Source organism: Passer montanus, unplaced genomic scaffold (assembly GCF_014805655.1).
Source record: "Passer montanus isolate IOZ18808 unplaced genomic scaffold, ASM1480565v1 scaffold36, whole genome shotgun sequence".
Lineage (NCBI taxonomy): Eukaryota > Metazoa > Chordata > Aves > Passeriformes > Passeridae > Passer > Passer montanus.
In genome coordinates, this window is record NW_024368374.1 from 3,762,900 (window position 1) to 4,006,605 (window position 243,706).

The 243,706-nt window shown below is 42.2% G+C and overlaps 5 protein-coding genes across 13 annotated transcripts; 3 read left to right on the plus strand and 2 right to left on the minus strand.

Moving 5' to 3' along the window:
- Positions 1-56,541: 56,541 nt before the first annotated feature.
- On the plus strand, positions 56,542-60,890 carry PCDH8 (protocadherin 8). Of its 2 annotated transcripts, none has more exons than XM_039716789.1 (3): positions 56,542-59,035; positions 59,179-59,389; positions 59,858-60,890. In XM_039716789.1, exons 1-3 carry the CDS (start codon positions 56,624-56,626, stop codon positions 60,229-60,231), a joined length of 2,997 nt encoding a protein of 998 aa, XP_039572723.1. In that variant the 5' UTR covers positions 56,542-56,623; the 3' UTR covers positions 60,232-60,890. The 2 variants fall into 2 exon arrangements, with proteins under 2 accessions (XP_039572723.1, XP_039572724.1); XM_039716790.1 differs by having other exon boundaries at positions 59,182-59,389.
- A 21,151-nt stretch (positions 60,891-82,041) lies between these two features.
- CNMD (chondromodulin) lies at positions 82,042-98,309 on the plus strand. Of its 2 annotated transcripts, none has more exons than XM_039716769.1 (7): positions 82,042-82,160; positions 82,397-82,531; positions 84,906-85,046; positions 88,486-88,599; positions 91,212-91,365; positions 92,567-92,769; positions 95,100-98,309. In XM_039716769.1, the coding sequence occupies exons 1-7, from the start codon at positions 82,089-82,091 to the stop codon at positions 95,313-95,315; spliced, it is 1,035 nt and encodes a 344-aa protein (XP_039572703.1). In that variant the 5' UTR covers positions 82,042-82,088; the 3' UTR covers positions 95,316-98,309. The 2 variants fall into 2 exon arrangements, with proteins under 2 accessions (XP_039572703.1, XP_039572704.1); XM_039716770.1 differs by having other exon boundaries at positions 95,103-98,309.
- Positions 98,310-101,615: 3,306 nt separating this feature from the next.
- Positions 101,616-127,678, minus strand: SUGT1 (SGT1 homolog, MIS12 kinetochore complex assembly cochaperone). The gene is made up of 13 exons (XM_039716739.1): positions 127,581-127,678; positions 127,456-127,501; positions 124,002-124,092; positions 123,256-123,325; positions 122,869-122,939; positions 118,406-118,459; positions 116,553-116,569; positions 115,492-115,523; positions 114,978-115,074; positions 113,870-113,977; positions 104,229-104,319; positions 102,756-102,937; positions 101,616-102,152 (listed from the first exon to the last, which is right to left on the minus strand). The coding sequence occupies exons 1-13, from the start codon at positions 127,616-127,618 to the stop codon at positions 102,051-102,053; spliced, it is 999 nt and encodes a 332-aa protein (XP_039572673.1). The 5' UTR covers positions 127,619-127,678; the 3' UTR covers positions 101,616-102,050.
- A 2,459-nt stretch (positions 127,679-130,137) lies between these two features.
- ELF1 (E74 like ETS transcription factor 1) lies at positions 130,138-217,189 on the minus strand. 6 transcript variants are annotated; one of them, XM_039716800.1, is made up of 10 exons: positions 217,058-217,137; positions 212,277-212,372; positions 167,489-167,799; positions 159,130-159,304; positions 151,093-151,200; positions 150,314-150,478; positions 145,296-145,379; positions 142,115-142,307; positions 140,564-141,031; positions 130,138-131,821 (listed from the first exon to the last, which is right to left on the minus strand). In XM_039716800.1, the coding sequence occupies exons 3-10, from the start codon at positions 167,558-167,560 to the stop codon at positions 131,206-131,208; spliced, it is 1,881 nt and encodes a 626-aa protein (XP_039572734.1). In that variant the 5' UTR covers positions 167,561-167,799; positions 212,277-212,372; positions 217,058-217,137; the 3' UTR covers positions 130,138-131,205. The 6 variants fall into 6 exon arrangements, with proteins under 6 accessions (XP_039572734.1, XP_039572738.1, XP_039572732.1 ...); XM_039716804.1 differs by lacking the exon at positions 212,277-212,372 and having other exon boundaries at positions 130,138-131,818; positions 217,058-217,189; XM_039716798.1 differs by lacking the exon at positions 212,277-212,372 and having other exon boundaries at positions 217,058-217,189.
- On the plus strand, positions 217,172-240,784 carry WBP4 (WW domain binding protein 4). Of its 2 annotated transcripts, XM_039716808.1 has the most exons (10): positions 217,257-217,309; positions 224,318-224,390; positions 225,854-225,916; positions 226,022-226,145; positions 226,946-227,158; positions 227,935-227,990; positions 230,861-230,927; positions 232,881-233,011; positions 234,038-234,267; positions 235,670-240,784. In XM_039716808.1, coding segments are annotated over exons 1-10 (1,167 nt in total). In that variant the 5' UTR covers positions 217,257-217,307; the 3' UTR covers positions 235,878-240,784. The 2 variants fall into 2 exon arrangements, with proteins under 2 accessions (XP_039572743.1, XP_039572742.1); XM_039716809.1 differs by lacking the exon at positions 225,854-225,916 and having other exon boundaries at positions 217,172-217,309.
- The last annotated feature ends 2,922 nt before the right edge of the window (positions 240,785-243,706 follow it).

Here is a 243,706-nt window from a genome sequence, read left to right on the forward strand (position 1 = left end):
TGAAATGCTGAGAGGGTCAAGTCTACTCAAGCCCTGCAATGGAAGAAACACTCCCAGGAGACTTTGATTTTTGGTCGGATGACTGATCGTCATGTCCTCAGAAAGAATTAAATTTTATTACTGGCTTTTTGGCAGCATTTAGGGTTTAACGTGGCTGGAATTAAAGAGCGCTACATCTGATTTTGATTTCTAGCCCTTCCCTTTTTGTTCAAAAGCTACTCTATTTTTTTCACTGGCTTGGAGGTGCCTCCTGGTAGAGAAATACAGGTGGCGAGTTATCTCTGGAGGGTCTGTACTGCCAGGATGTTATTCACTGCTCATATTTGCATAATCTCTTGTCTCCTCTTAAATCTTCTGTTTTATTCTCCTTCTCCACTTATTCCCTCAAGAAGCCCTCACAACAGTCTAGCTTGGATTTCTTTCCTTCCACCTTCCACGTGCCTCAGTAACACCAATTGTTCTTATCAAGGGGTTGAAAGGCAGTGATCAGTCACACCTTCCTTCCATTCAGAGAGGCAAAAAACACTGCAGATTTTGTTTACTTTTAACATCTGCCAAGACTTTTAATGTCACAGTGAAAGGAAAGCCCCAAAGACAAATCCAAAAATGAGCATATTAATAATGGTTGGCAACCAGGATCCTGCAGGGAACCACTGCTTTACCTTTTGGTGCTGTTTGCCCTTCCTTAAAGTTCTTTCTTGCCCTACATTATGAAAAGACTTCTGCTGGCTAAGAAGAAACTCACTGGTGTCATTGAGAAACCTGGTAGTAAATGTTAAAATGCTCAGTTTACCGTGCTGAAAACATTAGTGAAAAATCAGCAGAAGGTTTGGGGCTAAACAGAGGGAATCCATGTGCCCATTGCACAGTGAAGCCTTTACTTGGGAAGGAAAGTTCCAATCTTAGTTTATTTATTTTCAGTTTAAATATGCATAATTCTTTTTGCTTTTCAAGATTTTGCAGTCTGTTCTGATGTATGTAACTGTAGTAATCAAATTAAGCAAACACAACAGAAAATCAGAGAAAGACAAGAGGGGACAAGGAAAGGAAATGAGAGAAAGTTATCAAGGTTATGACTTTAGATTCACTCTCACTTTGAATGCTTCCTCTGTCTGAGACCCAATCCAGTTGCCAAAATATAGGCAGTTTGTGCTTTCTAAGTTACCCTCATGTCTGCTGAAACCCCAGCTGCTCCTTCAGAAGAGAACAGGTTTTAAGCCATATCTGCCCGCCTCTTCAGATTTCCCTCTGGCCTCTCAGATGGGACAAGACACATCTCTGAGCCATCTGAGTCAAACCCCTGTGAGCTATGCAATTAATTAATTCAGAGTACAGTGAGATTCCAGTGCTAACATCTAAATTGAGGTGTCTAAAAGTAGATATCTATTCATTACAGTAAGTGGAGACTGATAAAATGCTCATATTTACATTTGGCTGAGCTGGATTGTTCTCCATTCTCTATGGATTATAATGGGACACAAAGCACTTAAGACTCTTCTAGAAATCTCAACCTACAGTCTAGACCTGGGACTCCCAAACAGAGAAACTAGAATTAATCTGTGAGTTCACTGACTTTGGTCCTTTACCACCTCAGGCACCGCATTGTGCTTTATTCCTTCATAACCATCCTGGAAGAAGTTAGCCTTTCCCCCTCTGATGGAAAGACCATTGCAGAACCTCACTGTGTCAACCATTAGGAACATTCTCATAACTCCAAGGCTTTATACATCCATAGCAAGTCTATACCCATGTGGTTCTTATGTCAACATCAACCTTTGCACAATAAGGAATCTTTTTTGTTGCTGGTGTTTAACCCCCTGCTCCACATAGAGCAGTTATATCCTCCCTCAGACTTCAGTTTTTGCAAGAAAACAAGCCAGAATATTCAATTTTTCTGTCATATGATAATCTCCTCCCTTTCCCCAACCACTCATGCACAATTCTGTCAATTTCCAACCAGAAGTTACACACGGTACTCTGGATGAGGTCTCACAGGAGCCTTGTCCAACCTTGTCAGTGCTTTGCTGTATCACTAAGACTGTTTAAAGTAGAGGAAAATCTGTAAGTCAGTAGAAAATGTGTGGGAAGTTTAATTCTGAAAGGAAATTAATAAGAAATGACACAATATAAAAATATAAAACAGCAAAGGATATAGGGAAATACAAACTGAATGAATTGTCCACCATAACTAAAACAGCCACTGCATATTATAAGGCAACTATCAAAGATATCTCAGAAGACAGGAGCTGGCTGATTTTTAAAAGATCCTAGACTTCTCCAAATAGTTCCAGCTCCTGCAATTACACTAGATAGAATTAGGAAAGAGGCCAAAAATCACTGGTTATTTTCTCACCATTGGTTCATGATATAGGCTAGAAATCTACTGACAGGGATACAAATAGGAAGGAATTTCTATAAGCATGTTGTGTTTGTATAGCAGACCCTCCCAGCACTCAGAGCACCATGGTGGTGCTAGACAATGACCAAAAAGGACTGTGCATATAACTGCACTGCTGACTTGAGTTGGAAATTTCTGCCTGGGATTCTGATATGGAAAAATTTTGTGATGCTTCTGTAAGCTACTCATAGGGCTGCTGTTCTCAAAAGCTACAAACTTATATAAACAAAAAATGTATTGCATATTAAGGGGCAACCAAGTAGGATTTACTTAAAATGGAAGGAAAAGTCTATACACTGACTGCCAGAGTCATAGTTTATCATGGCAATTTTTGTGGGACAAGGCTGACTTCCCCCATCAATTTCACTTTTATGAAGAACCCATAAAAATATACACAGCAGTAAGGGAATGTGGAGCAGCAACATCTTCATACAAAATGCTGTCACCCCCATTTTCACAAAGCTGGCAATTATTCACTGAGATCAAAGATTTTCTTGCATATGATGGCTCCTCATTTTCCTTGAAAAACAGTTACCGGGTGTGGTGAGATGATCAAGAACATTGTCATTTTCTTTGCTGCTTCCTACCAAATTCCTGACATTCCAGGTTCCTTTATTCAAACATACTCAAACTTATGAAACTTCCAAATTCCTTTCCATCATAACACAGCTTTACTATCTCCATCCAATATCAGGTTTTGTTTCTGCTTTAGAAGAAAATGGCTCAGACAAAGCAGAAAATGTTTGGCATGATAGTTACTTTCCATAAGAGTATGAAAGAGATGCCAAGCTGCCAGAACCTCATACTCTCCAATGTTATGTTTCCTGTGATGCTCATTTTCCTTTAAAATAAGACAATGAATGAAAGTTAAATAAATCTCTATGCTCCCACTTAACACTTCAGTAAGTAATTCCAGTGTTACTTAGAACATTTTCAAGCAAGGATTGTTGGGGTGGGTTTTGAGTGGGCTTTTTTCCAGAAGAAAGAAAAAATGCTTTGTACAAATAAAAGTATACTGATGTGTTAAAATGCAGATTTGTTTGATTTTGAGATCCATAAATGTGTCGTTCCACTGGGTGGAAATGCAAACGGTGAGCACACACCATGTATTCCAGCCTTGTTGTTGATAAGAACTTACATTGCCCTGTGAACAATAAGAGACACTTACACACATTTACAACAGAGGATGAGCCAGCCCTGATTTCCAGTCATGCTATGCCTGTGAGAATTCAGCTCCTCTGAATACCTTGCAGCTTTGTAACACAGCTACCAGATCAGGATGACCTGAATACATGGAATGCAGTAGAACACTTGACACTGTATTGGCCATGAAATAGAAAAATAATTAAATGTTTGTGGGGGTCCTCAGATTAATGTGATGCTATTTTGCTAAAAAGAAAAGAAACAAAAAAGGCTAGGTGAAAATTCATGGATCTGGAGGTAAACCTCTAGTTTTCCTGGATTACCCCTGTGTAAATCTTTCACCTACTGGACTTCAGTGCTAGTCATAGGTGACAGGCTCTTCTGGGTTAATTCTAACCCTCAACATGCACTTCCCAGCTACCATCAACCACCTCTGTGGAAATGAAATTGTCCTTGAGACATGTTTGTATCCACAGCATATTGATTTTGCATAGCTTAAATGGTTGGGTCCTCTAATGCAACTCATTTGTAGAAATCACGTGAAAACTTGCAATATATTTGGCAGGAGTGATGTCTTTTCCTTTTTTTCTTTTCCCATCCAGCCTCTAAAAATTCTGTACTGAGAACATCTCTACTGTATTCTCCTCTTTTGGAACCTTTCTTCTCTCAAAGTTCAGGAACGGGCAACAGGGGTAACAAATTTTACTCTCATGAGCTTGAGGTTTCACTTGAATTCATATAATTCCCCCAACATTATTTCAACCCAAAAGGATACATGATTGGGTTGTAGCTGTTAACACATATACCTTAAAGGTGAGAAGTGAACTTTCAAACCATATCTCCTAGAAGACTGTAAAGAAAAAAAAAACAGGAATACATCTTTCCTTAGCAGGAAGAGCATAGTTTTGATTTATGGGTAAAGATTATTTCAGTCATATGTGTAGTTTATGTTTGTGCTCTTCCTTATAAATCCCCTCTCACTCACTCACTGGCCTGTGTCCCGTCATACATAACCTTACCAGCATCACTAATTCATAAATGTTTCCATTTACTCGAGAGGAAGGGATAGTTAAAACTGCAGTTTAGAATTCAGGAAACACAAAACCAGATCCTGGCTCGGACACAGACTTCCTTTTTAACCTTTGAAAGCCTGTTCTCTCTCTTATTCCTCACCTTGGGGAAAAATAAACTGACCCAAACCTATCCTTTGTCTGCTTCTCTAGAAAGATGATTACTTGGGACAGGAAGTGTTCATGTGCAGGGTGCTTCATTAGCAGGGGATTAATCTTCAGAATTATAGCTGCAGAAATGATTGAATACAAAAATATCAAATGCTTGGTCAGCCTAAAAAGGACCTGTGGCCATAAAGAAGGTACACTGGGCTCAGCAAAGGTACAAATACCAATTGACCAAAAACAGAATAGCTAAACCCAAACTCTTCATGAGTGGCTTTCTCAAGGTGTCTGAACAGCTCTTTCTTCTCTCTCTGTCCCTGCCAACCATCAAGTGAAATAAATGGTTTGTGCCTCCTTCACAATCAAAGAGGGAAAAGGTCTCTTCAGTGTTCTATGGCATGTTTTCACATGCTGCTCTGAGATCTGTTGACACTCACATGGACAAGTGGCATTCCAAATGAATAGATGATACAGACCTAAGTGATACATACTTTACTTACGTTTATTGCCATTTACAGATCTGCTAAGTGCTCAGCAGAAGTGGCAGGACTTACTTCCCTAGTCTGTTTTCCAGGAAAGCAATGGAGTTCTCATGTGAATACAGGCTTATCCGTGCAAGTAAAGACTATCCCTTATGAGACTGACTGTCCAGGACAATAAAATCCAGAGCAAAAGAACTTTCTTAGAACTTGCTAAGAACTTTTCTTAGCAAACATGTTTGGAATCCATTTGCACTCTGTGGTAATTCACTATTTTTGATTAAATAGATGCAAAAACATTCATCATTTCCCTTTACTAGATTTGGTTGAGCTTGCTAAAAAAAAAAAAAAACAAGTCAAATAATCATGCCCATTTGGGATATGGTGAAACTGGGACTGTATTAGAGTTATCGAAGGTATTTTTATTTACACGATCTTGAAAGCTGGCTACAAATTCTGAAGTTTTAATAAAGACATTGTTCCTTGTCTGTCTTACTGAAGTTTCTTGAGATCTTGAGAGTCATCAGGGATATGTTATTCTGAGGATGAATAACCTAGCAAAGGCACAGCCTGTATCTCCAATGTTTAAATCAAAGTAAGACAAAGCTGTACCAAACAAGCAGAAGGAATAAGACTTTAGGCAGTATTGATTGTAAGTTTCATAACACTGATGAAAAAGCAAGGCAATTTCACCAAGTACTGTACTGAAATACAACCGTGACACATTGCTAGCACTGGGAAGATTAAAAGAGTTTGAGGGGACAAGCATCAAAAACGGAAGGATTCTTTCTACCTCAGCTCACCTGATCTTGCTGGACAACAGAAGCAAAGACCAGTCTCTAGGACACAGTGATAGAGTTTGCAACACAAAATAGCATCACAGGAACTTCCTTTTTTCTGTAGGGGTTTATAAGAGCTCTTCCAAGCATGTCCTGAGCAGAGGGAGGTCCTGCACTGGTTTCACATACAGAGCAGCTCTGCTCTTCTGCACTTATTTGCTCTGAGATGGGCTACAGAGAAGTAGGAGAAAGAGTTCGTCTCCTGTTCTCAAAGTGGATTTTGTAGGAGCCTGCAGGCAAGTGCCATTTCAGCTCTAAAACAGCAGAGGATGGAATGGACAGAGACAAGAGCAGAGCACAGGCAATGCAGCAGAGAGCCTGGCTGACGCCAGGAGTGTGCATTGCAAAGCAGCAGCACTGAATGATGTTACAGTTGTCTGGTACCACACAGAACAGCAGTATTACCTTGATACCTGCGGGCCAACCCTGGTAAGATGAGACCTGCTAATACAAGAACAGTCAGCGGTTATACCTGGCAGCACAGATGAAGTGCACTGTCAGCAAGTTTCAAGGTTTCGAGTGCAGGTTAGCTCAAGATTTACGGCACTTCTAGCTTTCAGATGGCATGGGAGTACCTTGAGAACAGCTTTTTTTGCTGTATTCAGCAATCTGTTTCCATTCTGGCCACAGTCCAGAAATACACAAGAAAAAAATGTGAAAAATAAGGATAGGCAGTAACTAAATATTTCAGAACCTTCACAAAGAATCAATTTGAGCAAGGCTTTAGAAAAGGGCAAAAGGCCAGTGGAGAAGTGGGGTACGTTTTTTCTTCCAAAAACAATTTGCCCTTTCCCTATCATTTCAGTTAACCAAATTAAACAAGTACCTTCTTGTGCAAGGGTGCTTACAGTTTGAGTGACTTCTTTGTTTTATAAACTTTGTCCACAGCTTTTCCAGTGGCCATGTTCTCTTTTCTAAGTGGATTCTCTAATGCCTGCTGCTTGGCTCTGCTCTCACTGCAGATTTTCCTTTGGTGGCAGCACTAATCTGTTTGTCTTTCCTCTACTTACCTGCCTGTTTTCACAGAGGTTGCAGGACCACAATGTCCTCGAGCCTTTACTGCTGTGTTGAATTTACTTAAAATGGACATTTCAATTGCTGTTGAAGAGAATACATCAGTAAAGGTAAAGATCCCACAGACTGTGGGATCATGGGAGTCTAATTTCCTTAGGAAGCCCTGACTAAGAGTAACCACTAGCATTTTTTTTGGAGCATGAACTCTCCCTGCTCCTGTATGAATATCAGTTATTGAGTTCACAGAGCAGTTCATTTGGGTAGTTTACACACACATAATCTTCATTCTGCAAAGGTGAATGAAGAAGCAAAGGGAATTAACTCCCTAAGAACGCAATGCACCTATGGCAGACAAGTACAGAGATTTCCCAGACAGCTTTGGGGATAAAACACCAGCCTCACTGACACCCAAGCAGGCCAGCACTCAGAAGGGTTTGCTGCACAGCCTCATATGCATCCTCCACAGACACAGCCACCCTACCCCTCTGCACAAAACCATTGTCCGTACAAGAATCACATCAGACTCAAAATGTACACAAAGCCCTGCAGCTCTGTGAGGTGCAGTGATCCAGGAACACAAAGAAATGCAACTGAGCAGTGTCTGGATGGGGAGTCTGATGTGTTTGCCATGCGTGTATCAGTGGTCAAATTACAGAAAGGAAATCTTTGTAAGCTGACATCCAGGACTAATTTATTAATATAGTCTAAATTACTAATTTATGGCCACATATTTTTAGCCTTTAACAGAGCATCTATTTCATTATTTAAGGTGTTTAATTATGCACCTGTATAATTAGTATCTGAAGAAAATAGGTTTCTTTATTGCCCTATGTCTTTAGTGAAGAGCAATAAATACTCATATTAACCAAAAACTCTTTCAATACTGATAGCCTTTAAGTTGAAAATATTTAACACCCTTCATGCCTTGTCAAATAAGGGAGGCCTGATAAAAGAATCATAGTTGCAAAAAACAAAGCAATGAAGCTGACCAGCAAAACCCTCAAAATCAATGGACATTATTTCATTTCATATTTTTTAATTGTTCAGTTCAGGCCAGAAGACTAATTTCAATAGGAATTATATTTATACAAGTGGAACAATTTTGTTCACTCACTGCAGGTGTGTCAGGTAAAATCAATATTTTCACACAAAGAATCTCCTCTCAAGGTCTGTGGTTCTCTCTTTGGTGTGTCTTCTCAAATAGTTTTAGTATAACACTGAGCTATAAAAAAGAACAAAATGTTCCTGAACTGGAAAAATTCAGTTTCATCTTTAAAATGACAGATCAAATAGAATGAAATATTTTTTTAAAATACAACATTTTATCATATCTAAAAAATAAGGGTTTGTGCTTTGTCATAAATAAATGAGGTAAGCAATGTGGGGCAGGATAGGGCTGTAAACCGCATCTGTGGCTTCTTGAAGCTCTTCATTGGCGAGAGCCACAGCACAGTGCAGAGAGCCCTACCTTGGTCAGAGCAGCCTCCTCAGGCTACTCTGTAAGGAACCACCTGCTTGAGCCCTCCAGGGAAAAAGGTACAATCCCATCCCAGACACATGTGCCTGCTTATGGCTGCACAAACTTTGTCTTCCTTTGAACTAGAAGTGCACAGGAAGGAATCAGTAACACTGAACCACCCAAAAGGAGAGAAGGTAGGCTATAATTTAGGTGGGGAAAAACAAGTACAAAACAAGCAGTCATTTTCTGCTATTTTCATGTTCATATTACAGAAAGAGAACTGATGTATTTGCATGTATATATTCACATGGCAGAGATAAATCCTGTCCTGAAAAGTTAGACCAGATTTTTCAACTGGCTAGATGTCAAGCTTTTCATCACAATTTTTTTCACTCTGCCCAGATGTAGCTGTTGGTCCTTTTGTGGATGAAAACAAATGACGAGCTCACAGCCACCTCTACTGCACATGATTTGAGAGCTACTGTTTATTTCCCACACCATACACATTATTTTTTGCCAGGTGCCTGAGCTAAAAACACTCATCTCCATTTTATTTCAGAACACCTGTTATGAACCATTCACCAAGTCATTGTGTATCCAGGTGTGTGTATAGTTCTATAAAAGGAAAAGTCAGGTCTGCTGATGCTTTCCATTTTGTGATTCTCTGTAAATGGTGTGTATGCAACTGCCTGCCCTCAGTGCCAAGGTCTGGGAACTCACTGCATGAAGCATGTCCCACAGAACCAGCACCAGAACAAAGCAGCTTCAGCAAGGAATGCCAATTGCTTGGCATCCTGGCAACTGAGTTTTTACATTCATTTTGTTTCAAAATAATTTTTAGAAGGCTGGACAGTCAATGTGGCTGTTCCGCCCTGTAAGAAAAGTCCCTTCTCAGTCATCCAGTTTGTTACTTAAAGGGTCCCTGTGGAATCTGAACTGACCCATGAAAATGACAGAAAAGTAATCCAAAGAAAAATTAAGAGGTTTTGATAATTTCAGCAATGTAGACTTGGGAAGGGTCTGGCAAACAGAAGTAGATGCAAGGGAAGCAGGCATGATAGCAGAGGAGCTACAGAAACCTTGCCATTTGACAACAGCAAGTTACTGCATGAGAATATTGTATGTTACGTGATACCACAGCCTCAGTTTCTTTGTACACATCCTGGAAATATCTTGTTGCATGGATAGAATATTTTGGGACAAGTGGGTCACTAAAAGGAAAGAGGGTGCAGCAGGTCAGGAGAAGAACACAGTCATCTGTACTGGTAAGAAGAAGGCAGTGGAGGGAAGGACATAAATTTTTTGTTAATATGATGGCTGTAATCCCAAACCTGTCTTCCCTTAGGCAAGCCACTGGAAATATTACGCTTTCACTCTTACCTCAGAGGACAGATTCTGCTGATGCAGACTGGTTGAAATTGCTGTTTCACTAGAAAAAGCACACGTGGTCCTTATCAGAGCTTGGGGTCTCAGTTTGAGTTCTTACAGAAAAGGATTCATTGATCTGTGCCAAGTCACTCCCTGGCATGTCTGTTGCTTAGTGGGACAGTAACGTCTGCTTTGTGGGAGATCAACCTTGTTCTCTGGGGCTCTGAGACCACTGAGACAACTTTCCACAGTCACATCCCTCAATCACTATCCTTCCACCAAGGCACATCCTAGAATCTGCTTGTCCAGCTGCCAAGACTCAGTACCTCTGCCAGCTCTCTCTTAGCAGAGGCTTGGATGTCACATGTGATAGTGCGCTGTCCCTGGTGACAATTCTCCTGCCTTTGAGGAGTTTCGGCATCTGCTGCTGCAGCCAGTTATGTTGCAGTGGAAAACAGACCCTTCAGTGCAGGGGTGCCTGAAAGTCCCAGTGCTGTGTGTGCACTCCCTGAGAGGCAGCACAGGTTGGGTGAAGGAGCCTGTGTGCTCAAACACTGAAACACGATTCACTTTGTGATAAGTACCAACTGCAAACTTTCCAATTAATCTATTTTGGCCTTGGACAAGTCAAAACAAAGTATCCAGCATTTACCTGTTTACATTTGGGTTGTTCTGCAACTCATAGAATACTAATGACCAGTTACTGGCTTGCTGGCCAAGACTACTTTAAATATTTCATAGGCTATGGATGAATTCTGAAGCAACAGTATTTATGCAAAGAACTTCTTGAGTGTTATACATGGAGATTTGCAACTAGAAGTTAATATTTTGCTTGCCTTGCTTGAAAACCTATTCCTAATGGAAACTTAAGGTTGCTCATTCAAGTATTTTTTTGTTTATATAGTGATAAAAGGTACATTATTTCATCGTAAACCAGGTACCTTTTATCTTCCTTACTGCATCATTACCCATGCAGTCACTCTCTTAAGAAAGGCCAGAGGGAGAAGGGCTCTGAGGGAACAAGCAAGAGTTTATTTTTTTTTCTGATGAAACACTTGCACAAGTTACCCAGAGAAGCTGTTACTGTCCTATGCCTGGGAATGTTCAATGCCAGGTCCGATGGGGTTTTCCACTAAAACAGCAACCTGCTTTAGTGGAAGGTGCCCCTGCCCATGACAGAAGGCTGGAAACTAGATTATCTTTAAGGTCACTTCCAATCCAAACCATCCTATGATTCTACAATTCTATAATTTATTTTTTTTATCCCAGCTGATCTGCAAAGAGATTACAGGCCTCAATTTCATTTTTGTTCCCTCTCACTCTGTGGCTTCAGCAAGTTTTTTGTTGGTTTGTCCTTTGGGAAGTCCTTCTTCTACCACTTTCCAGGACAATGCTGAAGTCCCTGCCAAAGGCAGTGTGCCCCTGACTAATCCTATTCCACCCTTTGCCCCAGTTTTGAACCAAGGTTTTTCAGCAGTATGAGAGACCCAGGAGAATATAAGCCTTCAGAAAATAAAGATTAATGTCTCTTTCATTGTGTCAAGCAGCAGGCAGGCAATGTTAAACTCTCTGTTGGCCTTCTCTGTGCTCAGGGCTGCCACATCTCCTTCCTCTTGCCTGGCCCTTCTTGGCTTCCCCCCAGAGGCAACTTCAGTCTCTTGGTGACTTAAAGTTTTCATGGTCCCATTCCCACTGTTCTCCTTCTCACCCTCCCATACAAACACACCCCAGTCTCCTCTGCCTGCACAAGGACACCAGTGTCAGAGCAGCTTTCTGGGGGGATACATATGTGCTCACAAATGTAACCGTGGTCGAGAGAAGAGGCATCTCTAAAACAGCACTGCAGAGTCTGAAAGTAGGTCAGGCAGCGTTTGGGCACTGCGATGACTGGGCAGCAGAGTTCAGGTCTGTGCCTCAAGCTGTCACAGCCAGCAAGCAGTGGGAGGTTGCTGCTGGAAGTGTGTTTGGACCAGTAGAGGAAATGCAGCATCCATGAGGGCACTGGGCCATCTGACCAGCTAGTTTAAATTGGCTGAGCTGAACTCCAGGTTATACTGGGCACACGTCAGCAGCCCTGCAGAGCACAAACCAATGCTAGGTGTGTCTCCCCAGAGGTCATGATCCTGACCCTGTGGAAATCAGATGGAGGTTTGTCATCAACTCCAGCTGGAGCAGAGCTCTACCCTACATTGTCACTACAATTATTTTAGGTCTACTTCATTTGGATTTTAGCAAAAAAATCCCCCCAGGAATGCTCCTTGTTTACAAAATCGCCTCCTGCTCTGACTGAAACATTTGTATCTCAGTTGTTAGCCACAATAATGAGTTGACAATTGCCTCCAATTGGCACATTTCATTCAAGACACATTATTGTAACCACAGCTGCCTAACATATACAAAGCCAGGATCACCAAAAGTGCTGTTTACTGACACACGAACAGTAAAGCCTCCAAGTCCGTTGTTGTGTTCTTGCCTTTTGACAGGGAATGATGTTTCCTAGGCAGGTGGGGGAAAAATCTTTAATTATACAGGAGGATGCAATGTCATGGGGTCTCTGATATGTGCTCCAGCCCAGCTTCAGAAGCAGTTTCAGTGGTTGGCACAGACTAGGGTGAGGTGTCTCACAATCCTTACAGAGCATCCCTCGTTCAGGGGAAGGATCCCCAAGAGAACAGAAGAGTCAGCTTCACTGTGAAAGAATAGAAACAAAATCACTGGACTCCATTTCATCTTCCCAAAGGGTCGGGGAAGGTGAAAGGGGAGGGGTGAAGAACTCCAACTGCAGTGACTTAAATTTATTTCAATAATGTCTCACGGCCTTGCGGTGTACATGAAAGACAATGGGCGTGTACAATTAATAATGATTGGTTTGCCATTACAGTGATAAATAACTTTAAGTAGCTCTTTAGAGCAATGTTTAGAGCCTTCCTTTCCCTTCTTTTTTCTCTTTTTTTTTTTTTTTGGTGGCAGATGGTGTAAAATCCCTGGGCCCTTTGGACCTTGACCTCCTGCAGATGTTGGGATGGGACAAAATGGTCCTCAGGATGGTAGAAAGGGAAAGAAAATGAAAAACCTTCTAATGTACCGTATCAGGGCTATCAGTGGGGTGGACCACTAACTGCTTTTTTATTACTGTCACTTACCAGTCCCAATTCTTCTGTTCTTAAAGAGTTATGTCAGCAATTGTGAGGTAGCTGAAAAGGAGAGTGGATGCATGTGGTGGCGAAGTATTATTGGAAATCAGACCGATAGAGGATGAATGAAAGATTATGAGAGGGGCAAACTACCATAGTTAGCAATGCTGCAACAAACTAGACATTGATATATTGTCCTCTTGGAGATATTCTGACAGCCTATTATATTCCCTTAATGAGGTTGTCATGCATTTCTCTTTTTGTAGCTATTAAAATCTTGTCTACATCTGCTGAGGTTTGCTTCAGAGAGGTGGAGGAGGGACCCTTGATATTTTGTAGTCTGCCCTTGTTTAGCCAGGGTCATACCTGACCTAGCAGCAGAGAGAGATGTTAAAGTTGTCCAAGATGCAAAAGTTCAGTGGATTTTCAAAGGAAGAATGTGAAAGAAACATTTCCATGGTTGTATCGTCACAGTGGGCTGAAAGAATGATGGATGTTAATATGACTAATGGGAACTTTCTACAATTCCCAGATCCACGCAGATGGTGAGATAATGTGGTATGTGAGTCTCATTAAGTATAAAAATCCTGCACATCACCTCTGAATTACAATGTTAGCAAACTGCACTGCTATGTATACTAGCAAGGGTAATCTGACTGTCTCCAAAATAAGGAATGAAAATACTCCCTTAATGATTTTCTTCAAAATAATCAATGATTCCCATACATATTACTAATCAAAGATTAGTAATATGTATGAAGATAAGTAAGTAGCTGGATAGGTAGGTAGGTGAGTAGATATGGCAGATGTGTGAGCACCATGTGGGTTACAGGAAGCAAAACTTCCACTGCTTGAACAACTTTCTTTCACAAGGAAGACAGATAGAATTTGGAACATGAACTTTCCCCCTCTAAGGCACTGACTGTTTTGCCTTTGGGTCTAACTTTGGATCTATCTTCTGGCTGTCTCAGGAGAATGTGATGTACATGAGGGGCCTCCAAGCAGTTTTAACTCAGATGCTTGCACATGTTTTGTTAATTCAGTTCTCTGATACAAGGTCAGTCTCTAGGAGTGAATAGGGGACGGATATCTACGGCTGATAATATGCAGTTGGGGAATCTCCAAGGGCTCGGAAACTTGACTGCATCTGGATAAAGCTGGTTCGGGGCCACCAGCTTCCAGCTGCAGGGCATAAAGCAGCCATTCCTCCTTGCATGCTCTGAACCTTGATATTTAACTTTTAAGGACTTCCAGATTCATTTTGAATGAAAACTCTTTGTCCCATAAACATTTTCTACTAAAACATGATACACTAGGAAATTTAATACACCAAATCAGATGCAGCAAGTTAATTTCCTGCAATTAGAAATGATACAGTTGGGTAATTGCTCCACAGGGCTAAATGATTTATTCTAAAGCCTCTTAGAAAATGTTCGAATACATCCAGTTTGTACATCTTTATTGTCATTTAATAAACAGAAAGCACACAATATGTGCTGTAATGGCAAATCAGACAGCCAGTATATAAAATCATTTGGGATTTGATGTCTAAGTCATCATTAAACTAGGATTTGCAATGAATATGTCAGATGTCTTCACACTGCTCCACAAGCGGTATAGAAAACAAGCTCCCCCTGCTCTAATGAGGCAGAGCGAAATGGGTGAATACATTTTGATACACAATGCATCAGTGTCTGGTTTGTTTTAGTGAAACAGTAACCTCTCTCCCTTTTTCTGGGTAAATGCAGTACAATAGACTAACGCCACATGAATCTATTATGTCTTATAGGGCTTTTAGCGGGAGTATGACTGTTTAACCAGGCAGTGACACGAGAAGAATTACTATCCGACACTCCAGCTGAAAGTAGAGATTTTATTGATTCACTGCACTGGCCTGCCATTTTAGCTTTGATTGAGAGTCTTTCATGAATCCAAAAAGGTAACACTCCTTCATTGAAAACAACAGCAGGCAGTCCAGCCTGGACTCAAACCATCTGCCAGCTTAAAAGAAAGATGAAGGTGTTTCCCAAAGCATCTACTAGCCTAGATCTATCCAGTAGATCTATCACTCCAACTAGCACATATCCAGGCTGACATACAAGAAATGCTTGTGAAGTCTTTGACTGGAGGTTTCATGTAGATCTAATTATCAAAAGTGATATAATCTGGAAACTAATTACACCCAGCAGCACAGCAGCTACAACTTCCCTCATTCAATCTCACACATCTGAATTCTTCACATCCCAGAAATTAAGGGACATCCTTTTCTTTCCCTTTTTTTTTTCCCAAAACCACTTTTGAAAAATTTTGTCTTTCATTGTTATAGATCAGCTGTTTCAATTAAATGCTTTCTTAAAAGCAGGATGTTCTTTTTTAAACAAAAGAGATTTGCATTCCCAAGCAAGTCTGAGTCCAGAGTGGCATGTGAACAATCTGCTCATTTACACTTCAGTAGATATTCATGTAGTCATGGTTCCATGTGCTGCCATTCTAGGCAAACCCGAATTCACAGTATAGACACCATTTGATACCTGTAGCTTATCCTTTTCAGGCCTTACCCTTCTTTAGGTTTGTTTTTTTTTTAAGATCACAACTAAAACCACTGTTATACAACATAAAAAAATAAAATAAAATAAAATTTTTTAAAAGCCTAGGAAATGAAATGTAAAGTCAGTGCAAAAAAATCTAAAGCCAAGTACAGTAACAGACAGGATTTTGGAGTCCCACTGTCACCTGACATAAGCCTGAAGCACATTCCATATAAAAGCTACCAAAAATAAGTGTGTCCTGTAGCACTTACTCAGAAACTTCTCTTTTAGTTGAAAAAGTTCTTTTCAAATCAGGACCAGGACACTGAGGAATTTCAAATCCTGAACATGAACAATTTGTCTATTTGTTACATATTATCAGACAAAAATATTCTTTCCCTATTTTCAGAAAGATGGGAATTTAAAATACCAAAAGCCATGGCGAAAGTTTGGAAAATATACATGCTGGGGAAGAAAGCATGGAGAAACACTGTGTGATTCCCTGGGAAAACCAGGACCTGGCACAGACCCAGAGCCTCATTGCTCCTGGAGTATCTCCCTACATCCTTCCCCTAGATGCAGAATTTCTGGACAATTTGTTAACTTGGATGAGTGTCACTGTCCCAGCAAGCTGGTGCACTGGGTGACATGGGATGTATTTTCTGTGGCACTTTGGCCCCAGATATCAGATGTTATTAGCACGGAGTTTACTTATGGATAACACCTTTACCCAGCCCTGAGCCAAAAGTAATAAACCCTGGAACTGTGAAGAGTTTATGCAGTCAAAGCAGCACACTAGCAGGTCACAAGGCTTGCTTTCAGCTCTGAGTGGAGGCAGAATGAGACTGTGTCTGCTCAAAATGCAGGCAGAGCAAGCTCACCTCATTGCAAAGCACTGCCAAGTGTGAGCTCACATCTGCAGAGTACAAGCAAATGTGGAGTCTTTTCAGGAGCCACCATGGTTCCAGCAGACTGTAGAGGAGAACAAACCAGGGCCAGGGTGAGGGCTTGTGCCCTGCTCCACACTTGCATATACTGGGTAATTCTTAGCACATTCCCTGGTAAGGTTTTGCCCCATAACCATTTATTGTCTCCCACACAATGCCTAGGCATGCTTAAGACACTAGCACAGACCCTGGATTTTCCTAAATATGCAGTTTCCACTAGGCTGCTTTGTTTTGGTGAGAAGAGATCCATGAACACAAGCCTCTGAACCTGTCCTTGGGTTCTGTCTAATTCAATAGCGGAGCTGGGATTACCATTTTTGCGTGGGGCTGCTCCCTGCAGAGCCACACAGAGGCTCCCGAACACAAGCCAGGTTGTGTCACTTCTCCTCTGAGCCTGTCCTTAGGTTCTGTCAAATTCAATAGCAGAGCTGGGATTACCATTTTTGTGTGGGGCTGCTCCCTGCAGAGCCACACAGAGGCTCCCACCATTCCCAGGGCATGGGCGCACAGTGCCCACAGGCCTGGGCTGCCTGCAGTGTACAGGCATAGCCTCAGTGGTGCAAAAGGGACTAAAATGCTTCCCTATCCCTGCTGGGCAAGGAAAGGATATAGCCTTGCTCTGCCACTGCTGTGTCTGAAAGAATAAGCCACACAAGGCAAACTAGTTGTGCTCAGAGTCAGCCATGGTGGATCTGCACCCACACGTGACCAGCCCGCAGGCTGCAGATGTGAAGCACTGAGGAATAAGTGTACAGCTCTGCAGCAATTAGCCTCAAGGGCTTACAACAAATGCAAGACAATTTAGAATGACAGAAAAATGTTCCGAGAGACACGATAGTTGCACAAAATTTGAAGGTTCCAGAAAGATCTCAGGAATCAGAAATAGCAGAAAATTACACAATGCTTTTGCCCTTTTTTCCTCTCAGCCAAGTTTCAGACCAGGGTAATTACAGCAGGCCAATTTCTTAGGCACAGGAAAAAAGAAAATCCAGGTTTGAAATAAGATCAACTCTTTGGGTTCAGTCCTGCAAATCTGCACTCAGACAAAAATCAAGCAATACTTTGGAAACTGGATAGCAAACACAGGGACAACTGTGCCTGGCTGAAGGCACCAGTGGATCCCACCTCTCCAGGCCCTTTGTTCACACAGGCTCAGTGTTTCAGGGTTCTGAGAATAGCCCACTCTGGAAGTGTTACCAGACTTCCAGGGATTCATGTCATTCCCTTGCATTCCACTTGCTGAAAATCACAAGCTACTGTCAGATACACAGAGTATATAATCTGAGAAAATGCCACAAATAGCAAACTGTCAGCTCAGGAAAGATTAAGCCAAATGTTCTTCTGTGACTTGCTGCAGAAATGGAAGCAGTGACATGACTGGGGATCTCAGCATCACAGACAGGACAGAGAAGGCTCCCCAGTATATGTTCATAACTGATTGGGCTCCTCAGAGGGTGCCAGTGCTGCTAAGTGGAAAGCAGTAACTTTATATTCATGCGGATGACCTGCTGTGTTGTATTTCTGTTGTGGTGTGTTATGGAGTGGAAACATCTTTGAGAGAGAAATCTCTTGTCCCTTTTCTGTTTCCTGAGGTTCTTATGGAGATGCAGTCCCTCTGTGTGTTAGCTCCATATGGTCTGTCGTCAAGCTGTTTCAAACATCACAGAGGACCAGCCAACTTGAAGTTCCTTAAATTTCCTGAAAATAGGGGCTCTAGTAGAGAAATTAATGGCATCACATAGGAAACTCTGCTGAGTGAGGTCAGTTCTTATTAGACTCTAGATATGTGGGACATGTGGGTTTATGAATGTCTTAAGCACAAAGTCACAGTAAGGTTTGCACTACAACAGAAAAAAAAACCCTTGGGAATCCTTGAGAAATCCTGTTGCAGTCAAGGCAGGTGGATCCTCCTTTTTTAAATTTCCCTTTAAAAAGTCAACCAACCACAAAGCAGTACAGAACAAACCACAGACTGGGGCTGTGCTACATCCTAGGCTCACACATCTCTTTTTTTTTTTTTTCTGTAATGTAGGTAAGCAGACAGGGAAATAGACTGGAGCAGCTTTCTGCAGCATGGCAGATATCACAGACATTTCCCACTGAAGGCTGGCAGGCAGAGCGTGGCACACATTTCAGTCTTGGGCTGTTGTCCTCTGTCCATGCAAATACACCGTCAGCCTTGCCTGAGTGCTGTATAGGAGCACCAGTAGGCCTGCACAGGCTCAGCCCCCAGAGCCCAGAGAAGTGCCAGATCTGAGCTTCTCCTAGTATCTGCTAAGGAGAGAGAGCTTCAGTAAATGGCATACAACAATGAGAAGAAATACAACATTGGTTGCTACTAAGGACAAGAGATACCTCTGTGTTTGTCATTGCAATCAAGCTAATGAAGCTCTAAAGAAACCCCACGTGTGACCCAGTATCACAGACTTTACAAAAGAAATGCAATTTATCAGGCTCCTTTGTGGTGTATTTGGCTGCTCTGTCATCTGAGTTCAACTTTCAGTCATTCTGCAACAGCGAATGCTCACAATGCCACAACTCAGCGACGGACTTAGGGGGAGGCTGCTATCGCCAGCTGGATGAGAGATTCACAGCTATCCAGACCATGCTAAAATATGCTGAGAGCAGCTCAACACCAGCCACTCTTCCTGTCATCCCTTCACCTCCTTGTTTGTTTCTTTTTCTTATGCTTTATATGTCAGACCATGCCCCTCAGGGACAAGCGCTTCAATTTCCTCTGCATTTCTCCTGTGTCTGTGGTAATGCAGGTCCCACCCCAGCAGAGCATCTATGCACTGCCACAATGTAAGTGTTGGTGTGAGACAACAAAACTGTCTTGTTATTTCACTGTTTTCAAACATCCAGCTCATAAGTATTCCAGTATCGCAGCAATACCTAAAAGGGATCCTGTTACTGCAGCTAAATTTGTTGAAATTCATTTCACTTAAAAAAGGTACTGAGACTGTCTTCGTTCATCCATAGCCTCACTTTCATTAATCACTGTCTCGTTCAGGCTGTGTTTTATACACTCAATTATTCAGTTTTGCCCTGATAATAAGTAATGTACCATTGTAGGCGAGAAGTAAAATGCTTCAGCGCAACCCCTCCATTCCTAATGGATTCTCTGTTTATTTACATTATACTGTAATAGCTATTGATCTTCACACGATTATGGAATCCAGACAGCATTAGAAAATTCATTAATGATGACTATAGAAGCTTTAACCCTGTTTAAAATGTTCTTCACTTTCAGGCTATTCTACATGAATGACAACAACTATTATGGACAAAGGCACTGTAACCACCCCTAATTTGCAAAGCATATTATCTGTGATCAATACTGAATGATAAAGCACAGCTGACTGAAAAGGCCAATTTTGGAATTCAAGCGACATATGGTTTAAATCCCACAGTAACCACCCCGCACTAACTAAACAATGGGGACATACAATATCCAGGATTTCTAACGCAGTGCTCCACAGTTAACACAGCTCTTCCCTCGGGACTAATGCCACTATTTACATTTTTGGTTTTCAAGGGCAGAGAAAGGGTTCGCTGTTTCCTTCATCACATGTGACAAGGTGTAATGCATAATGAACAAAATGCCATAATTGCTTAGTAAAGGAACTTTATTAAGCATAGAGAGTAACTTTATTTAATTTTTTAAAAAAAATAACATTTTCTTCTAACAAGATACTGTTTCCAGATTTTTTTCTGAAGAAATAAACATTATCAACAAAATTTTCCTATATACAATTGTTTCACAGGGCTCCTTCCTATAGCACTGCTCTTGTATGTCTTAATAATACTTTCCAGGAAGTCTGTTTGTTTTAGGACTAGCCTACTTTGAAAGATAGATAATGAGGAAGACTAAAAAGTGACAAGCTTACTGCTTCATTTAGATTCCATGACTGTTGTCCCAGCTCTTTCAAGTTATGTATTAATGACAAAGGGTTATGAAAGGATTTTATTAAACATTAAGTACCTTGGCAATGTAACTAAAAGCATAAACTACTGCAACCTACATGACAATTACATATTGCAGCTCTAAAAAAGGGAAGCATTTAATAATTATGGCATTATATAATTCTGAAACCTATAAAAATTCTGGATGAAACTCACCCCAAGTGTAACTCACTGGGCATATAACAAGGATTAATTTAGTGTTGTACATTCATGGGAATAGCTTTGCCTGTAAGAAACCAATACATTTTTCAGCAAGCCACATAATAGGGACTGACCTGAGCCAAATAATTCACATTTTTATTCCCATGCAAACTTCCACAGAAGGAACTAGATGCATAGCTCTGCTTTTGAGAGTACACAGTATAGCACCACATCCCCCAGTAAAACCTCTCCATACAGAGCTGCTGAGTTTATCCAGCTTGTCTCCCAAACTGTAAGAAAGGTCATTTGATGTGTTTGCACAGCAATGAGCCCAACATGGTCTCTAGGGGCGTTTAGTGTTTCTCCACCATGAGAATGGTGGTATGAACTAATTAGTTCATAGGTATGAACTAATTCCATGTGCCATGGTTATATGTTGTAGTTTGCCTTGTGATCTGGTATTGTCCCGTGTCATGCTCTGGTCAGTGGAGTCTGGACAGCGGTTGTGCCTACATCTGGAATAGCAGGAGCTCGGACACAGCTCAAACCTGCTGTGGTGCTGAAGCTGGGCCAGCTAAACCCCACCCAGCTGAGAGTATAGGTATTAAATACATTATATGTACCATGGTAGCTCTTCCTATATCAAGATCCATTCATAAGATGGGTGATCAGTGAAGAGGCAGGTGCAGGAGGCAGGGGGAGGCTGCCACTATACCAAAATTGGGGCACAGAAGGGGCTGCTCAGCATCAAGTGTTCAGCCCATCACCCCAAGAGGCAGAACACGACCATGCTCTGTAACCAGAACCAGCAGCCAGGAGGAACTACCAGGTACCACCACTTGGGTATAACCACTGTACACCAAGAGATGAGTCTTTACACCCCTCACCTGCTGAGCCACACGGTGCATGCAGAAAGTGTCACTCACTCCATCTGGTGGCCTGGGCCTCACTTTGCCCACATGAGACTGGCTGGGGATGTCAGATGAGAAGCACTGGGAGTTTTGGAAGGTGAAGCTGCAGGTGCTGAGAGACAGCACAGGTGAGAGCTGCACTGACAGATACCCATATCTATATGTTTCTACAGCTATAGATATGTGTATCAATTGCAATTTACATGCATGCAATTTCTGAATTAAGAACAAATTCCCACATTATCCACATACACATGCATGTGAATTAAGAGCACTCCCTCTCCCACATCACCATCCTTAGCAAAGATATCATTTTACCCCTTATATACAACCAAAGCAGCTCAAATTCCAAATTATGAACCTAAAGTAAAATTTGTTGGAAAGCAGCCACTGAGCAATCCAAGGGCTGAAATATATTAGCTTATATATAAGCTTGTAGTTCACAGAAATTTGTATAAAGTCTCCAGTCTGCTTAAGGATCATGGATTTGCAGAAGAAAGCACAAATTCCACTCAATCAAAAGGAGAGCAAAGAAAAACCTAGGGGAAGAAGAAAATACCATAAAAAGAGCGGTCAAAAGTGATCAAAGCTGAACTGATCTGAACTGAAAAAATCTTGCAAAAAAACCTCAGCTCCAAACAAGAAATGTCTAGAAGCTCTAGGAATAGGAAACTGTTTCCTAGAAAAATTTTAGTCCAATGTAAGTGACATTGCTGTGTAAAGCAATCTAAGCAACTTCATGAGTCCAAGAGGATAGCAGAAAAAAGATAAGTACTTAGCAATTTCAGCCTTAATGTAACATCAACCACATCAGCAATAATAGCCTTCAACTACCTTGATATGTAAGGTAAGCCACTAAGAAGAGAAATTCATACATGGTACAGATAATGAGGTTAATTTTTCTGTGAGTTATCATGGACATTATAATAGTAGCTATCTGTACTTTGCTAAAATTTTTTTCACTATGGAAATCAATCTTCCCTTCTTGGCTAGAGCATAAAGGCTGAGATTTATAAAGCCTTTTAAGGTGCCTCTAAAATTAATGGGAATTGGATGTCCTCATTACCTACAAGCTTTGAAAAACTCAGCCAAAATGCATAAAATGCATAGACAGTGGCTATCATTAAAACCTCTCCAATTCTGCCTTTGAAAGTGGATAAGGATATCATCATGTTCAAATGATTCCCTGTAAAGGATTTAGCACTGGGAATATTTAGCAAACTCAACAGTGCTCACTGTAAATTACTTTCAAAGGCATGTGCAACGACTTTATTGGTGCCTACACAAACAACTGCATGAAGTAATTCAGTGAAGTGAATCTCTGGGGATGAGTTGCCAGAACTGCAGTCCTGAAGGAATGGAATTTATTGTATATCCTAAGTAGTCACATTGTTGCTCCAGTTGGGAAAGGTCTGCTGACATGAGGCTGTATATCCTCAGAACTAATTGTGTGCTGGTGTGCAGAGCGCAGCCCAAAGTCATGAGTGCAATGGAGCTGTCCCCACTGGTTCTGTTGAGCATGTTCTCAAAATCATGCCTAGCTCTCCTCCACCTGAAACCCTCAATGAACCATCTCCACTTCACCATTGCCACTTTTGTAGGCAAAAGCCATGTTGTTCTAGATCAGCTCTCCTTCTTAGTCCTTTTTTATCATTTTTCCCTATTTTCTGAGTAAAAGGAGCATCCTTGTCACTGCCTTCTTCCCTGGTCTTGACCATGTCTCCTTTCTCACCCCAGCTGGCTGGTAAATAAAAGTGGAACTAAATCCTGTCTCTGAAGTGTTATAGTGAGGGTCACGCAAACTGGGCAAAGTTTTTGCTGCTGTTGCTACCTTGCTAGCAGAACCCAGATGGACTGGTTTATATCTGTCTCTGGCACTGATATCATAAACATAAGCAGTGCAATCACATTCCACAGTGGAGTGCAGATGAGAAAAACCAAAGGAGAAAAGCTTCAGCCTTGTGTAATTTCCATGATTAAAATCAACAGCAATGTTTGACTAATTGGCCCACCAAGGCCCTTGCATTGGCATAATTTAAATAAGCTTAAAAACAGAACAAGGTTAAAAAAACAGCACCAATCACCTACCAACAGGGCTGCACAGTCTCTTCACTGAGTTTGTGTTACAAAAGGCTTGCTTCCCTCTGCAGGAGCCCCACAAAGCCTCCCAAGGTTTTTGGTGGAGTGCCCCACTGAAAAGTGAGACTGAGCATTGTGTTCACTGTCAGCATCACCAGCCATTACACCTCTGAGCAGGGGCACCACATCATTAAGGGACTGCAAGAAGAGAATGGGAACACACATTCTCCTTCTCCTGCTCCATGTCACTGCCTTATCTTCATGCATGTCCTGCACGTTTACATGGAGGTAGGAAAACCAGCAGTTTCTCTGTTTAAATCACTAAGAGCAATGTGTGTTGTATGACCTCATGCATCACGGAAAAGTGGTTGCATCCCCATGCACTCATTCACAGGGCAGATGGTGCTTTTCTTCTGTCTGCTTTCAAATTAGTTTCAAAGTATTTGAAAGAAGTCCTGGGAAGGCTGAGGACCAGGTAGATATTTCTTTCAAAACCATTGGTGAGATCTCTATTGAGACGGTCCTAGGTCATGAGGTAGGCACCAGCCTCCTCAAAAGACCCCCTGTGAAATCTGCCCAGCTCTAGCTGATGGAAATAATAATCCAGAAAACCGAGATTTAGGTGGACTTTGTTATATAACTGTCGCTGAATTCACATTTGGGGCGGCAGGCCAGCGGGTGACAGAAACCACTCTGGCAACTGCTAATTGGCCTTAGTAAGGAGTAAGTCAGAGAGATTGGCCTGGGGCAATGTAATTAGCAAAGTCATTGGCAGCTTATGCCAACAGTCTAATTTAGAAAGTAATAAATAGTTAAAAACAGCAGTCTCCTGGGGGCAGGAGAACGTATGTGCTAGGACCGCTGACACAGTAAAGCAGCTATTGCCCCAGGTGGAGCCACCCTGTGCAGGGGCCGAGCTGCCACCAAGGACCTGACACGTCCCCCTGGCAGAGCAAACATCTGCCACCCGGGGTCTGAGGTGCTGGTCTAGACCACCAGCACCTCACCTCTGAAGTGAGGCTGGGGGTCTGATTCATGTGTGTCGTACATCTGTATGTTATAGAATTCTTGGAATAGAAAAATCACTTTCCACCCACTAAACTCACCTTGCAAAGTAAATGAAGTTTTAGATGGTGCATCACTGAGTTGTGTGGGTCTGTTCCTGTGGCTATCCTGCCCTGTACCCTCACTTCAGAGGATTTGACTGTGACTAAAGGTGAGAAGCTGCACAAGAGAAGAGGAACTTGCAGGTTGTGCCTTGCCCAGGCTCATTTCAGCATGCATCCAGAAGGATGAAAACCGGTGGGCATGGGCCCATCTGTCAGCTCACAGAGCTGGGGGCTGCGGGGAGGGGGAAGCAGCAGTGAGGGAATAAAGAGAAGTGGGGAATGGGCTCTGCTCCCAAACACCTTGCTCAGCACAAGGCTTGATGTAATTTGCTGCCCATAGATTAACAGTGAATTATTGTCCCCTGCAGCAAAGCTGAAGCAGGGAGGTGTGCAAGAGGCACAGCGTTTCCCAGAGCAGTTCCTGAGACGAGGCAGCTACCCAGCTTCTGCATTGCTCAGAGCAAAGCCTTGAGATGCATAGTAGCCCAAAGTAATGAGCCTGGCTCTGGCAATAAAGTGATTGTGGCAGTAAAGTGAAACAGCCATTATGTACTTGGCAACAGCTCTAGCCTTGAGATAACCTGCTTTTTAATTGAGCTGAGGAATGTTTTCATTCTTTCTCAAGTTGCATATTATTTATGGGTACAATGTGTAATAATAAAAATTACATCTCTCGGAAAAAACAATGAGCAGAGAGTCAGCTGGAAGAACACTACACAGCGGGCATATATTTTCTAGAGAGGTAGTCATCTATTTTAAGTACCATTGTGCTCTGTTTCTCTGTGGTAAACCCGCACAGAAAGCAGCAGAACACTAGCGATGTTTTTGCATGTACAAAGAAACCCTGTTTAAAAGCACAACCTCTAGGCATGTGCTGTAAAGTACCTCACCTCTGAGTTCTATGCACTCATCTTTTCACAGACCTCTCCCAATCTGTATTCCAGCAAAGATGCTGGTGGAGGGAATGGTCACAAAAGGTACACCCTGTGCCACTGCTCTGAAGTGTTGATTCTCAGCAGAGCATCGTCCCTCTCCTCCATAAAGAGAGGAGCAAAAATTGCTCCCAATTTCCTCCCATGCTTCAATGTACTGAGTACCAGCACCACTGACAATTGGGGGAAGGGGAAAGAATGCACTGCCTTTATCCATTTTTAATTGCTGGAGACTGTAAAGTTGATCTTCGGGAAATAAATACTTTACTACTTTCCTCTCCCCCTCTCAACACACCAGCACATTTGGTTTATCGATGGGCATTTAATAATAACTTTCAATACCGGAATTTTCTCAATTGCTTCTTCAGGTTTTTGCTCCAAACCACTGTGGTTGGATTACTCATGGGAAAAGCTGAGCAAATGGATTTTATGTAGTGTGCATCTGTACGGAGAGAGAGTGAGAGAGCACAGAACCACTTAAATGATAAATCAAATATTTTTTTTAAGTATTTCCCTTTGTGCAATAACCTTTTATTACAACCCTGCTGTCACAAATAAGCTCTTTAACGCTTTGTGCCCTGTCATTCTCTGTGAACAGCAGAAGCAGGACTGTGCTGCACACATTATCTTAAAAAATGTTTGCAGCCAAAAGGTCTTGAATTTTAAATGGGAACAGGGCTGCCTACAGGTTTGTTAGTCCAACATCTACTTGTCTTTGGGCCTAGAAACCAAACATGGGGAGAACTGACTGAGGAAAAGAAAAATGAAGGTTGAAAAACAGAAAGAAAAACACAGAATGCTGTACCTATAATGCAAATCTCATGTTTAATTAGGAGGGCTGAGGAATTGTGGCCAGGAAAACATGTTTCTGTGTAAGTGGTTTTGAATAGCACTGAAGATGAATATAATAAGGCTGACAAATACACCTTGGAGGGTGACTGCAAGAATAAAATCGATTTATTTAATAATTTAGAAATTGCTTCCAGACATATCGCCCATTAAAATCTGAAGGCCATTGTATTCTGTATTTCTTTGGTCTTTTTTCTCCACTTTAGTTATGCTCCACCAGCTTTAATAAATAAGTAATACATGGGGGGAAAAACACTTATCTCGAGTGCTTCGCCACAACCCTGTAGGGCTCTTTGATTCTTTCTAACTCTAAATAGATCAAGTCAGGAGCAATCATCTCCCTGGAGAAGAATGATGTTTCAGAGTTAATGCTTTAAATATAAGCATAAGTCCAAAAATTAAAATTAAAATTGTATTAAAAATTGTATTAATGACCGTCAAAGACCAAAGCAGGTAAGCAACATATTAAATGCATATTCTACTTCCCAAAACAAAAGGAAAAATCACCTGGATATGTAAACATCAGTCAGTAGCTACATGTTCTTATGTAAGATGAGTTAAGGGAAAATGAGGCATAATGAGAGTAGAAATTAATCCATGGACAGCATTTTTTATTTTATCACCCATTTTGAAGTTTTCCATTTATATTGTTTCTGCAGCTCAAGCTTCCTGAGATTTTTCTTCTGGGGGTGTTTTGACCTTAGTTGTTGCAGATTCTTGTTTTATACTGTGCATTTTAGAAAGAAAATATATTGGACAGTCCTGCTTGTTGATCAATTAAACATTAAGTACTCACCACCTTACTAATGCAAAAGCAAATATAGTCCAGGCACAATTCTTCTGCAACTATTTTATGCAAAATTCATGGTGTGAATTCCATAAACAATTTATAAAGTCAAGTATGAGTTTGATATAGGTGCATATCAGCAATGTAGGCCAACTTCATTTACACTGGGAAGTTAAACAAAAGCACAGAAAATGTCTTTCTGTCCACTTGAGTTTGATGATAAAGCAAGCTCCATGGTCAGAGGGACCTTCCTTGTCTGCTCTGGCAGTTTAATGCTTTCACTTGCAAGACCAATAGAAAAGCTGAACTCTGCTGTAGCAATAGCTATAACAATATTCATTAATTCTTTTCAATCAAGTACTTCCATTTTCCCCAATATTGTTCATTTTAGCCATTCTAAGACTAAATAAAATGGAGAAAGGCATGAGAAAAGAGCACACACTAGAAGCCACTATAAAAGAACTGGCTGAATGGAAGTCTTTCAATTGATGTCATCAGACTTCAGATAAATAAATGCTAAATTTTGTTAACGTGTTCTTACTTTTCCCAAAATACCAACAAAAAGTAGCTTTAGAAAGGGCTTACATAATAGCCCATGTGGTTTTCCTTCAGCAGCTCAGGCAAAGCATCACTCCCCACCTCAAACTGCTGTTTGGCAAGCCATGACTGGACCACGGGAGCAGAGCCAGTGGTTCTGATCCGTGACAAAACCAGGATTTGGATGGGATCCAGGCCTGACTACACCCCTTCTCCAAACACCTTGGCTTCTCATTTCCATACCTTGGCATTCTCAGACCCTCTTCCCATTGCCTTGGTGGCGCATGGCATTGTCCACAAATGGCTGGGGGAGAAACCAGTCTGTCTAGCTGCTTGCCAGCATGGCCTGGTGGGTTTAAGAAAGAAACTGACTCCAGAGATCCCACACCAAAACACTTACAGCTTTTTTGGCTGCATGTGGACAAAACCTTGCTGACTGGATGAAATGATGCCTGAGTTTCTCTGGCAATTGCCAGAGTATGGGTGAATCTTCCCACATCAGGAGCCTGTGGGTGAGAAGAACAACATGAGGGGAGAAAACCAAACACAGCCCCTTTGCACCCGCATCACCCATAAAGAGGCAGACATGCATCCCTTCGGCACTGGATATTTTCAGGTTCTTTCCTTAAGGTTATGGGCAGGTCTCATCATTCCTGCAGACCTAAGGGGAAGATAGTGAAGGCTGTAACATGACCTGGATGGTTTAGAGGGCAGGGCAAGGACACAGATCCAGAGCATTGCTGTGTGGGTAGATGTGACATTCACCCTCAAAGACAGTCCCTCTGGACAGTCTCACTGTGCTCCTTGAAAGAGTTTCTTCAGATCTTTAGGGGCTCTCTTCAGCCATGTCCAAGAAGGCCCCTATAACCTCTAGCAGGTCTTGCAGACAGCAAGCATTAAGGATTTATTCTATTAGGGGACCCCTGGGAACTGGTGCTTAGGGCAGGGACTGCAGAGTGGAAACATGGAAACTCTATACTTGTTTTTGTGCTAAGGTCTCATCAGGGAGAACTGATTGCTGGGCAGATAAACAAAAGTGGGTGATGGGTGGCTTGTGAGGTTCCCTCATCCCCTTTTCCATCTCAGGAGTTTGCTTGCTTGTCAGGCTTAGCCCAGATAAGCAGTGCAGAAGCTGTGGCCAGCATGGCCAGTGAGCCATATTCCAGCAGCCAGCTTTTCCTATAATCCTTATTATTCCTTACTGCTGAAATGGGGGAGGGGAAGGAGGATTTTGCTGCTTTTTGTGCTTGTGCAGGGCTGTGACTTGTCTCTTGTTTGCACAGGGGCAGGCTCACTGCTCCTGTGTGTGACCTGCAAGAAACCCAGCAAAAGGCAGAACAAGGCATTGCTGAAGCAAGCAAGGGACAAGGGTGACTTGGTTGTTACTGCTGCTGCTGCAGAGTTACTAAGGGGAGGCACAAAGCCCCCTGGACATTGCCACTGGAAAGTCATTAGGAAGCTCAGGGCCACATCCCCAGCACAGATTGCAAGTCCTCCTCTCCCAGGGCGGACACAAGGCATGGGGGCTCAGTTGGAAGAGGGAGGGGGTTTGGGAAGGAAAGAAGGGGACCAGTCCCTTTCCCAAAAGGACGGAAATGAACTGGAAAGGGGAGAGTGGAGATCAGCATGGGCAGACTGTGAGTTTTTTGGGGTGTATTTCTTTCTTATTATAAAGTTTGCCCCTCCCCTCAAGATATTCTTTTTTTTTAAAGTTTTATTCATGAGTTGTTAACCGTTTTGTTTAGCAAATCGGTTTATCCCAATGACCTTTCCCTGCTTTAATTTTCGAGATGGCAGATGGCTCTAAAGAAATCCCCCTTAAATGCAGAACCAGCCTGTTTTTTCACACACTGGACCTGCATCAACATGCCAAGCACAGCTCCAGAAAAAAGGACAAAGTCCCCAAGAAAGAAACAGGGAGGGAGAAGGAGGGGGAAGGGAAGAGAGAGAGAGAGAGACTAGACAGAGCCCAGGTTGACTATTTTCTACATTGTTAATTGTCTGTGTTTTCTCTCTGGCACTGTTTGCATTCCCCCACCACTACTCTCTGCTCAGAGGCAACAAGCTCCATGGAGGAGGTAATGTAGGATGGGTGTCCCAAGGTGTATGTTGCAAGAGGTTGATGTCAGAGGGAAGAGAAACAGACAGGAGTGAGGGACCTGTGCAGGAATGAAAGGCAGGAATGCAGAAAGCAGAGGCAATGCTGAACCAAGCTGAGCAGCTGCACTGGTATGAAAATACAAAATGGGAACCGAGGGTTAGAGGGAAGTACAGAAAAAAGCAGCCTGAAGCCTTAGCACCCTGAACTGCCAGCTCAGCTTCCTGGTGACTCCTCATCTGCCACCCATGTGAAGGGCACAGGGGCTTTCCAAAGGTAATTTATCACAACCTTTGCAGAAGATCTTAGTGCCAGTTACCCTTTCTCAACACATTTCAAGTTTTAAGCCATTCAGTTGTTAGAGATAAATAAGTGAAGCATGTTCAAGAGTACCACCATTTATCTCTACCCCATCTCTTTTTGAAACAAACTGGTACAAATTGTCCCATCTGATATCTTTCTTGACTGGTAGCAATACCACCTGGAGATGACAAATTCCAATAAGTGATTCTGTTCATTTTTGCTCACCATCAGATGGCTCTGGTTCTCTGGTTGAAAATGTGGTCAGAACAGCCACCATTAAAAAAAAAGGAAAAAAAAAAGAAGCTAATGATGAAATGCATTCAGGTTCTGCAACACTGGATTCTTCCTCAACCATTTTGAGCTTATGCTTAAAATGAGAGATCCTGAGCAGGGCTTGCAAACGGCAGTGTGAGCTCCTGACTCAAACCAATTCATTCCAGTCTCCAGAGGGGTTGTACAAATACAGTTCTGCTAACCATTTAATCCCATGTTTCATTTCAAGTATTTAAGTGAACCCTATTGCCTTTCCTGTCTGGCTTCAGTCACTTTGAGGTGGAAAATTGAGGAGTGGATAGAGGCAGAGCATGTGACATGTCATAATTCACCACACCAAAAAAAGACAGGGGGGAAGGCACTAACCCCTACCTTTTCCCTCTCTTCCATTCAGCTCTACGGAGTTCCATGGGAGAAACACATGGAAGTGCTCTCCTGATCCAATTTCTACCAATAATAAGCCCACAGTCCATAGCCAAGGTATTATCACTTTCTGTGTTGCACTGTTGAGAAGAGGTGGCATAAGGCAGATGCAACCTCCGAGAGCTATAGGCAGAATCTTTTTTACCTCAATAAAGGTGTATGTTATGGTGGAAAATGCAAATTTCTACAATCTTAAGCTTCATCATAGAGTCTCTTAGCTTCTTTTCATTCTGCATGGTTTGTTTTTCACTTGGCTTTTCAAAGTTCTCTCCTGAGACCAAAGAGACAGTTGAGAAAGACAAAAGTGCCCCAACTGCATCAAAGTCTAAAAGCAGACCTAAGTCAGTATTGATGAGTCTTGTGGATGAATCTGTAAATGCCACTGTCACAGTGGCACTGTTAGGATCAGTCCTAACCCACGCACCACAAGGGAACTATTTCTCTTTTGGGGGATGCAAGGTACTCCTCCAGCATAACAAATCCAACTGCCCCCAATTGCTTCCTGAAAGTGGTGCCTAATAGATGTGAATAAAGGGGCCACAGTAATGTCCCCTCAATAATTCAAAGTTCTAACACTACTGAAGAACAGAGTCTTTTGAAGGCTGTTGACTTCATTGCTTGATCTCATGTCTACCTTCATGTGAACTCTTTGCCTAGCTCACAACACACCCCAGCCCTGCTACTATTAAAGACAAGTGACCAATTTTCCTCAGATGACTTACCTGCGGGGCACAGGTTGGGGTTTTTTTTAGATTTTGCTTATTCCCCAAATGGATTGTGATTTCCTCAAGTGTTTTCACTCAAACAATTTTTCCCCAGTGTTTTATTTCTGTGTAATGTCAGTTAACTGAGATGGTCCATGATTATTTCTGTTCCCTGATGCTGTTCAGAGTCTGGAGGTCTATCAAACCACTGTGGCTTCAATTCACTCAAGGAGAGGTAGCAGCAAAACAGCATTTGGAGATTTTATAAAATATTAAACCTCCTGTTTTCTAGGCCACACAGTCCTTGCCTGAGGCAGCATTCATATAAAAAGTTAAGCTATTACAAGATTTATTGCCTGAATGCAAAGGAGCACACAAAATTGAAGTCTATGTCTCAGCCAGTTGGAAAGCAAACAGATATTCCTTCTAAGGTGTCCTGAACTGGGCTGGAGACAGGCAACAAGACCTGCACAGCTGGCCCAGTGCAGACCAGCTTGTGCTGAAATAAAAGCAGCAGCCTGGAAGTATCTGTGCCATATAAAATCATTTGATTAAAGAGGACAGAGCCAGACGGTGCCCATGTACACAGTGCAACTTCACCAGTGCAAGGGTTTGTCATCGCCAGCACGCCATCAGTCACTTGCATGAGGGATCCTGACAGTGGGTGCAAACAGCTGGCTATGGATGAACCTTAAGTACATTCCTTTAGATTCATTTATAGAGCCTTCAGTCACCATAAGTCTAACCATGCTGCGTTCCAGATGGGCTAAAGATGTGTGATGTTGTGAAGGGAAATCACTGCTCTGTCCTCATATGCCAACTGCACTCAACATCGATACACGGACCAAGCTTCCCAGGGGTGCTAAGAAAGATGTGCATTTCTAAGACCTAATGCTTTATTTCTTCTCTGTGCTGCTCGGTGTCCCCAGATTGACAGATGATTTATTTTCATTACATTTATGTGAGGAATGTGGTTTAACAGGAGCTCAGAATCAAGAGGACCATTTCCAGTTGGTTTTATGAAGACATATGGAAGCCAGGTTCCTCTATATCCCTGATGAGACTTCTTCTATCCTAACTATTGCACATTAGCTTTCTGCCTCCAAAGTGGTAATTCTCCAGTGCTTGACAAAGCTTTCAACTGAACACTGCAGGGAAGCAGCAGCATGGTGAATCTGCTATGCCACCTGTCTCAAATTGAATATTTTAAGATGGATTGTGTGCTCTGAAAAACAGAAGCAGTCTTCATTGGTCATACCATACCCTCCACACTGGAAAGCCTTTGCCTCCAGCAAAGACTTGGTATGCATCCTGGAGCAAGATTTATCCATCATAAGTGTCATGGTCCCTGGTGTACACAGAGCCAAAACATTCGCTAGTTGCAGCAGGAGGAGTATTCCCATATTTACATGTACACACACACTCAGACATACAACAGTGGCAGTACTTTTTCAAGCCAAAGAAACATCTAATGCCATTTCCAACCTTGATTTAGCAATAAATCCCCACAGAATCATAGGCTTAAGCTGGAAGAAACCTCTGGGGTCACCACATCCAACCAACAACCCAGAGCTTAATGCTGAAAACAATCACAAGCTTCAACCTCCACTGCAACCAGTCTGTTTCCTCTGACATTGAGATGACAAGCCACTGAATCCAGCTGAGAGGGTATGTTCTGACTCCAAAACCTCCAAATGTTTACAGCTGTGCTTGCTGAAGAGAAAAAGAAAGTCTTTGTTCTTCTTTTCATACCCTATTTGTAGAACATACCTTTCCTCTCATTGTCAGCCAAGTAACTGGGCAGTGTGACCTCAGAGATGTTCTACAGTAGTGACCCAAAATTCAACAATATAACAGATGGTTGACATCTGTGTTGGTCCATCAGTGATCAGAGAATCATGGAATAGTTTAGGTTTAAAGGGATCTCTAAAGTTCATCTAGTCCAACTCCCCTGCAATTATCAGAGAAATCTTCAACTAGATCTGTCTGTTCAGAGCCATATCTAACCTGACCTTTTATGTCTCCGGTGGTGGGACATCTACCATTTCTCTGGACAGCCTGTGCCAGTGTTTCACCACTCTCATTGTAAAAAATTTCTTCCTTATATTTCCTCTAAATGGACCCTCTTATAATTTGTCATATTGCAACAGTCCCTGCTAAAATGTTTGCCCCCTGTCATTCTTATAAGCTCCCTTTAAGATACTGAAAGGCCACAATAAAGTTTTGCCAGAGCCTGCTCTTCTCCAGGGTGAACAGCCTCCATTCTCCCAGTCTTCACAGCAGAGGTAGTCCATCCCTCTGATCATTTTTGTGACCCTCCTCCAGGCCCACTACATCAGGTGGATGTCCTTCCTGTACAGGGGATCACAGAGCTGGATGCAGCACTTCAGGTGGGGTCTCATCAGAGCAGAGCAGAGCAGAGGGGCAGGATCCCCTCCCTTGCCCTCCTGCCCACACTGCTTTTGTTGCAGCCCAGGACAGGTTTGGCTTTCTGGGCTGCAAGCTCACATTGCCAGGTTGTGTCCAGTTTTTCATCAGCAGCATCTCCAAGTCCTTGTTGGCAGGGTTGATCTCAATCCATTCATCCCCCAGCCTGTGCTCCTACCAGGGGTTGCCCTGACACAGGTGCAGCACCTTGCACTTACTTGGTCTTGTTAAAATTCATGAGGTTTCCATGGCCCCACTTCTCCAGCCTGTCCAGGTCCCTCTGGATAGCAGCCCATCCCTCAGGCATGTTAGCTGCACCACTCAGCTTGGTGTCATCTGCAAACTTGCGGAGGGTGCACTCCATCCCTCTGCCTATGCCACTGATAAAGATATTAGCAGCACTGGTCCCACTACCAACCCTGGGGGACACCACTTGTCACCAATGTCCATCTGGACACTGAACTGGTGATCTCTATCCTATGGATAGGCCATTCAAATAATTCTTTGTCCACTCACCAGTGCACTCATCAAATCCATATGATTCCAGTTTGGAGAGAAGGATGTTGTGGGAGATTGTGTCAAAGACTTACAGTGGTCCAGACAGAACATATAACAAAGTACAGGTAAAGGTTTAAAATGGTTCCTGTATGATGAAAAATAAGGTGTTCCAACTTTCCTTATTTTTAAAGAAGCGTGCACAGTGCGCAATATAGAAGTGTAGTTCATTATAACCAATTAAAAAAATAGGAAGAAAATCCCCAAAATTAGGAGTAATAACAAAACTCATATGTACCAGGGAAAAATGTTACTGCTGCCTTGGCAGCATAAATTTAAATTCACTGCTGCAGTCCTCTCTGTCACATCAGTTGACTGCCTTCTTGGGAAATGTTTATGTGACTAAGGGTCAGGATCAGGCCCAATATAAATAATAATATGATCACTTAGAGGGAGCTTTACATCTGTACAAACACTGTCTAATGAATTCCTGATGGAGTTCTGCTGTTGACTAAGGAAATCATGTGAGAACCTCCACAACAAGTGAAGCAGCAACACATTTTGGATCAAAGAAAATCATACATTAGTTTGTGTTGAAACACAAACTAATATACATAGGGCTGCAGTCATTCTTGGCGTATTTCCTCCAAAGTCATTTAGACCCTGTTTAGGCACTGCCACTATTTACCTTATAGAAAAATACCCTGGCCTTTGAATTGAAAGACCTCCAGTCTTTGATATCAGAGCTCTCATGTTTAACCAAGAGGACAGTCTTCAGGGGGAAGAGGGTGATATGTGCAGACTTCAGCTCCATACAGCAGGAAATCTTTGCTGCAGAGGTAACCTTTTGATTTTGCTGTTGTGCAGCGTGAGCACAGCAAGGTCCACATCCATGCCAAAGATTCCAAGGCACTCAGGAACACAAACGACTAGCAATACTCCAAATTTGACCAGGGTATGATCACACTGAAACTAACACCAAATACTGTAGCTGGATGCTCTTCTTGCAGTGAATCTCTATGGGAAGTGCATTTCTACATGGCTTTTAGGAACTACAGCATTCCCTGTAAATGCAGCAGCTGTATGTGTTGAGAACCTCCACCAGACTCTATTCTGGCTGTCTTCACCTCAAGCCACATGCACAAGACCAGATAAAGGCACAAACAGTATTTTCAGAGTCGGACCACAAAGGACAAGTGTCCTGTCAGTTTACCTGCTTGATGTCATCAAATACTTCATCCTGCTTTTTTACATCCTCCCATGTCCTCTAACTTAGATTCCAACAACTACCTTATCATATTCTTAAAACCCACTGAAAGACAATTTGCTAAAATTACCCACTGCTCACATACTGCAGCTTTTAGACCAACAACTGACATTAGACCCAAATATAGGGCGGTATAAACTGATGTTCAGTCTATCTTAATTCCCTGATGTCAGCCTTCAGTGCTGACCAGTTTTTGATCCTCCAGAGTACAAGGCCATGCAGTCTGTAACTCTGGCATGCAGAAGGAGTCTCACCACTTGGCATGGGGACTTCTTGGCAAGAAGTTTTAGAGCTGCAGAAGAGGGCACTGCAGAAATGGCAAGAAGGAGAGTGGAGATCCATAATGCCAGAGTCAGCATGCACCAAAAAGGCTGGTGAGGGTAAACACATGGATGAGTTGTGCTGTAATCAAATGGAACCTGCACCCCCAGTGATGCAAAAGTGTTGAGTGGTGAGATCTAAACAGCAGAGCCCATTCGATACGGATCCAGCCCGTAAGGATATAAATATATGGATGAACTGCTAGCCTTGGAACAAGTTAAAGGGAAGTAGATGCTGCAGTTACAGATCAAAGCAGCAGAAAACTCCTGACTTTTTTTTTTTAATAGATAACTTCAACCACTGTCCAGTAAACTGGTCAAACTGCCTGCAGGGATAAAATTTAGAGAAATTATTTCTCACCACTTTAATGCTCTAAAATTGGCATTTCCAGGAAATAAGCATGTCAAGACGAGAGATTATTCTTGGCATAAAGTTAAAACACAGTAAATGTTACCTGAACCACTTTTACTGGCTGCAAAATAACTAAAATATGTCAAAGGGGTTAGTTTGGTACCAAAAAGGACCTGCTAACTGCATATTTGAAAACAAAAAACATGTCAGCAAATGAACAGGAAAATATCCTGAAGGTTTAAAGGAAGGAAATTAAATCCTAGGAGGTAGCAAGAATACATCTTTTCATGAGATTGATAAGAAAATCTCCAAGGCATGTATATTGCTGAACATAAAAATAAAATTTAAAAAAAAAGGATGAAACACAAAAACAAGAAACTAATGAACACAGCTGCCTGGCTTGGCTCGAGGGCCTCTTTGAACCAGTTAGAAGCCCTTCAGCACTTGGAACTCCAACCAAACTGATGCCAATAACAAGGAGGGTAAAGTACAACAAGGGAGAGGTAAGGAGTGAAAGAAAGAGGCTGAAAGGTTTTCCCAGAGAAGCTGTACCTAAAATTCACAGAAGCTGCTTATAAACAAGAACTCAGTGGGGGAAAATGCAGTGTCTGTTGGATTGTTAGGGATTACAAGAAGTGATTGTTAGGCAGAGACTGAGAAAGCAGGAGCCATCCAAGGGATCTCTACATTATGATATGACTGTTTTTCTTCATAGATGGATACTTTTAGCATTTCAAGGAACAACCTTTTACTGTCATATTTTAAATGGCATTGCAGATTACATGCCCATCTCCAAACACTTGGGCAAAGTTTACAGAAACCAGTTATTAGTTATTATTATGATTGTTGCATGCACATATTTCCAAGCAACTAAATAATTACCATCATGTTTCAATGCAGAATTTTATTTTTTTTTGCAATCTCAAAACATAATGGCACCAGACACACTGAATATAGAAATGTGGTTTTGATTATGTCTTGGTAGTAATTGCCTTCACTGCTTCATATGAATTGAATATTTAAAATATCCTCATAAAAATAGCAATCCTTCAATAGGTATTATGCTCTTCCATAATGGAAGTACAGGTCATAGAACACCTTCCTTTCCTCATTATTGATGCTGCTAGAAACTAGGTTGATAACTTTATTGTCACTGCAACATTTCTGAAATATTTTACAGATGTCTAAAAATGCAGATATTAACCCCCCCTTTAAGCAATTGCTCAGCAGCATATGACTGAGAACCCTCTCTCTAAGAACTCCAGATAAGGTGTTTGGCCTGAAATAAAAGAGTTTTTCCAGTTTCTTGGTAAGAGAGAAAAAGAGAGTTCTTTATCGAAAGCATATTAGCATATTTTGCCTCATTAATAACTTCACTGCAGCATTAATTTGCTTAATTATTGCACTTAGAATTCAACATGGTAGCTAATTAATTCAAAGGCTGAGGGAAAAAAAATAAAATCATAACACATACACACACAGCACTGTTTTGGGAGAACACTTTTTGGGAAAAACTTTTTAGTTTTTGTTTTTTGTGGGTTTTTTTTGTTCTGTTTCATGAAACACTAAGTCTGTGAATAGAGTAAGTTAAAAGTTATCTTTTCAATTATTTATTTTAATACATTTTCCCAGGTTTGCCCACTTAGTCTTCTCTCCTGATGAATCTTCCTGTAACAAATGGAGTTAATGCACCTCAACAGTCTGCTATTGGGACTTCCAACTCCATTACCCACTATTACGATCTTGTTTTCTTCCTCTGCAGATCTTTCTGTCTATTTTACTGACAAAGGTCAAAAGGCACACTAAATTCTTAGGAGGTCATTTGAAAACAAGAGCTGACTTCTCTCCAAACAGCCTCAAAAGGGACAAAAATTTCCAACACCAAAACACCGTTCTCCATTTCCTTAAGTCTTTCATTGTAGTTGAAAAATAAATCTCGTGATATATGGGTCATGTGTAAAATTCTCAACATCAGAATCAGGAATGATATTCCACTATAGCATCTTCTAAACTGCTTGCTTATCAGTTTTACCACAAGACAAAACCACCAGAAACCAGTTGATGCTCCAGGTTACTCTGAGCTGTCTCTCAGATGATGCTACAAAAGCTGCCCAGTAGCTCAGGGGATCCTCACTGTGCTGCTACAGTGATGCTCACAGTGGCATATGGTCCATAGCTGTGTTAACATCTCAGCTGAGTACAGCTACATCAGAAAATAACTTCTTCCATCCCTGCTAACCTACCTGAAGAAAATAGTTCTGTGTTGGTAGCAAGCAGGTATTTCTGGGCTGATCACCATGCCCACACTGCTGGGGCAGCTCACCTCCCACTACAGGCACTTTTCTGCTTCAGTCTCTTGCTGTCCTCATCCATTTGTACTTTGTCACATACCAGCTTGGTGACACCATAGAGGATTTCAAGGTGCTGGCCTCAACTGCCCACACTTTCCTTCTCTTGGCTTGTTTGCCTTTATTTAACAAGCTTGCTTGCATCAGCTGTACTTTTTAATGAGAGATAACAGGAATGGGGATCGACAGAACCTGCTGAAGGTAACTTGGACCTTTTGAAGCCTGGTGCTGTAGCTGATGTTAGGCTGCAAAAGTGCTGTGTTTAATGAGTCTCTCTGCTGCACTGGCAATATTTACATAAGGATCAGAGCAGTCCACTGGTGTAGGGGTAATTTCATTAGGGATTTTGGTGCCCCATTCAACAGCTATTTAACCCTGGAAGTACCTAAATTCAGTAGTCATTCTCTTTCCAGTTGAAAACATTCTCTTTCCAATGGAAAACATTCTAAAAAATTCAGAGTTCTGGTTCCTGGAGAGCCTAGATCTGCTCCAGGTATAGGGAGCTCAGCCATACAGACTAACAAGATGCAGGAAAAATATACAACAAAATAAGTTCAGTGTGCTGCCCTGTCCAAGACTTACTGTCAAAGCACACCTAACACTGATGCAGTCCCAGTGCTCACAAAATGCACCCTGAGGCATTCTACTTCTAAAAAGCATCTGGAAAATGAGATGCTGAGAGTGGTACCTTTCATCAATTGAATAACTTGAAGGGGCTTTTACAGAGGGTCACACAATTATCTTGTCTCTCACAATTCCTCTTCCCTCTTCCAAACCTTCTCCCTGGAATCATGCCTAAGATTTGGGTTTTTTCCCCTGCAATGTTCTTCCCCATCTCATAAGCCCATCACCTGGTAGTTGTGACCTACAGATTCAAACCCTCTCCACGAGAGCAGAGAACAAACCTGGGTGTATAGCTTGGATAACTGTCAGAACCAGGAGGCCACATGCAAGAGACAGATCCTTCATCATGTTCCAGATGTCTCTTGCGGAAAAATAGTGAGACTTGTTCCATCCTTTAAGAAAAATAAAACTTGTTGTTTGAAAAGGTCATTGAGGTGAGACCTGCTCCTTTACTGCAGCAGGTGGGTGGGCATTTGAAGCTGCAGCTGGAAGGGTTTTGAATTTGGCAGCTCTTTGCCACCCATTCCCAGCTCACAGGTCTGGTCAGCCCTCCATATGGCCATGGACGTCTCTCTGAGAAGCCAAGCCCATAGCTGTGTTTGAGAGCTTCAGCTTGGCAAGTGAAAGATGGGCAGCAGACCAGCCACGTGGGATTGGAGCACTTCTTCCAGATCTTGCCTCTGGTTTTTGGGTACTGCAGTGCCCTGGGCTGGAAAATCTGTAGCATTCAGTGTCACATTCATTACAAAAAGGATGTTTCTAAATTAAACATGAGGATGAATAATGAGAGCACACATTAAATAATTTTGCATATTGTATATATCAGACCACTTCAAGAACAGAATGAACCAGATTTTTTTGTGCAGCTAACTCAATCTGCATCACCAGATTTTCCAGTTCCTTCTGTGGGATAACCTGGTATCCAGGAAAGAATGGGGTTTATTTGGTACTACCTGGATGTCCCTGCTAAGAAGTAAGCAGCAAAAAGAGACAGTTTTGCCATTGAAATGTTAACTTTTCTTTGCTGCATTGATCCAGTTTGTGAATGAAACTGATCAAATCACTTTAGATGAAAACTATGGCTTGAGGCTGTCTACAGTCACTTATGGATAGTCTGCTTTTTGGGCATCTTCCTTTTCTGCTGTTTCTCAGGGAAGCTAATTCCCTGGTCACAGTTCTGTGCCAAAGCTATAGCATCCCCAGCAAGTTCTTTATCAGGGGAATTACAGACTGGACACCCAGAGCAAGCAGAGAGCCAAAGCTGAGCTGAATTAGCAAAAGAGTTATTTAAGGAAACATGTCTAGCATCTGTTTTATGGAGCATATGTACTCTGCTCATTGCTGTGCACCATTAAGACTTCGTGCAGAGATCATAAGGTATGCGTGAGCACTGCAGAAGCTCCAAGATTGCTATTTTTTTCCTTCTTTACTTTGCCTCATCAAGATTTCATTCAGGATCACTCTAGCCTAAAATTACCCCAGTAGTAAAACTGAAATCCTCCTGATAATGATCTGAAGGACAAGAAGGCATCAAGTACAGAGGGAATTTTCAGAGTGACTAATACACAATGAGGATGTGATCTTATTTCAGCTACAGGAGTCTGGCTAACTGAGGACAGATGCACTATGTTATACATGAAAACACATGTTTAACCACTGTTAGTAATGACAGGCTCTAACAAGACAGGATACTCTGTCCTCTGGCTGTGTTGATCCCAGCAGGAGAATGTCCCAAGTCAGCGTGCCTTCCCACAGACTGTGGGAGGACATCCACTGGGAGAACAGTCACCCATTCCACCATCCCATGTCCCCTGGGTAGCCATTCTCATGAGCACCTTCACCAAACATAGAGCCTCCTCCCCACCCTACCATTTGTGATGGATGGGACAGAAAACCTGTGGAACAGTCCTCTGCCACCTGCTTCTGGTCCCTGGCTCTGCACACTGGGAGAACCTGGCAAGGAGCCATTCTCCAGACTATTCCCAGACTAAAGCATCCCAGCTATTTTGTGGAGTCTGAACCAGAAGGGAAGAAACAACCCTGCTCATGCATTCAACTGTCTCACTGCCTTATTTCTGGTGTTGACCCCCCAAAAGGCACACAGGCCAGGAGGTTAATCTAAAATAACAAGAATGTTCAGAAGCTGGCAGCTGGATCTCCTCGGGGTTCACAAGGGGCAGATCAGCCACTCATTGCTTTCATTATCTGGATTACAATAAAAAGAGAGAAAAGAGGCTAAGAGGCAGTCACTTCCCTGCAGACTTCTTGCCCAGATGTTAAACCAGCTGGCTACGAATCCCACACAGAGGCTTTGCTGCCAAAGCCGGGGTTGACTACAGAAGATGGAAATACAGCCTCTACCTTTTCCTCTTCTGAAAAAACAGATCAAATTATCTGTATCACAGCCTGAATATGCCACAGCAAATGCCACGTGGGATACTGCTCTGCAGAGTCACACATCCCCATCCCCATGTCCCTCACGGTTTGGAGAAGATCTTTGCCACATGCACCATCTCTTGCCAGTGGGCCTGGAATGGCAGCTCCAGGAGAATCACAAGCTGTGGGACCATGGGCCCCACACTTTGCATTGCTTTTGCCTGGAACCTCTGCAGCTCCATCCCTACATGACCTCACGACATCTTACACTCCACACCACTGCTTCAAGCTGTCACAGTGACCCTCCTCCTAAGATTTTTCATCCTTTTTCTGTTAAATCTTCACCTTCCCATTTGTCCAGCACACATATCATGTTTGTTTTTAAAGTACACTGCTCATGAGAAATGCACTTAATCCACCAGGCAGGGCAGGAGAGGTAGCTCAAACAGACACCTGAATGGGAGAGAGAATAGTTCTGCCTTCTGGTAATTCATCATATTCTTGGCCATATGCAGGGAATTCAGCAAATCCTCCTTAGGAAAACTCCCTTGTGTCTCTGAACTGAAGGGCTGGCACTCTGCACCCTGTTCAGCTACAAAATGCTGGCTTTCATAACAGGTAAATAAAAACATTATTGCCAAATGCTTCTCCCTTCTTGTTTCAAAAAAAAAACAAAAACCCAGCAGTCTGTTGATAAAAAAGTTTTATTTACATAACTATCAACAATCAACCTGATAACACAGAGCAGTCAACACTGATAAGCAGAAATTGGGACATTTACCAGCTTCAGCATGCTTAAAATCTTGTGTTGTCTCTTTAAAAACAATGAAAAACCATTCTGGATAAAATCTTTCAGAATGTTTTATTTCCTCAAGAGAACAGATCTCTGTTCTTGAAAAAAAAAGACTCTCTAATATTAAAATATACTTAACCTGATAGAACAGAACGTCTCCTTTGAAGTTGCTTCAATCTTTTTAAATATCTAAAGGACCTAACCCACACAGGGCTTGCACGTTTTCAGCTTGAAAAAAAAAATCAAAGCTTTCTCCCCTTTTTTCCCCCATGTACACCCGCTTGCCAATTATGGGAATTAGAAAAAAAATCAGTGTATGAAAGAGGTAGAGCTTTTTACACTTTTGTAATTATGCACAGGATTTAATCATTTGGGGAGAGGGAGTGCTTGGGGGGATGAGTAGAGTTTTATTCCAAGGCACTTTCATCCTGGACCAAGTGTCAGCCACCAGGTGATTTTTCACAGGGATCGCCCGTGCTCCTCTGCTTAACAGCTCATCTCCGATTTGCTCGAACGATCAACAGCTCCTCATCTTCTTTATTAGTCTCTCTGTTTATCTGCCCAGCAATGAGCTCCAGCTCCCGCAGCCAGAGAACAAGCCAAGAATAGCCAGATCCAGAGCTGTGAAAGATATTCTTCCAGCATCATCTGGCTCCTTGGCAGAGTCCGCGGGCAGCTGTACTCACAGCCCTGTCCCTGCCGCTGGGTATGTCATGTGGCCATGCCATAGTGGTACTGGCTGAGCATCTCTGTCCTCCTGGACACGATTTTCCTTTGATTCACCTTGAATTTGAGAAACCAGTTATATTACTGTTGTCTCAGATTTGATAAAGAAGGGCTTTTTTTTTTTTTTTTTAATGGCTGCCCATAAAAAATAACCAACACCTCTTGCTTCTGCTGTCATACTTTATAAATCTACATGCTGCCTTTCAGGACCATTCCCTTGGCTGTACAGGGCATACTTCAGTGGCACTTTTTCACAGCACACGAGCAGGATCTTTTCCAGCTGATTTGTAGCACAGGGGCTGGACTTCTTCACTGAGGGATAAACAAAAAGCCTGAAAAAAGAGGCATGGAGCCGAGGACAGGAGGGCTACTTCACAGCTGCTCTGGAGATTAGAGCTACGCTAGTCAGTCCATGATTTTCAAAATATATTTACCTCTTTTGTATTTTTTTCAGGAAAGCACACCAAAAAAATTAAAGTAAGCAAAATATTATTCCTGATTTAGAGGATGCAATCCCACAGAGCTATTGCCTTGTGCTTTTCACCTCCTTCTTTCCTTTTTCCTCCTTTTCTTCCTTTCACAAGAAAGACCAGTAAAATCTCTGTGTATATTAGATACAAGCCTCATCTACAAAAATACTGTCGTAAAATATTACTCATATCACACTGTTGCACAGTCAAATTTCATAGGAAACAAAGCACTAAATGCAACATAAATTACATCAGCATTACAACTTGGGCATAAATTATCTGAACTAAACAAAATCTGACCTTGCTTCTACTAGTTTGGTCAGTGTCTCCATTTTAGATGCTGCAGGTCATCCTTAAACATAAGTTTGTCCTTTCAGTTGATTTTTACATTTAAATTGATTTAATAAATCATGACATAGTAAGCATTAAAATATAAGCATTTTATACCTGAGGAACTAGCAGTCTGTCATCTTCAGCAGTAGATGTGACACAGCTGAACATTTGAATCAAAAAAAAGATATTATTTCCATGGACTGCAACTGATGCAATTGCATACAGGCATTTATTTGTCTGCTTAAAGTTTCAAGCCCGATAGTTTTTTCCTTTCTTATTGTATTTGTCTAAATCCAATTGTGAGTTCTTCAGGGCAGCAATCTGTCTCCTCATATGTTCGTAAAGCACCATGTACACCTATGGCACTCTGTAATAAGTAATTTCTATCTGTTTATGATTAGAGACGGATTTCAGGTGAAATATTATGAATTTAAATAGACAGGCGATGAGGACAGCTCCCATCCTTAGGTCTGACATGGTCTTCAGCACAGGATGGCAGCCAACATGCCATGCACAGCTGGAGCTTGCCCATGTGCAGCTCTAAATGCTTTTTGAGAGCCACCCTACAACCATCCCCCATGCCCTGACACCATGCCCTTAAACAACACATTCTGCAGCATGGGAGCACTCTCCGTGAAATGCTTTGTGCTGCGATACACATCTGTTTATAAGGATTTATAAGGATATCTACTGTTTTTTCCAGGGTTACTCTCTGAGAGCAAGCCAGACATGCTGCGGAGTGACGGGAAAGACAGCGACTGCGCTGTCTCAACAGGAGGTGGAAAGAAAGTGGAACAAGCCACAGAAGGAGGACCAGAGGGAGAAGGTGAGAATTTATTACATTAATAGGATCACCTGGTGACTTGCTTAAGGGATGAACACATCCAGACCAGTCCGGTCCCCACTTAATGGCAGCTGGTTTGTGCAGGTGATATATCTAACATGAGAGTCCAGCTGCCTGATGCATGCACGGATGAAGCCCCCAGCATGCTTAGGATTACCATATTTATGATAGCAAGAAGACATGTGATAGCCTTCTATGAGCAAGCATCAGATCAGGCCTTTGCCTGCACTCCAGGACAGGATGATGCCTATTGGTGGCCATCCTAAAATCCCCCATCTTCCAGAAACTCAGCCCTACACATGCCCTTGCTGCCCCCAAAGACAGGGGTTTTTCCTCAGCCCTTCCCAGTCCGGATTCCTCAGTTTCTCACAAAGTGCCTATCCAAACATTTGTGGTCTCAGACCTCCTAAACCATCTCAGAGCTCAAATTCCCCAGCTACTTTCAGGCCTAGCCTCTCCCACTCCAGCTGCTGTCCCCAAAGCCAGCATTCTCGCCATATCTCTCCCATCACTTTCCTCACCAAGACCTCAGCTCCCCAGGCTTCCCCAAACCCGATAACATTCCCCAACCCTGCACCACAGACTTGCCATCTCACAGCTCCCGCTCTCCCCTCCAGGGAATACCCATATTTCCCCCTTTTCAAATAATCCCAACCAGTCCCTTTACCACCCAGTCCCCCCATCTGGTCCTCCCTCTCCCCCCTCTGCTCACAGCCCAGAGTTTCCCATCAGCCCATCTCCCTCTCTATACAGAGAGCCCTACCTGTCTGCATCCCTGCCATTTGTATCTGCCATGCTGCTGACAGGCCTGACATCCCAATGGGAGCAGACCTCCAGCTTGCAGCTTACCCCACCAGATGAAACACCACAGCTCCCTTTCCCTGCCCACTTCTCCAAGAGTCAGTCTGGAGGAAATTCCTATCCATAAAGACTAGGATTTTAGGTGTCTGGAAGGATTTTAGAAAAATAAAAACAGCTTGGTTTGTTTCATTTTAGGATTTCAAAAGGACCTAGCTGCAGGCTGAGCCCACTGCCCTCTGTGGAGTGCTATTTTAATGGCAACACAAGGAGATGTCTTGCCCAAGAACACACATGGAGCCCAAGACCTGAACCTTCAAACTCACAAGGCACGCCTAAACCAAACTGTGCCTGTGTGTCATTTTTGGCCACCCAAAATGAGTTCTGCACAGCTCTGCTTTAAAGCTCACTGGGGTCTTCAGCCTTTGAACACCTTAGAAGCCTCTTTTCTTCCTCAAAAAGCTGCAGCCTCCAAATAAAGCTTTGCTGCTATTTATTCTCTAAAGCCACATTCCCAAAGCAGCAAAGCAAGAAAGTCCCATGCAGAGGTTTCTTCCTCAAGGCAGGAAGAGCAAAGAAGGTTTACAGCTGCAGGGTAAAGGAGACCAAGAAGGTCACTGTATACCTGGAGGACAGTAACAAAAGAAGTCACCACCTGGGCAGCCAAAGTTTGTAGCTTAATAAGCAATTACTGATCTAAACCTCCATCATGCCAACTTGTGTCATTACAGGGCAAACAGGACAGGGTTTTCCCTCCACAGACCTATATATTTCCATGGCTATGACACCCAAGAGAACTGCTTTGGAAGTACATTGGTAAGACTGCAAAGTCAGGCACTTAAACTAGGAAATATGGGGCCTGAGGTGGTCTTTGCAGCACTGGTCACACTGTGATACAATCCTTATTTGGCCAGAGAAGTGTCACTTCTCCACCATTCTCCTACTCTGCTCCACAGATCCAAGAGCTTCAGTGGCATATTCTGGGTCCTTGCTCCTTGGTCATAATTTCCTCACATCACTCAAGCCCTGCTCAGGACAGAAGCAATAATTTACTCATAGACTTTTCTTTGGCCTTCCCTGCTCTTAAATTAGAGTGATTCACAGATGTTAATTATCTTATTTCCATAATGAACCTGTGGAAAGAAGGTGTATCATTAACTCCGCATTACAGCTGGTGAGCTGAGACACAGAGCTGCAAGTTAGTAGATTAATATCTGCTAATTTTGCACACCTAAGCTGAAACACTTAAGGCTAGCTATCCTTTCACTCTGCGGGACCTGACATTGCAAAATCCATGATGCTTTATTCACATCCCTTGGACTTTAAGGTACAGATCTGGAAAAGGGTAACTTCACCACCAGGTCTCCTGCAGCTCCACCAGAGTTGCAAACCCTAGGTCTATCCTACAGACCATGTCCTGTTTGAGGAAGCACAGAGCCACGACCAGCATTGGGCTATCGTGGCCAACCATTGTAGAAATCAAGAGCATTAGGGATGTTTTGTTTTGAGGCTCTTTCCTGATACCAGGCAAATAGTCTCTGTCTCTCAAGTAGCCAGAATACTGATTCAAGTTGTGGCAGACCAGGAAAAAAGAGGGGAAAGTTACTGGCTTAATCTCGACTCTGCTTAACTCCTACAGGCTGCACTACTTAAAATGTGTAGTTCAGTTTGGTTGGATGGTTGAATGCTTACCAAAATGGCACAAGTCACCTCCCTACATCTTCTTGCAAAATGTCAAATCCTCAAATGAAAACATTAAAAAAGGGGAGACCTTGGATATTTATCCCACAGTCAAAACAACCATAAAAAAGCCTAGGATAAATTTACCCTGGGTTCCATTCAGGAGATAACTAATGTGCTTCACCTGAAACATTGTCTTAGAAAGAACTAACAGCCTGAAGTCAACACCTGGGATGGAAAACTTCAGCTTATTCAGCTTATAACTGTTAATACATGACGAACAATAAGCTCCTGAAGACAGACATCTATCCACTGTAAATATTGTTATTACAGGACATAGTGAGCCCTGAGTGCCTTTCCCCAACAGTGCCTGCTGTCTCTGCCTCCACTATCTTTGCCTGACTCTCTGCTGCCCCTTCCCAGCCTGGCTCTCCCAAGGCAAGACTTATATTGCCACCCACATGACCCAACCTGACAGCAATTTCTCACCCTGACTGTTTTATCTGGGGTAAGATAGCACGGCAAACCAAATTCTGGGGAGTCACTAATGCAGAACCTTCAATCCAAGCTACTGCTCTCCTATATATATTTGCAGTTCTGTATATTTTGTACTCTTTACTGTCTGTATCTCCTGTGGATCTGCCACAGGTTTTTTGACTGGTTAATGGCTTTATCCCCAAGCTGAGCACACAATCTCTAGTCATTAGTGAGCTGCATTTGGATGTGGTATATCATCCTCTTTGCAATGCCAGGAGTGTCTTGCACAAGCCTCCCTCACTCTTTTGATGGACTGTAGACAGCTTGCTCATTAGTTTAGTATCTAATTGCATATCAGTCACACTCTCAAGCTCCTCATTACTTCACTTACACAGCTACAGTAATTAGATTTCACATTTCTTTACACTCTCATGGCATTGTTTTAGCCTACTGAGGAGGCACTCATATATAATACACATATATTATAAATTATCTCCTGTAATTATCATATTCATTATAATATATAACACATGCATATACATACATAATGTTGCTGAGGCAAACTCAAACCTCTTCAGTTCTAAATGTTCAGGATGCTCCAAGAGCATCTCCAACTGCTTGTTTGTTAGTTTTAACTTCGGCGAGGCTTCACCCATCTGTGACCCTTCGCTTACAAACCGTGTCTGACTGCTGCATCATTTCCTACTTATCCCCCACCACCATGTACTTCCCTGGAAAAACAAAGCCTTCAGATTTGCTCGCTGCAGAAATGCAAATTATTTTAGGCAGAAAAACGAATTTGATGTTTAGTACAGCAGCAAACAGAAAAGTCGCTTAAGCCGCCAGCCCTTATCTTTTAGGATAACATAGATTTTATGCCTCTTTTTTTGGTCTAATTTGATGCATTTCTTTAGCACCTACTCTCTAAGCCTCCAGCTTTTATGTGAGATCATTCCATACATTTATTATGGCACTTAAGAAGCGATAACAATTTATTTAACTTTTCAGAACAGAATTCTGCAGACTTTGGGGGCAGATTATATTTTTTTCCTGGGGATCATGCATGGAGTATGTGATGGTGTCTGTATTTCCAGATGCAAAAACCACAGACACAGGGTAGCAATATGCACCTCTTTATAAAGTGAGTTAAGTGAAGGCACCAAATGGCTAAATTTGAAAAGGTAAACAGGTAATTCCCCACAAATTGTAAAAGGGTTTCATAGAATATGTCTGCAGAAGTAAGCTAAGCAGAGCCAGAGTATGGAGCATTTTATTCAGTGTTGTAGATATAGCCATAGAGACTGCAGTGGTTTCCAAATTGCCTCCTTGTCCTGCTGTGATGCACATTCACAGGTGCGGGAGGGACGGGTGACATTTGGGGACTGACTGTCTAACTCCTAAAGATGGGCAAACATGCCCTTCAGGGCTGTGGTACACATGCAGCCTTCAGCCATGGAAACAGCTCTAGTCCTCTCCACTCTGTCACCAGCTCCACTCCCAGGTCACAGCACCCCAGGCCAACATTTTGCCTCCCCAGCCAAACCCCTTCAGTGAAGTATATGTGGAGAATGAGCAAATGCCATGCATGAAAGACAAACAGTGAGTAGAGGAATGTTTCATAGGTCTGGAGGTGCTGCAGCAGGTGCTGCCAATGGTCCAAAAAAAAGTCTACCAGTGGCCTCAAAAAGCAGTCTGATCTAATCCTGAGCAACACCCCAAACTTTTGAAATGCAGCAGAGTGCAGTAGCAGAAAACCTTAAAGCAAAAATCCTGGATGAAACGCTCAAGAGCACCAAAATTATTTAAGAATCAGATTTGCCAAACTTCTGAAAAGTTTACTTCTCTTCAGCTCAGTAGGAATATCTAAACTCTTTCCATCTCTCTTGTAATGGGGATGTGTTTTCTCTCCATCCTCCTCTGCACAGCTTTGTGCTGTTTTCCTGCCCTGCTCTGCCTGGAGCTGGCTACATGTCAGGCAGCAACACCCTGGCAGACAACAAAGATAAAATCCATCACCCAAGACATTAAGGGTGGGGGCAGAGAGGGACATTTAACACTGAGCCCTCCTGCACATTGGAAAGGGAGATGATCCCGAAACCAGGATGAAGGAGAGCAGCCTGCTGGAACTCACCACCACTCCCCCCACATCCTTCAGCTGTGGGGTGCTTCTCACTGTGCCAAAATAAAACCTGGTGCTGGGCAGGCTCCCAGCCCTGGGAGCAGCCGGCTGAGGGAGGATGCTCGCAGAGTGTGCTCCTGCCCTGGCAGGCGGCCAAGTGCGGCAGCCGCCTGCGTCGGAGCTCTTGCCCTGCTCTCACAGCCTCTTCAACAGAAGTGACACCAGGCACACTCTTGCTCACAGCCTGCTGCCGCTCAGGAGCTTGGGAGAAGAAGAGACTTAGTCCTTCACAGCTGGGGGCTCTGACTTTGCAAGCTGAGGCACAATTAAGATGGAGGACAAGGGGGGAAGCAGGGGGGAGAAGGAGAGAGAGATGGAGGAAGGGACTCATGGCACATGTCTGAGTCTTGATTCTCTGTCGCGTTCTTCCCCCGTGCTGCCTCTCACTGTAATCCTCTGGGAAACAACCAGGAGCAGATCAGGGCTAGAACCTGCAGGCCCCCTCAGCCTTGGAATCAGAAGCTGTGGCACTGTGCCCAAGCCTATTAACCCTGCTGAGATATTGGGCTAATTAGCTCCAGCATGGCATCATGCTAATGAAACTTCTCAGTTTCCAGGACCTTAACGAGGATTGCTTCCCAATGTCCCCTCCTATGCCACAGATGTATCAGTGGAGGGGGTGAGAAATCACATGCACAGGGTGATACTGGAAACATATAGACAGCAGAGAAATGGGAAGGCTATGTTTATGGGCATGTAAAAATATATTGGCATGTACATAACTATCCTTGTGCTTGTATAAGGATATGATCTTACTGGGAGGGGCTTCCAAAACTGTAGGAAGGTGGCAGAGCCCAAAGAGTGACCAGGCCATACCTGTTTAGTGTGGCACTGAGTGGGTGACACTGGCTGGGCAGGGGCAGCAGAAGGACATGCAGAAAGGGACTTTGCACACCAAATAGCCAGGGAGCTGTTTCTCAGAGAAATCAGTGTAGCCCATCACAACCACCACACATAAGTATTTGCAGAGGACTGTACATCTTTCTGGGAGCTAAGAGGTGTATTTCTTCCACCCATTCATCATTTGTAAGAGTCTAAAATTCCAAACAGTCCTTCAAGGAGGAGAGTGTGAACGAGACCCAGGAGGAAACAAGGAGCTTCTGGAGGAAAGCCAAATATATCAGCGCGGACACCTTCAAAGTGCTATGAAAGACATCCCAGCCAGGCATGTAGCAGCAGCCATGGAGCAGGAGCACCAATTCACAACAGCCAGGGAGAGAAGCTGTGAAATTCCTCTCTTTTACATCCCAGTGATCTAATCAGACCTCAAGCTATGGAGAAGGTAAGCACTTCTTCTAAAAGTTCAGACTGGGGACAGACATTAATAACAACTCTGCTGCCTGCACTCCCTAAAACCAAAGGCACCAAGGCCAAATAGCCAGAAGGGAAGTGCATAATAAAGTAGTTACTTCTAAGGGCATCTCTGATCTCCTAACAGTCCTCGTAGTGGGCAAAGAGCAGGACTTGGCCTGTCACCTGTCCAATGCACCCACAGTGCACGAGGGGTTGAAACTAAGAGTCAAGCTAAAATATGTCCAACTCCCACAGCATTCAATGACAACTGAATACCTAAATATCAAATATATGTCCAACTTCCACAGCATTCAATGACAATTGAATACATAAATATCCCAGATCTTGCTGTGGCTGAGCCTTCCTCCAGATGAGAGAGTTGAGAACTGAACATGAGAACCCGACTCCTGGTTTAACAGCTTAAAAGTCTCATTTATCTCTTCTGGGGCAGAAAATGTAGAGGGTAAAGAGAACTGGAAAAAGGGTGGGCAGTGGGAGGGTGGGTGGAAGAGTAGAAATGAAAGGGACACCAAGGAGTAAGGTTATGTGGGAACACAAGCTGGGTTAGAAGGCAAAGCCTCATATTCAGATATCTTGCCAGCAAAACAGACCAGGAAACACCCCCAAAAAACCTGCAGTAGACCCTAACTGAGGACAACATGGGGAGACCTTTAGGAATGCACTGCCCCAAGGATACCTCCAGGCAGCTTGCACGAGGCCCACGCTGTGTGGGGAATGCAGAAAACTGGTCTTTTGTTTCATGCCCCTTTGTTTTAACCTCTCGTATCAAAGACCCCAGCTGCTACTCCGGGAGAGGCTAGAAATTAATCCAATTAAAAAATAAATTCCCTGTGGAATCAAAAGTGCTTGCCGGGTAGGGGGTAGAGGCACGCAATTTCTTTCTTCTGCAAAACAAACTCCTTCTTCTAACCCACATTTCACAGAGGGGAGATGCAGGCAGGGTAGCATTTGAAGCAAATAAACAAATGATCAGAATGATTTATAACCCTGGTACCAACCCGCAGCTCACGGGAAGGTTTGCAGCCGTGTCTTCTGTAGCCAGCATGGCCGGAGACAGAAGCACAATGCCGCATGCTACCCCCCAACACAAACAGCCAGAGAGCAACAAAACCCTTCGCCGCTTCGTTCCACTCCTTTGTTTTCCGCGGGTTTTGGTCAGCCCGGGCTTGTGGAGCTTGACAGGTTAACCCACACTTTCTTAGTTTCAGCAGAAATGATTAAACAGGGGGGATTGTTTAGACCCTGAAGCAGAAGGAATTCCTTTGTTTTTGTAGATCACTCCAAGGCAGCCAAGCTGCAGGGATGCCCAAGAAGAAAGAGGCAGGGCCTGAGCATGGAGATGAGTTTCCAGGGAGGGAGGGCAATGCCACCACTCTGCAAGCTGAGAGACAAGGCATGGGGGGACATGTTGCACCCCAACTTCATGTCTGGAGAGAGAGACAAACAGATCCTCTGGTGTGTGGGTGAGCAGGACCAGCTGGAGCCCATACCCCGGTAGCCTGGCTTCTCCTGAGAGGCAGTCACACCACCCTAGGGCTTGTGCTACAAGGGGTCCCACCCCACCACCCCCAGGGCGTGCACTCACCATACAGTCTGTGCTGAGAGGGCCAGAGAGGGGCACTTTCAATAGCCAAGGTCTGATACCCTTAAGATCTCCTGGGAACAGGGAAGCACACTGCCCCATGCTTGCATGAAGCTGCACGCTCTCCCTCAAGGTACATGTGGTCCTGAGATACTAGATGGGAGTTCAATGGGAACCTTGTCTTCTCTCACACCTCTAAAACATAAGACCATCAAGCTTACCTGCATGAACAGAGATCCCTGGGCAGGATCCCAGGCACCTGTTGCGAGGAGGGAAGCCTTACCCTGTTAAACAGGGAACACTTGACACCTTGAGACATATGTGAACCTACTGTGCTGTAGTGATGGGAAAATGCAGTTAAGTGTCATTGCTCAGCTGGAGGAGGGAAGAACAGGATGAGATCCTGGGGTTTTGCCACCCCTTGTAAGGCAATAACTACCTGGGGAGAGGGAAAAGAACCCACAAACTTTATTTCCAAAATCTGAATTGGGAGAAGAAAGAAGTTCAAAGCTGAAAAAGAGAAACCTGGAGTGATTTACTGGCAATCACTTATTTGACTGATATTGGCTACAGGCTGGTGGTCTAGGAGTGCTCCCCCTCCTTGGGAGCCACACATCACCCAAGATCCCAGGTTCACAGAGGTGCAAGGGGAAGCCTTGCTCTTTCCTTTGCCTGGCACCCATTTCTCAGAGCAGCTTTGATTTCTGTGTCTAAAGAGGTACAGAAAGGAGCTTGGCAGCAGAGATCAGACCTCTGGACACCGCAAAACACCTCCTTCTTTGCACGCTCTGGGTCTCCGCAACAACACTAAGTGCAAGAGAGCTGGTAAATTATTAAAACAACCTTGCAACAGCTCCAGAGAAACCACCAGTGCCTCAGATTCAAAGGAAAGGCTGTGGTGTGAGAATCCCCATTAGTAACAATACGCACAGTTTGCAAGAACATATGTCCCCACATGGAGCAATCAACCAATCTGGGCTGTTTAACCACAATATTTCAAAGAAGTGCTTTTAATGCAGCTGATCCGTATGTTTATTTTGAGCTATAAAACAGGATTCTTCACTAGCCTTTCAGAACATTTCAGTGGTGAGCTCTACTGGGGAGAAGGCAGAGAGACTGATACATTGGGGTTTTTTTTAAATCAAAGTCACAACAGTGGGAAAAGAATAACCCAAGCAGGCAGAAAGTGCATTTGAACTCTAAAACAAAACACGCACACAAAGAAAAAAAATAAAGCATGAGGAGCAAGACCCTGCTGTGTCCCTCTTAAAAATGGGTTTGGATAGAAAGCATGTGAGAGAGGGACTGGGTAGATGGGAAAGGGAAGAATTTCCAAGCCTTCCCTTCTGATTCAGATACTTGAGCTCACATTGAAAATACAGCCCTTTTCACCCTTTTCTCCTGCAAAGTGCGTGGGAGGTGAACACAGGTCCTGGTTTATCGATTGATTGGCTTTTTAGTAAAGAATAAGAGCTCCTCGTGGAATAGCCATGCCTTTGCGGGGAGGGGGAGGTGGGGGGAAAGGTCTGGTCTCCTTCCCTGCTCGATCTAATCCTAATTAAAAATAAATTACATGCTGTATGGAACTTGAAATGGCAAAGATAATCCTGTTACACACGAGGGGCCGCCCCGCTGCCCACTGCCCGCTCCCGACCAGCGGCCCCGTTCCCAGGCAGCCCGGTCCCAGTCTCTACACCTCGGACCTGCGCCCGGTGCGGACCCCGGCCCGGCTCAGGGCGGCCCGGCCCGAACGCTCCCGCCCCGCCGGGCGGCCGCCCGCGGAGCTCCCGCGGGCAGGAGAAAAGAGCCCCGCGGAGGTTTGTTCGTATGGAAACCGCGCGTTCGGGGAGCTTTTGTCGGCGGCGGAGCGTGCCCCCCTCCCCGCGCCCCCGCAGCCGGGGCCGAGGCGCGATTTAAATCCCATTTCCATAAGCCGGCGCTGCGGGCAGCCCGCCGCCCCCCGCTCGCGTGCCGCCCCGCGCAGCCCCGCACGGATGGAGCTCCTGTGCCGAGCGCCTTCATCCCAGGTTTTCAAAGGAAACCCGCGCGGGGTTGGAGCGGACCGCATTCTGTTTGTCACCCTCTTGCTTTAAAATGCGTCTCTTGGGTTCCCTGAAACATGGGGAGAGAGGAGAGAGGAGAGAGGAGAGGAGAGGAGAGGAGAGGAGAGGAGAGGAGAGGAGAGGTTTCCCGGAGAAGCAGTTGCCCCTCAGGACCCCCATCTTCTCCCCGTCAGGTCTTCCCCCTGCGGGCCGAGGCCGGCACGGCTGCCGAGGCGCTGCGGGGCTGCGAGGCTGCAGCGGGCTCCGCGCAGGGCCTCGGTGCCTTGCGGGGCAGATGGTTTCGTTCCCCCCGGTTCGTGCCAGGTTTCAGCCTCATGCTGTTATTTTGTTCTTCTGGAACGAGACTGGTGTTGCTTCCCAGAGAGGCCCTATTAGGACAAAAAGAAAATCCTGTGAATAGGCGTAACAGGGCACCAGGAGGGATAGGTCTTAAATGTATTTTAATATGAGCAGGGCATTGTGTGTAATTCAGCGCTCATCATCGTTTAGTCAAAGAGTTATGGCAGTGATTGGGAATGAATAGAGGGACATAATGGATACATGTGGCGTTTGCTCATTATATTCAACTTAGTCCAACTCCTCTGTGGAAACTGTTCAACTTTCTCTCCCTTTAGCCTGTCATAGTGAAATAATACAGACATTGGTTCCTCGAATGGGATAGCCTGCCATGCTATTATATTTCTACAGCTAACGAGGGCTTCATAAGCCTTTGATACTGCCTGATCTTTGAAACCTTTCCAAATCTCCTCAAGCTTATGCTAAATCCTATTTGGAACTTTTTTTTTTTTCTTTTTTTCCTCCTCGCCTGCTAGTGCCCCAGGCTTAAGAAACCCGGGCGGTGACATGCATACTAAAGCATGCGGGGACACCTCCTGAAAGGCGACTTACGGCGCTGATCACAGGCTCTCACGCGAGTGACACACCACTCCGGGCGCAGCTGAATGCCGCTGCCCCGCACCCCGCTAATGCGCGCCCAACCCGCGCGGCACGGCACGGCACGGCACGGCGCGACATGGCACGGCATGCCACGGCACGGCACGGCATGGCACGGCATGGCACCACACGACACGGCACGGCACGGCACGGCACCTGTCGCGACCTGCTGGCAGGACGGACAAACCCCACCGCGCACTGCGCTCCCCGCGCCAGCGCCGCTGCCGCGCCTCCGGAGAGAGGGAAGAGACGGGAGCGGGAGAAGAGGAGGGGGAAGAAAAAAGAAATAAATGAATGGGGGGAAAGAAATAGCTGCGGTGCGGGGGAACGGGGGGGGGAAGAGAAAAAAGCGAGCCCGCAGACCCCGCAGAGTCACAGCAAACAAAGGCGAGCGCCCCGCGACCCCGCTCCCGGCCCGGCCCGGGCAGCGCCGGGGGCCGCCCGCCGCCCGCGCTGCACCGCCTCCCATTGGCTCCGCCGCCTGCTCATTTGCATAGCGCCGTCTATGAAAGGCGGCGCGGCGCGCGGGGGGCGCAGACGGCGGCGGAGCGTTCCCGGTGCGTCCCGGTCGGCCCCGCGCCCATCCCGTCCGCACCGCGCCGTCGGGTGAGCCCCGCGCCGCTGCCATGAGCCCCCTGCGGCTGCTGGCCGCCGCCTGCCTGCTGGCCCTGTCCCGCTGCAAGACGGTGAGGTATCGCACCGACGAGGAGGGCGCGCCGGGCACGGTGATCGGTACTCTGGCCGACGAGATGCCGGTGAAGGCGCCGGGGGAGATGAGCTTTCGCCTGATGCGGCAGTTCAGCAACAGTTCGCTGGTGCGGGTGCGGGAGGAGGACGGGCAGCTGAGCATCGGTGAAGCGGGGCTGGACCGGGAGCGGCTGTGCGGCCAAGCCCCCCAGTGTGTCCTGGCCTTCGACGTGGTGAGCTGCTGGCGGGAGCGCTACCGCCTGGTGCACGTGGAGCTGGAGGTGCGTGACATCAATGACAATGCTCCGCGCTTCCCCCATGCCCAGATGGCGCTGGAGGTGTCGGAGAGTGCTGCACCCGGCACTCGCCTCCCGCTGGAGGTGGCTGTGGATGAGGACGTGGGCTCTAACTCCATCCAGAGCTTCCAGGTCTCCCTCAACAGCCACTTCGGTGTGGAGGCACAGACACGGGCGGATGGGGCACGCTGTGCCGACCTGGTGCTGCTCCAGGAACTGGACCGCGAGCGCCAGCCCTCCTACACCCTGGAGCTGGTGGCCAAGGACGGCGGCAGTCCAGCACGCTCAGGCACAGCCACCGTGCATGTCCGCGTTCTCGACGCCAATGACAACAGTCCAACCTTTGCCCAGAGCTCAGTCACGGTGGAGTTGCCTGAGGACGCACCGCCCGGCTCCCTGCTGCTTGACCTGGATGCTGCTGACCCTGATGAGGGCCCCAATGGTGAGGTGGTCTATGCCTTCAGCAGCCAGGTGCCCCCTGAGGCACGGCGGCTCTTCCGCCTCGACCCGCGCTCGGGCCACCTCACACTGGAGGCCGCCGTGGACTACGAGCGCACCCGCACCTACGAGCTGGACGTGCGTGCCCAGGACCGCGGGGCCAGCCCCCGTGCTGCCACCTGCACCGTGGTCGTGCGCCTCACCGACGTCAACGACAACGCTCCGCGCATCAGCATCAGTGCCCTCCGTGGCGCTTCCAGCGCTGCCGGCGTGGCCTACGTCAGCGAGGCGGCAGCCACTGAGAGCTTTGTGGCCCTCGTCAGCGCCACGGACCGCGACTCGGGCGCCAACGGGCAGGTGCGCTGCAGCCTCCGTGGCCACGACCACTTCGCCCTGCAGCGAGCCTACGAGGACAGCTACATGATCGTCACCACGGCGGCGCTGGACCGCGAGCGCATCCCTGAGTACAACCTCACCGTGGTGGCTGAGGACCTGGGCTCGCCACCCTTCAAGACCGTCCGCCAGTACACAGTGCGGGTGAGCGATGAGAATGACAATGCGCCGCTCTTCGCCAAGCCCCTCTACGAGGTGGCTGTCCCAGAGAACAACCCCCCGGGCGCCTATATCACCACCGTGGTGGCTCGTGACCCTGATCTTGGCCACAATGGTAAGGTCACCTACCGGCTCCTGGAGACGCAGGTCATGGGTGCCCCCATCTCCACTTACGTCTCAGTAGATCCCGCCACTGGGGCCATCTATGCCCTCAGGACATTCAACTACGAGATCCTCAAGCAGCTGGATCTGAGGATCCAGGCCACTGATGGTGGCTCCCCACAGCTCTCCAGCAGCACTGTTGTCAAAGTGAGAATGGTGGACCAGAACGACAACCCTCCTGTCATCATCCACCCAGTGCTCACCAATGGGACTGTGGAAATCGGTGTGTCCAGCAAGACCTCCCGTGACTCCCTGGTGGCCCAAATCAAAGCTCGAGACGCAGATGACGGGGCCAATGCTGAGCTCACCTTTGCCTTCCTGGAAGAGTCCCAGCAAGACCTCTTCACCATCAACCCAAGTACTGGGGACATTGTGCTGAGGGGTGACCTCTCCGAAGAGCTGGGACAGCTATTCAAGGTCATCCTCACTGTGACAGACAACGGCAGACCTCCCCTAGCCACAACTGCCACAGTCAACTTCCTGGTGACCGCCACTGCTCCGTCCAGTATCCAAGACATAGCCAAGCCCAGCTCCTGGGAAGGAAAGGCTTTGCAGTGGGACATCCCTCTGATTGTGATCATTGTCCTGGCAGGCAGCTGCACCCTCCTCCTGGTGGCTATAATCACCATCGCCACCACCTGCAACAGGCGCAAGAAGGGGAACAACATCAAAAACAACACTGCCTTGAAGGACCAAATAGACATCTCCCACCTGGAGAAGGGCCATCAGGAGGAGGGCAGCCAGAGAGGGAACATGTTTGAGGTACGAACCTTTCCCAGCAAAACCTCTTTCACCAGCCCCGACCCCTCTCCAGCGGCTGAAGAGGTCTCCACCACTGAGAGCGGCAGTGACAGCGCCTGTCTCTACGAGGGTCAGAAGAGGCTGAGGGGACAGAGTGGGGAGGTAAGGTCCCATCGCAGGAAAGTGGGGCAAAGGGTTGGGGGGTGTCTTGGAGGATGTGAATTAGCTGCAGAGGTGCAGTTAATATTGGTTTACTTCTCACCACTTCCCTCCCTCATGTCTCCTTTGATTTTCCTCCCCACCAGCAGGGTTTTGCTGCCACTCCGAGCTACAACAAGGAGTCTGCTCCCCCCGTGGCCATTTGGAAGGGACACTCCTTCAATACTATCTCCGGCCGGGAGGCAGAGAAGTTCAGTGGCAAAGACAGCGGCAAAGGTGACAGTGATTTTAACGACAGCGACTCAGATATCAGCGGAGACGCCCTGAAGAAAGATCTCATCACACACATGCAGAACGGTAAGGGCTCTGCCCCTGCTCCCCACTGGACCTCAGACAGAAAGATGGGTGCATGGGGAGGTGGAGGGAGGGACCCATCCGTGTGGCACAGTGATCAGGCAGGGCAGCTGGAAGGGGAAGCCAGACACTGCATGGTTCAAACTGCCCATCTCCTTGTAGCAGGCTGCTAGGTGCTGGTTCTTCTCTGTGTTGAGAGCCCAGCACAAATCAGCATTTGCCAGATGTGCTGGAGGATTGGATTTTTTTCCCAAAAAAAGGTTCCTTTAAAGCTAGAATTGCGAGGAGTGTCCCCAACAAAACAACATTACCTAACCAAGCACGGGTTTTTGTTGTGCAGTAAAGCATCGCCACCCCACTCCTACCATCAGTGCAGTGAATCATCCTGTGACTGGTAACTCTGAGGATTGTGAACGGTGTGGATTTATTCCTGCAGTAATGACAGGTTTCTCCTCCCCTATCTCTCTCTAGGTCTGTGGGCATGCACAGCTGAATGCAAGATCCTGGGCCACTCCGACCGCTGCTGGAGCCCCTCCTGTGGCCGAGCCAACCCTCATCCCTCTCCATACCCTTCAGCACCCCTCTCCACCTTCTGCAAGAGCACATCCTTGCCCAGGGATCCCCTTCGCAGGGACAACTTTTACCAAGCCCAGCTGCCCAAAACAGTCGGGCTTCAGAGCGTCTATGAGAAGGTGCTGCACAGGGACTTTGACCGGACGATCACGCTCCTCTCCCCGCCACGCCCTGCACGGCTCCCCGACCTTCAGGAGATCGGGGTGCCCCTGTTCCCAGCCCCCTCGACTAGATACCTGGGCCCCCAGACTGAGACAACTGAGAAGGCGTAGCCCAGCGTGCTCCCCCTCGAGTTCACCCCTCCCTGCGCACACAACTAGGTCACTCCCGAGAGCCTTTAAGTTATTGACCAGATCCAGTGTTGTATGTGTAAATATGCAAGATGTGCCTTAAAAATGAAGTCGTTTGGGAAAGATTTCCAATCAGATCAGTACTGTTTGATATTTGCAAACAAAAAAAATTGTTTGTAGTTCATGTAATTTTTATGAAATGTGCAGTATTTAAATTTCTTTTCATGTTTTCTACATTGGGGTTTTTTCTTTTGCTTTTGGTTTACCCATGGCCTGCCATTTTTTGTAGTGTTTTTAACCTGTACATTGTGTAATGTAATGTTTGTACATAATGAAAATTTGTTATATTTTTATATAATAAATACTTAAAAATGGGAATTCTTGCCAAAGGAGCTGTCTGAAAGACACAGTAATAACAATTAATAATAATAATGTCCTGAATATGTAGAATCTTGTAAGGGAAATTCCTCTTTCACAGTGTAATAATAACCTAAGCAATCCAGTGTACTGAGAAGTTTGCCTTGCCAAATGTGACTTGTATTTCTTGAGTCTGTGGTCAACTTAAGTGTTATTTAATTGCCTTTGGTTTCTGTAATCTGTATCACTGATAAACACTAATAAAGGTTTTGTGATGTTCAGAGGTTTCTGTTCATGGATTTCATGCTTCAGAGCATAAAGGTCTTCACAGGTCAGCAAAAGTATTTTTTGCTGGGAAATGCAGTGGGAAGGAGCCACTTTTAGTCTTGCCCATCGTTTGTCTCTGGCAATACCTCTGCGGGTTTAGCTCTAAAGCTTTTAATGCTGTGTGGGAGGGAGGCTTGGGTGACAGAGCCAGCCTTTGCTTGTCACTGCCTGGTCTGAGCTCTTCCAGCTCAATCCTTCGCAGGTGGGGAGTGGTGCAATTTTAGTGAAGCAAGTGAAACTGTTCATCAGTGCAAACGTTCGTGCTGTGCTGATGTCTTTGCATCAGCGGCCACCCGAGCGCTTCTCTTTCTGCTCTGGCTGAGACATTGAGTCAGGCTCTGTGGTGTGTGCTCAAATGTTTACATCTTGTTAAAGCAGCCTTACTAAAGGACAGTAGCTTGTGTTTGTGTACATATATTTGTACATCAAGGCAAAGGTGCATAAGACAGGAATCAAAAATGTTGATTATATTGACATTTGCTATGGTACATATTTCTCTTCTCACTGAAATGACTGTCCTGAGGAAAAAAAATTCATACAGAGCTTTGAAATTCCTTCCTATGGGGGTTTCAAGCTAAAAGCAGATCTCAAATCCTTCTGCTGAAATCAGGTATAGAATAGCATTTAATGAAACAAAATGAAGCATGAAGGTTTCTTCCTGTGTTCAAAAAAATGCTTACACCAGAAGTAACACTTGTACTGGAGTTTTAATATTTGATTGAAGTATTCCAAAAGGGAGAACTGCTCCTTATGTGGACTATATGATTTCACATTTTGTACAAATCAATAATCCAAAAATCTGTACAAGGCAAAGCTTTGGGGTTCTTTAACTATTTATCTAATTGGTATGATACATATCTATAAAATATGGCTCACCAAGGAAATATAAAGCTTTCTTAGGTATAAACAAGGTTCTGTTTGGCTTTGTGTCTCAAAATGTAAGCCAAAAACATTATCTCACCTGTATGTCCCTTAGCCAACAAAAATCCCCTTCCTCCCTCAACTTCCAGCTTTCTCAAGCTCCTGTAGCAAGAGTGGCAGAACCCAATCAAGTTTTTATGCACACAGGGTCTGAGTTTTAACTGGGGCTTCATAAATGCCACGGTGTAAAGATTTGTGGTGGGCAAAGAGTTTCAGAGATTGTACTTGAAGGGAATTTAAATCAGGCTGATGCAAGACTCAGTTGGGAAGTTACATTTGTGATACATCTCCTATGGTCAGGAAAAGAGGTGACCATTTCTGGTGATTCCTCTGAAGTCTGGTAGTAAAAATCATGATGCATCTAATTAACTTAGAGGGTCATCTTGGTTAAATTTAGAGCTGAAGTTGTGGCTGAAGGATGGGTGCTAAGAAAGCAAGCTGGTAGCCTCCCTTCTGGCTAATCACCAGTGATGCAGAGCAGCAACGCCTGCATGGGAAGTAATTAGTCATAACTGAACTCAGGGAGGGAAAGGCTCTCTGTCAAAAAAAACTGGGCTGTCTCTGTCTGACAGCAGGCTGTCCAAGATAAGCTGGTTCTTCCTCATCTAGTTCAAAAGCCTGGGTTACATACCCCGACACCTTCACAGCACATTCCTAGACTCCCCTGGCAGGGCCAACAGGAGGTAGTCACAGATGAAGAACGGTTCATCACACTGGGTTTTGGCATCAAATCTGTGCTGCTTCCTGCAACAGAGCTTGTGCCCTTCTGTAAGTGGATTGATGCTCCTCACTGCCTGATCAGGAGTCTGGGCCAACCCAGTGCAAGGCAACCAAGAAATGGTAGGAAACTAAAATCACTTGCTCCTGTTCCCATAACAGCTTTCAACAGCAAGCAGCTACAGTCTCATTGGGGTTTGGGATCTGTCTGTTCTGGCATCCCACATGCTGTAAAATGTGGGATTTTAGTATGAAATACCACTTGGTATTTAAATCTGAGCCCATTGTTTCACAGGGACTCTCTGGTTAGTGGAAAGATAGAGACTTCTTCTGAGAGCTTCTCATCTTGGCCTGGCCAGGCAACAGGGACTGTTCAGGTGCTGAAGCTCCTGATCTCCCCTTTTCTTGTAAGGGCAAGAGGCAGCAGTCTAGACTCCTGTAACTTTTACATGCCTAAAATTAGACGAGGAAGTCTCCAAGCTCCATCAGATAAGAGCACACACCACCCAAAGCACAGCTGAGTGCAGGAGGAGCCCAAGGCTTAGCTCCTGGGCTAAGTCCCTGGGATCAAACATTTGCTCCATTGATGCTATTTCACTGTGTATGTCCTAGTTTTTTCTTAGTTTTTTATTATCCTGAGATTTTTGCTAACATACTTCAGAAATTAATGCAGCAGTCCTATTAGTTAAATTCCATTTATTTGCTAAGCATGTTGTGACATCAGCTCTATGTCGCATGGTGAGACTGCATGACCACAGGACAAAGAGCTGCCTTCTCCCGTCTGCCTTTCCCTGGCTCAGAGGGCACAGGTGAGGAGGAGGTGCCAAGACACAGGACTGGAGACAGCACTCTTTCACTGAGCCAGCATTAATTCCATGGCCCAAACTGGCTACAGCAGCAGGACGTCACAAAAGCACTGACACTGACCTTGAGCCTGCTCCTGAGCTTGAGCCTGCTTGAGCTTGAGCTCCTGCTGAAATCTCTGGTAGTCACCTACAGTGGAGACAAGCACCCTTGACATCCTCCACAGTCACTGGGGAGAAACAGGCACTTCTAGGACATGAAACATAGAAGTGGGTAATTCCCACAGCCTCTTTTCCTGGTGTACCTTCAAAGCCATTAAGACATAGCTGCAATATATCTCCTGAGTGCTCCATTCATATTCTGGGACCGTGGGCTTGCATCTGACAACCCTGGGGACCTTAGGCAGACCTCCAAGTCTGTTTTAACTCTCAATAATTTAAATTGATTTTCCCAAAGTCAAGTCTGTTTCAGCCATGACAGTAATTGGTAAGTGATCTCTCTATATCTATGTGACCCATGGGCTTTTTTCATCTGATTTTCTACCCCTGTTCTGCTGAGGAGAAATGAGGAGGGGGTCTGGCTGCTGACCAAGGTCTACCCACCACACACACCAAGGAGACAACATCCCAGGGATGCCTTCTCTGATGCTTCATCCAAAAAAATAGTTAAATTCCCACTGACCTGTTCTTCTGTCCTGTGCCACTTGAATGCCTTCAAGGATGCTTTATGTATTGAGATGTGTGATGGAGTCAAACACCACTGAGGTGCCTGGTTCTGGCTCTTGCAGTGCATGCTGTAGGAACAGGACTCCTCCTAAATCAGGGTGGCAGCACCCACGCTTGTAAGTGGATGAGGCTGTGACCTCTGGGGTGGGGTCTTAATCCTGTGTCTTCAACACATGCAAAACATGTGATGAAAATGTGTAAGAAAATGCTGCTTTGGCCCAGACCCTGAGGGCAGAGAGACACCAGGTGGGGTTCAGCTGAAGATTCAGACAGATGTGACTTCTGTGGCCGATGTGTGGGGTCTACATGAATGACAGACATCTATACTCCTGTGGCAGACAAGGAGAGTTGGTTGGTAGGGAGGTTGACATCTCACAGTAGGCACCTGCATTCTCTTTCCACTATTGCTCCTTAGTCTGCCATAACTGTGTTGACTACCTCACCATTGTACATGACAGCAGAGTAGGCACCTGTCCTAAACACAGGAACAGACCTTGTGGATATAGAAATTCAGGTGAGTGCACTGTCACCTAAAGGAATGGTCCATCCTCTCCAGATCCAGCCTCACTTTCCCCTGACCCCTTTGACAGCACCACCCAGGAAAGTCATCCGCTCATGGACAGATGTACCAAAGTAACAAAATCAGGTAGATTGCTGCACATTTAGCTCATCCAGATGTCAAGCAAATGCTAGGAAGGGAGCAGAGAAGAGGGCCCCAGGGCCTGGAAAGAAGATAGGATTGTGGTTTTGAGCAGCAGCCAACAAAGTAGATCAGCCTATATGTAACGTAAAACCTCTGGAGGTTTCTAATCGATTTCAAGGTTGATCAAGGAGAAAACATTGCCTTTTGGATAATTTGAAGGCTTAGCATTTCTAGTAATGCCCACTCACTCTTCAACTGTCACCTAAGCTCAAATTTAGCTTTAACAATGTGGACTAGTAACTGAAGAGAAGAGTTACTTCCCACCATATACACTACGGTCTTCAAGTATTCCTTATTCAAATGGATGGTTAGGAGAAGCTCCCTGGAGTTGGTTTCCCCCTCAGCAGTGATACAGATCCCTCCTGAGCTGGACACACAAAGCTGATTTCACACTCTTGCCCATGATGCCCATAGAAAGGAAGCAGATGGCCGCCAAGTTGAGAAATGCAATTACTTAGCCTGGGTGTGAGAAGCCAGTGGGTTCATTCAGTTGATAATTATTAATTATTTTTGAGTGGGCATTAGAATCCTCAGGCATGAGCACTCAGCCTACAGCAGGCAAACCCCACTTGCCTGTCAGCTCCTGCTGCAGTGGATGGCTGGCTGCTGTGCCTAGAGGGCATTTTTTGAGTAAGGAGGACCCACCAGCCCCACATCTGAGGTAAGGAACCAATCCTGTGTGGCGCTATAGTCAGATGCTGCTGACGAATGTAGAAGTATTTGTGGCAACTTCATCTTTCAGATCTGAAAACTGTTCCAAGTTGTGCACCTTTACCTTAACTGACATTGGATGAACGTGGTGGAGGCCAGAAGTGGAGGCTGACTCCTATCCATTCTCCTAAGTGGATGGCCCAGTGCTGGGTGACAGGAATTACATTTGTCCCTGAGATGTCTGCTAGGCAGCCCCATCTTTGCAGCCCAGATCCCAGGACCTTTTACCCCCCTGACTGGTGGCTGCAGCCCTCTGCCAGGGTGATGAGTCCTGACCCTGTCCGGGTTCGCCTCTCTGTTCATGGCCATTGTACCAGAGCCGTGTGCTCCGTCCCCTCAGGATGGGGCAACTCACTGAAGAATAACCAGCCCAAAACTCCCTGCAGACAAGTTCTCCTTTTTTTTTTTCCACAGGTTCATGCTCTGTGTAGAAATATTCCTTAAAGCAACATAGCTTCGGGATAACTTAAATTTGGTCCTGCAAGAAGAGGGGAGTTTTGTAGGGTGTCAGCAGAGGTCATGGTGATAGAGAGTTCAGAGGGACAGAGGAACAAAAAGAAGAAGAAAGGGCAACAACTTCCTGCCTTCACCTGGAAAACTCTTCTCCCATTCACAGTGAGAAGACAAAAAAAACCAGGGAGTTTGGGAAGACAGGAGAGAGGGACCCACATGATGGGGGACTAAGCTGTCTAGAGGCTGCAAACACACAAAGGTTTGAGAGGATGATCCCCAGTTAAATAAGCAATTTCATTATGTACAGAGGCTCCTCAGCTTAATTCATCCTTTTTCCATGCAAAACATGTCCACTGGACTTGGAAGAAATTCAAGAGCCTTGACTTTCCAAAAGTCCTACAGCAGACACTAAGAGCAGGTTCAGTGGACAACTAGCTAGAGAATAGCATGAAGAGGCACCTCTGCAAATCAAAATCTTAACATTGCTTTTGTCTACAAATTTGCTACCTGAATCTCTGCATGTGGGGCAACAGTACACAGTGTATTTGGGGTGTGACCCCTAAGTGAGGGCATTGCATCCCAGCTCTCTGCTGCAGCTCCTAGAAAATAATTCACCAAGGTCTCCTCCCTCCCTGGAGTTTAATTTCACTTCTTCACCTCTCCTCCCTCCCTCCCTTGGGGGCTAGATCACTTCAGAAATGGGACGCAGCCAGGGCCGGCAGCCTGCTGTGACCTTTGCCTGTTGGAGTAATGTACAATTACAAGAGACCCGTCGTACTTCTGAACACACAGCTTGGCAGGATGTTAATTAAAACAGAGTAACACTACCTCTATCCTTTGCAAGGCCATAGCTGAAAACATTTTATGAACCCTTGGAGGTAAAGGAACATGTTCAAGGCTAGGCCACATATCTGTGAGAGAGCTGGGAGTAAATCCAAGTGCGTTTTGTTTACATATCAGCATACAGCTTGACACATGCAATGAATCCAGGACAAGACCAGATGGATGCGCCAGAAACCAGTGGCATGAGAAGGTAGAAAAAATTTCTTCCAGTCACTTCACTTGAAAGAGAAAGAGAGTCTTGCCTCCATCCTCTCTCACCCACACCAGCAGCAAGCCATCACTGTCCAATTCGCCTTTGTAGAAGTCCCCACGGTCCCTTGGTCCCCTGTCAGATGACAACAAAGAGGTTCAGTCTGTTGCTTCCAAATTCATGGCTCCTTTGGGCCCCAGGATGGCCGGGGTACTGCATTGTTTTACCACCCTGGCATGACCTGGGTTTTCTTAGCAGTTATTTATTTTTATTTATTTAACTGCGCAAATTGATTATCCATGTAACAACTTTAATCAATTATCTGTGGCAAACAACTTCTCTGCAACTTAATTTGCAAAGTTCTTCCCTGACCTAGCAATATCTGATTGCATCATATAAGAGCTTAACTTTGAAATGGCAACACATTTCATTAAAAATAACTAATAGCTGCAGGGTTTAAAGATGTAAATGTTAATTTTCTTAATGAGAAAAAAAAGGGCATGCAGACTCTACCTGTCTATATTCATTATACTGTGTCCACATGGGATGACTCACATTTGCAAAACTCAGGTTTAATTAACATGCTTATTTTTACAATGATATTTCTCATTATAATAAATTAAATGTTTAAACAGCCAGTGCAAACATTTTGATCCAAGACAAAAATGCTTGCACAGTGCTAGTTTAAGCATTTAATTTATTATAATCCTTTCCATAACAAATGCCTTAGAAGTTGATTTCTTCGCTGTGAAAGGCTATTAGTATTATTTCCTCTGGTAATGTTTAATCCAAGACAATCAGAAGTGTAAGGCGTGAAGGGAACGGGGCTGGAAGGCACGATGCCATGGCGAGGGAACCTGCCCCGGCCGCAGCCGCACCGGAGCCCGCAGCGGGTGCCAGCCCCGGTGCGCCCGGGCACCCGCGCTGCCACCGGGAGCCCATCCAAGCGCATCCATGATCCAGAGCGCCTTCGGCACCCCGGGGCATCTGCCCCATCCACCCCGGGCGGGCGGTGCCTCTGAACAGCGCCTTCCAGCCAGGGTCTGCGCTCGGCTGGAGCCCGCTCCCACCGTGCCGGCGGGCTGCGGGGCGGATGCGGGGCCCGAGGCCGGGCGGGGCGGCGGCGCTCCGGGCGCTGCCGGCGGGTCCCGCCAGGGGGCGGTGCGGGCCCGGCCCCGCCGCTGGGGCCGTGAGGGGACGCGCGGGAGCGGCGGGGCGGGGGGCGCCCGCCGNNNCGGGAGCGGCGGGCCGGGAGACGCCAGCGGCCCCCCCGGAAAGCCGGGAGGCAGCGGGATGTGCTAAAATCCCGTAGTGTCTGGGACGGCCGAGGAGCTCTCTGGTGACCGAGCTCCTTATTCCCTCGGGCTTCCCAGCCTGGTGCGGGGCAGGAGGCTCAGCCCTGAGCCGGCGGCTGCGTTGCACCCACGGCAGCCGGGCTGGGCTGCAGAGCGAGCGCCTGTGCTGTGAGGGCAGCCTGGCAGAGCCCGCCGTCCTCAGCCTGGGCAAGAGAAAGCTCCAGGGTGACCTTGTAGCGCCTTCTTATAGCCCTTTACAGCCCTTCTAAAGGCTGTTAGAGAGATGAGGAGAAACTTCTGACAAGGATGTGTAGCGTCAGCACAAGTGGGAATGGCTTTGAACTGAAAGAAAGAATACAGATTATGTACTAGGAAGAGATGAGGGTGATGGGGCACTGGAACAGGTTGCCCACAGAGGTTGTAGATGCCCTATCCCATGAAGCAGGCCAGGTTGGAGCTCTGAGCAGCCTGGTCTAGGAGAAGGTATTCCTTCCCATGGCAGGGGAGTTGGAACCAGATGATCTTTAAAATCCCTTCTGACCCCAACCATTTCATGGTTCTGTGATTTCTAAAAAGCTTCTGACCCAGCTCCTGCATGGCCTGGGAGGGTCCTGGGAGCAAGCTGGGTCAGGGAATGTGTCCTTCTCCCTTCGGTGTAACTTCACCACGGGCAGTATTATTCCCCAGACAAATGCAAGCTGTCTGGGCTCTGTCAGCTCCCACTCGGGACTGGGACTGGGACTGGGACATGAGGCCCTGTGAGAAGTAGGGAAAGCAGAACATGGCAGGGCAGAACAGGGACTCTCCTGGGGCATGGGAAGGAGCAGGGGGGGTTGCCCGTCCTGGCTGTGAGCAGTGAGACAGCCTCCATCTGACTTTCCTAGGGTTTGTGCTCCCAGGAGACATCTCCTTCACCTCCTCAGGGGAAGTTTCCACCTCTGAGCTGGAGCAGTGTCTGCAGAAAGAAATGAGCCAGGAGGCAAATTCCTCTTGAGGTAATCCAAGAAGAGAAGTCTTGTATAAGAGCTAAAGCCAAGGCAGGGTGGTGCAATCAGGTGAGAAAAGCCCATGTGTTCAACCCCCCCAGCAGCCAGAGAAACACAAGGCAGGGAGCTGCCTGGGCTGGGGACAGGCACGCAATGACCCACCATGGGTCCCCAGTGTAAAGCCTCTGGCATCCCCTGTCACCATCCCACCCTTGCACCCAGGAAAACTGCCACCCCAGCTCGGGAGCCTGGAACCAGTGTCAAATAACCATGGCTGTACAGGGTATTTCAGGGATGCTAAAAAGTTAGTCTGCAAGTCACTCCAGTTTACTTGGTAATTCAAAAGTATATAATTTGAATTCATAAATAAAACCCTTTAGGGGATCTCATTACTCTGTGAAGAGCATTAGCAAAACACAAGTTGTCAATCACTTTAGCCAGCTGACAAGCTAGAAACCAGATGATGATCCAGGCTGAGCCAAATCAGCAAAGGGGAAGAAAAATCTCTCCTGGATTTACCTCCAGTGAATGACGAATGACAAATGACCAGTGATTTTTAAAAGAAACGGGCATTAAAACATTCATGGACAAATCACCAAATCTCCCCAGACCACTGAATTAAGTTTAGGGGTTACTCACTGAAAAACATCCAGCCAGAAGGCGCCCATTTATGTTACATTGCTTGCTGCCTGACAAATCTCTGGGCTCACAAAATTCAGCAGATTAATAAGCTGATCCCACTGCTTAACTAATTGCGAAAAGCAAAAAAGTGATTTGAGTAGCAGTGCGATGGTCATTACAAAAATATCCACTGACTTTGGAAAATTGAGGGCACAACATTTTTACCTCAGAGGGCAGATTTATGTAGGCCACAAAGTGCCTTGGGTATTTCTTAGAGTCCTCGAGTTTATTCATGTATTATTTCCTCCGAAATTCAGTATATTTTTCCAGCAGGCAAGAAACTGGGGCTTCTGCGTACAAGTTTCATCTGCTCAAAATGTGAAAAAATATAGATCCCCTTAGCACATTCTGCTACAGTAGAAGCAAAGTGTAAAAGAAAAATTCCAAATATGTAGATTTAAAAATAAAAACACAGAACTCTCCTCCCTAAAAGGGATTTGAAGGAAAAAAAATCCCTCAGCTACAGATAGGTCTAGACTTTAATTGTGGAGCTGCCTAAGAAGAATTGTTGGCCTGAGGTCATTTTAATCAGGTTGCATGTCAGCTTGCAAAATCTCCAAATTAGCTTACAGCTTGGGGAGAGAAAGATGTTTTTCTTTCCTGAAGAACGCAAACAGATTGTTGTGACATGTTCTCAGTCATCATGACAGATCAGATCCCTGCTTTGTGCTGCGAGCCGGGAAAGAAGGCAGCCTCTTCTGCAGCTCCTTCAGAGATCTGGGCATCTCCCAGTTCGTCAGAGCTGGGGATGGAGTTTACAGAAATCCTTATGAAAGTGAGGTTTATATGCAAAGACTCTGATAAAAGAGATTGACCTTAATTGGGAAGCAAGTTTCTTTCACATTTTTGTAACAACCTTCAGGCCTTCCTATCAGTCTGATGAAAGGGAACTTGTGAAAAGAAACAATCTGTATTTATGCAGCAGAAACTATCATATCCTGAGCCACGCAGAGAATGACAAGGAACCGACTCATCCTTTTTAAAAAAGGATTAATTTGCCATTTTCTTCCCGAGGTTGCAAAAAGCAAGGGTGTGGGTGGATTTCACAACAGGCTGAGTACTTTAGTTGGATTTACAGTGAGCTCTGAGCCTGTGTGAGACACTGCATTGTGGTGTGGAGTAGCTGACCTGGCATCATGGCCCTCCTAAGGTGTCCATAGCTTATGTGTCTGATTTAGTCCCTGAGCTGTAGCGCATTTGGATACTCTTTTAAATTTATTTTTTTTTATTTCTCCAAGTTCAGTTTGTCATCAGCATCAGTAGATGGTTCCAATGGGATCACAGGGGAAAGAGAAGCAGGAGGATGGGATCTGGGGCAGTGACTTGGTTTCATCTCGAAAGACTCCCAGAGGGAGAGGCAAGTGACAACTGGCTGGTAGTGGGACACGTCTCACCTGTTTGGTGGCTCCCAAAGTCTGCATCTGAGCTAGTACCCAGCAGTGTCTGATTCCTAGGGGTGAAAGAAATGGGTGTCTCTGAAAGGTGATTCCTCCAACTTCTAGCTACTACCTCCTTCTCTTAACTAGTTCAGGCACCCCATCTAGGGAAAAGGAATCTGTCCTTGGTAGTGGCCAAGGGCTCAGTACTGCAGGTGAGAAGGACTGCAGACAGAAGCCCGAGTCCTGCCTCGAGACCCTGGCATGCCACAAACAGGTGCATGCCTGGACAGAGATGGACTTGGGGCCACTTTGCCAAATCAGGAGAGGATGCCACATGCAACAGGCGCCCATGCGTTTGCCATGAAGGAATCATCCTGAGTAGCTGACATAGAATCATAGAAACATTTAGGTTGGAAAGACCATTAAGATCATCAAGTCCAAACCTAACCCAGTACTGCCAAGTACACCATGAAACCATGTCCCTGAGTGCCACATGTATGTGTCTTTAAATACCCCAGGCTGCACCCTTCCCTGGGCAGCTTTTTCTGTGTTTGACAATCCTTTCTGTGAAGACATTTTTCCTAATATCCAATCTAAACCTCTCCTGGAACAGCTTGACGCCATTTTGCTTTGTCCTATTTCTTGTTACTTTGGAAAGGAAACCATCCCCCACCTCGCTGCATCTTCCTTTCAAGGAGCTGTAGAAGGTGGTGAGGTCTCCCCTGAGCCTCCTTTTCTCCAGCCTAAACAGCCCCTGTGCCCTCAGACGCTCCTCATAAGCCTCGTGCTCTGGACCCCGCCCCATCTCTGTTGCCCTTCTCTGCACTCACTTCAGCCCCTCAATATCTTTTTTGTAGTGAGGGTCCTAAAACTGGAAAGAGGATTTGAGGTGTGGCCTCACCAGTGCCAACTACTGGGGGCAATCCCTGCCCTGGTCCTGCTGGCCACACTCTTTGTCATCCAGGCCAGGATGCCATTGACATTTTTGGCCCCCTGGGCACAGCTGGCTCATGTTCAGCTGCTGCTGACCAGCACCCCCAGGTCCTTTTCCAAAGGGCAGCTTTCCAGCTACTCTGCCCCCAGCCTGTAGCTCTGCCTGGGGTTGTTGTGACCCAAGGACAGGACCCAGCACTTGGCCACGCTGTACTTCATACAATTTGTCTTGGCCTATCAATCCAGCCTGTCCAGATCCCTCAGCAGAGTGTAAGACATAAGACCTTCAGGCCCTTAAAACTGGATGGGAAAACACAGTGGGGCTGTCTCTGTTGGGACAACCCCTGGTGTTGGGAGAAGAGCCTGTATTTCCGTTCCTGCTCTTTCCTTAGGTAGCTTTGGAAGCCAAGAGAAGTCACACCCATATGTCTCAGGGTAGAAGCTGCCAGTTTATTTCTCCCAAGAGCCTCCACATTGACAGCATAAAAATCTTCATCTTCCCTGTTGTAAGAGTTTGGGGAGTTATTTTTCTGTTTTCTGGCTCCCTGCCATCAGCCCTGGTGGGACCCAGGGCAAGGCAGCAGTGCCACGCAACCCAGATGTCAGCAAACCATTAATCCCAAGGGACAGATCCCTGGGGTGAGAATCCTGCTGCAACTTCTCCAATTAGACAGCTTACCTCCTGCTTTGCCTCTGCTCTAGCCATTTCAGACCGAACATATTTTATTGTTCAGTCTCCTAGTTAAATGGCTGGGAAGCTCTGGATGTAAGCACACGGAGATTACTCGTTCAATAATAGAGTCAGGCACATTGGCTTTACATCGTTTTGCTAATAAAGCTGCAAAATAAAGCTGTTGACTCTTCTTTCATCAGCATCAGCCCCATGAGGCTCTCCCATGTCTCGCCTGGTGATTAGAGCAGAGGACTGGGAACATGGGTCTGGAGTTCAGCCCTTAATGAGCCTCCTATTCGGTGTGTTTCACTCAGGGCTCTTGACCTCTTTGCACCTCAGCCAACTCAGCTGTAAAACTGGCTGAAGGATGGACCTCGTGGAAACCATCCACCGTGCCCCAGTTGAGCCTTGAGTCCAGATTCCATAGGTAAATACAAAATAAAAATCAACAACAATTTGAATCTGCAGTGACCCTGCTCAAATGCCACGAGGACATCAAGCCTTGCCAGTGTAAACAGTGCTCAGTCTCTGGGGTCCCCCATTGCAATGTCAGAGCAAATCTAAGAGCAATCTCTAATTGCAGTCCCTGCAATTTGTGCTGCAGTGAAAAAAAGCAGTGCTGCAGCCTCCAGCACACACAAGGCAACGTGGTGCCAGCTCCAGTATCCAGGTACATCAGTGCCTGCCGCACCGAGCAGTGCTGGGAAAACTGGGTGCCATGTGCTGTCCCAGATGGGGAAAGCAAGGTCCCCCTCAATCTCTGAGCTGCTAGAGAGGTGAAATCTCTTCCCTCATGGAGAAGCTGGCGTGAACCATGCCGAGGAGAGAAAAGCTTTCGTGCTCTCTCACACCATGTCCAAAATGTTTCCAAACTCGCCTGCAGTCAGGATGGCACCTCTGTCAGCACCCGTGGCTCAGTGCAACAGAGGAAGTGAAAGGAGGTGCTGGCATGGCTTGTTTGCTGCATAACACCTTCCAGATGTGACAGTGATGCTCTAGAGAAGCTGTCTCACCACCTCACCTGGTCCAGTGCACACACACATCTGCTCACATAAAACAGTGATTTCTCTCAAATCTGAGAGCAATTGAGAGCTTTTTCCCTCTTAAGTGGGAGCTTGCAGGTCAGACTTCTAGGTGGCATAGAGGAGCCAGAGCTTCCAAGCTGCCATTTAAAGGTGGGGAGCAATGAAGAGAGAGGCACCATCCCTTGGGATTTCAGCAGTGTGGAGTCAGCTTTGTACGTGCCATTTGTCACAGCAGGCTTAGCAAAACTGAGGAAGAAATTGTTTCCAGACAGAGCAAGAGCACCTGGGATCCACTTAATTTAGTCCTGTGTCAAGGCCATTTGCTTCCAAACCTGCTCTGCACCTTCTCATACAGTCCTGCACTGTGCAGCCATGTGGAGATGAGACTCCTGAACCAAAAAGCTCTTCCTTGGGCATCGACAAGAATCCCACGTGTACTTCTCTGTCTGTCTTCATATTATCCCACCTTGAACCATGCAGAAAATGCTTGGAAAAGGCTGAGGCTGAGAACTGTCTTTCAGAGCCTTCTCCATACCAGGTACCTACCCCTTATAACCCTAGCTGCCCCACAAAGTGCCCTTTAATGACTGGTGAGTGAAGAATAGGCTGGAATGAAGCATCCTCTGGAGCTGGGAAGGTGGGTATTTGCACAGCGTGATGGGATCAGTGCTGGTGGCTGGGTGTGAGACAAACCTTCAGCGCACAATGGCGATCTCTGTTCTGGTGTAAGGATCCTTTTGCTGAGGATTTTCCATCCCTTGAGGAAAATATGCTAACAGACTTTAAATAATTAAACAAATCACATTGCAGGCAAACCCAAGTTGATCTTTAAAATGCATTATCCTCAGAAGGCACTAGAAATGCTCAGTGCTTTACGCCCTCCTCAGAGCTCTTCACACATTAACTAATGCATCACACAAGGGACCACCCAGCTGCATCTGGACCACGGAGCAAATGTTGTGCCAGTCACTTCCACCTTTAAAACTGTGTCGCCACAGCTGGAGGCCAGGTTTCTTCAACACCAACCAGCTGAGGCAGTGAAGCAACAAAGCTCTTTTCATCAGGCCAAGTTTGCACAGAGAACGTTCCTCCCACAAAGCCACTTGCTGATCCCAGATGGAAGACGGGTTTCCCTTATGGTCACAAGATACTCTTGTGGGGGCAGCTGCAACCACCTCCTTGCAGGAAAGGGGACTTGTGTGTGGTAAGAACCACAAGTTTGGCTTTCTATGGGCAGAGGCCAGGAAATCAGCTACCTTGAGCCTCTCCTCTGGGCCACCAAGGCCATGGATGGTGGAGAGACGTTTGCAGGAGACAGAAGACAGGAAGGCAGAGCAGCTGCAAGGCAGTTCTGTCCACCTAGCTCGATGCTACAGAGCAATTTATCTGGCTGTCTGTGAGCTAATTTTTCTTATCCCCCAAACCAGCCCCAAAACTGCCCTGATGATAGGTCCTTGCTGTCCCTGACACACTATGCAAGGACAGGTGAACAGCTTGAGGCAGCAGGTCTGTCAGCCACGTGAAAACCTGGCTGGTGAGGAGCAGGGCAAGTCCATGCCCATCCCCAGCAGTGCCCCCCCAGCCAGGTGTGCTGGGCACTGCCCTTGCACTCACAGGACCCATGTCCACAAACTGGTGGACAAAGGGACTGCCACCCCCTCTCCAGCCAAAAGGTTTTCTGTGGTGGTGTTTGCCACCCTCAGCTCTCCCTCATGCCATGCATGGCCCAGAGTAGATGGGCTATAACACATGGAGCTATAATTATTTGACCATTCCCCTTTTAGGATTTGGGAACACCATGGAAATGGCTGCTTGTGGTGCTGCGGGGCAAGCCCTGATAATGTTCTGGGCATCCTGGAGGCAGCAGCAGCTGTGAGCCCCAGAGCAGCCAGCTCTTCCCAGCAGCTCACAATTCCCTCTCCAAACTCACCTGGCCTCCGGGGCCACAGGCTGCCATTGCTCCCTCCATCCCTCACTCTTCCAAGCTGTCCAAGGTGAAAGGTCCACAGCTTTTTTCATGCTATTTCTCAAGCATTTGTTCCCCTCAGCAGTCCACACTGCACACACACGACAGCTCTGCTGCCGCAGGCTTACCAAATAACCTCTTTGAGATAGGAGATTTGGCCCCAGCCAGGCCAAAATTGTCGTTCTTGCTAGTGCTTCATTTCATAAGGAAAGTGAAGCCATAGCGCTGTCTGCTGGACTTTCCAGCAGGAGCTGACCCCTTTTCTCGTCCATATTCCAACCTAAGCACAGAGGTCCTTAGAGGCAATGCAGCTGTTACAGGCTTCAGTGGGGAACAGAGGCCCTGGTACACCTTGATGGATGTGTTGCAATCCCACAGTCATTTCTGAGGGCCAGCAAGCTCAAGAAAAGGGTTGTGAAGACAAAAAGCCCCACAGCACTAATATTTCTCATGATTCTTTCACTCTCCTAGGCTTAGTTTATGAAATCTGATGTGAGGGAGGGCATTTTGGAAAAAAAATATTTTTTAAGTAAACGATCTAATCTGGGTGAAGAAGTATTGTAGATTGGCTAAAAAAAAAAAAGCCTGATGTGAGAGACAAAATAATAGAACAGAGAACAGGTGAATAAGGATTAAATCTGCTGGAACGACCTCTTTCAAAAGTCTCACAGAGGTGACGAGAGAAAAAAAAAATGTTTAAAGTGTTGTCAGAAGGGTGAGTAAAATACACAGTTCAAGAGATTGGATTTGTAAAAAACATTCTGGTGCTGCAGACACCTGTGGGACAATCTCATTGGAAATATTCTCTAAGTTCAGGTCATAAAATTATTAGGAGAGCAGCCCATAGATCGAAAAAGAGAAATATAGTTGATTCCTGGGTGCATTTGGGTGAGGGGAAAAAAAAAAATAAATTTAGGCTCAAAGCAAAAAGACACTTAGCAGATTTCTCATCAAAGTGTAAAGAAGCCTCTGGGAGAGAAACAGATTGATGCTACCAAGTTGTTTAAGATAATAACTACCTCCAAAGCATGAAGCTGTGGTTGGAGGTTAAAAAAGACAGTAGCCTATGAGCAATTTGCACAGAACAGCTACAAAAGAGACCACGTCGTTAAAGGTAGGAATGAAGGCATGTAATGACAGCTAGTTCTTTTATTTTATTTCTTTAATTCAAGGAAAACAGAAGGCACAGCCACTAGCTAAATTAAGAAGAATAAGATGAAGACATATGGATAGATGGGAGCCAGCCCTGAGGAAAAACAAATCAGCCTTTAGTGTCCTGGGGTGAGGAAGAGCAAACTGTGATGGGCCATATGTCCTCACCCAGCCACAGGAGAGAAGAGGGAGGATTGGGATGAGCAGGATCCTGCACCAAGCATGCTTAAAGCCATCCTGGGGCCATCTCAGCTGCACTGGATTGTCCTGCTGGAGATGTGTCCCAAGCAGGCAAACCAGGATGCTCGTCCTCTCCAGAGAGTAGCATCAGAGCATGGGCCTTGCAGGGCTTTCCAGGGAGAATTTCACAGCCTACCAGGAATAGCAATGTTTTTGGTGTTTGAAATTTCATGAGTTGCTGGTCAGAGAAGGGAGGACTATGTCAGTGGGGGAGGAGAGGAGGCAAAGTGAGCAGCCCTGGAGCAGCAGTGTCCAGGGACACCACAGAGATGAGCACCGTGATGACGACAAACATACGTGGGTTTTCATCCTTTGGCCTCACTCCCAGCAAGAATCTTTAGAGTTTATCAAAATTCTTAGGCTGTCACAAGTTAAATAACTGGTTTTAGGAGCAGAGGAGCTGTGGGGGTGGCTTCTGTGAGAAGCTGCCAGAAGCTTCCCCAGTGTCCAACAGAGCTGATGCCAGCCAGCTCCAAGACAGATGTGCCGCTGGCCCTGTCTGAGCCCATCAGGGACAGCAGTAGCACCTCTGGGGTAGCAGAGTTAAGAAAGGGGAGGAAAAGCTGCCAAAACAGCAAATGGAGACAGGAGTGAGGATGTGTGAGAGAAACAGCCTTGCAGACACCAAAGTCCATGAAGGAGTGGGAGGGGGTACTCCAGGAGCAGATGATGCCAAAAGGAGTCTGTGACCATGTGGAGCAGACTCCTGGCAGCAGCTGTGGCCCCATGGAGAAAGAAGCACAGCTGGAGCAGGTCTGCTGGCAGGACGTGTGACCCCGTGGGGGACCCAGCCCGTTCCTGAAAAACTGCAACCCATAAAGGGACCCAGGCTGGAGCAGTTTGTGCAGAACTGCAGCCATGGGAAGTTCTCATGCTGGAGAAGCTCATGGAGGACTGTCTCCCATGGGAGGGACCCCACACTGGAGCATGGGCAGAGTCTGAGGAGTCCTTTCCCTGAGGAGGAAGGGGCAGCAGTCAACATGTAATGAACTGACCACAGACTCCATTACCTGTCCCCCTGCACCACTGCAGGAGTGAAGGGAGAGAAAACTGGAAATAAGGTTGAGCCTGGAAAGAAGCATGGGGTGGGGGGAAAATGTTTTCAGGATTTGGTTTAATTTCTCATCATCCTACTTTGATTTGAATTGTACTAAATCAAACTAATCTCACCCTGTCCTTATCTTGACCCATGAGCCTTTGGTTATATTTTCTCTCCCCTGTCCATCCAAGGAGAGGAGTGATCGAGCTTTGGCAGGCATCTGGCATCCAGCCAGGATTAGCCCACCACAATACCAAACCAAATATTTTCTAAGGAGAGGAGTGATGGAGCTTTGGCAGGCATCTGGCATCCAGCCAGGATTAGCCCACCACAATACCAAACCAAATATTTTCTTTTTCTGTAGGACTTTTTCCTCCAAGGGTTTTGGTTATTATTGAAGAGACATCAGGTATGTGGAACCTGAATTGGCACCATCTTATAGTGATGTAAAGCCAAGCAAAAGCAGAGCAGTGAATCAGGAGCCCAGTCTCAGTAACCTTCACACATTTTCATTCAGGCCATAATGGAGTTCAAACAACTATTTAGACCACTTAGAAAATGAAGATGAAATGCATAAGGCACCACAAGAGACTTTCAGAAAAGCACACAGCATGACCAAATCCTTCTCATTTTTAATATTTCTATTTCTTCTTCTAAACTTTTTCTTTAAACTTGAAAATAATGAGAAAATGTGCTTCCTTGAGACAAGCCAGTACTATCAGCTAAACAGCCTCACATTCATCGTAGCACTCCAAGTGCTCTGGAATGCTTTTCAGCCCAGAGGATAATAGTATTAGACGACCAGAAAGGCTGTCCTGTAAAAGACTGTTATTATGATTTCCAGTCTCAGAAGTTGGCTTAATCCAGCTGAGCACACACATGTTATTTAGAGAGGAGACTGAGCTCAGACACTGCTATCACCATCATCTTTATTGCAAATGAAGGGTTCAGCCAGTGAAAGGCAAGTCACGTTTTTTTTGTCCTAAGCCCTGCAAACAGTGGCTGTTGCAATCGTCTTTGCACTCTGCAGCGAGAGTCTGGAGCTGCTGAATGTGGAGCTGTTTGCACAGATTTGCATCTGTCTAAAAACTCCTGTTTTCTCTCTTGTCACCTAATCAATCAAACAGTGAAAGATGCACTCCCTGCACCCTCCAAGGAAAGCAGCTCTGTGCCCACACAAAAGGCAAAGCATGAGCATAGGGGTTAGCTAGAGGTGGTAAGCTGTGAACCCTGTAACAGGAGCAATTTTTTTCACTGCTTGAAATTTCATGCTGCTCTTCCTCTGCCTATGGAACAAAAGAAGAAAAGGCAGTGATGCTCTGAATTGGGAAAAAAAATAATCTGGGATTGTTCCCTGCATGAGAAAAATATGTTTGGAGGATTACTTGGGGTATTTGCACCTTGACTTGAGGAGGAAATGCTGCACAGCTTCTTTCCCAGGGTTTAGGCAGAACAGCTCCCTCCCAAAGGACTGCTTCTCCCACCCACACCTCCCCAGGCGAGCAGGACCCATCTCACACCACAGCCAGCAAGGACCAGCAGCCAGGCACCAATCCCTGTGGGTCAGCTTGCAGCTGGCACCACTGCTTGGAATTGCTCAAATCTCCCCATGCCAAAACCTGCCAGGGCCACTGCTGCCCCATCCGTAGGGTGGGGGTGAGCCTTCCCACTCTATCCTTTCTGCCCCAGGGGGAATATTGCATTTCAGCACACAGCACTGGAGTGAAGGCCTCTTCATGAATATCCAGCACAGAATTCCACCCATTCATTCTTGCACTGGTAGTGTCTTTGCTAACAGTCCCTGTCAGGGCAGCCTCAGCCACACTTTTGCCTGACAAAACAGCTCGGCCTCCCTCTGTCCTTCCAGTCACCTCCCAAGAAAGGAGCCACTGGGCACTCAGGTTCATGCCAGGATGGGAGGGACAGCAGCTTCTCTCCTTAGTCCCAGGGAAGCAGCTCAAACAAGCCGAACCCCAGTGAGCAGCAGCTCTTCCTGGGCAAGCACTCCTTCCCTGGCACATTTTCCCATGGGAGACAAGCACAGGGACCTTAAAATAAATCTGTCTTTTTAAAGCAGAGATGCTAAATGAAGGTTTGAGATCAAAGGCTGGGATTCTCACATTTTGCCAAGATAGACATATCCATTCACGAGATTTTTGGTGTAACAAAATACTTGCTAATGAAGAGGATCATAATCTTATTATTAGCCCGAACTACCACAGTATGTCATTCAAGAGCGGGTTGGAATATGTCCTAGTTTAGGAAGTTGCACAGTGGGTTTTGCTTTTGATTTAATGAGCTGTGATTGTGTTTATTTTCAGCAGCAACTATGCCCGTTAAATTCTGGTTGAAAGTCTGATCATTGACGACAGTAATCGACGGAAAGGATGAATTTAGGTTGAAGGGGAGGAAAATGGGAATTGTATGTCTCTGGGATTCAGTCCCCAAGCAAGCAAACACAAGGTGGTCAGGAGAGCCTGAGCTTTCTCTGCTTTTGCAGCACCTGATGATGGGTTTTCAACTACTGGTTAACTCAGTTAAGGGGATTCAGACATGAAAAAACAAAGATTTTTGCTGTTATGGAGTGGGGGAAAGAGGAGAGTCAGGTGTAGGCAATCAGCAGTGGGGGCCAGACTTTCCTTTTGTGGGATGAGCCATGGTGGGACAAGGTCATCCACTATCCATATCCCAGAAATTCTAAGATGGCAGGGGGAACATGTCAGTAGTGTGTAATAACTGAACAACCTGCCAGATGAGCAAAATGGAGAAGAAAGGGGAAGAGAAAAAATAAGTAGAGACAAGTACTTTGAAAAAAAAAAAAATATTGCTGCAGCAGAGCTGGTTGGTGTCGTCCCTGTTCTGGAGTGAGATGGGCCCCATGCAGCAGGGTTTCTCCAGGTGAAACCCCCCACTGCTGCCTGTCTGCGTAACTGGAGCAAGGAGGGCAAGAAGGGCAGGGCAGGACGGGGCACAACTCAGACCCCATCACACTCCTTTTGCAGCTGCTGTGTCTCGGTTTCCAGCCTGACAAAGGATGCTGTGCTTTGTGTTTTACACCATCAGTCCAAAAGGGATCCAGCACAGTTTATTTTCCAGCATCAAAGCATGCACACACAGGACAGGCAGGACATCCATAAGGGGTGTGAAGACATGGACAGACACATGGACAGACACACATAGCCAGCTGTAGCCTTTAAAATCTTGCCATGTACAATACTAGCATGGTTGTGTCGAGCTTGGACACGGGGCTCAGCCGGAGGCTGTTGTCTTGTGCCAGTCAGCGAGGTGTTTTGTGGGGCAGTCACCGACCAGCAGTTTGTCAGCTCCAGCGCCTGTAAATTCCTGTGGCAAGTGTAAAAAATCAGTTAACACGTTGTTCTATTTTAAAAGATTTTTTTTCATGACGGCCGTCTGTCTGACGGGGTACCCCTCTCCTCCGCCACGGGGGGTGCGTGTCCCCTACACCCCCGACCCCCTCGGGAACGGGGGAAGCTGGAGACGACACCCCGGGGTCGCTTGGAGGGGACGGCGATGGGGCAGCCCCGCGGAGCTCCGCCGGCTGCCGGGCAGCTCAAGGGGCTCATTGTGCCGGGGGCTGGGCGGTGCTGCCCTCCCCGCGGCCGGGGCCGGGGCCGCGAGCGGGGCGGGCCGGGGCGGTGCAGCCCCGCCGGGGCCGGGGCCGGGGCCGGGGCCGGGCAGCTCTCCCTCCCGCGGCAGCCATGGCAGAGGGCTCCGAGAAGGTGCCGATCGCCCGAGTGGGGCCCGACGATGTGGAGCTGTGCCTGCCCCCAGTGAGTGCTGCCGGCAGGCACCGGGCGGGACAGGGTGGGATCGGGACAAAGCGTGTGGGCATGAGTCGGGATGGAACGGGACCCAGCGAGTCGGGACGGGACGGGACGGGTTGGGACGGTGGGGAACGGGTGGGGCCGGGACAGGTCGCAATGCTGCGGGATGGACCGGGACAAAACGGGTCGGGTCGGGCCGGGGGTCCCTGCCCTGTCCCTGCCGCCACCCGCGCTCTCCGCAGGCGTACGCGGCGGCCGCGCCCCCCGGGCCGGGGCGGCTGCTGAAGGCCGGGGCCGTGGTGCTGATCGCCGGGGCGCTCCTGCTGCTGGCCGGGGCCATCGGCGCCTTCTACTTCTGGAAAGCCACGGAGCGGCAGGTGAGCAGCTCCGCACCCGGGGCCGCGTGGGCGGGGAGCTCTCGCACCTCCGGACAGGCACGGGCTGGAAGCGCTCCTTGCGAGGTCTATAAAGAGGTCTTTAAGCAGACCTGTGGGTTTTTTTCCTTTCAAAAATCCCAAACACCTAAAACCCCAAACCTATAATCGCTGTCTTTGGTGGCTGTAGCTTCCTGGAAGCACATTTATTAGTGAAGACGAAACACATCTTTGAGAGCACAGACTCTACATTGATTTCTGCTCACAAATCCTCACTGAACTCAAACCCCAACAAGTCCCCAGGGATTCACATCCTGGGCAAACTCCAGCTCTCAGGACAAAAAAACATTGAAATGTGTAAATTCTTTTTCATAGCATCTGCATTCTCAGTCCAGATTCTACCTGGACCCTCAAGTATGTAATGCTATAATTAACCCATTAACAGGCACCATTCGTGCTGGTGCTTTGTGGGACTGTGCATACACTTAGGTTTGCAGCTGTGGAGCAATTTTTAAAGTTAAGTTTTATTATTTACAGTTTCTGGGGTACACGAGAAACACTTTATGCAAAGAATGAAACTGAGAAGCTGGTGATGAGTTAAAGACCCAAACTTCAGAGCATTAGAACATGTTTACAGATTAACTTTTCTTTCTGTTTACACAGAATTTGTGTAAACAGAAAGAAACATATTTGAAACATGATGGTACACACATGAATGTACCCTTCTCCATACATTAAATTAGTACCCTTGAATTTACTTTGGAAGAAGTTTTGTACTGCCTCTGGCCACACGCCAGCCCTCATCAAGGAGAGCCTTGTGTGAATTCCAGGAGTCAGAGCAAAGGTGGCCCTGTGAGATACACCCCTACACATAAGGATAATTCAGATAATCAGAAAGAAAAGGTTTTACAGCAAAAAGACAGGACACATTGCTGACCTCTAAGACGTGCTGCAAGAACCGTGTGCTTCTCTAAAGCAAGGCTGTTGCAAAGGGAGAGGGATGCAAATGGTGGCACGGGCAGGGGACAGTGCTTTCAGCTCTGAGCAGGTGGGTGCATTTGTGGAGTACAAGAAAATTTTTTAATGCTCCTGTCATCTAAATTTAGCCATACAAAATATGTCACATTCATAGTTTCCATTAAGGTTCAAAGTTGCTCTCCTGGTGAAGACACTGGGAAAGCTGAGAGTTATTTTTCCAAGCTGCCTTCAAACTCAGAAAACTGCACTTGAGTTGCAAATGCTTAGGAAGCAACTGCAAAAATTATATCCAGAGTCATTAATTTAAAAAAACCTAATTTTTTAATTCTTGGGTTTATTTTATATCTTTAAATTCTTCCCTAGATGACAGGGGTATCAAAGTCTCAACTCTAGCTCAGCCCCTATCAGGGGGTGACCACATACAGTGGTGTGGTTTTATGGACCATGTTCAACAGGAGTCCTAGAAAGCAGAAATATGGGAGTGGCTGTGTATAACTGAGGAACCATAAATCTTTAGCACCTTAGACTTCGCTGAGCGAAGGTGACAGAAGAAGAAATTTGTCTCTAGCTGTCAGTGTAAATTTTTCATTAAAATGCTGTAAAGGCTTTTTTTAAGACCCAAAATAAACTGCTTGTGCAGCACTTTTAGCAGAGCTGCACAGGAGAATCACAAAACCCCTCCACAGATTGTGGTTCTCCAGCAAATACAAACCACGCTGTAGCTCTCCTCATTGAAAATAGGATAAGGGCAAATACGCTGACAAGGAAAATACGAGCCTATACAACTTCAGATCCAATTTAAACAAAGTTCACATCCATTACAAGCTGGGAAGTGTGTTCGTATTCAAGAGGAACCTGTTTTCCTGTGCCTCAGCAGAACATCCTAAGAGATAAACAGAGGTTGGCCTCCTTCAGAGTAGGACATTCGCGCCTGCTGTCCTTTGGGAATCATGCCAGCATAACAAGCAATTCCTAAATTGTCCTAGAAGAAGGTTTTTAGGTCAGAGTGAACATGGGTGTGGACTCACCCCACACTGGTTTTGAAGGAAAACTATAAGCACTCCCTGGAAGGGGGATCTCAGGACTCCAGTCCTACCTGACGCTCAGAGCAGGGACAGCTGTGGGCTCAGAGATGGTTGCTCAGGGCTTCATCCAGTCAGGCTGTGAAAACTTCCAAGGATGGAGGCCAAACAACCTCTCAGGGCTGGCTGCCCCACTGCCAGCCGGCCCTAATGCTGAAGTAGTGCAGTGTTGGTTGTTGGAGGGTTATCAAATGCCTGCAGCAGCAAAATTTAGGAGCTAAATAGGGATATGAGAGTCAGCTTGACCCACTGCCTGGTGTAGGAGGAAGGCAATAAGTAATTACTGGCATGTGCTACCGCTCTTTTATTGATTCCAGGTGTACAACGTTCACTATACTATGAGCATTAATGGAAAAGTACAAGATGGATCAATGGAAATAGATGCTGGAAACAACTTAGAGACATTCAAAACAGGAAGCGGGAGTGAAGAGGCAGTTGAAGTCCATGATTTTCAGATCGTAAGTAGTGCTACTCTTGTCCTTCATGTAACACACTCCAGTGCTGGACTCTTAAGGACACCTTGTTCTGCCCTGACCTCTCTGCCCCACTTAGCCTCAGGTTACCATGCACACAGACATTTTTGCTCTCCTGGCTTGCATTCCTAGGGAGACAGGCAGTTTCCTCCAACACAAAAATCTAAGTGCTTTTTGGAGATCAGCCATGCCAGGTACCACTCCAGGAAGTGGTGTGGATTAGGCTGCGTCAGGTTTGACTCCATGTAAATACTTTGCATTTTCAAACCACTGAGCAGAAATGTGACATATGACCTTGGGGTCCTACTGGAAGAACATTCTGTCAGGCTTGACACAACCCTCACCTGATTTCAAGTGGTGTGAACTTGCACAAACACCTCCCCCAAACTTGTTTGAGGAGCAGAGGGTCAATACAGTAAGCCAAGGAGACACCAAGGAGAGACCAAGTCTGCAGTGCTTGACTTGGGGAGCTTCCTTTGCCTTGAGGTCAGGGATGGGAGCTGCTCTCCATGGCTTGATCTGGGTTCATCCCCATTGATGTATCTGTGCACCAAATGTCAGGTGCTGGGCCACTTATACTGACAGCAAACACACTTCAGCACCCCAGCAACTTGTGGCTACTCAGCACAGGGCCTGGAGTAACAGATGCCAAACCTCAGCAGGGCTCAGCAGCTCAGATAGAGTAGGTCTCTGAGCTGCCCTGAGCTACTAAGGCACATCTATGTGATGCTGCACAAACCCATTCACAGGGCCCAGAGCCTGCAGTTAAATGTTCTGAAGTGCAAAACACTCAACTTCAGAATTAAGCCCTCTGTAAGTCCAAGCAGTGCCTAAAACAAAGATACTGCTGCGAGGAAGCATCTCTGGTTCTGGAGCAGCCACCATTCCCTTGCTGGATCTAGAAAGGCAAGAAAATCCAGCTCCTTGGCTTTTCAGCAAGAACAAACAAATCCATGCCAGGAGATGCTGGACCCCAACTTTCCCAACAGCTGTGGTTCTGCCTTTATGCAACTCTCATTAGCATCACCATAGCAACATTATTAGCAGCTGAGTAGGAGCATCCACAGCGAGCCCTTCTCATTTGCCATTTCACATCTGCACAAAAGCACCAGTCCACTGGAGAGATGCTGAACTCATGTTTCCTCCACGTGTGTTGCTGGTGAGATACTGCCTGTCACAACCAGGTTATGAATCAGCTCCTAACACCAACCAGCTCAAGGGACCTCCCAGGGATGGTGCCTGCTTGTAATTACAGAGGGCCTGGGACAGCCTCAGCAAAAGGATGATGCCACTTGGATTTTCAGCCAAGAATGCACACTAAGGAGAGAGCAACTGAAGAGACGTGCTTCCAACAGACTGGTATTTACATTAGCAGTTCTAGATTGACTGGCACTGCCAGAATGACTGCATGGTCAGAGAAGGCTTGGATTTGGCAATATTAGGGTATTCCTAGAATACCTGGTACATCACAAAGCCTTATGTCCTAATGCACCCATTCTTGCATAGCCATCTCCTCTGTCACTGCTTTTTGTAGTCATTTTGTTGTGAAGGGGGCGTGTGCAGCTACACAAGACCTGCAGACACACAGGACATGGCTCAGGTGCCCCAGTACCATCCATCTCATGCTGCACTACATCACAATGTGCTGAGTTGGAAGGGACCCACAAGGATCATTGGGTCCAACTCCTGGCACAGGACCATCCCCAAGTGTCACACCATGTGCCTGAAAGCATTGTCTGAATGCTTCTTGGACATTTGGTACACTACAAAGCCTTATGTCGTAATGCATCCATCCTTGCATAGCCATCTCCTCTCTCACTGCTTTTTGTAGTCATTTTGTTGTGAAGGCTATACAGGATCTGCAGACACACAGGACTTGGCTCAGGTGCCCCAGTCATCCATCTCATGCTGCACTACATCACAATGTGCTGAGTTGGAAGGGACCCACAAGGATCATTGGGTCCAACTCCTGGCACAGGACCATCCCCAAGTGTCACACCATGTGCCTGAAAGCATTGTCTGAATGCTTCTTGGTCTCTGTCAGGCTGGTGCTGTGACCAGTTCCCTGGGGAGCTGTTCCAGTGCTCAACCACCCTCTGGGTGAAGAACCTTTTCCTGATATCCAACCTGAACCTCCCCTGAAACAGCTTCAGGCCATTCCATTGGATCCTGTCATTTTCACCAGAGAGATCCGTGTCTGCCCCTCCTCTTCCCCTAACTGCAACAAGGTCTCCCCTCAGTCTCCTTCCTCAGCCATCCCTCATACAGTTTCCTCTCAAGGCCCTTCACCATCTTCATTGCTCTCCTTTGGACACGCCCTAACAGTTTAATGTCTTTCAGTGTGGCACCCAAAATTGCACATGAAGGCATCCATGATACCGCTTCAAGGCAGATGAGAGGGGTCATGCTGATTGCAACAAGGTCTCCCCTCAGTCTCCTCCCTCATACAGTTTCCTCTCAAGGCCCTTTACCATTTTCATTGCCCTCCTTTGGACGCACTCTAACAGTTTAACATCTTTCAGTGTGGCACCCAAAATTGCACACGAAGGCATCCATGATACCCCTTCAAGGCAGATGAGAGGGGTCATGCTGACACCCACACCCCTTTCTCCTGGCAGCTAGAGGCCAGGCAGAAAACCAGCACAACTTAAAGGGCACTAGGTAATTATATTTAGGTGGTTGATTGGAGCTTTTGCAACCACATGAAAAACACAAAAATCTAAATTTAGCTAAATTTATAATGTAGAAGAGAGCTCTTTTATGGATACCCAAAACCTACAGTAGAACCATAGAAACTACAATGGAAAGATGTTGATGCCCAAGGTGCTGGCACAGGGCTGGAAGGTAACATCCCAGGACTTGCAGGAGACTTGCTCCTTCTCTTGCTTAAAACTAAACACTTATGGTTTATGCAATTGCATTTCACTCTAGGAGGCCAGACAAAGTCCCACACAGATTTCTGCACCAACCTGTCCGTCACAAACTTCCCTTTGCTGTCACAGTCACGTAATTGTACAGACTGAACCAAACTGCCCCCACATTTTTGTGAAACTGTGTCACAAGGGTACCATGCCACCAGCTAGCACAATTTCAAGACTGCCTACGTTAGGTACTAAGTTACAGTTCAAATCATGTCAACTAATTCCTTAACAGAGGTACTCCAAGTAGCCTACAGCCTGCATGGGAACACTTACATAAAACACCCCCCCACTTTCAGAAATCAAGCAAAAACTTCTAGACCAATTTGACCAAAATTGTGAAGCTAAAATGATGAAGGGAAGAGCGTTTTATTGCTTCTGGTTTTAAACAAGGTTAACCTTCAGACTGAAAACTCAGTGGCAATTTTAGCAGAGCTGAGGCACTTTCTTGGGGGTGGTGAGGAGCTGGAGGCCTGTGCACAACCCCCTGCCTTCTGCTTTTGCAGGGCATAACTGGGATCCGTTTTGCTGAAGGAGAAAAGTGTTACATCAAAGCTCAGCCAAAAGCCCACATCCCTGAAGTTGATGCTATGGCTAAAGCGAGCCTCTCATCTGAGCTGGTAAGGGGTAGTTCATTTTTTTTTAACTAATCTTTGTATAGAGAGAGCTTAAAGGACGTACTTAAATACAAATTAAAATGGCATTTGGAAGCCACTCTGGCTCATGGTGGGGTTGTTAAACGTAGGGTAGGATAGCTGAGGATTCATTGACTGGTTGCAAGGAGTTGAAAGGTAAAAAAGGTTGAAAGGTAAGAAAAACAAGATTGGTGTCAGACATGTCACTGTGTCCAGGACACGGTGAGAGGCTGCAGATTAGTGAGTGTGGAAGCCACAGACTGATTTCTGCCAGAACCACTGGAGATCTCTGTGACAAGAGCACCTGCCTGAGACCAGGCTGTGCACAAGGCTGGAAGGGAGGGCATGGAAGTAGTCAATGCAAAGGACTGTGGTAGATCCCAGGAGATAATCATCAATGCTCTTGAGCACAAGCATGAACTCCATCACTCTAGTCAGTAAGACAGAATTGTGGAAAACATGGCAAAAATTAAAATAACTCATAAGAAATAATTTCTTTTAAAAAATATGACTTTACCTGTTTAGTGTAAAACTTAATTTTACATGTTAACGAGAATTTGCATCCCAACCAGCACAGAAGCTGCAGTTCTCACCCTGATACCACCAAACCTCACATTTGCCCAAGAAGGTGATTGCTTTATGTGCTCAAAGCCTGAGTTTCCCAGAGCTCAGACCCCAGACTTATTGCTCACACAGGAGTGGCTCCAGCGACTTGAGTCCAGCTGAGCCTGGATGCTGCTGGAGCCTCAGTCACTGGCAGGAGAGCACAGGAGATCCACAGCCCTTTTCCCTGGGTTTGCTCTGCTCCTGGGAGAACAAAAGCAAGATACAATTAGCAGGGAGAGAGGTGCTGTTAAGGTTGCACCTCCCTGCAGTGGTGCTGTGACTCCTGAACATCTGCTTTAAGATTAAGGGGAAAAAGATCACTCTCAATAGAGTCAGAAAAGCTGACAAATGTTACAAAGCCTCCTGATGCTGACAGGATTTTCCCCATGATGGGAAAGAGAACTTGCATGAATTCCTGAGAGAGAGTTCCATCTTTCCTGCCTTGCCTTATTTTAAAGGCAGCTGGCCTTGACTTAATTAGCACTATTGCTTGAAGATTGAATTTTTCAGCTTTTTGTAAAAACAGAGACCTGAAGACATTATCCTAAATCATCAAACACTTACTTCTAGTTCTACCTGCTGACAGTAAAACTATTTCTTGTCCTGTTTTTTGTGCATCTTCTCCCCAGATGCATCACCTATGTGGCTGTTGCAATGAATCACATGCACCAAGCAGCTTAGTGCTACCACTAAGACATTAACTTTTCCCTGTCACTCGATTTTCCAGGCCAGATGTACTACAGGAATGGCAAAGTAGTATTTCTTTTTCTAGGCCAAGTCACCTCTCCGATATATTCCGGAAGTATTTAAGAGAAATTATGCATATGCTGTTTTCCTACAATGGGCATCATAGCAACACTACCTACAAAAATTGTTGAGTAAAATGAGTTTTATAGATACCCACGTTCTGGCTGCTCACAAGTCAGGATCATTTCAAACAGAAACAAAGGATATTTTTATTTCTGAAAATTAGAGTCAGATATTTCTGATGTTGATAAAAGCTTAAGTGGGATAATGTAAATAAAGAGCAGTAGACAGATTGGATTGTGAACTTAAATGACTTGAGACCTACAAAATAAATCAATAAACACTAAAGAAACAACAACTCAAGGGAATAAATTGATCTAGTCAGTTATATAACAAGTCTTGATAACTTTTATGAAAGCAATTTAGAATTTTAACTTTGAAATCATGCTGTTTTTCATGATTCAAAAGTTAGTTTTCTTTTAATATTTCACCGTTGCTATAAAATACTTACACATTTTATGTAAAATAATACTTTGAACTAACAACTTTAAAGAATCAATCACTGGCATTTTCCTACATTACTTTGAAGATATGAACCAAAAACCTGCAGGGTACACTTCAAAAAGGCAGGATCCTTTAACTTGCACTTCAAGCTTTTGGTCAATTGAATTGCTTTACCAAACAAGACCTTTAATCAGACCGATCACATTGACTTGAAACTGGAAGCTGGAGCAGTTCTCAAGCTATAATCCTCTCTAAAACTTTTGAACAAGATTCCACCCCTCACCCCCCCCATACACACATTGTAAATAGAGTTATATATTGGGAGTATGTCAAATGAGAACAGGGCATAAGAAGAGATGAGGGACTTGGGTTTTGCTGGTATTTCATTGCTGCTTTGCTGAAGGTGGTAGCACTTGGGTTTCTACCACCTGAAATTCTGGTGCTTTGGGTTCAAAGACCTCTTGACACGCAGCCCTCATGCGTGGGGCAGAAGCCTTCCAGGAGTGAGAGGGTGAAATCACAACCCCAGCAAAGCTGACAGTGGCTTTGCCCTTCATTTCAGTGGAGGCAGCCCTTCCCCAGGCTTTGGCTCAGCACGATTCCTTCACATTCATGACATAGGAGGATGCTCAGTATTAGTTGCAGCGGATAATTATACAGTTTGGTGCTCAAGAATTAGCAGCAAGCAGGCACATGACTGCTTGCTGAGCAGCAAAGGATTTATGCTCTTCTATTTGCAGGAAGATGAAATCATGCCTGTGAGATTTGACAAAAACTCCCTTATCTGGGTGGCTGCAGATGAGCCTATCAAGCATAACAGCTTCCTAAGCCCCAAAATTTTAGAGCTTTGCAGGGATCTTCCAATTTTCTGGCTGCGACCAACATATCCCAAAGGTAAGATTTCTTTTATTTGAAAAGTATGTTATCCCTCCCTTCATCTAAATGCCTTCCCTCCATCAGGTTTGCTACTGAAACTAGCACATCTGGGAAACCAGACTTCTTTCCTCCCTTACCCACGCCTTCCTGGGTTTGTGCCAAGACTGTGGGTTTGGAGTTTATCCCCTAGATATTTTCCATGCTTGTATTTACTCAGACAATTTGCATAGCCCAAGTGGGTGACTTGCTAGGAGATGAAGTATTTCCAGAGAGGTCAGCCTCCTTCTAGAGAAAGACAAGACAACAGCTTAAACTAGCCCCCTTAATGTGTAGACAGCTGACACCAGGTAGCAGGAACACTGGCCAGGAATTCAGGACCATTGCCTGTCCTGTTTTCTGTCCTGCTTCCCCAGAGGAATTCAGTGGAGTGGAAGGAAGATGCTTTAAGGCAGCCAGCTGGTGCATGGTTTATGAGACCCTGGGGCAGTCCCAGCTCTGAACTTGGGGCCCATAGGCAAGCCTAGCAAAGGTATTCAGGAGTCACCAGGAAGATGGCAACTCCCCCAGGTAACTTCCAGGCTTAGAAGGAGAGAAGGCTCAAAAATATTTATTCTTCCTTCGTCCAGTTAATATCAGAACACTTGGGTGGGACAACACGTGTGAAAAAAAATTTACCACATTTTAGAGCACCTGTTGGACCCAAGCTACCAATATTTTCCACTTCCCTTCATGATCTTGCATATCGCACTGGGCAACAAAAGAGCAGTATCAAAGCTGTCCAGAACCAGATATCCTTGAAAGCAGGGCATCATCCTGCCATAAAAGCATCTTTAAAAGTACCTGAGATGTGAACAGCTGGTCTTGCTAGTGCTGGAAACTGCTGCTAGGTTAGTGAGTACAGGCTGGGTCAAACAACCCCAAATACATCTCCTCAAATTTTGCCTCAAGGAGACAGGAGGGAGGAAGGGAAAGGCAATCACACAGCTTTGGACTGGCACTGGCTGCAGACGCAACATAGGAAGGCAAGCAGCGCCCATGGCAATGCACATCAAGTTTGCCAAGGCCCAGTCTCAGCTTTCTCTCTGTCCTCCATCCTCTCCCTTTTTTAATATTTAAAGACATCACTGAAATACTAGGTAACTACAATGACACTCATGGTAAGAGTGTCATAACTACAAAGGCACAAGATAAGATTGTCCCTTGGTGATTATTTATTCAGATAACCAGAGGAGAGAAATGAAGAGAAACAAGCGCCAATCAGAACCAAACTTTGATGAGGAAGACTTGGAAGCTGCTTCTGAAGAAGTAAACCCCAGGTCACGCACCGTGCAGCTGACTCAAGAGCTTGGCCACCAGGCTAATGAAACCAGGCCAATGGGACAAGAAACTGATCAAACATTTAATCCAGACAATCCATACAACGTGAGTATGTGCTGTAATCTTCCTTCAGAGCTCAGGACTGTGTTGGACAGGTAACACTGCTATTATGGAGCTTGTAATTTTTAATTTAATCTGCACAGTCTTTGCTTGTTCAGCTTTTCTAAGAAACAATAGACTGGTAAAACACCTAAGAAGCTCAAAAATGTCTTCCCTCTGTCCTCTTCTCCCAGTTTCAGATTTCTGAAACAAGCACAAGTGCTTGAGGTCACAAGGTTAAGTCAAGCTGATGCCAAGTTGCTTTTTGAAGTTTCCAGATCCATATGGAAACAGCACTGGAGATCTGACAAGGGTAGCACCTTCCAGAAACAAACCAAAGCTGGTCTTGATCAGACAGCTGAGACCCATCATTTACTATGTGAAGAGAGTCCAGTAGCTAGAAACATGCTTTGCTCTCAAACTAGTACCAGACATGACTGCTACAGGGGAACACAACAGAAGCGTCTGGGTGCAAAGAGATAAAGGTTCAGCCAAATAAATTTCTTTCTCAGCCTCTTCTCTGTGAGGGTAAGCAATCCTAGACTAGCAATAACCTGACAGAGAAGAATTTGTTTTGAGACAGCAGCAGTGAGTGGAGGATGACTGTCGTAAAACTTGTTCTCACCCTTCAAGAAGCAGCAGCCCTCAGAAAGAGCAGAGGAGCCGCCCTGCTGTGTCCCAACACCTCTGCCACGCTGCAGGAACACTGGCTGTGCAGGAGGCACCTTCCAGTCTGCTGCACCAGCGCCAGACAATTTACACCCACCATTTGGTGCAGCAGGAGTAAGTCATTTTAATACAACACTGTCACAAGATAAATGCCTCCTGCTCTGGAAGTAAGTCCCAGCTTTGACTTGACATTTATGTAACAGCAGGAGATCATTATACTGTGACAGCATTCTGCCAAGTTGACATCCCTTAATTAAACTTAAATTAATCACTCCAAATAAAGTGGATCTAAATCGACTCTCTCACGAGGTCAGTAAAACAGCAGTGGCACTGGAATGTAGCTTCTCCTCACAGCCACTAACGTGACCATCTCATGAGGTCTGAGATGCCCTGCCTCTGGAGGCACAACTGCCACAGGTCTGCTGTTCCAGCCCAGGGGCAGCCAGGCCAAATGGAGAACGCCCAGACAGATGCAGCCATCAGACTTCCCTCAGCCTGCAGGGTGGGGCTCTCCTTCACCAACAGCTACGGCACCATGCCTGTCACCAGGCTGTCTCAGAGACCGAGCCACTGCACTGACAAGCACCATTAATTATGCTCTAGGCCTTTCCTGAAGGAGGAAATGAATCCTCCCTAGAGCTATTTACTCACTGTAGGTGGAGCCTGGACGATGAGCTCAGGTGATGTTCATGGTGCAAGTACCTGAATTCAAGGATGATGAATCCTGGCCAAAGAAACATCTTCCCTGCTCTCAGGACTGGGAAGGAGTTGCTGGGGTCCCTAAAAACACCCAGCTGTCACTAATGTCCTGTACAAGCCCAGACAAGGGCTGGCACCTTTCTGTGTCACTTGTTTTGTTGTGCTGCTACTTTCCAAAAATGAATGACAAATGCTCAGGTAAAAAGCTGACTGGTACTTCTGCATTTGTGCATTACTGCTGCTTTTCTTGAAGTAACACCAATGGGCAAAGAACAACCCAAGTGTTCAAATGCAGAATATCAGGTTACCTTTTTTCCCCCAGAAATGAGGAAAGGAGTTTTGAAGGGTAAAGGCTTTTAGGTATTTTGTGCATGCTTTGCTCCATTTAACTCCTTACTGTCAGCTGCAGAACAGGCACAATTCTCATTACCAACAATGCATCTAAATGTGGTGGGATGGGAGGGAAGGAACCAGACTCAGAGACGAGCCAAATCCTCAGAAAACTGCAAGGGACCAGAGGAATAATTTCCTAAAAGTGCTGTAAAAAGCATTAAAATACAGAATCTAAAACTAATAATAAAAACCACATCATATATTTCAGGAATTCTCACCTACATTAAAGATTCAGGTGTCCTGAAATAATTTCCATCACTAATATTTAAAGTTTGGGAGGAGCTTACTGTTGCTGGAGCTTTTGCAAGGACGGTAGAATAAAAATACTGAAGTTAGAGCTGCCTGTTGTTCTTTCCATTTTGCAAGGGTGATTGCACCAATTCTACACTTCTGCCAAAGAGAGCAAGACAAAAGAAAAAATAATAAAGCATGGGGCACTGAGTGGGAGTTTTGTTAATTTCCACAGCCCAAGACTGCAGGTTTTATCCTTTGTGGGGTTAACAGGAGCATGGATGTATTCTGCTATTCCATGAGAATGAGAGCACTGGGATGACATTTCACATTTTACACTCCAGCAGCAGGAAGGCGAAGGGATGGCTTTTGACCCCATGCTGGATCACCTGGGCGTGTGCTGCATCGAGTGCCGGCGGAGCTACACGCAGTGCCAGCGGATCTGCGAGCCCCTCCTGGGCTACCAGCCGTGGCCCTACAACTACCAGGGCTGCCGCAGCGCCTGCCGCATCATCATGCCCTGCAGCTGGTGGGCTGCTCGGATCATGGGCGTTGTGTGAGAAAATCCCTCGACCCAAACAAAAAATAACTAAACTGGAGCCTTGACAAAATAAGCAGGAATACAATGAACTGGTAAAAGACTAAAACCAAAGCAGCAGTACTGATCCTGCCTTACAAAATCAGAGCCTGTTTTTCTGCATCAAAAGCAAGGTCAGATATTGCAACTGCAAATTAAAATCTCAAGTTAATATTCCATTAGCTGTACAAGAAGCAAGGGTATATTAGCACTTGCTGAATTAAAAAACTGAGACATCTCAAAAAAAGACAATATTAAACTTTGCTTACAATTGGTTTAGCAGTCCAGAGCTTTGCCTATAGATCTAAATAAAGCCTTTCAAAACAAACCCCTCTCTTTCCAAGTTATATGTGAAAATTTACACCCAATTAAGCAACTAGCTCAACTTGTACACTTGGGAGTGCCTTTAATCCATGTAACTTACTTAAATAAATCACAACTTAAGTTGCTCCCTGTTGCTATTCAGAGTTGCCAGATCACTATGAATGGTTATAAACCAATTACAGCATACCTTTCCCACAAAGCTGCTCCAGGGGACACGAGAAAGTGCACATTGTGCTAAATCGGAAACAAACAGCAGGAAAAGGGGCTGTGGAAGGGAATGTGAGTGGCTGCAGAATCAAAACCCTTTGCATATCCCAACATCAAAGAAGCCCCAGCATCAAGAATCCTGTATCCATGATACCACTGTAGTGTCTAACAAGTATCTGCGATCCAGCTATTACAGCAAAAGTATTTACATGCAGTTACAGACCAAGGAGTCTCAAGACCCTTCAGAATCTACAACAGCCACTGTTATTTATAAATCCTTGAACTAGACACTTTTGACACAAGATTACAACCCCTCTTTATTTCACATGGATAGCAGCCATTCACACCAGTTCCTTTAGCTTTGCTGAAGCTCACATCCCTTCCCCACAAGAGAAACGGTTTACCAGAAGGGAGGGGAAAAAAAAACAACCTTTTTTTTTCCCCCCCCCTCCTTTCTCACCTCACCCTTTTTGTTAAGGCAAACTGCAATTATTGGGACTGATCCCATTACACATTAAATGTCTAAGGAAGGTACTAAGCTGAAACACTCAAAGCTGGAACAACTTAGTATTTCTAGCCTTGAAAAACAAATAGTGGTATTACACTGCCTTTATCCATACTATGTATCTTGAACCCTACCTCCAAGTTTATGGAGCCATCTACATCATCTTTATTAACAAAATGCTTCAGCTTTTCTTAAAGTCTGCTTTCTGGAGCATTCATTTTTGTGACTAAACAGCTCTTGAGATGTTGCAAGCCCAGTAATGTTATTAACACTGCGTGACACAGAGAAAAGAGGAATTAATTTGACATAATCGTGGCTTAAAGAAAATAAAGACAACCTCATGTGGAATGCTAAACTGCATATCTAAAAAGCAAAGTGTTAAGTGAGAATAAGATGAGAGTAGAATTCAGTATTTTGTTCTATTGTAGCTTTTTAGTATAAACTTCACCTTCCCTTAATCTGAAGGACAGACTTGCTTTGAAATATTTAAATTATAAACTTCTTAAAGTGGGATTTCAAGGCCTGTTAAATTTGAGTTTCTGCTTTTTAAACTGAAAATGACCTTGATCATTATGTTGTTTTAGAAGTACATCTATCATAGGCTTAGAAAAGTCAGTTTTCCTTTTTTTTACTGCAGATTAAACAAACACATTTTAAAAACCCAGTTGCTTTCTGTGCTTTTTTCAATGTAGAAGGTGTAACAATTCTTTCACATACTTGTTCAAGAACTGTCTGAAGAGGAAAAGAAGGGCATCAGCAAGTGAAACACTGGAGGCAGAGAGAGAGAAATGTGACTGTGTGTATGTGTGAACTAGACTGTTGCTCTCTCTTGCATCTTGAGGCAGCCTGTCACCTGCTTCTCTCTGTGTCCCCTAATATAACAGCCTCCTCCCGAAGACACAAAACCAACTTTCTTGTAGGTGATTTCCATGTCTACACATACTTAACAAAATTAATTTTTAAGAAAAGCTTGTAATCATTTGCTTGCTATAGGCAGTCACAAAGCATGTAAGAAGTCAAAAAGCATGGATATAGAGCTGTCACATAGAGCATGTACATCTTGAGAACTGTCTGTACACACCATGCCACAAAAGCCACAGTGACCATAACGTTTATCCATTTCCAAGATGTAGGCAACAAAATGCCTCCTCCAACTCAAGCTTCAAGCAAGCAAATTCCTATTTACCTTCATATCGGATTCAAAGAGAGAAAAGTAAAGATCGTGTGCTGCAGCAAGGTTGGGAAAAAAACCAACTGTTCCTTCAAAATCTGATTTTGAAGGAAAAGTTCTGAGACAACACAGGGATGGCAGTAAAACCAAAAAGACAACAGTGTGAAAAGATGTCTGATATTCCCTGCAGCTGTGGCTCAGACTCCAGCTCTAACCAGCCAGTGATCCTTACACTACTGTACACTATTCACTACCAGTAAAGTAGTAAGTTTCTCACTGCCATCACAAATGTAATACCTTGGCACACTAAAGAGGTTACGTGTCAGCATTTGGGGAAGTATGGAGCAGTGTGGTCCTTGAATCTGTCCCTGGGCCAGCAGAAAACAACTGAAAGCCCTCCTTTGGCTGAAGTTTAGGGAAGGAGAAGAGGAATGAGTTTGTCATCAACAGTGTCTCCCACCACAGGTGGGTGTATGTTTGTCACAGTTCCACTATCCTTAAAACTTAATTACCCATGTGATTTTACTAGGAGGATTAGAATGGCAGAGCAGATTAGAGCAGAAAAAGGGGATAAATTCAGGCTGGTGAAAAAGAGATGGAAAACAGGGAGTAATCTCATACAGTTAAATAGAGTGAAAGCCAGTGATGGGAAAGCAGGAGGAATCTTTTTACTCAATCTAAAGTTTCCTTTCTCCCAACGTAAAACAAATGAACCCTTTTTCCTTTTTCATACAGGAATCACCCTCCACTTGTATCTACACTGAGAAAGCAAAAAGAAGCTGTGAGATTGTCATGGGGCAATCTGGCTTATCAGTGCTGCTACATATTCCACTCACCCTCCAGCTGTGAGTCATGGGGCAATATGGCTTTTACCTTCCATGTAACACTTCACCCCTACTGCAGCACAAAAAAAATCCAAGAAAATTGTAGTGAAGAACAGACTAATCACTTGTTCCATGCAGTGCAGGGGAAAAAAAATAGTGAAGCATAAAACTACAGTTGGCAATGATTGCTGATTGACATGTCTGGGTGGAGAGAACCTCTGCTCAGAAAGGGCCAAAGAGAGACTGAAGCAGGAGCACCATCATCTGCTTCTGAGAGGCTCAGCTGGCCTTTTACAAATACACATCTACAAACTGGTCTTTCACAAGCACATATATCAAAGATGATAGAGGCAGCCCTAACCTGCAGCAGGCATCTTCCCCGAGAGCAGGAGCAGAGAGCAATCTCATCTGTGGTATTAAATGGGAACTGTTACATCTTGCTGTCCTCTTCCAGTATTTCCATCAGTACACAGATCACTGAGGTCATCACATCAGAGCACTGAGGTGACACTGCCTCAGTCTTCCAGACAGTACCATGTACAGATGACCAAAAGGCTTGGGAAAAAAACCCTCAAACAGTTTGAACGCAATTAAAACATCATCCACTCTGTCCTTGCAGGCAGTTCCCTTCCTCCAGCCAACTCATTATCAGTGCTGCTACATATTCCACTCACCCTCCCCAGTCCCAAAGGAAATTCCCTTTGTCACTGCTTTTTTTTTTTTTAGAACCTTTATTCAATGCCCAAGCTACTGCTACCATTCTCTTGATCTACAGCTTCTGGTACCATTTTGTGTGTCTGTGTTTTGACAAGAACAAAACATACTGTTCATGAAGTACCTTCCCTCCCAGCTTTCTAAGGAAATGTTGCCTACTGATTTAATCCAATCTCCTCCAAACAAAAAACACAACACCTCTTCCCCCCCACATACATTTCCCTCTACCTATAAGGCAACGAGACATGCCATTATTGATTAACCTTAACTTGAGGGAGGAACACACACAAATTATCTCCCAGTGCTCAGAAACATGCTGGAATTATGTCTAGACCTGCAAACTTCGTTTACAGGATTGAGATGGACAGGGAGCTCTACCACTTGATTGCTACAAGTTTTAGCCTGAAGCTAAAGCATTATATTTGCATTACATATGTCTCAAGAGTATGTAAGTAGCAATGCATTTAATTTTACTTTTTGCCTTAAGCTAAGTGAATTGAATCTCAAAGCAGTGAAACAGTACCCACTTAATACAAGAATATATTGTGTTTATCTGACATAATGCTCCCATGGTCTTTCAGTAAGTGAAAGACAAAGGAACCTCTGCTACATTCTCTTCAGTAAGTAAGAGCAACTTGATTGGCAGAAAGCATCTTCAAATTATTTTTTAATTTCTATTTAAGAGATGTTTACCTGGGCTTCTCCCCACAGCAGCCTTTTCTAAGCTCTGTTAAGTACTCTGAATGACATTTATAAAGCAAGGCTGGCCAAGAGACAAGAACACAATTTTGTGACAAAGTGAAGCACTCAGACATTTGTCTTCCTTCTACATTAAAAAGAAAGAAATGCTTTTGTGCATAAATAAAAGCAGCAAAGCACTTAACTGGGAGAATGGAGTTCAAGTACCTATTCCAAATCAAATCAACTCCAATGTTAGCATCCCATATGGGTGGGCAAATGCTCTACATATCGAGCAACCAGCTACTCAGAATTCTCTGAAGGTCAAGAAAAGCCTCACACCAAAGCTAAAAATTCTTCTCTGAAACATGTCCCAAGTTTGTACTCAGAGAAACTTCCAAGAAGCAGACACTGTTCAGTAAATGTCAAGAGGTAAGGCATAGAAAAACCTTCCTACATCCAATCCACCTCGGTTCATTGCATCCAAAGAGCAGGGTAACATTTGGTTGTGAAGGTTATCAAATTGCAACTTTGGAAAACATGTATCAATTCTGAAGCCAGAAGTGAGGCAGAAATCACTGCATCATCATCATCTCAGTGCATCAAGAAACTGCAATTATGTCAAGACTTGTAGTCATAGTCTACATCCAAAAAACCCCTCTCTTTTTAACATTTGTAAGATTTTAAAGTCTTGGTGTCTCTACTGCGCAGGCATAGTAACACCAGCAGGGAAAAAACCATTGCACTTTCCCAGCATCACTGCAAAATCTAGGTTCCTATTCCTCAGGAGGAACAGAATATATCCTTCCTTCCTCCTCTTTAATTTTCAATCATCATTTAATACCTAACAGCTGCAGACTTCACTCATCCTATTAAAAACACCTGTTCTAACAGCCCTTCTATTTTACCAAGCTCATCCAATTGACACTGTAGGAAAATAACACGTTCAATACAAAGACAACAGGCAGAATAACAAATGGTCCAGAAAACCCCACATAATTAGGAAAGCAAGGAAAAGTAGCAAACTTAAAACAGCATCCAATGGTTGGCAAGGAATGAAGTTGCTTTCATGGTGCTGTCAATATTTGCAATTCATGGTGTTTCTATGATGACAACATTTGGCTATCTCTGAATTCCCAAGAGACAGTGGCACACAGACAAGGCACATTTAGTACAACCTTCTGAGTTCATCTCTCAAGAAATCACAAAAAGGCTGAGGTTGGAAGGCACCCCTGGAAGTGCCCTTGTCTAACCCCCTTGCTCAAGAAAGGGCATCTCAAGCCAGGTGCCCAGGAGCATATCCAGATGGCTTTTGAGCATCTCTAGGTCCCTGCAAACTTGTATTCAGGAGGTACAAGCACAGACAGTACATAGATTCTCAATTCCCTTTCTCTATTGTTACTTACAACTTGATCATGACAATAAAGTTGCACTAATAGAAACAATTAAGGACATACAAGTTGTTTTTTAAACAGTTTCTATTATTCAGAAATTATGTAACCTAAAGCAACTGCTTGCTGGCTTTGATTCCAGGTAAATTTATTTTGAATTTAGAAGGTAGATGGAGAACCTAGTTTTCTGTAAAAAATTCCAGTCACAACAAATTTGCTATCTTCCACAACTGTGACTACAGTTCAACTTCTCACAGAGGTGGAAGAACTCCAAAGTAGGTGTTTTGTGTCTGCATCAAGAATAGTAATCTCATCCTTTTCACTGAGTGCACATTTAGCTCCTATACATGCCAGCTTTTCTTTTGAAGCAGTACATTCACATCCTTACCTTATCCTTACCTATATGCTTCAAGTGATTCCCCTATCAAAAAAATGATACTAAAAATGAAATAAAGCAGCTTCCTTATAGAAAAAGTTGTATTTACAGTTTTATTTAGCAGAGTTAAGGAGCAAACAATTTTAACACTGTTGTGAAAAGTGTTTTTACCCAAAATTGCCAAGATCTAATAAGTTATTGAACAGAAATACCAGGTGTAAGGCAATAATCCTGACCAGCCATTAGAGATCACCCTATCCCAAAGAGGAGAGCTGATAAAGGTGGTAGAAAATTTGGATTGATGGACTCAATTCCCAGAAATTAAGACAGATGATAAAAATAGGGTTCCACTCTTGAGTATATCTTTAAGATCTGCAGATGAAGGAATTTCTAAAGCACGCAAAATGTACAGACAATTCCTGTTTTCAAGGGAACATTCAGTGCTTTGAATCCAAGAATGCTATGTCCATACATAGTGGTCAGTACATGACTATGGCAACACACAGATGGTAAAGATCAGAAATAGGATTAGAATTTTTTCCATTCCATGTCATCAGGAGGATTTACTTCTACCTTCCTTTTACCAACATCAGACCAGTTGGTGCTCAGAACTGTGCCACCAGACTCCATCTGCAATATGAGAAAGAGCTTGTTTAGTTTGCTGAGCATTCCAGTAATATAAAAGCCACAGTTCCTACATCAAACTTCAAAGAGTAGTGATTACACAAAAATGGTGTACCTATGAAATAAAATTTGACAGAGCCATCATTCCATAATCTCCAGCCCAGCAGTACTTTTATCACTACTGGACACAGTGAGATGCTGTTTCATTAACAAGAAGCTTTTAAAGGGTCAGTCACGTTCTTGCCTGTGATGGCTACAAATTAAACTAGATTCGAGTAATCAAGAGGAATTTGATCCTTTCACCCCCTGGCAAGTCTTCAAGCTCTACATGAGCCAAACCTCTATTTCTTTTGGTAACACTGATTGAAATGAAGAGACCAGTGACAAAGCACAACCTTGGATTTATAAAGAGTCACATTCATCAGAGTACAGCCATCTTTCAGCGAGTGTAGTTGTACCAGTATATCCAACAGACCTATGGCCAAAATGTATTCATTTACAGACCCAAAATTTTGGTAACAGAGGCTTTTCCCAACATATGCAAAGTTTAGTAAATCATATCAGTGTGCAAAGTCACAAGTTTCTTCAGAGAAAAGAATGAAGACTTACAAATGATTTGTTCATGGCACGTTTTACTTCATCTGTACCATCTGAATAGATTTGCTGGAATAGTTTATTTAAAGCAGCATCTCCTTCTAACTTCTCATTTTTCTCCTCTTCTTTGATTTCAACTACCAGTTTGTCCCAGTTCCTTGTATAGTGAGACGATGATGGGTATAAGTGCTGGGTATCTGAAAACAGAAATGTTGGTTCACTAAGCATTTTGTCACAACATTGCAAACATCAGAGAACACAGACACACGTACCTGATGAATCAGAGATGATAATAGGGCATGAAAATGCAAATGGACTCCTCTGAACTGATATAAGCATTGCAGAAACAAAAATAAAGGAAACTAAGGAATGCAGAAGTTTATTTTTAGGTAAACGGTTACGTCATTTTGTTATCCAATAGACACAAAAAAAGCTGGCCAACAGCAATACAGATAATTGATATCAAAAAGAAATATTGGCTGACAGAAACAAAACCAAAACAGCAGCCTAGAACAACAAAATAAAATTTAAAAAAAATCTGAAATCAATATATCAGGAAATTCAAATTCTGTCAAAGACAGAATGTTTATCTGTATTGAAAAACTCCAAGCAAAATTAGTCTCCAAGCAAAATCCAATGCTTAGGGAAACAGTAATTATTTAAGTAACAGGTCACATAACGTAACAACTGCTGTCCTGGGTCTGGCCAGGACAGACTTAAATTTTTGCAGTAGTGGTGAGGGGTGGGGCTGAAGCTCAGTGGGCATGGCCAGGAAGATAGTGTACACCAGGGCAGATCATTGCTGGGATGGGAGTAAGGGACTCTGGAATCCCAGAAGGGCAGGACTTCCAGTCAAGAACAAGGTGTGGGGAGGGGGAAACCATCCATCCCCTGGTCAACTGTCACCCCGGGTCCACTGGAGCATTTTGCATGTAAATCACTCTCTCTTTTGTAGTCTTTTGTTATTAATTTTGTTGCTGTTACTGTTTGTTTTCTAATTTAACTGCTGTTTCAAGTAAACTGTTTTTATCTCAATCCTCCACCCATTGTGCCTCCAATTCTCAACTCCATCCCACTGCAGTGAGAAAGGGGAGGGGAAAGGAGAGTGAGACCTCGACAGCATCCTTTGGGAGAGTCCCAATGGGGCAGTGAATTGGGAGGTACCACTCCTAAACCACAACACACACACTTAATGTACAGAACTGCAGAACAGGGACCCAAGCAGATAAGCAGAATTAATGACAAGCATATATATAACCTTAACAATTCATCAGATTAACAGAGGTTATGACTAAATTTAATACCTATGTTTCACTAATGGCTTGCAGACTGTCAATTCTTCACAGTGAAACCAAAACTATTAGGCTTTTCATGGCAAATATGAAGCTGTGATTTTATAAACAATATTTAACATAAAACTATTATTAATAACTGTAACTCACTCAATACAAATAAACCATTTAATACTAAATAGTTCAGAGAACAAACCTGGTGTAAATTGTTTTAACTTAGGAGAATCTCCCTGGCCTTCCAGCTTCTCCCATCTTACAGCCTCTGGCTTCTTCATTTTTATCTCAATCTACAAAACACAAGACAAAGAACAAATTAATCCAGATGCAAACAGTTCTGCCATGCAGCTCCAAAGTAGTTGGATCCTGTAGCTGTAAGAAAATAGAAACATTTGGGTTTAGAAACACAGCCTCTAATATGAAACCTGTATCACAGCCAAATTTACCTACCTTACAAGACGAAGTTACTTGAGTTCAAGTCACACATCCAACAAGCTCCCATGTGCCTGTGCAGCTTTTGTATCAGACTTCTACCCTTCTGTTTAGGACCACTTAACTTTCTTTTGCTTACAATTCACTTGATTCTTTATGTAAATTATGGCATCCCAAAGGTAATGATCAGTCCCAATGTCTTTACACTGCCAGGCTCCAAGGTACTGCCTTTCAAGCATCCCTTCCTTGGCAGTCAGCTCTAATAAGCAGCAGTTTTGAAAGACTACAAAATCCAACTTCATCTAAGTTTACATTTCATTTACCAAAAAATTCCATGTTTGATGTGTACTACACAAACCAGAGAAACACCCTGGGACTATGCAGATCTTCCCACTGGAGAAATTCAGAAGCTGTATTCATTTGGTTCAATGAACAAACACTGCTATGGAGAAAATTGTCAAGTATTCATTGACAAAACTGGCAATTAAAAATGGATGTGGTTGCAATTACCATAGGAGAAACAAAATTAAGTGAAGTATGTCATGCCCTATTCACAACTTCACATAATCCCTTTAGACAACGATACTGAAATGTTTTTTTCATAATTAACCTTCTCCTTTGGTTACAGGGTTACAAAGTTGCAAAACAAGGACTGTCTAACGTCACTCCTATTCACTTAAGGAGATGCCACAAAGCTCATATGATGCTATTAATTAACCAAAATTAGTGCTTGCTAAACTTCTGTGCTTCCTTATTTGCAAACAGCTCAGCAGAAGCAAGTTCTTAGTTCCACCTAAAGCCACTACAACCTGGGGATCCCTGCAGACCCAAGAACAAAGACACCACTGTAAAAGCTAACCTTAGATTCAAACAGCAAGCTCACTGCACAGCATTTTGTTGATCTGAAATTTGAACTTTATTTAATACATTGTTAAATCAATCACTGGTAAGCAACAGACTGAGGTATCTTACCAAAATATAAAAAATTAGCTCATTGAAGTTTTATTGCTTCCATGTTTGCAATCACAATGAATTTTAAGAAACAGAATATTCAGTTATGAATATTTCTTTTTATTTTTTTATCCCTCAGGAAGCTACAAATTCCCAAGATGAGTTAAACACTTATTTTTCACCACTAACATGTACTGAGAACAACAAAAAGTTTAAGATAAGAGGCATGAAACGTCCTTCAAGGCAGACGAGATCTCCAGTAAACTTCTAAATCCAACACCCACATGTATTTGATTTCCTGCTCCCTGCATCTGTTGGATTTTTCAATATTTTCAGCCACTTGACAAGTCACAAATTAGGTCAAGAGTATCTGTTTTGAAAGTAACATCACAGAACCAAAAATAACCAAATAAAATCAAAATGCTGTTAGTCTGGATGACCAACCTAACATGCCTAAAAAAGGCCCGTATTTCAGAGTTTAATATTGCAATCTGTACGGATGCGGCGATTTCTGTTCCACTATGCAGAAGAACTGCTCTCCAGGAAACCAAAAGAAGTCGGTAAAGCTACCTCCACTCTTTTAAAAACATTTTGAAAATTGGAACCTCAAAGTTCATTTCTTAGCACCTACACTCAATAAATCTAATGCTCCGTTAGTAGCTTAAGGAAGCAAAATACATTTGTATATCTACATATAAGACAATCAAGTAGTTTCACAAGTGGCAGAACTAGCAGGTTTTGTTTCCCCGGTGGATTTGGATCTCCTGAGCCAAACATTTAAGTTAATTAGCTACTTACAAAGGAACTAATTAGTTACAAGTGAACATGAGTAGTAATTTAAAACCACTTTCCTCGGTTTCTTATATCAACTCTTCACAACTGAGGAGACTCTATTATCAATTGAGTTGTGCATTTCAGTTGAGGCTCTAAAGTTTAGATTTTATACTCTACTTATTAGTGCATCTCCCAACATGTTGGGGTGGGAGGGAGAAGCAGATGCTTGATACTGAACCTGCTCTCCCCTACATCTCTTCAATTTTCTCTGTTTTTCTTTCACAAACTCCTCTTGCCCTTACACTTCAGGCTTTCCAACAATACCTGCCAGTATCTCAAATAGAGCTTACCTCTAATGCAATATAATGCTTGATGTGAGCTACTAAACATGGACTTTTTTGTTCTCAGAATACAATCCTCCTCAACGGGTCCTTACAAAGACTATTGGCTTTCATCACAGTACTCTGCCCATGCATAAAAAGAAGAAAACAAGGCACAAAGTTTTGCTGCTCCAGTAATCCCCCTTCTTTTCTAATCCACTAGCCCTTATATTTTCCTCTCTAAAACTGTCCCTAAGACAGTACTGCACAATAAACAGCCCTAAGGAGAAGCCAATGACACAAACTAATTCCCAGTGTAAGATGCAGATTTCTTAACTCTAAACCATTTCAACCCTGCCAAGCTGGAAGTGCACACAGCTGAAGAACTGAGACAGAATGCATTTCTGACATGATTAAACTTCTACTGTGTCTACTACATCCACTTCAAGTGAAGTTACTCATTAGGCGAAGTGGCAGGCAGCAGCAAAGCTAGGGAAATCATTAACTTCATACCATTATACAACCACATTTTCTAAAAATATAAAGTTCTGTTGTGAAGGCGCATATTTCTTCAACTTGAGAGCTCTATTTGATCTAGAAGGAACAACTCAGGGAGTCCCAATTACATGCACAAATGGCAATGAATGCATTTTAATGAAGGTTTTAATACAGATACTGACAGCTATCACACAGAAAAGTAACACATCAGCACAGACGTGTCATATCTAGCAAAGAAGTACTGTTAGCTTTTTCCTCTCCTTTGAAAAAAATTCACTTGGGCAAGAGAAATACATCAACGCTTTGCCAAGTACTTTGATTCAACATTTATATTTCATAAAACGTATGCCTGTGTGCCTTGTGCCAACTTTAGTATATAAGACAGGAAAATTTAACTGCAAATTAAATGCTCTGCATGCCACCTAAGGACAAGCCTAATTCCTCAGCTTCTCCTTGTAGCTCAAGCTGTGCAGCCACCTGACCATCTTGGCAGCCCTCTGCTAGGACTTGCTTCACGACATCAGTGCCTTTCTTGCACCGGTAAACCTACAATGGGATATGGACACTAGATCTAGAAAAAATCCCAACGCAGATATATACACTTTGTCTTTAAAGACCCTTGTGTTTTGGGTTCAAAGAAAGCAAAGCAAAAAGGACAAGACAAATGGAATTTTGAGAGTAATTAATGCACTACTTGTTTGAAATACCATCTTAAGAGAAATCTACCCTTCTGAGAACAGAGTCAAATGAGGGATTTATTGTCTAGAAGAAACACCACCCACAGTAAAAGAACACAGGTAAACCTCTACTCAGAGTTTTTAAGTCATAGAAGCAATCAATTTTTTAAAACCTACCAGAGATTTGGACACATTTGTTTGGGGCTTAATCCAAGTGCTAGCTATCAGACATTCCTCTCAAAACCTCTTCTGAACCATTTCATTGATAGCATAAAAATAAAACGACACCACCTTATTTTAGGATGACTGGCATAAAAGAGTGTTTAATCCAGTTTTAAGAAATAATTCCTCCCCTTTGGTAAAGATCAACACTAGTTAGCCAACATTTGCTTTCTAGGTAGATAACTTACTGTTAAAAAGTTGAAATCTCTGAAAGTTCAAGTTTCACTTGAACTTTCCTTCTGGGACAGACAGTGTCAGTCTAACTGAGACACATTAAAAGGGGATGAGTTTTTATTGTCCAAACTAAAAGGAGATTCTGGTGTACACTGACAAACTGCAAGAGTTTTTGGGTTTTTTCCTAATTTTTACTGTGTTTTACATTTTACAGTCCATGGTAAGGGCAAGTTCATTTACCACTGGCAAATTTCTGTCAAGATCTGGTCAGATTTGGCAAAGCTTAAACAACAGTCCAGCCATTAATTTTAATTAACCAAAAATACCCTTTTCAATTCGGGTGTTCTGCTGTATCAAACACCTGAAAACAGGAATTCAGTGTTTCTAATCACCTACTTTGTTGTTTACTGAACTACTGAGTGCCTTCTCTGAGTTGTAAATTTTAAGTGTTTAGAGCTGTCCTTCTGTGATCATCTCACAAATTTCGTAGGAAAAATAGAACAGTCTTCTAAAAATACAAGAACTATTCAAATGTGCCTCTAAGAGTACATATGCCTACAGTTTTGGTGTCCTAATTATTCAAAAGACCTTTTACATATTGCTTGTAGTCTAAATACCAAGATTTTTGGTCCATAACTTTAAACAAAATATATTAAGATGAAAATAATTCTACAGTGCTATCACGTACAAATGATAATTTAAAAATTTATTCTATAGGGAGTATACTGCAACAGAAGGGATTTATTTGGTTTCTTTGCCAGCTATATACTATGGGGAACTGGGGGGAAAAGGTTCAAGTTTCCTCTGACTGATTTACATAGCCAACACAAAATGTTTTAATTTTAGAGGAGAAGCTAGCAACAGAGATCGTTTTGGTATTCTAAAGCTATTTGTCACTTTATTCTCTATGTAAACCATCATTATTCCAATAGTTCTCAAGACAGATAAACCCCCTTATGCATCGTTTTCTTTTATGCAGTTATATAAAACATGGGCACTGACTTATATGTGTGTATAAAATAATAGTTCTCAGAGTATACCACGTTTGAATCTGTCTCAAATCCATCTTCATCAATACAGAAGAAAAAGCACAAAATCAAACTTATTGTTCAATAAGTAAATATCGTGCCAGTCATAGTGAAGGTTTCAATGCAGTCTACCCAAGAAACTGCTCCAACCAACCCTACCTAAGAGATGCAAGAAATTTCAGAAAATTATCCATTAATCTTAAATATTAGTTTATAATTTATAGAAAATGTTCAAGAATATACATGGGAGATATTAATCTGCATAATACTCTTACAGTGAAAACAAGTACTCGAGAGCAGCCAAGTCCCTACAAGCAATTTAATGCAAGTATCCTAAAGAGGAAAGTATCTTTTAAGGACTGGACTGCAGTGGTAAGACTCAACTTCAGTTAAAATAGATATGTTCCTCTGTTTATCTATTTGTGTACATTTGCCTCTGAATAGAGACTCTGATGACAGTCCAAGGGCGTGTGAAACAGTTCCACTCTTTGCCTTTTCCCTTACATTCAGCAACAGGCATCAGTTCCAGTTAGCTTCACAGGGTATTTCAGCTTTTGCAAATCAAAATATTGGTTCAAGGAAAAAACCAACATTCCACTGATGCACAAAACCATATTCTTGGCATGGAGCTGCTGAGAGTTGCTTCTCCCTTGACATCTCTGTTAAGCAACAAATGTCAACTGTAGAAGAGGCTGAAGCTTTCTAACACCTCCCCGTTCTGCAGCACAACTCTGATCTCTAATTAAAGGATGGTTCTGGGGTAAAGAAACCGCATTTTACCACTTTTTCAAATGGCTCTACACTGCTGCAAGTCACTGATTGCAGAAAGCCCAAAGCACTACAAACTGAAAACTCACAGTAATTGTCCTCAGTCTATCTGTAGATAGGGGGAAAACCACAAAGCACTACCTCAAGTTTCTTTCAAGGTCATAAGCACAAGCACTAAAAGCACACAGTCATCTTAACTCTCCTCTTCTACGTCTGAGGAGAATAAAATCCCAAGCACCACCCTGAACTCATCAGAAAACCTACAGAAACTGCTCATGTTACACAAGTTTCCAGAAGAACATTGCAGAATATTCTCCTGGAATCTCAAATACACTGACTGATAGACTGAGCAGAAGAGGGAAAAGAGAGTGAGGCTGATTGTGCCGGTTTAGTAACAGTAGAAATCCTTACACTATTTGTACATTTCTACTTTCCTGACGTTTTTTTTTGACAGATAAAGAAAGACTATTTTTTTCTTAAACATATTTAGTCACTAATTTAAGATTTTTATGCCTTTTTCCTTCTATGAAGGGAGCACGATGAGAGTATGCACACTGAGCCACAGAATAACTGCACCCAGGCAACTTGCAGAGAGCAAACCTGGTCCAGCCTTTACATTTTGGCTCCCTCTTCTGGAAAGAAGTAAAAAACCAAGCAGCACTACTAAAGGTGCCTTCCTCCTGTGAAACGCTGAATGCCATACAGTTTGCAGCTTCCACTGGTAAGACACACATCTCAAATTTCTACACTGGTTTTAGAGCAGCTGCTACTTTTTGCTTGATCAGATTGCTACAGTCAGACACCTCAGACAGATGAGTACAATTAAGAATCAATTAATCTAGTTTTGATCTATCACCTGTACTGCTAATCAACCATACCTGCAAGAGAAGAGCTCAATTCAGCGGTATTCTGCATTTTCTAACACAAACATTAACCTGAGTCCTTAACCATCAGAATTAAATGCTGAACAACAAGAGGCAACTCTTGTTGTTGCCTTGCTACTAAATGTGAGCAGGAACCATAATCAACTCAAAGTTCAATTTCCCAGCAGTGTTAGCTATTGAACAGCAAGTAAATTTTCTAATTAGGTTAAAAGAAAAAAGGCTTAAAGTATGGCAATAATGGATAAGAGTCACTATTAAAGGCAGCCTGTATCATTTGTAAAACCGTTGACAATTGGAGTATATAAAATACTAGAGGATGCATGAAGACAAATTTACAATTTTTATCTCAATACTGGACTTCACCCACACATTATACTGTCCTTGTGTAGGCATCAAATATTTTACATCTTCTAGTTCACAGCTTAAAGTCAAAGTCTGCAGATGACAAACACTAATTTATTTTTGCTCACATAGAAACTATTGAAACAGCTCAAAACATCTATGCTACCTCTGTAACACTTGCTAGTCCGGTTTTTTCCCCAAACAGATTTTGTATCTCAGAGCTTGACACAGCACGGATTGATACAAAGGTATAATTTTAATTTCCTTGCTGGGAAAGAAACAATCCTTATGTTAGCAATTGTATTTTTCACCACTGTCAACACTTGCTGAAAGAACCAGTTCAGGAGTCTATGAGTTCTGTCTGCTCTTTGCAGTCACTTCAGAATTTGTAGTTTGCAAATACAGTTAAGAATGCTTTCTCCTCCTGAATTTGCATCCTTACCTTCACGCCTTTGCATTTGTCAAGTGATGCTGAATTTCAAGCAGTATTGAGAAAACCCTCTATAGCTCCTCTTAGTTCCAAAATACACAGGATTGTTCTACTCTCTGCCAGTTCTGCTGTTTCATTCTCTATCCCTTAATTTTTTTAGTTGTACAAAGTTCACGGGCCCAAACTATCCACTACACAGCCTGCTCACATGTTCCACTGTTTCCTCATATTTGCTCACATAAGTGAAAAAGAAAGGCCAGAGCCTTTGTTGCCCAGTGATGATTATGAGATACTGTGGCAATGTGGCTTGCACATTGAAAGCAGCAGCACAAAATAAAGCAGTATGAACAAATAAAGTTATTCTCACCTGAAATTAATAATCCACAGGAATAGATCCATTTCTATGCCATGAAAACTCAACTTCTTTAGGGTTGCATAGCAGCAAGTTCTTGTAATTGGGAAGATAATGAGATTATGTCTTTCTTTAAAATTCCTTACAAAAGAACTTCATGTAAATAGTACAAAATAATATGTGAATGGTTTGAGAAGTTTTAATCAGTAAGATTAATTTACTCAAAGTACTATCTGCTTATCTGCCATGCTGCTTATAAAAGCCAAGTACATACATGAAGCTAAGAAAACTGAATTTCTGGTAATCAAACACTAAGGCTGCATCATTCCCTTAAAGCGCTTAATATTTTTCTAAGAAAAATATTCTAAACCTGTAAAGAAGTCTTTGCATACTTAACATCGAGCTGCTTTTAATTTTTTTTTCTTCCAGACTCCATCTGGTGGTCAAAACAACAATCAGCTGGGCCATGGTTTAAACTGTATTCCTTCACTACGCCCTCACAGGCAGCTTCATACTACTCCTTTCTACAAAAGTAAGGACATGCTGAAGCCCTTACTTCTGCAGTTAGAGCACTTTCTGTGTTACCTCACCCATTTTATTTCAAAAATAGTCTCTCACAAGTATTTAGGAACAATAACATTCGAAAAGAAATGCAAAATATTTACAGTTCAGATACTGCCTGAATGTAACTCAAGCCTTCTACCCCACTTCTGGAACCTGAAAGTAAAATAGGCAGCAGGCTGCTAGAGATTATTTCAGAGATAAGCCCAGAGTAGAGACGCCAGTGTGGAAAAGACAAAGTCAAGTGAATTTCACAGGACTCATCAGTTCATGTAGTTGCCTCCTAAGAAAGTAATGGTAAACTTCAAAACAAAATTAAAAGGTATAACAAGCTAGGTAAGAACATAAACAAAACTGGATCTCACAGCTACTGTTCCTGACAAGGTCTGTCCTGATTCCACTCAAATTTATACAAATACTAATGGACTACCAGAATTTCTACATACTTTGAGCCATGTAAGCTCCTATACGGTGGGAGGGGCTAAGTGAAGTGCTCAGTCCCACAACCTGCCAGGTTTCTTTGTACAAGGAGTGGAAAAACAAGACAAACTTTCTGTGGCCATCCTCTCATGCCATCCTGAAGTCCCCTCTTCCATGAAATTATGCAACATTTCATAGGTACCTTTCTGAGAATAGAACAGGTAAAATGGAACATGAGTATACAAGAGAATTCCCATAAGCTCTGCAGAACCACTGCTGAAATACAAGAGAAGAATCAACATAATATTCCAGCACTGGGGACTCAGGCTTGGCTCTATGGACAAAGCATATGTCTGTCTATCCATTATGCCTACAAGAAATGCTACGCCAGACCACGGTTCCCTATTTTTCTATACTTGTAATGTAGAAGAAGCAAAATGCTGAGACAGAAGCATTCTCTCACACCATGCCATTTTCAAGTGTCTCCAGGCATGTACTATGTCCAGGAGCAACATGGAATACACTCTCTTGAAAAGCCACGGACAGTTAACCACATGGCTAACCTTCACCAGCAAGAAGCTGTGAAAGGGTAGAGAACAATTTCAGTGAGAACTTCCAAGGCTGACTTTTATTTCTCAGGCACACAAAGATAACAATGCTTGACCAGGCAAGACTGGCTCCTGAGTTTTGTAGAAGGGTATTCATGCTTTCCTAATATCTGAACTTTTATAGTGAAGATTATAGTCTTCTTTCTCTAGCAACAAGTGAAAGAATTGTCAACATAACTCTTCCATTTGCACTTCAATAAGCACCATCATATATATTACTGTTTCTGATATTTGCACAAGTTTAGGAAGTCTCGCACCAGCTGAAAGACACCTTGAAGAAAAAAAAAGCATTTCTATATGAAGAGCAAGACATTATGACTGTTGCAGAGAGACAATAGAACAGAAACATTTTTAGGATGGTAACAGTCAAAGAAACGATTTACACTTTAAGAAGCTTACCTTTGTTGAAAGCACTTTAAAAGTACTTTGCTCTGGCACTATAGAATGAAGAAGATCAAGCTTTAAGTTGAAGTCTTCACCTGATGGAAGTCTCACTGATGCATTCATCTATTAAAAGTTGAAAACACGTCTCTGGTCATCTTTGACAGCAGCTCCATTTTCAAGTAAAGGACAGTCATTTCATACAGACATTAAGTGATTAAATCAATATCATTTCAGACCATGCCATTACACTACTGCATTATAGGACAAGATGTTTCTAAGATGCATTAGAAAATGAACAGAAGATTTCAGTCCTTGCTACATGTACTCAAAAACCCTACTATTTTGTCAGCTGGATCTTAAGTCTTTAGGGAAGAAATTACACAACAAATGGAATATCAACATATTAATAATGGAACATGAAAACAATCTGCAGCTTCTCTTCTAATACAAGCAAACTACAGAACAAGTGCTCAGACTATTTTAACAACCTAAAACAGATAATAACAACCAAGTACTTCTGGCATTTAATGAAGTATCAAGTTAGTTGAGAATAAGAACCCAATTCTTCCATATTGCCAGCTAAATTAAACATGAAATTCATTGGTACAACATATGGTACTTCATTAATGGGATTACTGTACTTCCTTAAAAAATATATTTCGCTGCCACAATTTCAGTGGTGCCAAATGGAAGAAAAATCCACCCACCAACATCTAGTCTATTTCTTTAACTGTCCTACAGCAAAACATTACTAATTCATACCTATTTTGAGAATACCTTGTGCTTGTGCCCAGTCCTGCTCCAGATGCATGTATAGTCTAACATTTAAATTCAGATGAGTTTTTCCCCCACCCCTCCACACAGGCAGCTGAAACCCAGATGTTCCCTTGCAGCACACACACCTCTTACTGCTTGTGTTTAAGTCCCACTGCTGTGGCAACCAATCCCAAGTCACCTGACTGGGCATGCACTCATGTGCAGCACAACTGTACAGAAGAAAAGCTCAGGCAGGACAGCTCCCTCCCCATTCTTTTTGTGCTACTGCAGCACATAATGTTCACTGGCTTGAGCACTGGCATCTCAGAGAATTTAGGGTTGAATATCAATAACCAATACAAATCACCTTTCTCTCCAAAAACTGCACACTGACATCATCCTTCTGTGCATTCTTGATCATTATGGTCACAATTACTTGAGATTCTGTTTGGTACCAGTCATATCTTGAAAAAAAAAAGGAACAATTTTTAGGGTTTTTTTAATAACACAGCATATAAAATTAGATCACTTTCCTAATCCATTCACTTCTTAGTTCAGAATATTTAATATAGCTCAAAAACATGACCTATACCAGGCACAATGTAACAGGCTTTGAATTAAGCTCAGCATGAGAATAAGAAAACAGAAGACAGAATGCTGATGCTATTCCCCTCTCTCCTGGTTATGTTTAACCTCCTGAAAGTACCATTTAGTCTGAACAAAAGTGATGGCACTCAGTAACACTTCACTTGGACTGCCACATTTCTGAAGTTACCCCAAAAAAACCTCCTACAGTCATTATCCCGCTTCTCCAATCGCCAAGCCAAAGTGCAAACATGTCAACAACTTTAAATTTCACAGTAAAGCTGAAGTCAACTTACTTGATCTTTGGTGGCAGAGGCTGCTGCATATTCTAGTTGAAGCACATTCAATTGGAAAGAAAGTTACATCAATGTAAGTGAAAATATACCATGAAGTACTTTTCAAGGCATAAATCATTTTCACCGATTGCTCCCCTTTTCTTGATTCAGCTACAACCCTTCCCTGATTTATGTGTGAACGTTAACTTACAGGTGAAGTTCTCCACTGTTGAATCATTTATGGCAGATTACAAATTAAGTTTCAATTTACATTAAACGTGTTAGTCTGTAACTTGAATATATTTTGTAAATAGCAATTAAGTTCAACTTAAAACTCATTTATTCTATAAGATATACACCTGGTAAACATACAGTGACTATACTGCTAATCTATCAATCATAAAGGAAACCTGAAATAGATCTGAGAACTCAAGGTTCAACTTCTAAACATAAAATCCTGCTAAATCTAAGATTGTCTTTACATACTATCACCATGCTTCCTGTACATTTTTCTCCTCTACCCTATTCTCAAAATGTAAAAAATTTAGGTTAACTTTTAAAGAGGTAGCAGAATATCCAATGCAAAGACCCCCTTTTTATTTGTCCCAAAAAGAAAAAAAACAAAACAGAAGGAGAGGTCAATTTCAACATTTCTTATGAAGACTTTCAACGAAAAATAAAACAAGTGAAAATTGAGCAGGTTGTAACAGAAAAAACATCTACAAACCACTTGCAAGCTTCTGGGGGGAAAAAAAAAAAGTTAGCAGTGACAACACAATTAACCACAACTGGTTAATTCATAAATTAGGCTGCAGACTGCGAGCCAGAAAGTTAAATTTTACCTCAATGAATGCACAGTAATTGCCAGATTTGTTAACCATTCCTAAGAGTTTCCAGGGCTCAAATTTTGTAGCCTTGGTCTCAAAAACACTCAAGTTCAGAAGAAAAGTTAAATACTTCAGAATTGCATGCAATATGAACGATTCTTTTTAAAGCTTGGAAGTGAAGCCACTGAAGCAGAAAATATACTCTAGTATAACAGAAAAGTCAAAATAGTAAACATATTAAGGAAAATATCTTACCAAATCAGTCTGTGATGCTGGAAAAAAAAAAAAAAAGAAATCACATTTTCAGAAAAAGACATATTGATCTTACAAGGCACAATCTTGCCTGAGCTGCCTCAGTTACTCCAGACATGCTGCATTCACTCCAGTCTCAACAGCAGAGGAGATAGAAACACATCAGTTCTACCTCCAGTATTTTGCTTTAATGACACTCTACTTTTTATCAGACTTGTGCAACCAGCAACTTGTGCAAACCAACAACTCTAATATAAAGCATGTTCTGATTAAATGAATCAACAAACTTGCCATTATATTCCCTTGCTTACCTGAAATGGATACAGATCTTTTTTAATGAAAACAACATCACAGGAAACAATAGGTTAAAAAAAAATCACTGTCTGGGAGTCTGCACTAGGTTTATCATCCATCCATTCCCAGGAATAGCACAAAGCTCTCATCACATTTTTATTTCATGCTAGGGAAGTCCCACTGAGGAATGAGATGGAAATTTCCCACTGGGGAATGAGATGTAAATTCACTCACATGACCCTAAATATACTGTAGTAGTTGTATCTAAACTACGGCTCAGTTTATCTTCCCCTCTTATAACTATTTTTTTCTAAAATATTTCAGATTAAATATATTTGAAAAGAAACAAACTTTCCCTTTGCTTCTTTATAATGAAGAAACTGCTTCTTTATAATGAAGAATAACTGACAAAAAGAGAAAAACATATTAAGCTGCAATGAAGAAATCAGAGTTATTGCTTTGTTATTGCCTTTATTGGTTTGTTTGCTTTGTTTTGCTGGTGTGTCAGAGAATTAAGAAAATGGTTCAAGAAAGACAAGACACTGAATATTCAGGATAAAACAAAACACTGTAAAATATAAATACAATGTTAAAGATAAAAGTGTATTGTAACCTCTTTCAGAAGAAATTGTCACCCAAAGTAGCTCTTTGCAAAAAAGACCATGCATGCCTATCAATTACCTAATTCCCCCAAATAAAATTAAACCTAGCAAAAAATGTCTCACAAAGCAGAAATCTGCTCATCCCTATACAACGCATAAGGGTTCTCCTCTATATGGTTTTTAGTCAACACATTAACAAAAACATGCTCTACTGTCCCATTCTCCAGTGTGCAACACAGAGAGGAGGGAACATCACAACAGGAGGAGGAAAAAATGACAAGTTATTCTGCTCTGCTCTCTTTCATCAAAATCCCCAGGCAGCCTCAGCCTAAAAACGACACAAGTTATTCTGCTCTGCTCTCTTTCATCAAAATCCCCAGGCAGCCTCAGCTCTGTGATGAGTTAATTGTCAGGGCTGTCTGTCTGCAGGAAGGCATGAAAGGAAACTATGCTTACACTCAGTGTAAACTACCACGGGTAAGTCACCAGAACAGCCATTAGCATCTATGGTACTTTCCACATGGAATCAAGCAGCAAAATCCCTGAATTTCTACCTCTTTCCAACTTTATCTTCTTCAAGACTTGAAAACTTATTTTGATGTAGGCTTTAGATAGCAAGCTGACACACACTTCTACAGTTAAAATTAGTTCACAATTGTGTATGAAAATAAGTTAAAATTAATTATGATTGTCTGATCCTTAAATAGGTACTCTCATGGCACAGCTAACTATTGCACTAAAAACCCAATATAAATCTGAATGAAGCATAAAAGTGCTAAGGGTGTCTACTCCAAGAGAAACATGAGATAGAAAAACATCACTTCTAAAACACATTTTTCTTTTAGAACAAATTACTTTGTTCTAAATAAGAGGAAAGCAGTGAATCTTTGAAAAACATAACACAACTTCCAAGCACAGGGCATATCAAATCTCTCACTAAGGAAACGTCATTTTTCTTACCATTCAGTGTTTCTTCACATCTTTTAATCCAAATAGTAAAGGTATCATCTACATCTAGAAGAGATCAAACACAGTAATATTAAAACTCTTTCAAGCATTACATGTATTACATGAAGAAAAAGTCCTCTCAGTTGCCAGCTGGAACAAATCCACCCCAAACTTGTATCAATTTACTAAAAAACGTGTTATTTCCTATAACCTTCCTTTAAGCTCTGTCATTTCACTTAGGCTTTAAGTCTTTTTGTACAACTACACTGTGTGTCATATTTCATTAAATTCTAATTAATCTGTAGGAGACTAGATTTTGTTTAACTGACACAAATATGCTATTGTTTTCTAATCTGTTCAACTCCTATGTAGTTGTTTAGAAAGCAAGACATACAGTTTTACACATTTATCTTTAAATTACTTTTTCAAACAGTCTCACACTGTCTCTCCAGAGAAATGTAGGAGATGGTCTGTTGCGTAGACAACCCAAAGTTGCACAACTTTTGACAAACGTCAAGTATTCTCTCCTCACAGCAAGCCTCCCAGACAGAAATTAATTCACTGGAAAATAGCTAAAAATATGATAGTCTAACAACAGAGCAATCACCTTATTTCAACAATATTCCCAAAAACTCTTTCACTGTGAATAAAGTAAAAAAGTAGCAACAATGTTGCCCAGCTACTAAGAACAGCTGAACTTCTTCTCATTTTACAAGTGAATTCACATTGTTAACTAGGAGGTAAAAGACATGAAGAAACCCAACAGAAATTCCCAGCAGACATGCATGTAACAGCAAGCCTGACTCCACTGAAGTTATACAATGTACCCCAACCATCCAAATCCATCCAAATATAAACTGTTTTATAAACAATTTTGAGGTGCACCTTAGGACATAAAATTGCTAGCCCACTCCCCAAGCCATTTCATCTCCATTTTTCTTCTGCCATAAACTGTGACATCTTAACAGTTACCTAAATTTTTTTACCAAAAGAATGGGCAAACCCTGAAGCAGGCTGCACAAAGTCCCAGCAGACATGCATGTAACAGCAAGCCTGACTCCACTGAAGTTATACAATGTACCCCAACCATCCAAATCCATCCAAATATAAACTGTTTTATAAACAATTCTGAGGTGCACCTTAGGACATAAAATTGCTACCCCACTCCCCAAGCCTTTTCATCGCCATTTTTCTTCTGCCATCTGACCAGATGTCTTAACAGTTATCTAGTTTTTTTTACCAAAAGAATGGGCAAACCCTGAAGCAGGCTGCACAAAGGGAGTGTGGAATCTTCAGTCTTGGAGATATGTGGAAAACAATAGTAAAAAGCCCCAAACAAACACATGCAAGTTCAAAATTAATATTACTTCTGGTCAGAGCACAGAATTATATGAATTCCAGAGCTTCCCTGAAACCTAAATTAATCAATATTTTCAAAACTTAGCACTGCAACCAAAAAGACTTCCAAACTTTGCAGTCTAAGCAAAGTCTCCCCTGACCCAGCCTCCCTCATCAGCAGGTGAGAAATTCACTTTTTAACTATGGCCTATGACTAGATTGCTATGCAATGCAAACCTAAAAAGAAAAGTACAGAGTTAACTTCCCTATTTTTACAGATCACACTCTTTCCCTACATCCTGGAACATTTTATAATTTGAGGCAAATTAATTTTGTTCTCTAAAATTGTATTATCCTCCCAAATAACTTATTTCTACTAAAAACTGTAGTTAAGAAAACCTTCCTGGGTCTTCACTGACTAAAATCTAATAACTCCTACAATACAAAAAAAGTCGTCACAGTTCAGCTTTACTAAATTCATTCAGCAATCACAGCAAAAAAAACCCAAGAAAATTTGAGAATAATTGTCCTAAATCTACGTAGCATACTGAAGAGTACCAGATTACACTTGTTCTTCAACTAAGGCAATAGGAACTGCAAAAATCTGCATGCATCACACAGTTGAACAAAAGGAGTGTTGCTTTCTAATGTTATTTCATAAAATCAAGAAACATTGTACATTCTACAGCTCATCACATTAAGTTCTACTTTGATATCCTTGTAGGTGGGTAATGGGAACGTTGCTGTGGTACCCTGGGCCTGTCAGTCCGTGATGAGCACAAGTAGGAAGCTCATCCTTGTCAGCATTCCAAACTGAGATTTAAAATAGCCTTTACATTAGCAAAGAACAGAAACTATCCATGTACTTCCAAGTACTTCTGCCCACTTGTGTGGCAAAGAAACCAGCCTTCCCAGCAAAGAATTCCCTACCACAGCAGTTCTTCCCAAGGCAGCAACAGCTGAAGTCTCTCTTCATCACCTGCTTAGTGTATGTCACAAATTTTCTCTCTGTGCTTTGTTCACTTGGCATTTAGCTGCACTTAACTGGATGTTAATTGTGTCACCAAAATGCTTATGCTAACAATTGTTTTCACCTGGGATCCATGAAACATTCCACAAAGGTAAACTCAGTTACTGACACAAACTTGCCAGCAAATTAGGTAATATACGAAAGAGAATCAACTAAGTCTGTAATTTTAAAAAAGCCTCCAGGAGACTCTTCATCTCACAGCAGGCTACAGAATTTTGTAATGAGATAGAGGAAGCACAGCAGAAAGTATCTCTAGAAAGAGAGTAATCAGGAAGTGCTAGGAAGCTTAAGAAACTCTTCAACTGAGTAAGCAGCAAAACAACAGCAAATTAAATTCAAACAGGTAGAAATGAAGCAATTCAACACAGGAAAACGTGCTGTATTTCAGGGATTCTGAATTAGCAAAGAGAACCCTGGTATTCACTGACTTATCCAAAAAGATATCTGCAGCTCTGTGTTGTACTCCACATCAATAGAATGTGAGGTTATCCATGCACATGAAAAACCTCAAATTGATACTGGCTGCCTGGGGTGGGCAACAGTATGAAAAAATAAAGACTAGACACTCGATTAAATTCAGCAGTGATGAGCTGGGTGATGTACAAAAAGTAACCTACCAAGTAAGGAAAGCAACATAGGTCAGTGGAAAGAATCTCTTCCTTCCACTCAAAGTTACAAAATAGAGAACTTGACTAGACTGCAAAGACAAACCTGACTCTCTACTGTAAAATTAATGGAGACCATCTAGTTATCCAAACTACCAATACAGAAAGAGCTTCATGAAACTTCTTATTTTCAAGTCCGGTTCCAGGGCAGCCTAAAGCGACAGCTGCGAGTTGCTGCCATTTCACCACATCTCCCTTCTACCACTGGCCCAACACTGCTCTGCCACTTCACCTTTGATGGCTTCAGCACTCAGACCCTTTGTAGGGCCATTTCAATATAATCATCCAGAAGGAAAGACTTTAAAAATAGTAGCTTTCTGCAGACTTAATGCACTGCAAGAAGAGACTAAACAAGCACAAGAGTAATAAGGAGCAGGATCACTTGGCATCAAGCACTAGCTCACACTTCCATGAAACTCCACTTTTAAATCTAAGGATTAGATAATTTATTTGGAAGATGCAAAGTAATTATATTTTTGCTATGCCTACATGTCCCAGCCACTACTATTACAGATAAGACAACACATTGAAAAGATCTGAGACTATGACAATCCTTTTCAGATTAGCACACTTTGCATAACCTTTCAAGGTGTTTTTTTTTACCATCTTTTCTTGCTGTTTGGAAGAAAGGACAAGGTTTTATTTATAATGGGGCAGATAGGAGACAAGAGAAAATAAGAGAAAGGGGTCACAACCATCTTGTAATTGCTTTGTTTTGTGCTTTCCCATGTGTTCTACAAAAGCCTTCTGTTTTTAACAACTCCTTTCCTGCTTATTGAATAAAGTCAGGTTTTAAAAAAGTTCTAAGTGTTCCCAAACTAAAACCTGCCCAAGTCCAGCCAAAAAGCTAACACTGTAAGACAAAAAGAGAGATATAATAAATATGTTTCTGTAACTAAGTGGTATGTAATGTAAGGTAAAAATCCACTTTGTCAGTTTGAATACCCACCAAGTTGCACATTCTTTTTAAGGACTGATCTATCAAACTGTTTCAGAAAAAATTACAGCTATATGTAAAGAGCCTGCTCTATTAAATTTTTTTTCTATGACACTTAACACTACAACATAGCTACTATTTATCTAGACTAATCTATCAAACTGTTTCAGAAGAAATTCCAGCTTTATGTAAAGAGCCTGCTCTATTAATTTTTTTTCTATGACACTTAACACTACAACATAGCTACTATTTATCTTCAAGACCTCCAGGAAGCAGGAAAACATTTATAAAGAAAAAAATAAATCAGTTACTAATTGTTCAGAACTTTGATACATATTTTTAAACAGTTTAACACTTTCATGCAGGGATTGCATAAAGGTTCTCAACAGTCAGATAGCAGATGTTAGGGACCCAATACATTAGCCTTTTTAAAAAAATCTTTGGTCTCCATTTTAATCTATCACATTACCCATAAGGAATACACACAATCAACTTTAATACTTACTGTCCAGCTTCTGTCCCTCTTTGAAAGACTCTAAAGCAGATGCATAGTTTTTGATATGATATTCACCTAACCTGACACAAATAAAAAAATATAAGAAAACAGTGATTACTTTTCAGTGGAGTCCACATTCTGTAAATAACACACTGTATTGGTTAAAATGACATGTAAGAATTTAAATTACCCAAAAGGTGTGGTTTTAAAATGGCAAGGGCATTATGACAATCACCCCAAATTAAATGGCTTTATTACAAATGGGTTGCAAGCAGCATGGCTTTGAATTTATTCATTCTCAGTGTTGTAAAAAGTTTGCACAGAACCATAATCCAAGCTCTAGTATTGACCTAGAGATTAGCACAATATTCCCAAAGTACCATAAATGATACATACCCTTTTCTAAGGAGCGCTACAGCATTATTTGGGTTGAGTTCTAGAGACTTTTTTGCATCTGCAACTGCATCTGTTGAAAGTCAGTTTAAAGTTGAGAAACATAATGTTATAAAAAGCAGTGAACTGTCAAGTCTTTAAGAAGTAAATTTTTCTAGGATGAACTATGTTATCTTTCTTAGCTTGCACACAAATCACTGTCTGAATTAAGTTTAGCCACAACTCTCACACATGAATCCCTCACAGAGCTGCAGAGCTCTTAAGTAAGATGCAGCTTGACTTTCATTTAGCTAAATACTCTGCTCAGATCTGAAATGTGATTCTGGTTTTTTGGGTTTTACCGGAAAGAAAAAATAAACCAGATCTTATTCAGTCAATCTTTTTCCCAGGCATTATTCACTTATCACATTCCTACCATGACAGAATTCAGTCTCTACCAACCATGGAAGCCACAACGCAAAAATCTCAAAATCTGCCTAAGAATTCTGCTTATAAAAAGCTGCCAAGATAATACTAGACTGGAATCAAATAGAAAGCTGGGACTCTAGAAAACCCATTTCACTGAAAGTTTTGCTGTAACAAAACAATCTAAGAAAATGACAAGATTATGTATCAACACCAAAACCAGCATATTAAGTTACAGATAACACACTCTCTTGTTACTGTATTTGGCTTCAGATTGAAGACATCTCCTGTAAAACATGTGTTATGATACACTTGTAAAAAGATTCTTAGACTGAAGATGTTACCAGCATATTTCTGTAGAAGAATATGAGCATAAGCTCGTTGACAATAACATTCGGCATCATCTGGATTCTCTTCCAAAGCTGTTGTCAGTTCCTGTAAACACACATTAAAAAAAATGAAACAGTACTTCAGAAATCCTCATAAAAACACAGTATCAAACTCTGTCAACTAAGAGACATTTCAAAAGACAAAATGCTAACTGGCATTTCTGTTTACCTGTTGCTTAGCTCTCAAGCACAAAGCTAAACATCAGATCCTGAAGCACAAGGAACCTGCCAATTATACCAAATTCAAGCAGACTGTTTCTTACTGTGAAGGAAGTCGGATTTCAAATGCGCTAAACATAAAGTCTAACACAGATGATCCTCTCTATTCCAAAAACCTTCCTACAATTCTCAGCATACTTGTACACAGGTCTGCTGGATTTGAGAGAGCAGTGCAGTATTAGGAATTTGGAAGTCAATGCACAGTACGTCAGAACAGTTGTGTGGAGATAAGATGCTATGAAATACCATGTACCACATTATAGTGCATAAGAGATTGTTTCAATTTATGCTGACTACAAAAGCAGAACAACAAAAGATTTCAGGAGCACAGGGCTCAGAGGAGGTATTACTGAACAATGGAAGTAAGCATAAAGTACTCTGTTGTTAAGGAAATCACAGGATATATGGATTGAAATACTAACACATTGCTCTCTCTGAGAAAAGTTCACGACTCTGCACACAGAATAAAATCACAGCAACTTGAAGCACACACCTGGAAAGAGCATCTCCAATTCTCTCCTTATGGGTGACAGAATCTCTTCCCTTTGCTGGAAGCCAGTCTTCCAAAGTGACTACAGTGCATTGCTACAGTACAGTAGCTCCACTAAGCTGACTTCCACTCACACTTCCACCTGGAATCTAGCAAGCATGAATGTAGCTAAGATACAAGCTTTAAACCAGCAGAAATATTTGTACAGCACAGTTGCCAAAACTCCGTCCCACCAAGACGGAGAAAAAAGAGAAGGAGGACTTGCCTTAGCTCTAATTCAGACCAGTGTCTTTTTATAACAGATGTCACATAAAGCGTGCATGCCACCTAGCATTTACAGGGCCAGAACAGCTTCTTCTAGCAGTGGCACAAGATGTGTATGTAAGATACACACAGCTCTAGAGAGATACAGCACATGAATCTAAATCCCTGGGGGTCTCTGAAGAAAGGGGCAGGCAGCAGACAGCAGTAACTTGATCTACTTGTACCAATGCCTTCCTGAGATTTAAAGTCATTCAAAAGCAGCTGTCTTTATGGAAATACTCATGGCTACAGGTATTCCACATGGCAGGGATGAGAGGCAATGCACATATTAAAATTGGTTCCTATTATGCTGAGAGGTGAAGTACTTCTGACATTTGAAACCAAGCAGGGTCTGACTCTGACACTGAACATCAGAGGCACGTGCAGGTGCAGAGGCACTGCTTTGACAGATCACCTCTACCCCCAAACACCATTTCCTGTGATTTATGCTGATGACGGATGCGCTGATTAGAGCCAGCAACATATTAATGGATCCTCCTTACAGGAAAGCAGAGCAAAGCATTTTCTACAGTGTAAAACTTCTCTCTTTGTGCTTTTTGTCAGCAAGTTACCACATTTCATCCAGGCACACACACGGAGCAAATAACTCCTGTAAGCTATTTGAGAAGCCAAGTAATGCTGGACTAGCACTGGGAACTCCAGACTATGGACAGCAGCAAGTTACTTAGAACAAGCTTAGACTTTGTCCTCACACTCAAGTATGTGCTTTCTGCATAATTTGACTCTAAAGGCCCTTACCATGTGACCAAATTGCAGATCTGTTTCTAAATACACTGGAAAATTCAGTAAAGAGTTTGCACTAATTAAAGGTGCCTTCTGCCTCCACATAGTAGCTAACATTTTCAACTTAAAATGAGAATGCATTCATGAGTTCACAGCTTTGTCATTCAGACAGTATTAGAAGATGGATGATGATCTTTCAATTGCATCAGATCCAGGTGCAGAAAGCCAAAGCACAATCTCCAGGAATTAAAGCAATCAAAAATCCCAAGGACACAGTGCAGAAATGCCAGGCCAACTAGACAGAAATGCAGCCAGGTATGAAAGCATTACACAGCACCATTTCTACAGAACTGTCCCCCAGATTAGAAACACTAAGCACATGAACACACAGACCACATGCAAGCCATGCAAGCACCGTGTAGCACCTGGAGACCTGAGCCTCTAAGTCAGCAAAATGCTCCTCTGAGCTGTGGCACTCAGCAGTTCAGAGACCACCAAGCCCCGTCTGCCTACTCAACACAGGGACTGGAAAACAAGGCCTAAAGTGACACCACTGTTACTGTGTCAGGAATTAAATAATGCCTATAGAATGTGTTACATAATGTTCTGAAGCACCGAATGCACAAAACACTGAAATATAAGCTACAAAAGCAAAACAGCTATGTTAATCCAGGAAAAAAGACAAAAACACATTCTGACAGTATTCTTTAATGCTTCTGAAGACCTTTTAGTGTCAGGGATTTTTGGTTTGTTTGCTGGTGTTTTTTTCTAACAACAAAAGGTGAAACTTACTCTTTTTTCACATCTTGAATTAGTTTATTATGCCATACAGATTTGGCTATTCCAAACTGGTTTATAAATGTCATTTATACTTTGAAAAACTTCTACAAGCTACAGCCTAAACCCCAAAAAACTGAAAAATTTAGCTTCACCATTTTCTTTGTGGAAAGGTAATTTAGTATCACTTAATGGTTCTACCACCCACTCTCTTCAAGCAGTACTAACCTTTTACATCCTCTCCCTTCCCAAGTAATTAAATAGAAACACTTAGCCACCCTCCAGTTCTGTCTTCTCATCAACCATCTGTTTTACGTAAAAATTACCTTAGAAAACAGATTAAAACATATTAACTGATGAAGTAATAGAACAGGCCAGGTTGGAAAGGACCTCAAAGGATCATCTCATCTAACCTTTAATGGGAAAGCTTGCCTAGATGAGAGTATCTAGCAACCTGCCCTTGAAAACCTCCAGTGATGGGGGACTCTACCATGTCCGTGGGGAGGGTGTTTCAGTGAATGATCGTTCTCACTGCATAAAAATTATTTTCTGTAGAGATGAAAGGAAGATCAGTCGTGGTGCCCACAAAATATAGGGAGAGGAAAAAAAACAGACCAGGCCAGAATAAAAACTAAGATGCAACATTTCTCTTTAATCAGCTTGGGGGTTAACAAATGTTAACTGATTTAGTTCTGTGAGCTATCATCTACCCACACGGAACACAAAGTTGGTTTGCTTTGCTCTCCCCCTCCCACCCCTTCTCTGCCACACAGGCAGCACGAGTACTGTGCCAGGTCAGCGCCGGGCTCCCCGCAGCCCGACCTCACCTGAGCCAGGCTCCCGGGGCACCCCGGCCCGGCCCGGCCCGGCCCTCACCTGCGCCGCCGCCCCCGGGTCCCGGTCGACGTCCGCGTCCGAGAACCTGCCAAGGAAACACAACGCCGTCAGCGGGCGGCCGGGCGGCGGGGCCGCGGGGGAGGCAGGGCCGGGAGGGCGCTCACCGCGGCGGGGCCGCTGCCGATGCCGCTGCCGCCTCCATTCCGCCGCCGCCGGGAAACTTCTGGAGCCGCCGAGGCGCCCGCGCCGCACGCACCGCGCCGGCCCGGCCCTGCCCGCACTGCCCGCCCTTCCCACCGCCTCTTCCCGCCCCGCAGCGCCCGCCCCCCGCGGGAAGCGCGGCCCCTCGGGCTTTGGGAGATCTGTGTCCAAGTCGGCAATTTTTAGTCAGTCGTTAAGCGGTAGCGGTAGCTGGACCAGTTGCGTGGTTGCGCAGTTGTGTTGTGAGCGTCGCGCGCGTGGCTGAGCTTTGGTTTTAAAGGGAAAGGGAAGGCGGTCACCGGAGGAGCTGGCTGTGGGCGCGGCGGCCGCAGGAGCGCAGTCAGCGGGCGGGCAGTGTCTGGGCAGGGCCATGGCGGCAGCGCGACACGGGGAGCGCCGGCCCCGAGCGGCTCCTCCGGGCGGAGCCCGGGCTCCGAGGGAGGGAAGCCAAGAGGTCGCAGAATCGGTTTGGTTGGAAATGACCTCTGAGATGACCGAGTCCAGCCCCTGACTGAACAGCACCGTGGTGACCAGGCCAAGTCCAGTATTTCCTTAAACACCTCCAGGGACGGTGACTCCACCACCTCCCTGGGCAGCCCATCCCAATATCTGCTTGCCCTCACTCTTCCTAATATCTGCCCTAAACCTCCCCTGGTGCAGTTCATGATACCACCAGCAATAGGGGTTAGAGTACTAATTAAGGAAAAAAGTTATATAATCTATAAGCAATGAAGGCTGATGCCTTTGTTAGTTAAAATTTATAACCAGAGCAAAGTTCTAGTAATCAGAGAACCAGCCTTTTGTGGGTTACCACCTAGCTCCCTACTTTGTGCAAATCAGAATAAAACCCAGAAATACCTCTCAGTGTGTCAGCTGGTGCACCAAGCACCCAGCCCATGTTCAGGACAACGGGGCGGCGGACAGGACTTCCCAGAGGCAGCCTGAGGCCTCCATCCTCCTCCACCTTCTCCAATGGCATTTTCCTTCTGTGAAATGCCTCAAAAATAAACAAGTGCCTTTTTCTCCTCTGTGGCTTCACACACGTGTGGAAAAGAAGTGCGGCCTCAATTTTTATTTTCTGACTCAGAAGTGGCTGGGATTTTAGCTGTTGTGTTTTGTTTGGCTGCTGCCACAGGCACAAAGGCAGCTGTGACAGGGGAGGGGTTGCTCAAACTCCCAATGTGAGCTCTCATTTTATGATTTACTCCAGCTTCTCCCTTCCTTTGCCATATCCAAGAGAGTTCAAAGTACAGATCCACCCGGCTGGCACACCGAAGCCCAAGGGATATGGGGAGGGAGTGATTTCCATTTACTGTCTGTTACACAACAGTCTGCTGCTGGAGATTTCCACCACTTCTCCAGCTGACATAAACTAAACTGACAAATCATTTTCCATGTGTAATAGCTGCATCTATGGCATGAAGTTTTGTTGGTGAAGCTGTAACCTTATGGTGCAATTTTTTTTCCTCCCCCCACATTTCCAGTAAACACCAAAGCAACTTCCCTGTATCTAAAAACACTAATGTCAGTCAAGCATTATCACTTCAGATTTTCTAGAATTATGAAATACTTGTAGTACAAGAAAACATCCCTATTTTATAGTTTGATTTTAAAGAATAGCTTCCCTCTCCAGTGCTTCCATCAATCTAACATAGCCCTCGGGATGAGGACTGTTACCAGATATGCTTCCACAAAGCTTATCCACACTCCTGAAAATATTGCCAGCACTCCCCAGCTGCAGGGAGCGCTGCCAGATAAACAACCACCGGTGTGGGTATGACCAGCCTTCCTGTAAATGGGGTGAGGCACTGGCTTTGCAGGTGGAAGCCTGACTGCAAAGAGTTCAGAGGGAAGAAACACTGAGCTAACACGGCAGCTGTGGCAGAGAATTGCTTGTTCAATAGTTTGTAGAGTTTCTTCTGTCAAGCAGCAAGACCATACTCTCTCTGCCACTCTTCTGCTCCTATTAGTTTTTCTAGTATTAGTGCTTAAAGTTATATTTAACCTTACCAACCAGTCAATAAAACTTCAACATTAATTCAGTCATAGAAAGTCATATTCCCTTTCATTTTATACTGACAGAATCATAATACCAGGCAAAATATTTATTATTAACTTACCCTCTGCTTAAACACTGCAACATGCAAGTTTTTGAAGCCCTAATAGTTTGGGTTGTCAGTTGTATCATAGAAGCCACCTTTCTGAATTACACTCAGAATTTTGTGTTGTTTGTTTGTAATGTACTGGGAAGTGATGGAAAAGGAGAAGTTTAAGTCCAGTTCCTGCATTTAGCTCAACCTTCAGTTCAGCTACAAAAATATACATTACTGCTGTTTCAAAGGATACTGACAGCACACTGCATTCAAGTCTGTTCAGAAGTGATTTGTGAATTGCTCATGTTCCACCACAGACCCACAGTGACCAAGCACATTGTCCTCTTTCTCACTGTATTTTACTTCATTATGATGACTGTCAAAACATTATAATAATAAAAAACATTTCAGAGTAAATACAGAAAAATGTTTTTCTATTTGATTTATTTTCATAATAAACCAATTAAAAATACAAAAGAAGGACCCAAGGTTCAATGGGCTCCATCATTTAAAAATTTGTCTTTAAATACAAAGTCACTCAGTAATATGAATACATATAACATTAGACCTCTAAACATAATCTTATTGATCTTATTTGTATCTATCAAAAATTTGTATGGAAAAAAATTAGCTGAAAAAACTTCCCTGCAACATTGAATATACAGTATTTACAATCAAAAACAACAACTCTTAGCAGTATTAATCTCCAAAAACCTGCATGAATTGTATATATTTAATTTCCCTCCCCCCTTACAAAATAATCTGAAGTAGAAAGCAAGATTGTTAAGCTTCATAGTTGCAAAATGGCATGAAATATTTGCACCTGTAGTGATGCTGTTAGCTTCTGTAATTAAATATATCTGATGTTTTCATATAAAATATAGACATGGCATTGTCCATTTCTGGAATATATGTTTTGAGTACTCTCAATAGGAGTGTATATTCAATTTTGCACACACAAGAACTTGTGTTGCAAAAAATACAAGAGGATACCTGGTTATTAAAGTCTAAAACTGATGTCATTCACTGATATGAAACAGATACTCGATCTTAAAAATTCAAACACATGGAATGAAACTGTCTTACTAAAACTACCTGCTGCTTCCAAAGGTGATACACATACAGATTCAACAGAAAAGGTTACAATAACATTACTGCAATGTAAATCGGCAACAGACTGACAATAAAATAAGAGAAGTTTGAAACTTTGGCCAACAACCTCAGGAGAAAGTCTTCATAGCATAAAAAGCATGTTCCTTCATGCCTGTACTTTGAAAAATGAGTAATATATAATTTTATTTATATGATAACATTTAGCAATTAACAGAAAATCAAAATCCATCCTAAAGCATGAATTCTAAGAATTAACTGCAGAAATTTAGTAGCTTTGCAACATCATGCTTCAGAATCAAATAATATATACATAACTTAAAAGGTCCCATCACATTTATGAAAATAATCATCCACAGGGTCTTTTTTTTTAATTATTTAATTATCAATACAAATTGGATTCCAATGGCTCATTTTCTTGCTTCACTTGCACATCAGATGGGAAATCATTTGAACTGGACACTACCATCACAAATGGTTGCTGCTGGAATCTCTGCTCCGACTGCTCAGCATCTTCTACTTTGTCACTCTCCTCCTTTTCCTCTTCTTGTAGGCCAACCTGCTTCGTGTCCGGTGCTTTGATGACCGAAGTGATCACCGTGCCCGATGGCTGGGACACCACCTGTGAGCTGCTGGGCGAGAACGTCACCACGGGGGTGGTGGCACTGAAGGATGGAGATGAAGCCATGTTGACTGTTCCATTGCAAATTGTCTGCACGCTGCTGGTGAGCACCTGCTGAACTTGTGCTGGGCTCAGCACAATCGAGGAAGGAGGCGAGACTGGCTTCTGAGACTGTAGCATGATGTTTTCTTTAAGAACCGTCATGGGCTGGGAAGTAGGAATGGCTTGCAAAATGAATTTCTGTGCTGTTGTTACTGAGGCTGGATCTGTGCTGGCTATCACTGTAGTAAGAGGCACTGTCTGGAGTGTTACAGTATGCAGCTGCTGATTTCCAGGAGAAACAACCACTGGAACCTGGGTTGGAGTCTGCAAAGTCCTGCTAAGATTAGAGAAGATTATTGTGTCAGAACACTTTATGCTGAATTTTGAAAAAGTAATTATAGATTTACTACAGAAAAAAAACCCCAAAAAAACCATTTGGCATCATAAACATTAAATTTACCCAACATTTCCAAAAGAGCTATGCTGAATTTTGAAAAAGTATTTATAGATTTACTACAGAAAAGACAAAACCAAAAAAAACATTTGGCATCATAAACATTAAATTTACCCAACATTTCCAAAAGAGGTAGTAGAGTCTCTCCTAAATAAACAAGAACTAGACCTGACCCCTGAATTCAGCAAGATGATTCCCAAAGTAAAGGTACACCACATGAACAATACTGTCATCACCAAGCTGAACAGCCTGCCTTTGAGACATTCAGTGGTTCATCAGGAAACCTAGAATCACATCCAAGACCAACATCAAAAGCACAACCCACTAGAGATTTGACATCAGTTTCAAAAATTACACCAAGTAATTAATAAATCACAAGCCTAAGCCAGTCCTTGATTGTCCTGACATCCACATATACATTTAACTGTATTCAAAAGTATCCACATGGTAGCAGTGTCTAGGCACGACCTTGCCACACTTCCAGGACGCAGAGTCCTCTGTCTGCCAGGCTCACACACACCTTCTGGTAGAACAACTGATCAGAATCTGCTTCCAAATCTTAAAATTGAGTTAAGAGTGATTCCATCTTTTGCAGGCTAACAGACTTGGATACCATGTGACTGTCAATAGATGTAGAGCTCTGGGGACAACATTAGAGGATTAAGAGCTGTATTGCTGGAGTACACAGCTACTGCAGTGCACAGTGATTACTTAAACATGACACTCCAGTCACACAAATTAAAACAAAACCACCAGAAAACATAAATGGTTACCAGGGGAGGGAGAGAGGAAGGGTAACTGCTCTGAGACCCTGACACAGTTTGTTCCATGCCACCATGCCATGCTGTCTCTGGCAATCTTTCTTTTCTTCTGTTTGTCATGCAGAGTTCTCTCCAATCTTCTCTTCCATGTTTAGTCCTGCCTGCCCTCTTCCCCTTTAAGCTCTCCCTTGTGTTTTCTCAAAAAAAAAAAAAAAATTACTATCTCCACCTCCTAGCTTATTTCTACCCTGCTGAAATCACTTTAGATGGAAAGCAATTTACTGTCAATGTTCGTACTTGCACATCCATGCACAGCATTGCCTGCTGTTCTTTCTGAAGACTGAACCTCAGATATGCTGTAAGGGTTGCCGCCATACATTAACCATGGAATGTCCTTCGTTCCACACTCCTTCTACCCATATAGAATTTATTTTTCACAGCTCTGTGTAAGTCTACATTTCAACATTTAGCCACTGACCAGTCCAATCTAATTCAGCATGTTCAAAACTTCCATTGAAAACCATACTCTGGCTACCACAGTTGCAACAAAAAGCTTACCAAAGCAGGACTTAGGTGGTGCTGAAGCTACGGGACAATGTGGATGCAGATGCTGCTGCTGCTGGTCATGTCCAGCTGCACTCCCCCTTTCTTAGTGCAGCAGCAGAGACAAGTGCAGGAACATATGTAGAAAGTTTCTCATGTCCCACTCAGCACAGTCCTCTGGGAAAGGCCTCTAGCTGAGCTCCAAAGACTGCTCCAGCAAGAGCAGGCCCAGAAACCCTGCTGGTATCACATCCAGCTGCACTCCCCCTTTCTCAGTGCAGCAGCAGAGAAAGTGCAGGAACATATGTAGAAAGTTTCTCATGTCCCACTCAGCACAGTCCTCTGGGAAAGGCCTCTAGCTGAGCTCCAAAGACTGCTCCAGCAAGAGCAGGCCCAGAAACCCTGCTGGTATCAGAGCACGTGGGTGCTTCCCTGAGCATCCTCCAGCTGCCAGTCCTTCCTGCAGACAATATCTTCCCCAGATCACATAGAGCTTGGTAATATGAGAAACAAAATTTCCATCTCTAACTTTCTCTTCCTCCCAAGAAAGATAGTTGCAGTACCCAGCAATGCTGCTACAGCAAACCAACTCCAAATCTTCGCCTATGATGACACAGGTCTCATCACAGCAGTCATCGCAACAATGACACAGAATTTCATGTGACTGACACCAGAATCAATCTTGAGCTCCTTTTTCACACAGTGGAAGAAATCCCAAGGAAGAAGTTCATGGACATGGGGCTGGTTGAAGGTGAAGCACCAGCTGCAGTGATTGCTTCTTTCTTTTGAACTTCTGGACAGCTTGGTGCTGGCACAGCAAATACCAACAACCAAGCCTAAAGCACAAGGCTCAGAATGACACTACCAAGGCTCACACCAAGTCTCCTAAAGGTTATCGGTGCTATCAGTGCTAATTATTTTTTCCCCCAGCAATTCCCCTGGGACCTTGACAGAAAAGTCACTAATGTCTGTGTCAGAAGTAGCAATAGGATGAGGACATCCACTAGGTTCTTTAAAAAAATAAAAAAAACTAAACTATCTACAGTTAGATAAACTTGTAATAAAATCAAAATGTCAGATAGGTAGAGCTCAACCCAGGAAAGTCTACAGAGACCAGCAATGCAAGACCAGCTATGAAGGAGAGAAAGTATCAGAATAGGTACTTTAGATCAGAATCAGATTAATCTGAAGCCATTTTATTTCTCTTGAAAGGCAGTTCCATGCCTAAGGTTTACTTCAGATGCATTGTCTTCTCCATCAGCCAAGATGCAAATACATGATACACACGTATATGCATACACACTCAGGGTGTGCTTGCTACCTGCATGCAGCAGGTAGCTGTACAAGCAAATCATAAATATTTATATATGCTAATGGTAGCCAAGCAAGACATTTACTGTAGTTGTTAAACCTGATTGCTAACTAAAAATCTATCTCCCTAAACAATTTGCCTTGAATACAATTGAAAAAGATACCACTTGGTTAATCATTTTGTCTGTTTTACAAAAAAAAAGTACACAATACTTAAGGCGATTTATTAACACTGGTCTACACTGTTTTAGGTGCTTTTAAGCACCTAAATATTTTGCTATGTTCCTGAAGTACACAATAATTAAGGTGATTTATTAACACTGGTCTACACTGTTTTAGGTGCTTTTAAGCACCTAAATATTTTGCTATGTTCCTGCATTTCACTGGCATTTTGCTAACAGCCTTTCTTCTCTAAGGTACAAATATTTTGGGTGATTATTTTAAAAGTTGCCGCTGAAGTTTCAAAAAGAACAAGAGCATTGTTTTATGGCAGAATTTCCTTTCCATTGCTGTTGCTCAATCTGATTACAACTGAGAAAAGAATGACAAAAATTCTGAAGTCATTTTAGCTTGGCAGAAAATGATCATCTATTTCTTGGGCCATTTTTTACTGTTAATGGCCTAGAATTGTGCAATATCTTATTAGCTCATCAAGAGATAAATAGTGACAGGCAAGAAAAACAAGTTTATTTATGGTAATTTATGTGAAATTTATGAGATGGAGAAGATACCAAAAATATTGAAGCTGCAAGCCAAGGTAAACCAAGTATTTCACAGCACAGTAATGAAACAAAGCAATATTAAGACATACACAGAGAGAGGTAAGAGAGGACAGAAGCAGAGGACTCAACTTTCAATGTGTCCTTTTTACTGAACCACAAAGTCTAACAGTCTTCTAACCAGAATTTTTCAAAACTGCACAGTCACCTGAATTAAAACAGAGCTGTGGAGCCTCCACCTCTTTCAGCAGTGCCAAAGACATGGAAAGAGAGCTCCTATGGGTATCTTCTTATTGTACAGAAACAAAAATTAATCTGATTAGATGACTGATAGTCCTTTCTGTCAATAAAAGCTACCTTACTTATCTCAGAAATTAAATCAGAAGTGGGCTTCAGAAAAGGTCTTCTCCAGCTGCAGGAAAATCAAGATGTTTGGTTAGAAGCAAAGTTTTTGCGGTGATAGAAGTTGTCCATATTGGAAATGTGTTCTGAGAAACACATCCTGTTGTAAGCTAAATCACAGTTTCTTGTAGAAGCCCACTGAGTCTATTTCTGACCAGCACCTCCCTCAGGAAGGGCATTTTTCTCACCAACATGAAACCTGGATTGCAATCAAGCCGTCACTTAAGAGATTACAGAGATAAGCTCTTTGTAAGAGTCCCCTGTTTCCCATCCTTTGGGGAAGGCAATGGCTGCAGTGAGCCAGATCAAACAATACCTACTAGTCAGTGTGCTAGAGAGCTTTTAGGCCTGCAGTTTGCCTTTGGAGCAATGACAGAAGCCTGCTGCCTAACTCCAAACAGAAGCAAAGCACGTGCACTGATGGTGGCCGATCAAAGGAAGGTCTTCAGAAGCTCCTTCTGATTATTTGCAAGTCTACAGCTGGCATCATCCTCTTTTGCCCATGTTCCCCATCAAGTCCCAGGGACACCTAGGGAGCCCTTTGCCAAGACTTACACCTGTGATGGTTTTTATTCAGGAGACCTACAGAAATGGCACAGGAGTGATGGGCTACAACACTAGCAGACATCATGCAGATGGGACTCTTGCTCTTATTCAAGAAAAAGGGACTGAAAGCAGAAGGTCAGTGCAAAGTCTCAGAAGGACAGTGCCAGACTGGTTCCCTGTGTCTGTGGGGTTATGTGAGCTCAAGCAAAGCCAATAGAGACAGGGTGTGAAGGATGATTACAGAAAATAATGCTGACGTTCACTGTGCAACTTACACAAGACAATGTCTATATAAGGTATGAGATGAAGACATTTCATTTGAAATAGCAGCTGTAATCACATTTTCAGAGTTTATAAACTCCTGCTAGACAATTCTTTTTTTTTTCAGCATCAGCATTGCTGCAGTCAGACCACCAAAGCATCACAGTCTGGACACAGAAAGAGATTATGGAACAACAGCAGAAAGCATGTGTTTGCTTGGGTACACATGGCTTTCAAAGGCAATTGACTGCTTACTGGGACCAATACATGGTGTTGGTGAATTCTTGGCTTCATCACTGTTCTTACTCAGAATGCTCATGCCCTGTAAAAATATGATTCACATTCAGCTACTTCCTTTTGAATCAGGATCCTGACACTGAAATCCATGCTTGTGTCACCTTCAGAAGTAATCTTCTGCCTTGAGTGTTGCAAAAAGATCAAGACAAAAACTGTGGCTGATTCATCACATCGAGGTTCTCCCATTCAGAAGTGAACACCAAGAGCATATCCCATTATCTCTCTGGCCTGTATTAGCTTTCCCCCAGCTACAGAACTGAGTCAGGATTCTGGTCTTCTAATGTGCTCTGTCCAAGCTACCACAATGACAACTTGAAAGTACAGAAGGGAAACAGCAAGCTGAATTTTGACAAAAACAGATTAAAACCTGAAGTGAGCAAAAACATTGCACAGGGTTTGTCAGAAGTCAGCTAATTGCAAGTTTCTTGGCATATAGAACTGCAAACTAGAAGGTTCAGCCATGTCCCGTAGAGCCAATAGCAGAGACAGACATATAAATTAAAATTACTCCCTATATGATATTCTCTGAACTGTAAGTAATATAATTATCTTTTTACCCTCCATCTTAAATCACTGCTACTCTAGATTAAAGGTAAATGCAAAAGCATCTGTCTTTATTTGCAGTCCTCATCATTTAAGGGAGAAATTTACTTGTCCAAATACAGGCACCTTTCAGGCCTGTAGGATACCCTAGGTAAGGTAAGTCACTAGCCCAACAGGAGAGGTGCATTTCCTGCAGCAACAGAAAGGATGCCATTTATTGCTCAAAATGAGCCAGTGTATGCAGAGCTGAATCCCAGGCCAGTGCCTCCTAATTCCAAGGCCAAACACAATTACTCCAATAATCCAAGTATTCTGGTTAACCTATGTCCATTATTCTGGTTTAAACAGAATAACTTTACAAACATGAAATTCAAAGAAACCTTTTTTTCCTCATAAAAGCTGGCTCATCGGAAAAAGTAAGCAATGAAATGCTCATCCAGAGAGGCATTTTTGGTTTTGTCTTTTCACTGGAAACATGTGGTGCAAAACTCAGTTCTCAGTTGCATGACTGGAGTCTGCAGTTACTGTGCCTGCATACACCAAGCCAGAACAGTTAGACCTGCAGAACAGCAGTGTGTTTACAATTCCAAATATTCCCACTGGGGATACTAGATGTTTTCCTCAGTCAGCAAAACCCAGTTTGCTTGACCTGACCCTGCTCCTGCCCTGTTTCCCAAGCCTCAGTTAGCACATCACAGCCTTTCTTTTTAAGCACTGGGGCTGAAGAAGAGACTTTTATCCTTTGTAAGTAACACTTCTCCTTGTCTCCCTTTCATAGAGCAGCACCAAAACTTCTCCAAAAAGCGCATCAAAAACCATCCAAAAGCCAAGACCTTTCCACTTCAGAGAAAGATACAAGCTTTGTGCAGCTATAAATGAAGTCACTGCCTGCGTTGTGAAGAGCCAACCACAGATTTACATCAACATGCCCATTCCTTTGAGAATTGCCAAGAGGCCTTGGGGAACTCGGGCCTCGGGCTGCAGCACTCTCCCAGTGATGCTTTGGGAGTGGTCTGTACCAGGCAGTGCTGCCTAGTGCAGGTCAGGGATGATGACACAAGCACTTCACAACAATCTTCAAATATGATTCTTTTACCAAGAACCTTAGCAGAGAAGATGCATGTCCAAACATTCTCTGAATGCTATGGTTAAGTGTTAAGAAACCAATTGTTTTGACCTCAAAGATGCTCAATATTTTCTCTATTATTATTTTCTTCTCAGAACAGAACAGAAGCAAATTGCTGCAGAGGAAAACAAACATTTATTTTCATGAAGAAGAAGGGGTGAACAGTTACATAAGTAAAACTTTAGAAACTAAATTGCATAAGCCAAGTTACATAGGTTCAAGATATTCATGTTTCAAGACAGAGCCCAACCATTGACTGGCATGCATAAGAAAACCTTTTGAGGATCATTACCAGATCCTGGCTGCTGTTTTGCCCAGATGATCTTGACTATTTACATGCCCCAGCCACTGAACAGCAATTGGCAACCAAAGCTGCTATTTATCCTCATGCTTCCCACACTATAAAGTGGCTCCAACCACAACCCCACAGAGTGTGTGCATACATCTGAAGGTTTGTGAATTCTTAGTCTACAATGGCAGTCATACCTGCTGTACATTTTCAAATCATGCAGACCATTCATTTCAACCTTTACATAAGCCCTGCTGCAGAAATTCAGAATGTGTACATTAATCTGCCTAAGATTTACAGCTGTCTGAACAAACTGTTGTTTCAGCCTTATTCATTCTACTTCAACTATCTGAAGCTTGCCTTTTAAATATGAGCAGAAATATAGCTGTCATAAATTGTATTTTGAGAGCCTGAAATGTGCAGTGCCTACTGCACAGGGCTCATCAGCACCTATTTTGCAGCTTGTCCCAACTTGGTTAAAAGCACACCAAAAAAAAGTCTGGATTGTAGTTTTTATTTTCACTCTAACTGCTCAGACCCTTTAGTATAAACTTTCTTAATCAGCATTACTTCTATACCATTCTGGAAAGGTTTGATGCTTCTGTTTGAACTCCTTCACTTTGCCATCTCGGCTAAGTACAGTTAGAGATTTCATGGAATAATGTTCTGGTTAAAAACAATGGATGTTAACCAACATAATACAGAATTCTAAGGAGTTAAGGCTTCTGTTTCATCTGAGCTTCACACATGTATCATCCTCTACTGTTTTTTCCCTTAGCTTATTACCCAATGTCTGACTGGGAAATACTGTAATACAGTAATTGAATGTCATAATGACACTGAATAGTTTTCCAAACATTTGGCTGGACTTCTTGCCCGCCTTAAGTCTTAGAGATACTTCTGTTTGTTGTTACCATTCCTTATAACATCTATACTACTGACATTGTTTGTGATCAATAATCTAGTCTAGGTCTATCCTAGAGCTATTTAACTCTGCAAATTGCTGAACTTTCCCCCTATTCATGTTTAGTATTATTGTTTTGCTGACTTATATGGTTCAGCATAACCTCAATTATGTCTGTACTGCTTTCCTTTTACTATGTTGCCCTTGTCCATTTTTACAAGTAAATCCTGCTACCAAGGGGTAAGTGCAAGAGTCATGATGCTATGTAGTGCTATGTAGTGTCAGCCAGCTGACTCATAAATGAAGCATGGAAGCATGACTGGCTCCCAAATGTCTGCAGATGCACAGCTCCCAAAGGATTAGTCTGTTAATTGTTTCTTACAATTGGAAGAATCTACAATTGGAAGAATTTGTTCTTGCAAGAGCAGGTAATATGGAGCTTTTCCTTGTAACTGGGGACGATACAAAAGATGCAAAAGATGACAAAAAATTCTTACGAAGAAAAATTAAGAAGCAAGAAGGAAAATAATTGTGAAGGTATTGTGCAGACCCACCATGTATAATTCAAAAGCAAGGACACTATTGTAAAAACAGACATGAAAACACAGCTTCTGCTGTGGGACAGAACTGACAATGTCAATTTTAAAGAGAAGTTGTATATTTTTCCTTTCTACATGATATGCATCAGGCCTAACACCATGGAAAAGATGAGCTTCCCTCCACCAAAGGCAGTACAGTTATGTGTGCACCCGTCATGCTGTAGTAACTCTAATTCCTAGGATAAGCTACAAAGACGTCATGTCACTTCAACCAAACTGGAAGACAAGCATTTCTTGTAAGTAAAACAAAGAGTCAAGTCTATCTAGCCATCATCCTGTGAATTTATTATTATTCAAATATTTATTTTCTGTACATGTTCTTACCTTATATTCTGAACTGAGGAATTTAACGATTCATCTGGAACATTACTGGTTACAGCTGCTTGTCCTTCTGTGAGGGGCTGCAATGGCTGCATTACATGAACTGTCCGAAAAAGCTGAGTGGGCTGTACTGGCTGTGGAGATTGCATTGTCCTCAAAGCTTCTGAAGTCAAGCCAGGTGTCTGCTGCTGTACAACTTCTACTTGCTCCTTCAGCTTAGCAGGCTTCGAGTTTCCTGTTTTTACCACTGAGGCTGATCCTCCCTTTGTTCCTGCGTTCGCAGACGCCCTAGTTCTGCTCGATTGGTTTCTGTTGGCCACAGCAGGTGAGAGCAGAGTTGAATCTGATGATTCAGTGCTAGGGCTGGCATCTTCATCATCAATATAGATGAGATCTTTTGGCATGTCTTTAAATTGATACACCAGGCGCTGACCTTCTACTTTAGCAAGGATTCCCCTTTGGTAATAGTATCTGTATAAAGTGCACATACATCAAGTTACACAGGTTTTCTGCCAAAAACAAAACAAAGCAACAAAACTCCCAGAAAATAAACACAGCACCAGCAAGTCAAAAAACTTTTATGTATCTAGTTTCTTGATTATAAAAAGTGACCATTTTAATAGTGTACTTTTTTTCCTCAAACAACTTTTTTTTTTGCTGGTATTTCATGCTACTTTTTAACTTCAAACTGAGATAACTCTGAAGACAAAGAAAAGAACTCCATGACTTGGCAGATCTACTATCAACTCACACTTCGTAAAAAAACTTTCAATTCTCCTTTTGACTCCTATGGTGCTTTCAGTAGTCTGAATTTGTGTTTATTCAACAGTGAGCACAGGCAGACATTTTAGCTACAACAAAGTGAAAGGAACAGGACAGGAGAGCGCTATTTCTGTTATGTTTACAAATTAGTAGGACAACTTGAAATTATGCCCACCAAGGTGAGGGGAAATGAAAAAAATATGCATATGGCTTAGTTGGACAATTATCAATCAGCTGATAAAACTGAAGCTCCATGGTTGTCTACTTATTTTGCACAGTTTTTTATGTATGAGAAAACCCCCACCCTGACAGGCAGTGGCACACAATTCTATGTTTTAGAACTATCTGTAAACACAAGTTCAGCAAAGTGAAATCAGAACTGAATTCTAAAGCTGTATTTTCCATTGGAGATGGAATCGTGGGCAACAAGTAGAAATAACTTGATGAATAAACATGAATATTGGCGAGGTTTTTCTGAAAATAGATTGAAATTTTATGTAAAATGTTTGCCCCACTTGAAATCTTCAGTCTCTTACTCATCTGTGTCTGACTGTGAAGATGCAGTTTTGCAGCAGTACTGAAAAATGTCTATGCTGAAACTGAAGGTGATGGACTTGGAATTGAGGTTAGTGAGGGCTAATTTTAGTTAGCTAATTTATTTTGGTGAAATAACATTTTCATTTCCAAAACTAATAGAATACTAGATTTTTGCATTATTCAAATTAGATGAGGCATTTAATGCATACAAACACTAAAGCAACAAAAACACTCTACTATAAAAAAAGCACATACCTGAGAGCTCTACCCATTGTTTCATAATTCATGTCAGGTTTGTTTTTGTGTTTTCCCCACAACCTGGACACGGCTTTGGAATCTACCAGTTTGAAAATGCCCTTCTCTCTTTGAGTCCATTTGATATACTTAGGACAAGTAGCTTTGTCCTGGAGCAGTGCTAGTAAGAACTCCCAGAGATAAATTGTATTTCCTAGAATAAAAGAATTTCAGAAACAAAACAAAACAAAAGAAAAAAGAAAAAAAAAGAAAAATGTTATTTGGCCATATTTCATTAATGATGAAAATAATCTTAAGAAGCTTGTATCTTTATAAAATACATTATAATATATCATCAAGACTAGGAAATAGTGATGGAAGGGCATGGACAGGGAAGTTATTATAATCCTGTGAGTTGTCATAACCTAGGTGTCCAAATACCCCAGCCACTCTGTAACCTACAGCCAGTGTTGGACCACCGAGATTAGACAGCATTAATCACCCATGTGCCCATTTCCCTCCTGCCTAATCCAGTTACAGAAGCAGTCACTATTGCTTTACCTTGAAAAGGAACATGTTCAGTTCTACCCCCTAAAAATGCTGGAAATTAAGCTGTTGCTTAGATGCTTTGCTGAATCGAGGTGAGTTATAATCCTTTAAAAGGCTAAAGAAAATCCTTGCCTTTAACAATGAGATTTATGCAGGGCAATCGGTGACATGTGCTGAGGCAGGCAAACCTTCAACAACAAAGTACAGAAAAAGATAATTTTTTTTTTTTTTAATATAGTGAGTGCTTGTGCTTGCTGGTAGACAACATTCAAATTTCATTTTAGAAACAAGTGGGGACAAACACTTTTATATGAAAATCCATCACATCTGTTCAGTGTTTACCACACATAAAGAAAGAGTATTAAAATCACAGATGGTGAATACTTATAACTAGCACAAAATTTGCATTTTTTTTCGAAAACCACATTTAAGGAGTCTAAACTCACGCGACTAATGAGACCCTTTTTCCTGCCTTTTTTTTAAGGCTTTTGGTGTTTGATGTTCTTTTGGGAATCTGAAGCTGCACATAAGCTTCTTAGTTCTTAGTCTGAGAAAGCAAGAAAAAACTTCATGTATCACCTCCCACAAGTAGCTGTGCAAAACCAGCAAGGATAGCATGTGCTAAGTTTCACAAAAAATGATGCACAGCAGATCAGAAGGTGACAGGATCTTTTTTCATAGCTTCAATTTAGCCCAGCAGATTTTTTCAACTTTACGACCATCAGTCTGAACCTTATTCCACTAAGAGATCTCTTAAAAATTGAAATTCCTATAATACTATATTATAAACTATATTTAGCAAATATTCATCAAAGTCATCAGCACTGCCTATACAAAAATGTTAGCAGCTCCTTCAGCAGGTGGAAGCTTGAAAAATGAGCATTCCTAGAGAAAAAAACACTGCCTTTGCAACAAATGTCTCCCAGCTTACATAAACCAGCCTCCCAGCCCTCAGATACCCCAAAACCAGATTGCTTAGGTAAGACACAACTCAGGCAGGACTGAGAGCATTCCCAGCCATTTACCACCTAATCCAGGGTGGTTTTGCTGTAGTCTAGACTAAAAATGCTCAACTGCACCAAGGCAACCTGAAAATTTGTAACTGCTAGCCACTAAAAATCACCGTGAAGAAGACTGACTGCGAAAAACAGGTTTGCTTCACTTACAGGCAGACTATTTAACCTCCTCTGAGTCACAGCAGCTAAAGAAATATGTGGAAAATTCAGTTTTCTCTATGCACCGCATCATGTAATTGTATGGAGAGCTTGTAATTTTAGCATGCAAGCTCCCCCTAGGTAACAGACAGGCAGCTCTTGTGATTTTCTGGCTGCTTCCCTGCCATGGATAGTCATATTACTATGCTTTTTACTTCAATTCTGCATTCCTAAAAATGCAAAACAAGTAGGTTTCATAACAAGCAGTGGTTTGAGGCAACATGCTCCATTTTATTCCCTTTAGAATTAGCAACTTTGTAACAATGGACAGATGTGAATTATGGAGTATCCTTGCTATCATCGACAGAACTATTAGACTCTTCTGCCTTTTCATTTTGTGGCTAGCTGCTTCCATATCTTCTATAATTTCATCTGAGCACCACTTGGATATTCCTCTGATACTCCTCTCATTTTTACATAAAAATCAGGTTTTAATTTTAAAAAATACAACAACGCATATTTTAAATTTATGGCATTAACATGTAAAATATTTATTGATTGCCAACAGGTTTTTCTTCCTGTTATTGCAGAAAATGCCTCTTCTAAAGAAAAAAACCCTGACATATACATTTGTCAGAGTAGAGATTTTTCTGACCTCAAGAGTGTGGCGTTCTTTTGCCACCAGTGTCCAGGACTGGCTAGGCTGCTGTCCTGGCAAGTACGGCATGCATGCAAGCACATCTGTCACATGCAGCAGGCCCTTGTGACACAGGGGAGGCTCATTTCCAGCTCCCACTGAGGGCAGCACAGCTCACTGGGGCTGCGAATTGCCTTCCCTTCAAGCACCAGCCTGGGCACGGCTGCAGCGTTGGACCCCACAGCAAAGCAAGCCTTTTGTCACAGCTGTTGACAAAACTCACAGGCACTACTGAACAGCTCAGGCTGAGAAATTATTTATTGTATGTTATGTGGCATTTATTTTTATTTCTACCTTTTAAACCCAGAAGGAACAAAAGTATCAAACCCCCAAGTTTTCTGCCCCAGTGTTCAAGCTGTGCTATAACTTTTTTCAAAATTCAGGACTTGGTACTTCCTGCTGCCAACTGGCAGGCTTGGTCAGCCTCATGCAGAATTAGACACATACAGATGGAACACATTTGCAAGGATCATCTGTCAAAATAACCGCAGCCTAAGAAGCATTAATATAATGCAAAGCAATCCCCAAGACTTCACTCAAAACACAGCAAACTCTGCAGGGATGTTGAAGAGTTTCCAAGAACCCTTGCAACTAAAGTGACAAATACATTCTTCTCCCAAGGAACTGAGTATTTCACCAAGAAAACTCATGTGCTCATCTTTTCCTTGCCTTGAGATGTTAACCACCCCTGAACACAAGACCTATGTTTGCATCACAAGTGAACTGGTGAATTTTTTCTTTTTACAGAACACTCAGGAACTATGTTCTCTTAAACATTTTGGTGACAACTATTTGGACTTACCCTTTCCATCTTTGTTTTTCTTTTTCACAGATATATTTGGAGTTGTAGTAGGGGACTCAGAACGAGATGGTTTTGGTTTCTTCCCTGAAACAAATCATCAGTAAGTCAACAGCAGCTTAAGGAAAAAAAAAAAAAAGAAAAAAAAAAAAGAGAAAGGGAAGAGATTTGTTTCTGCCAAACAAAAAAGATGAAATTTCTACTAAGTTGGGAACTTAGTCCTGTGCTGAACTCCTTTTTCCATGGCAGGATGGACCTCCTATGATCTTACTGTACTTCTAAAAAAAGACTACACTATGCACTTTGTTGAAGTTCACGTACATTGGAAATTTCAGTGGCTATTTAGGTACTCTTAAGAGCACTTGAAACAGACAAGATGGGAAAAATAAGCTATTAACTATGTGTTAGGGCTTAAACAGGAAAAGCAAGATAAAATACAGAGCACCATCATGTTCACTCATTGCCAAAATGGAAGGTAGGGACAAAACAAGCTCGTCTCCTTGTTTAATCTATTGCTAGTATACTGACAGCAGCAAGCTACACTGTCATCTCAAACAAACATTTTTTTCAGTCCTATTGTCTTTTACACCACTTTTACAGTGGCTGCAGGTAAAGGGAAGTCACTTGTTTATGAAAATCAGAAGAAACAGTAACAGGCTGTGAAAAAATACCAGGTTTTAAAGTCATAAGCATGGTGACTGTCTGGTGAGGAAGACTAAAAGGAAGAAGTTACTTAAAACTTATGACAAAAATGAAGAGCCCTCATTTGAAAATGTTGAGAAATCAACTACTGACACAACAGGGAACAAAAAAGCTAAGTCATGTCAAAATATTTTTCAATATAGAACCTTGAACCTATTCTTTTATTAGTTCTTATTCCCTGCAATGGCAGCTTTTACAGGTGATGTAATTAATCAGAAACATTCAGAACTTTCTTATTAAACAATAATTTATCTTACCAGGTTTTGCAGTGTCCCATTACTACACTGATGTTACTTCTAGTGCTACCTGTAATCTTTTGAGAGGTAGAATAGACTAAGCATACACAAGACTCAGAGAAACATATTTCTAGTTCAGATAGAACACTGCCATAGTTAAAAATCTAAAGGATTTTTTGTCTGTATTTATTGCACTTCAAAAGAATTGATCTAAAGAGGCAAGGCCAAAAGGTTGGTGCAATCCCATACACTTTAACTGTCCAGTTTTGGTTTTGCTTTGAGGGGCTGTTTTAGTAAGGAAACAGCTCTGCTGCAGAGTGAGAGAGTTTTTCGCTAGCTCTGAAAAAAAAAAACCAAACCAGCTCAGTGACAGCAGCCTGCACTATTTCCTTCATCTTCAACTTCCAGTATCTACAGAGAAATCATAAGAAACTGTCTTAAGCACTCACTTTTTGACATTAGCAATCTTGCTAAGTCCATCTTTATGCCTTTTTTTTTTTTGACAGTGCGTGGAGAAGGAGAGGCATGGGATAGCTAGTTGAGACAGCTATAGTGAGTAACTGAAATCTAATTTTCTTGCTTTCATCCAGACAGGATTCATGACTGAGAACGGGACACAAATGACACCCGCTATTTGGCCAGTAATGTCCTTGATTTGAAAGGTAGGAGGGAGGAAAACCTACAACATTGTTTTCTTAATATATCATGATATGAAAGGATAAAGAACTACTGGAGTACATTTTTAGCAGCTTTTCTCCACTCACCACGGCAGGTTGCAGAAATGTGTTTTACCTAAAATGTCCGAGATGAAGTCACTCGCATGGAACAAGAAGCCCCTCAGGGTAACTTGGGCTAAGTGCTTTCCCAGTTAGAGCTGTAGGAAGATTCTGTTGTCTCATTTCCCCTCTTGAACAGGTGCAAATGTAGCCATCAAGGAGTAGGGAGTGTTATTTTGATATCACTAATTTAGACATTATGTCTAAATGAGTTGAGTTCTTAAAAGGAAATGAAGTGGATGAGAGCTCAATTAGGTCAGGACTGAACTACACCTAGTCAGCTTCAGGAAACTTAAGTACTGATCCCATGTAATTTATGCACTTCTGATTAGAGATAACCTAGGCTACTACATATGAATACGACTGCACGAGCAATTCTAGGCTTTCTTTCTTCAGCCTAGACTACCTCAGCACTCTGTAAGAAGTCATCCAAAATTAGAAACCAGTGAAGGACGTGAAACTTGTTTACAGAAATGTACTGCTGTTACTGCTGTATATCTGGGCTAGAGATACTTTATTTGGATAGTTTTAGACTACACTGTGAGCTATAATCTGCAGGCACTGACTGATACCATCAAAAAAGCAGTTAACAGAGAGGCATCAGATATGTTTCCTTTGTTTAAAAGAAGATATTTTTTAAAACCCTATTAAGCACTAGCATGCTTCCTCCTTTGCTTCAATAGAGCATGAATTTGTTGTTTTTCAGAGTACATCACTACATTCCTTTTTAGGAGAGAATTTTACAAAGAGGAAGGACAGAAAGTGTTCAAGACCTAAGCCTTATGTGGGCCTACCATAATTTTGGACTGTGTTTTCACTTTCCCATTTCCATGGCTGTAAAACACTTCCTGTTAGATATTCATGCTACAAATTAAGGTGACATTAGGCAGTGAAATGTTCATCCTGATTAAATATCTTATATCACACCAGAAAATGTAAAATCCATTTTCTTGAACTATTTCCAGTGAGTTTTGTTTTAAAAAATGCATGTACAAACAAAATAAATTATATATATCTAAAATATGATGTATTTAACTTATGTGACCACCTGCTGCCAGATAGCCTCCACACCAAAAACAGAACTGAAGGTATTAATATAGCAAATTTCCAAGTTTCTTTGTCTGACATCCCTTTATTTTTCCTGTCTTTCTGATCCATAGCTGAGCAGCTCAGTGCTCAGACATTCATGAGTACAAACATCATGCTGAACACAGGTTTGGAGTTGAGTAGCTGGGTGGATACAGCTTTCCTGCTGCAGCAATAACACCAAAAGGAAAGGAAGTGAAACAAACACATTGCTTCTGGTGAATATTCTCTTGAAGGAGCTCTACTTGGTAGTGCCACTCTGGCCCAGTTAGCTGGCAATGCCCTACACTGTGAATCCCTGTAATTTTAGCTAATGGCTTATATATATGTTAGAAGTTTATAAAAGAAGTCTATAAAATCTATAAAAACCCTATAAAATCATGAGTGATATGGACAAAATGATCATCATCCTTTGCCATGCCTCTGAACTGACCAAAAGAAGGGAAACTGTACTTAAAAAAACCAAACTACTAACAAACAAACAAAACCCCAAAAGAATCCCACCCACCCACGGCACATTATCTTAAAGTGCACTATAAACCTCATAACATTTTGCAGCATTTTTTGTACAACAAATCCCCAGACATTTTGAAGTAACACTTCAACCTCACTCAGACCATACCATCTACTTAAAGCCTTGAGTTCACTGAAAACTAGTACTTAACGAAATACTAAGCTGATGCCTCTTTTCTAGCATTTTTTTTTCCTAAAACAAATACACATTTTCTGTGAAGAAACTGGTTTTCTAACCTACAGCTAGGGAGGAGGAAGGAGTGGGAGTAAGCAGAAGCACAACACGAAAGAGTTGAAAACATCAAACCAAAGAGGTTACATGTCTGGCAGACAGCAGCTCCTTGTTTTAACCCACACAGCAGTCAACATTAAAAAAGAAGAAGGGAAGAGAAGAACAAACAAAAACCCCCAATTTAAAATCCTCTTACAGTTGGTTATCTCACAGTAGTGTGCCCAGCCACAGTAGCTTCCCCAGCAGCACTTTTGGGGCAGCTGCTGGTAAAGTTCTCCTCCACTGCAGTTTCAGTTCAGCTTTCTCAGGGGAATTGAAGACTTCCTGACCCACACCCATCCCTATGAGACCTTGTGACACACATGGGGCTCAGGAGGCTTCCCCAAGATTTCACAGGCCAATACGGTCTCTCTCACATATAAAAATTCCCAATATTTGGAACCTATGAGACCCTGTGACACACATGGGGCTCAGCAGGCTTCCCCAAGATTTTCACAGGCCAATACAGTCTCTCTCACATATAAAAATTCCCAATATTTGGAATTAGAAGCAAAAGTAACAGAAAAATGCTCCTATTCCACAGGAGTATGTCTGGGTAGTAGAAGCCTTATTCTGGAAGGCTATTACACAGGGGAGCCTAAAGTAACAGAAAAAATGCTCCTATTCCACAGGAGTATGTCTGGGTAGTAGAAGCCTTATTCTGGAAGGCTATTACACAGGGGAGCCTGTTAAAGTCATATCTAGGATGAACCCTAGGATTAGTTCCAGAAACATAACCTCCTGTGTTTATTTTTCTTTTTATATTAATTTGTTACAAGAGCTTTTAACATCTATATGTACAGCATGACTCTCTTCCTGCACACACCAGCTTCAGAGCCTCTAATGGGGTCCCTGCTGAAGCAGCATGGGAAAACAGGAGCAGAATGTCTGGTTAACACCACTTCATGACTCTTTGGCACAGCACTGACTGCAGTGGAACATCACTACCCTATGTAAATGTAATCTACTACAAATAGGACTAATACTTACTACAGCATGCAGCTATTTTATTAATAAGAAAAAAAAATCAGTAATATTTAAGAAAAGCTAAAAATCCCTCCCCATTCTCATCCCGTATTCTGATCAAGTATCTTCAGCTGAAGCTAAATAAGAACTAATGAAAATACTTCCAGATTCTCAGCAGCAAAAGCTCTATGGCTTGTATTGCAATTTTGCTCTGAAGAAGAAACTATAAATTGGAACAAGCAGAGATTCCTGTAGGATAAGCCATTATTGCTGCCTCTACAACATCATTAATCTAAACACCTGTACATGTGCTCACACTATGCAAGAAGAAAATGCTTTCCCTGCATTTCTGGCTGAGCTCACTCAGTTATTTTGGCCTGACACCCAGAATGGTTCCAGACACCCACAAGGAAGCGACCATGCCACCCCTACTCTCCTGTTCCACACTGCTGTTCTCCAGTAGCATCTTACCTTTTTTCTTCTTTGGTTGTTCAAATTCTGGAGTCTCTGGTGACTCAGCATAAGGGTCTGGGGCTTGGTGAACTTCCACCACCTCAGGGATCCCGTCGAGCGTAACTGACACGTGTGTGATAGGAGGCACCATTTCTTCCTCTTCAGGTGCACCAAACATAGTTGCTTAAGGGAAAGCAACAAAAGGAGTATTTTCACACAGCCATGAAGATTTTTAAAAGCTGGCTTTAGAGCAAAAACTCAAAAATAGAATAAAATCAAACTATGACACTTCAGTCTTTCAAGTAAGAGAAGACTAGTGTATAATTCAATATATGTGCAGACATTTTACACAGAAGCAGAAGCACTACTAAAATAGAACAATTTAATGACAGAACATACCCCACAAAAAGCACATTTATCTGCTGATCACACATTCATATTTAAGGCAATCTGCAAATGTAAGTGTATATTCTTTTATCCTGACAACATAAACATCAAACAAACAACCAAACAAAACACTACAATCTAAACCATCCAATTTCATTCACACTTTCCCTCTGCAATTTTTGACTCTTTCCTTTCCTGTTCAACTCTGGCATGGCAATGAAATCCTTCATTGCCTACAACACTGGATTTCTGATACCCAAACTGGAAATTACGTATTTGGAAATTACAACTCTATCTGGAAATTACAAATAAAATCTTACCAATTCCATGCAACCATGCTGCAGTGAATCCCTCCTCCTTTCATAAATAAACCTGGCAAATACAGATTGGATTTTCATAAAAAAACTTACTCATTCTTTTTTCATCCAACATAGGATCAGGAGAGTCCATATTAAGAAGTGCTTCAGCAGCCTCAATTGTTTCCATTGTTTCATCTCCATTATGACAAGATGCTTCAACTGAAAGCAAGTGAGAAAAAAAAAATTAAGAAGCTACAAACTAGACTTAAAGCTTAACATTATTTATTTGTATTTCATTCCCAGGGGGAAAAAAAGAGATAGAGATGGTCTTCTACTAGATGTGTAGCAACAGATTAGCTGGGGAGAAAATGCACTCTGCAATAATTTCATTTATTTAGTACAGTACGTTTTTCAGATTGCAGAAAAAAAACCCAAACAGAATCTTTGTTTCTGCCTCATCTTTCTAACCCCTGTCTTTGCTGATCAAGCACATGCAGTAAAACACAACACCCATGAATCAAAAAAATATCACTACCACAAGCAATATTCCAGAGATTATTATTTAAAAACACAATATTGCTGGTTTCTTATGGTTCTCCAATGTCTCATCCACAGAAAAATCATGTGGATATGACACTTGAAGACATGATTTAAGGGTAAACATGGGAGGGAGGGTCTGGGTTGACAGTAGGACTTGATCTGAGAGGTCTTTTCCAACCCTAACAATTCTGTGGTTCTATGAACAGAATTGAATTCCATAAATAAGAGATGCCCATCAAAACTATCCAGTCATTTAGCCTGGAGGAGAGACAAGTAAATATTCCACAAGTTCTATTACAGATGTGATGTAAAGGTGTAGCTGAATCCTAAACCATCCAAATTAATGGGAATTACATGTAGGTCCCACAGTGCAGGATCCAAGACCACACTGAAAATCAAACATGAAACATGAAAAGCAATATAGAAGCTTGGCAAGCTTTTCAAAATTTTTGTCTTCTAGACAATTCCTCATCAATCTCATCAGGGCAGCCATTAGATAAACCCGAAGCTCTTGAGCATTAATTATAAGGTTTGAAGTACATGTTAAAGTCATCTGAGAGTACACAACAAAAAAAATCCAATAAAATATCATTTTGCAAAATAACAGCTATTCCAAAAAGATAATACTGGTTTAATGGGAAGAGTGCTTTACCAGATGATTTTTTCAAAATAACTGTAGCATGAAAAATAAAATTTTTACATTTATCATAAACATTTAAACATAAACATTAAAAACTGTTTAACACATCCTTTTAGAAATTACTGTTTGTTGAATGGAAATGATTGGGCCAAGCTTCCTTATCCTTTGAAGTGAATTTGATGCAACATTGGGGAATTCACTTGCATCTATCAAAATGATAAAAAAGGCTGCATTAATATTCCCCTTTCTAGTACACCAAGAAATCTCAGTTACTTTCACAGGCTTTACACCCCCCTCCCTGTTAAGCTTTGAGGAATTTTGGGGGCAGTCACATTAAAAAACAAAACAAAACCAAAAACCCACACTGACTGACAAAGCAAGCAAACATACATATTAAAACACAATATAATGACCTTGGAATATTTCTGCACACAAAAGCAAGAAGTTTATGCCAGAATTTCTATATTTTAACCTTAAAAATATCACCGTACCAACAAAGCAACCAGTTCAATTAGCACTAAGCAATTACATAATTAAAAAAACAACCAACCAAAACCCCCTGGTTTCATCACAAATGTTTACAGCTTCAGCAATTGTATCATTATGAGAGAGCAAAGATGAATGCTGGCATCCATGCATCAGCCTCAAGCTGGTGAATCCACGCATCAGCCCTACCTCTTCCAGCCACTGTGATTTACAGAATCCTCCTTCTGGATTTTTCCTTGAGGACCTAATGTAAGCTGCTCAGACTAATGCAGAATGAAGTATACAACTCACCCTGTTTTCTACAGGACCACCTCCACCCTATATCTGACAAAGACATTCAGACCGTTAAGGATCTGCACCTTCTGGCTGACACCTCCAGTTGCATCTCTAGGGAATGCCTGTCCATCAGGAGGAGACATCCCATACACATCCCATTCAGTCTGTGACCATGTACAGTCTTGGACTGGTGCTGGTGACTTGATGCTTCTGATTCTGAGTTTTATCTGGATGAGAACTTCCCATATCATCTACCAGCATTACCAAGACCTCAAGAAGGATATCACATCTTACAAATATAAATAAATGCACACAGCACAGCCAAAGCAGCTGTTCTGAGTTCTGACACTGTCTGAATGGGCAGGAAGGTTAGCCTGACACGATCCAGCTCAGCTAAAGTCATGGAGCACAGCTGGCTTACCACATACAGCTCTAAAGCCAGCAGTGTACCCCCAGGTTCTCAGTTCTGCAGGCAGGGAGGAGAGAGCTGCTGCTGTCTGCTCTTTCCCCAGAGAGAGCTGCAGGAGGACCAAACCCAGCTGCTGGCTTTCAGGCACTAAGGTGATGGAGCAGAGCCAATTCTTCACTCTGAATAATAGCAGGTGAGCAAGAGACTAACAGCTGTATATCACTGTAACACCATATGGCTACAAGTTTACCATCCCTATCCAAGACTAATGAAAGGAACTTATAATAGCCATGTAAATAATGTAAACATAGAAATTGATATAATTTGTTGCTCACAAAAAATTTAAGCACGTTAAGGAAACTTCCCAGTCTGACCATTCATGAGACTCCCTGGCAGTCACATCCCAAGGCCAGAGACTGCCACTGCTGGGTCAAAGCCCCTTCACAGTGGGTGGCTCCCATGACTGACGTGTCCCCCTTGGCTCCCCACACACCCACCCACAGTCAGACCAGGTTTCCTCACTGGTTCAGCCCCAACCAAGGAGCCCCTGAGCTTTTATAGCCTCATGTCCATCTGTGGGCAAGTCTCTTCTTCCTCTCTGTGTCTATCCACCCCACTGCTGCTGCTGTCACCTGTCCTCTTTTCTTATCCAAAAGACCAGCAATTCCCAGCTTCTACAGTCTCTCTCACTGTTCATAGCCTGCCTGGCCCTGGTGCCCTTTGTTATCCCAAAGGTTGGCAGTTCACAGCCTCTTGTGTCTTGCTCCTACCCAGAGCTCAATCTGCATCTCACTCTGCAGCTTGCCAGCAGAGCTACCTGGACCAGATGTATTCCTCTACAAGCAGCAGCACTATCTTTCCATCCACAAACACAGGATGGCAAAATTAAGTTTCTTAACCACTCCACTGCTCTTGCCAACACCCTTCACGCATCTTCTGAGAACATGACTTCACAAAGTGCTTTAAGACCAGTTAATACTTCCCTGTTGCTGAAAGAACCCAGCGTTGTGGTTTTTCCTCCCATCTCTGTCCCTGATCGATGATCCAAACTTTTATCATTTGACACATGTCAGGCTTCACGTTTTTTTGATCACATAGTGAGACAACTGAGATTTATAAAATGTCTGAAAGGTTTTGGGGGTATTGCTGGGTTGGCAAGTTGAATTACAAGAACTCAAGAGCTAATACAAACAAGGTGTGGGACACCTCACAGAAACAGTGGAGCACTACATCTTTGTCCTTTCAACAGCAAGGTGCTCATTTGCATCCTTCAACATCAGACAGTGCTCACAGATAACCAGCTCAGCTACCAAAGGCAAACTGGCATCTCTTGTTTTTGCTTTTCTATAATGCTGCAGAATGGTAATCCAATCACTGGCTGTTATGATACAGTCCCAGTTTTAAGAAGAACTGGAATTAAATGGCTTGTTTCTCTTTGCCAAAGTCAGAGCTGAAAAAATGGGGCAGCAGGGAGTGCAATTTCTGCAAAGTATCAGGTTTCAAAGGTTATCTGAAATAGGCAGAAGCTTTTTTAAAAAAAGGAAAAAAGGGGAGGGGGAAGAAAATATTGGAAGACAAAAACGAGAAAGGAAAAAAGAGGCAGGGAAATAAAAATGGGTAAGAAAAAAGGAAAAAGGGAGAAGAAGAGAAGGGAGGGGGAAAACCACACCTAAAAATATCTTCAATTTTTTCCCAGGGTACTCTACAAGTTTTTGTTTATCTGAGCAAGCCACAAACATAAGCCTTTGTGTCTGCATGCCAATTTCTGCACAGTTGCTGCGAATCCAGGCTCCCTATGAATCAGCGTTAGCACAGGGCTTGCCCAAACACAGCGTTCTGCTCTGAAATTATGCCTCATCTTGGAAGTTCCCCACCTCAGTTCAAAGTCCTGCTTTCCCTACTCCTGTCTAGTGTCTTTTTTGAAATTTTTACACCACCTTGGGCAATGCTATCCTACTCCCATTGCTTCCCTGGTGTCTGGAAGCTCTGGAGAGTGGGCAACACAAGTCCTTGTCCAGGCTGACATAAAGGCTGTGCTAGTCATAGCTGAGTTTAAATTCACTGCTGGTTTTAGTAGAGACAAAAACAGGGACTGCAGAAGCTCAAAATAATGTCAGAAGAACCCTAAAGCTGCTAAAAGAAGAAAGAAAGCCATTAGACATGGACAGACCTCCTTTTGCAGAATAGCTGGCTGTTAAATTTAAGCACTTATATTTTAGTATCCACTCTTAGCTGGTTGTTATCTGACACTGGAAAACTGAGCTTAAAAATGCAGGTATTTCAGGAGACCTGCAAATCACCATTTTATTTTTAAAATAAGGCCTTACAATTTGTAAAGAAAATTATCTCATTGAGGAGGTACATAAAAAAAAATCCTTCTGGTTTTACCAGAGCTACAGGCAGCTGCGAATAATTTCTTTACAAAGTAACTGAAACCAAAACCTGTTTTTTTGTAACTGGCATCTCATCAACTCACAATCCTCACAGATTAACACCATGAAGTTCAGTTTCCACCTAACTACTCCGGATTTCTTTGTAACATCAGAAATGACCACCAAAGAAGCTGCGTTTGTGCAGGACTGCTAGAGCGTCACAAAATGTACAAGGCAAATAGTACCAGACTTCAAAATGAACTGGTTATTAAGCACCATTATAAATCTATGAAAATGCACACTTCCATGCTCCCTATTCAGACCACAACACAGGACATCTAAATGCAAATTTTCTGTCCCTGCTCTCTCATCCCTTTCTCACCAAACTGTCCCAGTGCAGCCACTTCCCCGATCCCATGAAGACAATGCCAGAACAGGTGAATCATAAAATGGCAGACTTTGATTAACTGTGGTTTTCAATTAAAAAAACTCACCAAACATGACAAAGTTTAAAAAAATTATAACAATTTTTAAAAAAATGTTTTCAGGAATTACATAATCCAATTAGCTCCTCCTTCCTGTGCACCTTATATTCACAAATAGCCACATTAATAACATATACAAAGTGTAGCAATTGTACATTCTGACAAGTTGGCCTAGAGATCTTCTGTACAAAATATTAACCCCTGTATTTTTCAGAAAAAAAATGTTCAATATTCCTTTTAGAGATAAAACTTCATTCAAAGCCAAGTGTTCCAATTAATTTTGTTAATTACCCTTTACTACATGATAGTTAATCATTTAAAATCCCATAAGACTGGCAACAACTGACCATAAAATTGCCATTGCAGCTCTTCCAGGGAAATTGCTTTTAAAGATGAGGGTGATAAGGCACATCTGCCTATTCATTAAAAAAAAAAATACAGCATGAGCATTAATATAGCTAAAAAGCTGATTGCTGTCCATGTCCTCAGTAGGGTTTCATGTGCAACAGATGCTGTTCTCACAGCTTTTTGCAGGTTATAATTTATAAGACAGGTCAATTACCAACATGTGATAAATGTGCTTTTGAAGGGCTGCAGCTACATCCTATAGATGAAAAAACCTATCAGCATGCACTATTCTGCAGATAGATCCCTAAAAATTGATTGCTTCAGTTTCATGAGGCCTATTGCTAATTTCTGTTAATCTAGGAGAAGAGAGAAGCCCTGTGGACAGCAGTCATAAAATGGTACTGAAAAACTAGTACCTTTAAAAAACCTAAATCCTTCATATTAAGCAGCCATCGCTCAGTAATGTTTAGTCATAAATTATAGTGGTTTCAGTTTTGTTTTGCTGTGAACTTCAGTCTTATAAATATTTTAATGTGGAATTAGTACAGTCTTTATGATGTCTGATCCTCTCTCAAAGGCATAACGTGGAAGCGACTGAAAAGACTGGTACTAACTTCAAAGAGCAAAACAACACATTTCACTGTTGACAGCAAACAAAATCAAGAAGGAAACTTCAAAGAAGGGAGAAAAGAAAAAAAGCACTTGAAAAATAGAGTAGGTGGGAAAACTGAGCTATGATTAGCCCCGTTTCAGAAGCAGCCTACAGCAAGCTATACTTGAACTAGGGTCTATTCCACACAGCAGTCTTGCAGTTCAACTGGGCAGCTGTGGCTACAGCCAGCGCTTGTCTGCAGTGGGCAGGGAGGTAACAGAGGCCTCCTTCCCCAGTGTCCTGTCATCTCCTGTGGGGTGCCTTCACACCCCTGGGCCCCAAATTCTGCCCCACTACAGTCAGGCTGGATAGCTTCCTGCCAGAAACCAGGGGCTGAGCTACCAGTAGTGTTGCTTTCCTTGTCCTGAGCAGGAGCTTTCCAGCCACAATGCTGGTCCTGGCTCGGCCTGCATTGATCCCATTCCCCTCTAAGGAAATCCACAGCATGCACAGGATGGAGAGTGTGAAACAGACAGTTCGTTATCATCTCTTCACAACAATCATCTGTGTAAAGTGGCAGCTCTCAATTCTAAGGACTTTGCCTTTAAAGAAAACCAGATTTCTCGAACTATAATGGATGATAGGAACAATACTGTACTTGTCTGACTCCAAAGTATCCCCAGAAACCCTTGGACACCATCAGTTACAAGGATTAAATATTTTCAGTTTCTGGCAGCAATTCGCAAACCCTTCTCAAGTGACCAGAAACAACAACCAAAAAAAAAAAAGGTTAACAAGGGCATTCACAAAAGTGGGGTTTCACAATTACTCATGCATGTAAAAATTCACACACAATATATTACAGTGAATATGAATTCACAAAATGATCTGCTATGAAATTCACACGGATGCATTAAGTGGTGCTTAAGTAACACACTGGGGAAATGCCAGTTGTAGTGTGAATAATTAATATGAATAGCAAGTTGGCAAGAGGTCTCAACATGAAATACTGTTTGAGTATTGAAAACCTTCTTGAATAATAACCTAACTTATTTGTATGGTCACAGTCTGTTCACAGATAATTCACTACTATGAAAAAACACTGAGAACAGCTCATGTCAATTTACTCTGTGAACTGTTCCTCATGTCAAGTTAATGTTGAGTTCTTGTTTTGCATTTGGTAGTAAAAGATTGTATAGAGCATGTCTTTGGAAATAATGTCAAAAGTATGAGTGAAACCAGCAAGCTGTCTCCATCCCTGGAGACAGTCCAGGTGTGGAGCTAGTGGCTGAAAGAAAACTTCTCTCTGTAAAGTATCTACCCTGCCTTTGAGATTTTTTTGCAAAAGCACTTCAAATACATACATTCAGTGAGGGGTTGTTTTTAAAATATGTGACAGATTTCTGACCTTTCCTCTTGGAAATTGGTTGTTCTTTAAGGTTACCTTTTCTAACAGAATTTACAAAAAAACCCCTGTATTTTAAGTGTAAATCATTACTAGAGCTCCAAAATTAATATTATGTTGAGTATACTTACACCAGTAAGCCATGCTAGCATGCACATTTCAATTTATAACTATATGCCCTCAGAAAGCTAAAAGCAGCATCTACTCAAGCTGATATTCCTGCTTGTTGGATGTATGTTTACTTAGGAATGTACCACGTGTTAATTAAAAGCAAACAAAATCTATGAAGAACAAAGAACAACCTTGTTGGTTCTCTGAGCAGGATTCTGCCTTAATCACTGTTGATGGATTAAACTCTTCACCATTATCAGCTGTGCAACTGGGATTGGAAGCCACCTGCTAACAATATTAATGCCATTTTCTCTGTCTTGTACAGAATTAACAGCATTTAATACCACTATTCATTTTGCTCCCTGTTGCCTTTTGTCATTTAACTTTCTTCCTCCATTAGTCACAGCCACCTTAATAGAAAGACACAGAGATGTCTTTGCACCAAGAGGGTGCAAAGTGGCACAGAGATGGTTTTATTGCCAACCTGTGAGGGTGATATCATCATCTTCTATGATTTGCTCTTCTGCAACATCCAGAGAGTTCTCAGTGATCATGTCACTAGGTTCATCCACGCAGGTTAAACCAGAGTAGTTATGTAGGAGTTCTGCACTAGGAACATGCTCCACGATGACAGCAGGGAAAATAGATGGATCACCAAGCTGGGGGGTAGAGAAAAAAAAAAACCCACAAAATATTAGTTAGACTGCCTCCAATCTAGCCACTTAATGACTAATATTTCAACAGACCTGTACTAAACCACCTGGATATTAAACTGTCAGGAGGGAGTACTAAAGATGATTTTTAGCACTGAAAGCAAATAGCAGCAGTGTCCCACCAGGAGCCAGAGGCTGAATATTGCTGTAATATCTACTGTACTGGCTGTACTTCAGTACATAACACCAGACTTGCATGACAGATTTGCAGCATTAAAGCTGACAATACAGAGGAGTGGCACAGCACAGTAAGTGCTAAACTTTGCTGGCAATAGTACTGGGTGAGCAACTGGCTGCAAACACCTTCACCTTTTGCTCTTCCCATTAAGCTGAGAGTGAAGGAGTCCTGTGGCTGTGAGGACTGGACAAAGCACCCACAGGAAACAAATTTCCTGTGAGACACTAATTGAAAATCACCATTTTAGGGGAAACTTGTTACAGAAGGAAAGGGTGTAACAGGTTGATGTAAGTGCTGTAATACATTCCCTCTCTAATTCTTATGGCTTTAGTAATTTGAGATTACTCACACCACACCACCCTCGCCACTTTCCTTCCAAAGTCTGCATTTAGACATCATCCTTTGGTCTTGATAGTCATTTTACACCAGATACAGAAGAAAAGATGCAGCTGGGAAACAGAAATCAAGCTGACTAGCAATAATAGCAAGTAGCACACTCTCTGAGAAGGCAACCGCTCAACAGGAAGAGGTTTTCAGCAAATAACATCTACCACAGACACTGTATTTTTCAAAGTGAGTATTTTAAAATGTCATTTGCAGAAAGAAAGTCATAGCAGATTGATAGCAGAACAGGTTCAAAGAAAGTCTAGTGTAACTCTAAGGTTCCCTGACTACAAAAATAAAACACATTATGAATGTGTCAAGCTTAAAAATAAATAAAAAAAAAACCCTAAAAAGTTTCCAAAACATATTTCTGAGAAAACCAGTATATATACATTTGGTTCTACCCTCCACAAAAGAGCACAGATATGTATAGATCATAGAATCATAACATGGCCTGGGTTGGAAGAAATTTTAAAATCATCTGGTTCCAATCCCCTGCCATGGACGGGGACACCTTCCACTACATCAGGTTGCTCTAAGTTCCACCCAGCCTAGCCTTGAACACTTCCAGGGATGGGGATCTGCAACTTTTCTGGGAAACCTGCTTCAGTACCCTTCCATCCACACAGTAAAGAACATTTTCCCAATATCTAATCAAAACTGTCTTTCAAGTTTGAAATCATTTCCACCTGTACTGCTACTATATGCTCTTCTAAATAGTCTCAATCTTTCCTGTAGGCTCCCTTCAGGTATTGGAAGGAAGATCAAGTATTTTTTTTTAACCACAGAAGTTAAAAACCCAGGGAAAAAAACAACTGTATGATTATGCCCTTGTTTAAGAATTACTCATCTCTCACTCCTGCCTCTGCCACTGCGCACACCAACGGAAAATGGTAGCAGAGCTATCTGCTCAACCCAGACAACAGCTATGGCAGTAAGCCTCCCCTAGGGAAGAGTCTGGACCATAAGTACTGAACGTAGAAAGTGCAATTACAAGTTTTAAAAGGCAGTAATTACCACTTTAAATTGCTCTGTGTTTTGTAAAACATGTCTCAGCAAAAACTGTGGTAAAGGGCAATCAGGAAAAAAAAGAAAAACTAAAAACCAAAAATAGTATTTTAATGGGCTTCTATCATGGACAGTCTCCTAAACAAAAAAAATTCAACAAAACCAAAATTTTTAAAAAGACCTAACAAACAATGACCTATTCTATGAAACATATTTCAAAAGAGAGCAATATGGTAGAAGATCAATAAAAACGAACAAAGTGCAGACCAGTTAAAGCCCTCTTGTGCAATCATATCACCAGATGATAGGTGGATAACAAGTCACACAATGGGACAGCTGCTACCCCAGACCTTTGCGGGCGCCTCTAACCAACGCTGCATCGTGCTGGAGCTGAGAAACCAGAAATCATTGATGGCCAAGAGGTCCCTACTGCTCCTCAGAAAAAGTCATGCTCACATGTTGCATCCTATTTGTTTACTGACCCTAACATCCTATTTGCTTCCAGGCAAAAAGAATAAAATAGATTTGATTAAGTAAAAGCCATATCAATAAAAAAGGATAAAGCACCGTTAAGAGAGAAGAAAAATAAAAAACCTACATGCATTTTTAAAAAGTTTCATTTTCAACAATACATTCCATAAGCTACAAGGTAGATGGTCCATTACAGCTTCATTCCTGAGATACAATTATGTTCTACAAATAGTTTAAATATCTCTGTTTCAGTAATATGCCACAATACATAACTTTTGGGATTTAAGTTACAGACAGCTGTGGTGCAGGCACTTGGACATGAGCTAGGAACCCCAAGTTTCCTTCCCAGCCAACAGACAGAAACGGCATTTCTGGGGCACAATTTCCCTGCCCAGTTTTAGGCCACAACAGGATGTCATGTCCTAAAACCACCTATTTCTCTGCACTGACTATGAATAGTGGAGGCACTGGGGTGCCCATTCCTGGTGGTGTAGGCAGCTGTGTCCTGCACACTCACCAGCAAGTGGCCAGCTTCCTCCTCCCCGCCACGTCTGCGCAGCGAGGCGCGCTCCTCGCCCCGCTGCCGCCCTTGCACCGGCTCAATAGCTGCTGTGTCTGCAGCCACAGATCGAGTTGCCTGTGCTCGAGATAAGCCTTAGTTCTGATTAGCTTCTTCTGGAGAAGTAAATTACTTTGGCTCAGCTCTGTCCTTCTCTAATGACTGATGCTCACACCACTGGCTTGGCCTCTGAGAAGATGAGTTGTAGAAAAATGTTTCAGAATAATAAACAAAACAGATAAAAATCAAGTGATTGTCACATGTTTTCTGATCAGTTTCTCAAAGCCCTATTTATATTACACCCTACTCACTTTGCTATGAAACTTAGTTGCAAAAGCCCAAACATGTTTCTAAAATATGCTTCGCTACTGACCAGAATGTTTCCTGTGGTACTGAACTGCGCTGCTTCACACAGTTCCAAAGGACTTGGTTTGATCCATATGATCAGATCTGAACTGCTTTGCCAGATTAAACTGTATTTTGACCGTATCTAGAAACAAACATCATACACATAACACTCTGATATGGTTGCTATGTCTGTCTGCAGGCAGAGAAACCCCCATGACAGGGCAATACCTCTTCACCTGAACTTGGTGCCGGACTACCAAGGAAGCTGCTGACACACTATGCTTCCAAAAGGCTGGAGATGAACAGAAAAGCATTCACTCATAGTGAGACACTTTAAATGTGCTTTCTTTAACTTAATCACAGTTTTGAACTGGAAGAATCAGAGTAAATGTCACATCTTGTGGCCTATTATTTTAAAACTATTGTTATAACCACTTCCCACTCAGTCCCTACAGTGGTACAATGTATGGACTTTCCTTCCTGCCATGGTCATGAAAAGGAAAGGAAAGAACAAATTCTAATATGCTCCTATTGAGAAAAGCATTCACACAATTGGAAACCAATTTAATTTGAAATGCATTATTGTGGAAGTGGCCATTGCTTTTTAATAGAGTACTTGCAGTTGGTTATGATTTCATTAACAAGCCTTTCATTCAGTTTTAAAAGCTAATACTAATGTACACAGATGTACACATGACTATTGTGAGGTAATGTTCTTGATTTCACTGAAGGCATCTGAAGTCCAGCTGAGAGCCAATCTAAAACTCCCTCTAGCTCTGTTGTTTTGTAAGACAGAAAAATAACTGTACACATTTGGAACTGCAAAAGAGCCCATTTTTACTATGGCTCCCTTTTAATCTAGTGTGTAATGGGAATTACACATAGGGAAAACATTAAATTAAGAACTACAAGGTAGTGATTGAATTAACACAAATTAAATTACCTCTCTAATAGCAAGGTTGCAAAATAGTTTCTTTCAAATACAAACATGCTTCTATAAGCCCTAGCAAAAAGGAAGAGTGTAAACTATCCCAAAGTTTTTTAAATGTCCCAAATTAAAGTGTCAGCAGTGATTTTCAAGAAGTTGATAAAGAGACCCATAGAAGAACAATTTGTCTATTTTTAAATTTCTCCTACTTCATGTTTCTCATACAAAATATAGATGAAATATGACACCCTAGCTCCAGCAAAGCTTTGACTTGGCTTCAACCCATTTCCCATGTCTGGTGGACACATAAAGCAATTGAGCTAGTGCTAAAATCTTCCCAAATCTTAGACACCAAATCCCCGTAGACGGACCTTTACCAATTCAGAGGAATGTAAACTTCATACAGATCAAGTTCATAGAAAGTCCCATGAGCAGGTCCCTGAAAGCATTGGTTATATTCCACAGACGGAAAACGGAACCCCTTTAGTCCTCCTCAGGGGCTTAAAGGCAGCAATCTTTCTGCTCTCTAATTCTTTTAATGTGTTTGACATGCTGGCAAGGTGTTTCTCTTTTTCTCTGAAAATTGTCTCATGAACTGTCACCAACTGACAGAAGATCAAAACACCATCCAGGCCACGGAAATGGAAAATAAGGAAGGGGATTTCTTCTGCTTTGGAGGTACTGTCTTCTCATACTACAAGTCTTTAAGGATGACAACTCGTCCCAGGAATAAGGTGACTACCTTTTAACTGATGTGGAATAAATTTTGTGCAAGTGAATGATGGGTTGGGAAGAAATACATGCAATAGATAGTAGAAGGGAAAAGCTACATGGGGGGAAAAAAGGAGAAAGCAACCTCAGAGAAAAAAACACTGTCTTTTTAACCAAACAACAACATTTAGACTCACAATACAGATGGCCATTTATATTAAAAAAAAAACAACCCTCCCCCCACCAAAAGAACAAATAAAACACCCCAAAAACCTAAACAGAACTAGGAGAAGTGACCGTAGTGACTAGAAAACAGCTTTTGAAGTTTTCCTTTGCTGACAGTCCCCGTGCAGAGGCAGCTTCTCAACTTTAAAGGTGCTCCCACTGCCAGCACCTGAGAAGGGACCAAATTGCACAGAGGGATGCTGCAGGCAGACACACAATGCTCACTTTTCTGGGAAGACAACCTCATCACAGATTTCATATTTTCCTTAAAGTCTTCATAAAACTGCAAGTGGATAAAGGGAAGGAACCTTCTGCAGGAGCTGGAACAAAAAAGGTAGACTTTCACCTTGACCAGATGGCTTAATCTTTCTGAAAGCCCATGGAGATATCAGGGAACATGGATGAGCAAAAGCATGAGATGATGGTACAGAAGTCATGGCTCAACCTGAGGTCTCAGACCCCTCTTTATCAGAAGAAAGAAAGAGAGAAACAAATGCCAGAGGTACAGAAGGGGTCTTTGGGCACAGGTTGCTACAAGCATCAGAGCCACCTGAGAGAGCACAGCCCGACATAGCGCAGTCATGCTGGGAACCATGTTAGCAATTTAATGGTTGTAATGATTCAACTTCTCCCTGCCACCATTTAAAGCTTCCTACTATGGATCTAGCCACTATGGCTTTTACTCAGTTTTTTAAATTAAGAATGTCCTGATCAAAAAAGTCCACAAAGGATTAAATGAAAAGGCATTGAGAGAAGAAGCTGCAGATAGGAAGAGAAGCAGGTTTAGGCAGCCGTGTTGAGTCAGCCAAAGCCTGCAGGAACTCCTACCCAGTTTTGTGTGTGGCATCTCCCTCTGTCTCACAACAACAACAAAAGAACCCAAACAAACAAAACAAAAACACAGAAAAGAGGGGGAAAAAAAGCAAACTCTCTATTTTAACTAGATTCCTGACATGTAGCAGAAGCCAGACAGGTTATCAGTAGCTTTAGCCCAAGCCACTTGATCCCTTCTGAAAATTTCAAGGATATTTTCACTTCTTTTCTTCCTCACCATAGATCTACTATGTGATAAATGAGCCCTCCAAGAATAACAAAAAAATTAAAAACCATTATTTTCTAAACTGCAAAGAATAAAGCTGGTAAGAGCGAGCCTTTCCCGTTCACACAGGTCCATGTGATTGAGCCCCTCCCATTGGCATCTGCCACTGAATGTTTACATTTGCAAATGAACTGTTCATAATTTATGGTTGTTTAACCAAGACTTTAAGAAAAAAAAAAAAAAGGCAAAATAGCCATGAATTATGACTTCCCTGAAATACTGAGCATAGTTGCCACTTAGACCCTGAACCTCTCCCCACAGCTGTCCTATGTCCCAAGAGTTCTTGGCACAAGAGAGCTCCAGGCACAGCTTTGACAAGAAGAAAAGTAAAAAAGTTCTTAAAATTCCAGCTTGTGGGGACATTGCAAACATAATTATCAAAAGATGAGTTAAATGACACCTTTTGTAAGGTGCAAAATGCTTTTGCCCAACACAGAGCTAACATTTTTACAAAGTACATAAATTGTGCTGTCCATCCCTAAATACAACTAATCTAAGAACTTAAAAACTTTAGGAGTAGCAATAGCTCCTCTGTAGTAAGAAGCAGCAGGTCAATCAAGTATAAGCAAGAAGCAGTCTTTTTGGGCTAATGTACTACAAGCCCTCAGCCAAACGTAACTGTTCCAGCTTCCCAGGTCTTCACCTGTGCAGGACTTCTCTTCTACAACTGGGCATTTAAGATTTATCTTCAGGCAGCCAGCTAGCTGGCTACCTGCATCTTTTATATCTGAACTAGGTGAAGCCAGTGATTTAAAAGGAGCTTACATCTGACTGGAGCAATGGACTTCCTGCTATGCACCCTCTATCTCCAGCCTTTCACATCTTTGATTTCACTTCCTTTAGGGTATGCTACAGAACATTTTTTCTTAGACTTCATCCAGAGCAGAATTTAGTGGGGCTATGAGATAAACATCAAGGTTGAGTTTGTTCTGAAGCTGGAGAAAGCTCTGTTTAGAAAGGTTTTACTGTCCTTTTGAGTGCTCTTTAGTATTTTTCAAGTTTCTCAGGTGAGCATCTGAAGAAATTGCAAGAAGCAGAATGCATGGCTAAACAAAACAAAACCATATCTGCTCACACTACCCCTCCCAGGAACCACACTGAAGTAGCCATCCTTGCCTCAATTCTCCCATCTCCTATTGGCTTGTAAAGTAAAGACAGCAATTAACAACCAGCAGATGTAGTAAGTAAAGCTCATTTTTAACTATGCTTGTGCAATTCCCATATCTAAATCCCCAGGCTACCACAAGCTCTGGAAAAATACAGGGAAGGAAGTTACATTACTAATTCCACCCAAAACTGAGTTAGCACTTTAGGCAGACAACATTCAGTTCATTGAAATGATGGCATGACTCTGACAGCAGAAACAGGCCAGTAACCCAGCCAGATATTAGGCCATACAGAAAACCAGAGACAAGTTCATAAAACCAAAAGCAGGGTATTTTTTTTTAAGAGAGGAGAATAAATGCTTTTTACATTAACGAAAAGGGAACAGTTTGTCATGGCACTTAGCCTTTTAAAAAAGCTCAGACACCTCCTTTCTTGTTAAAAAATGCAAGCTCTAATATTAACCACCAGCTATAGAGAAGCTGCATGATTTTTACAATAGAAATCCTACACTGAAGCTTCAGGACTCACAGGATGTGGTTTAAATAATCAACACCTAACTGAGAGTCTGCGTAGGTAGAAACAGACATATTTTCCCTTGTATTGTAAAGGATACCAATGTAAATGACTTTCAAGCTTACTTCTGAATAACCAGCGTGCAGTAAGACAATTTAGAAACTAATCTGTAAATAACAGTGAGCAGGTACAGACTGCCCCTTCCAGTCATCTGCAAGGTGACCATTACTTCTACTCAGAATTTTATCCTAGCACACTAGAGAAGTTGAAACTACTATAAAATACTGTAATTTTGATAATTCTACATCTCACATGCATGGATTCTACTGGCAAAAATCAGCAAAACAGGAAAAATATTTTTGGAGGAGGATGTCTCTGCAATACTGCAGAGGTTATAACATTTCAACCAATTTCTGTTCCGTGTATGCAAGTTACAGGAAGCAACAGGAAGCTTTTGAAACAGCACAAAGATCTGCTGCAACAATAATGACCTCAATGTTTCCTTTTTGTGTTTTACACCACATTTTTTCCTTGTGTTTCATAGTACTCCTAATACCAACTTGTGCAAATATGGTTTCTTACACCATCTTACACCATACCTGCTGCTCATCCTCCATGACGTTGCTGGCAAATTCAAACACAAGCTCATTCTGCTGTACAACTGCTGCCATAATAACGCATTCCCAGGTCTCAGCTCCACATACAAAGAAAAATGTTCTTGAATGTGAAAGAACAGAAAGCTTCACTGAGGTCCAGCTGGGCAGAAAGGCAGGTTCACAAAAATGAATCGAGTATCAATGTTTGTGTTTCTTAGATCACCAGTGTTCCTGGGTTCTTCTCTTCTCAAAGCAAAACAAACCAAGGCAAATCCTTTCCTGAGTTGTTCTTCCCGCCTCAATAGCCTTTACCACTGTGGAGGGAAAAATAAAAAAAATTATCATTAAAGAATTGTTACTTTAGCAATGTGAAACTGTAGCAGTGGCAATGAAGATTTCTATGTATTAAAACTGTTCTATCTACGTCTAAGGAAGTCAGACACTTTTGAGACTCCAGAGGTATTACTTTTACTGATTAATGTATGAGAACTTTCATTACCTGAAACAGAACTGTTTCAGGAAATAATACAAAAGCTTCAAAGTGTTTCATATAAAAAGCATGAGACTAAGGAAATGTTACAAAAGTTAACAAAGAAAATCCATATTTTAATTTAATTCAGATATGCAGTTTTCACATTCATTAGTACCTCTCATCTTCACAGTTTATTCAAAGTAAAAATACAAAACTCAGACAGACCTACTCAGCTGTAGGACATCCCAAGCATATCACATTTCTTCTTTACACACAGTTCAAATTTAACAAAGTTGTTTTGCAACAAGTAGAACATTCTGGATCTTGAATCCCCATGTCAAAATGATGAAACTAATAAATAAATTCTTTGTATAATCCAGAGAGTGCCCACGTTCCTACATGAAGCAGATCTTCAGCTTCATGTTAAAAATGCACTGTAAATGTACCCTTATCGCTACCAGAGGCTCGCAAGCAGCCGGAAGGAAACAGCACTGACCACGTCACGGCAAATTGGAACTGTCAAAAAACTGCACAGTACAAAGAAAAAAAAAATCCCCAACTACTGAATGTAAACAGCTTGGGTGAAAGGATGCCTGCCCACAGCTCCCGTGTTGTTACTTACTCATCAGTGCCAAAGGTAAACTCGGCAAGGGTGAGCTGACCAAGAGGCTGCTGCACCACCTCTGGGGAAAGAGGCAAGCACTAAAAGAACTCTTCATATACAACTCAGGTGGCCCAGACATTAATTTAAAAATCTACTATTTCAAAATAATAATGGGAGCAGGTGTCTAAAATTAGGAACCTAAGGAGTGTATTGGTGCCTAGGAATTTAAATCAATATATTTTAAAAGAAGAAAAATGTGTGGTTCCTAGTGTTTTGAGCAAAATTCTTCAAACTGCCTTCGATTAAGAGTGACAAAAGAATAAGGGGCAGAGGTGTAAGATGTACCTATCCAGAGTGAAACCCACATGAAAATCAACGTCAGTGCCATTGGTGATGATTAGCATCTGCCTTCGTACAGGAGGTTTAACTTTCCCTTGTTTTTGCAGTAGGCTGAAACTCAAAAAAATTAAGATCATCTTCCTCTCCCCAGTGCCAAGCAATTTAATTAGGGAGGATCATGTCAGAGACTCGTACTCCCTCACTCTAGGAAATGTAACAGCTGCTTTTCCTATATAGGTTGTGGTGTTCCCAAATTCCTAAGTAGTGATGGTAGAGCATTTAGGCATTTAAGTCACTAGATCCTACCCTTCTAAGAAATAAGGAAACCCAAGATTATGCAAAAAGGAGAACCTCCCCCACTTCCAAAGTGTGCTCTAATTAGCTGTTAAAAAGGTTTGTAAGATTAGCCACAACCTTAACTACGGAATATTTGCTTTAATGAGAGTTGCATGCATGAACAGAGAAGGAAGTGCTGTAGGAACCATTTCAACCTCAGCGCTTGCCATTTTAGTGGTTGACTTGAATAGTTAACAAGGCTTTCTCCATACTTTGGCAGAGTTATGGCACTGAAAGCATTATATGTAACCATATAATCCCGGATGACTTCCCTAAATCTAATTATTTGGCCTTGCCTTTTAGAAGATGTGGATGCCATTAGGGAGTAGACACACATTGCCAGCATAGTGGGAGTAAGCACAACTTGGCCCATCCTAGACTCCTATCATCCTGTATACCAGCCTGAAAATGAAGTGTATAACTACGTAATATATAGTTTAATATTGCCTACAGACACCGATTCAAGTGGGTCAATCTATGCCAACAGCGATATACCAACTTTTTCAGAAGAGACGACAGGTATGGAAATTTACATAGAGTAAACTTTACATAAAGTAATAGAAGTACAACTTCTATTTTGGTTCCTGCTTAGGAATAAATTGTAACTATCCAACAAGACGAAATAATATTTTAAGTCACACCCTCTAATCACTGAAGAGCAACTTCACTGTAAAAGATCACAAGGCAAATAGGGAAACACAAGAACTTCCTCGCTGTCCAAATGGAGACTTCTGTTTAAATGGAGGTTAAGCTAATTGTTCAGAGCCAGAATACTGCAAGGGTTTATAATCACGGCAAATTCACTGACAGAAGCCACATGTATAAACAAAGGTTACAAGCTCTTAAGACCCAGTAACTTTCTAAGGTCAATAACAATTAATACAGCCAATGTAAAATTGGGATAAAGGACACGTTGGAGACACAGGCTATCCAGTAAGCTCTTAAATATAAGGAAAACTGGAGGTCAAGCTACCCTAAAAAATTTTAAAAGCTCCCCACATGCACTGGGAGCTGATATTTTCTTCCATTAGTGCCAGGTTATTAATTATTCTGTAAAATATTAATATTTTACAGTAGATACTACAATACCAAAATGTACACTAAATACAGAAGATACAAAAGCTGTGGCAGTAAACTTACTAAAAGCTATAAAGAAATGTTTCCTTTTTATTTTAAAAAAGAAACAATAAAACTCTCAGTGCAAACTAATTATCCTGATTTAATACCATTTAAGAGACTACAGCAGCATATTGCATTTGATCCACACAAACACTCCTTAAACCAGTCACACTATGCTAACATGAAACTCCCAATCATCTGATACCACTGTAGGAATGGTCAGTCAAAAGCTGCTTTGTGCATTCTGCACTGTGATGATGCAGTGATGTGAGACTGCTCCTTCTCCTCTACACCCCAACCCCAAAACCACCAAGGGCCCTTTAATAAAGTCAAGTGATACATTCTTTTTACAAAAGAAACATCTACCACAACATTAGTACCAAATCCAAAGAGAAGTGAGTGAACAAGCTTTAGTGAGCTTTTACATCTAACCTTATAAAGGTTAGGGACTCGGACTATTCGTGTTTGCAGGATATTTTTCATTTCTTCTGTTGCAGTGTATAGTAATAGCCAATGATCTATTGGCCAACAACAGCACAGCAGAATAATGCAAAAGTGCTTTCCTTTAATACATATTACTTTCTCTGCCATAAAGAAAACAAGAGCAGCTTTTCACAGAAGCCAGCAGAATTCTAAACCAGCTATATTTTCCTTCACATCTATTTTTACAAACTGTGCTTTCATTATTCCAACTATCACAGGGTCCTGCTGTCTATAGGCTAACACAAACAGGACTATTGTTTTTGCTATGTAGTGCCACTTATCCCCTGCCTGATTTTACATACATCTGCAAATAGAAAAAAAGTTATTTGCAAACAGCATAAAATGTGTAAATTCTATTCACATGCACAGTAAGCTTGACTACATACAAATAGTCCTAGGAGAAAGGGAACCCAACATATATTATCATAAAATTTACATCAAATTTTCAGAACTATGAAGAAAGTAAGGTTTTGCTTTCATTTTTACTAACTGTCGTACAAATATATCATAAAAAGCAGCATTAAGATACAACAATATAAACAAACATCTTGATTTTGGTTAATCCTTGAGACAGAACTCAAATAATTTCAACCCCCCTGAAAACTCCTTCAACCACTGATTTCAACATCTAGAAACAAGCTCCTCAATCAGTCTGTCAAAAAGTACATTCAATCTAAGCTTTAGTACATGCTATTCTGGTATCCCAGAAGATGCACTGTAGGATTCTGTCCTAAACATCAGCTAGACATCGTAACTTTTTCCTCACCACTATTTACCATTTATACCTTCCAGTTAGTCCTAGCCTGTTGAGGACTAACTGAGCTAATTCAACAAAACTTCTAAGAAATACCTCCAGAATCAACATTTTTGGTCACAATAGTGAACCTAAGGAGCCTAATGCAACTAGGCTCCATGTTGGAATCCACAAACTCTCCTTCAAATCCTGATAACATAAGCTAGTATAGGCCACACTACCTTATCATTCAAGCACTGTAATGCAGAACACCAAAATAAAACAATGGCACCACAATGGAGCAGGAGTAGCAGACACCAAAGTACCAGGCAGAAACCAAAAAATTTGCTAAAGGTCAGCTACAAGCTTAGAAGACTCAAGTCTTCCTACTGAGAGCATCCCAGATGAGCTGAAAGATGCCTCCAGGAAGCTACTGGATCCAGTCCCATTTAGGGTTACTAAAGATGACTGTAATCATCCTGCACTGACTTTCTCATGAAATTAATAAGATCATTCATACATTTAAAATAAGAACCAGCTTAGAGCTTCAAGATTCAAATGCAGATCTGAATTCTGAGTTACTGATGAAACAGTTCCACTCATTCAACAGGGACAAATCGCTTGAGATTGGAATTTCCCATTGATTTCCTACGATGGTCTGTAGCATTAGCACTAGCCTAGAAATGTCAAAGTTGTGACTTAGCAGAAATGTAAAGCTGAACCTCCCCCTTCTCTATACCATCTTGGATACAGAGAAAAGAGGGGACTGAATGAGAGGAAAGGGAAGATTAAAGAAATCTGAACAGAAGGACTGGGAACCATCTCAAGTGAGGTCAAACACATGGATGGTAACCACACCATTTCACTCAAATTTGCAATCCCATTCTACCAGTGGAGGTTAAGGATACTTCAACCCAGAGTCAGTTCACCTTCTGAAGAGTCAACAAATACCATCACAGAGTTAGGTTTTCTTAAAAAGGAGGGCAAAACTGAGTAATATTGCAGTTCTCTTAATGCAGAAATCCCAGACCAACGATGATCTTTATATAGTCCACACCAAGTATAAATGTTAACTGTTTAGGATTCTGTGTCATCCTTCATGAACTAATTTTTATTATCCAGTAATATCACAAATTTGCACAAGACAAGGGATTTGAAACATGTATTTAGACCCAGGGCATCTGCAATGATGAAATTACAAGAAGAACAAATTAATATATGTCATTGGCACAAAAAAAGTTTCTGAAGACTCAGTCTTTCTACTGCTCACACAATTTAAAGGAGATAGAAAAACAACATGGTTAAGAGGGTAGACTGAGAAAGGAAAGAAACAAGATAAGGAACAGACTCAAGTCTTCTGAGAGCATCCATGCTGCCTAGGGCAAACTGTGCAAAGGGCAGCTGACATAATAAAAGCCAACAGAGTGACCTTTGCTGAGCTTTCATTAAGGACAAAGAAATCATCAGTATCAATAAATCCCTGTTTTGCAGCCCGTCTGGAAACCACAGGCTCTCTGTGCATATACAGCAAGGAGGACAGAGAGTAAGAGGGTTTATCTGTTAAATATAAACAAGTATAAAACCCCTAAACTGACAGAAAATCCAGTCAATATCAAAGAAATTTAATTGAACCCACTTGACATAAAAACAGATGTTTACTCCAAAGAGGAAAAAACACAAATGCAAGCAACAAGCTCTTTGCCATCACAAAAACAAAATTCACATTTTCATCTCTTTTTTTGTAACTATCTCTTTTAGCCTGAATATTTTAATTTGAGGCCAGATTCCTTTCCAGACTATTAACAGCAATGGCTCCACCACTGTTTACAGACTCCTCCACCCCTGAAAACCCTTTTCTTCCAATCTCCCATGCTCCCTCATATTTTTTTAAGTCCCTTTTATTCAGCACATTTATGTAACACAGCTGTTGTACACAAACCCAGCAACCTGGCAGAGCACTGCTGGAAAGCTGAAAAAATTAAAGCATGGTTGAGGCTTTTTTTTCCTTTGTATCCTCTCCCACCAGCATGCTCAGTGTGTCAAGGCAGCCTCAAATCAGTGTAGGTGTGTAGATGTAGAGCACTCTAAGTAATTGATTTATATTGCAGCAACAAATGATCAGCCTACCACCAACAGGCCAGGCCTCAAGAGCAACCTGAAAGATACTGAGGTGAGACAGGCTTTTCTACTGACACTCCTGAGATCCAAAAAAATAGTACTTGAGCATCTGTTAAGAGCTCCCTAATTTGACCAGGCAAGGAAAGGCCAGGCTGGATTTTAGTTACCTCTCTGCAACATTTGCTCCAGCAAAGTAGAGCCAACTCAACAGGAAAAGTTAGCTGACCTAAAGCAAGGGAGCGAGGACACTCCAGTAGGAATAGAGGGTCGAAATCCACCCTCCTGACTCCCCATTCCCCCAGCATGAAAATAAATTTTGCATTTTCATGGACTGACTGCATAGTATAAGAAGAGGTTAAGGAGATGGGTTCCCCATTCCCCCAACATGAAAATAACTGAATTTTTCATTTTCATGGACTGACTGCATAGTATAAGAAGAGGTTAAGGAGATGGGACGTGACCCATCCCTCACGATAGGACAACTCCACTCCAGCTGTCCTCCCTAAATCATGTGAGAGACTGGACTTCTTTTCTTCCTTGCCTGCCAGCCCCCAGCTCTCCTTCCATCCCAATCAAAACTGTTTAGTGAATTCAAACACCATTTTGCAGCTGCCGCCCAACATTCAGCACACTAAACACAAAAAAGAGAAGAGCACAGTAAATTTTTAGAATTGGTTAAGCCATCACCTGGCTACCCATACAGCTTTGAAACTTTTCAGATTGAATTTGGGTTACTGAAGCCTCAGGTCACAGATAAATCACTTATTTCAATTACAGTTAGATAAAAGCCACATAATGTTGCTTCACTGCACAGCCCCTACTCTACCTGCCTGCAGGACACATGGAGCCAGGCACACACATCAGCTGCAGTTGCATGAACACACTTTACATGCACGTGCACATGCAGCACACATGCACCAAAGCATATGTATGAAATGTGTGCCCTTCTGCTGACTTGACTTTTAATTTCTGCTGCAGCTGTTTTGCCTACCAAAGATGAAAAAAGATTCACAATCTCCCACATTTCTATACAACAAGGGCTACACAAAAGTCCTCTTTCTCTGCTTCCAGCTCAGTCACCTCCACCCACTGCTGCTCATCAACATCCCAGTGCTGCTGGGAAAATATATAGTTTGATCTTCTCCTTGTCACCCACTGAAAGCTAAACAAACGAGATGAACTGCCCCTCCACAAAAAAGGACAGTGTCCCCCAGGCAGTGCATGGGGACAGCACACAGTTTGCCAAGCCTGCAAGAATTCCAGAGTCTGTCTACCAGCCAGGGAATGGAGCAGCAGCAACATCCCAGGGCAGTATGAACATCTTGGTCTTGGAAAGCTAACATCTGTGCATAGGGATTGTCAAAAGGAGAGGGGGTGTAAGCCAGGCCTTCACCACCTGAAAAATGCTGGCCACAAGCACACCATAACACTGAGCTCCCTGGCAACCAACAGCATGACTGCCCATCTTTCTAAGAAGTCTCTGTAGGACTATCTAAAGGTGTCTTATCCTAACAAAACCATCAGGTTTTGTTATGTGGAATGTTTCTGAAAGCATGGCCTTTTGCAGTAATGTAATATGGATCCAAGGACCAGCTGAAAACATAACATTTATAGCAAAGACCTGCTTCTCCTCTTGCTACTGCAAAATGGTACACAAACACACTAATGGCCAGTAAATGCAGAGGCTGGGAAGTGTGGTTTGCTGGTCCAAAACTCAAAGGTAGTCACTAACTTGGTATGTCCCTTGATTCTGCCTTTTGTAGTTAATTCATCACTATTGGTAGAGAAAGGAGAAAATCAGGTGATCATATTTCCCAGGGAGACATTCAATCAAGCCAACAAGCAACTAGTTTTGAAAGAATGAAAGAAAAGCAATTAAAAATGCATCAGCCTAAATGTACTTGCTCAAACTCCTTGCTACAGACACAACAGAAAGTGAAGTGAAGAAGTGAAGTGAAAAGCTTGGGAAAATTGTAAAATGTTTTAAAAACAGCTCAATGTAATTAGACCAAACCAGCCCCAATACATAAGGATTTCTTTTTAAATGGAAAAGAGCTGTCTTAACACATGACAAACCTTCAGTAACACAGATTGCAATCACATCTCTAAATGCAGGATTTTGCTGTCATTTTATTTCTGTTAATTGCGCACTTTTGGATTTATATATTCTCCATCAGAAAAATAGCAATATATTAAACAGTGCAAAACCAGAATAAATGTTGGATATGACACTGCAAATGTCCACTTAGTCTAGTTCACCAAGTGGTAAGTGATACTAATTATGGAGAGAAAGGAAAACAAAAGATCTCTCATTACTTCCTCTCCTACAACAATTAGTATATGCTATTTTATCCAATAGTAAATTTGCAGGGAGCAGACTGGTTTTATGTTTTGCAATAGGATAACCAAATTATCAGCATTAATAAGTAACATTAGCATCAAATATATCTTCCTATTTTTCACATTGCACAAAACCTCAAAAAGCTGTTTTTAAAAAAGATATCAAGAAAACAGTAAATTTATGAAATCCCAAATCAGGTTCAGAAATTTTTGCAAACTAAATGTATTATTCCAGTGACACAAAATAAATGTTTTAAAAGGCACCTTTAAGTGATTTCTCACATTTAATAGCACTTCTTATGGAGCATTAAGACCATAAGCTTACAAGCATCTATAACAATAGAGCTGCAGATAAGTCAACTTTCACTGATTTCTAAGGGAAAGATCCCTTGGATCTTTCAGAAAGAGCTGAAGGGCTGAGCTCCAACACAGCTAAAACAGGATATGAGGATACCTGTGAAAGAAGGGTGGAGGGGGGGAGAACTGTTTGACCCTGAAAGATCTTGCTCTTTTGATTAACACATAGACACTGGAAAATGAAGTAGTGGCAGTGAAAGGAAAAAAGATCAGAGAAACTAAATATAATTGCTTTGGAAGGGCGCCAAACTTCACAAATTACCAGTTGCTAGTCTGTACCCAATACTGACATAAAACTGTCAATCGTTCTCTAAAAACCATTTTGCCCATAAATTAGCAGCACAGTCATTATTTTTAAATCACCTGCAGGTAAAAGTTAAGTTTACCAAAGAAAAACTGATGGCCAAAAACAATAACTTTCTTTTTAGCTGCACTATAAATGAGCACTACATATATATATATAAAAGAGGAAAACAAAAAAAAAGACGCCAGCAGAGATCAAGTTCAAGTTAAAAGTTTCTTACTCCAGGCAACCTCTTCCAGTCAAGCATCAGTAATTCTAGATCAGGGAGTTAAATTCCCACAGGACTTTTCCAGTATTCTGCAAAAGTTGCTACAGGACCCAGCTCAGTAAAAATTCCATTACAACTTCTGCAACACAGATTTTTAGCATTCTGGTTTTTTAAAAACTCTTCTAACTGGACTGTCAAGTGCAACAAACAAAATATTTTAATAAGTTCAAAATTACTCTCTGACATAGCCATAGAAGTGCTGTGTGCTTTGCATTTCTGTGTTTAAATACTTGAGCAGTTTCAGAAATCTGAATTTAATGGATGTGCACCAGCTGGAAAGGAGCACAAACTAATCCACACAGAACCCGCTGAGGCCTCCCCTTTCCCAAACTCACAGACTTGGACTTCAAGCCTCAGCTTGGAACTTTGTTCTTGTCACCAATGTTTATGTTTAAGGCTACATTCGGCAAGTGCCAGTTTGAGAAATATAATGGGTCTTACCTTTGCAGTGTCTTTAAAAAAGCTGTAAGAATACAGAGCAGATTAGGCCATGTTTGCCTCTCATTTGCTGTCAGCTGTCAGCAAAATGAACAGTCAAAAGCCTCTGGAGCAGGCTGGTATTAGTCAGCTAGACTTGAATTTCCAGTTCTTTTACATTGCTGTCTATTTTCCTCCATTAGGTTAGCCTGTCCTACCCTGGTATCAGATTACAGGGAGCCAACATTTATAGCACCTTGCAAAACAATCGAATATATCACATACCTAAGTCTGCCTATACCTGCTGCCCTCAATGCTTAACCCTTTCTACCAACAGGAGAAACATTTATTCTGAGACAGACTGTATCACCTACAAAACACTTGCAGCAGATGAGTCGTTTTTCCTTCTTACCTCACAGCTACATGATGGAGTGAGATTTCATTTTAGGAACTGTGGAACACAGGCAGGGTACACCAAGAACAGAGGCTCCAAGATGCCCCCAAGAACAAACCTGCACCTGCAGACCCTACCTCCAACAAGAGCCCTGGTCTGGAAGCACTTGTTGCTTAAGTAAGCAGGTCTGAGACACCCCAGTCGCCATTCTGGGTTCAAGATGATGTGATTACACTGATTCCTTGCCTCCCCTCAGACCCTGCTGCTAGAGCAGGAGGCAGGCAGGCGTGTTCTCAGCATGGAACCAGAATGGCGCAGGAGGAGGTGTTTCCAGCCCATGGCTCTCCCAGCAACACTGGCTTGCTTCTGCCCAGCCAGGATGTGGTGCTGCCCTGGCCTTGGCTGTTCCACCATCTCCCTGATGGCTTTTAGCCCAACTTCCCTTTCTGGAAGGTGTCCTGCTAGCCCTATTCTCACAGACTAGGGCTTATAATTTAGACAGTGGCAAGTCAGATCCTGCAATGCTGAAACAAAAGGAGCAGAGATTTCCCTCTTTGCATGGCCATCCCATGGCCACCAGCTGCAATGGTAGTGCTTCAGAGAACTACACAAGCTATTTTGTGTTGTATGACAGGTACCTTAGCTTTCCTACATGCTTATCATGCATCTTGGACTTAAACAGAGTTTTAACAAATGAATATGTATATTCTTACAATTCATCCAGAGTTGTTCAGGCATCCTCCTTCTTGGGACCAGTGGTGCATTTTGCTAAAGCTGAGAATATAGGGTGATAGACCATTACACTCTTACGAGCAAGCTAACTCAAGAGAGCAGAGATGAAACACACAAGAACTTTTAATTACATGCTGCTTTAACTTAAATCTTTACTTAAGTAACTTTTACTCCTTCAGATAAGAATCACAGACACAGTCAAGGCAAAGCAAGAAAAAAAAAAAAGAGGCTAAGAGGACTTGTAATGAGAACCAGTACAGCCCATACCACAAAGCACTGCAACTAGCACTTATCTGTAAGCTACTCTACCTCAGAACTAGACAAGCATTTTGGTCTTTGAGAGATTCTACTTATTTACAAGAACACTTTTATTTATATTTAAGTTAGCGCTCTGGTTAACAATCACACGTGAGTAAAATATAGATACATATTTCAGTCTTATTTATAAAGCTTCTCAGTTAAAACATGTTTTTGCAAACCATGCCTGAAGCTTTTTTAATCTATTTGCCACAAAGATCCTCATTTACCTTTACCCATAAATATAAGAAATTAAGTACTCAGGTGAGCATTTCCAATGGTTATACCACAGGAATTAATCAGTGAGAACTTTTGCACCAGGCAAGAAGTCACCTGCTTTCTCCAATCTGTGTGTGACCAGTCAGAGCACATATAGAGTGTCCCAACACACACCTTCTCTAAACATCCCCAAAGGTCCATTTCATCACCCATTCAGCCACAGCAATTGAGACTACTTATTTTCAAAAGATTTTTCTGAAATAGTTTGATGAGTGAACTAAGGTAAGTAGTATTCTGAATTTTTTGGTTTTAAAGGTTTGGAGAGTCCAACACTATTCCTAACACAGGCAGGGATTTACTCATGAGGTTGGAACAAGAGAGACAAATCTCCATCAGCAAGTCTCTTGGAAAAATTAAGGCACATCTCCTACTGTCAAAATCACAAAGCTGATACTTGCACTGAGCTTTCATATAGATTCAAAAACCCCAAAAAGCAACAAAAAATGCCCAACCCAAGAAAAGGTGACAACACCTCCTAACATCTCACAAGCAGAATTACTTAATACTGAAGTCTGTAGAAATGGCAATGAAAGGCAATTTAAGAAGAGGTGCGAAGTACCAAACCATACCTACAATCAGACAGACTGATAAGGAACAGCTGCACACAGGGAAGTCAGAGCCCTCAGTCAGACTTCTGAACTCCCTCCCACTAACCTTCAAGTCTGATGAGTCTGGGGTAGCCTTTTTCACTGTTTGTCTTTTCTGGAGTTTTTTAGCAAAGAACATTCAACTTAATTTTCAGCTTAAACAGTTTTTTTGCAGTAGCTCAGACAGCATTTGTGTAGGTCAGGGTAGACCTGGTCTCTTAAACAAGACCAAAACAAACCACACCTTTAAGAGAATCTCCCAAGGCAAGACATTTGTTGCACTTTTCTGAGGTGAAATCTTCTGTCTGATTTCCAGTGTATTGTAATTTACAGATCACTGTAGCTGCAACTCATGTGTCATCTAAAGCCTAACAAAAAAAATTTGAAATTTATTGAAAATTATAGACTGAGGGACATAAGCTTTTAAATTCGCAGGTAGAAGGGTAAAGGCTAATTTGGGTTGGAAGGCTATAACTGTGTATTTTCCCTCAGCATGAGTCACAGCTCTGAGCTAGGACGTGCTTTCTGCATGGAAAATTTGTACCAGTGTCACAGCTCACCAAAGAGAAAGGCAAGAAGGAACAAAATACTCCAGATATGCTCTAGTAAAAAACAATAGGTAAGATCTGCACCATGCAGGAAAGGGAGCAAAGTCACCTGCTGACCAGTTTGCTCTGAACTCAAGGAATACTTTCAAAACATTAGCTTAAAATTGAACTTGAGATTGGATACAACTTTAAAAAAGTACCTACACACACACAGCACTGAGACATGGAGGGAGGGAATGGTCTTGGCTAGAAAATGTGAGTATTACATAGCCAGAGGGACTTCAATAAACAAAACAAAGAAAAAAAAAACCAAACCAACAAAACCCAGACCTTAGGCTCTTGCTGTAACTTGTTTGGTACACAAACCACCTTGTTACTAGACAGCCAACTACTTATGGGTGTGGAGCACATAGCACAAAGAGTTCTATGTGCAGGTTATACCAATAATCTCAGTGCAGAACACACTGAGTATCTCCCCACTGTACATGGAAAGAAGCAACACAATTCACTTGTCTCTACACCTTCCAGAGATGACTTCTTCATCCCTGCAGAGAAGCTGCAGGTTTGATTTTTTTATCTCCAGTCTTGGTCATCATATTTCCTTCTTTCTCCTTACTAGCATCTTCAGCATTAATCACTTGTTATGCTTTAAGAATAACATTTTGAGAGGTAAATGCTTCTACACTGTTCTTATTTCTCTCTTGTATATGTTTGTCTCATTTCAGCCAGCTTTTCAAAGGTAATCATTACCTTTCAGGTTTCAAGACAGAAATTCACTGACCTGTGCTGTTTTCACAGAATCACAGATCTGTGGACTCCCAGGAAACAGAGCAGAGGGGCAGAATCATATCCCTCACCCTGCTGGCCATGCTGCTTTTAATGCAGTCCAGGATGCAATTGGCTTTTGGGGCTGCAAGCACACGTTCTTGGGTCATGTCCAGCTTTGCATCCACCAGTCCCTGGACTTGGAGTATGATGGTGTCTTTGCTTCTTAATCCTGCACAGTAAGAGTCCAGAACCAAATGCCTTTTTAAAAACAATGCCCTTCACCTATTTGTTCAATATTGCCCTTCCCCAAAAGTGGCTGCTGGGTTAAATCAATGAGGTACTGAAATCTGCCTGAACTGGAGAAGCAGCATTAACAGTATGAAGAATACAGATGTTTCTGCTGTACTGAACATCTATCCAGGACAAAAAAATGTTATAGACCCAAGTAATTTAAATGTCTGAAGAAAAAAAAAATCTTAGTTAAAGAATAAAGTGGAGAATATCTAAAATCATGCCTTTAAAACCTCCTCAAGGTGAGAGGCTGCTTACACAGTTGTAGTGGAGAGGAATATTCACTCAAGACATAATTAAAAGTTAGCTTTTTGGGCCTTTAAGCTCCCAATTTTAATGCACTCTGAAATGCAATGTATTCATTCCGGTTATCCTAAAAATGCATATTCTTCATCATGTTTAGCACCATTACAATAATAAATACATTAACTTGCAGCTATGCAGAATAAGACAAACTAATATTCCCATGCCATTTGTACATTTTTCTTTTTACGGATCAGTGTAGCCCAAATTAATGTTCTAAAGTATTTGCATGGGGTGGGATTAAGAAGGGAGACTATTAGTCTGGGGAATTTCAAACTATTGAACTTGGCTATTAAGAGAATATAAATTATCTTCTGATTTGTTATTAGACTAACAATTCCCAGCATGGGGTTTCAAACAGTGACAAAACACAACTTAAAGACCAACAAGATTAAAATAAAAAAGCAAAAATATTTTTCTTAAGAGTGTTATGGAAAAGGAACAGGGTCTGCAAAGGTCCCTCCAGGGAAGGCAGTGTCTGGACAGGCCAGTATTTCTCATTTCGTAATGTCTGGGGAAGCGTACACTGAAGCCTAAGTCACTCTTATATGAGCACACACCTGCTCCTGGGAGAGACAGAAATTCACTGCTAATGAAATGAACTTGACACAGAATTTATGAGTGTTGCATGAAAACACCTACAGAATCAGTGTTCTCTGGAAACTTTCAGAGCTCCCACCAACCAGGTGTAGAGAAATTCAAGCCTCACTGCTTCCTCATTTCATCATTCAAGTTCCCTTGTCTTTTGCAGAACTAAATAAGGCATCAGAGGTGGCTGCTGTGCATGTGCCTGTGCCATCCAGCTGCAGCCCCCACCACAGGGCTCTGTGAGCCAGCCTCATTCCCCAGCTGTGGGGGGAAGCATGGCAGCAGGCAGACTTGGAGGGGAACCAAATCACCCGGGGAAAACGCAAAATCACCCCATCACCTTGTGCCGAGTTGTGTGCCCAACTTGGTCCCATTCTGGAAACGGAAGCAGCACAATCTCGCCACAGCCAGTGGCTCAAAAACCTGGAGACCTCTTTCTACCTCCCCTCAGCTCTGCAGAGTGAGTAATACAGATACTTCAGCATGCACTTGTCCCCCTCTTTCAGGCGTTGTCTGAATAGGGTGACTTCACAAGTCCACTCATGCTTAGCAAAAGAGAAACCTTAACAGTGTCATAAACAGAAGGGAAATTGAGGCAACTTATTTGTCCTACAGCAGATTTGCCCCACTTTAACCCACAAGGATAAGATTGTTCCTCCCTTTCCTTCATTCTAAGAACCTCTAATATTTCCATAAGAAAGGACTAAGATTGCACTAAGTTTTCCATGTAATGAATAGGAGCAATGGTAGGTTGCAGCTCCTGAAGATGAAAGATGGTCTTTCCTTAGGTCACATCTGACTTCTCTAAATTATCAGGAGTTGATGCAGGCCCCAATGCAAAGAACCAGAAAATGGTTTAGATTGGAAAGGACCTTTGAACATCATTGAAATCCAACTCTAATGCCAGAAGCAAGGACATCTGTGACTAGATTACATTGCTTACAGCACCATCCAACCTAAGCTTCCAGGGATCCACAACTTCTCTGAGCAACCTGTACCTGTGCTTCCCCACCCTCATTGTAAAAAATGTATTCCTTATGCCCAATCTAAATCTATGCTCTTTCAGTCAAAAACCATTGTCTCTTTTCCTGGCACCATAGGACTTGGTAAAACATCTCTATCCTTCTGAAAAGTCCCAGCTATACACTGAAAGGCTGCAACAAGATCTCCCTGGAGCCTTTTTTCTGCACTGAATAACTCTCTTAGACTTTCTTCACAGGATAGCTGCTCCAGCCCTCTGACAATTTTCATTTAGGTCTCTGGGAAAAGAAACATTCCAGCTTTTCTTGCAGCACCACAGCCTCATCACGCAAGAAGCTCCTCAGCAGACATCATCTCTGTTATGAAACCCACAAATTATCATAGGAACCAGAGGCAGAATGTTTTTCTGTATCACTTCTAACCTACCCTTTCCTCTCCCAGTAGAACATTCAACCCATACAGAGTTGGGAGGGACAAAAAAAAAAAGAAAAAGAAAAAAAAGAAGAAGAGAAGAAAAAAAAAAAGATTAAAAATAACAATTCACTATATACCACAAAACAAACAAAACCCAAACAAAAAAAAGGCAAAAAAAACAAACCAACCAAACAAAAAACTATATAAAACACCCGCAACAAAGAACTAAAGAAATGACAACCAAATAAAAAAAGCCCCCCAAAAAAAGCAAAAGAAGAAAACACAAGGGAAAGCTGAGTGGCAGATGGAAGATTAAGTAGCACAATAAACAAGGTAATGCAGAGACAGGCTGCTTTACATAGTTTCTAATCCATCCTTTAATTTATCCTCCACCCTCCTTTCCTTTTTTCATTTCTGTTGTCTAACATTTCATCTGCTTCTGTGAAGTCTCAGTGGTTTACTGTGACTATAGATACAATGAAATAATATCAGAATCATGTGGGGGTGGGTAAACCCCCCAAATCTATGCCTTTTTTCAAGATGCCATACACTTCAAGCAGTTTTGTGGGGGTTTTACTACGTGTTCCCCTCAGGGGTTGTTGCCTTGTTTGTACCTTTCCTTTCTCAAACATGACAGCACTGAGAACAGTGCTCAAAACCTAAAAGGGAGAAAGGCAGAATCACCCTGTTGCTGTGACAGGCTTCCAGTGCAGCTATGTTAGAAATGTGAGAGCTGGTGCCTTTTCACAGAGGCAAAATGCCGAGTTTTGCCCTGGTGGTGCTGGCTCCTGGCCCTGCAGACACCCGGGGGACCGCGAGCTCAGAGCGGTGCCTGCCTGAGTGCAGCTCTCTGTGTATGCCAAACCTCTCATGCGGGCTGCCATGCACAGTGCCCCATAGCCCAACGCAAGGCAGGAGAAAAAAACCTAAACCAACAGCAAAAAAAATCCCCAAACTCCTTATCCATCCAGTCTCACTGCCTCTACAACCTTCCTACTCTTCCCCACCCTGAGGAATGTGACCCTCAGGCTGAGACCCTATATTTTAAAGAGCATATAATACAGAATCATTTTATCACATGGCAAAGACATCCCTACTCAATGCTGGCTAGTTAACAAACATACAGTTTAAGAGAAAAAAACCCAATATTCTGGGAGTTGTGCTGTCACATGAGGAAGAAAAGATCCTCAAATGAGACAAAAAGGATGAAATGTATGCACAATTTCAGTTCTAAAATAATTGTGATGTGCAGACTACTCAGTTCTCTAAAATCTGGTGCTGGGGTAGATACTACTAGAGTTCTAGTTTCAGTAAATTAATTATGTTGCAATAACATCCACATCTTCAGAAATCATGCAACCTACATTTAAAAAATTGCATCGTTTACAATAGAAGTTTTATGTGCTTTTTCTGTGCACTTCTAAAAAGCTGTTTAACTGAAAGCCAGAGAGGTCTCAAAACCACAAGTGTATTCCGATGAAAAAATTAATAATTAAAAAGAAAAAAAAACACTCAGAAGATCACAGATTTTACAATAAAAACTGGTCAGGTAATGTGGCAATTACCTGCCAAGAAAGACATTAATGAAATTGCACAACTTGAGGCCCAACCTGCCCATTTCTCATATGCATTTAAAAACTCCCACGCTGGTAGCTGCGGAAAACGAAACACTGGACCTCAGCTCTCGCTGCGCCAGGATAACTCCCATGGTTACTCTCTTACAATTCACGCTTCAGGAGTTCAAGTCCTGCTTTCTGTTGAACTAAATAAACCCTGATCCCTACTCTCAGGTGCCTAAAGAAGGGGCTGGGAGGGACACCAAGGCCCCAGTGGCACGGGCGCAGAGCAGGGCGCGGAGGAGACAGTTGGTTACACAATGGCTGCCTGGGCAGGCGGCGTTGTTGCCATCCCTGCGCATCTGCTCCCCTGCTCGTGGTTTAACGACAGGAAGCGCAGCCCGAGATACCCGGGCCCAGCCGCGAGAGCTTCCTGCCCACACAGCCAGGTCTGTCCCCTGCGCGGGCCACCCGTCAGGAGCAGAGACTCCGGGACACCTTCTGAAGAAACAGAAGAGAGAAAAATGGAGTAAGTTAAGCCCACGTGCAGAAAGCCGGCCAGATGGATGGAAAAAGAAGCAAACAAGTCAAGCGTATTGAAATGTGGCCCCAGAAGCCACCGAAGCAGTGTACAAAACACTGGTGGCATGTTCTCATCTAACAGGACAACAGGCAGGCCAGCTGTGGAGGTTTCCGAGTCTGGTCTTCCTCAACCAGGCTTGTACATCACCAAGAAACTAAGTTACTTTACTTGGTAGATGAAATCTTTTAAGAGTCTTTCTGAAATCTTCAGATGTGAACTACAACCAGTAGGGAAAAAACCCACTGCCAAATACCCTACCAGCCTCTTCTACAACCACCCTGTCCTAGAAATGGGGACAGGTTAACAATCTACAGGGCTTTTCCAACACTAATACCTAGAGTAACACACCTATTAGTCTACTGCAAAATTGAAACCCCTGAAGAAGCATTTGGTACCCACATGGTAAGCACAAAAACCAACTGCTAGGCAAAGCACAACTTCAGTGAAAAGCAGAAACTCTAGCACAACTATAACTTCTATAGTATCTGTATGTGAAGCAATATGCTATACTCAGCCCCTCTGTAAGTTGTCTTCTGTTCAGTCTTATTTTCCTATGATATCATCTGTCAGAAAACAGATAATTTCCTTAGTCAGCCTAAAAACTGTATTTTCAGGCAGGATAAGAAATTATTAAAATGGCCTCATAGCCATTCTCCATCCATGACCAACTGGTGGTATAAAATGGAGGGAAATCAATTTTGTGCTGTTATCTGCAGGGTTGCCAATGAAAGCAACAGAAGACATGTCAGTCATGTAATTAAGTTGGGAAATATACCAACCAGTAGATATTTAATTGTTCTAACACTATCACATATTGCTGTAGTCTAGGAGAATTTTCTGCATAAACCTAAAAGCAGTACACATCTTCACTGAATTTGAAGGAGTATCTGACACATTTTACCCTTCATGGAAGCAAGGTGCTCCATCCTAACATGATCTCTGTCCCAGTCCCAAAAGAGTTCAGAATAACAATGCCTTCGTTTGGTGATTGGCTTAGTAGAACAGCCACCTCAAAGTCAGAGGTTTGCAATTCCCTGAAAAAGAGCAGGGTCCAAATTCTCCTCATTTCTAACTTAGAACATATCCCTCAATTAGGTTACTCTGATACAGCATATTTTGTCCCTGGCTTTCATGCACTCCCACATGAGTTCTGTGACCATCTGGGTTATTCCACAGAATCCCAGGTGACCCCTGCCTCAAAAGACTACATAACTCCATGTCACTGAATGCTTGACCACTTCATGCCTTGGAAATCAGGATGCAAGCCCTAAACTAGGACCCATCAGACACTAAGAGAACGTTTGCTTCAGTAGCATTTCTGACGTCCACTTAAGACACATGTCCCACCCTTGTTAAGTACTCAAGTAATCCCAAGCAGCCAACAATTTTTTTTTAAAAAGAAAGATACAAAAAGTAATGGTAGCTCAAAAGACTTTCTGAACAAAAAAGCCTTGCAGCATGAACTGAACCTTACTAAATTTTGCTGGATTGGCAAAAGGAGAACTGAAAAAAAAAAGTATTAAAGTATTTTCCATCTCAGATTCCAACAATACTATGCAGCCAAGAGCACTTTGCAGATTTGCTTCTTAGTTCGTAAGTCACGTTGGTCATATCTTGCAACATGTACTGGCAGGATTCAATGTTTTCCTAAGAAAACTGGGGTGGCAGATGCTGACACTGGTCCAGAAATGGTTTGCTCTCAAGCTGGATATTCTTTTTAACCCTGAAAGTTCATCTGCGTCCTGCTACAGAACAACAGATTTTACCACCGCAAACATTTCAAAATTCTCATACATATTTATTTTCATGGTGTATTACTACGGCACTAACTTCAAGCATAACAAACACAAAAATTAATCTTTACAAGCAAATTCATATTTATTATATGAATTATAGATTATTAACCTAGAAATTTAGTGTAAGAAGTATAGGGTTAATATAAGAGGGGGAGGGGAATATTCATTTATAAATTATTTTGAGACACCTTAAAATCATCTAAGTTTCCAAGCTCTGTATAGTTGAAGCAAACATGAAAAAGTAAATGTTGTGGTAATTACATTTATAAAAGCAAAACAAAAATCAGGATGACTTAATTCCTAAAAGACTGAAAATTTACTCCTCGAGACCGCTGCTGCACGGCATCAGGAAGGTACCCACACGCTCCTGCATTTGTTCATCTGACTCAGTTACAGCTAACATGGGAGGAGTGGTCTCCACAGAATGGCTTTTCCAGCAGAACAGCTATGAGTCAACTTGCCTCATGTCTCTGCGCCTAACAGCCCAACTGCCCGGCTCTGGTGTGTTTTTTGGGAAGGTAGGAGGTACCACACCTCACCAAAGCACTGTGAGAAGAGAGGAGCAAAAGCGAAACTGAGCTGACCGACAACCGCTGACCAGGCTTCCCAGACAGAAAGAAAGAAATTGTCTCCATGGATTTCTACTGGTTTTAACCAGCTTCAGCAGAGGGGAAACTGATTTTAAATTCTACCGTATCCCTTTAATAAACACCCCAAAGAAGACATTTTCCAGATAACTGAGGAATTTTTTACAGTGTTGACTTACCAAGCAGAGCACAATAACCAGCTATTCTGTTTGCACTACAAGGCAGTACAGTGCAATGAGTTAATAATTTATCATGGCATTGCTCTTGGCAACTGACCATAATCAACTTCTAAAATTCTTCCTCATTCTTACATTTTTAGTCTCAGCAAGAATATGGTACCCTTAGAACCTTAGCCCTACACTTCTTAGCCGAGGTAAAAGGTTTAATCTTCTTGAACACCTGCTTTCCTTCTGGATTGTTTCAGGCTCAGAGCAAAGGTCATCATTTCATTTCAATAACCTGATTTAGCAAACAGGAATAACCAAAATATTTTTAAACAAAGCAAGGAGTTAACATTCTTTCAAAACTGCAGCAATGCAGTTCTCATCCCTGTGTTTCCTTCCCCTTCTTCTCACAGAAGTAAAAAGAGCAAAAAAGCCCAAGCTTCTGCCTTCGCCAGAAGCTTTTATTTGCATGTGATCCCAAATTAACAAGCAAACCCCTTTTCCTCCCATTTTACATTATCGAGACTTATGCCTTTACATAACTTTGGCCAATACTTAATTTACTAGTTAATACATTCTTCTCAATCAGAAGCATCCAGCTGTGGTGTTCAGATAATTCACTGGAAAACAAGTTTTGATGTGACGTGTAGAAGAGAGTTAAGTCAATCATCCTAAGTATCATTTTGCTGAAGCATTGGCCATGAAATGCAGTCCTTTTCCAAGGACAACTGTGCTACTTCGTCCTTCCCCTTGTTGCTCAATCCCAGCTGTTACAAACTCCACAGCTCCACCACTCTGGAATCAATCTCGAACCTGGTTCAATCAACCAGCCCAGCAACTTCTGTGGCATCGACATCTGACTTGCCAACTTGGCTCATCTTGGCTGAACCAGATAAGGAAAAGGTTGCTCTCGCAAACAGCTTGGTCTGCGGATAGGAGGGAAGGCAATAAAGCACTAGAAAACAACCTATGCTGTCAGCGAGAAAAAATGAGGATGGCAGTCCTCAAGCAGCTGGATGAGTACTCCTGCCAAGAAAACATCCAGGAATGACCATGCCCACCTCTGACTGTTTTGCTAAAGGCACATTTTAAATTGAATTAGACTGGTGCAGGTTCGCATGCTCACAAAAAATGTCGGTCTAGCACTTAAACTGCAACCTTACCTCAACTAATACAGCTTTACTGTTGAGTCTTACCTAAGGGCAAGCTAAGGGCCTGGGCAGATGCTGAATGAGCTGTTTAAAGATTTACAACCCATCACCTCCAGGAGAGTTCACTATCCGAGTAAAACTTGCTTAGCCCAAACCTCCCTCCTGTGCTCCAGGGCACATCCATGCAAACCGCCGCTGTGTGGGTTTAATGGGATGTGCCACCAAGCCAGCAGGGAAGTTACACACACTGCCTTCACACAGGCTGCCTCCACTTGTGAGTGAAAAAGCAGCTGATGTGAGGGTGCAGAACCTTCAGTGTGCACCTAAGCTCTGTAAGCACATGGTATGTGAAAACACCAGAGCCAGCATCAAGGCACTAGCATTATTCTCCCATCTAGTTAATAAATACCAGGCTTGCTCATGACAGACAGTGTTACAGGTTCTCCAAAGGCAGTCTCTATCAGAAAGAAATTACTTTCTCCTCACAGGAGAGGTTTCACCGCACCTAGAGATCCTCATTAAAGGCAGCAAAAATGAACCCACCAAACTTCACACTGATTCTTTTCTATTTCCTTTTTCTACTGACCTGTTGCATCTGTGCAGCATGCATGCATCAGTCATCCTGGGTTTCCTCTCTCAAGGCAATGGGATTTTACCCAGCTAGCTCTTTGCAAGTAATAATTGCTACCGTCTCTCCCCTCAAAAGCACAGATGTCACGTCATCATATATCAATAAATGTCATCACAGCTTTTCTGTTTATGATGGATAAAAGCACAAATTAACAAAATGCTTCTGAAGCCACCTGAACACATGGCACCCATAAGAGACACTTTAAACATTACAAACACTGAAATCTATACATAAAATATACCCTTCTAGCTACACTGCTTCAAAAATATTAAACTTTTTCTGCAAACATCCCTGTTATAATTTTTAAAAACAACATTTGCAAGTCCAAGATCTTATCTTGTAGTCTGTAAAGTTTCTCAGTATTTCTTACAGTTGAGAATTATTTCTAGACCACTGAAACAAGATTTAATATGTCACTTGAAGTACCATACTAAAAGACAATTAGGTCTTTATAAAAACAAATGGTAGAATGTTGCATTACATCAAGCATTCATAATCAGATATATGTATTTCAGAAGTGCCCAAATAGAAAAATATTCTGCCAAAAGTAATTTTCTTTCTGCTTTTTTTCTCCGGAAATTCCTTCATAGTCCATATTTAAATAGTCTAAATTAATGGTTTCTGTGTAAGAATCATAGAATAGTTGCTGTTAGAAGGGATCTTTAAAGGTCATCTAGTCCACCCCCCTACTGTGAGCAGGGACATCCTCAACTAAATCAGGTTGCTCAGATTACAGCCTGTTCAGACAAACTAAAACTGTGTTTCACTTAGTTGCTTCAAAAACAACTTATTTCGTTGTTGCTTTGAACTGACACTAAAATAAATACACTTTTTTCACCAAAAAAGGACCAACACATTTGAAAATGCTGCAAGCCATCCTCAGCAAACTTCAGACTGTTTTTCAACACAGAAAGTTTCATTTTCATTCATATGACTAAACCATCTTTTTTTCTGTAAAGAAAAAAGGTCCCCAAATAGACACTTCCTCTCTACAGTTCCTTCTTTTCTCTTTTTGAAATAAACATTAGTTGGTCCTTTTTAAAAAAACCCAAACCAACAGGATGGCCTCTCAATAGCTCACCACCGAGAGTACCTGGAGCCCTTTGCTGGGCTCACAGAGCTCTCCACAAGCTGGATCAGAGGCACCGCGAGACGGGCAAGTGAATTCTTGCAACGTGTGCAGTTTGCAACCCTTTGCCCTCCACGGCCCGTAAGCTTCACAATTGTTTTCTTGATAGCTAATACTCTCGTTTGCTGAATTTAGAGGCATCGGGACAAAGCTTGAAAAGCTACAGAGAGTAAATAGTTTACAGAGGCTCTGGAGATGGGAGAGTGACAGCACAAAACAGAAAATGCATCAAGAGGATCCAAGTGGATAATGTAACCACCACCTCCGAGGACAATGCCAGGCAAATTCTGTCATCAGCAGACAATGTGCAAGCCCTGGTGCCTTCAAGACGCAGTTTTCATGAAAGTTCTTCCTACAAGGGTCATCTTCTGGTTGGAAAGACAGCCTCTACTAAAAACAAACCATGTCATCACATTGTTGGGAAACTACTCTCGTTAGCTCCAAAACTATGTAGGGCAGCACATGTGGCAGGCACAAAGAGGAGGAAACTGACAGTACCCTTGTCACCTTGCTTTTAACTTGACATTGAATCAGGTTGGTAGGGCAAGTTAAACATTAATTTTCTGACAGTGGTCAGCACTGGGTATCACAAAGTGTAACTGTAGTTTCACAATCATATTTTGCTGCTTCTTTTCCTAGCCGCAACTTAAAACTGAATAAACACCAAGATAACTGAAAACTAGAGAACAGCAGAAGTGACTTGATACAAAGCTCAGAAGAGCAAGGTAGTTTTCTTCAAATCTGTCAGCTTTATTCACTCTGTCAAAGGATCTCATGACAAACACTACTAACGCTAGAGGAACATACAGCATGACAGAGCAATATATGCAGCCAGAATAAGTAAAAATGTTTCTTTCTCTCAAAAGCAGACAAACATTTGAATCACCCAAGCTCACCCCTTTCTTCCAAAACAGAAACTCAAGAGCTGTGCAGCATGACATTTATGAGCCCACTTCAGAAGTCAAACCACTACCATGCAAGAAGGTGAAGGAAATGCAGAAGGAGCTCACAAGCAAAGCGATGAAACCGTTAGTATGCTAACGGCAATATTCAAGTGCAGAACATTCCCCTCAAAACAAAAAATGTATTTGGTAAATTCACACAGAAATGTTGATGATGAGTTAAATATAGGGTGTTCTAGAAATAGACTAAAATGTCTAATTATAGATGAAGACAGTGACATTCAATCCATCCCAAAGCAACTCTTTCCCACACTTTCCAACCTATGCACTTAGCATTCCTATTCCTAGCAAATTATCCTAACCATAATATCTTTTCCCCCAATACAGAGAGAAATAAATTTTACACGCAAATTTAGGAATTGGAGGTTCTTTCCAGGCTAACCAAACTACTATCAGTTTCACACTGAAGCCTGCTTGAACCTAGTACAAACTCACACACTACACAAGGGGAGTGATCTCTTTAAGGACTAATAAGTGACCTGAGCTCCAGCCCCCAGATTCAACACTGAAGATGGCTGACAGGTAAGGCCTAAAGGACACCAAGGTAACAATGCATAAACTTTGGTCCCTAGCCAATGGGATCCTCTCAGCACAACCACTGACACAGTGGAAAGCTTTGCCAAAGGACAGGCTTATATTGAAGAATAAATCACGTTTACCTCTGCATAGATTGGCCAGGTCAGGTCAGGAAAGTGAAAATGTCCAGAGCCTTTCACACAGCTGCTGCAGACTTTTGATAAGCAAAAGACTTAAAATTCCAGTATGTATGGTCCCTGTCAACTACTTTATCTGTGAAGAAACACTTAGGTAAGATTTAAGAAAGCAAGATTTAAGAATGCAAATAATCTCTAAAACACGTCAGTGGCATTAAAATTATAAGCACCATAAATCATTGGCATATGGTAGCAAAGTTTCAGAGCTTAAGTGCACACTGTAACCAACGCTGGAAAGGTGAACTCCACCTCCTGCCACTCCTGTGCTGAATCACTGTGGTGGGGGAAAGTCCTTGCTCCTTCTCGCACACCCAACAAAACTCCAGTGAGTTACCAAAACTGACAGTGAAAACAACAAAACCTGCAAGCAAAAGCTGAGAAATTTTTGCTAACACCTGCAAGAAGAGAAAGCTGATTTGGAGATCACAGCTTCTCCTCTGACACAGAGGGAAATCCTCCATTTTTCTTTCTTTTCTATCAGCTCACTGAGCACAGTCCTGCCACAGTTCCCTCTCTTGAACATTGCTGTGCTGAAATACGCCTCATGTATTCAGCTTTTTTCATACATCAAGTGTCTAAAAAGTAACACACACAACCAAAGTATGAGTTTTCAGCAATCCTTAAACATCAGGCTATACCAGGCTGACAACATTCTTCACATCTAGATGTCTACCTCTTTTTTCCTTCTCATTCGAGGTCCAAGACCATGGACTTGACAGTTCTAATATTCAACGGATAAGAGAAGAACATATTAGAAAACCAACACTTCTGTAAAGGCAGGGATCTGGAAGTAATGTTCAAGCTAACTGGCATCTGATGACACCACTCCCGTGGCTCTCTCAACAATCACAAACAATCCAAACTGAAAGATCCTTGCTGTGGGGGTGGGGGAAAAGGTGGGATTTTTTTTTTTTTTTTTGAGACAAACACGGGCTTCAGCTATACAAAAACTAACATCTTTTTTCTGTACCTTCTAATCCACTTCTCTGCCTTCTAGACCTGCCCAAGCTGTCATCCGTAAGTCTTGGGAGGACTTTCAAATCACTTTTTCCTACCTCCACCACTGTATCACAGATGTGTCCATAGCTCTGGCAAGGTTCTTGTACAGCAGAAAAGAGAATGAACATGGCAGCTTTTGTCTTCAAAGAGGAACTGCTCCTCTGTGAAGCCCTGATCAAGAGAAAGTAGCAGCAGCCACTTACTGTTTAGAAAACAAAAAGCCTTCTTCCCAAGATAAGCAACTGCAGCTTGGGAGATGACTTTAAAAGTAAAACTTAAAACCTCAAATTTTTAGGGCTGGATGGCTCAACAGGGTCTGGTGCAAAAGAAAGAAGGGGAGAAACGAGATAAAGCAAGGGAGGGTCATGTTCTACCAGCTGCAAGCAGAGAGCCCTAGGATCTGAAAATAAAAGTCATGATGATAAAAAGAAATATGCAAATATATATAAGAATTTTTCAGAAAAAAACTTCTATTACTTTTTTATTTTTTCAAGTAGTTCCTCTGTAATTTTATCTGTGATTTTTCAACATGTAACAATGCACCAAAGAAATCTCCCAAACACTTGCAAAACTTGTTGCTTTTAGAAAGAAAGGAAAAAAAAAAGATATGGCTGAACACTTGGAAGGCTGAAGACAAGAGACAGCCTCACCCAAAACATGACCATTTACTTAATGGTTGCCTCCCTCTCCCTCCCCTGCAACTGATCGCCGTACTAAGCAAGACTCCATTGTACTTCTCAGATACAGGCTCTAGACAGTAAATGACCTGGAAAGTATTCCCCTGTGCACAACAGCTCAAGTGCCCTGTCATTTAATTTTCAGCAAGAAGATATCGAATTTGATTTCTCAAGTGACAGACGGAAATATACTGTCCAAAGTTATACACTCAGACAAAACTTCTAAAGAGCATTTTCGCTCAACAAAGATAAAAACAGAGACTCTTTCTCAAAAACTTTGCTAGAGTTCCTAAGTACATAATTAGGAGAATCAAGGTGGTTTTCATCCACTGAAAGTTTAAGAAGCAATTTGACGCACCACAATTACCTCCAAGATTTTCTTCTCCCATTACAACTACCACTAAGCCTATTTTCTAATTGGTCTGCCATGTACACCATCACCCTAACTTCCATTTCTTAATAATTTCCAGGAAAAGGTGAGTACCTGTCCGCATAACAACTTAACTCCATCTATTTCGAAACGACACCGCGGCGGCTGCCGTTAATGGCTCTGTTTCGGCAGAAAGAGAACTTCAATTTAAGGGCACAGAGAATGATCTGTCCTCGAAATGATAATTTAAATCTGCCATTTTAAAGTCACCACGGACCACACAGGCGAACAGCAGTGGAGCGAAGGTGTTCAAAGCCGCAGCGCTGATAGCCAACACTGCCCGAATCGCTCTGGACCGTGCCCTGCTCCATGCTAGCCGAGTGCGGGCACACGCAGCTTGAGAATAAATAAAATACGGAATTTTACAGTCCGCTGAGCAGCGGCTGGAGGGCTCCGACCGGCAGCCAGCCTGGCACCCCCGCACGCTTAAAAGGAGACAAAAGTATAAAACGCAGCAGAATTACAAGCCGGCTGTCACACTTGTGCAGCGCGCTGCTCAGACAAGCACAGCGCGGTGCCCTTTGCCCGCAGCAACAGGCACAGCTTCGGGCAGCTCACGGCGCTGCTGCCCCGAGACGTCCCTTTACTCACGGCCCAATTTATATTTCGCTTTTCCCTGCTGCTGCGCTTTTCCAGAAGCTCGCTCTTCCCCGCAGTTTCTCCCGACGGCGGCGGAGCGCTGCCCCGGGCGCGGCCGCCCGTCGAGCAGCCCCGCGTGGCCCCGGCCCGCCCGCCGGCGGCGGCCTCGTGACCCGCCCGGCTCCGCTCGGCCCGGCTCGCCCGGGTGCGGAGAGCGCCCGAGCCGCGCCCGCCGTCCCGCTCCCTGCCGCTGCCTCCGGTCCTTACGAAACATCCCACCCCGCACCCTCCATGAGTAATAATTCACAGAGTCAATTAGGTTGGAAAATACCTCTGAGATCATCGTGTCTGACCCACGACCAAAAACCTGCCTGTCAACTAGACCATGGCACCAAGTGCCACCTTCAGGGACAGTGACTCCATCACCTCCTTAGGCAGCCCATTCCAACGTCTAACCACGTTTTCTGTGATGAAATTCTTCCCAGTATCCCACCTAAACCTCCCCTGGCTTGGTTTAAGACTGTGTTCTCTCATCCTAAATTAAATGAACAAACACATTTCTGTGGAACATCTCATCTTTTCAACCAATATCATCTTGCTCACACCAAATTGGTTAACTTCTGAAAAGGAGTGAAACTTTGGGAGGGCCAAAATGGTTGGGGAAATTTAGTTAAAGTGCAGTATCCAATGGAACACGGACAGACAGCCAATGCCAGAGACAGGGGTCCTGGGATTCCCAGTAAATTTCTGATACACTCTTCATGTTCTTGAAACAAAGCCTTGTGCCCAGCAAACAACACACTGAAAGCTGCCTAGCCCTCAGCAGTGTCGGTGCTTGGGATGGGCTCTACGACTGCATAGGGCATGCTGAAAGGCCTGACAGAAGTGTAATTTTAAAAACGTGGCACAGACGGTGGGGACAGAGCTACTTCCACCTTGTTTCTGTAGGAAGGGTAAGCTCATGCTCTGTTTGCAGGCTGGCATGTGCACTGGTTTGCCACAAATTCCCAGAAAGGCAGAGTCCAAAGCAGTGCAGCGGCCATAAGGGAAGGCGTGGCACAGGGACCCAAGCCACGCAGCCACCAGAGCAGCTGTAATGGCATGGCGAGGAGCTGGGAGGCGAGGAAGCAGCAGGGACCTTGCAATGAGCAGAGAACATGAGAGTAAGAAAAACCTGAAGCTACTTCTAGCAAACACATTGAGATAAATTCAAACCTATTTCAGGACAGCTGTCATTAATGCTCCCAGTAATAATTAACCAGTAGTCCCACAAGTTTTGTGCTGCATAAAACCCATGGTTTTATGGACATTAATATCTCCAACTACTGGTTGTGCTGACTTAACAAGAAGAAAATTTTGGGGTTACTTCCAAATGATTGAGTCCTTATGACACCTGCATGGCACTTAAAAGCAAAAGTGGGTCCCAGTTTATTGTTTAAAGGGCAGTTACCCATGTATGACTTTATTAGATGTAGTTTATTATCCTATTTTTGAAGCCTGATTTAGTGAAAGATGTGAAAAAAGAAGCAGCAGCACACTTTTTATGACTTACTGATTAAAAGTATCAATTAAGTCAGTACTAAAATCTCTTCACTACAGCTCTTTATCAAAATATTACTTCATTTGTATTCCTCAGTTGAAAAAAGTCCATGAGGAGAAAACACTGTGTCATTATTTTATTTACTATATTTTTTCCACCTCTCACAGCAGATGTATATTCCTTCTCTCCAACAACATAAATCTAATCCAGTCTTACATCTATAAGCATTTGTTTCTTGTGCTGCAAAACCCTTTGTAAATCATGGGGCACGGAGGGAAGAAATCTGACCCAGGTGCACAGCGGTTACAAGGAACTGTAACATTGGCACAGGGAGAGAATTATTTTAATAATTAAAGAAAGTCTAATAGTTATGTTTAGAGAGGAAAAAAACAACACATTCTTATCCAAGCAGTCAACTAAATTGAAAAACCATTTTGTAGTGATGTATTAGCACAAGCTATGCAAACATTTTGTCGTTTCTAAGCTAAATCTGGAAGCAGTATTTTTTTTTTTAAAGCATATGTTAAATGTAAACATATTTAGCAAGAGAGAATGCAGGTGGATGTTCATCCCTGTAACTGTATCAGGTCTCTTGCTAATTATAATTTTGGCTTGAAGAAGAAGTGGCCTTGCCCACTGCTGGGATGAGTATTTCCACGAAACTTAGATCACCATTTGCCCAAAAGACATTGCTAGACACTGACCAACAGCACATCTCAAGCCAATTTAAACAGCTTTAGCCCTCCACTCCATCCCAGCCTCATATTCCTCTCACTGAGCTACTCCCCCCACTGTTTCCCAGAGCAAATATTTGTGCAGTCACACAGCGTGGCAGAGGGTGGAGCCCACAGCAGAAAAGTTAAGGCTGCACAAATAAATAAATAAATAAATAATGCACAATACAATTTTCACATTGCTGCTGGCCCCAGCTCCCAGAGAAACACATGCCAAATCATGTGCTCCAAGGGGAGCAGTGTAGCCCAGCAGGCTTGGGCTGGCAGAGACCTGGATGTGGCTCTCACTTCTGCTGGCCTCAAGTGAGAACCCAAGCAAGCTGCTTCTCTTTTCACACCCTGCTTTGGTAATCGCCTCCCTCCTTCACAACTGGCTTTGAAAGCTACAGGTCTGCAAGGGCGGGATGAGACGGGCTGCCAGGAGGCACAGGAGCAGAACAAAGCAGCTCTCCTGAACAAGACTAAAACACTGAAACCATGTGAGGACACACCACCTGAAAGACATACCATCTAGTCCCATAAACACAAGCCAAAAGAAAGGTTGTGAATGTGTTCAGCTTTCAGTTTTGGATGGAGGTTGGGGAGGAGAAAATACTGTTTGATGGGAGCAGAAAACTTAGATCCAAAACTCTTAGTTTGTTTTTTTTCCTGCTATATTATACACAAGTTCACTACATGAGAAGCCTTAGCAAGCCCCCATTTGTGTGGCACCCTGTGGTATCATTCCTAATGCAGCTCAAGATGCTATAACTCCTATCCACTCTTCCAAGAGGAGATCCTACCACCCTGCTTCCAGCTCAGGCTCATGCAATCACCTCATACAGACTTGGGGCTTCATCAAACTCTGTCTCAAAACTGGATAAAAATCTGATTTAAGAAGCTTCTGGTTTGCATTTGTTTTTATAGGATACCATTGTCTCAAGCTTTGCAAAACAGTTCATCTCAGGCATCTCTGGAAGGGAAGGAAAAACTCCAACAATCCCATTCACAAGCTCTGCCCCAAAGAACACCTGAGCAATGGATACGCCCAACATGACACTGTTTATGGAAGGACAACACTTGAACCAGCTTCCACCCAAGTCTTAACATCCAAACTCCTGCATCTTCTTTTCTCCTCGGGTACAACACCAAGAAACACTAGTAGCAGTGCTATCACATTTTAATCCTATAAATATGATATGCATCTATCACAGTGTTACTGCCCTGGTACTTTGGGTTTGTGGGCTGGCACTTTCCGTGGGGGTAGATGCCACATACAACAGAGGCTGACACTGTTGTGGGTTTCTAATGCTGCCAGATGCATAATGACCTAAATATTTACACACGGAGAAGTTGCATCGGATTATAAAGTAGATTACTCCTATGCCCAAAGGAAGGAGGACTTTAGGCACAGAAAAATTTGTACCATTGTGTTATTTAAAAACTTAATCACAAATTCGGGCAATACACTTCTGATATTTTTTAGGACAACTGTTTGCTATCTACAAACTTGCATTTTCAGAAATTTCAACAGAAAAGAATCTCAGAGAAGAAATGTGGATGACACCTGAAGAGCAGCCCATGCAAGTATCAGTTCTTAATTTCCAATTTAAAGGTATGGTTCAGTGATATTTTAGTGCACACTGTGAAAGCAGAGCATAATGAATTTGAGGAAATAGTCTACTTTTACACTGTGCTCATCTTCTGAACTTCAGTTGAATTGTTGGAAAGGAAAGATGATAGTAAACAAAGTGCATATAAAAACACCACTATATGTCTTAAAAGTTGAGAGGGAAGGTATCCTGGCCATCTGTGTTTATTTGGAATCCTTCAGATAATAAAAGTCATCTTTCAAAATACACAAGGGAGTGTTTCTCAAGTCTATGGTAGCGGAATGTCCAGAAATTATTCCTTGGTAGCAGAAGGGCTAGAGAGGTGTCTGAAATTAAATGGATTCACAATCAAGCACCAGGCAGCTTTAACCTTGTCCATTTTGTCCTTCCAACTGTGCCTCCAGTGTTTCCTACTGAAGGCAGATTTGGCAAAGATGCTATCTTTGCCAGCAGTACAGCAACATCCTACACAGCTACAAACCCCTGACCTTGTACAGCCTTGCACAAACTCTTCTTGGATCACCTCTAAGGTATTCCTAGGTCACATCCCAGCAATGGCAAGCCTATAGGACAATTTACTTTTCCTCACTCTTTTAAGTTCCTTCCTTCCTCCTTTGTTATGGGTTTGCCTCTGCTGAGAAGTAGTGCTTCTCAATATTTCTGAGAATGGTTTAAAATCTGGGTATGTTCTCCTTTCTACTGACAAGCAAGCTGTGGAGGAAAAGAATTGCAAAAATCTAGGTAGTAGATACAGCTCTGACACAGGATAATCTCTGATTCACTCTCAGCCAGAAACTCCAGGCTCCAACTTCTCCCTAGCACTTCTTTACCAACCCCAACGGCACTTTTCCCTTCCCATTCTCTCCTTGCACTGGTTCTGATCCATATGGTACCTGTAAGCCTTCCACTGATCCTATGAAATGCCTTACTGTGGCAGAAAGCTGACTGGCTTTTCCCTTCCCATCCTCTCCTTGCACTGGTTCTGATCTAAGTGATACCTGCTAAGCCTTCCACTGATCCTATGAAATGCCTTACTGTGGCAGAAAGCTGACTGGGGAGGATGGGGAATGCTGGCTGCTCTTGAACTAGATCAGACTGTGACAAACACTGCCAGCCAAAGACATCAGACCTCCCTCTGTGGTACTAATAACTACTACACTGGGTCTGCACTCAGGTAAATTTTTCACCCTAAGATTAGCATGATTGCACAACAGTCACAAAAAGAAGTAAAAAAAATTACTTGGGAATGCTACAGGCAGAGGGGAGGGACAGAGATACTGCTTAAGCCATGGCTTCTGACCTGAGCTAGCTCTTGTCCACTGCAGACTCCTTGCCTGTTTGTTTCAGAAAGTGCACTGAAAGTTATTTAACATCCTATAAATACCCCTGCCAGTAGGTGTGACAGAAGTCACGCTTGTAAACCCACAGCTCAAAGGCAAGTCACGCAAAGAAACAAAAATAGAGACAGGACAAATTTATACCCCATACTACTTCTTTCAGTGAGCTTTAGACCCCACAAAAAATCATGAGACAAAAAGAGTTAAACCATCATCTACAAATATTTTCAAAATACGATGCAATGTTACCAGGTTTTCCGGAGAAAAATGAGAAATCGTTGTGTGTCACCTAATGCTATTGGTAAGCACACTCAGACACTTAAAGCTTTGGCATCCTAAAATCGAATTCAATTATAATTTGCTGATTTCCAGTTCTTCAATCAGAGTCACTAAACTGATCCACAAAAAGGCCAACTTTCCTAACATCTTTGAATGCCATCTGCAGAAACTATTCCAGCACACACCCTACAAGAAACAAGGCAACTAATCAGAGGAAATGGACAGAGGAATGCGTTTTGTACCAACAAAGAGCTAACTCTATCTGGATTTACTCTTTTTTTTAAATCTAGAAGAGCTTACTGTTTGAAAAGGTGCAACCTGTTTCTGAAACAAGGCAGAAAACAATATAATTCTAATTAAGGCCCAAGTACAGCTTTTCATTGTAAAGGTAACACTATTTCATATACAGAACATATCACTACAACATACTTGCAACAAACAATACCAAAATGAACTCATTTTTGTTACTGAATTACTGAATATCCCAAGAGAACCAACAAGGGCATAGCAATATCATTATTTATTCCAAATTCTCACAGAGTATGTGTATTAGCCCTGAAAATTCCTTTAAACTATACCTTAATAAAATACAAATCTGTACAACCCTGACTGCAGAAAGATTATGCTAGATTCTTAACTTCACAAATGAAATGATCACTTATTGGTGCAGCTGGTTAGAAAGACAAGTATTAGGTTGCCTATCTATCTCTACAGATTTACACTCAAAGGTTTTAAGCAAATACGGATTTCCCACTATTGTGCAAGAAACATACAAAGGTAAGGGGGTACAAGACACAAAGTAAAATTTATAAATACTGATAGAATTCAAAACAATATGAATGGAAGAAAAGTCTAGACTTTCCAAGGACAAGAACCATTCTTTCCAGAAAGTAAGTCAGTTTTGATCCTTGAAGTAGAACAGGACACCCAACATCATCCCACAAGCTTCACATCCCCCCACGATTATACTAATTCAGAGCTATGCTGCACTAACAGGAATCCTTGCATAACTCCGGAATCCTTGCAAGGATAGTTTTTGAAGAATACCAGCTTAATCTGAAACCATTAGAGATGTTACTACACCAGTAGTGGTAAACTTGGCCTTTGCTCTTTTCCTTTCTTATGCACACAAACACAAAATCCAGAACTATTTGTAAACATGTTGCTCTGTAGTTTTTCTTTTTGATGTCTGAATGTTGCAATCCCTGATACAAGAAAGAAAAAAATCAGCGATGCGAATGAACAGAAATATATACTAAGTAACACTATGTTGCAAATACATGCAGAAGGAACTAAAACAGAGGACCGGTCAAATTGTATATAGTCCAACAGGGGTTTCTCAACTGGGACACTTTGTAGTTGGCTAACAATACTCATTAAAAAGTTGTAACTGTATTTTTTCCCTCTGCTCATTCTGTGAGTCACTCATTACATTTCTGGGTGTTGCAACACATTCATTAATAATAAACACATACTGGGAAGAGGAGGAAAAAGAAAAACCAAAACAGTGTTCACAGCGGATTTTTTAATGTCTGTATTTATCAGTATAAAAATCAAGAATGAAGCTGAGATTTTCAGAAGTTTCTATGCAAGGAATGTTATTAATCACAGACAAAGAATTTGGTACACCCAGACCAAATACTCCGGTCTGTGCACAGACACCAGTGCACAGACACATGCCAAAGTTACAGCACAGCGGTGTCAGTATTGCTGTTATTGTTTGGCCTCTTTACAGGGCGGGAGCAGAGGGGGAGGGATCATCATGTTCCCCACCAAACCCTCTCCTGAGGAAGAACAGCTAGGCACCGCCCTTAGCTAGACAGTTCTGGACCCAAAGCTGCACTTCTGCAGCTGCCTCTTTTTTTTCTTTTTTTTTTTTTTTAATTAATTAATTTTCTTTTAAAGACCAGAGAGTTAGGTTTCGGAGGCTGCGCAGTCCCAGAACGCCATCCACACTACAGGAAATTACTGTTGATGTCTTAAAGAAGTACCAGGGAATTATTTATCCACATTTGTGTTTTAGACAATAACAAAAAGAGCACCAGACAGATGCACGTGTCAGGGTGGTTGCTGCAAGTTTTTCTACTGCTCCAGTCAGATGAAAAAATGTTTACTTCTATTCCAATTTCTTTTATCCTTTCAATCCTGCCGCCTTATGCAGGCCACACTGGCTACCTCACACACTTGTGCTGACTCCCTGTATGGATGTAGACCAAATTCATGGAATTAAAGGAAATCCAGATAAACATCATTTTTAGAAAAATGTTGAGCTAGAGTTCCAAGAATATTTTAGATGCTTACAAGAATGCAAAAGGGTATTTCTGCAGTGCTCAGGATGTGAACACAAAGGAAAGGAAAGTGTGTTTATTACTGCTCTTCCAGCTGCTCTAATTAATGGAGAAAGATAAAAGTGGTAACTTGGAGAGGCATGAGATAGAAAATAAATTATGAAAAAAGTAAGCTCATGTGAATGAATCAATTTTCCATTGCAACTCACTCAGGCTGAGACCTGGCTATTAAAGAACAGTTAGCTAGAAACGCAACCTGGTTACTTGCTTGTTCAGGAAATAATATTTTTAGTAGCAGGCTTACCTATCCAAATACATGCTACATTAACCAATTGGTGAATACATAAATCATGGAGAAGAGAGGGGGGAAAAAAAATAAAGACTGCAGGAGACAAAAAGTAGGGGTATTGAGGAGCTCAGCGCTGCTGGGAAGGGGAACTGGCTGCTGGAAGGCCAACACTTTTATCTCTCAGATACATTTCAAGTCACAAAAACAGTTTCCATCTCTGTGCTCATCTTCAGCCAGGCAAGCAGTCCTACCAGCAAATCCTGTAGGTCAGATCCTGTAGATCAGCCCAAGAAACCAAACCATCACCTCTGCTATTGTCACTTGCCCATAAAAACAAGGTACAGCAGGCAGACATATCCTGAGCAGGCATGGAGGTTCAGCTCCAGAGTGAATTGCTGCTACTATGATGTGTTTTCCAAAAACCTCCCAGGAATCATCTTTCTCGGTTCTGTGGTCTAGGGAGCCCTGAAACCAAAACCGGGAAGCAGAGGCTAAGAGAACAAGAACACATTATGGCAGGCACAGTTTCCCACATGTGATTTTCCTCCTGCTTTCTACTAGCAAAGTTTATTCTGTTATTAATGGAAGCAGTTCAATATTCTCCCCAAATAACCTGTCATAAAGGCTTAATATTCTCAGTGCTACATTCAAAGTACTATATATAATTCATACTTATTATTTCAGTCTAATTTTGTCTCTTCAGAATTTCAATACATATATATGTTTAAACTTATAATCCATTTTGTCCTGAATTTATTTAGGATTTATGAAAGTCCATCAGCTTTAAAGATACCTGTGCTCTGAAAAACACCCCACTAGAATTGAGTGACTTCAACTCCCTCTACCATCAAGGAACAGGAGTTCACACTCTAGCATAGTAGCCTAAATTCAGTGTTTCATCTACTGCTTCTCTGTAACTAATTTTATTTCTTGAACTTTTCCTTTTAATGCTCCCCATTTTTAGCGAGACTTATTAGAATGTCTTCCAGCTTTGCATAACAGACAAAAATATACCACTGTGACTGAGCACAGAAATCTTCCTGTATGAGTAACTGAAGAGTAACATCAAACTAATTTAATTTTAATATTCAGAATAACAATAATTTAAACAACCTTTTTATGTCAGCAGTCAATGATCTCACTGAGGAAGAAGAAAGAGTAAAGAAAATTACTTTTTTGTTTTGTTTTTTTTCATTAATTGCTCTCATCCTCAGGCCTGTTGGTTTTATATGATTATATGATCCCTTGCTGCTTTGCATAAGCTAGCAGCAGCTTACTTCCTGCTACTCTGTATCATGAGAAAATTAACTCCCCTACCCTAAACAAGTACCCTTTAATTCTTTTATCACTAATCCTGAGGTGCATGCAGGAGGCTGCTGCTTCCCCAGAAGATCCTAAACAATCTGCCTCAGGGTTGTGGTTCCAGGTGATTGTAACAGTGTTAGTGCATTATTTCCACTTAATTTTCTGAAAATATACAAATTTTCCTTAATATACTAAAAGAGATTAAATTACATACTTTCTGCTCAAGTATATGACATTATCCACTGAATCTTTTCAAAGCTACCCAAATATATTATTTGTCCCCATTCCAGCAAAAGTCAGATCTGGAGGTAGAGGATTTATGAAATAAAATTATACAACACATTGGAAAATTCACCGCCCAGGAAAAATGCTACCTGCACCATCAGAAAATGCAGATTAGCATTTTTGTGGTGAAATGGAAGCTGGAGATCATATAAGGAGAAAACAGAGGATAGAGCACCCCACTTTGGGTACAAATCAACAGGCACAATGCCCAGTTCATGCTTGTAGGCAGAAAGGAGTAGGCTGAAGACCTGACCTAAAGATCTGCAGGTCAGAGCTAATGCAGCAAAAAACTGTTTATCTACAGAGACAAAGCAAGCCAGAGGAATGGGGAAAACAGTGTATAATCATTTAGTAGTTGTGTTGGCCCACTTTTAGTTTAAAATCATTGCCTCTTGTCAATATCTGACATACAAAGTCCCTATCCCTCCTTTCTGTAAGTCATGATAACGTCTCCTTGGAGCCGTCTCTTTCCTAGGCTCTCCCAGCCGGACTTTGTAGGAGAGGTGCTCCAACCATCTGATCATCTTCCTGGCCCTCCTCTGGAGCTGCTCCAACAGTCCCTGTCTTTTTTTTCTAGTGAGCATGCCAGAACTGGATGCAGCACTCCAGCTGGGATCTCCAGAGGGGGAGAACTGCCTCCTCACCCTGCTGGCCACGCCGACTTTGCCGCAGCCCAGGATGTGATCAACCTTCCAGGCTGCAAGTGCACACTTGCTGGCTCATGTCCAGCTTTTCATCCACATCCAACAAGTCCCTGTCTTCTTTTTTTTTTTTTTTTTTTGCTGAGGATTCCAGAACTGAATGTAGCACTCCAGCTGGGATCTCCAGAGGGGACGAACGGCCTCCTTACCCTGCTGGCCACGCCGACTTTGCCGCAGCCCAGGATGTGATCGCTCTTCCAGGCTGCAAAAGCACACTTGTTGGCTTATGTCCAGCTTTTCATCCACAAGAACCACCAAGTCCTTCTCCACAGGGCTACTGACATTTTGTTTTGTTACAAAGCTCCTCTCTGCCATCAACATCACAGAATCACAGAGTTGGATGGGACCTTCAAAGATCACCTAGTCCACCCTATTCACCATGGACAGAGACCTCTTGCACTAGATCAGGTTGCTCAAAGCCTCACCCAGCCTGACTTTGGACATCTGCTCATCCACATCATCTTTCCGACTCTGAGCAGAAATACACTTCTACTAGCCATGCAAGGAAAGCCCCAAAAGATATCTCCTTGTCATCCATTTATTTTCACTTTTATTAAACGCCAGAAGTGCAAAGAGTTGAAATCCTCTGGGGAAAAAAAGAACAAATATAACTACTGTGATAAAACAGAGCTGATGGCAGGCTGCTAACTCACGTACTCTTTTTCTCCACATCCCTGATGGGGCCTTACTGCCTCACTTTCCCCATTACTTTTCCCCCAGGTCTGATCACTGGCACCAATCCCAAGGTACAACCACACCTGATTCCCCACAGAACCACCAGGGGTTTTCTGTACCTCCCTCCTCATTTGTAAAGCACAGCAAAGTCCAGACTGTCTAAAAGGAATTGGAAGATCTTGAGTTTGAACTCTCAGTCATATCCAACTGGGAAAGCTCTGGTGCTTCACTGATGGCTACCATTCACTTAGAAAATCTGATCATTAATTAATGAAAGGTGAAAAAACTGCTTGTCTACACTTCATGCTCTTAATCTCCTCAAAACTACATCACACTAACACTATGTTCAGGAGACAAGGGGAAAGAAATTTAAGCTGTAATTACAGGTAATTCAATGTTATTCAATGGTCTTCAATGTTATCTGGTAGCAGCATTCAGATTTGAGTCCATTTTTCTCACATTTAGCAATAGGTAACACCTTGTTCTTAAAAAGGACACAAAAAAAATCCTTCAGTAAACAAATATCCACACACTAAGCTGGATGTGAGGGATGTAAATTTCTCACTACAGGTAATCAAACTCATTCTTCTGCAAGCACTGATCTAGCTTCCAGTTATTCAACAGGAGTTTAAATCACCACAACTTTACCAGTGGGACTATTCAATTTCTTCTGTGTCTCATTTCCCTGGCTCATGTTCTTCCAGTTAGAAGGTGAAAGCTAGCTTGGATTGCCTTTTTCTGCTTCTTTCACTTTCTAGTTTGTTTTACCTTACTTTTTTTTTTCATTCCCAGCTCTATTCCCTATTTTTCAGGCATATAAATGAACATTCAAATACATTTTGCAATAAAGATAGGAAAATTAGATTGTGGTGGCTCTCTAGAGCAAAAGCATGGAGACATGCTTTTAAGCCACCCAAGCTCTGATCATGTTCCAGTCAGAATCCACATACAATTGTAATTTCCTCCCTGCTTATCTGGAGATGATAAGTAATATTTTTCTGGCAAATGAAACAAGTAATCACAAAAAAGGGATTCCTCCCTGGAACAAAAAAGAAATAATAACAACAACAACAAAAAAAAACCTTCAGAATTTTTATTTTTACTTGTCTCCAGTTCAGTAACAAACTGAAAGCCATTATTTGAAAATATAACTATGTAAGAAAGTGGGAGCACACAAACAACAAAGTACCAGTGACAGCATTCATAAGGTCACCCTCTTGCATCCCTCCTCCAGTTTCTTTAACATAGTATCCAAATTCCGTGGTTTCCCTAATACTTCCCATTTAGGATAGGTTGCTCTGCTAAAAAGCAGTCATCCTGCAAAAGAACCACAATTAGGCATTTTCTCCCCTAAATGACACCTGCACAAATACTTCTGCCTGTTGAAACACCTATAGCAAGACTACTGCTCAGCCTGATAATAACATCTACAAAATAGAAACTTGTATCTGAACATACATATTCCAGCTGCAAAATAAAAGATGGGGAGAGTTGATATGGTTATCCACCACATCATAAACCAGTAATTCCAACAAACTACATAGTGTCTAATTACACTTAATGCTACTACATGTCTTGGTGTCAATCTGAAACAAGGAAAGTGTGAATCCAGGAGACCTAAAGGCTTAAAGAATTTTAAAAAAAGCAGTATTCTTGATAGGTGTTGAGGCAAAGACATGAGATCTGAAACCCAACCTGAATCTCAAAGTATGCAAAGAACGCAGTGTTTTGCAGTAATTCTCCGCAGGAAAGGCATTCTCTCTAAAAATACCTTTTTTTTTTTTTCCTTCAGGAAAAGCATGAAATTAGTTGTTTTCTTTCACTAATGTATATAGATTTGGGAAAAGAAGAAAAAACCCATCTACCTAGTAAACACAATGAAGGGCTTGTACAGTCTCGTGTTTGACTTGACCTTTCAGCTGCTAGTCACAAACAATGATAAAACATAGACTACAAACCACCACTTCTGATTCAGTGTTTTTTTCAGAGGAACAAAACACAACTTCTACAAAGGTTAACATAATGGTTTTCTTGCAGAAAACACATGAAGACCTTTTGTGCCAACAACATCCTGAAAATCTGTTCTGTCTGACCTCTGCTTTAGACTGCCCCAAAATGTACATCCAGAGGCAAAGCAAGCAGCTACATCAGACTTTAGGTAATATATTTGCAATAATTCACCTCAAATGAGGTACACAATGATGCACTCCCCCCCTCCCCTCCCAAAATAATGATAGAAGTATGCTGGTATACTTAATCTTAGGCACATGAAAACAATTTAACATTGTTTAACATGCATCCTGGAAAAAAATCACAAATGGTCATTTGCAAAGAATATAAAAGTGTATTTCTGTCTCTCACAATCATGGTTGTAGTATGCTTATGATCAGAAACCAGTTTGTTCATTAATTAAAATATACTTGTAATAGTTTCCAAGTGTTGCTACATGATAATACGAACATTTGAAAACTGAATTTGAAAAAATCTTAGTAATCTTTTTTTTTAATCCTTCAGATGAAATCTGTTAACCCACAAAATTAGGTCAACTAAGAAAATCTGAAAAAAATCCTTAGAGGTTTGTTTTGGATGGCTTAAGATGAAGGTTTCACTTGAAAAGGCGTCCAATGAAAGGCAGCTGCACAGAGCACATGAAAATCCAAACACACAAGAAAAGAGCTCAGCTCTACCTCAGTGGAAGTAAGCAGGTGCTGGGGGATCTATTCTCTGCACAAAACTACATGTGGGTATAATTCCTCTCTACCAGAGGGAAACATAAATTGCTGGCACAGGTCTGTAGGTTGGAGAAAGGTTTACAGTTCTAGATTCTGTGGATACATCTCATTTCCAGTATCACCACTAACACACCACTGATTTCCTTAACCCTTCCCCCCAGCAGTTTCTCAGCACAGTTACCAGAAACTGCCTCAGCTTTGCCATCCAGGCTCCCCAGCCCATTTTGAGTGAAAAAAAAAAAAATCCAGTGTTTTAATCAGGTAAATTAAGTAAAAATAGTTTTGGCAGAAACAGAAGGGTTCCTATTTTCAGCTGGCAAGCCAGGGGCAGTAAATGCACTCAGATGAGTGACCAGCTGCAGGGGTGGGGGGATGACTGATGCAGAAGACAAGCAGACATCACAGCTATGGACTATGCTCTAGAGATTCATTGTTCCTTAGACAACACACTGTTATCACAACATAACTGGATGTTGGATTCAACAACGACAAAGTTGGATCAGTCAGTGTTCCTATGGCAGTACATGAACACTAAGTACTGTCACCACCCTTTTTCTGACCAGTCTTGATGTCCTCCCACAATAGCACTTCCCTCGTCATTCATTTAAAGAAATACTAAATTCCATGGCACAGGATGGCATAACCTTGTCACCTCTTCAGTAAACTGGTGACAAAGTCCACTCTCAGCTTCCCTTAAAACAAACATATTTACTGTCATTCTCTTGATCAACAGTGGACATTAAAAACAACAAACCTTTCAATTACTCTTAGACCCTTCCCTTTTAACAGAATGAAAGAACAGAGTACAGATACCAGAATGCTATTCAATATCCCCTTGCCTGGAAAAGGTCTTTGAAGGTCTGCAGCAAGTTGCAGAATCTTACAGCTTTTCCACTGCTCCACCACCAGCTCAAGCCCCCTCTCCAAAGAGCCCAAACACACCCCAGAATCACCCAACACAGGCTGACATGCAAGCTGCTGGTAATGGCACAGCAGCAGAGCCTCTCTGGGCAGCAGCAGATGCTGAACCAGAAGCTGCAGCAGCAGATAAGGGTGTGAGCAACTTTCTGCCAGGACTCGGAGAGTGCTTGGCTTTCTACCTGAATCTATGACACGCAAATGAGTCACAGAACAAGGTCAAGCAGGCTGAAACACCTCATTAAATTTTGTTGATGCCTGTATCACCAGGAACTCCAGACAATGTAACTGCTTAAGGTCACTAGTGTATTCATGGAGGGAAAAAACCAGCATATCCACTGCCTAAAGTAGACAAGTGGGTGTTAGTACTAGGTTTTAACAAGAAAAAAAAATATGTGTACACACATACAAATAAAAGGAAGTTAAATTCTGGAGAGCGAGCAAAATTACATCTTCACTGGCCGCAGGTGTGCTGGATTAGGCACCAAATGGGAAGTTTGCACAACAGGTACAGAATAATGCATTCCATAAAAACACCTAACTCTTGACTATTCTGACTATAGTGACACTTGGCTGTGGTGAGGTGGAAAATCAAACCTGATAGATAACACAGTCCTACTACTATTTCTAGTATTTGTTGATTCAGGGTGCATCATTATCCTACACACATAAGTTTGTGCTGTTAAGCATACAAACAGTCAGCTATATAGCTCAACTACTTAACAGTATTATGTTAAAATTTTATATGCCTCTGAGATGGACACTTAACAATTCTGACAATTTTAATCTCAGCCTCAAACATTGTTTCACCTCAGAACCAGGAAGGGAATGAAACTCACTAAATATTACAAACACAGTAAGATGCCACAAAGTGGCAAACTACAACCCATGACTGCACTTTCAAAGCAGACACAATGTGGCAATATTCATTATCATCTTATATTAACACAAGTTTTATCCAAGTACTGAAACATGAAAATAGAATGCCAAATTCATTGTTCTCTGATTCTGCCATTTTCTGAGAAGAAACTTATTAAATAGCCTAACTAGAGCTCGTTAAAACTGAAAGCATCCAATCTGATTTGTACTTTTATTAAGTCGGCTCCTGCATGTCCTAGAAATCAATAGTGCATTATTATTAACTCCAATGAACATAGCAACAGGCATATGGGCCAAACCCTAGAAGGCTGTACTGTCACTATTTTCCCAAACATGAACATCTCAATAAAGCAGATGAGGAAAGTGTATTTGAAAATCATGTTTGAGAGGAGTGCTTGGTAGTTCAAGTCAGTGGAAACACTCATATATACATGCTTTCAAGTCTAAAGATAGTGACTTACAACAACTTCATCTCTTCAAGTTTCAGTTGTTCTCAACAAGAAAACTTCCAGTAAACTCATTCTACATAGAAAATGTTTTATTACCTTGAAACTTTCATAGGATATCTTAAAAGTGTGAATGAAAAAGCCAAATCAAAACCACTGTAAAAGACTGAACATCAGATTTTTGATATCATATACACTACAGTACATGCAATAAAATATGTTTTTTACAGAAAGAAATATTTCAGCTCTTTAGAGTATATTTGTCCTAGTTCAGCTGCAGGAGGAAAAAATGTGTCTGTTTGTTATATCAAAAAGAATGGACTATGGAATTATAAAGCACCATCTCACAGCTATCTAGGCTCAAGTTCAATTCCCAGGCTAAATTAAACTTTCAGGTTTATTGTGAAGCTGCCTGAAAAGGAGCATTGCAGGTAATGCTTCACCTTGATTCAGGCAGTCAGTCATTTTTTCAGGTTACAAAACAATTTCACCGACATACCCTCTGCTGTTTTAGTGACTGCTGGGTGCAATTTGCACATGCTGTCAGGCCATGTGCACATTGCCTGTCTCTGTCTGCTTGCAGCAGATGCGGCTGCAGGAGAGCAATGCCCGAAGGACAGAGAGATGGTTCAGGGAAGAGCAGTGAGCAGCTGACTTCTGAACAATGAGCAATGTCCTTGCCTAGCTAAAGGCAGAAAAAAATCTTTTTCATCCCTGAATATAACTGACAGTATCCTGAACAAAGAAAGATGATACACCAACCTGGGAATAGGAGGGGACTGTGTAAAGAGAGGATCTGATATCCTGTCACCAGCTGCCACCAGATGTGGTGATACTCTAGAGGGATGTGGTGATACTCTAGAGGGAAGTACACAATAATTAATCACACTCCCAGAAGTCAAATTAGGCACCAAGAAAAAGTGGTCCTCCTGACCCAAGAGAAAACCAGCCAAGTTCTAAAGTATGGCACTTTCTTGTAATCTTGTCAATGTAGCAATACGTGCTACAATACACGGAAAGCACTGCAAATAATCTTGTTGTTTCAACATAGGGAAAAATTCAGGTGAATGGAGTACAGTCCTTCCCCCTTCTACACACACTGGAAACATCCTCCACCAAAGCAAGTGAAAGCACACCTTTAAGAAGAAAAACCCAGCAACTTTAAACACTCTCAGCAACAGCAAATCCACTACAATCCTCTACTGCCCTCGTCACTACTTATTAGTTCAAAGTACAACATGCCTAACTTCATCTCTCAGACACTGGATGGCCAAGTAAATACCATGTACTTTCCTCACACACATGTATGATATACACAGGCACCATATCCTTTGTCAGATGTACAATCTGCAATTGTGACACCTGGTCTCCAAACTCTGGATCACTTTGGTCCCTGTGCTCTTGTTAATATTTCACATCCTTCCTCACGTGTGAGCAGCAAAACCAGACATGGAGTTCCTGTGATCTTACTAATGCCACGTACTTTCCTACTTCTGTGCAATATTTATATTGCTGCACAGCCAAAGACCACACTTCAGTTGCAGCATTGCAAGGAAAACTCCTGTTGAGATGATTCCCTGCACAAATTCTTAAGCCTTCTTTCAATAAATTACCAGTTTGAGGACAATCCCCTATCGTGCTGGTGTAACCACAATCCTGGTTCCTTTGTATGTGGCTGCATGAAAAATGCCTTCTGATGTACGCTCATAATTAAAAAAAATTATTTGGAGTATGGTGTACTAGTAACTTGTTCTACACGTGCACAAACCTGCAGATAATATGCTGGTAATGATGCAATATCATCACATAAGCTGTGAATACATTGATATTAAACAGCCTTACACCAAGATCCAGCCCCCAGGGAACCTCACAAGAAACAGCTGCACTCCCATAGAAGAAAGGCACGCCTAAGTTCCTCTCTAAACTAAGAAAGATTTATGAAGCAACTTTGCCAATGTTTGTGGTATTTATTCCACAGTGACTCCATGGCACAATTGTTTTAAACTCACACTTCACTGCAGACTTAATAGATATATCAGGGACACAATATAGGGTGAGTCTGCTACAATAGAGCAGTTGATGAATAGCTTAGGAATTTGGGAGATGTGGGTTTTTTACAATTCAAAATGCTGGGAAGCTATTTGCTTTAGTTCTACTGTAAACTGTTCTTTAACAATCGTTAAGTCATTTTGAAGTATTCAGAACAAGTAAGGCCTGGCTTGTCATTTATTTCAGAGGCTCCATTTTAAAGTTTTCAATTTTTCAGCCAGGAAAACAATGAATAATGTGAGTAAGGAAAATCACTCATAGCATTAACCAAAGATGTTTAAGTTCCTTTCTCTAGTAAGGAAAAAAAAACCCAACCAACAAACAAAAAGAACAGTTAGTAGACCAGGTAACCAGTGAAATAACATTGTAATTCAGCAGCGTATTTCCATGTACATAAACATATACACAGGATAGGTGAAGCTTGTAGCATTGCCTATTAGACAGCTGCTGAACACTTCCAATGCAAGATGCTGCTTCCAGCTGCTTGTAACTTGGCCAGACTTTGACTGCTTGGGTTAAAATTTTCCAAGTTGAATGTCTGCCTCAGGCTAAATTCTGTTCCATGTGCTGTAAAAGTTACCTCTGAGTGAGGGGTGCAGAAAGAGGCAGATTTGGATTAGAAGAACTCGGCCAAAATACTTGAGCTGTTCTCAGAACAAAACCAGGGAAAATGCTGTCTCCCAATGGCAATACGTGTCTGGAAACTTGAAAGGCTTTAATGTTCTTCCATCTCCCAATGACAGTCCTGAATGAGGGGCAGAGCCCTTTTGGAGGTCCCTCTTTTCCTGCCCCCATGAAAAGTCCATCTGCATTTGGTCAAATGTCCAAAACCAAACTGCACTGTGTGTATTTTCAGTAGGTGTTTGCTAGGCCACATCCACATTCTTCTCAGCTCCTCATGGTGATCAGACAACACAGCAATTATGAGCAAGTACAGCAACACAGACCACAGCCAGGACCTACCACCACTGGTACCCTCAACAGGGGCTCTGACAGCAGAGTCCCCGGTGTGACCTTACGAATCCAGCTGGTGAAGGACAGTGAACAAATATGCTACCCTAGGCCGCCTATCTACTTTTTGGCACTTTTCCTAAGGGAAAGAAAATCTAGGAAAATACTTAGAACACCACCTTTTTCTCTAGAGCATCATCAAATGCTTTCAAATCACAGAGGAAATAATTTATTTTCTCTTAGGCTCTTATATGCTTCTCATCACTATAGTAATCTGTAAGATAAAGGCTACTGTTATCCACATATTTTTAATACAGGAAACTAAGATATATTAAAGCAAAAAACTATGGACACTGAGTCAGCAATTCTGACACTCAAGGCTTGTATTTCTAACATGCTTAGACCTGCAAAACATCTTCTGTACACAGAGACCAAACAGACACTCATTTATGTTCCAGATGGTAAAGTTTAGCATAACTGCAAAGCAGATCCCAGGGACTCAGGCCAGGCTCCCAGAAAACCCAACAGACCACGGGCAAAAACCTTTATGTTTATGTGGAAATCAACGGCAAAGGCCGGGGCTGCAACATCCGATTCTCCAGCTGTCTCAGCCCCGATGCTGCCTCTCTCTCTGTGTACAGTTGTTTGCCCCATCCACCTCTCCTCACTGCTGCCCAGCCAGAGAGCTGCTACACCTTGGGGGACACATGTCGTGTCCCGAGCTGGCCGGGAAGGATGTTGGCACATCCTGTCCCAACCAACACCATCCTCGGGCGCAGAGGTGAGCCCGGCATCCTGAGCACTTGGCTTTGCAAACTTACAGGCAGGGTAGGGCTGGGCACAGGGGAGAGGCGGTAAATGTATAGAATATATAGAGACCAGCGACATCCACTGGGTGGCGGGCATGTTTCACGGGATCCAGAGCCAGCGCGTATACAGGGGTACAAAAACGAAAGCTCCTAAATACTGGGCTTGTTCCCTGTCTCAGAAGCAGCAATTGAACGGACAAGGTAAAAAAAAAAAAAAAAAAGGAAAAAAAAATCTCACAGAGGGAAGTTAACGTATTTTGCCTTGATTTTAACACCAGCTTCTTGTCCGTGGTGCTGAGGCACTGGAACTGCCCTGGCACTCGGGGGTTAGAGCTGTGCGGACACAGTGTCCCATGTCCCTTCTGTAAGTTGGTGCCCTCACTCGAGGTAGCAGAGACCTTGCAGGAGTCTTCAGAGTCTCTGCTGCACTAATTAATGACCAATGCCTACTGAGGAAAAGAATTAAACTCTTCCTCAGTTTAACAAACTCAAGGGGGAAGGAATTTTTTCGGACTAACAGCTGTAAATGAGTCCATGTGTGTAAGCAGCTAAACTTTAAAGTTGAAAGAAACATAAAAAGCCAGTATTTTCCATGGAATTCTACTTAGCATCAAAACAGAATAATTTCAAAAGTTGCTTAGATAGAGAAGATGCCATCAACTAAATTTCTACCCAGGGCGTATATTTATAGCCATGTTGTGAACTACATAAAAAGTACACTTATAATGGAAATGCTGACAAATGCAAAACTCCTGCAGCTAGCTATGACAGTCTGACCACAAGCCCTCCTTGTGAGAGGAAAAGGCAACTTCCCCACCTCCTTTCTGAGGCAGCCCGACAGCGAGCTGGGGCAGGGGTGCCAGGCACAGGTACCACTGCCCTGTCCTGGTAGGATGGATCGAGGCAACTCTTACTGCCCGTATTTCCCACATGTTGAATGAGCCACCCCCCTGGTTTTGCCATAAACAACCGGAGGGCCTCTTACAGCCATGACTCACTCCGCAGGCTTCTCCTCCACCCCTGTGCGTGACTGTAGCAAACAGGCTGCCAGCTGCAGCCGGTGAATTAACACGACTTTTTTCGCAGAACCGTGGGGAGATCAGTCACACAGGGCAGGGCGGAGGGAGGGGGTGAGGCTGTGCTGTGGAACACCAGCCCGGGGTGGGTTTTATTTGTGGGGGAAGCAGCGGAGGAGGTGACCCGGGGCCAGTGTGCGGGGACGCCCCAGAGTGCCCGTGTCGTCCCCGTCCCCCCCGCCCCGGGACGGCGCCGGCCCTCGCCCCCCTCCCGCGGCTGCCCCACCACGGCGGGAGAGGCGGCCGGGAGGCAGGCAGGGACAGCGGGAGGGCAGGGCGGCGGCGCCGGGGGCAGCGGGGAGCGGGAGGAGGTGAAGCTGGTACGGGCAGGAGCCCTCCCGACACACGCGCCGCCGAACTCCCAGAAAGTTGGCAGCGGCGTCCGGCGGGACGGGGCTCCGCTGGCCGCCGCCCCAGGGCGCGCTCCGCCGCCCGGCCGGGGCCCGCTGCCCCCCCAGCCCCTTCGCACCCTGTCACCGCCCTTCTCCCCACACCCTTCATCTCCCATGGGTGCCGCGGGCAGGGACCGCTCGGCACGGGGCGCTGCCGGCGGTGGGGCTCGAACCCGTGGCCCGCGGTGTCTCTGCCCACCGTAGGGGAGGCGGCCGAGCCTCCCGGTGCCCCCGAGCGCGGGACGCGGGATGCGGGCGGCACTCACCGAGCGGCCGCGGCTCCTTCTCCCTGTCCGGGCGGCTCCCGCTGAGCGCTCGCCTCCTCGGGGACGAGGGAGGAGGAGCGGGTGAGGGCAGGAGGTGGAGAAGGGCGGGGAGGAGAGCGCGGCTTGAGCCCTCCCGGCTCCCGTCGCCGCGCTCCCTCCCTCTCCCGGCGCCGCCCCATCCCGCCCCAGCGGCGCGGCGAGCGGAGGGGAGCGCAGGGCAGCGGCGCGGCGAGCTGCCGGGGCAGCGGCGATGTGAGTGCCGGGGCCGGGAGGGAGCGGGCTCAGCCCCCCGCCCTGCGAGCCGGGCTCGGGCAGGGCTGGTGGCGTGTGGTGCGGGGGCCGGGCCGGGCCGGGCTGGCTCCCCGCAGGCCGTGGGGAGGTCGGGGCCAGGGGGGCTGCGGCCGTGCCCCGGCTGTGGCCGGCGACCCCCGCCCCGCTGAGTGAGGTGTTTCACTGTCGCTCCGCTCCCTCTGCTCCCGTCCGGCCTGCCGCTCTCGTCAGGTTGTTTGTTTCTGCAGCGCTGTCTTGCTCTTATCGCCCCAGCCCAGGCCGGGCAGCTTCGCCTCCCGCCGGCGGGGCGCTCGGCGTCCCTCGGAGCGGGGCGGGAGCGCTGCGGATGGGCCCTGGCTCCTCACCCTGCACCCCTCTCTGCACCCTTTCTCACCCCCGCTTCTCTCCCTCCCTCTCCCCTGCACTCCCTCCTGCTCCTCTCTCCCTCCCTCCCTCCCTCCCTCCCTGTCCCAGGTCCTCCCCCCTTGCGGCCTCCTTTGCCGCCTTTGGTTCTGGGCGAGGCGTGAGGAAGAAAATTGTCTGTGCCTTGGTTTTACCCGGGCATCACTACCTGTTTGAAGCCTTCCATTAGGAAATTTGTGTTAATACCTGACCACGTTTTGGGGAGGGGGATGTGTGAAAATTCAAGCCTCTGTCTTTATTAGAATGGCATATATAATTGTATGTCTATCTGCTTGTTTCTGTTACTTTTCAAAATATTCTGACTTCCGTGCTGAAAAAAAGAATCTTGATATGTTCAAACGTTTCTTTAGAGGTCTGTCTGTGGGGCAGTACTTGACGGTGAGCTATGTGAGCCTGCCTTGCAGACTGGTACTGGGTACAGCAGGGTTCTTAATTTTAGTTGTTGCTAAAATTATACTTGAACAGATTCCTGACCCAATTTATGTTGCTGTTTTTTTCCTCTCTTCTAATTCTTATCACATTCTTCCTGACATAGCCCATATCCTTCTTCTGCATCTACAGCAGCAGACCTCTGCTCTCAGGAGATATCCCTGACTTCAGATATTTAACTTTTGAAAACTGACTCAGACAGTTCACTTTAGGTTCCGTGTGTAAGGGTGAAACACACACACCTAAGGAGTTCAATATGCTTCTCAAGTGTCTCTTTCGGATGCAAAGTGTGCTGGTTTTGAGATGACAGTTTCCATCTACAGACAGGGAGAAGTGAGACAACTCTACCTCACTGTTTAGACAACTGAAGTAAGAGGAGATGACCTAGAGAACTGCAGCTCCATACATGCAGAAGGCTGCCTTCCCTGATATCTTTGTGCATTCTTGTATGTTAAAAGTATTTGTGGCATTGGAAGTGGTTGAGTCACCATCCCTGGAGGTAGCTAAAAGACACATAGATGTGTCACTTAGGGACATGATTTAGTGGTGGATATTTTAGTGCTGGGCTAAGGGTTGGACTTAATGATCTTAAAGATCTTTTCCAACCTAAATGATTCTGTGATTCTGTAATTTACAATTTTGCAAAGAGGTCTGGCAAAGCAGATTCATGCCAATGCAGGCCAGGCTGAGCAGCTTCTGCAGACTCTGCTTTCCACTGGATATTGTAATTCGTATGTAGTTCACAGGGGGTAACATAATGATAAAAAGAAGCAGACATTTGGGTTGTGCATTAGAATTTACTGAGGGCTTGCAAAAAATATATGTGATTTGAGGGCCAGAAGAGCAAAGCCCTTCAGACAGCTGCCATATTTCATGTGTATGCAATTCTCATCCAGCTCTACTCTGTAGGAACCCAGGTATAAACATATATTGTTTGATCTATTAAAAGCCAGCAAGCTGGGGTTAGGCAGGACAGTCCCATGTACTGACCTTGCCAGGGATAGTCTTTTCCTTACCCTTAACTTTTGAGGTTTTTTAAGGCATTTAAAAATAAGGTATTTAACTAAGAAGAGTTTTTAGGGTACAGTTAGTAAACTATGAATGAACAGAGTTGCTGTGAATTGTTGGGGAGTGTGAGTCCTTAGGGGCCATGGCACTGGGACCTACTTCACAATACAAGAAAGCATTTTTGATCTTCTCTGTCAATCTTAGCATTGCAATTTTAGATCTCACCAATACTGGGATGTTTGAATTAGCATCAGCTGTTTTAGAACAGCTTCCCATATGGAGGAGGGTCTGTGGTGGAATACATGGAATTCCTTTTTTTTCTTTTTTTTTTCCTACTTCTTTCCATTACAGAAGTGTTACTTTTGTTCAGAAGTATGCAGTATTTCAGACAGTGTTCAGAAATAATAACAGATTCTGTCCTTTTGACTGGCTGTTATGGAATAGTTGCAGTATCTACCCTGAATTAATTTGCTTGTGTACTCAAGAACTTGAATCTTACTCACACACGTGTATTCAAGGCAATGATGCACGCAGCTCTTTAGTGCTCAAACTTGCAGAAAGCTTTAAGATGTTACATTCTTGTAAAGTGTTTGGAGGTTGTAGATACTCAAACCAAAGAAGACTGCTGGGCCCACGTATTCTGTTTTTTACCCCTGAGGGCTTCTGATTTGGACAGATACATCCCTGATACAAACCCCCTGCATCCCTGCCAGATTTCAAGTCAGATATTTTAGAACAGAGCTACTCAAAGCAAATGCTTCCAGATTTTGTTTTACAATAAAATTCTTTTTTGTTGTGTTCAGAACCGATACAAACCCCCTGCATCCCTGCCAGATTTCAAATCAGATATTTTGGAACAGAGCTATTCAAAGCAAATGTTTCCAGATTTTGTTTGTGCAATAAAATTCTTTTTTGTTGTGTTCAGAACCACCTAAACCAGTTGTTTCCCTCTTGATTTCAGTACATGGTAGTAACAAAATCCTCTGGCCCAATCTCCACGTAAAGTTTGGCAAAGCTGTCTCAGCTCAAGATAGCTACTTTATGAGGGTTTTTAAGCTTCCCTGTGTAAGGAAAGCTGTTTGCACCACCTGTTGAAACATTCCTGGTACAGTAACTTGTGAGGAGGAGCAGTCTGCACGTTGAGAGTTCAGAGCCCTGGACTCTAGTACTTGAGTTACTCTGCAGGTTACTTCTGAACCTGTCCTTTTTGCATACTCTCAAACACTGCACTGGGATGCGTAACCTGGTCACTGCAGCATAGGCTGTGTGATTCTCCTGGCTCAAGGAATGCCTTGTGCACACTATAAGTACCTGAGTTTCAGTGCTTTCTCTCTGAGTTTCATAATTTTCCTGTCTTTTTGGAATGGCAAATAATAGGCATTGTTAGTACAGAGTTGCTACTTGTTCTTTCTCGTCTTCTTGTTCGTTCTGATGTTTAAAATTAGTTTCAAAAATCTGAAAATGTTTTTAACATTGATCAATTTGCACTCTGCTGTTTGCAGACAAGACTTTGTCATCTCATGAGTTCCAAAAAACCAGCTTGATGTTCATTTCCTCCTTTTCCTTCCTTTTCCTTTAGCCCCTTGAAATGTTGTTCATTCTTTTTCTGAGTGGTATGACCAGTAAACGTTGAAAGAAGATCACTTTTCTTGGGGAGACTCAAATTGGTTGTGAGTTAGTATGGGATTTCCAAGTCTGGATGGGTCTACAGCAGTTTGCCCAGAGGTTGCCCAGTACCCATCTGTGTTGATGCTGCCCTGTTCCCTGGTAGCAGGCTACCAAATCAACTTGTTCAGTGAGCTTGGGAAGGTCGGGATCCAAAGAGACTTGGTCCAGAACCCTTCTGCCGAGTCAGAGCTTTGCAGTAAAACTGGCACCTCTCTCTGGGTCTTGTCACCAAGCTCCCTTTGGGGAGGCATGCCTGGTGAAATGTGTGCAGGGCTAAACTTCAACCCTGCAAACCTGGACAATGCAGACGTGATGTACTCTAGACTGTCTCCTTGTTCTAGTAAAAGGAAGAAAGGGAGTTGTACTGGTGCTGGCCAGCTGGCCAACTTCCTAGTCCTGAGGAGGCTGGCCCAGCTGTAGAGCTGAAAACAAGAATCAACCTTAACTTCTGGCAGAAGACAAGGAGTCTTAAAAGCTGTACTATTTTGACTGCAATGACTTTATAAAATAGCTATTTCCTATTACTTGTACACAATTATTCAAGAATAAAAAACCTTTGTACTACTTTACTCCCAAGCCTGTATTTGTCAGATTGATAAAACAATCACAGACTTTAAAAATTGTCATGGATCTGAATCACCAAATCAACTTGCTCAGTGAGCTTGGGAAGGTCGGGCTCCAAAGACTTGGTCCAGAACCCTTCTGCCGAGTCAGAGCTTTGCAGTAAAACTGGCACCTCTCTCTGGGTCTTGTCACCAAGCTCCCTTTGGGGAGGCATGCCTGGTGAAATGTGTGCAGGGCTAAACTTCAACCCTGCAAACCTGGACAATGCAGACGTGATGTACTCTAGACTGTCTCCTTGTTCTAGTAAAAGGAAGAAAGGGAGTTGTACTGGTGCTGGCCAGCTGGCCAACTTCCTAGTCCTGAGGAGGCTGGCCCAGCTGTAGAGCTGAAAACAAGAATCAACCTTAACTTCTGGCAGAAGACAAGGAGTCTTAAAAGCTGTACTATTTTGACTGCAATGACTTTATAAAATAGCTATTTCCTATTACTTGTACACAATTATTCAAGAATAAAAAACCTTTGTACTACTTTACTCCCAAGCCTGTATTTGTCAGATTGATAAAACAATCACAGACTTTAAAAATTGTCATGGATCTGAATTGTGACTGGAGCCCATGAAGCACCTCAGTAAAGTGGGGTTTCACTTCAGTTGCTGCTCCTTTCCGAATATTCCTCTTTGGCTTGCTCTCATTGCAGCACTACTGGAACTTTACAGGTTCTGCTGTTGTTATAGTGGCAGGTGTTATTCAATGAGCATTTCAGCTGAGCTTGCTCTTTTATTGTCAGTGGTGTCAACTCAAGTAGAAAATCTTTAAGATAAATATTTGTATATAAAATTCATGCTCATAAGCCACAGAATTGAGATCTTAAGTTACACAATTTCATTAATCATGAACTGCAGCATTTAAGGTTCTTAGGATAGCTGTGCACGCTACCATTTGCATTTATTTTATATGTAACAGTAGAGAGAGAGTTTTTATGAAAGCCAATATGAGACGAGACTAAAAGACTTATATCAAGATGTGGATTTGTACTGAAGCCTCAGGTGTGCCCTCAGGTTCTCCAGAGTGATTACTCTATGTATTGCTACAGTGGTTTGCAACAGATGTGGTGGCCAGCAGCATTTAGGAAAGAAATTGGTGTAAAATAGAGCTGTGAAAATACTGCTTGTCAAATTCTCAGGTCTTGACTTGTGGTGGGTGCAGCTGTACAGTCTTAATTTTAGCACTTACATTTGATTCTGTTGAAGAGAAAGAGCCTCCTGTCTTAGGTTAAACTTGGAAGAAGGCAGAGGTTCTTGCACATCCAAAACATGCAGTGAGGCTTTTTTTAGTTTATGTTTTCTATCAAAATTGGTCTATTGCCATAGGAAGTTTAACCCTGCATTTAGCTGGAAATTTATTGTAGATGATGTCAAAGAGTTTAGAGACAATTTATACCTCAAGCAGGAAAAGGGAACTTGAGGTATTTCTGAGCTTTGAATTTCTCCCTCACACTCACCTGGTTTTCCAGCCAGAGCATTAGATTTCTCGGGCTTTGCCCCAGTATGTTTGGGTATAAGTCTCAAAAAAACCCTTTTAATTAAATGTGTGACTAAGTAATCACACAGTTCTAAAGTACACCATTTAGGGATGAGCAGATTTCTGTTTAAATAGAGGAAAGCCCAGCTGCTTCTTTCTAGATTTCCAGGAAATTGCTTGAAAAGCTGTGCATTGCTAACCGTGCTGTTGCTTATAGGTTGATATATTTTTGCAGAATACATCATTTGTACTTAGTCTTTCAAATACTCATAGCCTCTTGGCAATTGTATTTTTGTGTGAAGCACTGGTGGGAGAGTGTGTTTTGATATCTGCTACAATTGTAGGAGTTGAGTTGATCTGGTCTGTTTCTGTAATTAAAGATCCACTCACACATATCATAAGGACTGAGGGTGTTATTGTTGTGCATGGAAGATGTTTTGGTTTTAGTCAATATCAGGAAGTATTTTCCTTGAACTTTGTACAGTGTTCTACAGACAAAAGGCCAAGATTCAGTTTTTCTGATGTTATCAGCATAATTGTGAATATTTTTTTAATTTTGTCCCTCATTCTTTGTAATTTTAATTCTGTTGTTCAAATGTCTTCTGGTGAGCCAAAGCATTGTCTGTTCCTGCAAGCCAATGAGAAATAGAATTGCTTCTACATAAGTCTCATCTGGCATTAGAAAGCAGTTTTTGATGAAGAAACAGCCATTGGAAGTTGTTGGTTTTATTGTTAAGTACTTTGATATACTAACTTTTCATCTCTGAAGAGTTTTCCCCAAGTTTTCTCGCTTATCTAATTACATGGCTCAGAAATTCCTGCTTTTTTACACTCAAACCAAACAGTGCTTTCAGTGTAAAAAATCCAAACAATTTACTGCTGTGTCTGTGACCCCACAGGTCAGAATCTGGTCCGGGATTCACTCCCCACAGTAGCTCAGCGTTGTCCAGAACTGCAACTTTGTGTTGCTGAGTTCACTGTGTACAGTATCCAGCATTTTTATGAAAAACAGTGCAAGTTGCACTTTTCTGACTGTTCCATGTTTAAATGGGGTAACTAGAGCTGCTTGTTTTTCTCTGGCTTGCTTTGTCTCATATTTCTGGTTCTTACAGCACTGCCTCAGTTGTAAAATTCCTGCAGATTTTGGAGGTCAGGTGGTCAAAATCCCAATACTGAACTGTGGTTCGTGAGACACAGTTGTTAATACAGCTACCCTTGGTAGACCTGGTTTAAAAAAAAAAAAGAAAACCAAACTCATAGTATTTAATCACCCAATGAAGACTAAATTTAGTTTCTGAAGATATATATATAAATAGATATGAAAACCTGTGGCTTTGGTTATTGTTTCAGATTATATATCTTTTTTTTCTTTCCCCAGGGCCGATTACTGGAAATCTCAGCCTAAAAAATTCTGCGATTACTGCAAGTGCTGGATAGCAGACAACAGACCTGTACGATGGTCTACCATACTATGTCCATATTTTGAAATATTAGGAATTTGATTTACAGGCTTTAAACATCACTTTTTTTATACTAGTCTGTTGATGCATGAAATTTGTTCTATAAAAATGCCCTTGTTATACTTGTAGTGTTTTAAATATATTACATCAGAACCGGATACCCATATACATGATGGTGTCTGCTGCTCTCCTTGGCAGTACATATAGGGACTAAATATCTGACCCTGCTTATTCTTCGAGTTCTGTAACTTAACATTTGGTCTGTCTTGAAACTGTCTGCACCTGTCCTTCGCTTTCATGTGCAAGTAGAAAGCAAAACCTGGCATCTGTACTGTTTGTATGTGGTAGGCACAGTACAGCCAGTGCTCTGAGCTCTGAAAGCAGTTTTCTTCCATTTCACACAGCCCACAGAAGCATTACTGGGTTACAGAAGGGTGTTTCAGACTTGCAGATGCCTTTTGCAGACTACTAGACACATTGGTGTCTTCCTTAGCAGTAGGTTTTTCATTCCTGGCTGGATGCCAGGGATACCCCTAGAGCTGCTGAGCTTCCTCTGGCTTACAGTAAGATACCTAATTAGCTCACATGAACTGCAGGTATCTTCTCGGAGTAAGTGAAGAGAAATACATGTCAAGGGAGGAATTTGAGCAATTTGTAAATTCTGTCTCTAAATGAGATGAGTCATCCTGGGATGTGCATCCTCTGCACATCAGTTTGTGCAAAGGTCAGGCTTAGGCATCTAACATCTGAACACCCAAATGAGCACAGATGTTTTTATGTGAGCACCACATGAGGACTACCACTGTTGTACCTGAGCTTCTGAACTCCTTCCAGCTCCTACTGGTGTCAGTCTTTCTGGCAGCTTTTTGGTTTGCAGACTGCTCTGTTGTCCTTAGTTATCCAGCTCTCACACTTTGCCTTTCCCTCCTTTTCTCTCTCTTTTTCAGATTTTTGAACCTGCAGATTAGTTTAAATTCATGAGATATTTCTGAAGTGCAGCCTAATGTAATTAAGAGCAGTAGCTAATACTTGGAACCCTAAATAACCCATATGGTTTTTAAAGGCTTGCATGAGAACAGGGACAAAAAAAGTCCTGATGATACGTGGAAGGATAGCATGAAGAGGGAACCCAGATTCCCTGTTATTTTTCTCTAACATGTGTGCTGAGCAGTATTATTTGAAAAAAAAAATGAATCTTATATAGTATCTATGAGATTACTCATAGAATCTAATACTATGAGATTTTATAATTTCTCTTTTGAATGTTTCTCAGTGTTCCTGTATTCCTATAGCCATTTTAGAGCTGTAGTGTTTGCTGTAGGTCTTCTCAGAACAGGTTGCATTTAGGCTTGTTCAACTAAAATTAGTTCAACTAAATTTTAAGTAACTAAAATTAACTGTTTTAAAATTGTATAATACATATTACTTTTCTTGGTTTTTTTCTTACTTTGAAGAGCATTGACTTTCATGAAAGAGGAAAGAATCATAAAGAAAATGTGGCAAAGAGAATTAGTGAGGTAACTCAAATATCTTAATTGCACAAATGCTTATTTTTACTCTTTTTCATTATCAGGTTGGTTTAATTTATTCTCTTGGGATTTGTTTTTGTTTGTTTGTTTTAGATTAAGAAGAAAAGTTTGGAAAAGGCAAAAGAAGAAGAAAACATGTCAAAAGAATTTGCAGCAATGGAGGAGGCTGCAATGAAAGCATATCAAGAGGATATGAAAAGGCTTGGAATTAAGCCAGGTAGTTCATACAGCTGCCAGAAGATTAAAGACAGAATTGAATAGAAAGAATATTGAATAGGAGAGTTTTGTCTTAAATTAGGTTTAGGAGTGAGAGAGAAGGCCTCCAGGACTGTTGCTCATTTTAAAAAAAGGGAGTCTGCAAATTGCCAGTAGTAGAAGTTGCAGTACAGAGTATTTATAGCTATGGTATCCCCTGATCCATGGAACATCAAATTTGGAGTAGAAAAATTAAACAGTGTGTTAACAGAAAGGCTGTAGTTGGTGCTTTGAATCAGCAGTGCAGCTTCCTTTGATTAATTTTATGTTTCACTTTTGCCGGTTGGAGGCAAAAGTTCCCATGAGTAGGAGAGGCTGGCTTCCCACTGGTGTGAAACAGTGGAGATGAGAATCTCCTAGTCAACTTGCAGCTCAGCAAGTACCTTTGTTCTGGACAGTGAAGACATATTATCCTTTAAAAACAAGTTTGTAGTTTCAGGCCCCTATAGCAGCTGTCTTTTTCATAACTCTTTCATTTTCTCTTTTGTTGTTCAGTTAGAGCTCATTGGTCCTTATGATTTTTCTCTTGGTAACTCATCATTTTAAATTTGGACATTGTTATGACGCTATAGTAGTGGTATAAAGCAAGATGCTTTTAATATAGTCTTTTAAGTGCACCTGCTAGGAGTATAATACTAGTGATTTTCACTCATTAGTGAAAATACTCATAAGAACAAAGTTTCATATTTTCTGTTGTGCAAGAGTGACTAATTTTTAAGTTCAGAATAGTACTTTTATTTCAAGGATATTTTTTTCTCCAAGATGCTGTAGGTTCCAGTTCAACACAGAGTAAAACACAGAGTAACACAGTGGAAACTAAAGTGAAGAAAGAAAAGAAAGAGAAGAAGGAAAAGAAAGAAAAGAAAAAAAAGACACCTCAGGACGCCTCAATGCCATCAAAAACTGAAACGAAGGAGTGGGTGCAAGGATTATCTCCTGAAGGCTATACATACTACTACAACACAAAAACTGGAGGTAAAAGCTACTGAGGAGCAAGTGCAGATATAACTACCAAATATAAGTGAGAAAAGACTATCTGCATTTTTTTTTTACTTCTCTGCTCTTTCAGTAGTATGCTGTTAATTAAAATGTGAACACTTAGATGGAGGTTTGGTATATAGCATTTGAGACTTGAGTATCCAGAATTTCAGCCTGGTTTTACTGTTGATTAATAGTGGAAGAATACAGTAATTCCAGTTTCTGGAAATGTTTAGCTTGCCAGGGGTTAAGTACACAAAGATAGCCGTGTTCTTCCTGAAGAAGCTTTGTGATCAGGGATGTGAAATAAACTCATTGTGTCTTTCCACATTTACAGGATTTATCTAACTGACTTCTGTTGAGGAGCTTATGTTGTGATTTACTTTAGAATATAAAAGCAACCCTCTTTTATGATTAATGATAATGTTACAAACTATTTCTTATAAATTTAACAATTGGCATTAGTATTTACTGTAGTATTTCATAAGTTTTTTTTAACCAAAAATCCTGTATCTCTGTATCAGGCATAGTAATAGGGTCTGGAGGGTTGTTAGCTCCAGTAGAGCCAGCTGTAATTATGTGGTTTATTGTTCATACCATCGTTTGGTCAAGGATTATTCATATTCCAGAGTGGTGTATATATATTTATATAATTTGTTTATATGTGTGCACACAGCAGTGTCATATCCTTTAGATCTTTTTTTAGTAAAAATTATTAAATATAAATGAAATTGAACGATGTGAAACAGTGAAATGTGCTTTTGTTTTTTAAGAATCACAGTGGGAGAAACCTAAAGGATTCCAAGGCAACTCTCAAAACTCACAAACGGTAATCAAATTATTGATCGTTTTCTTTGTCCTTGTAAACACTTAAATAATATAAGCAATTTGCAAGTTGTCTGATTGATGAAGCTACATTTTTTGCCCTTTAAAGTTAGGAAAATATAATTTCAATATGTAGAATATTTTATGATAAACTGCAGTTTTACTATAGAAATCCTATTTGGCTAATTTGTCTGTCAAGGGAAGAGAAGTAATTAGTGATGGTGGGGTTTCTGCAGAATATACTTCTTTTGTGCTTCAACCCATAAAATGGAAAGCTTTTGGGAAATTCTGAATAAATTCTGTTAAACCTTTTTTGAATGAAATGTAATTATAAAAAGCTATTTATAGTTTTTATATATAATAAATATATAAATAGATAAATGTAAAACTATAAAAACATTACACATTAGAAGTAGATAAGCTTCCTTAATCCAAGGCAATACTGAGACTGCATTGTCAGGTAGTTAAGAAAAAAGAATGTCCATTTTTTTGTGTTTGCTTTGTGATACAGTTACATAATAAATTGTATTTTTACTGGGTTTCTTATGATCATGGAACATATATGCAAGCAATTATTCAGCAAAATTAGTATTTAGTACATTACTTAATTTTCCTTATTTGAGGCATGGAAAAACTTGCAGAATATTCCAAAGGCAGAAAAAGTTATGATTAATATGTTTTCCCATGATACTTACCACTCTAGGATTTTTGTGCTTCACAGCATTAAAACCAGGATTTTTCCAACATTCCTGTGATGTTACATTTCCCTGTTTTCAAGACAGGTGTCATATATACTCTTTAATTTGATGTCAGTTTTGTTGGGTTTGCCAGTGTTGGATTTTACACTAGAGTTCAAAAAAACCTCGGTGTTTTCAGAGTGCTTGACATTGTGTAGCTCTCTATCTTTACATTGTGTGCTACTCTGGTTTTTTGATTCCCTTGTCCTGTGGTTTTGAACAACTTGTTAATGAGCACTTCAACTTTATCTTTGCAGTCGATGCATAGCATTGCAATATGTAAAGTCAGTCTTACGGTAGCCTTCCGCTGAAAGATGTGGTCCTGAAACTAATCTTGTATGGTCCTTGGTACATATTTACCCTGACAGTGACCTAGTGCAGGCAGTGAAGGCATCAGAGTTTAGGTTAGTGCTTTGGAGACTTATTTCCCTGCTATCAGCATTCTGAATAATCAGAAAAAATGCCAATGTGGGCAGAGCAGATTGGGAGCGAGAAGGCACTCCCTTCTTGGCATCAGTTTGAAGTTAGCTCATCCTGGCCATATCAGAAGCACACACCTTCAGCCCCCAGTATCTCTAACACCACACAGCTGTATTTTGCCATTCCTCCCTCACCGTGCACAGTGACTTCGTCCTGTCTTGAGTTATTTTCGCTATCACTAAAAACAAGCATTTGATTGCTCCCTTATTTAGTCTGAGCTAAGGATATTGGGAACATTCCAGATCTCTAGCAAGGACTCACTGCCCAGAAATTAAAGGGCATACTTGCAACACATTGTGCCAGGAGCCCTCCTGGTTTTACAGCATGTTAGGTTTTGCTCAGACTTGGTAAGCAGTGGGGAGGACAGGAAGGGGCATGTTGAAGGCTGCCTATAACCAGTTAGACTGAAAGTGTGCTTCTTAGCATTTGTGTCACACTCAGTGTGCCGGTGTCAGATTTTGGCTGAAAACCTCTAACCAACAGGTCTACAAATGCTCAGGATCTAATTCTTAATAAAAAGAGATGTTATATGTTTTTAGCCTCTTTATCCTTAAAATAAACTTTCCTTTTGCTTCTTTTGTCAAAACCAGCACACTGAAACTTCTGGGGGCAAAACCTTTAGAAAGCGTGATTCTGAAGGCTTTCATGCCTTTGCCTGCTCTGAAACTATCAGTACAATTTTTTGTGCTTACAGAGTGGGTGCAAGAACTTCAGCTTCTGACTGTACTGTGATTTTATTAAAAAAACCCCAAAGTTTTAACAACAATATTAAGCAAATGTATAGGTATGCAAAAGCCTGTATATGTCTGTATACACATACACATTTATTAATACCAAAACAATATATGGTGAAGTTGCCCAACACAGAGCTGGCAGTATTGGTACTTAAGGAGCAGGGAAGTAGTTGTGTGTGTAAGAGGGGATGAAAACTGGTTTTGTAAGGAAGATGTTAGAGCATGTGTAATGACTGATTATATAACTGTAGCTGATCCTGAAAAAGAAAAAAAAATACATACCCACAAAGATATACCAGCAAGTTCAGCCACATTTCATGTTTATTTATTAACCAGGAGGGAAAAAGAGTGCATTGTTGAAATTGGTGCTTTAGTAAAGAAGTAAAATTGTTGACATGCAAAGTTTGATTCTATAATTATTTGTTGCAATGTTCAGGTTTGGGATAAATTTTTATTTGTTTGGGTATATTTAATTTGTGATAAAATTTATTGGTACTAGTTTTCTGTAGCCCTCACAAAGACCTAAGTCTCCTGGAGAATTTTTTCAGCAGTCTCCACTGAAGACAATGACACAAATAGGAAATTACAGCCTCAGGGGTGAATACTTTGAGAAAACCCAAACATGTAAAATAATGGCCTGTATAAAAATTTAAACAGTACAACAACAATTATTATGCAGCTTCATACTAATTATCCACTGTTTGAGAAATAATTGTGTAGGTGCATTTGCAGTATTTTAAGTTGTGGAATTCCATCTTCTTGGAGTCAGAGGAAGTACTTTCTAACAACATTAGGGATTCAAGCTTTAAACCAGTGAGGTGCTCACAGACAAAAAGTACTCAGGTGTTGAATAGACTTCTTAAGTGATGCATTGGCTGATCCTGAAAACTTTTTTTTCATAAGCTCCTGTATCTTTTTCCTAGGGAGCAGAATGGGTGGAAGGTGTCACTGAAGATGGTCATACCTATTACTATAACACACAAACTGGAGGTAAATACTTTCTTCTTAAATACTGTGTCAGGAGAGAGGGTTTTCAAAAAAAATCTCTTTTTGTTTTGCAAATAGCTGAATTATTTATTAAGTTTTGTATTTTTTTAGTTGCTGGCTTAGTTGGAATAAAATAGTTGCTTAAGTCAGCACTGGCTTTCTGGCTGCATTGTCAGTGTGCATACATTTTTGCTTCAGAGATTTTTTTGGACATTCAACTTGCAATTCTAAACTAGGCATTCATTTTTACTACGTATATATTGAAATTACAATTTGGAAACTAGAAGAAGGGAGGATTTTGTGTTGATGGGGATGTAGAACTGACTAAGAATCTCCTAAACTTTTCCTCTTGCTGACATAGCATTGATAAGAAAGTCCAGAATCTTACCTCCTACTTCTTTTCTCCCTACATGGGGAACTTCGTGGTAACTCCCTCAGAATAGCATCTGTTTTCTAAATCTATTTGAATAATTTTAAGGTCAATGATGATTCTCTGGAGAGTAAGTGGGTTTTTTTGCTGGCTATGAGTTTTCCTTCTGCAGTTGGGTATGAAGTGGCATTGCTAATGATGCCAAGAATAGGGGGGGGAAAAACCCAACCAAAAAAAACAACCAATAAAACTAATCCAAAACCTTTCCATTTTTCACTGGGCCACTCCCCTGCCCAAGGGATTTGCAATTTCTTTTGAAAGGGAAAGGAGATGTTGGTTATTTTTAAAGATTGCCTTTCAAGTTCAGATACATTTTTGACTATGTTTGCTGTTCTTTTAAGTACTTCATGGACATATGACACCTGTGAAGAATGTTTCTAATCATCACATTTGGCAGAATTTTGGCTTTTGAGATTTCAAAATCCCTCACTTTTATATAGCTGTAATTGTGTGTCTTGGGACTGTTTGAAAATTACTTCTCTGTTCTGTTAACAGTAATCCCATCTTCCAATGATAAAACAAATTTTTAACTGATATAAATAGTTATAAGTGTCTCGTGTCAATCACCTAACTTAGGGGACTGATGGCTCCAGGCTTGGTGCTATGAGTCTGGAAGGCTGCACCTACTGCACTCTTTATGAGGCACCTGGGAAGGTGGACGTGCTCAGTTCCTAATCTGAAGCCAGGTGACAGCAGTACCCTTAAGAGACTGCACTCTTCATGCAAATTCATGCATTGCCAGTTTCTTACATATTTGCTTCTTCAAGATACATCTAGGCACTTAATGTTGTGTTTTTTGCAGTTAGGAAAAAAAGTAGGGATTTTTACATCTGAAAGCTTATATAAAATTATAGACTGAAAGTTGGTGTACTTCTGCCATATTCTTACTAAAACCAGTTTTAAGACCATTGAGTCAACTTTTATTTGAGTATTTCTTCTCAGTGTATATACTGGAATACTACTTTTAAATTGAAAATGAGGATATATGTGTATGTATATATCGTGTCCGTACTTCCATGTCTTTTCAGATTGATGTTTGTATTTCCTTGTTTGCATGAGAGCTCTTTTAATTAGAGACCTAATATTACTAAGAAAAGTAGCACTAGAATAGGGTTTAGCTGCCTGGAGATCTGAAGCTTGCAGTTATCATTCTTTACTTTGTCATGTCCTTGTAATCAAATCAAATAGGCACAGCTACAGGGCAATTAATTTATTTGTCTGTGTTGGGTAAGGATGAGAGGGTCACAGTTTGCCATGTGTGATGTTTTTTTGTAAGAGCTAATTAAAACAAGCTTTATCAACAGTAAACTCAGCTGTCCTGACTGTGTCTCTGCTGGGAAGAAATGTTATCTTTCTGATTATGGTTATTAAAACAAATGTACCAAACAAAGGCAAAAGCCTTTTGTTAAATTATTTGCTGTATTTTTGCATAAGGCAGCACTGCTTCTGAAAGGTTATGTTGTTGAAGCAATAACAGATCAAAACAAGAAGCATAAATAATGTGGTTGTTCAAATGTCTTGGACAGTATCCACATGGGAGAAACCGGATGGTTTTGTTTCATCTTCAAATGAGAAGGGTCAACGTGCAGAAACAGCATCTGAATCAGACTCAGAAGATAGTGAGGATGAAACAGAGAGTTCAGAAACAAACTTCAAGGTAAGTTTTCTTCAGATTTATTTTGCATACATGATCTTATACTAGAAAATTATAGCTGAATCTTTTATGATTTGTGGTAGGCTGTACTTACTGAAATGAGACTAAAACGTGTGACTGAAAGTAAAATTTTGCACTTCTTAATAAAATGAATCTTTATTCAATTATTTGGCTCATTAGTGGCATTGTTCCAGAATAGAAAGCATGATCTTTCCTTCAACACACCAGAAGTACCTTGAATTCTACAAGACATGTGATGTTCTCTGAGAAAGGTCACTGTCATCTCTCTGAAATAATCCACAAAATGGTTTGGATTTCAGTGTGAGGATGACTTCAACCTTTCATTGGTAAATGTGACTGCCAATAGATCTTCAGAGAATACTTTGGACTGAAAATCATATGGTTGTAGTTTCCTTATTAAATTGAGAAAAAACATAGGACATAGTATAAAATCTGTATCAATTATATATTTAAAACATAAATTAAAAATTTGAGATAAAACATGTGATAATGTCTCTGGTTGGGTTAGATGGTTTCTCTGAAGCTGGTAATTCAGAACAGACAGAGGTAGTTTAAATAAAAAATGTATTCCTCGACAGGTGTTAATTGTGAAACACATACAGTATCACTGTGTATCATTACAAACTGCTACCAGGTATTAGCAATAAGTGTGTGTATCTGCATGTAGAGGAAGTTGTATTTGAAATTTTTCCTCTTTATTTTAAGATATGCTAAGCTTTGTTTTCAAGTGAGTTTGTAAGTTTGCTAACTTCAGCCTTGGTAGATGGGATTTTCCTGCTTTAATTTCTTGTAACATTTAAGATTTTGTTTGCATCTATAAAGCTCAAGAAGAAAAGTATGTGGATTATATTGCAATATGAATTTATTGCTTCAAGTTACGCTTGGTTGAAAAGCATGAATAGTAGATATTAAGTAGATAATAACAGTACCAAATAAAAGATGTAAAATAAAGCTACGTTATGTTTTTATTTAGGCTTTTTTGCTTAAGATGGGTTTTTTCCTCTTTAGAGGAAAGGAGATAATGGTGAGGAATCAGAGGAAGGGAAATCTCCCAAAGCTAAAAAGTTAAGCCCTTATGGGAAATGGCGAGAAGTTAAGTCAGAAGAAACTACAGATAAAGAGGAGAGTACATCAGCTTCCCAAGAAAACTCTGGTGATGGATCTAACAAGACCAACCCTTATGGGAAATGGAAAGCACTTAAGGAAGTAGGGGAAGAACAAGAAGAAGAAGAAGCAGGGTGAGTATCTTTTTACCGTCCTTATTTTCATAATATTGTTTGCAAGAACTGAAGCTTTTTCCTCTGAATTCTGGCAGAATTAAGCACAACTGTGATTGGAAATGTTGCCCAAATACAATTCTTTTCGTAATGATTATTTTAAGTAATAGTTCCCCATTGCAGACAGAGGTGGTGTTTTGAGTTTTGTGCACAAGTTCACCATGAGTACAAAGTAAATGGAAGTGATTTAAGAATCACAGTAATGCACTGTTTTTTCGGAGGCTGAGTATCAAATATTTAAATGTTGCTACTCTGTTATGTTCCTTACATCATCTCCTTCAACAAACTGATTCAGCTGCCCCAGGAGTTCCTGTGATCTCTTTCTCTCTCTCCCCCATGTCAGACCAATGAACTGCAGATGTTTTCATGAAGTGCATCTGATCAGAAGGGTTGTTTTTCTGCATAATGCCTGTAGTGGATCTTTTGTTCCTTTTTTTTTTTATTATTATTTACTTTAAATTCAGTCTAGGCCAACCACAGTGTCAACCACTTCCAGAAAGTTTACACTTTTGGGATACTACAACAATCACATTTTCTTGACTTGCCATCATTCTTGTGGCTCCTATTTGGGTGCTTGAGCCAGATCCATGTGTTCCTAGAAGCATGGAACCTCAGACTGGGTGTAGTACACGAGCTGACACCAGGCTAACACTCAGTAGTAGCAAAAGTATTCTTGTGTGGATTGGCCAATGTCTCTGCAGCAGTGTTGTGCTGGTGCAATACCTGTGATTTAGGTAACTTTCTGCCAGCTCTTTGGTTCTTCTTCTTTGTCATACATTTGTGCCATGGGCTATCCTTGTGGAACACAGTGTTTTGCTGCTGACCTCTTAAAACTGATAGGTCATTTTTAGTTTTTGTCTTTGATTTGTTTGGATCAGTATTGGCTGCAATCCTGCCCTCCGAAGCCACCTCTCCCAGCTTAGGATCACTGTCTAATTTGGTAAGCTGGCTCTCTCTTCTGCCATGCATTCCCTTCAGAATGGGCACTTGAGGCAGACAACTCAATGGTGCTCTGGCAGTGAACCACTGCTACTACTCACTGTCTCCTGTCTTTCAGTAGTCTTAAATTTACAGACATACAGCCCTGTTATCTCTTGCAGGACTGTTGACACAATGAGTGCTTGGGCCATGCTATAAGTTCTGTACAGAATAAGGTATTCATTTGTTACTTTTTATGGCAGCCCACACAGAAGAAAGAAAGAACATGGGTATTTTTTCTTGATGGCTGTCGTAATGATAACTACAAGACTGCATCTAGCTCAAAGCTGTTTTGTGAAATAAAAATAGCTGTTGCTGACTGCAGTACACCATGTTGTTTTCTCCGTGTAGATTAACCCTTTCACATTTTCCTCTCTTCTTCCAGTGAAAAAGTGGACCTGGAGCTTCCAAGTACAGAGAGTGACAATGTAGCACCCCCAGTGCTAGAGGATCCAGAAGAGGAAACAGTCATATTTAAAGAGAAGACAGTCACCTCCCTTGGAGACCTGACAGAAGGGGTGCCAACATTTAAGAAGAGGAAATTTGAAAATGGAAAATCTAGAAACTTAAGACAAAGACTAAGTGATCAGTAATACTTAACAAATCATTTTAGATTCTGTTTAAGCTAGAGTGAATCAAAAGTTTAATATTTTCAACAGGCTTTTATAAAGAAAGTGTTGGATAGAAGTTAAGGATTTATAGGTAATAAAACATAAGTGAGTTTAATATTTTTTTTATTTTATTTTGATGTGATTGGTTTTGGAATGGAAGTTTGTGTTAAATTACTTATGCAATATTGTAAATACTTGCATTCTTTATTGTAACCATGCCATCCAAGTTCTATTTGCTCTGTGTATGCTGTTTTAAATACATTTCATAAGGTTTTTTACTCCTTTTCTAAGTATGTGAGAATGTAGCAATCCTTAATCTGACAAAAATGAAGCAGACCTTTTATTTTCATAGAGGAACTGGATCAATAGAGTATACTAGAGAGTAAAATCATCCCCCAAGATTGTTTATGTGGTGTAGTTTCTCACTAACGAGTAGAATATTGTGCTTACTAACCTTCGTCTGATCATTTGCAAAAGAGTGGGTGGTGAGACTGCCAGCATTTCAAACTGATCATTTAGAAGCTGTTTTTAGAAGAGTTAGTCACATCAGTGCCACCCATTCCAAATGATGTTCTGAAAAATTATTTGTGTATGTGCATAGTAAATGTATTAAACCTCTGCAGAAAATCTAACCTTGATGAATCCTAACTTGTAGTAACAGCACCAGAGCCACCCCTGTTGGAGTAGACATTTCTGTGATGTCTTCTGTCTCCTGATTTATTGTTGTCTACTTGAATTTTTCCTTCCTTTTACTTTATCAAGTTTTCTTTTTTAGTCTTGCTTTCTTTTTGTCTACTTCCTAGCAAAAAACCCACTTGCCTGATATTTTAATGAAAAAGTACTTATAGAGACTTGGCCCTGCTACAGCATACAGGACCATTTTTGATGTGGTTGTGTTTTTTCTGTTGATAAGAAGTGTGTGTTTTATGGTTGCAGTGTTTGATAAGCTGAGAGGGCCTAAGTGTGTTGAAGCTTCATCATTCTCAGTACTATAGGGGAGGAAACCAAGAGATCAGCAGAGCTGATGGCTGTAGAGTCCAAGATGACTTGGAATGTTTTCTTAAGGATTGTCCCACTTGGTGGGGATTGGTCTGCATTTAGCATCACCAGAACTTGTTGTCTGTGTCAGAATATAGCTGCACTCATTGCTTCTCTAGCCATCAGTGAACCAGAAAGGTCCAAATAATGAATTTATTAAAAACTATGTCTCTATTATTGAAGCTCACAGTGTTTTGTTCAGGAGAGTCTCAGTCAAAAGAAGAAGGAATGCAGCTAAGGCAAGTGCCAAGAGTCCAGTAAAATAGAGTTGGTAACTGCTGAGCTTGAATTTCTTTGAGAAAACAACTATTAATCTGTTGGCTCAATTGAGAAAGGAGTGCAGGAGAGAGAATCTGGTTTATTCCGTATTACAGTGGAAGTTGAAGTTCTTTTTTCTATTCTGTGACTTTTACTGTATTTAGAAGAGAATTAATTATTGTATTTAATCCCATGTGTTTTCTTGGCTTCCTCAGGGTTGGTGTATTTTGGCTGATGTTTGTTCTGATAAATTTGAAAGTTTACTGTAATATCTGACCCTGTATTATTATTTAGAGATGCAGGACACATGCAGGATGCTTCAAAGTCTGAGATGCAGGAATGTACAACATGTACTCCCAGGAGAGGGTTTCTTAATCACATTTTTTAGGGTTTGTTCTTACTTCTGCATTTCTCTGGGAGCCTGCTCTAACTTGAAGTTTTCTTGTGTTTGTGGCCAGTTTACTCTTTCAATTTACACAAGTCCTGCCCTTGAGCTAAGTAGCTTCCCTTCACCTTGAATCCATCACATCTTCTCTCTTTGAAATCACAAACAGCATCCTTGTGTGACAGGATCTTCAGTGTCCCACCAGTGCTCCTCATCACCCATCCAGCCTGCATCTGCCTGGACTACACTTGCCTAGATGGATTTCCCTGGGCTAGTTCACCTTGATTAAGGCCATGCATGATGTCATGATGTCACCAATACTTCTTAGCATGTTGAAAGTAACTCTTGATACTTCCCTAAACCTCATTTGCTTTTCACATGACTTAGACACTGTCTGCCATGGGCACCCTTACCAGTGACTTCCCACTACATCTGATTCTTTCTGCTCCTTTGCTTTTGCAAGCTGCTGTGTTACCAGCTGGTCATGCTTCCCTTTAAAGTACAATTCTTTTTTTTCTTAGAAAATTTTTTGTACTGCTGTACTCATTCTCCTTCTGTTACTCCAAGCCTAAAGTATATGCATTTCATTGTGATTTCTGAAAAGCTTTTTGTTTATTAGTACAGTTTTATCAAATAGTATAGGGCTTTCTTGTAGGCTCCACTTTTAATATCCTCTGAGGAGAATAGCTTTCCTCTTTTACTGAGGTTCCCAAAATATTAGCATCTTTTCTTCAAAATGCTTTGTCACTTTGAAGTGGTCACAGGCAGCGATTTAAGATACCTGTAACTAAATCTCTTTAGCAGATGTTTAAAGACATCTGAAAATGAGTGTTCAAAACTTGTTTCCTTGTGGAGCTGCTGTTAGTTGTACTATGAGCCAAAGGTCTTTGTATTGTGTTAAGTAGATCAGAACATTAGGAAAAAAAGATTAAAAGTTTTCTTTGCTTACAGCTAGTAAAGTTAGTTTAAATACCATACGTGTGGTTTTAGCTGATGTGACTTTTAAAGCCTGCATTTCACAAAGAAATACAGCACTTTGCTCTCCACTACCTCTGAAAGTCAGAGACCAGTTAATTCTTTGTTAAGTGCAAGTTATAAAAAGGGCCAGTTGAGTTTTGATATATCCTAAACCTAATTAATTAATTAAACCTAATTGTTTAATTTTGCACCATGCTGTCATTCAATTTCCTTACTTGTATCTAAACCAAATATTTTCTGCTCTACACAAAAATACTGTCTTGTATGAGATTTAAGGCAGATGTTGCTTTTCCAGGACATCTGTGTTGCGCAGATCTCCCTCCCTTCTGTCCCATCTCCCTGCAAATTCTTCTGCTTTTGGAATTTGCTATAGGAGCCCTCTAGGTATTGCCACTGTTATGCCCCTCATCTGCTAACCCTCCTTTGGGCTGTGCTGGCTTTTGACAAAGGAATGTTCCTTTTACTGTTTCAGGCAAGTGTTGTCTTTTCTGGCTGATCTATCAGACAGAGTTTTTATCTGCTTGCCTGTTTTTATTGCAAGCTCCTTGACTACACTGTTGGTTTGTATGATGTCATAGACACTATGAGCAATATTAGGAGAGCCAGAGAGCAGGGGGCAGTCGTTGTAGTTTCTGATTATGATTTCTTCTGTGTGGTTTTGAGCCAGTCAGTTCACAGCTCTGTATTTTTCTTTCCTTGCCTCATGTTTTCATCCACCTTGTCTGCTTAGAAAGGCAGCTTCACAGCATAAGACTGTGTGTTTTTACAGCAGGGCCTGCCTGAAGTTGGTAATGCTTTTAGAAGCAAATACATTGCATATACAGAAAAAAAGAAAAATTATTTTGTTGAGCATTTGCTATGCCAGGAGCTGTGCAGAGACTGCTCAATTTTAGCCATGTTATAAAATAATCCTTGTTCCTATTTAGGCTAAAGTACATTTTAATCTTTCACCTGTGGGTTTGTAGATTGAAATCCACACTTTCCTAATAGGGTAAAGTTTTATTTGACCCTCATATATAAAATCTGTGCCTGCAGCATCATCCAGTTCCAATATTCAGTTTTAGAAGTGGGAGGGCTTGGGGATATCATGACATGGATCTGAGTTAAATTCACTAACTTGTGGATGTATAAATATTTCTCCTTTCTTTTTTCTTCCCTGAAAGAAATTTTATTTCAGTGCAAATTTTGGCATCTCAGAAAGGGAGTAAAAACCAATTTCATGCTGCTTGGTTTCTTTGATGTGTTTTTTGAGTTGTGTCTCCCCTTTTTTAGCACTTTCCTTATTATTGCTGTCTTCCTTGAATTGTCTTCCTCCTGTATTCCCAGATATGCAAATCTCTATCACCGCTGTGCCGTGTTTCTGTTGTCCTCCTTCACTTCTGCCCTGCTCTGCTGAGGTTTCCAGAAAGCTTCATGTTCTTCTGTAGCCACCGTGTGTCCAGGTCCTGGCTCCCAGGAGTGATTCTGCTGCCTGTTTGCACTGTGCCCTGAAGAGCCCTGTCTGTTTTCCAACAACACACAAGCTAGTTCAAGACTTTACATGTGCTCTTTTGATTTCCTTGATAATTCCTTTTTCCAAGACAGATTCCATTCCTCGTACAGGGTTTGCAGCCCTTAGATCCCTTTGCTTGTTGGTACAAAAGCTGTCTTTATACCTCCTTCTATCAGCTGTGGCAACCCTTGGGTTCTGTTTTCTCAGCCAGACCTCTTCAGTCTCGCTTCTATCTACCTCTTAAGTGCCCCTACCTTCTACCTGCTAAATTATTTAACTTAGAATTTGTGTTAACCGTTTGTGTGATTAACAGGTTTAGCTTTGTGAAATGTTTCAGGATAGAACTTGAATAAAATTTTCCGTACAAAGCAAAAAGTGTTGCAAATTATCATCTCAAAAAGGCTAAATTTGCCCAAGGAGGATTCCCAGAGAACCAGATTTCAGAAATTCCTGGAGAATTTGGGGAATTCCCAGGATTCAAAAGCAGATTTGATTTTACCTGTAAAACCATGCCTGCCTGTTAAAAACCAGCAGACAATGTTTTACAGACCATGGACTGGAGACAGTGGATTTTAATGGCTTGCTTGGGGTGATTGAAAAGCGTTTGTTTTAGTTTAAAAGTAATGTCTGCAAAGTTAAACAGCTGGTTTCTCTTCTCAGTTGCAATTACAAAGTATTGCAAGCTCTTGAAGTGGAATTTATATGAAAATACTGAATAAAGCTTTCATTTGAACAATCTGTGTTTGTACCATTGTGCATCTGTTCAGAGGGTTTAGGGCAACCTGGGAGATTTAGGGGTGCAGATTCTGTTCAAAATGGAGCCTGGGATAAATATAAACTAAAATAGATCTGTAAATACAGAAATGCTTCTTACCAATAAATACTTTTATTTTGTGGCCACCAGTAGAATTAGCTGTGTGCCTTCCTGTAGCACCTTAAGCAGTAACTGGATGTTGGTTTATTCTGTGCATCAGTTATGAGTAACAAAAACCCCGGGTTTAAATTCTTATTTTAGTTTTTAACTGAGTTCAGGTTAAGATTTGTTGCAGTTACTGTTAGTAACATTCAAAATAAAGCTGAATATGTGAGCTTTTTGATTATAACCAACTGTGATTCAGTACTTCATATATTTGCTGGCCTTAGGAACAATGAGCAGTGCTCTGAGGGTCAGATGCACACTCAATGACTCAATGAAAGCAATCGAGGCGAGGTACCCAGGCTGCCCTCCTTTTGCAGAGGGTGAACATCCATCCCTGCACTGCCATGGAAGGGCTGCTGCTTCCAGGCACACACAGCTTTTGTCTGCCTTCCCTGCTGGCTGGGTGAGACACTGCTGTGTGAGACCTCAGCAGAGAATGAAGGAGGTCCAGGAATACATTTCCTATCAGTCAGCAGGAGCTGCAGAGCGGTGAAGCTGGTGCCTTGCACGAGCTGTGACCTGGTGTCTGTGGGTAAGGTCCCAGGCAGTGCTGAGGGGAAGCCAGGCAGAGGGTGGTAGTTTATGTTTGCTGTAACACTATTTGACAAGGAAAGCTGCAAGAAAAGGCTGTTTTGAGCAGAGGAACGTCCTCTTGCTCTGTTGTTTGTTTTTTCCCAATAAACTGTTTACCCTTTTCCTCCCCATGCTTTGTTATTGTAATTTTTCCTGCTATTGATTTACTTGCTGAAAGTCCTGACTGCTTATAGGAACCAAAAAGCCCAAGCTGAAATATTCCATCCTGAAAACACCTCAGAAACAGCAGTGTTTTGCTGCACACCCTTTCCTTGAGGACAAGTGCCAGGCCACGGTCAAACACAATCTCTCGGCTCTTACATCCCACAGAAAGGCTGGGGTGGAAGAGCTTAGAATAAAATATGGCTTCAAGTATTTTTTAAGTTTGGAGAAAACACTTTCAAATAACATGTTCTCAGTGAGAAAAAGCAAATATATCTGGTTTTAGTAAAGCAGAGCATTGCAGGCAGTGGCCTCCAGTAAAAGTGTTTCCACTCTATCCCAAATGTCATAGCAGTATTTTGCTGACATACACATGTCTATGCAATTGCAGGAAAAGCTTAGGACAAAGACCCTTCAGGATTTCCTGGGTCAAGCTGGCAGAAGGGACTCAGCTTCTAAATTTCAAGACCTGTATTTAGGACATCCAAAACTTAGTAAAGAGGGGAGCTGCTGTCTGCTTTCCCTCTTCTCATCACTCTGCACAAAACCATCAACAAAAAAGGGCTACAGAAGATTAATCAATCACAAATATCCATAAGGTCCTGCAGAAATATCACTGTCTTTCTTCCAGTAAAATAAATGAGGCTCATATTTTTAAGTGTTTCGATGATTTTGCATAGCAAAGAACTTCATAGACACTAACTAATCCTGGAAGTGGAGTCCTACTGTTTAAATTTTTAAACAAGGTTTTAAGAGAAACTTAGAAATGTTTGAGAGATATAATTAATAAAATTGATTGGTGCGTTTAATTGCATAATGAAAGTGAGAATGGTAATTGGATAACAATGTTAGCTGGATATTCTTCTATTACAGCTGATCATATTAGTTCTTACCAGTCTGTTGGCACTGGAAGAAGTATATGCTCAGCTGCAGATCTTTCTGGAGGGTTCTTTTTCTGCACTGCTTACTGAAAGAAGTCAAAGTCCAAATGAATCCTGAATTGCATGATAATAAGTTTCCTGATTGACTTGCAGAGCAACCAGTCAAGAAAAAAACAAACCAACCAACTCAACTGAAGCCCCAAAGCTTTTGTAATTACAGTGTTGGAAGCAAGAGAGAAATTGCCAGACAAAGCGTGCTGATAAGAACACATAAAAGAATGGGAAAATAACTGCAGAATGGAGGAACGGAGTATAATTTTCCTGCTTTCTTCCTCTTAGAAATTCTGTTTTTCTTAATTCATCTTTTTTCTTAGTTGAATAGTGTTACAATTGTTGCTATATAGACAGTAATAAAAACTACACCCTTTAGAAGAACATTTTCTCACACTGCATCATTCCTGATTACAAAACAAATATGCAAATCAAAATCAACCACAAGGCATAATTTAAATTGCAACAATGAACTGGTTCTTCTCATGCAGAAGACAGTGCAGAGCAGCTTTCCAGCAGAACCCAGGACAAGCAGGATGAAAAGATGCCATGATGTGGGAAGTGCACCCAGCTGAGCAGAGCACCAATCTTTGTGTCACCCTGAGCACGGAGCATTCCTGAGTCAGGCATACAAGGAGCGCCTGCCAGCGCCGCACACGTGCAGGGCAAAACATCAGCACGAGTCCTGCCAAAGCCAGGGGTGCCCTGTAGACACCTGGATCCCTTCAAGGACAGGCAAAGGCAGACATTCCCAAAGAGAGGAGCTCAATTCCAGAGCTACCTGGTTTGTTGAAATGCATCTGCAGTATGGACTCATTTTCTCTGCCAGGAGGCAAGGAGCTGCCTGTTACCTCATAAATTTAATTGAAAACTAGAGCACATTCTTCTACACTGCACACATGGGCCAGTCCCACCACAAGCTGACCCAAGAGTTCCTGGGAGACATTTAACAGGTTTCTCTTATAACATTCTGGCCCCTTCACTCCCTTTGCTTTTGAATATTTACTCTAAAAAAAATAAAGCATCTTAATACAAAGTTATTTCTAAGGTACTTAATTTAGGAAGTTCACACAA

Bases quoted from the DNA above. Each gene is read 5' to 3' on its own strand.
- PCDH8 (XM_039716789.1), top strand. From the start codon at position 56,624: ATGAGCCCCCTGCGGCTGCTGGCCGCCGCCTGCCTGCTGGCCCTGTCC. The intron at 59,036-59,178 runs GTAAGGTCCCAT...CCTCCCCACCAG, and splicing joins TGAGGGGACAGAGTGGGGAG to CAGGGTTTTGCTGCCACTCC. The intron at 59,390-59,857 runs GTAAGGGCTCTG...ATCTCTCTCTAG, and splicing joins CATCACACACATGCAGAACG to GTCTGTGGGCATGCACAGCT.
- CNMD (XM_039716769.1), top strand. From the start codon at position 82,089: ATGGCAGAGGGCTCCGAGAAGGTGCCGATCGCCCGAGTGGGGCCCGAC. The intron at 88,600-91,211 runs GTAAGGGGTAGT...TTCTATTTGCAG, and splicing joins CGAGCCTCTCATCTGAGCTG to GAAGATGAAATCATGCCTGT. The intron at 91,366-92,566 runs GTAAGATTTCTT...TTATTTATTCAG, and splicing joins GCGACCAACATATCCCAAAG to ATAACCAGAGGAGAGAAATG.
- SUGT1 (XM_039716739.1), bottom strand. From the start codon at position 127,618: ATGGAGGCGGCAGCGGCATCGGCAGCGGCCCCGCCGCG. The intron at 124,093-127,455 runs GTGAGGGCCGGG...GTGTGTTTACAG, and splicing joins ACCCGGGGGCGGCGGCGCAG to GAACTGACAACAGCTTTGGA. The intron at 102,153-102,755 runs GTAAGTCTTCAT...CTCATATTGCAG, and splicing joins GTGCCATGAACAAATCATTT to ATGGAGTCTGGTGGCACAGT.
- ELF1 (XM_039716798.1), bottom strand. From the start codon at position 167,560: ATGGCAGCAGTTGTACAGCAGAATGAGCTTGTGTTTGAATTTGCCAGC. The intron at 159,305-167,488 runs GTATGGTGTAAG...TCTACCCCCCAG, and splicing joins TCATGGAGGATGAGCAGCAG to CTTGGTGATCCATCTATTTT. The intron at 141,032-142,114 runs GTATGTGCTTTT...CACTTTATACAG, and splicing joins ACAATGGGTAGAGCTCTCAG to ATACTATTACCAAAGGGGAA.
- WBP4 (XM_039716808.1), top strand. The intron at 225,917-226,021 runs GTAACTCAAATA...TGTTTGTTTTAG, and splicing joins TGGCAAAGAGAATTAGTGAG to ATTAAGAAGAAAAGTTTGGA. The intron at 227,991-230,860 runs GTAATCAAATTA...TCTTTTTCCTAG, and splicing joins ACTCTCAAAACTCACAAACG to GGAGCAGAATGGGTGGAAGG.